This window comes from Ceratotherium simum, chromosome 18 (assembly GCF_057802395.1).
Source record: "Ceratotherium simum simum isolate JZ-2026a chromosome 18, ASM5780239v1, whole genome shotgun sequence".
Classification (NCBI taxonomy): Eukaryota; Metazoa; Chordata; class Mammalia; order Perissodactyla; family Rhinocerotidae; genus Ceratotherium; species Ceratotherium simum.
The window spans coordinates 25,590,738-25,834,530 of record NC_141917.1 but is presented as its reverse complement, the minus strand read 5'-3'; the positions used below and the strand labels follow the sequence as shown (position 1 = coordinate 25,834,530).

At 38.0% G+C, this 243,793-nt stretch overlaps 1 protein-coding gene across 3 annotated transcripts; it reads right to left on the bottom strand.

Annotated features, from left to right (window-relative positions):
- Positions 1–1,444: 1,444 nt before the first annotated feature.
- CDH6 (cadherin 6) lies at positions 1,445–128,308 on the bottom strand. Of its 3 annotated transcripts, none has more exons than XM_087443164.1 (13): positions 128,188–128,296; positions 98,463–98,584; positions 58,308–58,664; positions 33,969–34,263; positions 29,525–29,644; positions 27,184–27,351; positions 24,913–25,100; positions 22,450–22,703; positions 17,159–17,295; positions 14,515–14,636; positions 13,066–13,183; positions 12,682–12,933; positions 1,445–7,465 (listed from the first exon to the last, which is right to left on the bottom strand). In XM_087443164.1, exons 2-13 carry the CDS (start codon positions 98,466–98,468, stop codon positions 6,975–6,977), a joined length of 2,508 nt encoding a protein of 835 aa, XP_087299290.1. In that variant the 5' UTR covers positions 98,469–98,584; positions 128,188–128,296; the 3' UTR covers positions 1,445–6,974. The 3 variants fall into 3 exon arrangements, with proteins under 3 accessions (XP_087299290.1, XP_087299291.1, XP_014637041.1); XM_087443165.1 differs by having other exon boundaries at positions 98,477–98,584; XM_014781555.2 differs by lacking the exon at positions 98,463–98,584 and having other exon boundaries at positions 128,188–128,308.
- Positions 128,309–243,793: the final 115,485 nt, after the last annotated feature.

The window sequence follows — 243,793 nt, the reverse complement described above, 5'->3', positions numbered from 1 at the left end:
GCTCCAGCAGCTAGAGTGAATTACTCTAATACACGCTAATAATTATTACAGGAAGTGGTTTGTTATGGTGATGGGAAAGGGCTTAGCCTATCTAAATGTTTGCAGGAATCTGCTTGCTGAACTGGGTCCTTGAGACAGCACATTCCATTTCTTGCTTATGTTACCATTAGGTCAGGGAAGTTTTCTAGATTCTGTACTCTGCTCGCCCTGGGGTGGTGGAGAGCTGAGGGTGGGATGGGAGGGGTGGGGTGGGGCTTGGCTCTAGTGTACCATGCATACTTCTGCACAATGTATATATCCTGGAAAAAGTATATTTCTAATAGCATCATTCCTTTCCATGAGTTTCTGTTCCTTGACTCAGTTATCTTTAAACCAAATGGCAAAAAACAAAACTGAAAACAAAACAACAAAAATTGGCTGCTCCTGCATTGGTGATCCTCTGTGTTCCGGTGCCACGTGACTTTCCCCAGCCTAAACCCCTTCAGGGAACCTCAGCTGAGATCAATAGCATTGCTTAAATCTCTCTCTCTTTTCTCTCTTTCCCCTGCTATTCTTTTTGATTTCTTATCTCCCTGTATCTCAATCCTACTAATTCCTAAACCTCCCAAACACCCCTCCACCTGAGCAAAAACAGTTTCTCCTTCCTATAACACTTTCATCTGTACCTCTCTGAAGACATATCCATGCCACCTTCTGATGGTTACCATAGTTATGAGGTTATGGCAGACCTTACTCCTGGACCATGAACTTCTGAAGAGAAGGGAAAACATATCTATGTGGCTTACTGGTGAATATTCCATTGCACAGTGGAGTGCCTATTGTATATTAAACAAATGAGTGAATGAATGAAAATCTCCTTTGCAAAGCTATGAATTCTTTCAGATAAAAAATTATGAAACAGCCTCTGTAGAAATAGGAGGCAGCTTAAAAAAAAAACCAAGCAAGTAAAATATTATAGCTCTGAATATGCTAAAAACATTTTATTTACTCATAGTATCAGAATACTGGAAAGATTTTATTCTTATTTTCCTCTGGTGTGGATCTTGCTATTTCTTTTCAATTTTTAAACCAGAGATCCATAGACAATTGTTTTTGTGGGAGTGAAATAAAGGATGGAGATTTGGGATAGGCAAAAATATAAAACTGTCCTGTTTTATCTAAAGCAATTACCATGAGGATAAACAGCTCTCTTCTTAATACAGCAATTCCATAAATAACAGAATTCTTGACATCCAGTAAGAAGTTTCCAGGGCAGTGCCATGATATATATTGTTGGCTGGGAGAAACTATTGTTTACAAGCTAATTATTGTATAACAAGTTGGCTTTTGTTAGCTATCTGAGAGGTTAAAATAGCAGATTTGGAAAGATAAAGTGTGTATCAACATGTACATTTTTTTAAGTCTGATTACAAACAGTAGTTTGAGAGAAGTGAAAAAAAACAAGTTAGAAAAAAACCAGTTTATTAAGTAATATCATATAAATAACTTGTTACAAAAATTGATTTGCAAAAGGCATATTTACTCTTTGAGAAATCACTTTTTTAAATTGCATTCTTTTCAAATTTATACGTCTAAGAAAACAAAGGAAAATAAAAGAAGCCATTTCAAGGAGCGTGTATTTGCCATTTGACTACAACAAAAGGCCCGGCCACACTGAGCTAAAAGGTAATCGTCTCAACCCCATTCTTCTAATACAGAAAACTTGCTCATGTAATCTGTGAAGTTATGAAAATCTCCCTAACTAGAAATGTGGATGAAACCTGAGCGGTGACTGTTTCCATCAGGGGGTCTCGTTGCCAAAGACACAAGTGACGCTGAGAAAAACTGTATGAACTGCATACTCCAGCCAGTAAATCTTCAAGAGTGGCGTCAGCTTAAATTTATACTTGGAAGTATTTTTAATTAAAAACAATCAACACCAAAAAGCTTTTATTTTCTGGGTTTAAAATCACAAATCACGGTAGGAGAACGCCACATTGCCTTAGCGTGGTACTACTGAAGACGTACGTAGCATTTATCATAAGGCCTATTCTTATGCAGTGTACTTTCAAAGCAATGAAAATAATCACAAACAAAACAGTACAGGGCTTTCGAAGCGTTCCTATGTGTCTTCTGAGCAGATCAGTGTTACGTTTGCTACACAACACTCCGCCTGAATGCCTAGTTATTCTATACATTTGATTCCTTAATAAACACTAACTAATAGATCATAGAAAACTAAAAGCTTATAGAAGGTGCCTCTAGATATATTTACATACATAGCAGAGTCTTGCAAGAAAGACCAAGATCTCATTAGAGTGGAATGCTTTTTCCACAATGCTGGGTCCATGCCTCATTTGTCAAATTAACCCCATTTGAGAAGAAATTTGAGTTTGTGGTCCATGGGTTCTTAAAAAAAATGGAATTAAGTAACTTGTAAAAGCTCTTTTGAAATTAATCTAATAACCCAGTGGCTCTTCAGCTAAGTGCCTCGGTCCTGTCTGAAATACGGTGGGTAATAGCTTTGTTTCCATCTGATCTCCTTTCGGCTCTTTCATCTGCTGGCTCTGCTGGGCTAATGTTCTCCCTGAATTAAAAAATGACAATGCATCATAAATAAGGTATTACAAAATGGGGAGTAGATTAAAGATTGTGTCAGCAATGCTTAAATTAAATTGATGATGCAGAGACCATAAACTTCTGGCTTTAAAAATGAGCTATTTCTTTATTAACTTTTAACAAGTGTGTGAGTCACTGTATTTCCTTTCTAAGAGGGTATTGCTTTGAACATTAAATATGGTCGGGGTCTGCTATTTTTTAGTAGAGAATTATCCCTTTAGAAAATTATTCCATAAAGATGCCAAAGAGAGATTAAAAATGCTGCAACCGTAACAGTCACCGAACTTTTAAGGAGACCATACTGAAATTCTGTATTCTCTGGAAAAGAAAGCTGCTTGTCAGACCTTAGGAAACAGTTCATCTTCCTGAAGATCCATACACTAAGTCTTAATCTTTCCACTCTTATGATCTGATAGAGAAGGCTGGCTTGTAAGGTTAACGTAAACACAGTAGACTGGATTTTTAATCCTCGGTCACAATTCAAAAAAGATTTCATCTAGATAAGAACGTAAAAAATAAATTTAAACTAAAATGATCCTTTTCAGAGGATACCTTTCCAAATAGTGGGGATCATGACTTTTTAGAGCATTCTTTCAAAGTAATTACACTACTTCAAACCTAATAACTAGGATAAAATAATTTCTTTGGTGATTCGGTTCCGGGGAAAATGAATATAGCTGTACCTGATTTAAATATTTAGTTTGTGCCCAAGAGTCAGCTCTATTCTTTCCTTTAAACTGCATATTTTTTATGGTCCTCAAGTATATAGAATTGAGGAATGCCCAATTCATAGTTTATACATTATTATCTCCAATGAAATAAACATTTCAAGGCAAAGCATTTGATGTAAGGTGTTACTTAGCAAATCAGGACATCTAAAATTTATGCACTTAAAGATGAAAGTAATGGAAACATTCTAAAGTTAATTTGGATCACAAAATTTGTATGCTTCTGAGATAGAGATTCAACTTTTAAGAACTTTTTTTACAACTTTTTGGGAGCTGAAAATGAACACTAAACCAAAAATTTTTATACTGAGTTAAAATTGAATTGCCAGGTTTTGTTCCTGGCAAATGGAGTCAATTTCTATTCGACCCTCCTTTTATGCACCTAAACCGTAAAGCTAAGAAAGTTCTGTAAAATACGTGTGTTTACTGTGCCCAGATCCCCTCTCTTATGGTTTTATGGAACTCTCTTTGCTTCTCTCCCATTTGATTTATTTTTTTTATATGGGGACAAATGTTTTCCAGGTCTTTCAGTAGAAAGTGGCCACGAAGTGAAGGAGCTTTAAACTTATGCGCAATGGTTTAATGTTTTTAAAATTTCAGCTTATTTTAGGGAACATCTTAATGGTTTGAAGAAACTCTCCCCTTTGAATAGAGGGGAAAAAAAATGTCACAGAGGCCTCAAAGTCCTTGAAGCAACTTACAAAAGCAATCTGCTTATATTTAATGAATTTTAGTTTCTCAGTGATTACAGCAAATATTGAAATTTTATCTCTTCCCCCTTTCCTTCCATCTTTCTCATCACTAACATCTAATATCAGGACAGAGACAATGTGAAAACTGAGCTGAAAACATTTTTTTCTTCAGTAATCATTCATGTTGACCTGAGTGCTTGACCTGATACCTTGATGGGAAAGAAGTGAGACCCACACTGTGGCTCTTATTGTTTCCATGACATCAAAGAGTCTTAATTATAGAAAAATATTGCTCCACTTTGATACTTACAGGACTTTCACGCTAATTCAGTTCCACTCTCAAATTGTCCAATTTCTTAGAGATTCACTTCATCATCAGGTTTTGCGGTAGGAGATTAGACAGTTATTTGAGTATTTAGTTATATTATCCTGTTCTTGGTATATTATATCATCTTCAGGGTGGGATAAAATACCCTGCCAATTACATCTCAAATATTCCACTACAGAAATACTTACTTTCACTTCTCAGGAAAGAGTAAACCTTACCCTTAAACATTGGAAGTTGCTAGTGTCAACCCTCAGACATTCCAAGGAACGCCAAAAGTTCAAAAGGAAGACTTCTGATGACACCTTTCTTTTTACAGGACTTACTTTCTTGATTCAATTTGTTACATGACATGAAACATAAGGATAGAGAGCTCTTTAATTTTACAGTAAGTCAGGTAATTAAGGTGCTGTTCTATTGCTATAAATAACTAGTTCTTATTAATTAACTTTACTAAGCTATCTTTTTTCAACACTTACCTGTGACTGTGATATATATTGACTCATTACAGTGAAGCCCTCCTATAGTATTTTGTTTGCATTCCTCTGTGTGTGTGTATGTCTGTGTGTGTATGAAGAACTAGCAAAAGAAAACCCTGAAAGCAAGAAATAGCCCAAGTATGAAATACTTGTTAGTATACAGGGAAGTCTATTACAAAATAGGAAACCATTCAGGAAACACAAGGAATAATAAGATTGTAAAAATTTTTTACTCTACTTGGCTAACCCAAAATACTATATTTCTCTTATTTCAAAGGTGCCGTCTTTACTTCCTGGGTAATATGCCTATTTAAAACTGAACTAAACAACAGTGTGTTTCCAAGTAGAAAATATGTGCTGATATGACAGTATCCTCAAATGGAAATTACACTAAGATTATCTGTAGAAAATTAACTTTAATTGAAAATAAACCCCTAAGACTAATAATTGAAGTCAGCATATTCTTAAGTACATATTATATATATATACACAGCCTGTCTTTTTAAAGTTTTTCAAAACAAGGATGTTTTCATTACAGTACTTGGGAAATTTCTGATGACTGCACAATGTCAGATTCTAATGATAAAAGTCCTTAGAACAGCCGTATGAAATAAATGATTTGAACCTGCCAAAAGGATTAGTTCAGTTCAGTTGGGTCCTCTGGATAATAACTGTGATGCTAATTGCATAATTACAGAAATAATAGATTGGATGGATTGTACATTACTTTTCTGTCATAGTTTGAGACCATTACTTTATCATTAGCTCAAAGACAAGGCTGGCAGAGTTGCCATGGAAACAAAGTTAAAAACAATGAAAAAATATTAATACTTTTGAAAGTCAACTATCATGTTAATTACAACCTGAAACACTCTTGTTGAAAGGAATTCAAGTTTTTCCCTGTGTAAGCATCTTCCAAATATGTAATATGTAGGTTTTCACCATGATCTCAATGTTCATCTATATCTATCACATTATATAAATAGATAGATGTTTCTAGACGTGAAGGACAGGGTATCAAGTTCAAGTGTGGCTGGCTCTTACCTCCCCATTAAACTCTGAGAGCAGGATTTGAGTTTTATTTAATCTACCTTTACTAATGCAACTTAATTGTGTAAGAAGTATCTGAAGAATATGAATTATTGTACTTCACACTGCTACTTTCAAGTATATTAGTATAATACTGAGGACAACTACAGACAAGGAGTTAAAATTTATCTCAGAAAAGTTTCTTCAAGAACTTTGAAACAATTAGACTTATTTATAATTAGCCTACTGATGGTTGAAATAATTTCAAGTAATCTGTGGTATATTTGGTGGCCCAAACTTTAAAGTATGCTAAATATTTCCTTTGTCAACCTTATTAGCTGTTTTCCCTTTTCCTTTATATGGTGCAAGGGCAAACTTCTGCATGTCTAATATATAACAAATTATAAGTTAGTGGCAAGGAATGAGGTCTTACTAAGTTTTCTTTTTGGTTGTTGTTTTGGAATGTTACCATTTAATTTGCTTCTATTTCTAAAGAGGAATGAGAATCTTAAAACATTGGTGGATCTGATGTTTTGAATAGTCGTTGGTGTCAGAAAAAGTTCTTGAAGAACAAACAAGATGGGCAGATATTTTAAATTCTTTGTGACAGAAACACACCCATATACAGTTCATTATCTCCTTGTGAACCGATATACCAGGAACAACCGTGAAGTTGTTCCTCATGTCTCTTACTAAAACTGTATCTTTATCATTAAAGCACAATCCCTCATCCCATTAGCATGTGAAGTGTACAGTCAGAGCAGTCAGCTGACCTGAGTCAATGGAGTGTAGCAAAAAGACCAGGCCAGTGGAATCAGCGTGTTCCAAACTTGCCCTAAGAGAGCAAGGGAAAAGGTTACTCTCTGTCCTCTCCTCCAGCACGGTGGCTGTTGGGCTGACTGACATGGTTAAGTGGATGCACTAAAAAATAAACATTTGCCTCTTGGAAGCTCATAAAAGTGTACTAGAAAAGAGTCTCTAATATTGGATCCACACGGACTGCAGCCATTGGCTTGTGGAACGGGTAGAACAGAGAACCCTTCACGGAATAGTGGATAAATAGAAAGAAATAGCCACTTCACGTATTTCAGCTTCGTATTGGAAAATGAAAAAAGGCAACATACTAGGAGTCTTTGTCACTGTCTACCCCTCCGTACATATCTGCTAGCTTTTTGAAGCGAGGGCCCCAGTCACTAAGGTAATCATAGTCTTGGTCTCCATCCGTGGTCACCGACTCCAGCGAGCTCAGGGAATCGGCCACCGAGCCCGTGCCCTCGTAGGCATAGGTGGCCAAGGAGTCGTAGGGCGGAGCAGTGGGGTCCGTGTCATTCTCCTTTAACCTTTGGTTAATGAAATCTCGGACGTCGGTGTTATCACGAGCGGCTGGAGTCCGTCGCGGTAGAAAAAGGGCTTCGGGCACAATGTCCCTGCGTAATTTGCTGTCCTCTATGGCTTCGGGATTCCTCAGAGTGCCGATATCAAAGGCCTGGGTGTCCTCCTCTCCACCACCTTCGTCGTTGTAACTGACAATGTTGTCTCTGATGTCCTCTTTGGAAATGATCAAAGGTTCTTTTTTCCGCTGCCGCCTCAGAGCTGCAAACAACACCACTGTCACTGGAGGCAGGAACAAAACAGAAAGAGAAGGAAAAGTTAATTTGCCGTCCAGGTAATGCCGGGAAGAAACACTGTGCTCCAATGCCAAGTTTTAAAAGTTCTCTAGGAAAGTGCAGACTCAACTTTTATTTCGTGAAGCGTGCACTTGCCTCCGTGCCTGATCAAACCAGGACCCGAAGAAATGGAGTAACTATTTGAAAGAGGGTTACAATTTAAGTATAGGATAAAACACCATCATATTTTGTCAGTAGTTCCTTTTTGCTTTGAAATGGCAAACTAGTTTTAAGGTAAGGAAAAAAAAAATAATAAAAAGCTCAACCACAGAGGAAGTACTGCATTAAGAGTGCGAATTATGCTGAACACCTAAAATGCTCTGAAACTGCTTATGAGCACAAGGCTGGCACCTTCTAGATGTGTTGAAGGGTTTGCATAACTCCACAACTAAAATAACTTTTGCATTATGCCTTCTTTTTTTTTTTCCAGAGAAAAGTGTAAAATTAGTTTAAAACTCAAAGTCGAGCTGTGAATATTTGCATACCTTTCCCACATATAAGGACACGTTATTACAGATAATACCTGGAAAGACCCAGATACAATTCAGAACGCCATTTTGGACTTCAAGATCAGCCCTTTTGAAGGGGGCAGGTAATAATACACATGCCAGGTTATTTCTGTTTGAGCTAAACAAAATAAACACATTTAAGTGGGGACTTTAAAAAAAAAAATCTTTCATGAGTTTATGTTCTGTAAGTTTGTTGCCCAGAATGTTCATTCTTTTAGTTTTTCCTCCTAACTCGAATTAGATGCAAAGCAAGAATTGTGTTTAAATAGCTCCTGATGTTTCTTCACAGCTGGCTGGGGAGAACACAACTGGCCACATGTAGAGAGACACATCTACAAATGGACATATGGGTGGGAAAATAAAAACATAGAGACAGCTTAGAGAGAAAACAGCTATCTAGGGCAGAAAATGCACCGTTAATCAGGGTTTGTCCAGGGGAGTTTATTACAGAAAGTACCAGTAATGTCTCTTTATTCTCCCTTCCATAACATGGTACCATTTTCATGAACCATGAAAATTGAATTATTGCAATAAAAATTACAGAATAGTGGCTTTTGGTGGACATATATATCTACCTATATAATAATGGATATATGCACACCCATATGTGTATGTATTAAAATTTCAGATGTTAATAGTATTAATAAAAATTGGTTGTCTATGGAGAGAGTTCAGTGGGCCATGCACTGTGCTAAGTGCTTTACATACTGAATCTCATCTAATTATCATAATACCCCTACAAAGTAGGTGCCATCATTGTAACCCCATTTTACATAGAGGAAATTGAGGCTTAGAGATGTCACATGTCCAAGCAATCGAATTCCAGGTCAGCCAGACTAGAAAACCTGCAATCTTAATGACCATGCTTTGAAGCATGTTTGGGTCATAGACTGTTTCTAAAGGAAATACAATTTTGCCATTTTCAAGTGTGTGGTTGTGTGATTGCATACATTGTCTTTTGCTGTCAGAGAATATCCTGATGCCTCATTGGTCCCATTCATTCAGGGTAATTATTCATTTATTCATTCAGTAAATATATCTATGTAGTGCCTACTCTGTGCCAGGTACAGTTCTAGGCACTACCAATACGACTGATCGCGAGTCCTGCCCTAAGAAGGTGGGTGGGAGTGGTGGGAGTGGTGGTGGAAGGAAACAGAAAATAAACAATGTGTATAATAAATAAGAAAATTATTAGAAGGTGATAAGTGCAATGTAAACAAGAAAAACTAGAGCAGAGAAAGGAGGATGGGAGCGCTTCTGTGTACGTTTGAGGGGCTGTCTATGGTTTTCGAGGGGAGATTGCATCATTGAGGAAGTGACATTTGATCAAAGACATGAGGAGTTATCCAAGGAGCTATGTGGTGAAGAGGACAGAGCTAGAAGAAGGGCCCTGGAGTGGGAGTGTGCCTGGAGTGTGCCTGGAGTGCTTGAGAAACAGCATGGAGACCCTGTGGCTGGACCAGAGGGAGCCGGGGAGAGAAGAACAGCAGGGTTGGGCCAGGTCATGTGGGGCCATGGATGCTTCTGTAGGCCTTCACTTTACCCAGGATCCGGGTGGGTAGGAAATTGCATGGCTTTGGGCAGAGGGATGCTCATAATCTACCTTTTATCCCGGTTTCCAGCTTGACCAATGACACGGATTTGCAAAACAGAAGGGTTGTAAATCAGGATGGCCTTTGGGATTAGAGAATAGAACCAAGCTAACTGTCTTTCAAAGAATTAAACTCTGATGTACCACAGGTTCATTCTGTCATTTAAGGCAAGATAGCAGGCATTTATCACTTCCTAACTCTTCCTCAGCTTAAGTTACCTGTATCTTTTATTTTAGTCCTATGCACACCTGAAGGTGCAATTGTTTGCAAGACAGAGGGCATCTTCAGTCATTCAAAGGCATTTATTCACTGCCGAATTCTCCTACAGCTACAACTGGTTGTATCTTTTTTTTGTTAGCCCAAATAACATCTGAACAGAATTTCTTGAGTGTTTAACTGTCTAGAAGACAGATCTTTCTCAAAGCTAACTTTTGTAATCTGAACATGTGAGTTCCAAGCACATGGAACAAAAACAATCTGAGAAAGTAATACGCTTTCTTCCCAGTAAGTGAGCCTTTTCCTTTTTCTCTACCCCCTTGGGGCCAGAGGACAGCAGTGAGATTTTTGGAGGGGAGGCACTTGGACCAATTTGTGCTCAAATTTCATCATAAAACTAGAAGGTAGAAAGGCATTTGAGGTCAACAGACCTAGGTTCACTTAAACGATCTGATCTAAGTCTGTTTCCTTCTCTGTGAAAGAGAAGCAGTAACAGTGCCCAGGGTTGTTGTCAGGAATGAGTTAATAAATGCAAAAGTTTTGTAAAATCTAAAGCACCACAGAGGCATGAGATGTAGTAGTTGTTTATACTATTATTTTATTTGCAAAATGCCACATAGTCTACTTTCTTGACTGCCAATTTCCTCCTATATCAGTGTGGCTTCCCTTCTCTCACTGACTCAGGTTTGCTTCCGCTTTCTTCGGTTGTCTTATTTTCAGTTCAGGCTCTCTTTCAGCCTGGAAGTTGCCCTGCTTTCTATAAGCTCACAAAGAATGTACAGTGCAGTGTGGAAGCACCAAGGCTCGGGGGAGAAGACCTGGGCTTGGAACTTAGTTCCACCACCTGTTAGCTGTGTGACTTGGCTACATGACTCTATGTCTTGGAGCCATATTTAAAATGCAGATAAATATATACCAGATGGTTCTGAGGATTAAATGAGAAAAACATTTGTAAAGCATCTTGCCCAGTGTCTAGCTCGTGATGTGAGCCTAGTAAAGGTTAAATCCAATTTTTCTTCTTTTTTATGAGGTACAGAATTCTGAAGAGACTAGACAAGATGTGAGACGCACTGAGGCAAATTAGGAGTAATGAGACAGCAAATTCATTGGAGGAAGGAGACGAAAAGGGAGGATAAAGGGAGCTGGTTAGAAGATAAAAAAGGGGGGAGGAGAAAATAGGTAGATGTTGAGGGAAAGGAAGAATCACCCGTGTGAGATGAGAGTCGGCTCTCCTTCCACAAGCCACAAGAGTCCAGGGTATTCTACCTGAGTTCAGCCAGCCAATCCAGCCCTTCTAAAAATAACCTTTTTTATCAAAAAGAATATTCAGATCTTTCTCTTCCAAAACAATTTTTACAGACTCACACCATTAAAGACACTGATTTATCTTTGCATACTTTCAGTTTTTATTTATCCTCATATCTTAAAATACTTTCCCCAAATCTTAGTTGACAAAGAGAATCACAGTTCTATGGTTGAGTTTCAAGGCTTCTGTTATAATTAGCAAAGTTGATCTGGAATGTGAAGTTTCTGAGCAGGGATCCCTGGCATTCTCTTCCTGGAGAAATGGAGGTCTGTCTTTACTTTTCTCAAAGTCACTATATTGTCATTTTTTAAAGTTTCTTTTCCCCCTGTGTAATCTAGGTTAACTCTAACTTCTTACTTTTTTTCCCCCTTGTGTAGGCAAGCTTTAAAAATCTTACTTTTATTTTTAGAAGGACTGCATTAGCTAATATTTGGTTTCTTAGTTCACAACAGTCAAGGGTCTGTTGAGCCTTTTGAGCTCAACTTGTGTGCTTAATTAGTTAGTTGGGGGTAAAAATTTCATTTGAATCATTGTTAGACCTTGATTTTTGCTTTTATTACATTCATTTCTTTTAGGTCCTAGATTTATTTCCTTAGTCACAGAGGCTGAGAAATAATAGACATTGTGGATGTGGCAATCAGAAAGCAATGCTAGGAAAGTAGTTATTTAAATGGTAGATCAAAATAAGTGTGCTGGATTAAAGAAAATTTCATCACTTTTTATTTTCCTGTATGAGAGAGAAAAAGTCATCACATTCCTCTTCCCACTTTCCCATTGATTTTAAACTTTACCTTCGTAGGAAGGGCCTTCATCCAACTTTCACTCTTTAAAATTTAACAATGTTTGCCAGGTTAAATATTGAACAACAAATGAGATGAAAAGGGCATATTTATATTGCCCTCAAATCCCCCTGAGATTCATTGCCAGTCTGACAGACAAGAGATTCTTTTGGTGGAATGATTCCCTGGGTAGGTAAAGACATGGGCAAGTTTCACATCTGTTCATTCTCCAAAGCCATTTTCTTTTCTTTTCTTTTTTTTTTTAATTTTTTGTTTATTCCAGTAACATTGGTTTATAACATTGTATAAATTTCAGGTGTACATCATTATACTTCTATTTCTGCATAGATTACATCATGTTCACCACCCAAATACTAATTACAACCCATCACCACACACATGTGCTTAATTATCCCTTTCACCCTCCTCCCTCCCCTCTGGTAACCACCAATCCAATCTCTGTCTCTATGTGTTTGTTTATTGTTGTTATTATCTACTACTTAATGAAGGAAATCATACGGTATTTGACCTTCTCCCTCTGACTTATTTCACTTTGCATAATACCCTCAATGTCCATCCATGTTGTCACAAATTTTCAAGCAAAAACTAGGTCATGGTTGAACAACACAGAATCTCAGCATATAACTCTACTCACCTAGATTGGGCTGTATGACTTAATGGGGGAGGCAGATCTAGAGAGTCACAGTAACAGTGTGTGCCCCTCAGCATGGGGAGATAGGATGCAGGGAGAAGCAGTTTACCTAGTAGGGTCACGATGCACAGTAGGATGGCAATCAGAGCCCCCGTGCTCAGTCCCGTGGGGTGGACGAGGGCCTCCGCGTGGCAGGACTGCATGTTCCCGTGGTGGTCACATGCACAGACCCGGACAGTCACTGTCCCAGTGCTGCTTTGAACTGGGTAGTCGTTGTCTGAAATGACCACAGGCAGGAGATAGGTGCTCATCTCGTGTCTATTATAGCCGTTTTTCCGAGTTAGGATTCCCGCTGTGTTGTCTGGAACCGGAAAGCAAAGTGGTCAATGTATGTGGATACCGTGTCATGTACTGGATCAGTTGTGATGGGAATAGATAGATAGAGATACAGATATAAATATATAGATGGAGAAGGTAACTTGGGCTCATTTACCTTTGTTGTCTTGAATGGTAAAGTTTGAGCCACTGGCTGCTTCAGGGGCCAAGGAGAATGAAAATTGGTGTCCGCTGTAAGGGTCGTCCTTGTCAATGGCTCGCAGGGTCTGAATCAACTAAAATCAAAACCATAAAGCTGTCACAAAGTTTTGCTAACTCAAAAATGTTTTTTACAGTTTTGCAGTAAATTGCTTGACTAAATGATTTCTAGTTTTAATTAAAAATTTATAGCCTCTAGAAAATTTACAATGAATCCACACTGTGCAAAAAACTGATGGGTTGGAAATGGAGCAAGGACAATCCTCTGTTGTGGGGGCTGTCCTGTGCACTGTAGGATGTTTAGCAGCAAGCTTGGTCTCCTCCCACTAGATACAAGTAGCACCCGCCTCCCACTAGCTACCTCCTAGCACCCACCCACCCACAATCAAAAGGGTCCCCCGAGGGGCTGGCGGGTAGCGTAGTGGTTAAGTTTGTGCGCTCTGATTTGTTGGCCTGGGGTTCCCAGGTTGGGATCCTGGGCGTGGACCTAGCACCGCTTATTAAGCCATGCTGTGGTGGCGTCCCATATAGAGTAGAGGAAGATGGCACGGATGTTAGCCCAGGGTCAATCTTCCTCAGCAAAAAGAGGAGGATTGGCAGATGTTAGCTCAGGGATAATCTTCCTCACCAAAAAAACATAATGTCCCTAGATATTGCCAAATGTCCCCTGGGGGGCAAAATCACCCTAGTTGAGAAACACTGCCATAGAGTGATACAAACATCACAATGATCTGTGACAACATTGCGAGTTAAGAAACTGGAGGCATTCTTTGGACAGCCTGTTCAGAAATGCAATCTTGGCATATACATAAGCCATCAACTTGCAAGAAAACTAAAAAGAAAATTTGTATGTAAAACACATAACTTCAGCTTCTCACTTAACGTGTATTTTAACAGTGCACTTCTGTTTTGACAAACTGTAACGTAATTTTTATATCACTGGCAGAAAAGGCCTGTTTCAGGTGGGGACAAATGTGTAAAACAGTAAAACATTCACAAGTTTGTATTACTTGTACAGATGGGCAATGTAAATAAGTGAAACTATGAATTATAGTCAATTGTAAAATATGTTCTAGTTATTACTTTCCAGTATATATGGTAATTTGAACTATCTTCTCACCAATAAAGATTTTTCCAATAAAGCTGTGACTAATCTGTTTTAGTGAAAACCTAAGACTGATTTGGAATCAGCATCAGTCTTTGAGACTGATGAACTTCCAGTTCTTAAAAACTGTTTGTTCTCTTATGCAAGTTACACATTCATCCTGGTTCTTATTTATAGTATTAATTTTGTTAGCATCCACTTCATAGATAATTCAAAACTAGGCCTCAGCTCTGTGTATCATCTGAATTATTAGAAGATCTAAATTAATCTGACGAAATTAATTTGCTTTCTTATGACACTCACCTGATCTGCTTTTGCTTTCTCACAGACAAAAGTTTCATAGAATTCAGCAAATTCTGGGGCATTGTCATTGACGTCTAGAACTTTAATATACAGAGGTACACGGCTGCTTTGCTTTGGATTATCTGCAACATGCCAAAAAGAAAGGAATAGGCATTTATATGTTGATCGCTGATCCCCTTTAGATAACAGTCACTCCCGCCTTATTTCTCATTCAAACACAGATTCCCCAAGGCTGCTGTGAGTAGCACAGGGCATTATGTACCAAAGTAGCCACAAAAAAAATAGAATTAGATCGTTTGGTACTTCTGGAGTTGGATACACCTGATGGAAATACCTAGGAGACAAAGATACTTGTATTGATGTAGCGCAACTGTGTGATAAACCCCAGAGTAACACAAAATAAAGAACAGTTATCTGGGAAGGCATTTTAGAGGTGGATTTTAAAGGAAGCCAAGGAAACAGGCAGATGGGAAAAATTTGGACACAAAGAAAAAGGGGAGGAAATAAAGGAGACCAAATTGTTGTTATTAGTCTTAGTTTTTTAGTTTGACTGTTGAATAAGAGCAAGACATTGTGCTAAGCACTTTGCTGTATTATCTTATTTAATCCTTACAAACTTCTGAGGCAGATAGTTATTGCCCCATTGTATAATGAGGAAACTGAGGCACAGATAAGTTGGGTACTTTTCCCATGTTCATAGATAAGAAGCAGAGTTGATATTCAAGAGTCTGTCTGACTCCAAAGCCCAGGCTGTTCATCTAGGATAATGACGGAGCAGCGTCAATGTTTGAAGACCTGAGATAACTGAAGTGTTCTGGCTGTCTTCTATGGTAATCTCCTGGCTTGTGTGGAAGACAGGTTTCTGACCTAGGAATCAGGAGTTAGAATCTCTCACCTCAGTTCTCTTCACTCACATGTCTGTTCATTCCTTGACTTCATAAATATTTAGTGAGAATCTAATACCTAAGATGTGCCAGCCACTATTTGGGGTTCTGGGACACATGGGGAACATAACAAAGGTCTGGCTTCCTGGAGCTTTATTCTGATGGGGGTAGACAAAATGTAAACGCAGAAATATATAATGTGTGAGATAGTAAATGTGTTGGAGAAATTAAACAGGGAAAAGGGATTGGAGAGAGATGGAGATGCTACTTTGAATGGGATGGCCAGGGATGGTTTCTCTGTTGAGATGCCACTTGTACAGAGACATGAATAGAGAGAGGATTAAGCCATGTGAATATTTCTGGCTCTCCAGATAGAGGAAACAGCAAGTGCAAAGGCTCTGGGGTGGGAGTGAGTTGGTTTTATACAAGCTCTTGGCTCTTGTTACATCAAAGGTAGTTGAGAAGTTTGGACAATAAGATTCTTAAGCTCTTTTGCATCTAAAATTTTGCTCACATTATTCTTCCAGTGTTAGAGCTGCTGAAGATGAAGTTTTAAAAGGTCTTTATCACCAGTACTTTCAAATATATCACAGAAACATTAAATCTTAAAAACAGAAATTTTTAGGCACAAAGCTTAAAATACACATGAAATGACTGCTTCAGTAAAAAATAAAATTTCATGATGTTATAAAAAATGATCCTTTTCAGGGGGAAATAATTCTGCAATTTTAAAGCTTTACGTATGCTCCGTCGTTGGTATCCACATTAGTCCTTCCACATAAATTCTGAAGAGCAAATTCCTACTTAACAAATTAATAATGAGGAGTTCTTATCACTGTCAAAAAGCAATGCTTCATTTTGTCCACATTGGTTATTTATTGTTCTACTCAATATCCTTCAGCCACTTCAAATCTCATGAGGTATGCTGACAAAGAACACTACTGTAGTATACCATTCAGTATGGAATATTTCACAGTAGATACCCAACTGAGTAAAAATATTTGAACTTTTAAAATCAAAAACAAAAACTAAAAAATGAGCTATAATTTAGAAGCCTATTTTTAAACATTTCAGTGTTATTTTAAAGATCTTTTTTCTTTTATATACTTAGGTCTACACATTGTGTTTACATTACACAATTTTCACTGTGTATAATCATGTTATTTGAAGCATTCTTTTGGCACTGTTTTTCTTTGCCTTAACTTTTATGGGAACTGCCATAAAATTCATTTTAAACGTTTTATTGATTACTTGGTGGTTTGTATTTCTCACTTTGGTGTACCATGGAAGAGTTGAAATTTATATCTCTTAATTCTGTAATGATTTTGAAATAGAAATTCTGTAGAAAGTGAGAGGATGAATATCCAAAATATTTCTAAATAATGTCTTCATTTTTGAATATACTTGATTTCCCTCCCCCCAATTCTAACATGAGCCCATTTTTTTCAGCTGCTTCTGTAATGTTCTGATTTATAAGCTTTTTGGAATCCAACATGTACCGATTTAATTTCATTTGAGAGATGCATTCCCATTTTGTCGTTTCCGAACTGCAGAACTTCCACAGTTGCCTCCGCATTTGTGAATAAACCAACACACGTCTAGAAGAACCATTACTGCAAATCATTACAGGGCTCTTTCCCTCAATATGTATCGAGCAGGACCATCAATAATGGTGACAAGTTTCAGCCGTGCTTCACCAGCCCATGCTGGGACTCTCCCTCTGTCACTCAGGGACGGCAGTGATATGAGGTGGGACTTACTGATCTCTGTTGCTATCACTGTAATGTTGTGCCACAGCAATGTTTCACGGTCAAGAAGTTTCGATGTAAAAATTGAACCATTTCCAGAATCAATGTTGAATATTCTGTCCATATCTGTGTGTCGATCGACAGAATACCTGAAAATGCAGAGTAGACTTTAAAAAGGTTTTCTTGGTATTTGCTATTCTCAAACCCTAAAGCTATTCCCAGAATATCTGTTACATGATTTTTTTCCTACCTGTAGCACATATTTGAATATCTATAACTTAACATTAAGCAAAATATTCTGAGAAATTAGTTCTTTACAATTGAAATCTTAATAGTAAATTCACTAGATAAGTTGCATAATTCTGAGTATCATCACTAAAGTTTATTTTTTTATATGTAATTTGGATCAAATTTGTGTAGTAATTGTTATAATTTAACTCAAGTTTTTAGAACCTCAGAACTTTAATGTGTGTGTGTGTGTGCATAAGTAGGATTATTGGATATTTTTCTATTATCCATTTTGTTTTAAAATTGTTAGGTTGAAAGAAGCAAAAGATGGCTAGTGTGGCTGAGTTAGTGAGGCAGGAGAGGGGGATAGGAGATGAGTGTGGGGAGGGAGCCACAGTCTGGACTATAGAAGGATAGGCTGGCCGTAGTAAAGAGTTGGGATTTATTCCAAGCACAACATGAATTTACCAGTGGATTTTAAACAAGGGAGTGTCACAATCCAAACCCTGCTTAACAAAGGTCACTGGTTGAATTGAGGAGAATGATTGCATGGTGCTGACACAAACTGATAGAAAAGGAGTGAAGAACAGGATTTAGGGAGGATCATAAGTTTCAGTTTTGATACATTGAGGCTGAGAAAAGTCTGCGAAGAGATATCTAGTGTGAAGGTCAAGATAAAGATTGGAACTAACAACCTAGATTTCCTATTCAACTGTCTAGGAAGAGAATGTCCAGGGAAGAGAGAAAATCGCTAAGGATGGAATCACTTAAAGGATGAACAACGGAGACCCACAGGTACTAGAAGAAGTGCCCAGAACAGAGTAGGAACGTAATCAATATTTAAGAAGGAGAGTTTGGAAAATTCAAAGAAAACCAAGAGTGGTGTCTTAGAAACCAAAGGACAGTCTTCAATACTGAAATTGATGGAAGACTAGTCAATTTTGAGAAATGTTATCTTCTTTATACATTTATTACTAGTTTCTGGAATAGCTATGCAAGGGGAAAAATATGTGTACACTCCGTTTTATGGGGGAACATTAAAGAGAAAACTCAGAAGAAAGTTGATGTTAAACCCATTAGGAACAAAAAATTGCCCATTTCACCTGGATTCTCAAAATTTATGTCGTGGTAGGAGATTTAAAAATGTCAGCTTGGTAGAAATACAATTTAAGTAAATGACCTAACTAGTCATACACGTGTGGAATTATTATGAACGCTCTAAGAAAAATAAACCCCTGTTACTAACTCGCGTTAGTGTACCATGTCCAAGATTCTATTTCAATTAATAATTTTGTTTTAAAATATAACTAGTGAATTATAATAAACAATACATTTTATCTTAATAAAATCTATTTTTTTCTCTAGCAGGAGATCTAAATAAAGTAGATATTCCATTATTATAGGCTATTTATGCCTGACTTTAAAGAGAATTAATGAAGTTCACAATGGATATCTATCTATCTATCCATCTCTCTATCAGGTTGGGTTAGAATTTTAGTTTCAATTTATATAAACCTAATGTTTTATTATCAAAATGGTTGAAACAGATGAAACAGCTATGGTTTTTGCCATTTCTGAATCAACATTTATTAAGAATTTAGTCCTAAGAGTTCTCATCATAAGGAAAAATCATTTTTTTCTTTCCTTTTTTTAAATGTCTATATGAGATAATGGATGTGAACTAAACTTATTATGATAATCATTTCACAGTATATGTAGGTGAAGTCATTATGCTGTACACCTTAAACTTATACAGCACTGTAAGTCAATTATAAAAAAAAAAGAATTTTAGGCAACAGCATTGAACCTACTTGATTACTTTTCTTTGTTTTTAATTTGAGAATGGTAAATAATTAGGGCATATAATTAATTACCAAAAAGGAAATCTCAATATTCATAGACTTTGTAAGAAATGTAATAGTTATCTACAAATATATTTTTTCCCTCATGAAAAGTGTCAAGCCTAAGGCATGCTGCTCCTTGCCTTTATAAGCTGTTACAATTATATACAGCATTAATCTTCTCTTGTTCTTGGTCCCTTTTTTCCTGCTATAGTTTTAAGTTTTAGAAGTAATCATATTTTCCCATCAAGCCTTAAAATAAAGGGTGTGGGGTGAGGAATTTTTAGTTGAAGGCAGCTTTCAATTTTAAAGAGAAAATAACTACTTAGGAAATATCAAAATTGTATATATATTTTTTCCTTTAATTGGGAGATTTAAAAATTAATAGAAAACCTAAAATGTCTACATTGTTTAGGAAAGATGCTTGCACACAAAGCCTTATTTATTTATGGTTTTTCTTTCCAAAGTATTTTCAATTTATATCCAGGATATTTACTATCTAGTCACATTAACTGTAATCATAACTGATAAGGAACAGTTATGTAATCAATCCTACCATGATTGTAGCAAATTATTATGCTAGGTAGCTCTTTTTTTTGTTGTTTTTTTTCTGGAACTTTATTGTATTCTGTGATTCAACAATTTGTCTTCTAATATATCCTCAAGTCAGGAAGATTTGTCTGTTAGGAAAGAAAGTGTGTTTGCATGTAAATTTTTGATAATATGTATTCATAGTGACATTTTATAAGACTCTTTCATGGAAATCAAAGGTCATTTGTGATAAACTGATAAAGAGTGGAAGAAAAACATTTTATGTGATTAAAGAATTAAAGATTTGTGCCTGCATAATGATATATCAATGTTTGGGAGAAGAATTCTCTAGTACTAATTGTGCACCTAACATATTGTCTAGCACCTAGTTTTTCAATATTTATGTCTAGAATAACCAAAAACTATGTATGGATGTACTTTCTTAATATAAGAATCAATTTTATCTTATAAAAGGAATCACTGGAATATGCATTTTTATACCAATATATCTATGTGTATTTCTATCCTTAAATCTATATCTACATATCAAATCCATATGTACCAAGGGAGGGCTGGCAGAAAAAACTTCAAAATTAGTTGACAGCCAACCCAGTCTGACAAACTAACTACTTCCTTTCATAAAACATATAATAACGCAGAGGGTAAAAATGTATTTGGTATAAAAAGAAAAACAGACAGAAAAATACAGCCTAAATTCTCAGAAGACATTATCTTTTTCAACTAAAAACATGTTGACTTATCAAAGAGGTAACCAGAGCTCATATTTGTAAACTTCCAGCGTTAATACTTTTAAATTGATCTTGACATTGACTTGCTAAGATATTTTCCTTACGCAGTTAGAACAAACCCTTGAGAGAATAGTGAAAGTACTTAACATTCTTTGTGTTATACAAACAAAGGCCGTCATTCATTTTCCTTTCTAATAATATTAAATGTATATGGAGGAGCACTTGATCCATGGAGCTCACTCATGTCTGGCTACTCTGGGTTGTCCACAGTCCAATTTAAGGTGTCTATAGATGGTCTGATGGAATGATAACACAACAGAGTTATGTTATTGTAGTTATCAACTATTTTCCCAATGATTTAAAATTATTCCCTGAAAGTAAGCCAGGCATTTTTGTGTTTTAGATGTGGGACTTGCCATAAGGTTTCATTTGAACAAAGGGCTCAATGGCTAAAAAGTTAGAGTTAGTTGAGTTAGAGCCTCAAACTCTTTTTATCTGAAGCAATAGTCTTCATCCAGCAGCCAGTGTGATCCTTTTAAAAAGTAGTTTTGGATTAGGTAACACTTCTACTCAAAGCTCTCCAGTGACTTCTTACTTCAATCAGAATAAAATCCCGTCTCTACCAGGGCTTACAAACCCCAGTAAGACCTGCCACACTCACCACCTAACAAACTTCCCTGTTGCCTCATACCTACCCCTCTCTGCCTTGCTCACTCCCTTCTAGCTGCATAGGCCTCCTTGTAACTCCTTCTACATGCCACACAAGCACTGGTATCAGACCTTACCCTTGCTTTTCCCTCTTCTTGGAATGTCCTTCCCCCAGGTATCAGCATGGTTCATCCCTTCCTTTCATTCAAATCTTTACTCAAATGATTTCCTACCAAGGCCGAGCCTGACCACACTATCTAAAATAGTGCCCCAGAGACACTTTGTTTCCATACTCTGTCTTATTTTACTGTGTACAATTTATTTTCACCTGACATATTACATATTTGTTGTTTGCTTATTTCTATCTGCCCCAATTAGAATGTAAGTTCCATGAGATCAGGACTTGGTATTGTTCTCTGTTGTATCCCTAATGCCTAGAACATGATTGGCACATGGCAAGTGCCCTGATCAGAATATATTTTGTGGGCTCACTGGCAAGAGTTCCTCTAGCTTCTCAGGCTGTTTACTTTCCTTATGGGGAGTAATTTACACAGTGATATTCTGGTTTAGCCCTTTTCTCATCTAGTCAACTAAGCTACTGGCTAAAGGCTGGAGGTTAGTTTCCTCCAGCGCTTTCATGAGAAGATCCTAGAAAACTGAAGCATCAGTGGTGTCAAAGAGCAATGAGGCTTTCTTGCAACGTGATTTACAATTATAGTGGAAGGAAAGTACAGGGAAAATAGAGTTTGCTTATATACTATAAATTTGGATTCTGCTCTATTAATTTTCCCAGGAGTTCACGGACATATCATGAAATAGTTCTTGTTTTTATCCACATCTGCAAAAGAAAACAATTATGCATCCAAAAGGTGCATAATTCTGCCTGTAAGTGTTACATGATAGGTTCTTCCATGATTGAAAAACAAACTCTCAAGCCCAGTGCCTTGTTTGTTAAAAATCACAATGCTTTCTCCATGCCACTCTTTGACAAATTTAAGACCTTAAAAAAAAAATCCCGGGTCATTCAGCTGCGTTACCTTGTCTGACTTCTATGCAGGAAGTAAACTCCTTATAGCTCATTTTATGTTTTTTTCCCTTCAATTTTGTGTTTTTTAGGTTTATGCTGCCACTAAAATAATATTTATGTTGAGCAAGAAGAGTGAAGGTGCTATTTAGTGTAGTTTTTCAGGAAGATACAACTGTCTAATTAGGAAAAAAGGATTCATTTTTTCCAACTTGCAGGTGGGTATTTGAATATAAATTGACTGACACTTGTGAAAGAGACATGTCACAGAAGTGTGCTTACTTGACAGGATTCCTGGCAGCATCTGGATCTTGGGCTGAGACCGAGCCTATTGTCATGTTTATCTGAGCATCTTCTCTTATTTGTAGGATGTAGGCCAGTTTGCTGAAGACGGGGGGCTCATCTACATCTTCCACCATAATTCTAACCGTGGCTGAATCTTTGAACGGACCCAGGTAGAGAAAGCGGGGTTCAACGTGAGGATTGGAGGCTTCCACTTTGAGGGTGTACACTTTCTTCTTTTCAAAGTCCAAGAGCTTGGGAGGGTGGGGAGAAGTGACATATTTATAGCAGCCAAGACACAGAAAGCCAAGACACGAACCACTTTTAGTGCAAATCACTGATACATGAATGTGAGTATATGGCGTAGAGACATCACTACAAAGTGTGATATTGGGTAAAGACATGGGAGTTCAGAGGCCACTCGATCCCACTGAAAGTGTGGGCTGAAATCGTGCTTGTCGTTGCCTTGAAAGTGGGTGCAAGGTATAATGGGCAGGAAAGGGAACCTGGAAGCAGGAGGCTGTTTGACCAGCCTCTCTTTTAAAAAAAAAAATCCTGGGCCGGCTCCGTGGCTTAGCGGTTGGGTGCGCGCGCTCTGATGCTGGCGGCCCGGGTTCGGATCCCGGGAGCGCCCGGAGGCACCACTTCTCCGTCCAACGTGAGGCCGAGTCCCACGTACAGCAACTAGAAGGATGTGAACCTATGACATACAGCTATCTACTGGGGCTTTGGGGGGAAAAAAAACTGAATAAAAAAAAAAAAAAAAAAAAAATCTTTAAAAAAAAAAAAAATCCTTATATTTGACTAGAGGGAGCCATGCCAGGGGCAAGTTGGCAAATATGTAGTAGATTATTCTGTGTCAGATGTTGTCACATTTGGCTTTAATTAAACACCTAACGAGTGTTTAAAATTTGCCAATATCTGGGCCCTAGCCTGGACCATTAAACCAAAATATCTGGGCTGAAGATGGGAATCTAGACTTTTAAACACCTCCCCTCGTGGTTCTAATGTGCAGCCAGAATTGAGGACCACGGGTTTGCCTCATGATTCCCTCTTCCTCATTGAGATAAAATAGATTAAAAAATGTTTTTTTTTGTATAAAGTGATAAAATATTACAAGTGATAGCCTGATAAGGGCATTGGGCTAATTATTTGCCAAAGAAAGTCACGATCGTTGTTGTCAGAGGTCTTTAGGAAAAGTATCTCTGTTTCCGGAGACAGAGTGAACCCAAATGCTTATTGCTGACTTTTAGTTTTAGATGATAATATGACAAGGCTCACTAGAAACATAATTAATCAAGATGTTAGTGAATGTGATTTAGTCGGCTAGGCAAAATTTCAGGTTGAATCTGATAAGGCACTAAGAAAATTAAAAAGGTTAATGCACACTAATGGGCTTCCTAATTATGTTATAGTATAAAACATTGGTCTGAGTGTCACTTAAACATGTTTTGTTGTGTTTCCAGATATTAAGACATGTAATCCAAAGCTTAAGAGGAAAAAATTTTCTTGCTATTTACGTCCACCTCTGCTTATATTTACCAGCAGATATAAGAGTGTGTTAAAGGAGAGAGAAGATATTACACCATACATGATAAAAGTGAAATCATTTAAAAAAGTGACCAAAGTTAATAGAAACTTTTAGCTTTGAGGCACATGGTTTATTGATTTTAAATTCTTGCCACACTTTTGTATACTGCTCTATGGTGCTAGACAATTTTGGGGGGTAAATAGTGAATAAGTACATAGGGGAAAAATAGGAATTCTGAATATAAAAGATTCATTATTGTATTCCAAAATAATGAATAAGTACCTAGGGAAAAAATCGGAATTCAGATTATAAAATGTTTTTTATTGTGTTCTAAAAAGTAGCTAAAGAGCTTGCAGCAAATTTGTGTTACTTAGTTTATTTTTGTGGTCTTTATATATCCTGTCTCTCTAATTCAGGTCATCTTTATCGCTACTTGTATTGCTCTTTTCCTTCAAAGCATATATCAGAATTTGTAGTCATAGATGTTTGTTTATTTACTTCCTTGTTTCTTTTCTCACTATGTTGGAAGTTCCATGAGAGCAGAGACCATGTTGTTGAATGTACTATTTCCCCTCCAGTATCTAGAACACTGTCTGGTAAAAACAGTAAAAACACTGTTTTTAAATTTATTATTCATTTACATTATTAATTTATGTACTTTTGTGTATATCAATTGTTCATATTATTTATTTACTTAGGAGTTTCTTAATAAAAGTTTATTGAAAGTGTGAATTAGTGAATGCATAAAATTACTGAGGACCCCGGAAAGCCAACCAAAGAGATCTCAGTGTTATTAGACTTGGCGTTTTAAAAAATAATTAGTAAAACAAGAATCTAGAGGAATGTCATGTGACATGTAATTGCCTCCAGTTACTCGGGGACCAGAGAAAAGTTAATGCATCCATTTGTATGATATTAACAGATGGCATTACCTTTTTGACAGTTATAATCCCTTCCTGGGTTTCCTGGTCAGTGACGATATCAAACATGTCCAGTCCCTCTCCTTCTGTAATGCTGTACTCAATTTCAGCATTTTCTCCTATGTCGGCGTCGCTGGCTTTGATCCTGCCGATTTGTGTACCAGGTGGAGAAGATTCAGGGGTTTTAAACTGGTATGTACCTGTTAATCACCAGACACATATAAGTCAAACACAGACTAAGTATACTCCATCATAGTAAAAACAAAACCCATTTTCTAACAGTTCTTTCAGATATTACCATGAATGCAGGCATATTTGTGCTTTCCTTAAAATAATTAATGGCGCCCTATTCTCCTTACATCTTTACTTTCATGATTGTTAAGAATATTTCTTCTATTTCATGACCTGTCCCTTTGCAAATGGAGAATGCTTTTCTTGCCCTGTAAATAGGCTTCCAAGTTTATGGTGTGATTGTGAGACTGAGAGTGGTGGTGCAGAAGATTTCAAAGTCCCCTGTTAACATAATCTAGCAGAAAGAATAGAAAAGAATGTAACCTGAACTGTGACTTTAAGCCAATTGCTAGGTATTCTTTAAAAGAGTTCTTTCTGTCATTGCTAATAATAACTGAAGGTGAAAATAAATTACAGCAATTTGGAGAATGTATCTAAGTAGATGTTCTTTCACCAGTACATGGAGCTGGTCTGGTTGCAGTTAGGAATATAGATAAATATATTGAGAGATAAAGCTCTTAATTTTTTTCTTTTGACTATTTTTTTCAATTTTATTACAGTATTTTTTCTATGTATAGATTTCTCTCATTCTTATATTTATATTACGAATTAAAAACCTATATTTCATAGATATACACTTATCTTTTGTGCTTGTGTTGCAAAATTACCTTAAGGAAACTACATGTGAGTTTCAATTTAGATCTGCCAGGCCAGCATGTACTTAGGACCAAACTTATTCTCTCATCCATTACATTTTGCCAACCATTCGTGAAAATTATTTCGGAAAAATTTAGACTATGACACGACTAAAATATAGTTGTTCAATATCAATCCACTAAATATTGGGCTCATCCTTGGTAAAATGATAAAACAGGCCAAGTTTTTCTCTAGAGGTATTCTCCCCTCTCTTGCCTGGGTAGATTATCCTGTAAAGATCACAGGCTATCCAAGGAGAGAGCAGAGTGAGGTATGATCCCTGTCGTATCAAGGTGGGGGTGAATTCAACATGTCATTTCCATATTGAAAAGGAGGTTTTTGGGTAAAGTGTTGGTGGTGATCCTGATTATTTTCATTTCAGGCCTCTGTGAGGGGAAATTTTAGGGTTCATAAAACCTTTCTTTTACCTTTTCAGTCAGAAATTAGTTAGCTATTCTGTTTTTGCATTTAGCTAACTGTGATCAAGTATTTGAAAAAAGTAAATAAAACTCTTTCCGATTGACCCACGTGTATCTCCATTATAAAAGAAGCCCATATTAGCTGACCAGCTCTAACGAAGTGCCACGATTGAGTACGTGGGTTTTCTATTGAATGAGGGGCAGCTATTCTCTCCTGGAAGATAGAATTGAGTAATTTTCTTAGGATCATGGTCAGAAAAGAATTTTGTTCCTGGAAGAAAAATTACATTAAAATCAGTAGCCACTTGAGGTGCTCTATGTGCAATGGTCTAGTGTACTGCTTGACACAAAATGGGCGTTTAAGAATGTTGTTTTTCCTTCCTTTCCTTCCTATCCAATCATGAGAGTTAATGATTTTAGAGATGACTTTTGGTATCTCAATTAACTGTAATGTAGGAAACTATTTATGATTACAAATGGATTAAGTACATAGTTATTTCCACAGTTGTATTTTTAGAAACAGTAAAATGATAAATCCTCCCCTTAGAAAGCTTCGTGAGGATTTAACAGAGATTACATGCCTGATTAAATTCACAGAACATGAAGTCAAATTTTTCCTAACAATCAGCAGCGTGCTTGATACATATGATCTGCGCAAGCAAATTTATGTCTGTGGTAGTCTTTTTAATAAGGAAAAATAAAACAATGATGTTGCCTTTACAACAACAGCCATATCAGAAATTGCTCAGCTAATTACTAATACAGGAACATAAATGTTCACATCTATGGAGCATAAGCATTGTCACCTCATTTTTAATAACGTGCCGGTTATTACGAAGTTCACTAATTTTGACAATAATGGAAAATAAATATCATTCTTAAAGTTAGAGTTTTACAAAAGTGCACTGAAGAAACTCATTCAATCAAATGTTCCTACTCTGAGGAAACCGTGGAGGGTTGTCATTGACGTCAGTCAGAGTGATGTTCACTGTGGTGGTCCCAGATAATCCCCCCATCTGGCCGCCCATATCCTTTGCTTGAATCACCACTTGGTACTGCTCCCTGTTTTCTCGATCCATGTTGAGCAAAGCTGTCTTGATGACACCTATGGATATGAAATTCAGAAGTGCAAAGGGATGTATTAAAAATACTTTATGGAATCATTTATTTATGCAAACATAGTCACCCACAATATGCAATGTCATAAAGATGATTATATACAGCCTTTAGACTGAAGGAAATTACAACCACACAGGGGAGATAGATGCATTAAAAAGAACACCATAATACAAGGAGAATGAGAATAAGTACAAGTCAAATCCTGCAACAGTATAGACTATAAGTAGCATAAATATTAAGTGTTTTAAAATGATATAGCAAAATATAACTTGGCATGTGATACAATGCTGTACTACTTTAGCTGCTTGATAAAAGACATTTAGGTGTATTATGAGGAAATTGTTAAGAAAGCCATATAATTGACCTGACTCTTGAGTTTCACTTTATTAAATTGGCTAATTACTCATCAAATATGCCCATCATAATGAATGTTCTGAGGATTTTTAAACCACAAAACTATGGTCTTAAGAAAATACAGCATCAGTTCTCTCATAATTATCATCGTGTATGATCCTAGAGAATTTAAGTTTTCCTAAAGCTGATGTGAACATTAGTTCAACTGGTCCCAGCAGTGACCAACATTCTTAGGTTAAATTTCTCTCTATTGTTAGGTAGTTATAAAATAATCAGTTGAAAGAACTTCTAAAAGTTTGCCTAATCTCTATGTAGGGTTTATGCTTAAATTAACAACATTCTTTCAAAAATCATTGGAGAAAGCTTATAACCTTCTCTGGTAGCACAGTCAGTGCTTAACAACTAATGAAGCTGATAATATCTTTTTCAATTTTTAACGAGAATACTTCAGAAAACAGGTTATTTTTATTCCTGTAGTTCTGGCTTCAGTGAAAGTGCAGCTTCTTTCTGTTCTAAAATAATAGTACTTCTCTATTTAACACAGGAGACCACCTTAGCCTTGTGTCCGTTAAGTTGAATAATTCTAATTTTCCACCCTCATTGTTTTTCAACTCAACATTTTCTTTCTCCTTGAGATTCTTTCTAAGTTCATTGCACCTCTTAATACATCGATTTCTAAATGGATGTAGTAACCTAGAATGGTTTTGATTTCTACTAACAATAATGGATACTTGAAAAATGTATAAAAGGAACTTGGCTCCTATTATGATAGCAAAAATATGTGCAGAATTTACTAGACAGTACAAACAATATTTACTGAAAAATGATTCCTTGTAAAATAGTATGATAGTTTGTGGAGAGAGTACAGAAAAATGAGATATTGAGAAAGGATTCCATGAAGGCAATCCACTTTATTTGGGCTGTATCAGTTAGCTAGGCTAGATAATGAGGTGGTAACAAGCAGTGGAAACAAATACAAGTAAAGTTTATTTTTTGCTCATGCTCGGAGCAGGCCAGCAGGAAGCTATGCTCATGATAACACACAGATTTCCAGGCTGGAGATGCATCTCAACAATGGTTTCCATCCATGATTGCTGTGGCAAGAGGAAGGGAACATGGTGGCTTGTGCACCAGGTCTAAAAGTTCCACTTGGAAGTGACTCACGTTGCTGCCACATTTTATTGGCCCAAATAAACCATATGGCTCCATCTAGCTTCAGAGCAGGATAGAGAGATGCAATCTTACCAAATAACTAAAAAAAGGAGAATTGGCATATTTGTAAAAAGCCCTAATGGCTATCAGAAGGAATTGATCTTTTAGCTTCATCCCAAACTGGAAGAAAAAATAAAGCAATATATAATTTTTCTGAATCTACCTTATATAAACATGGTGGGTTTTATAAGATCTATTGTCAAATTTCTTAATTAAAATGATCTGGATATCATGTTCACAGATATATCACTGGTGTTTGGCAGACAAATCTAAGCAAATTCAATCATGCTGATTGTTTTCATTAAAAAAATGTGCTAGCGGGCCGGCCCAGGGTTCCCCTGGTTTGGATCCCGGGCGCGCACTGACGCACCTCTTGTCAAGCCATGCTATGGCGGCATCCCATATAAAGTGGAGGAGGATGGGCACAGACGTTAGCCCAGGGCCAGTCTTCCTCAGCAAAAAAAGAGGAGGATTGGCAGATGTTAGCACAAGGGTGAGCTTCCTCACACACACAAAAAAAGATGTGCTAGCTCAGCTGAGTGTGTCAATTAAAATTACAGATTGTAAATAGAAGATGAAAAAGGAATTCTAACCTGTCTCTGATTCAACTGAAAAATAGGGCTGCCCCTGTAGAATACTATAGACAACTTTAGCACTGTTTCCATACGTTGGATCGTCAGCATCAGTTGCAGTGACTTGGACAACAAATGTGCCTGTAATGACAGAAATATGAATTGAAAATAAATTAAGGGTCCATTACAGATCCTTGATACATACACATAAAGAAAAAGCACGATCTTACTTTTGTACAAAACTATCATAGCAAGGGAGTGGAGGACTTCACTAGGATACTAGGTTATAAAGCCTTGGATTTCTCACTCTGAAGGAATGTGATCAATTTATAAACATGGTAAGGATTAGGTTAAAGAGATGCATGAGAATGACCACGACTTTGGGTGGAACTGATTCCAACCCATCTCCAAGGGTGAGATTTGATTTGATTCTTGCTACGGTGATTCTTTCAAGTTATCCAGGCCTAAGTCAGTCGGCATCTTGCATTAGTTTGTCCACAGGGAATAGTTTAGGGGTTGTCCAATCAGTAGGCCACTCATGATCTTGCTGGAAATTCTATGGCATAGGTGCTCTTTCTCTTGGACTGTAATGTGCTGATATGGAGCCTGACAATGCAACAGCTATTTTGTGACCTTAGAGATGCCAGCCTGAGGACAAAGCTGAAAAGGACAGAAAATGACAGAGAAATAGCTAGAACCCAAATCAAACCATGTCCAAAGCACATTTTACTTCTGGACTTAAGTAATGTGACCCATAAATACTTTTATTGTTTAAATGAGTTTGAGTTGGGTTTTCTGTTACTTGTAAGTGAAAGCATCCTAACTGATAAATCTACCTGATAATTCTAAGATATTGAAAGGTTTTGAACCTTTAAAAGGGGTAGTTTTGGATTAAATAAATAATTAACTGGGGCCAGCCTCATGGCCTAGTGGTTAAGTTTGGCACGCTCCACTTTGGCAGCCATGCTATGGTGGCTACCCACATACAAAATAGAGGAAGACTGGCAACAGATATCAGCTCAGGGTGATTCTTCCTCAGCAAAAATAAATAAATAAAACAAATAAATAAATAAATAACTGGATCAGCAAAGCCTATGTATCTGGAATCTGTAATTCTAAAAGATGATTTTAATTAAATGCACAAAAAAGGCTATGATATTTTAGATCAGCATTCTCATTTTAGGAACCACAGTTGCCTAATAACCTTCAAAGTATCTCTAACCCCCATGAAATTGCATGCAAATTTTTATGTGCATGCCTACATGTATATTTCATTGAAGAGCAGTTCCATAGATTTTTATCTGATTCTTAAAGGGGTCTGTGACTTCTGAAAAGGGTAAGACCCTCTGATGAAGATCATTTTATGGCTGACTTTTGGTATTCATATCAGATAAATGGTAAACATACTGCTAGAGTTCTCCCATCTATGAAAAGGGCAGGGAAGTTACATTTAGGGAATATTAGAATTTTTCCTTTGCTTTTGTAATATCTAACCAATTCCATTCATTGAACAAATATCTCATACTGTGTTAGGGTTGGATGCTCTGGATGTAGCATGTTGATGCATGGGATAGAGCACCCATCCTTGTAATCTGGCAAGAGAGGTGGGGAGAAAGAGAGAACCATATGATTTTAGAGTGAGAGCTAATAGTAGAAGTCAACAAACACCCTCATTCTTATTTGACATCAATACAAAATTTGATTGCCTTTAGAATACGATTATCTGGACGTTTTGAGTGTCTCTTAGTTGCCAGATATTGTATTGGGGGCTCTGCACTTGTTTTCTCATTTCATCCTCATGACTACCATTAGGAGTTGACATTTATTATTTATTTTTTATAGATATGAAACTGGAGGATCAGAGAAATCAAGTCATTTACCTAAGGCCACATTGCTGCTTAGTAGTAGAGATAGTTTCAAACTCAGTCTGTTTGACACCAAAATCCATTTATTTCACCCTACTGTTGTCCCACTACCTTTATGTAATTGCTTAAGATGCCTTTATATATCAGAATAATGACGTTAATTTATGACAATGATGAATATGAACATAACCGTGCCTGTGTGCAAATTAGAAAAAGTCTTCCCTTTCTCAAGACATGTTACTGCCAGCTATCCCCAAATATTTGTAATGTATGTTTAATTCTATAATGGTTTCAAAAGGGAATGACACCCCTATAGTTGTGCCGTGACAATTTGCATATCTGGTTATGGTTGCCCTGGGTGGTGCTGATGATGAGACTATCCTTCATTAATTCTTCCTGCCTTTCACCACCTAGAGGAAAAAATATTTTTCCTAACAAATCTTCCTCTTAAAAGAATTCTAATCCCCCTCTTTTCTTTGTTGATGGTTTGTGATTTTTCTAACAAAACAAAGTGGCTTCAAGTAATGAGATGAGCAATTTCTTCACAAGAAAAATTTAGATGGTTTAGAGTCATTTCCATGGATTAGGTATTTTCCAAGTGTTGGAACTGTGAACTAAAAAGGCTCTGATATCTGACTCACAAAATTGTAGAAGAGTTTTTATTATGTAATTTAGCCCTTCTGAATTTGACAGAGTGAAAATAAAAATAACCCTTTATACAAATAGTTTAAAATTTGTCACTGTCTCTCATGAAGTCTTTTAATGTGGGTAAGAGTGATGTTACCAGAATTTTTTTCTTAATTTAAATTCTGTTTTCCTTCTCCCAATCTAAGCAAATTAAATGCATACATATTAACTTCAAAATTGGTAGCAGAATTGTGCACAAAATATTAATTCACCATATTAATGTCATGAAAGTCTCTTAATTTTCACCAATTAGTAAAGGATATATCCCCTAGACATCATCTGCCTATTGTTTATGGATTAAAAAAATCTATTTCTTTGAGTCTCTTTCCCAAATATACAGTTACTTAAAGCAACTCCCATTACTCTTTAGTCTGGACTATAAATCCAGGCTTTTGTTTTCCAATGGGGAGATCCTTACCTGGAGCCTAATTCCAACAGGGGCTAAGAGAAATAGAAAAGGCTGCTGTCTTTCAGCCCAAGAAATAGAGTGGGAATTTGGAGTGGGAGAGGTAGCAGATGAGATGGTCTCCCTTTCTTCCTCCCATTCTCACCTTGCTACTTTTCATACCTCATCATTAGAGGAAATGCTGTTTTCTTAAAAATAATCATAAAATGAGACTAGAGTAATATTAAGAAACACAAGTGCCCTTACAAAAAAGACATATATGATGATCAAAAAGATAAGAAATAACAAGTGTTGGCAAGGATGTGGAGAAAAGGGAACCCTTGTGCACTGTTGCTGGGAATGAAAATTGGTGCAGCCACTATGGTAAACAGTATGGAGTTTCCTCAAAGACTAAAAATAGAACTACCATATGATCCATCAATCCCACTTCTGGGTATTTATCCAAAAAAATGAAAACATATATGCACCCCTATGTTCATTGCAGCATTATTTACAGTAGCCAAGATATGAAAACAGCCTAAGCGTCCATCAATGGATGAATGGATAAAGAAAATGTGGTATATGTATACAGTGGAATATTATTCAGCCATAAAAAAGAGTGAAATCTTGGGGCTGGCCCGGTGGTGTAGCGGTTAAATTCAAGCGCTCAGCTTCCGTGGCCTGGGGTTCACAGGTTCAGATCCTGGGCACAGACCGACACACTGCTTGTCAAGCCTTGCTGTGGTGGCGTCCCATAAGTAAAGGAAGATGGGCACAGATGTTACCCCAGGGCCAATCTTCCTCAGCAAAAGGAGGAGGATTGGCATCAGATGTTAGTTCAGGGCTAATCTTCCTCACAAAATGAAAAAAAAAAAAGAATGAAATCTTGCCGTTGGCGCAACATGGATGGACCTTGAGGGCATTATGCTAAATGAAATAAGTCAGACAGGGAAAGACAAATACCACATGATCTCACTTATATGTGGAATCTAAAAAAACCCAAAAAACAAAAAGCCAAGCTCATCAATACAGAGAAGAGATTGGTCATTGCCAGAGGCAGTGAGTAGGGGGTGGGTGAAATGGGTGAAGGGAGTGAAAAGGTACAAACATCCAGTTATAAAATAAATAAGTCATGGGGACATAATGTACAGTATGGCCAGTATAGTTAATAATACTGTATTACATATTTGAAAGTTGCCAAGAGAGTAAATCTTAAAAGTTCTCAATACAAGAAAAAAAATTCTGTAACTATATATGGTGACAGATGTTAACTAGACTTATTGTAGTGATCATTTTGCAATATATACAAATATAAAATCATTATGTTGTACACCTGCAACTAATATAATGTTGTATGTCAATTATACCTCAACAAAAAAATGGACATATATGGACTGTTTGAAATAGGATACTTTTTGAATTTAGCATCCAAATTCATTCAGCTCAGTAAATTTCACTCATAGGATTCTTTTTTCAGTTGATAGACTAGAGGAGGAACAGTGGATGGCTGAAGTCACATCTCACTCACCGACATCAGACATTTCGGGAACAGTGGCCGTGTAAACCTCCTTGGTAAATATTGGCTCGTTGTCATTGATGTCATGGATCTTGATGATGAATTCAGACTCAGGCTCCACAGGTCTCCCTGTCCTTCTGTTTATAGCTTGAGCTCGAAGGATGTACACGGGTTTTTCTTCCCTGTCTAGCCTCTTGGTGGCCTGTATGTCCCCTGTGTTTTCATTGATAATGAAGAGATCTCCTGCTCCATCTCCTGAAAGGATATATTTAAGTGATCCATCTCCTCTATCCTGGTCTGAATGTAACTAGTGTAGGAAAAAAAAATTAAAGAAGGTAAAAGTCACGCATGTGATCCTAAACCGTTTTTGTCTTTACGATACATGGTCTGTTAACTTTCATTCAATCCTCTCTAGGAGGTGCAAATTTTTTTCTTTTCTGTTTACTTAAATTGTCTATAGTAAATACCATTCATTAATGAATATGTTTCCTTATAATCATAGAAATTTGTAGAATAGGGCTTGGAGAAAATTCGGTAATACATTTTTTTTTCTCACCCATGACCTGGGGTTAGAATCCTTGTTTTGAAAAAGAGAAAACTAAAGTCCAGAGCAACAGCTAGATGCCCAAGGACATATTAGCCTGGCTGGAATGCAACTATTTTCACTACAACTTTCACGTTCTACTAATACACCCTCCTCCTTGCTTTTATATACATGGACATACTAGAGAGGGGAGATACTATTGAGAAAAGGATTTTGGTTTTTTGAGTCAGAGAGACCTGGGTATATTCTGTCTCTACACTTTCCTGTCTTGGTGAATTTAGGGAAGCTAGTCAACCTCCTTGAATCTAACACGGTGGAGTTTATAATCGCTTTTCCGGGAAGATGTGACATTTGTTTACTTCTTTATGAAATTCAACTCAAACCATTTGAGAAACATCTTAAGTGTTGCCGTGAGCAATGCCTTGAGAATTCCTTGACTAGATAATTTACAAGGTCACCTGGAACAAGAACATTTAACACTCGGATTTTGGTTTAACATAGGCAAGGACCTTCCAAAAAAGTGGAACCAGCCTAAAATGGAATAGCCTGCCTTCTGAAGTAGTGGATTCCCTGGTCCTGAAGGTAACAAAGCAGAGGCTCTGACAAGATGAACTGTCAATGAAGTGGGTCCAGGTAAAGGATTGAGTTAAGTGAACACAAAGATATCACTGAAGTGGGAGACGATGATCCTAACTTGGGAAAGTAGCCCATGTTACCTTCCCAAAGCTGATTTCCACAATGTGGACTTGCTGTTGTTTCCTTTGATCCCTTTTTCCCACCCTAGCAAGGTATCTCATAGGTCGTCAGATCATCTAACCCTATTTACAAATTTTTCAAAAAAGTGTTTTTTATAGAGGAGAACTATTTTTAACCCCCCATTATAAGTATCAGCCACATACAGACAAGTTAGTTTTCTTGGGAAGGCTGCTCATCCCTACCCGATTTCAACTCCATCTAAATGGAGTAACGTGGGCCATGTTACAACAATAACAGTGAAAACAGTGACAGGTAAACCAACTCTGTGCCCTCTTCATTAACACTACACGAAATGCTCAGGGTAGTGTCTACAAACACACTTGAAAAGAGAATCTCAGGGCAAAAGGGACTTTTAAAATCAACTAACCAGCCTTTCTAAAAGTGTATCCCATTGAATATCAGTTATACAAAATGATATTCCTGAGGAAAAAGGGTTCCGTGGCCCAATACATTTGGGAAGTACTTCCTATTCTGCCTCTTTCTTGGACTTGCCTGGTGCCCATTAACATAATAAAGGCTGTGAGTGCCTACAGTTCAAAACTGTACTTGACTTTATTTAATCTAGCTTTCCTGAACTTTCTTGTATAAAGAATCCTTTTTGGGTGTGACCCATAATGATACCCTCCATTACAGTTTTCCATTTCCACTTAGGGAAATATGAGTTAATTGAATCTATCACTGTAGAGTCAAGAAAACTGAGGCTCCAGTTTATATAGTGTTCCCAAAATCACACAGCTCATGTGAAGGAGTTGGAGGATTAGAACTTGAGCCCAAGAAGAGGCCATATAGATTATATGCTGCAACCTCCTCGTTTTTAGAGATAGGGAAACTGTGTCCGATGCCACACAGCTAACGCCACTTAGTAGCAGAGCTTGAGGAAGAGAATATTACTCATACAATTAGTAGCCTTGAAAGCAATTTGGCAGAAATTATGGAAGATAAATGAAAATGGAGAGGAAATTGCTTAGAAGTGAGACAAATGCAATAAGCAGTGTAAAACAAGGGCGCTCCATGATTTGTGTAATGCGATATGCTAAGGAAACATTGAAACCGTGATTACACAGAAAGAGACACTGGGGAAAGTTTAACTCTCCGTCGTCAAGTTCTAATGACTGAAGAGTGCTTTAAAAAAGCTATTTCATTAAGTCGTGAGTAACGAAACAATGTCACTGCCCATCGGATCGGCTCCAGGGCAGCCATGGTTAGCAGCCTGGCACAATGCTGGGGGCACCGCACGCAGACGCCCAAGAATGGGCTAGGCTCGTTCTGTCTCACTCACCAAATAGAAGATTGTAGCTCAGTCAATTAACCTCCCTGTGCCAGGATCCTTATCAGTAAAATGAGGATAATAGAGCTCCAGGAGAAGGCTGTCATGAAGATCTAATTAGGGACTATATACAAACACTACATTAATCGCTACCTAAATGTGATAAAAGCACGATATATGTTTTATAAATTATAAAGCATCTTCAAAATTTAAGATATTGTTACTATTATTAGCCCTTGGTTCATTATAAGCGTGTTTTCGCTCTTATTTTGACTTTGAGAACTTTGTTTTGAGGACTTTGAAAACCCAATTTTACAAACACACAGTATCTCTAAGGTAAAATCTGTTATCAAAAGCCAGTATTCTTCTGCCGGGTGGCAACTGCTGTCTTTCCATGTGATTTATTATATTTTGCATTCCACTAGATTATAGACTCCCCCTGGCCGGTACTTTCATCACTTTTGATATGTAACTGTTGCACACTTAGTAGGTGAATACCACATCTGGCCACAAGATTTATTCAGGTAAAAGTAATCAGAAACTTATTTTTGGCTGTCAGGAGAGACCATTTTGATGACTTATAGAACAAACACCCGAGACGATATAAAAGGGCAGCCCAGATGCCAGCTAAGAGTGTGAACAGGGATTGCTCTGCAGATCCCAATTCTGATTTATCAATATTTGAACACTAGTGGGAAAATGCATCTCTTCACTCAGGCAATGTATGATAATAAAACAATTTAACCTTGGCCCCCTGGAAGTGCAGTTTCTGCATCTGATGGAGTGCACAGAGCAGAAAGCTCCAGAAGCCTTTGTGTGACATTCTTTCCCCACTCTCTTCCCCTTCCATTGAACTCCCCTGGGGCCAGTTCTTTTCTCTCTTCTTGGGGAAAACAGAAAACATTAGTGCTGGGGAAAGCAGTGGTGACAACCAGACATTAGGGGTTTATTGAGCACTTAGATTTTAATTGGATTTTTTCTTTTGTGATGTCATTCATCATGGCCACTGTAAAAGGCAGAAGTTAAACAACAACAAATAAAAGGTTGTAGGCTGCCCAAGGCATGTTTTTACTAATTTCAGTTTAATGTGGCTGTTCCATTAAGTTTAATCATCTGGTTCACTTTTAACAATTCACCATCAAGTAAAAATTATCCACTTCCTTCAGGAAGTCACATCTCATCTGGGGCTGGCAGGACTTTTTAATACTGTACCTGTAGCATTGTGTTCCAGAAGGAGCTCTCGGTTTCTGTTTTTCTGTTGATTGATTATTATTTTTTTAAGTTCAGCCCCTTGACAAATACACACAGGGATTTGGGGTTGTAGACATGGCCCCATGGAGGGTGTCACCAAAGCAGGGCCAGCATCTTTTTACCTGCTGCATGTGCTGACTCTCAACTTGATTTTGACTCCAATTCAAAGGTATAACACTAATTGTACAGGTTTTTAGTGGTTTATGAAGCTAGCTAATGCTGCCCCATTCTTCCCATTACACATACACATAGGTATGTGTCACTGAGTCACTATCAGGGTCAGTAACCAAACTGAATCTTCTAAGCATATGCATCATTGAGACAGAAAACAGAATCTAGGGGCCAGCCCAGTGGCATAGTGGTTAAGTTTGGTGTACCACACTTTGGCAGCCTGGGTTCAGATCCCAGGCGCGGACATACACCATTTATTAAACCATGTTGTGGCAGCGACCCACATACAAAAAAAATAGAGGAAGATTGACACAGATGTTAGCTCAGGGCCACTCTTCCTCCAGCAAAAAGGGGAAGATTGGCAGCGGATGTTAGCATAGGGCCAGTCTTCCTCACCAAAAAAAAAAGAAAACAGAATCTAAACAAAAGCTTACCTCCACGGTACACGGGGAAGTACCTACAATTGCCTGAAGGGGATTAAGGAAGGAAGCATGTGATTTTTTTTTCTGAAATAAAGTATTGGATTATGACTAATATGCTTGTAGAATGTAGTGCAAGTATAATATGGCCCTTTAAGAAATGTAATGATTTTCGGCCGGCCCCATGGCTTAGCGGTTAAGTGCGTGCGCTCCGCTGCTGGCGGCCCGGGTTCAGATCCCCGACGCGCACCAACGCACCGCTTCTCCGGCCATGCTGAGGCCGCGTCCCACATAGAGCAACTAGAAGGATGTGCAGCTATAACATACAACTATCTACTGGGGCTTTGGGGGGAAAAATAAAAATAAATAAAATCTTAAAAAATATATATATATCTTTTAATAAAATTTTATATTACATATTTTAATATGATATATTTGAATATTAATCATTTAGTATGAGTCAACTAATTTATATCTGATGATTATTTTACAAATTAAAACGCTGATGGCAGCATATTATTTGTGGCAGTTTGCTGGAACTTAGACATGTAAATTCTCAGGCCCCATCTACCTGCAGAATCAGAAACTCAAGGGGTGACTGACACCCAGCAATCTGTGTTTGAAGAAGCCCTCCAGGTAATTCTGATGAGTGCTCAAGTTTGAGAACCACTGCCTTAACTAGTACAATCATAATGGTTAAAAGCATGGGCTTGGGCAGGGAAAGAAATGAGTATAAATTCATGCTCTGTAGTAGTTGTGTAATCTTGGGGAACTAGTTAATTTCTCCAAGTCTTAGTTTCTTCATCTACATGATAGGAATAATAATGATACTTAGTTTACAGGTAGGTTTCTCTGAAAATAAAATAATGTATGTAAAATGCTTAACAGAAGGCCTAGCTCAGAGATAACGCTCCAACAAATTGTTCTTGCATCATAAACATGAAGTATTCAGAAGGTGGATTTTTTTTTTTTTTTGCCGAGGAAGACCAGCCCTGAGCTAACATCTATTGCCAATCTTCCTCCCTTTTTTTCTTCCCCCTTGTTTCTCCCCAAAGCCCCAGTAGATAGTTGTATGTCATAGTTGCACATCTTTCTAGTTGCTGTACGTGGGATGCCACCTCAGCATGGCTGGACAAGCCGTGCATCGGTTCGCGCCTGGGATCCGAACCCAGGCCGCCAGTAGCAGAGCATGCGCACTTAACCGCTAAGCCACGGGGCTGGCCCCCAGAAGGTGGATTTTGAAGGTGAAAAGATTTGGGTCTGAATTCTGACTTCCTTACTAATCAATTAAATTAATTACATTGTCTTAACTTTCAGTTTGTCATCTATAAGATAGAACTCAGAATAATTAACTTTGCCAGGTACTCCTCCTCTCCTCGTCCCTTCAATGTTGGTATCCCTTAGGTCTAAGTCTTAGGTCCTTGTCTTTGCTCATTTCACATACTCTCCCCAGATGAGATTATCTATCTATTTTCATGGATTCAACTAATATCTATGTGCTGTTAATATAACCCCAGGATAGACCATTTTCTTGAGATTGAAAATCAAGAATACAATTGATTCTCAGGCAAGTCTCTTAGAAAACATACACTTGGTACTTCCCAATTGACCTCATCACTTTCTTTCCAAAACCTGTTCCTCCTCTTGTATGTGCTATCTCTATAAATGTCACCCGAGTCATCCTACACCTTCCCCTCTGCCTCCATCCCTAAGTTCATTAAGCCACCAACTCCTGTCAATTCTACCTCTTACCTATGTCTTGACTCACCTGCTTGTCTCCATTTCCACTCGTGCCACCCTGGTGCAGCCACCACCATTTCTCGTTGGTCTATTGCGATGAGGCCCTCCTAAGACACACTCACGATTGCTTCCTTCAATATATTTTCCTTTCTGTATCTAGACCAACTTCAACAACACCAACACCAACTCTGAAGATGCCACCTCTCTTCTAATGAAATCCTTCAATGTTTTCTCTTTACTCTTAGGATAAAGCCCCCCTCCTCACTCCTTAGCATGGCCTCCAAAGTCCCCCATAGTTTCTGCCACTCTCTTAAGCCCCATCAGCCACCATTCTCTCTTTGTTCTAGTGTACTTTACTTATTGCAGTTTCTTGAAGATACATTAGTCTCTTTCATATCTAGGTCTCCTACATGTGGTTCCTTGGCATCAAGTCTTTCTGAACACCACCTGGTTAATCCAATTCACATATCAGGTCTTTGTAATCTTTATCTCCTCATGGAAGCCTTCCCTAAGCTGCCATTATCAGTTATATTCCTGATATACACCCTCAATTTTTCCCCACTTATCTATCAGCATTTTTGATTTTTTGATGGCTTGTTTTACAGCTGTTTTCATGTTCCAACAGCAAATAGCTAGATTGCAAGTTTCATGAAGGAAGGCATCAAACCTGTCTGGTTCACTTCTGTTTTGTCAGCACCCAACATACTGGCACGTCAGAGATCCTCAGTAATTAATGATTTCAAAGAATGAATGAATGAATGTTGTAAAAATAAAATTGGATAAAAATATCAATAATCAATGAAGATTTCTGGTGCATAGAAGGCAATCAATAAATCTTAGTGTCCTCCATCCCCTTTCTCGCTTGATTTTAGGATAACTCTATGTATCAAGAATATACATCTCGGGGCCGGCCCTGTGGCGTAGTGGTTAAGTTCGCACACTCTACTGTGGCTGCCTGGGGTTTGCTGGTTCGGATCCCAGGCGTGGACATACGCACCACTCATTAAGCCATGCTGTGGCGGCATCCCATATACAAAATAGAGGACGATGGGTACAGATGTTAGCTCAGGGCTAGTCTTCCTCAGCAGAAAGAGGAAGATTGGCAACGGATGTAAGCTGAGGCCCAATCTTTCTCACATACACACAAAAAAGAATATACATCTCTGAAGTTGCCAGATAAGTTAGCAATTACTACCAAACACTAGGTGCATAGTCTAATCTGAGCAATCTGAAGGAGGAATTCAAGATATCACCTCAGATCTAAAAAAAACGTTTTAAATAACCAATTAAACCTCAATACAATAATAAAGCCAACTTGTATTGGACTTGTTAAAAAGAGTAGACAAGTTATAAGTACATTGAGTACATTGACCATTACAAGTACTGGGTGCTGGGACAGAAGTCACCTATTAAGGATGAAGAAGCTTCAAGAGGTAACCGAACCATATTTCAAGTATCATCCTGTTGTGGAAACTAATGGATAATGAATGAAAAATGCTCCATTTCACGGAAACATTGTTCCATAATAAAAATAATTTAACTGTCAACCAAGACCATTTTAAAACACTTATTGGCCTGAAAAGCTGCATAACACAATGAATAAAAAACATCTAATACTTGCCTTTTATGAACTTGCAATTTAGCCTTGGAAATTGACTCATATATAAAAGATACAGAATAAAAGCAGAAATCAGACACTTGAGTACTCTTATTAAGTATTAGGAATAACAAGGTAAGTGAAAAAATGGAGAAGAGCATAGAAAGAAGTTGTAAGTTGGACAGAGTGGAGTCAGGAAATGTGTTAGCTCTTTGGTGGGTTAGGAAGACTTCTTGGAGAAGTTTAGATTGCTGATGTGAGAAAAATGACTTAGCAGCCAGTATGAGCCCATGGCATGGTTTCAAGGCTCAGTGTGGGGGAAAACCAGAGGAGGCCTTGAGTATGTACCTGGGATAATAAAAGCAAGAGTCAGCTAAAATAGAAACACTCCTTCCCTTAAGTTGCAGGGTCACATATTTTCTCACATTGCACTCAGATGTGCAAAGGAAGAGGCAGCTTCCTTAATTTTTTTTTTAATAGCTTATCACTCAAGCTCTAATCTCATTGAGTATTAACAACTCGATATTAGGTTGAATATCGAGTCAATAATTTAGTGCAATCCAATAAAGTGTGCCTGATTCAATAATACAGTCTCTTTAGATAACTCTTTCAAATAAATCCCAGTCTTTCTGGTTTCTGCTTTCTCCTCTTGCCCCTGATCCAGTCCAAGATGACATCTGGGTGTACGAAGAAGAGAGACCCACATGGCCTGAATCAGAGGGAAATTAGGGGGCTTTTTGAGCCAAAGGCAGTCCTTGTATTGCCCTCTGGCCCACTGGTATCTAGACAATATCTCTCATCCATTACTTTCCTCAGTGGCAGCTGCAGTTTTGGCAGGTAGAATCATGATCTCAGCTCTCCAAGGTCCATGGTGACTAACTCCATCCTGCCACCCCCATTGCCATCACATACCCCCTGATGTCTGGCTGTGACTCCTCTGTTGCCCTTGGCACGTGTGGTCCTAGTGAGACTTGCTTTGTTCTTGGTAAGTATCATCTATGGGATCGTCCATCCCTTTCTTGCCCTGGAGAAGCCCGAGAAGGCTCCTGGGAGCTAAAAGGGCTTCTCCCTCACCGCATGATTGCCCCAAAGGGAAATGGGCAAAAACTACTCTGCTTTTATCACAAACTTTACCCACTAACTTGCCACTGTTCCCCCCTGGGACTTCAGATACACTGTCTCAGGGCAGTAGAAATGACTTCAGATACACACAGTGCTGTGCATTTGTGTGTTTAATAGCCAGGAATGTGAAATCCTCCCCTTGGTTTCAATAATACCCCACCACATGAGTTTTGGTGGGAGGAAGAGCCAATTCCCACTGTAAAATCTGAGAAGATAACTGGAGTGGAAGCATGGCCTGCAGCCCAGTGTCTGGCACCAATAATTTTCGATGACTACATTTATAAATTGGATTCTTGAGTTTTATTCTAGTTGGCCAGGCCCATCTCTTGATACATTAAATGGGCTCTGAAGGAACCTGGAAAATCTCTTTTTTTCTGACAGAACCTATGGTCAGGCTGCCTCCATGTACCATGTTATTTTTCTATTATACCATGTTGCCTCTTATAATGACCTAAAAAATTACATTATTCTATAATATATAAAAATTTTGATTAATTTTTATAATAGTGGAGATATTTTATCTTTAAAGCATTTTCCTATATGATTCATCATTTGGCAATTGGTCAGGCTGGGATTTGGGAAAATAATAATAGCAGACATTTATGAAGCCCATACTATGGGTCAGGAAATGTGCTGAACTCATTACATAAATTACATAATTCGTTATCCATCCTGACCGTTTTCCTCTCCTCTCTTAACTGATGAGGAAACTGAGACAAGGTAAGAGTTAAGTAACTTCTCAGCATCATACAACCAACAGGAGCAGATTTGAGTCCAGGCAATCCGACACCACGTTCTATTCTGTTAACCACAACACAAATATTTTCTCTGGATTTTTACATTCAGTTCTATGAACATTCATTAAAGGCTCACTCTGTACCAAACAATATTTTAAGTTCTGAGTTACAAAGATCTATCTAATTGAGGATTTTTTCACCTCTGCACTATTGACATTTTGGCTGGGTAATTCTTCGTATTGGGATCTATCCTGTACATTATAGGATGTTTAGCAGCATCCCTGGCCCCTACCCACTAGATACTTGTAGCACTTTTCAAGTTGTGACAACCAAAAATGTCTCCAGACATTGCATTATCTATCTATCTATCTATCTATCTATCTATCTATCTATCTATCTATCTGTCTACCTATCTATCTATCTATCTATCTATCTATCTATCTATCTATCTATCTATCCTTACATTTTTTTTCTCATTGTGTGCCTTTTAACTTTTAAAATACATTCAAATAATACCATAAAGAGTTCTGCATTTGTAGAGATTCCACATGACCCCACTCAATTCAATCTTTTATCTTTTGTTAGATTTAATAACCACTGAAACAGACCTTGTGTTACGTGGAGGAGAATTTTTGACAAAGTGCTAAAAGTGAAAGAATTTTAAATCTAAACTCAGGAGAAATTTATTAATTCCCTTGACATTTACTTTCTTACACTCAATACCTTGAATTTAATGTCAAAAGTACCAGAGTAGCTATTAAATGAACAAAACTTTAGTGCTATAATTGTTGTGGTAGGCAGAATAAAAACTCTCCCAAAGATGTCTATGTCCTAATTCCAGGAACCAGTGCCTATGTTACCTTACTTGGAAAAAAAAGGACTTTACGGATGTGATTAATAGAAAGATTTTGAGATGGGGAGATTATCCTGGATTATCCAAGTGAACCCAATGTAATCACCAGAGTCCTTATAAGAGAAAGAGGTAGGGGCGAGTTGGAATCAGAGAAGGAAATGTGAAGATGGAGCACAGATCAGAGAGAGAGAATGTGTGTGTGTGTGTGTGTGCGCGCGTGTGTGTGAGAGAGAGAGCGAGAGAGACAAAGAGACAGAGAGAGAGAGAGAGTTGAAGATGTTATGCTGCTGACTTTGAAGATGGAGGAAGAGACCATGAACCAAGGGATGCAGGCAGCCTCTAGAAGCTCAAAAAGGCAAGGAGATGGAAGCTCTCCTACAGCCTCCAGAAGGACCCCTTGCAGACACCTTGATTTTAGCCCAGTGAAACCCATTTCAGACTTCTGCCCTCCACAACTGTAAGATAAATTTGTACTATTTTAAGCCACCGTGTTTGTGGTAATTTTTCACAGTGGCAATAGGAAACTAAGATAGTAATTCCTTATCTTTGGAATTCAAGGTGAACTGAAACTGCATGTGGTCCTTCAAGAATCCCAGCAAGAGGGAAGAAAACTAACCCTTGGTGAGAGCTTACTAAGTATAAGGTACTGCAAGAATGCTTTGTGTATTACATCAATTAATTCTCATAATGACTCCAGGAGCTAATCTTTATTTTCTCCATTTTTTTCAGAGAAACTGAGGTCAGGGTGGTTAAGTAAGTTACTTAAAGTTAAGGGCAGAGCCAGGAAGGATACTAAGATCTGCCTGACTCCAAAGTCTATGCTCGTTCACATCAGAACATACTGCCGAACAACACTCCCCACGATGATAATGAATGTTTCTGGATTCATTGTATTTATTACATTAGACCCCAGGCTAAGTTATTTGTAAATTTTATTGGCACAAATGATACAAACTGTAATAGATGTTATTGTTCATTTGGGATTTATCAATTAAACAAATGCCTTTTGGTTTATTCACTGCATGAAGTTATTTCCCCGAAAAGGCATTGTTTACTGCCTTTTGCTTGGCTCTAGAAGCCCAAGGTCTTTGGCAGGCTGCGACATTAGTCTCAGCTCCTGCTTAGTCTAACATTTTCATTTTCAAAAAGCCAGTGGTAAATCAAGCTGAGAGCCAGGTATCCAGTCAAAAATTGATTTAGTAAGGCGTTGTAACTCACCCGTTACAATCCTACCTTTTTGCCTTCCAGTGGAATCTCTTCAGCAATTGCCAAATCTAAGGACGTACACAGACACACACACACACATGCTCCCCCTGCCCCCTCTCTCTGTCTCTCCCTCTCTCTGACACATCCACTTTGGAAGAAAATATTAACAGATGAATACAGACATTTAAGGCATGATGACTCAAACGGCAGAAATTTAAAAAAATTTTGTTCCTCACTAGCTAATGGACTTTTCCCAAAATGTGTTTTTCTTTGAAGGTAAAATATAGTATTGGATATAATATTCTTACATTGACTCTTACTTAGCGTCTAAAAAGTTAAAGCTATGTCTTTACAAAACAGTTTGCTTGAGGGAGGGACTACTTCTTGCTCAAATTCATAACTCTCAAGCAACCTGCATGTGCTCAATACATGATGATAAAATTGAATTCTGTAACCTACTCATATAGTCAAGGTGAACAATTCTAGGAGAAGATTATGAGCTCATTTATTAGTTTTTCGTGCTTGGAAACCAGCTTATAAATTCTTAAGTTCTTAAATGATTTGAACGGCTCCTTTTTTTTCTTCTTTTTTTGCATTAAAGGAACTAATTGTGAAACAGTCAATGAACGGGAATGTGTGCTGAGTGGCCACCCTGGGGAAAGTGTCCTCATGGTGATGTTGGAGCCATGAACATGAGCGCTTGTCTCACAGAGCTCCAACTCCTAAGCATTTATGCTATTGTTTCATTCGCCCATCATGTCTGAAATACTCTCTGCTACTTTCGTATCGTAATAATGTGGTATAAAGGAAGAGTATTAGACTTAACCACCCCGGCCCCAGCTTCGGCACTCTGCTGGCAATAGCACTAGGGTCTCTTAACCCCTCTGGGACTCTGTTTCCTCACACTCAAAAGGATTTAATCCTGCTCCACTGGAAGAGCGCTTATGCGGACCATTCAAAGAGCACTTGTACACGAGACAGCATTTCATAGACAGTAAAGCCTGATAAAATGTGAGAAAATATTATCATGGCTCCTTATCTCATTACAAATTTTCTGCAATGAGACTCTGCTAAAAACCAATCTGCAATGCGTCTTTGCCTGCCAGGCGATGATTTCTCTTGTGTTGTGTTTTCTCTTCTGTCTTTCCCCATCCCACACGCTCCCCTTCTTCAGAAGCTACTTGATGGTTTGCATTGCAGTAAAGATTCTGACTGCCACATTACCATTTTAAAACTCAAGAGAGTGATATGTAGACTGTCAAAAAGCAGATAAAACTGAATAAAGTACTACCACTCAGTTTTGCCCAAGTCACTTAATTTTTTGACTTGATTTTAAAACCATATTTCCCATTAAGGGGCAGGTGGATTGGTAATCACCAAGATCATAGCTTTAACCCAAGGTAAATAGCTTCTTCTTTTTATTCTTTTTACAAAAATACACGTAAGTTGAGAGGATAGACAAAATACTCAAGATGCAAATAGGATAAGAAAGTAATTTTGTAAAGTCTGTTCTGCTTTACTTGATTTCTAAAGGGAAGTTTGCTTCCTGGAGGGTATTTACCCTCATTGGAAAATAAAAAAGAACCCCCAGGCTATAGATTAATAAGTAAATGAGCCAGATTCCCAGGCTTCACAATTTATGAAACAAACAATAAAGAATGCTAAAGTTTTGCGTATTTTAAAGCAGAATTTCTTTGCATCTCCTCTTTCATGTTTCTATTCTGAATTGTACTCATAACATAAATAGTAGAAAGAGTTAAGATGAGATTTTTTTTCCCCAGGAATGATTATTTTTCTTGCAAGAACTCAAAATATGTTGATTAGGAGAATATATAATTGGTAAAAAAAAGAATTAGTCATTATATAGAATTTTTCTCTCCCTGTATTATCACATTTTTCTCTATAGTTGATTTTTTTTTGTGAATCATTGCAATCAACATTCCCAGGTCTTAAATGATCTCTCTTCTACTGAGCACTTGAATTGTCTGCACAATGTAGCTTCTTAAGAATTTTAAGAAAAAGAAATTTGCTTTCTATCGGTCAACTCTGGATTTTTCTCATTTTGTTTCAAAGTTTCTTCTACTGAGACCCTAAATAATGCTTGGTTTTCATTTGTAAAAGTCTTAAAGGACTTTTAAAAGAACGAACTTTTATGTTATGATATTATTTGCTATATATTTTCTTTATATCTTTCTTGTTAGTTTATGCACATACAATTGTGTTGTCTTTAGTTTCCCTGGTTTGCACTAAGGAAGCTTGAATTTTCTCCCATTGTATCATAAAATACTTGTGTCATTTTGATGTGAAATTTCCAGAGGTAGGTTCCATGGGAAGACTTTCATAATAAATTTGGTGTATATGTTTACTATCTAACATATCCTTGAACTTTAAAGACTTTACATTTTCAGTTGTCAACCCAATGACACAAAACACTGTCAATGATAACCATATCATACCATCCACCTCAATAAATTGGGAGGCAATTTTTAGATAACAGCAGGTTTTTATCTTTTGTGGTCACTGCAGCTTAATTCAAGCAATATTTGGCTGTTTCCAAAGTGCAAAATCTGTGCTAGGCAGCTTTAAGGATACAAAGATGATTAAAACATGTAGTTTAGGGTCTTGCAGAGTTTACAAAGATAAAAGTATTTGAAGATTTAAATTCAATATTTAAAGTACTAATTGAAGGAGCAGCCTTGGGATCCAATATAAAACACTACTTAATATATTGAAGGTCGAATTTCAGCCTTAAACAAAGAATTAATTATTTTGCTCTTAAAAAGGTAAAGCATTCAGGGTAATTAGACAATTAAATCAAGAGTAATTTTCCCACAATAAAACTTTGGTTCAATAATATAAGGAAATCATGATATTAATTCCAACTTAGCTTTGATAATTCCAACTAAAAATATTAGTATACCCTAAGTGCAACAGTCATTGTTTGAATTGTTGGATGCATTCAAGTTTTTATTGAAAAAATAACAAGACCTAACCAGACTTGTAATGTTTCACAACAATTTAAATAATATAAACTCCAAATTGTGGTGTAAAGTGATGATGTTTTAAAATGCAATGATAAATAGCCTTAATAGGAGGATCCATAAAAGCCATCGGATCAGCAAATAATGAGAAGTGTAGTGTGCATTTTATTTTTTGTTTGGTTGGGATGATAAAACTTCCTATTTTTTTATGTACTTAGCCCTCTGAATTGGTGCTGATGAGTCGTATTTGAAGCTGCCTTAGCTGCTTTGACATGTCTCTGGCCCATGAGACGTGACTTCACAGAAGGAGACGGAACATGAGTGGAATCATCCCCTGGTCCTTCCTTCTCTTCACCCTTCCTGCTCTTTGAAGGCACCCTTGATAGAGGTGCCTTGTACTGGTCTTCCCTTAGTACTTTTGGGGCCCAGGCAGGCCACTCCAAAATATCCCACAATAGCATATTGATTATTCTGAATTAAAGTTACTCGAGAAGCAAAGAGGGCATTCTGACCCTCCTATCTCTGTTCCCCCTGAAAGCAGGAAATAAATCTCCCGGGTGAAAAGTGCTCTCCCTGTATTCTTATAGCCAGAGCTAGGAATTCAGGGCCAAGAAGCCTGCACAAACCAACCTTGCTAATTTACTACCTCCAGCCTAACCCCTGCTTAAATTCCTTGCTATTTACATAACCCAAACCTAAATTTCTTTGTCCTGTCAATTCTTCACAAATTTATTATTTCTTTGTGTAAAAGATAACATATACTGCCTGCTTTGTTCACTCTCTGAGCATCATTTCTCTATGATCTCCAATACATGTGTATTAAACTGGGTTTTTCTCCTGTTAATCTGGTCTCGTGTCAATTTTACTATTAGTCCAGCCGTAAGACCACAAGAAGGGAAGAAAGGGGATTTTCCCCACCCTGACAGTACCTTACTAGTGAGTGTGATATACCAGGCATCCTTCTGAGCTCTTTCCGTGTATTAGTTTATTTAATCCTCACCTCGATAACTTTATTACTCCCTTCCTTTAACAGTTGAAGAAATGGGAGACAGAGATGGGTAAATATCATGCCCAATAGTACCCAGGTAGTCACAGTGCAGCAGGGGCTCAAACATAGGCAGGCTGCCTGTGCTGTCAACTTTACCCTCTCTAGCGAATAACTGTTGAATGAATAAAAAACATTTTCTCCCCAAATCTATTCGAAAATGCCGTAGCTGAGATAACTTCTTCAATTGCCTTCTTAACTCCAATCTCCATTCCCTCTAGTCAGCATTAAATCCCACATCCAGAGTCATATTTCAAGCTTTTTGTTATTTCTCCATTACTGCCCTCAGCACTTCTGAAACACACCAATTCACCTAAAATATTTATTCATACATTTCACACATGTATACGTTTTAATCTTTTAAAATGCCTCTCTTTTCTTGTGCATACCTGTTCTCTGTGAATGGAAAACTGGAAGAAACTACCAACATTTTCCCTGCGAAATGTTTTGGCAAGCTGTTCTTTTTATTCCAGATTGCATAATTTCAAATTTGATTCCTCACATTGACCTTTGGGAGTAGGTGTTATTTTTACTTAATTATCAATAACGGCTATAAGGAAAAATCTCTTTATTCTTTTATGGAGAATTCTGTACTTTCTTTCAACCTCTTCAATTCCAGATGGAAAGATAGGTTTGCAAAGAATACTGATATATTTAGCATGCTCATGAGGATTATGTTACATTGTCGTCTTAATAACTGACAAGATCAGAGCTTATAGGAAGGTGGAGTTTGCTGCCAGCAGCCTACATCTACACAAAAAGAGATGCCTCCTGGAGGTTCCAATGACACATTAGCATCTAAATATAATCTCTAAATTTGGTGATGGTTATTAAAGGAAGGACATTTTACCAAAAATAAAAGAGGGTAGGGCATAAGGAAGACATCTTTTACTTCTGACTAGAGATGTAGGGCCCTCCAAAAGTTAAATATATAATTCTGGTTGGAGTATATTCTTGGCTTCTCATATTTAAAATAATTTATTAACTCTGTCATTTATATCAGTGGAAATGAAAAAAATAAGTGGTTTAAGGATCTTTTGACTGTTGATTACCAATATGTCAGGGATATTTATCTGATTTTTGAAATAAAATTTATTCAAAATGATAATTAGGAATTTTGATTTGAAAAGAAATGTAAACTAGGATGCTGGCATTTTGCATATTTATATTCTCATCTGCTATGGTGGACCCATAAGGTGACAAAAAATGAAGAGATTTGGTGCAAATCAAGTATTTACGTGGTTTAATAATAGTACAAACGAGTTAAGGTAATCAGTAAAGAAATATTTAATGTCTAAAGGATAGATTTGGGGGATTTGTTATAATGAACATGTAGAGTCTTTATAACCTTCTGACAACCTCCATCTCTGTTTGACTTGTGGAGCATGGAGGTAAAATAGGTTAGTGGGAACAAAATGGATCTGAACCGTGGGGCCAGCTGGGTGGCACAAGCGGTTAAGTGTGCGGGCTCCGCTGCGGCGGCCCGGGGTTCGCAGGTTTGGATCCCGGGCGTGCACCGACGCACCACTTGGCAAGCCACGCTGTGGTGGCATCCCATATAAAGTGGAGGAAGATGGGCACAGATGTTAGCCCAGGGCCAGTCTTCCTCAGCAAAAGGGGAGGAGGATTGGCAGATGTTAGCACAGGGCTGATCCCGTCACACACACACAAAAAAAGGATCTGAACCCTAAACTCTCTTTTATTTATCTTGATCCCTCTATTGTGTTCAACAAATTGAATTACGAGCAGGAGGGTGTAGGATTCCACAGGCATAATGACGTGGAAGTTGGAAGATTTGGGATTTGGGTCCTTGTTTGGCTTTCTATCTTTTGCTCCGCTTGTGTGACCCAGGCGGTTGAACGTTGCCTTTGGGTTTATGGCCAAGATCAGACATTCTGAGTATTCTGCTCTCCACATGAGCGACTGTGCATAGAGGGAAGTGTAAAACTCAGAAAGAGAATTGCTGTTACACAGGACATTTTCTTAGCATCAGATAGCAAATTGAAGCTTTTGTCATTAAGACAGTGAAATCAGTTGGCTGAGAGTGGAAACAAAATGAGGATTACTGCCAATATTGGCTGCTGGGAAGTTACTTCTTGAAACATTTTTAAAAAGTACATTCAACGAGCGAGTGAATGTACGTTCTCTTAAATACACTAACCAGCTGAAATATAAAAATGTTAAATGGCTGAGCATTAAATTTAAATGATGAAGAAGAAAGACGTGCCCAAGGCACTTGTCCTGACTCAGGGAGAAAAGATTATTGCAGGTCATTGAACCAGAGCAGAAGTTTAGAGAAGGTTATCGAGGGAAATAAAAAGAAAAGACACGTTTTCATCAGGACCAAAAAGACCACTAATTGCATATCTAGTTTTAAAATGCTCACATGTAACTATTTTGATATTACTGATGTGTCCTGGAAATTAAAATCAAGAAAAAGTAAAAGGAATGTGCACAATAATAATGATGCGAACATATTTGTATAGCTCTCTAAAAGTAGTCTTTTTTTTTAAAAAAAATTCTTTTTCTCTCTATCCTCGGGTTTCACACAGCAGGTTCTCCGGAGGTATTTGTGGTATGGAGTTGAATGCAATCACTGAACGCCAAAGCATGTTCTGCAACTGTTTTTTCATTTGTGCCTCGCAATGGCTCTGCAAGGTAGTGGGCGTACACAGGAGGGGATGTAACTGAGCAGTTATGAGGTCAGACAGAGGTCGACTGACAAGTTCCAACAGTGTGAGATCTTGGGCTAAAATACTCCACTACTCTGAGCCTTAGTTTACTCATCTGTAAAACAGGGATATAAATCATCTCTGGGCATTAAGATTGCCGTGTGGATCCAGTGAGGTAATATACCCAAGTGCTTTGAGTGTCTGGAACAAAGAAATGTTCAGTAAATGTTAGCTATGATGTTGCTTTAATCTGATGCTGCTGTTTGAAGCAATAGTGGTTAAATGAAGTCTCTGAATCACCCATCAAATTAGTGCCAGGAGGTTTCTACTTTTAAGCTTATGCTCTTTTCAGAAAAAAAAAAAAAAAAAAAGGAATATAAGAAAGCAATATTATAGTAACAGCATTTTTTAAATGGTCTTTCAGAATGAATAAAATATTGCTTCATGTTTACTGAATTTGGATGATTATGTAATTATAGGAACAAATAAAAATCCCTAATTTTAAAGGTGTATGTGGCTGACAACTTTTATTTTTATGGGCTGTTAAAACATTACTGTCTAATTATCCTGAGAATAGTGGCTTTGTTGAATTGGGTAGACATTAATTTTAAAGACTCAAGAGAAAAGCATATTAGGAAGACCTGTACATTAGAGCTTCAAATAGAACCCCAATTTTCCTGATATTTAAAAAAGCACAGCATATCAATTTTTGGGAAAGCTCCTCAAAAGAAAACCATCACCAACTTCCAAAAAGCTAACATCAGAAAATATCTATAAAAATATGCAGTTTATCAAATTCCATTAAAACAGATCTCCTGGTATTCTACTAAAAATAGAAGTATCTCGAATGCTTCTAATGGAGATTATTCTTATGTATACATTGTGTGGAAGGAGAGATAAAGAATATTGTGAAGGATGAAATGGAAGAGACAAGGAAATTAAGCGTTGCTGTGGGCTGTTTAATGGTAATATGTGAATCTTTTGCCTAAAATTGTGCATAGTTCTGAAATTTTAAATATATTCATTTTTGTATTAGTGAATGCCCACGTTTTCAAAATCTATAATCTATATCTATCTACCTATGTTCTTCTTTTCTTATTGAAATTAATCTTAGACTATATACCAATCATCGTCAAGGAAGTGCTATATAAACCTGGCAGGAGGGGTGTGGGATTTTCTGAAAATGTGGAATTACAAGGTTTCGCTCTGATTTTTCTATTAGGTTTATATAAGCCAAAGATAAGCTAAGTGAATTTTGTACAAAATCAATTACTCTTCCCTTTAGCCCTTGATAAAAAAATATGCACCTCTTTCTGTTTTCTGTACCGGCATTAGTGACACTTTCATTATGCTCATTGTTCTGTCTGGAAATCTCTGACTCTTTGAACCTTTTGCTTTCTCTCCTTTGGCTTCTGTGTCCAATTAATTGGGAAGCCCTGGTAATTCTCCCTCTGCCGTGTGAGCTAACACTGCTCTTCCTCTAAGACGTGCTTCCAACATCATCACCTCCTTTAGGAAGCTCTGCTGCATCCCCGAGCCCAGTCGGCCCCTCTCCTTTAGATTTCCATAATTCTTTGTGGATGCCCACTTTATCACTGAGCTTGCCACATTTTGTTATAATTATTGCCAATAAAATTCTCCTAGGGCAGTGGTTCTCAAATTTTACTACATATTAGAATCATAGATACTTTATTAAAAATCAACTAAATCAGAATCTCTGGGGAGGTGAGACCCAGGTCAAGGTATTTTTTTTTTTTTTTTTTTTGCTGAGGAAGATTCACCCTGAGCTAACATCTGTGCCAATTTTCCTCTATTTTATATGTGGGTCACTGTCCCAGCATGGCTGATGACTGGTGTAGGTCTGTGCCCAGGATCTGAACCCATGAATCCAGGCTGGCGAAGCAGAGTGTGCCGAACTTAACCACTATGCCATGGGGCTGGCCCCTCAAGGTATTCTTAAAAGCAGCACTTCTCAAATTTTAATGTGTAACACTTGGAGATCTTGTTGAAATGCAGATTCTAATTCAATAGATCTCAGGTGAAACGCAGGATTCTGCCTTTCTAACAAGCTCTCAGATGACACAGATGCTGCTTATGCTAAAGCAGCTAAATGTTGTCCCCAGATGGTCATGTATTTTAGAAAAAAATCATAATCCTTATCTGTATCTATATCTATATCTTAAGCTCACAAAATCTTACCCAATACAGGACTACTTCTTCCTGTTACTCTGGCCTGCCACCACCATTTTAGGTGAGTAGGGGTGTTGAGACTTTCTCAGAAATCAGAATTTGGGTTGTCAATATTTCAGCTATAATTGGCCTTTCCCACTTCTATTCGCATTAGGTGCTTCCCTCCCTAAGCCTGCTACGTCCAGGTTTCTGCATTAATCTTATGGGACACAGTGAAATGCTGAAGAGCATTAACACAGGAAGAGGAGGAAGGTCTTGCTGCCATTGCTTGGCTTCAGTTTTACAGTATGATCTTGTCTATTCACTTAATTGTCACTCCTGCCTCCAGACTCCATTTGCTGCTACTTCTCGGATGCTCATGTGACTCTTTTTTCTCCTTCAACACCTGATAGCCCTTTGCTCTCACACCCATTCTCACGTTTTCCTCACTCCACCATTGTCACCGTCTCCCTATTGACTTACCCCAAATAATTGGAACCAACGAGCACAAGTACAAACAGATGTTTATTATGTAAAAAATACTTTCCTCTATTTTAAGAGCTATTTGCTCAACTGCATTACTTTTCCTCAGTTAACGCTTCTATCCATTATATGTACAAATCAATCTTTTCAGTTTCAGGCCTCAAGGATAGGCTCTAAGTAACTATTATTTAGTAGGGCTAATAGCATGATTTAAGGTTCTATTAGCCTTTGTACATCTGTATATACCAATTTAACTACAGTCCTATGGTTCCCGGAGTGTGCACTGAGGCATTAGGGCAGCAAGGAACTCACTGCGGCACCAGGAAATATTTTAAAATTTCAAGGGAAATACAGCAACACTTGAGCTCTTATCAGATACCTTGCAAATTACTAGCTCAGGGTAGTTTACAGTTTCAACAGTAGGTGGTGCTACATTCCTTTCGATGATGTCACATCCTGTTCTTGAAGCTGGGTTTCCAATAGCGCTTGTGATAAAAAGCAAGTATGGTGCAAAAATCAATGTGGAAAAGGAAACAAGGGGGCAGTGTCCAATCCGAGAAGTTGTGCAGTGCCCAATAGGCGCCCACATTCCATTAGGAAGTACTGTAACAGTGGTTAAGAATGAAATAAAAATATTATTTTTTTTCTGTTAATTGATGGGTATTTTTTTCAAACAGTTACATATTTGTTAAAACATAAATACTTATTAAGTTTTTTGGACCTAACTATTTCTTTTGGCCTAAGGGCACTGTGAAAAGAGTTATTGAGACATTAAGGGCATTGTGAACCAAGAAAGTTGTGGAACCTCTGCTATAGTCTAAGCTTTTTTTTTTTCCAAAAGTTTCTTGACCTTGTGGATCCAGATAATCACATCAGATATCTGTTTTACTCCATATCTATTAAAAGTGGATCAACTTGTCACCCACATGAGGAACGAATCTTTTTTTTTCCCTTTTTAAAAATTTATTTTTTGTCTATTTTTAATTGTGGTTAAAAAAACACATTATAGTCTCATCGTTTTGTCTGTGGATAAAACATAAATCCAAAGACGGATTTGGGAAAATACCCTATCAACAGTGAAGAACACCTCTTACACGTGTCTGAAGTAGCAATGCTGGCAACTATGACAGCTTCAAATACTGCCCTTGACTCTTTTCCAGCGAATATTCTCTTACATGTATAACTTCACGGAGGTGGGGGAGGGCAGATGATGGTGAGGGAGGGAAATTTATCTAGCTGCCGATAAAATATCCAAATCTAATTAATCGACTTGAAGCTGTGATTGTGAAGGGATTTTGCCACTATCTACATTTTCCACCTACTCAAAGATCTGTTAATTACTTCCTTTTACTTTTGCAATGATATAAAAATCAATATTCCACTTCAGTGCGTTAAAGATAGATTTCATAGAGTGTATACAATGGCTTTTTCACCAATAATAATAACTCCTTTCTGAACCTACTATGCGCCAGTCACTACTTCTTGTCTCACTTAAACTACACTGCAACTCCATGAGGCAGGCATTGCTGCATGCATTTTCTAGACGAAGAAACTAAAGCTTGGAAAGGTTAATAATCTGCCCTGGGCCACACAACTGGCAATTGGCAGGGCAGTGAGGCAGCCTCGGATCTGCTTGAATCCACAGCTCGAAACTTTTCCCCATGGCAATATTACCTCTCACAATTATAATCGTAAACTGATTCCTGTGTGGTTATATCCATTGCTGCTTCTAGTATCCTGAAATAGCCTCACCTTTCTTTAAAAATACATGGTATTTTTGATGTAAAATGGCATCACAAATTTGAGAAGAAAAAGCAGAAGAGGAAAAGGGGGGAATCAGTTATTTAGCAAAGCACTTTAAAAAACTTAATCTTCTATGACGGTAATGTTATTTGTATTGTAGAAAGTGCTTTAAAGATTATAAGATTATTACTATTTTTTTTTTTTTTACAACCGTTACCCTATTAATGTAGTGCTGTTCAAATTTCACAAAGGAAATGGAGTGAAGTACAGGTAAGTGGGCTGTCTGTCTTCAGCAGTCACACAGCATGTGAATTTCACAGCAAATACAAGGCTAGACCCTTGGGGATCTGTGTTGATGTTCACTCCTTCACCGAATACTTCCTCTCCTACTTTATTCCACATTAATAATTCACTTCATTGGAACAATGCCTGGTGACCTCAGCCCAAGCCATGGATGGCTTTCTTTCATTTATAGTGGTAAATAGTTAAAGAGAATATTTGCACATGATTATTCAGGGATATTTGATAACAGACTGAAGTGTGAACATGCAGCTCTTGGAATCTGCAAAATGTATGCTATTTGCATGATATCCTAATATAAATGGTTTAAAATCAAAGCTGTAATCATAAATGAAGACAGTTTATCATCTCTCTTAGATTCATTCCCAGTTTGTGTAAAGGATGTGTGACAATTATTTTTCTTATCAACACCATATTGCAAAACACAGAACCTACAAAATACAAACTTGTATCCCTGTTTTTTTACATCTTTGCAGTATGCAGATATTCTGCAACAAAAATGTAGCCCATGATAAAATTTCAGTGGAACTCACAAGACAGTATAACCAAGCTATTTCCCTGACTCAGCTCCAGGAATCTGTAAGGGCTATAATAAGCAATGCCTCCTCATTCTACTTCCGGAGTCAATAAAATGGTTAGATGATATTTGGAAATAGAACTTTTACATAACTATTTTTCTCTTTTGTGAACATTGCCACAATTAAATCACAAACTTTTGAAATGTTTGACCCCTGGCGATTATTTGAGACAAGAGCAAACAGCAGCAGCAGTAATAACCAAATCTAAGGCAGCGGTGGGTTTTGAGGACAAAGAGCTGCATTTGGTCAGAGAATGGATGGCTGTAGGCAGCAGAGTTAAGAAATAGTTAATCTGAACCTGGCCAAAGGACTAAAGCTCAGAATATTTGCTTTCACAACAAGAAAAAGGAACCTTCCTTTCCTTACAGCTTAATTGCTCTATTCCTATTTTTAATACATCCTACTTTATAGAGGAGCTAGACCACATTTTTCAAGCTAAAGTAGAAATTAAAGGATTTATGATAATCCTATGCGGATGGTTGTGGGCGTTGCATTTTCAACTGGAGCATTTCTCTTTGTTGCAGTGTTAACATTTCTCAGCTTCTTGCTACAGTCTTCTTCCCGAAACTACACAAGTGAAAAAAAACAAGTCTTACCAGATAAGCAACAATTCTTACTGTACTGGGGGAATAGTTCACATCCTCCCTGTCTATTTATTAGAAGTAACTTCTTCAGGCCTTTAAGACCAGAATGTCAAAGCGCCCAATGGAATCCTACCTTGCCCACATACTGATAATCCGATCCTGTATATTCCTCCAAGAGAAAGAACTGATTCCACATCCAGCTCCTTTTCGAACGGTTCAGCTCATTTTTGCTGTTTCCAGAGAGCTCCACGGCCCTTTTCTTTGCTGGGAAACCACTAGTCCTCTTAGATAATGGAGCTGAGAAAGTTGGGTACGGCTGACCAACCCAAAAGAGCAGCAAGAAGTACCGATAAGTTCTCATTCTGATGACACAGTCCCGTCGCTGGGTAGCAGGTACCCCTCTCCTTGAAGTGCCTCTTTTCACTGCACTGTATCCAGCCTCATTCCTCTTCTCTTCCTTAATGTTCTTCGCTTGGCTCTCAGAGGATATCTGGAAAGAATAATAACATATCAAGCATTTTTAGAGATGCTTAAAATTCAGTGTTAGAGCAAATAAGCTCTGGAAAAAGAGGACAGAAATTTGAATAGCAAACCAACAAAAATAAGTTGGCTATCAATTTTGAAATGAGGAAAACGGTCTTTCAGATATGCTAAATAGATGGCATGTGCAGCGTAGGAAGCTGCTGTTTTCCTTTCTCCTTTTCTATCACTTAAGAATCCTATTTTAAGTAATAGCATTGCTGTAGGTCAACATGCCAGAGTGGATTATCTCACCACTCTTTTACCTCTGAGTACGTGGGATGAGATCTGGTTAGAAGAAACAAGTTTGTGTTTCTGATTCTATTTGCATATTTATCCTCATGAACAAGTCTGCGGCAAAGAATATCACAGACAATTTCAATTCAATAGAAAGTGGATGATGGTGAAATTTCGAGAGTGTATTGAGTGCCTGTGATGTGTAGGTATAAATCAAGACAGAGACTGTTCTGCAGACTCTTGGCTTCAGAGATGTGCTGAGATAGAACAGTCTGGGTCAAACAAGGTTGGAAAAGACCTTGTGCCTTTTCTTCAGAATGCATCTTAGCATATTGAAGTTTCTGAAGTGAAATTTTGTAACAATGACGATAAGCCTACATTTAATCCAGTATTTCCCAAACTTGACCAGGAAACTTTTTTCCCTCCTATGACCTAATAACACTATAGGATGGGTTAATGAACAACCATGGAATTTATATTTAATAAAATATAAGAATTAAATGAGCAATTCTATTCAAATTTCTTTAGGAAATCCTGGGCTTTTATCTCTAAATTTTACTTGTATCACAAGCAATCAAGCATATATATTAAAATCAGTCTCTATGTAATTTTCACAGATGTTTCAAACGTATCTACCACAGCGAGGGCAATTGACTGCGGGATCTTCAGATAAGTCAACGATTATACTTGTGGGTAATAATTTTCCATGACAAATATTATTTTTCAAGAACATTATCTAGCATTTAAAAAATCTTTGGGTCAAACTGCTTGGCAAAGATGTTGTATATTCGTTTACTGTTTTATGTCATTGAAGTAATACATTCCTATATCTCCATCTTAAACTTTTCCACATTTCTTGAAAAAAAAAATCCAATAAATTACTTCTTCATCTTACTATTTGATAGAGGAAAAATATTTTCTTTCTTTCTTTTTTTTTGTGAGGAAGATTAGCCCTGAGCTAACATCCCTTGCCAACCCTCCTCTTTTTGCTGAGGAAGACTGGCCCTGGGCCAGCACCAGTGCCCGTGTTCCTCTACTTTATAGGGGATGCTGCCACAGCATGGCTTGACAAGCGGTGTGTCAGTGCCTGCGGGGATCTGAACCTGCGAACCTTTGGCTGCCGTAGCGGTGCACGCACACTTAACCGCTATGCCACTGGACTGGCCCCCCGGAAAATTATTTTCTTAAATAATACTAACAAAAAAGTGAATTGCATTATAATGTAGAACATAATAGTAATTAAACTGGCGCATTCACTCTAAATAAATGCAGATAAAGAAACACATTTGAGGTAATCTGATTAGTATTTTTTATTTCTTTGTTAGAAAAGATTTGTTCACTCGTCTCCCATTATTCTATCAGGTAAATGTATATGCAACCAGTTGTTTTTTTTAACCTCACAATGAGTAATTATAGACACCTAACACGTGGCTTAGTGAAAGCTTTCTATGGGAATATAAGTGAAATATTTCAGTGTTCAGCATTTAAAAACCTTTATTCCATTATTATGCATCTTCTTGACAGCAGGCTGTGGAAGCTGAAAATTCCACAGGTGAGTAAATTAGTACTGTGACAGTTACTAATGCTGGAAAAATGCCAGGTAACAGTATACTTGTCATTACGTGGCCTCGGTACAAGTATAGAATGACTGATGCTTATTAGGTGACAACGATTCTTCTCTCTTCTCATGGATGGTATATAAATGGCACTGAGAAAGCATATGGAGAAAAGCCCTCTAAAGACATCTATTCGTTTTTAGTAGTAGAGATTACACTGAGGTTGATTCAGTGGAAATTACATTTTTCTTAATTTCCCACGTTCTCCATTATTTGCATAGACAAATCCTGCAGTGAAGAATTACACGTCTGCCGCTGCACTCAGTGTGTGCCCCATGGTGCTGGTGGGAAAGAGGGATGCAGAGAATGGAGGTGTCAGCTGTTTAAAAGGCAGGCTCCTAAAGACCATTTTAAAGAAAAATCGATCCCTGTGGGTGTTGTGTGCAAACTCTACAAGCTGTTGTCACTTGAATATTAAATATTAGTTCTTTTTAATATCACAGATACCAAAATGTCAAGTATTTCATATTTTTTTTGCTTAGTTGGTAATGAGCTTTTAAAGGGACGCATATTTAAGCAGTATTTCCAAGTATGCTACAACATCTAGTTTTGCTATTACCCAGCAATTTTTGTATCAGATTGGTACGGTGTGTCCTTGTTAAAATCTCAATGTGAGGGGGCCGGCCCCGTGGCTTAGTGGTTAGGTGCGCGAGCTCCTCTACTGGTGGCCCTGGTTTGGATCCCGGGTGCGCACTGAGGCACCGCTTGTCCGGCCATGCTGAGGCCACGTCCCACATACAGCAACTAGAGGGATGTGCAACTATGACATACAACTATCTATTGGGGCTTTGGGGAGAAAAAGGGAAAAAAGAGGAGGAGGATTGGCAAGGGATGTTAGCTCAGAGCTGGTCTTCTCAGCAAAAAGAGGAGGATTGGCATGGATGTTAGCTCAGGGCTGATCTTCCTCACAAAAAAACAAACAAAAAACCTCAATGTGAAAAATTACTAAAGTTACTAAAATTGATATGATCCACTCATATTTGATGTTTGTTTTTTAGAGGGCTAGAGCTCTCTGTGAGATTCTATAGTTAAACCCAACAAACTCTAAATTGTTGAATATATAACGTAGCAATTCTCATTTAATGCTTCTTAATAGGCAGGATTGCATAGTGGTTAAGATTATCAATGCTGGAGTCAGACTGCTTGGGTTTAAATCGAAACTCTGCCCATTAGTCACTGTGAACTTGGGAAAATTGCTTAATCTCACTGTACCTTGGTTTTTTCCCCTGTAAATGGGGATAATTACAGTAACTACCTCGTAGGGTATTATAAGGATTAAATAAATAATTACATTCAAAACATTTAGTGCCTGGCACTTAGTAAGTTATTAATAAATATTAGGTATTATTATTATATTACTATTGTTATTGTTACTATTTTTTGCGTTGTATGTATTGAATCCATCTATAGCACACTGTACAAGTCTGCAAAAGGTAGCATAGGCTTAAGCAGTTTTTTATTTTTCAAGAAGCATTTCCAAGCAAGTCAAATTCTTTTCAAATTAAAGAACAGAAGCACTTTAAAAATCAGAATTAGTCCATTTGCTGATTGTTTTCCTTTGTGTGGACTTCAATTCAGGATTTCACAGTACTAGTGTAAAAACAGAGAAGGCAGAAGCTTTATGCCCCCTGCCTGAATGAAGAAGGATATGTGCTAAAAGGGAAGTTCACTAGAGGATGGACTCATTCATAGAATCTGTGTTTTTTTTTGCTTTCTATTTTACTATGTTAAGGTTTTAAAAAATCATCTTTGCTTTACTCAGGCAAAAAAAAAACAGAACTCACTTCAACTTAGTAATTTTGCCATTGTAAAAATGGTACTGGACAAACACATCTTGTAATTAACATGCTGACATTATTCTAATGTTACGTTGGATAAGAATATGATACAGTTAAAACGAATGTCATACATATTTTAGATTTTACTTTAATCTAAAAACATGAAATGAAAAAAAAACATAACGATCATACCCTAAGCATGGCCTTAGATGCAAAAAACAGGATATTTAAGGTGCTGAATGGCCATAACTTCAAGCAAAGGAAGACGACTTTGAGAAATGTGGAAAGCTGCTGACTTCTGAGCAGGCAAAATACAGGAGAACCACGTGGCAAATAGTAACCAGATGGGCTGGCTCATTTTGAAGATGTCAGGAAGTAAACCAAAAGGATGAAGAAGTAAGGGCATACATAGAACTGAATTTTAAAATAGTAGTCATGGTTATTTAATCAGGAAAGAACCCAAAGATTAAACAGTGGGAATGAAAGAATGCAAAACAAAGTAGATATGGTATCTTTTTGCCCCCATCTCCTTATGGCATTAAGAGCAAATTGGTTAGAAATATCAAAAACTCCATAAAAATGAAACTTGGGGCCGGCCCAGTGGTGCAGCGGTTAAGTGTTCACGCTCTGCTTCGGTGGCCCAGGGTTCGCAGGTTTGGATCCCGGGCGCGCACTGACGCACCGCTTGTCAGGCCATGCTGTGGAGGCGTCCCATATAAAATGGAGGAAGATGGACATGGATGTTAGCCCAGGGCCAGTCTTCCTCAGCAAAAAGAGGAGGATTGGCAGATGTTAGCTCAGGGCCGATCTTCCTCACAAAAAAAAAAAAATGAAACTTGAACTAACTGCCTAATTACAGTTCAATGACAGTTTAGCAATGGGCTTAAAAGATTACTTAATAGACCACATCTCTGCTTTTCATTTTCTTTTTGCTGGGATCTGGGATTTTTTTTGGGAAACTTTCTGTTTCTTATAGGCTGTCATTTGTATACTCTGAAATTTGATATGCAAAAGTGGTTGATCCAAAAAAATAGTTTGAATCTTTGCAGAAGCCTTTTTTAGTGATGTGTAGAAGGTAATTAAGATGTTTATGGATAGTGGGGCAGGGCCCACATAGCATTGGTAATTGCATACTTTGAAAATTTATTTGCCTGGCAGCCAATATGCATATATACTTCAATCTTCACAAGAATGCATAGTCAAGTCCAGCTTTTATTTAATGCATGCCATTTAAGAGGAGCCTGGGCCTCATTAATTCAGATTCTACCAATTTAGAGTACGTGATAATTAATGCAGAAGCTGGGCTGAAGTTTTCCTTTGATTAGCAAAACCTTTTTCCCTAGATTATTGGAAATTAATAATGTAAAAATATTTCATGGGGATATATAGAATGAGAAAAACTACAATGTCTTCGAGTTCTCTAGAGTACTTTGGAATCACCTTTTATTTGCAAATAATTAATATGCTAATTGGAAAACTTCTCTATTGATTGAATTGCTTCTCCAGTGACTTCTGTTTCATAACAGTCTGAATGACTCAACTGTATTATCTGGTTCTGAGATACTGATTCTATTATACTATTTACAGACAAACAATTCAGTAAATAGATTTAAAAGCAATATAATTACTTTAAAGTTTTAGAATTCAGAGAGCGTACATTTGTTCTGGTGTTCTTGATTAATTCTAATCAGTGCAGTATTATTATAATGCTATCTAGGCTTACAAATTAAATCAAACACATTCATTCTTTAGTATGCAGAGCCTTAACTTTGGCATTGAAAGTACAGTAAACATTCAATAAAGTGACATTATTAATATACTTTAACCATTTACCGTTGTAAGAGACTGTTTTAAAATCCATCATGAAATTGTTTCTTCAAATAAATGGTTTTGCATATAAATACTGTAGCATAGTATTTTGCATGATGCTGCTCACAGAAAACACTCTGAAAATATTGTCTATGCTAAGTCCTCCTGGCCCACTGGTATAACCCATCCGCAATGCACTCTTTTTAGCATATACATTGTAAATCCTTTATTAACTCTTGGTACATTTTCTAACATTATATCATTAATAAAGTAGAAAACATCTGGTTATTTACAACTATTTAACATCTCTCCTGGCCCTATCGTGTTCCAACTCTGAGCCTGGTCTCTCTAGTCCCATACCATCTTTGGGTGCAATGGGGCAAGGATGGCATATTCTCCATTAAAACCTAGCAAATTAAATAAACACAACTGTGATATTAGGATGAATTAAACAGAATGAAACCAAAGGGACACGTGTCTTCCTACAAGTACATCTTTAAAAGTTTGTTATTTATTCTGAAAGACGCATTTTACAGCCAATTAAGTTTGTTCAAGATCCGTTTTCTGATCACCCATGAAACTTTGTTTTGAATAGGTTGCCACCTGCTATGAATAAAAATAAGTTTATAGAACATGGCTCATCTTCTAGAAGTGGTGACATAAGGACAGACCAACTTAAAATTTTTGGTAGAGATTTCACACAAAGGCTTCATTTCTGAACCTCAATTTCATTTTTCTGTAAATGTCAAAGTCACTGTTGAGTAAAATTGGTTCCATTTTGTGTGTGTAATGAACTCCACTGAAATGTGTCAACAGCTCTGGCATCTCTCCTCACGTACCACTTCTCTTGTGCCAATGAATCATTATGGCAACAGCCATCAAATGATGCCTAATTTTTTTTGTAAATGTTTATATTTGTGGATAATATGCCAATCTGTTTGCAAACTGATGTATTTCCACATGAAGCTATTTCAACAGTATTACCCTCGTTCTAAAGTCATGTTCCGCACATTGCATTAATGAAGATAAAATCAAATGTATTACAGCACATAAAATGGTGTTTTATATGTAGTTGAGGCTCAAGGAATATTTATTGATTTGAAATACTCACTTGGGACAATAAAACCAGAAACTTGAATCAGAGGATCAAGTTCTTTTTCCACATGGAAGGAAAAGTCCAAACCATTTTATTGTGAGAGGAAGTATCAGCATTTGGTTAAGAACAGACCCTGGCATGCCACGTGTCTGGGTTAGAAGCTCAGCCACGCCCAACACTGGCTGGGCGAGAAGGGGACCAACGCATGTCTCAATTTCTCTATCTATAAAATGGGATGATATTAATAGGAACTACCTCATAGGATGGCTGTGAGGATAAAATGAGTGAATTCATGTTAGCTATTAACATTAAGATGGCCACAACTACCTAACTGTCAAATGTCTTAGCAGAGGATACACATTGGCCAACGTACGGCCAGTTTGCCTCTCGTGCATTTCTTCTTTTGCCTTTTACAATTAAGAACCTGAAATCAGTTGCTAATCTTTGAAGATCAGTACATGCCCATTTCTGGATTAACTTGAAACCTCAGAAGTTCTGGTGACATTTTTACTTCTGGAAGGGAGGGAGCAGCCTCCTGAAGCAGTGCAGGTGCTTCCCCACCGATCCTTCTTGATGTCCATCTCCCTCCACTCCCTTGTGTTCAACTGCCATTCAGTTGCCATTTGCCATCTCACTTTCACTGCGGTTTTCTTAAACCCTCTTGCTTCATTCTTTTATGCACGCTGCCCGGCTCCTGAGGGCTTTTCGCTTTGTGGACACGCTGCTGTCTTTTCCCAAAAGATTTACTCACGCGAACAAAGGAGAAGAGAAAGCACTTTATACTTTTAATTAGCTTTTCATGGCATGAATTTTAAACATTTCTGTAGCAAACTATATGTTTAGGTTGCAGAAATGTCTGAAAGACTTGGTTTCATATTACTCCCTGCTTGTATATTAGGCTTTCCGGCAGCTGCGTTAATTCTTTTGGACACGTAGCCATTTAACACAATGAAGCTTGAACAAGCCTGGAAGATGTCAAAACCCACTTGCACATTAGTGTGAATGATTTCAATGAGTTTGCTGTTCTTTCAATAGCTCAGTGAAAGGGCAGCCTGAGAGTACTGGCTGGGAGCTACGGGCCAGCAGGAAACAAGGCTACCTTAGTGGGTGTGAGGAGTTCAAAACAGATTTAACTTTATTAAATTGCAAAAGGAGTCACGTGTTTGGGTTTACCATTAAGTCATTGTGAAACTTGGTACATCACAGGTGATTCCTTAAGGCTCATACTCCAGTAAACTGTTATGAGGAGTGGAGACATTGTACTTATTTTTGCTAATATAAAGTCTAAGCCTCTTATCAATTACATGAAGTCTAACTCATAAATAATAATACTAGTTAAATTTGCTATGTTCCATCCCCTAAATTTACTATGTGCTAGCACTGTGCTAAGCACATCACAAGCATGTTTTCATTTAATTCTCATGACAATCCTGTGGGGTGGATAATATCCTTATAATTTATGCAGATGAGAAATTGAAGTGTAGAGAGGTCGAGTAACTTGTCCAAGGTCATGCAATGAGTACATAATGAAGCTAGATCCTAGTCCTGGCATCAGACTTGGGAGTCCTCACTCTAAATTCATCCTACAGAGCCACGGGCCAGGCTACTGCCCATGATAAGCACTCAAGCTTAAGCTGTGACCTTAGAATTGAGTCTTCATGACTCCCCTACAAATATAACAATACAGGTCTCTGAGAGATAAAAATATTGTCAAAAAGCCTATAAACTAAATAAGAACAGCTAATGAACATTTGCTCTATGCCAGGTAATGCGATAAATGCTCTACAAATACGTAAGCCTTAAACAACAATCCTTTGAGATGGAAGCCATCGTTCTTATCCTCCACTTTAGAGATGAAAAACACAGACTTAGAGGGAATGGAAACTTTGCCTGAGAGTGCACAGCTAGTGTTGGCAGAACTTGGATAAAACCCAGCTAATCTAGAGGCTCCTTCTTAACCATAACATTCACTATCTCCTTTGTATTTTGCTCATGGAGACACTATCTAGGTTTTATTTATTCTCATTTCACACAAAATTTGAACACATTTATCACCAGTTTCTAAATCCCCAGCAAATTAAAGGGATGGGGTAAGGAGAGCTGGAGGCTGGAGTACCAATATTAGTAGGCGGGGGCAGCTGAAAGGTGAAGAGAGAGTGGCTAAAAAAGGCAGGCAGAAGAACTAAAGACAGATAGACTGAGTCAGGGGCTGGTCCTTGGGGATGTCTACGTTCCTATGCCAAGAACAGTGCCTGCACATAGTGACACCAGATAAACGTTTGTAAACTCGGTGAACGTATGGAGGAACGCATGAGCGACTGAATGTAAGAATGACCAAACATGTGAATTAATGACGACGTGACTCAGGCCTGTAAGAATGAACACATGAATACTTCACAGCCCTTGAGGGTATCACCGTGTTACAAATTTAGCAATGGATATTCATAATGATGACCTTGAACCATTAAAAAAAGGTCCAAGTTTTCTTGAATGTTTGGTTTGGTATCCTGGTGTAATAATCCTTGAGAAAGCATGAACAGGTAGAATAAATATGAGCAACCTAACTGTCAAAAGTTGTTGTAGTGGTATTTAGAAGAGCTGGGGTTTAGGTCTCACTGTCTTTCTCTCTCTCTCTCTCCCCATCTTATCTCCGGCAAGCTACTCCACCTCTCTGAGCTTTCGTTTCTCAGGTATGAAATTCGGGCTGGTGTGCTGATACCCAGGGATGGAACAGCACTGTGGTTAGATGCACACTCGAGCCGGTTGACCTCTTTGTATCCCAGCATCAATACTTATTAAGTCTTGAGAAGTTGGCAAGTGACTTGATAACAATGTGCTTTGATTTTCTCATCTTCAAATTGGGAATAGTAAAGTTTTGGGGTCTCAGTGGAGGCACCTGATAAATAGCACTCTTCTTTCTCGTCCAAACTCCAAAGAAATTAAGAAATCAAACAAAGGAGTATTAGATGGAGACCAAAATATCATCTTTTAAAAAACGCCGGGTTGGAAAGATAACTTAGTGTGAGAGCCGCGCAGGCTTGCTAAGTAACCCCGGCATTAGGCAGACTGCCCCTGGAGCTGGGGTTACATTTTACAGAAGTCCCCTGTGCTCCATGGTTTCGCTCTCTGCAGTGTCAGTTACCTGCAGTCAGCTGCGGCCCGAAACAGATGATCCTCCTTCTGACTTATGCTCAGAAGGTCAGGAGTAGCCTAACGCTATGTCACAATGCCCACGGCATTCATCTCGTTTCATCTCATCGTGTAGCACTGTATCATCTCACATCATCACAAGAAGAAGGGCGAGTACAGTACAATAAGGTAGTTTCAGAGAGACCACATTCACATAACTTTTATTACAGTATATTGTTATAATTGTTCTATTTTATTATTAGTTATTGTTGTTAATCTCTTACTGTGCCTAATTTATAATTTAAACTTTATCATAGGTATGTATGTATAGGAAAAAACATGGTAAATACGGGGTTTGGTACTATCTGTGGTTTCAGGCATCCACTGGGGGTCTTGGAATGAATCCCCCGTGGATAAGGGGAGACTATCATATTTTGCTTTTTCTTTTACAAAGCAGAAGTAGTTGCTACCTCCAGATAGCAGGCTCCAATTCTACAGTTGAGAGCCAGAGGGAACGCCTTTCTGCTGCTGCCCCCAGCCAGCTCCGGTGCAGAACCTGGAGGTCTGAAGAAAGTGATCGGCAGGCATCTGTTTTAATCCCCACTAATGAAAAAAGATCATTAGAGACATCAGTGATCCTGGGAGCCAGTAAACCACTTATTAATTACCAACAATTCTTATATTTAAAGCGTTGCTTTTTGGAGTTGTTTACAGCATCACTAAAAGGAAAAAAAATATGAATAATTTAAAGATGGGGAGTATGAGGCTTCCCTTAAAATATCTTTCACTTCAGGTCAATCAGTGCATTACAGGCAAAATGAATTCTTTTCTGTCTCTCTTCACCTTTCCCGCTACACACACACACACACACACACACACACAGATACACACACACACACACACACACACACACAGAGAAATGTGGCAAAAAGGGATAATGATCCGGATTTTTTTATGTTTTGGACATTCCCCTCTTAGCAATGAAAAGCTACCATGTCTATTCTGACCCAAAAGGATAGCACTATTTACAAAGGTGTAACCCTTTACACCAATTTATAGTGGGAAAAAATAATCAAAGCCCCATTTGGTGTTTGGATAGCTTCATTCATTCAATATATTTTATGTTATACTTTATTTGCAGAGGATTAATAACCTAAATTAGATGCTTATCATGATATCCTGGTGTAATAACTTAGAAAAAATTTGATTGAATAAATATTGTGTAACAACTTAAAGGAGGTACAGCAACATTTAAAGGTTTATTCTCTGAGACTAACTGAAGCAGAAGGGGGCCTGTGGAGGTGGGAACATCTTAACTGATTCAGGCTGATGTTAACTGACCATCAAATTAAACTCCCACCAGACAGGAAGACAATGTGCTTGAATGGGTTGCTGGATGTTTTATCAATTTTGATTGCCTTCATTTAAAAACTTTAATTAGAACCTTTGTTTACTTGAGTCAAATTGCACATAAACTATCACGCAAAACGTTTTAAAAGGGAATTTTAATTATACCACTAAAGAAATGCCCTTGTTCAATGTTTACTAAACATTTGCCAGAACAAGTTAATTAATACATGTTTAAATAAGTGAAAGAAGAAGAAGGAAACAAAAAAAAAATCACATTCATCTTTCGTCAAGTTTTACTGCAGTTGTCAAAGAAGTTCAATTCTAATTTAACAACTATAGTGTTACAGCACACATGTGTAATTATAAACAATGGGGCACCGGAACACAACGAAGGCCAGCGGAAAGCTAATTCCTACTGGGAGTTGTTGTTCAAAATAATTGCTCATTGTTACTTGATGTTCTGCAGTCATCAAATCAAGCGCTTTTCAATTTCATTCATCTATTCATTTATTCCACGGTAGAAGATCAGAATGTTCTGATGGGACACTTTTAATAGGTCAGTAATATGGCCTTTTAACTATTTAAAGCTACAGAAAAATACTTTTTAATAGAAAGAGCATAAAGTGTCAAAAAAGAAAAATTTTGATGACATTGAGTTTTTAGTTCTAATTTTAATAGGCCACCTACTTTTGGACTTTATCTTTTTAGAATCCCCATTTTCCCCATCTATTAACGTAAACCATGATTGCCTGTGTTAGTCAAGATTGATATTGGAAAGCAGTTGATAATCTACTAGAAAAACAAAATGAAATCAATCTTTCTGGGATATGCCCTGTCTCAGTAGCTCTATGAAAAATCTGAAGAAAAAGTACCCAAAATAATTTTGAAATCTTTTGGAGAAAGAAAATGCACATATCGCATTCATGATCGCTACCATTGTTAAAAAGATTATTCTCTTAAACAGCATAACCTACATCAGTCCCATTATAATTTGTTTCCATATTGCTGAAACTGATCACCAAATTTCTCAAATCCCCTAAGAAGCCACGGTCTGTGCAGGTCTGGGAAATGATGCTGACTTAGGAGTGGGCCTCCCTTGGGTGTCCTATTTGAAATTCCACTGATGGGCCTGGCCAAACCTGTAGAGGCAGTTGAGTTAAGCCTCAACTGGTTTGTTATAAAAATTAAATATGATACAGAATGTAAAACCCTTACTGCATTGCCTTGTAAGCAGGCAATAAATCTTGGCCAGTACTGCTTTTGATATCCTTGCTTTCCAAGAATAGTACATATTACACTTTGCAGTCTTTGGGCCAGTTAATATTAATAAAAAAAATGAAGCTAAAATATCATAAAAACAACCTGCTTAAAAAATGAAACAAAAAAACTTTTCCTTTTGCATATCATTTGAAAATTTTATACCTAGAAAAAGGCACTTTTGGTACTTGTGCATGCCACTGACTTACTCTTTAATTTCAGCTGGCAGGGGAGTAGAATTTCCTAATGTATTTTTCCTAATAAAATAAGGACCTGAAGTGCCAGCACATTTGCACGCCTACCAATTATGAAGTGAGTTTCCCTGAATATTAAAACTAAGCCAAAATATAATTTAGTCCTATAAACTACTGTCAAACTCAGCTATAGTTCTATTTGGAGCATCAAGAACTGTTATTTGATTAGCAATTGATTAATGGACTTTAATGTAACTGTCTATTTTTTTCCAGAACACAATAGAAAGTTCTTGTAAAATGAGCATTTTTTTCCTTATGAAGAAAAAAATATACGTGCATACACACATGTATATATATTTTTGAACACCTTAAAAACATCTTTAAGAGGCAAGCGCTTCTGACATCCTGACTTTAGGAGATATTGCTGCTCTGTCACTGATGTAGAATTTCTTTCAGTTGACTGTAAATAAAAATAAGGTATCTATGGTTATAAATACTCCATTTCACATTTTCTTTAGCAACAGCAAAAAATTTCAATTAATTGAATCTCAGCCAATTACAAATAACACCAGAAGTGCAATACTCGGTGCTCCAGGTTGCGGGCAACCATTAATTAAGAGGCAAAGGATCATCACCAAGGGCCCAAAACACAGAATTCTTGTCCCAGAATTTTTTTTTGATGGTTATGGACTGAAATATCTATAAAAGGCAGCTTCAGCTGTATGGAAAAAAGAGGGAAGTGAGTACCCTCAATTTTGCTTGCTCTGGAATTTTTGATAAAGTTCTGAAGTGTCATTTTTGAAAATGAAAATGAAAATAATCTTACTTCAGGATTTTTATTTATGGAAAAAAAACCCCTTTGCATTCCATGTTATCTTTATTTTAAAGGAACAACAATTCAATTATTTCCCATTGGAGAGATGGAGGGGAAGACTAAGATTTTTTGAAATGGGTAAAGCCACCAACTGTGAAATTTGTAAACTGTGACATAGCTTATTTAGAAATTTCCCCAAAATCTCCTGCCAAGAGGCCAATAGAAATTATTTTTAAGAGACAATTCACAATCTTTCATAATTTTTAGATTTTTTGGCGGTTTAATTTTATGTGTGTGTATATGTTTTGCTTTCTGGAATGTAGATATTTCTTCATGTTGCTTTATGGTGGTTGAATTCACACAAGAAGAATTCTGAGAAATAGATCAGTACAACTTGTTAGCCTCTAATTTATCATCCACCTATACAAGATTTAATGGTTGTGTTAACCCGAAGTCTCAAGAATAATTATGGTCTAAAACAAGTCCTTAAAGTAAAGAGATGAAAAGAACTATATAAAGAGAAGGCTGTCATGAAATAGAAATTGCACAAGCAAGGGAACTTTCACCGTGTTGAGTAAGTACTTCACTATGGGATTCTTTTTTAAATTAAGGTACCTAGTAAGTTGGATGAAAATAAAATATGTATGATTAGCAGAGAATACCTTGGCCCAGAGTAGTTGGATATGAGTGGAAAAAGGAAAGAGAGGTGTCTTTTTTTTTTCCCCCAAGTCATTACCAGCTTTAGTTCACAGAAAAGTTATTTCAAATACTGGCTTTGAAAGACTGCTTTGAGGTCTGCTTTTAATTTGAACAGTTAAATATCGTATTCATGCCAATGAATTTTTTTCTTGTTTTAATATCATTAGGAAGAAAGCCTCCCAGGCCAGAGTGAATAGTGTAATTGCTTAAAAGAAGAAATATATAACATACATATTTAATTAGAACTTTTAAAACAATTTCCTTATGTTGGCTAGGCACCTTTGTTTATATAAGATAGACTCTTAGGTTTAAAAAACTAAACTACATTGAACCACATGGAAAAATCTCTAGAATAAGATTTTAGCAAATAAATAACCTCTTACAGCTCTTTCTTTGGTTATATCTGTCTTCTATGATTATATCTGTTTAGGCTGCTGGTCAGTTTTACAGGATCCTTAATTTTGCTAATAAAATTATCCACACACTATAAATCTGAAAAACAAGATGGAGGCATCATGAAACTTTGATCATAAATTCTATAAGACAAGTCCTTTGAAATTTTCCACATCTTGAAATGCTCCCACCAACTGAAAAATATTTGTTTTCATGAAAAGTTTCTAAAAAATAGAATGAATTGCCACTTTTCATAGCTCAAGAGATTGCTGTCTACAAGCACAACATTTCCCAATGCTTATAACTAAGGAGAAATGACTTTGGCACTTTATCTGGTTGATGAGAGATTCTTACTGCAATTGCCCTATGAGACACCAAGCCACCTGCCACAGCATCCCTGGCTGTTTCTTTGTCCAAGGCAATCCTCTCCAGTTGGTGTGGGAATAGCAAACCAATACGTCACCAGACAGAAGTAGCTGGAGAATTCCAGGTAAGAGAATGGGCTTTGGAATCAGTCAGCTATAGGTTGAAATTTTTACTTACTTATGTGACTTTGGACATATTGTGTAGTTTTTAAAGTTTTAGCTTTTTCACCTCTAAATTGAGGATGATCATATTCAGGTCCTAGGGTATTAATGTGCAGATCGAATGACAGGGTATACAGAAGGAGTAGATACATAGTAGCTGTTATTAGGTCATATTTCAGTGAAGGTCTGATGAATTGATAACTTTTAAGATGCTTTTCTTCTCCATCATGGCTTTTCAGATATGGTAGCTAGCTGACCCTCAAACTTTTCTGCAGAGATGTCGTGAGTATAGATCCCTGGGAGTTACAAAGGCAGGACCCAAGGTGTGAAATTTATGCGTCTTCAATTTTATCTTAAACATTTATGCATGTTTTCCATTATACTCAATAATAAATCTAAAATGTTTTATTACCAAAATCACTTTTGCCCCTCATATCTTCTTGTAAACCTAATGCTCTGGTGTCACCTTCACACTGTGGCTCTGCCTGGCCTCTGACGTCATGCGAGGCATGAGAAGGGCCGACCTGGGGCACACTGGAGAAAGACTGGACAACTTAGACTTCTGTAAACTCTGCTTTCTAGTGCCTTTGTAGTGGTGAGTGGTGGGTGGAGCTCCCTCTCTCTGACCACCCCATCTCATTCCAAAATGAAACACAGGCAGGGTAGGTTCTCCCGTATGGATTATCCTTGCCATTTTTATTTAAATTTTTAGCTGATTAGGCTGAGAAATGGGGTGCGCAATCGGGTGGGGAAGGGGCTGGAGAGAACAAATTTCTATTTCTTCATGAAAAATATTAAGTAAAAGATATTAAATGGTAAAGCATATGCCACTCTCTGTTGGCCCCTACACATCCCTATTTTGGAGTCCATTAAGAAAATATTGATAGCTTTAGAGTCAGGAGTGCTCTAGAAATTATGGTGTGTGCTCAGTAGAGGTTAAAACTCATACTCTTGAGAAACTTGTGGGTAACTTTGCAGATTAAGTGAGAAGGAAGACGAAAACACGCTGTGGGTGGCTGGCTATGTAGACAACTGAGGGCTTTGCTTAGGCTCAATGACACTTCTTGTAAGTAAAAATCCATGATGATAGTAAATCATTGTTTAATAAATAAATAAATAATCCATGATGTAAATAATAAAATCATTGTTCATGTCAGTTCTGAATCTTTTGTCAATCTGATAGGTTAAACAGCTATTCAACTTAAAAATAAAACCCCATTGCATCGCCTGCTCACCATCAGCCTTGCTAGCCCCATGAGCTGGGACACACAGGTTGAGGAAATTACGGGGGTAAGAGGGTGCCTGTTAACATTTCATCCTGGACAAAGGCCAATAAGGTGCATGGGAGAGAGGGAGGGAAACAGAGAGAGAGACAGGGAAGGAGAAGAAGAATAAGAACAAACTCTGTGACGGCCCATTTATAATTATAGCTGGGGAAAGGATCAAAAACGAAATGTCAATTTATCTCCTGCTGTCTGTTTACATTTCATTCAGTGGAAGTAATATTTACTGGTTCCTGGGGCCCATAGCATGTTTGGCCTTCCTTGGTTCATAAATGGGCTATCGTCTCAATTCAGTGATTATACTGTCTCATACACGTGCGATGATGAAACCTTCAAATTCGACTTAGTGTATATCTTCCTTCCTCAGCTCGGGTGTGCTTCCTGCTGAAAGTCTGCAGTGGAGAAAGGGATACCATTCTTCTGTTCCTTCTCTCCCAGCCCCTAGCCCCCAATTCATTGGCTTCAACTTCTGCTTCCTGTCAACATCTGCTTCCTGTCAACATCGAAGTTGTTAATAAGGAGGAAGGGCAAGGTAATGGGACAGTTCTTTATACTTTCTAGGCCTGTCAAACTGTTCAAGCTGATGTTTCTGGGTGGCTCAGATATGTGATTAAAATGGACTTTCCTCTCTTGGGGCACTTCGATGGGCTCCTCAAATGTTCCCTACCTCTGGCCCCTCTTGTACAGATCCCTTGCACTAGGCATATCTGGTTCTTTCCAGGATGGCCTAAGAGGACTCCTTCCATAGCATCTGGACACTTTTAGACTCTTTCTGCTGAGGTCGCCTTGCTCCTCCAGGCACCCAAATTCTATGGAGCCCAAGACGACCCCCGCCAGTTCTTTCCCATTTGGCCCACATGTGTCCCCAGGAAACACTCACATATCCATATCCTGACAAACTCTGGCCCATCCCAGTGAGGCAGAATGCCCCTGGCTCTGTTGCTTAAATAATGAGCCAGCTCCTCTCCCAGACCTGAGTTAACAGCCTGCTTTCCCTCCCTCCAGTGTGAGTCAGGAACTAGTCCCTCTCTGTGTTTCCCAACTGCAGGGACATCTCACAGCTCTCTGGAGGGTCCCATTGATGTCCCCCTTAATACTGATGTTTCCCTTGATTAGGCTTACGATTGTCAGGTAGCAGCCCATCTTACCAAGCAGGGTGGGGACTCGGCAATGACTGAGCCCTTCAGTAATCTCATCTCAGAATTCTCACTCTGAACCCCTTTCATCTTCTCCATCTGGTGAGGTTGTCCTTCATGCCATTTATAAATTCTGCACATGATGGGAGATGAATCCACATCTTTGTTGCCCACATTATCTTGGTAACTCAGTTTCAACTCAAAGTTAGGAAGAGTCTTTATCTATTATTCACAAATCTGGCTTAATTCAGTTAGAAAAAATAAGCAAACTCTCTGTGATAACTAAAATTAAAAAATATATATAGGTGTCACCAAAATTAAGTCACTGCAATGTTTAACTTCTCTGGCAGGTAATCCAGCACATAGAGTTTGATTTGATCATAAAAACAAGTCTGCACAAAATCAGTCTGAAACCATCATAAAAAGAAATGAACTTTAAAACTGTATCAAATTCACATCACGAACTTTTCTTTTAAAAGTGATATTTACAGGCTTGATGCCAACCCTGTAAGTGAAATCTGAAGCAAACATTTCTTTTGCACTTTCCATGCAATGCGTTTGGTTATGTTGAACAGAGAGTGGATAGGGTACTGGTTTGTTTTAAAGATATGTAACAGGATTCCAGGTTTGAGCATGAGCTGTGTTCACCTCTGGGATTCCAACTGGTCTAGATGTGCCTGGCAGACTCTTGGGGCCAACCTGCCCAGAGTCTGTGAGCATGAGACACCGTGATGCCTCCTAGGAGAGAAATCGTCCTCAGGGAGGAAGTGTCAAGCAGACAAGCTTGAACCTGTAATGAGGCCTCAACCATCACATGTGAAGGACAATTCTGAGCACAGTATGATGCTGCCATTTGGATATGTCCCCTTGGGGACTCAGGTCTGAGTCCTAGGGAGGAGAGGGCTGCAAGTAGAAACCGAAAGAGCTATTTTCACTGAAATCTTCTGAGACACTGAAGATTCAGATGACCTGAATATCCCCAAACCCTAATTGCTCCTTGTGCCTTCTTGGCTGGAAAAAGCAGCTCCTCCTCTGTCTGTTGAGATTGATACGGTCTTGCTTGAAGAAGGCCCAGTAGCCGTAAATCGGGACAGTTACCTTACAAGGGGATGTCATTTCTCCTCACGTCCCTAACTTACCAACCCTCATTGCTTCTAGACCTGTATCCAGCATCAGTCTTCTGGCTCCATGGGGCCAATTACAAATCAGACCCAGGAGAAGAAGGCTGTCACATGAAAAGAACTGCAAGATGTTGAGGAATATGTGTTGGAATGGATTCTAAGTGTGTTCTACCAGGTAGGGAGGAATATAGTTTTAGATTGGGCATGGGTGCACTTACCAGATATTCTTGGTTTTGTGTCCTTGGTTGGTTGACTCAAAACTGCCCTCAGCAATGGCCCACGCTGAATGAAGCTGAGAGGCCAGAGGCTCGTTGGTATAACATACTAGAAGGAATCCGAAGACTTTAGGAGATAGGAAGTTGAAGTGGATTTATCTTTTGCTAGTGCTCATCCACTCTAACTAGACAGCCCTCTGGCCACCTCCAGGTGCCCCAGAGAACACTCTCCTCATTAATATATTGAGAAAATAAACCAGTACCCTTGCAAAGTGCCAAAGAGTTCTCCCTAAGCTGGGGATGAATATGGTGATGCTACCATTGAAATGGGCTTCTTGGTTGCTGTAGTTACTATATGCTCCCAGGATGGCAGAGGCAACGTGCAGCATGTGACCTCAAGAGGCAAGGTGGGCATGGTGTCATAACAGACACTTCGGCCAGAGTGGTGGTCAAAGAGGGGTGACCTGAAGAAATCTTTGGTGGTGGCTAAGGGATCTTGGAGATCTTTGGACTAAAATAGATAGTTTATTAAGGTCCTTCTTGATCTGTAGAGCTGAAAAACTCCAGATTTGGCAATCAACGTCACCCCATATAGAGAACAAAGCACTAACCAAATTCTAAGCCTTGAGGTAATTCCTAGTAACCTAGTGAATGAAGAAGAGGTTTGGAATCTTTGAGATCAGACCCTTGATAGACCCCAGCCTTCCCCAAGGGACTTGTAGCCATTTACCAGAGTTACTGTGTACAAGGAAAGGGAGAGACCCCAAACTGTTCACCCTTTTGATGGTGGCATATCTCTGAACACCACTGGTACGGTATTGCTTTTGGTTTACTTTGTTAGAGAGAGGGATCTCTGTTAACTTCCACTTGACTCTTTCTATTACAATGCTCGCATTCCAGGAATCAGGGAGCTAATGCAGAGATTCAGTTTCTGGGTTTATCTATTCCAGCTTTATCCTCGGTAACTGAGTTGGGATGGGCACATGGATACTGGCTCTGAGCTGAGGATAATCCTGGGGCCCAGACAATACTGTGGTACACTGGTCACAATGGGGGTTTCTGGAAGTCAAGAGGAAAATGGAATTTTGGATCAACCCCACCTCTCAGTGGGCCCAGTGGGTCCATGGGTCTGGGATACACACTATGGTTATTTTTTCAATGGGAGTGGTAAAATTGAGTTACCCTGCGAACTGATTAGAATTAGGGATCCTTTGCTTGCCTGAGACTTCTTCAAAGCCTTACAGCTTAAGCAGAGAGTGAATTGGATCATCATGTCCAAATATGGTATGCATTGTCTCCAAAATCCAAATAAATTCTTACCATCCTGTAGGGAGGCCCAGGCAGCAACTTGGTTGCAGGTCAATTCTATCAGATTTCTTCTGGATAAACACTTAGCCTGGATATAGACTTGCTTTCCCTGCATGCCATGATTCTGCCACTACTACTATCCATGAACTTACATTGCTATACTCACTGTCATAGTGTGCCACCCAATGTTGCTCTGAACAAGAAACTTTTTTTTACAGGAAAAAGAAAGCAAAGCAGTGGGTGAATGCCCATGAGAATCTCTGATTTTTACCATGTACCCCATTACCCTGTAGCAACTGGCCTTAATGAAGAGTGGATTGGCCCATTGAAAACTCAGTTACAGCCACAGTTGGGAGAAAACATCGTGAGACTGGGTTACTGTCCTATAAGATACTCTGATATAGTGAATAACATATGGTGCAGTTTCTCCGTAAACAGAATTCCTGGGGTAGAATGGAAGCTCTCTTTATTACATCTAAATCTCAATCATAAATATTTTATTTCTCAATCCTACAGATCTGAGCTTTGCTTTGGTTCATGACACAGAGGAAAACTGCCTCCACTAGGGGGCATAACAATGGGTCCATTTAATTGAATGTTGAGACTACCACCTGGTTATTGGGTTCCACATGCCACTGGGCCAACGGTGAAAAAAGATGTCACTGTGTTGTAGGATTCATCCTGATTATCAAGGAGGAGATAAGCTTGGTGCTTTATAATAGCGGCTAAGAGGAGCCCAGGGACCTCTTGAATGACACCTAATACTGCCACGTAAGGTGGTAAAAGTTAATGGAAGAGTGGAACACCTCTATGGCAGAGACTGTAATATATTCACCAAAACACATTTCTTCTTTCCTCCTAGGCACATGGCTAGACTATAATTCCCAGACTGCCTTTCAGTGAGATGTGACCACATGACTGAGGTCTGTGAATGGACTGTGAAGGAAGCATTATATGCTGCTTGCAGGCCTAGCCTATAAAAACCTCCCATGTAACCCTCTGCAATCTCTTTCCTCAGAGGCTGAATGCTGAGAATTCCAGGGATATAGAGGAGGGCAGAGCCATAAGAAAGAAGGAGCCAGGATATTAGAAGGCCACCGTCATCTGACCAAGGACACCGTCTTTGGGCTTTACTTAAGAATAAATGTCTACTGGGTTAAACCACTGAAAATTTCAGGTTTATCTGTTATAGTAGCTGGTATTACCCCAACTAATTACCAACCCTTTAAAAGCATGATTTTCCCATGAGTCAATGGCACACATCAGAAGAGAACATAGTCATAGGCCTTTATGCCTGCACTCTATCCAAGAACGATGCTTTCTGGATGAGGGAATCCAAACAACAAGAGACCACAAAGAGAACCAAACCCAAAGGGTGGAAGGGGTTGAGTTGGAGTTGATCTCTCACCTTAGGAAACTGTACAGTTGGGAACCCTTGTTGGATTCCTGAAAAATCACACTCGGTTCTCATGTGAGAGCTTTATTTGAAGGCCTGCCACATAGATAGTGTTGATGGCCAAGGGACACTATGACCAGTAAGACAAGAGTCAGTTGCTTTGTCCATCTCTCTCTTCTCTGCACCCAGCAATGAGGATGTAGACCTAGAAGACTGGTGGGAAGGAGAAAGAGGGAAATAGACTGTCCCCAATCCAAGTTCCTGGCACTGCAGCCTGACTGGGCCAAGGAAGTGAGAGAGGTTTAGGTCAGATCTGACACAGGAACTTCCAATTGGACAGGACTAGATTGGACTATAAAAATAACAAGGCAAACAGAAACTTATAGAATTTGCCCAAGATACACAGAGTGGGAAAGAGAGATTCAAGAGAGCATGAAATAATGCAGCAATTGAAGAAAAAGAAAACATTTCATACTGTTCAACTCTGGTAAACACAACTGAGAGTGACACTATAGTCACACGCTCTCTACTTTTCACTCTGTGTTGCCAGATGAGCATGGAGAATAATTGGAATGAATCCTCGCAATATGTTTGCTAATTGTGGGAGAAACCAATTCATATTAATAAATAAAAATTGCTGAGTTTCTTCTTGGCAGTTGGTGGGCTGTCCAAGAAGAACGAGGTTTTCATAAGGGAGGGAGGAGTTTTGAATGGAGCTGCTCTTGGGATGTAAGGTGACGGTGTTATTTATTCAGCATCATATTTTCTGCTCCGAGAATGACCTAAATGATCCGGCTGTGTTCTACCACACTTTTTCTCTAAGTGAAGGTCAAGATACCACAGGTGCTGATGTTGGTGGAGATATTCCTTTGCTGCCCTCCATGAACCAAAGCTTCTTGTCTGGCACACTGCAGTTGCTTCTATCTCTTTTTCCCAAATTGAGGAAAGAAATACACAGAGTTAGCATTTCCTAAGGTGTGTTCCACAGGAATCTAGTTCTATGGCATGTTTATAGATACTATAGAGGGAAAAAACCCCTCTGGAATCAAATAACTTGGGTAAATCTGGATTAAACAAAGGCGAATAGTTTTTTTTCTTTACCACAGAATTTCTCACAGCCTTTATTATGCTCAAGTGTGTGGTGGAGCTCATGACAGATACAGAAAGCAGAATTTCACAGACTTCTAAGTCCACAGACTCTCTTTTTACCCCAGATTCTCTTGGAGGACTGAGTGTTCATCAGCCCATACTTTGAGACCTGCTGGCCCAATTCATTTCCTCTTTTGCAGAAAAATTCACAAGTAATGAATGGATGTGAATAAAAAGGGAAAGATAGTGAAATCCTATTCATTTATCTAAAAGACCATTTGAAGAACTGTCTGTGTTAGAGTTATGTGCTTTTTTTCCCCTGGACTAGGGAGAGGGCAGACCATCCCTTGATAAAGTGAAGGCTAGTGAAACAGGAATGCATGTTTCATCCCAGTGCCAAAGAGCTACGGATTCCTCCACAACTCTTCTAATACATGGCTTTTGTGCAAATAAGTTTTAAAATGAATACTGTCCTTTTGCCTGGTCAGATTTTTCCCTTTTCATCACATGCACAACCTTTAAATTGCCCATGTGGATAAGAGAAGCAGCACTTGCAAGTCCCACATTTTGTTATAATCAGGGCTGACCCTACATTCACCTTGCCTATAAAGTTGGGTTTATTAACCATTCATTCATAAATATTTGTTTCCATATGCTTCCTGGAATGCTCCTTTGTACCATTTCACATCTTTATACTGATGATTTCTAATGTGCTAAATTTCATTTTTAAAAATTTCTTAACATAAATGGAGAAATAATCTTCCACTGAAATAGTATGGATTTGAAATATTGATTTGGTAATCATCTAAATTATGTGAGCAATAACTAAATCAATTCTCATTATTCATAAAATAAAGTGTTTGAACTTAGAGTCAAGAAATCTAGTTTCTATTTCTTCTGTGTTTCTAATAAGTTCTGTGACTGTTGGTAAGTTTCTTCACTTCTCTAGGCCTCAGTTTCTTCAACTGTAAAATAAGAGGGCTGGAGATGATACCCTCTAGGGACTTTTCAAGGTATAAAATTGTATGATTCTCATACTATTCTTTTTTTTCCAAATTTCCACATTTGCAGATTTCTATATGTATCCGTCATTGTGAACCACACATCCATGGTATGTTGAAATAGATGACCTAACTGGCAATATCATACCCCATTATTTTATAAAGGATGAACCGGCATCGTTCTTCTAGCCATCGGTCAAAATTAAGTTTGGGCGTTTGGCTACTTAAGTGTATCATTTTTTCCCTAAATGTATATAGAGAAATAAATGTATGCCCAAAATTGAGACTAACTTTTAACTTCTGAATAGCCTACGATGCAATTAAGAACAAGATTAGGAGAAAGCTGATATATACACAGCACGGAGATGAGGCAAAAATTTCTAGAGCTGTGCTGTTCAATACAGTAGCTACTAGTTACGTGCATATATTGAGCACTTGAGATATTGCTAGTCTGAGTTGAGATATGGGTAAAATAGACACCAGATTTTTGAGGCTTGGTGCAATAAAAAAAGTGTATCATTAGTAATTTAAAAAATATTGATTACAATTTAAAAATACTGATTATGTGTTGTAATGATAATTTTTGGTTATATCAGGGTAAATAAAATATACTATTAAAATTAATCTTACCTGTTTCTTTTCACCTTTAAAAATATGGATATTAGAAAATAGAAAATTACATATGTGGCTCTTATTATATTTCTAGTGGACAGTACTGTTCTAAGGGATTCAGTCATATTAACAAAGGTAAAGATGCTTTAGATATCAACTTTATCCCCATAGAAAGATTAATCAATAAGTAGCTCCAAACTTTTAAGTAGGGTCTGTTCTAAATTTTTATGTCACATCTCTCTCAATTAGAATGATTTTTTTTTTACGTGGAAACAATATCGTGAAAGACTAGTTTCCCAGCTCAGCTCTAAAGCTCATTTAACCGTTAATACAACTAAAATATTGCATATAAGCAGTGAAAATATCAGAAAACAATACTAATTTAACAAAATAAAAGAAAAAATTATTTTGTTTGTTTTATTTATACTTGAGTTAATTCTGTTCAACCGAAGGAGAAACAGAAGGAGCTGGAAGCCTCTAATGTGGCTCCTTCAGAGGACTTTGGGACGTTTTTCAAAGATTTAAATCTTTTATGTCTATTATCACTTTAAAACGTATGGTTTTCATTCCCTTTAAGACATATGTGATTCTTTCACTACCTTCTTACTTATTGCCGTGATTATGGTAATCGTTTTGACCTACAACAGTAAAAACAAAGGGGAAGAGAGACTCAGGAGTTTCGGAGAAGTTGCGTAAGCTGCTCACGTTGGCACAGTGAGCAATACGAGGATCGGAAATGGATTCAGCATTTTGTGACTTAAAAACCCATTCAACCTTGCTGCTTCTCGTACTTTGTCTCCCAGAGAAAATGTGAGAGGAAGAACATTGTGTGGAAGAGAAGAATTGTGAGTGTGAAACATAGTTCACATGCAAAGAAATATCGGGGAAAAAAAGGTCAGATCCATTCTTTTACTTCTGTCTCAGGAATGAAAAGTCAATTTTTAATTATATGGGTAAGGTTGAGCAGGGGCCAACCTATCAAAAATGCTGAGTTCAAGGTTGGAGATTAAATATGGAGAGAGGCTCAATTTATTGCTATTTGTGAGGCATAAACATCCTCCAGCCTGCCCTTGACCCTGAGGTAAACAGTGTGAAGTATGGTCTCACGGGACAAGAAATGAATAGCTAGTGGATAGCATGGTCCAAAGTTGATGCCATCTATTCTGGGGTGCTGACTGAGTGTGGGAAATCATGTGGCTATCACCATCTGCTGTCACCTCCATCCTTTTGGGGACACAGATATTTCAGGTCACATAACATCCTTGGGAGCCTACTGAGGGCTCCTTTTTGCCTTGTAGATAACATAGACCCTAAACTTTGTGCCTGATTCATCGCTTTCCAAACGACGTGTCTCCAATTGCTAACCATTTATAATATTAGTCCTTGTGCATAACTACATTGTTCAGATGCCTTAAATCCTCTCCGGAACAAGGCAAGATTTAAATAAACAAACTGAGTTCATTCATTCTTAAACACACTATCTTGCCAAACAGCTATTTTCTCGCATGTTTAAAAATATAAGATGGCTAAATGGCACTGTAATCTTAAACGTACAACTCAAGGTGGATTTTCTTCCAAAGTGAGATAAATTTTGCTCTTTACCGTCTTATCAGCGTGACTCCACAGCAATCCCCAAGCATCAGAAATCACATTGAATAAGGCACTAACTGTGATGAAAGACGGGTAGGGGAGAGAATGGTGCATTGGGACCATCTTCTCCATTCAGATATTGGGCACAAATATTGCCTTGAAATCCCAGCATGAGGGCCAGATTTTCAAATTCTGCTGATCAAAACGGGTTCACAGCCAACACTCAAGTTCAGGATAGAGGACAAAATGACAGTAGGAGATGGAGAGGGGAGGAAAGAGAAGAGGGGATCCCTTCCAAGCAGAGCCTTCCTTTTCATCCCCCAAAGTGTCCCAGTAGATTAAAAGCAGCAAGACTAGCCACAGAGTAGGAGGAGATTTAACAGCGTTTGTGGTAGAACAGGGCATGTGGCAATGAACTTTGCCAGAGTTCACAACATGGCTGAGCCTGGGAAGGGTAGTGTACCCCTGAGACCTAGTAGATCAGATAGGAATTTACCTCTTTTTTCCCTGCTTCACGTCACCTTCATCACACTGTGTTCACAACACTTATTAATGAGGGGAGTGGCACTTCAATTGGTCATTACAAACTATAACCCAAATAAAGTTGAGTGATTTGTTTCAGTGAAAGACACCTTGATTGAGGTTGTTATTAGTAAACTATAAAGTACAATGAGGATAATTGGCATGAACACTATCATTATTTAGCGGTCTCCAAATTTTCCCATTAATTTTCCTGTGGTTAAAGGAAATTACTTAGATTTAGCCAATTGAATATAGATAGGAAAAATTGTTCGTCGAAGTATAAAATTGCTATTTATACTTAAACCATTAACAAAATTTATATTTCATGATAAATTGTTACATATTTTTAGAAATCTTCTTATTCGAAAACCTGACAAATGTTTCTGTAGTTCAAAACATGAATGGCAAGAAAGAATAAATTCTTAGCAATTAAAAGCAAATAAAACTGCAAATATCAATTGTTAGTACAAACAATAGGCATAAATTAATACAAATAAGGTGAACTAATGTCCCAAAATGTCCACAATTCCCTTCTTCTGATCAAAGGAATACAAAAACTAAAACAGGTATTTTATAATAAATTTAAATTATGTAATTTTCTCAATTAATATTCTAGAATGTGACTAAAGTAAATAACTTCTTGCATGTGTTACAGTGTATTCAGTTCTTGGCCTTTCTTTTTGGATTAAAAAATATATATGTTTGGAAATGATATTGTCTTTCATTTGTTCCTTGAAAACAAGAAATTATTTATTTGGCTTTTATTGCTATAAATAAATGACTCATTTGAGCCTTGTTTCTCTAAAATGAGGGGTGTATGCAATCTGTCATGCATAAACCTTTTTTTTCTCCACTTAGTCCACTAGCTTCTTGCAGAGAAATTGTATGAGTAGTTAGTTTTCACTGTCGTTACAGCAAATTGGAGACAGAAGAATAAGGGAGAATAGTAGAAATCAAATAGAGGAAAACTCTAAATGTACCACGACGGCGGACAGCAATAAAACTGTCGACTTTGAAATGAAATCACAGGACAATTTTTCCTTACAAGTATATGGGTACAGAGAAGCCATTGAAATCACAAAATTATTCCTTTTGTTGTTGTTGGCTCTGATATAATGTATCGGCTGAAAAAGTGGAATTTTTCTAACTTTCTAATACAGGAAGAAAATAATTCTTATGTGGTTTCAAAACCACAAAGAATATAACTATAACTATAACTATATATATAGCTATAAATATACATAAAGAGTATATATGTGTGTGCAGATTTATATGCATATGTGTGTCTATATACATTATGTATATGTGCGTGTATATATGTATGTATATACAGACGTATATTTAGATACATGTGTATGTAATTTAATCCTCATTATAATAACAGAGGCTTAAGAAAGAAAGCCTGCAGCCTAGAAAAGAAGACATGTTGAGCCAGCCCTGATGGCCTAGGGGTTACAGTTTGGTACGTTCCACTTTGGCGGCCCAGGTTCAGTTCCTGGGCACAGAACCATACCGCTGTCAGTAGCCACGCTGTGGCAGTGGTTTACATAGAAGAACTCACAACTGTACACAACTATGTAGTGGGGCTTTGAGGGGGAGAAAGGAAGGAAAAAATAAAAAGGAGGAAGATTGGCAACAGATGTTAGCTTAGGGAGAATCTTGTCCTGCAAAAAAAAAAAAAAAAAGAAAAGAAGACATGTTTATCTCTGTAAACTCTGACTAAATACATGGACGGGGCGGGGGAGCAGGTTGTCAGAGAAGAAGTGAAGCAAAGAATGGAAAGGAAGGAATGCCAATGTTCAGAGATCTACAGTGAGACCCCCAAGTTGACAAGGAACCCAGTGGTGAACTGGAATGTGATTCCCCATCGACTTTCTTTTTTTTTTTTTTTTTTTTAAAGATTTTATTTATTTTATTTTTCCCCCCAAAGCCCCAGTGGGTAGTTGTATGTCGTAGCTGCACATCCTTCTAGTTGCTGTATGTGGGACTCGGCCTCAGGATGAACGGAGAAGTGGTGCCTCGATGCACACCCGGGATCCGAACCCAGGCCACCAGCATCGCAGCGCGCGCACTTAACCACCAAGCCACGGGGCCGGCCCCCCATCGACTTTCCCTTCCCTTCTAGATGTATAGGGGTCTGAATGGCAGACATTGGGAAAATAGCATCTTAGCTCTTAGTAATTTTCTTTTGGTGTCATTACTCTGTGAATACTTTCCCATTATCAATCTGTGATAGTTTTGCTAAATTTAAAGATATAACTTAATTAGCAGACACACATACACTCAATAAATATGTGATAAGACTCTGAAGTCATGACACAATCCATTAAAAAATACAGACAGTCTTTTTGAATTTTAACCCAGTGTACAGAAATGTACAAATTTATATATTTCCTTTTCTGGCATTATTTTAGCATAATCTTTGTGTGTATTTAAAAATCTAGTGTGTCATAAGTTTTTGTTACAATATCAGACAAGAGTAACATTCATAAAGAATAAAATATACCCTTAAATACAACTATTATTAGGTGAGAGGTTTATAAATTTCCAGACTTTAAAATATGATATTTTGTCAAAATATTTATTAAGAACACACTTTAAACAGAATAGCATTATGAAAAAGAAATTTTGAGATACTCTCACCATAATTTTCCATTCATTAAAAACCATCAGAATTGAAAATTTCATAATTCAATTATTTGTTGAGAATTATTTCTGAGTTCCTAACATGCCCCAGACAAAGTTTTGCCTCGTGGGGTTTACATTCTAGTGGAGGAGACAGATTATGAATATGTACATCGATACGTAAGTCATATAATTTTGGATCATTGATAAGGCCTATGCAGACAAAATGAATAGGGTAAAGGGATACCGAGTTACAGAGACTGAGGAGCAGCTATGTTATATAAGGTCAAGGAGGACCTCTCTGTGAAGAAACGAATCATGAGGAGCCATTCATGGGAAAAACTGGTGGAAGTTTCTAGTAGAGGAAACAGCATGTGCCATGGCCCTGGAGGAAGCAAACTTTCAGTGGTCTTAATAGAGCAAGGCCAGAGTAACTGAGGGAAAGTTGGAGGTGAGATGACCAGAAACTGTAATGAGTAACAATAAATGATAATAAGGAAATAGGATAAGAGAAGTTTGGTAATTAAAATGTTTATAAGGTATTTGTCCTCTCTTAGCTTTTATACTTTAAAAGATTTTTTTTTTGGTATAAAATGTGCTTCTTATATATTCTCTGAGTATCTGTGTATGCATGTGTATATATGTGTGTGTGCATGTGTACGGATGTGTAATAGGTGTGTATATAGATGTGTATATGTGTGTGTGCATGTGTATGTATATATATGTCTATGTATGCTCGTGTATGCAAGTGTATATTCAATTGTTCATTGCATGTTAAGAACATGGCATAGTGGACTTTGGGTTGCCTAGGTTTGCATCATAGCTCTTCCATGTTCCAGCTCTGCGACCTTTGAAATGTTATTTAACATCTTTGTGCCTCACTTTCCTCATCTGTACAATGGGAATTATTAAAGTACCTACTTTGGAAGGATGCTGTGAGGATTAAATGAATTACTATACGTAAAGCTCTTAGAACAGTGCCTGGCACATAGTATAAATGCTATATAAGTGCTCCTTTTATAATCTCCTCAACAACTAGCATTTAATCCAAATGAGTAGAATACATTGTAATTATTAATTCCAATTTACACTCCCACAGGCAAAAGCAATAGTCAAGAAGCCTGACTTGATATTTCTCCATTGGCCACTCATATTCATTTACTTGACAAACTAGTTCAGACTTGCATTTGTTTTTGGAATACTTCAAGCTTAAAGAGGAAACCTCTTCTGCTTCTAAATTGGGACAATTAAATGTTTCTGTCCTGGATAGAAGGTGCAGCCAAAAACGTTTTCTAGAGGTTCAGGGTACATTAAACATGTGTCCACTTGAGGGAGCTCCAAGATTTCTCCAAAGTCCTGGTCTCCTCAGCCTTTCCAGCCCTGGGACAGGGCACCCACAACGCTGGGCTTGGGGCACACGCATTGTGGAAGGAAAAATGTAAAACGTCCAGAGCTAAAGTTTGGGAAAAAAAGTGCCGGGTAGTAAAACTGATAATTGTTTTACTGTTTTCCAGTTATGTATTTAATTGAGGGGAACAGAAACACTTTTTTGAGAACTTCAAACAGCTCAGCTGGAAGCACAGGAATTAGCATAAAGTGAAATATTTATGGGAGCTTAATACTGTTTAAGACTCATTTTCTCCTTGCCTTAAGACAAGAAGTCAAATTAACCATTTCTAATTAAAGAGTTGGAAACAAAGTAGTGTGAGACCAGAAGTAGAAGCTAAATGGTAATGTCTAAGTTGTGAAGTGTGAAAAAGTCATTTGACACAGAGGTCAAGAATGGGAAGATACAAAAGACTCCCCGTAGAACAAGAGAAACAAATCAGGGTGATTTAAAAAGAGATATAATTATGAGACGCTTACTACCACTCCTTCCTAAATGAATATTTTTCCTCTTAGGGCAGAGTTCTAAAATTGGACATGATAATGCCCCTTTGTCTCTCTATGTCAGTGGTTCAGCCACAAAAGAAGCATACACACAATATTCAAAATGAGCTGGGATAGCTTTAAATGTGATTCATGGGAATTCTGGCCATGAAAGAACAGCCATCCATTAAGGATATCAAAAAGGAAAGAAATTCGCAAAGCCTAATGAAGACACATCCTGGGGGCTCCAGGCCGTCCCTCCTCTCCTTATTTCTAAACCACTATATAGAAACACAATGATTTGCTTAAATCATCAATTTTATGCACCTATTTTAATTTTAATTGCATCATGAGTGAATAGTCGAAAAGAGTGAACCTTTGGCCCCTAAATCACTACAGGCCGAGTCATCTAAAGATGAAAACAAGGCAATAGAGATTGCTGCCCAGAAGAAAAGGAGAGCATTGCATTAGAATATACTTCCAACAAATGAAAACTATAATTAAAATAGGATCATGTGATTAGAAGTAAATTAAAACGAGCATATCATGCTTCTAACATATTCTTTGTATGCTTAGATCCTCAATTTTAAAGTTTGTTTGTCTTAACAAACTTTTGCAAAGATTCATGTCAATTTTCATTCCCAGTTCATGAAATCTCCTACAATTGTTTCTTTATTAATTAACATGTAATATTTCTACCTAGATGGTATACTATATTGTTAAGTTACTTTTGTATGCATCTCAAATTCTCCTTTCATGTTATCTTGATTTTGACTAAACTGAATAGATTTGTTGCGCTACTTGAGAACAGAATCAGGATTATCTTGCAGATGGTTTTAAAATCATTTTTGTGTTTTTTTTTTTATCATTTCCATTTTTCATGGATCATTTGTTTCTTTTTGCTTTGCCTGTAAGTGTCTTCTCTAGTTTTTCGTAAATACATTACCTCATGGTCTTAAACACCTTCTGTTGCTTTCATAATGATGAAACAAGATGATATGCCTGTTGAGGAAGCCTAATGCTTCTGTATTTTCTCTTAAAAAATAAATTGGAAGAGTATTTTTATGGTGTTTAACATAAAGAGTGTAATACATACTCACAGAAACTGTTTCTCTGGCAAGTGAGTAGAAATGAGCCAGGTTTTTTGAGATTGTCTCTGTCTGTGATGGCTACACAGACAAGCCTGTGCACAGCCTGTTTACACAATATTCATTATCTCTTAGTGCATTCTCTATGTCTTTTTGGAGACGTTATCAACTGGACAGAGAGGACTTCCTCCCCATGTATATTGAGTCAATCTTTTAATTTGCACTGCAGACCCTAAACATTACCCCAAAAGAGTACTTGGGGGAATACACAGGCCCTAGGCTTCTTAACTCCTGCTTCTAAATTGGGACTTCAGGGCTTTCTGAGTGAAAGAGAAAGCAAATTATTTCAACCAGGGTATTCTGCAATGAATGGGATCATTATTATTTTGACTTTGTTGTGGAGACAAGCCACAGTGGCAGCAGAGATAGCATCAGCCAATTAAACTCTAATACAACGTTCAAAAGATATGAAAGATAGAATTTAATTATGAAACAGATGACACTACTCAATCCTAATTGTCATACCAGGATCCAAGTCAAGGACCTCTTAATCACCAGCTAGGAGAATGCATAGCAAAGCGCCTTACGTCACCAGGGGCAAAAAGCATCAGGCCATAATTACATTGCACCTTAATAATCCCAATTAGGAACAGCAACAATAAAAACAGATAGAAACTTCTTTATATGTTTTGTAACATAAAGTACTGGGAAATATTCATTCAGTTACTATGATTGTGGGCAATTGGATTTCTCTTTCTCATAGTTTATTCTTTCACTAAGAAATCTTTGGGTGGAACTCTGGAGATTCCTTAATTATCACAAGTATTTTCAGAGTTACAATTCTTTTGACATAAAAAATTAACCACACTTATTGGTTTATCCAATAATATCAGGGGAAGTAGAGACCTATAAAAGCTTCCAAATTGGCACCAGCCATAGAGTCATAAGAGCCAAGCTGCCTTAACGACTTGTTACAAATGCCTAACAGCTCCAGAGAGAAAATATTTTCCTGAGCCTACAGTTCCTCATCTGTTTTGCTTTTCTGCAAACTTCACAAAGATAACAGGCAATATGCCTCATTTCCTATACACCAACCTATTTTGGTGAAACATTTAATTTCTAACCAGTATGGTGACCAGAAGTGGAGAGCAAGAAGTCTGTTATACAGAATAGAAAAATGCAGGATGTGGAGTCAAAATACTTGCTTTGCAGTCCTTGCTTTGCCCCTTCTTCCTTTATCAGTAAGTCCCTCAACCTTCATTAGAGTCAATTTCTGGAGATTTGGTGGAGCTCACGGGCTGTTGTGTAGATTGAGAAAGATGACACGGTTAGGGCAAGTTGATAGCCTTGGAAATGCCATACAATTGTTAGTACTGCATGAGGTGGAGCTGTAGAATCAGAATGGGGGAAGAACTAACCTTCACTGAACATATGCTAAGGGTCTGTCATTATGCTAGGTAACTTTGCATTTTTATGCCCTATAAGAGGTATGATTTTCTTCATGCTACAGGTGAGGAAATAAACATGAAGAGATTAAATAACATGCCTAAGATCACACAGCTTTGTTATTGGCAAAGCTGGAATGGGAATCTAGGTCTGTCTAATCCTGGGATCCTTCTTGATGCCATTCCTCCAAGTTTGGAGTCAAGGTGATGCAGCTTCCTTCTTCAGCTGATTCAACTCCTGAGTCCTGGCACAGGGGATCTGTGGTCAGCAGAATAAGGACCCCCTAAAGATGTCCACGTTCCAATCCCCAGAACCTGTGAATATGTTACCTTATGTGGCAGAGAGACTTTGCAGATGTGATTAAGTTAAGGATCTTCAGATAGGGAGATTATTTGGGCGGATACAATGTAATCACAAGGGTGCTTATAAGAGGAAGGCAGGAGAGTTAGAGAAGGAGATATGACGGTGAGGCACAATTCAGAGAGAAAGAGATTTGAAGATGCTACACTGCTGGCTTTCAAGATGGAGGAAGGGGCCACGAGCCAAGGAATGCAGCTGACCTCTAGAAGTTGGAAAAGGCAAGAAAATGGCTTCTCCCTTAGAGTCTCCAAAAGGAACACAGCCCTACTGACATGATGATTTTAGCCCAATGAATCTTCTGACCTATGAACTGTAAAATAGTAAATTTGCATTGTTTTAATCACTAAGTTGTGGTAATTTGTTACAGCAGCAATAGGAAACTAATACAGGATCCTTGTCTTTTCTGGGGCTCTCAAGCTTTGTTTGTCCAGATGTAGGGTGGCTTAGCTAGATTCCTTTAACCCAGGAGGTGGATGGATCCTGGAGGCTGGGCAGTTGATAGGCAGGAAGTGTCTGAGAAGCACAGCCACATCTTGTGGCTGTGATGGGATCCACACTTGCTTTTTTAGAGAAATAAAGTTGGATTTGGAGGCCACAGAGATGTAAATAGTGGAGAAAGCCTTGGCCTGTGAGGTTTAGCAGGAGGTAAGGGAACTAGGATGTTCAGCTCTGATGCAGGGCCTGGGAGGGGAGGAGGTCTACATTCTAGAATCCTGGGAAAGAGTCAGAAAATGTTTCTGTTCCAGAATGTATAGAATAGTGACCTCTAAAAATTGTAAAGCATAGAACCCCTAAATATGTATATTTATTATTAATTATATCCATGTACTTCTGTACTAACATACAGTATATGGTATTGAGCAAATAAAAAAATTATAAATTGAAAGCATAAGTGGAAAAAATAATTAATGTGCAAGTTCCAATATTTTCTTCCTAAACCCCAACAGATTGTCTTCCACATTCACCGTGGAGTGATATAGAGCATGATAAGAGAGATTTGAGAAAATGTGTTTTGATGGGTGGAGGGTGCCCCCCTTCATATTTCCCTTTCCTCATCTTTTGCCCAATTTAGTTTAAGAAAGATGGTGAAGTGGGAGAGGGTGAGAAGAAACCTCCACTCTTCTCTCTCCTCACTCTCATGATGTAGGTAGCGAGGTCGTGAACTTGGACGGTTGAGGAGGCCTATGTCTGCACCTAAGGTGCTGTGCTGGGAGAAGGGGCACAGTTTCCAGGGAGGAGGAATTTCCAGGCTTTGCGATTATGTCGTTTGAACAGACTCACCATTTTCTTATGAAAGTCATGAGATGATATTCTTCCACATTTGATTCTGGGGAGCAGAAAATACTGGAAAATCCTCAATTAGTTTTACAGAGTGATTTGAGTGCCTAATCATGAGGATTGTGAGATTTCCCTGTTCTCATCTTTCTTGTTCAAAGGCCTAATTTTCCACAACATATTTGCGGTCCTAAACAATTCTGAAAATATCAAAGATAATGGGTTTGTGTCCCTAGTTTGGGAAAGCATCTCACCAGTTCAAGACGAGGATGAACTGACGGCTTCCCTACTATCAACACCCCTGCGGGGAGAGGCGGGTGAAGGAGGTGGCACACTGTGGGAAGAAGCAAAAATGGACTGGAAGTAGGAGACCTGGGCTCTGGTCACAGCCTTCCCCTCACTTGCTGTGTGAGCACGGTCAAGTTGCACAACCTCTCTCTGCCTTGCTTTCTTTTTCCAAGATGAGAAGCATCTAACTGGAAGAGACAATCACTCATATCCCATCCTAAATAAATACACTATTTTTATACCTTGTTTATGAGATACCAGGTGTATTTTTCTGTGAAATGAGAACATTTCTTCTCAAACTCTCATATCGAATGGGCTATCTAATTATATCTAAGGTGAAAAGTGTTAGACTTTATTTGAGGAAAAACTGCCCTTTAGTGTGGTAAAGGATTAGGGCAGAACTCAGGACTCTACATCTCCTTGCTAATTATATCTGGAGTATGGTGAATGAAGTCAGTACTTGGGATGTGAATCCTGGTCCACCTACTTGTGAGCTACACAACTTTAGGAAAGCTATTTAACCTCTGTACTATTCAGGTTCCTTATTCACAATATGGAGAAAATCATGCCTACCATGCAGTATCATGGTGAACATTTGAATATGTAACCTAGTTGGTTAGTGTATGTCTAGAATGGGCTCTCGTGTTGTGTCAATAACAATAATAATATCATCAAGCCCAAAGGATGCATTACTTATACCCTCTGTGACTCAAAGTGATGATGTAAGCCCTCTGTGTTTGTTTTATGCACTCTCTCCCATAAACATAAGGTCCAGAGTCATTTATGCATCAAAACAGAGCAGTTAGAACAGAAATCAAGCCATATAAAGACATGATTACCAGAAAATCATTCACTGGACAGCTCCTTAACATAGGGTTTCAAAACCTCAGCACTATTGAGTTTGGGGCCAGATAATTCTTTGTTGTGGGGGCCTGTGCATTGTAGGATGTGTGGCAGCACCTCTGGCATCTACCCTCTAGAGGCCAGTAGCACCTCCCGGTTGTAACAGCCAAAAAAACGCCTCCAGGCATTGCCAAATATTCCGGGGCGGGGGGGGGGGGGGAAAAACACTCCTGATTGAGAACCACTGCCTTAAAATGATGAGCCAAACATACAGAGAACTAGACTGAAATATAAATACTGTGAGATTATGTGTTATATTCATAAAGACTAAAAACGCTAATGAGAGTGGTTAAAAGCTTGTCTCTGGAAACTTGATATTTCGCTCTACCTCTAGCTATCCATGTGACTTTAGGTAATTTACTCAACTTCTCAAAGTTTAAATTCTCTCTTTTGTGAAGTGAGGATAGTACATGTCTAACAGGTCATTGTGAGGATTAAATGAGATAATGTCATGATGTTGGGCCCACAGAAGCAATTAGTAAGTGCTGGTAATTGTTCTTTTATTATTATTTATCACCACTACCACCACCACCATCATTATCATCATCATTGATAGATCCTTCTCTACGCAGCACTGCAGTATTTCTCAATAATAGAGTATAGCTTTAAAAAATATTATTTAGGAAAGTACATTTTTTAACTCCTTTATAAGATTTCAAACTTCAGCCTTCTAAATGAAAGGCTCATCAAAATATCCATCCTTTTTTCTTTTGACTCATTCATTCATTAGTAATCATTATATTGGACACAGTTAAATATGCATTTCATCCAGAGATGCCCACAGGGAACCCAATGCAACATACACCACCAAAACCAAAATGTAATGTTAATGGAAATTAACGAAAGACAAATCATTCCATAGCACACTAATTAGTTTTTTAAGAATTAAATCACCGAGAGCTGCACATTCTACAAATAATTACAAAAAAGAATAAAATAAGAACCTCATTAAACTATTTAAACAAAGTACTGGATTTATAAAACTCCTAAGTTCCACATTAGAGAGCACAAGTATGTTTCCCACAAGGAGGGATAATGTTCCAAAGCTTCCATTTTTCTGAAATCCTAATTTTATTAGCGGCAAAGTAATTAATTTTTGTGACAATAAATTCTTCAAGGAGAAATAAATACTAAGTCAGAGCAATGTGAGCGAAGCAGTTAAAGAAAGGGAGATGAAAATACATCAAGGAAGCCTTAAGAGCAATTTTTATCCCACACTATGAAACTACGTCTTTAAAATCTGGTTCATTTTCAAAAGGGCTTCTAAACAAATCTCCACTACTCAAAAGATAAAGATGGTATCAATGAGCTGGCAGAAAAGTCAGCTGGGAAAGAAAATGGGGGATATTTTTTTCAGGTACTGAAAGACACTGTATAGATTGAGGGAGTGAAGAGATTGCTAAAAAGAAAGCTCTGTGTGTGTGTGTGTTTGTGTGTGTGCGTGTGTGTATGTGTGTATGTGAGAGAAAGAGAGAGAGCTGAAGGTGTTGCAGAAGGACAAAGGACTTCACCAGCTCAAAAAATAAGGACTTCGCAAAACAATATAGTCTTTCAAATATCTAATGATCATGGCATTAATCAAGATAATGCACAAAATACTAATAACAGAAGATAACCTAAATTTATATTATATTGGCTTAATTTTATTTTTGCCATGTACAATTAATGAATAGAGGCTATGTGGAATTAGACGGACTTTGATTTAGGTTATAAAACCATCATCAACTAATTGTTCCACCTCAAGTAAATTTCTCGACTTCTTTGCATCTCAATTTTTTCATCTGTACAAGGAATCTAAATATTTATACATTTATATCTCATAAATATTGAGAGGATTAAGTGAGATAAAGTGTACTAAAGTCTTAGCATTGAACTTGGCACCCAGGAGGTGATTCTTATTTTACTGATATCTGAGCCATCAAAAGAAAACACTTTCACGTTAAGCCCAAATTAATGTACTCTTGTGGAAAATTTTTTTAATTAAAAAACATTCTGTCGCATTATCCCAGGTAAAATAAAAATGCATAAAGTTAGATATGCATGACAAAGAAAAATAAGGGACTTCACATACTTATATCTAATTCATGCTGTCCAATTTATGTGCAGGGCTAACTTTTATATCCATATCAATCACTTTTACAAGATGGCAAGATTACATTCTTAGAGTAAGGAAAAATTGGTTTTAAAGAATGTTCACTTGATATCAAAGTTTGGTCACTGTATATCATATATGAAAAGCTATATATTTCAAATATTAACACATCCCTAGAAGTGGTGAATATTCCTATCCAAAAAAAGGTTAAGTTATTCGGGTCATCTTAGGATTTATTTCTCTCGTAAGGAGTTTTATAGAAAATCTGGTTTGGAAAGTCTTTCCTATTCTTAAAAGACAATGGGAAAGGTATTGCATAATTTTATTGAAAATGCTAATAGGTAAAAGAAAGGCAAACACATATTCTGAGAGATTACTATCTGAGGAGCAAGCATCCCCAAATGGTTTTGCATATGGTTTTTCGTATAATCTATTCAACAAATCTCACAGTTATGATCCCTATTTCTTACAGATGAAAAAATCGAAGTTTAAAGAACTTGAAGAACTGTCTCAAAGACTCATAACTAGTAATGGCCAAGCTGGAAGTTTAACAGTTTGTTGTAGTAATACTCTATACCCCAAGCTTTTCCTGCCACTTCATGCCACCTTTCCTTCACAACCCTACCCCCAACACCTCAGACAAACAACATTCATATTGATTAACTGATTAATGTCCCTTAATCTGTTAATTCATACTTTTCATAAGAGAGATGGCATTTATTCTATTTTATAGATGAACAAACGATAAATAAAAGAAATCCAGTGCAAGATGGCACACAGTCATCAAGTTCCATCACGACTCTCAGTATTTTTCTGATTCCTCCCAATTCCTTCCATGAGTCACCCATCTTTGATGACAGCCTTCTCTCAGGTGGGGAGAGATAACCACATTTAAACACCTACATTCAAATATTTAATAAAACATTTAATGAAGTATTTAATAGAGATCAATAAAAATATTATCAAAAAGATAAAATCTTCATCGATGAGATGAATTTTCTAAAAATCTGGAGGACTGTTCCCACTTAATTCCAAGATTCTATGCCTTGGAGATGTTATGCACTAATTCTTTCAGAATAGAAATAAAGGTGACTTTAGATGACCTAAGTGTATGTGAGCTGGGTGCAAGACCAATAATAGGTTTCCGACTTTGGCCTACCCAATCGTACTACTGGTATGTAAGGAAAAGAACTATGGATTCAATCCATCCAATCGGAAGTGTTTACTTTCTAAAGGGTTCTGGCAGTGAGCTGGCGTGCTTGACTAGTGAGCGAGAAGTGACTGGGGACAAATGGAGTTGCCGCAGTTGACAAAGGACTCCGTTACCGTGCAGCCAGGCTGTGCCTGCATAATGAACAACCAGGACATCTGTAAAATCGACTTCTGTTCAAGAGATTCAATTTGCATGACAAACTACACGGTTGCCACTTAAATGTCTCCTATTTGCACACCCTGTGCTTGGGATAGGGTGAGAAGTCAGGCAAGGCAGCATAAGATCTTAGCCAAAGGCTAAGGAAAGAAAAAAATCCAGAAGATTTTAAGGGCGATATCCCATAGAAAAAGATCCCATCAGTTCTTAAACTGGATCAAGGACATTCCTCCTTTCAGTTCTAACCCCCGCTGCCCCCACTTCCTGGTACCTTCTACCCACCTCCATCTCCTCACCCCAGTTTTTTTCTTGCCTTCCTTCTTTTGATCCTTCAGGTTGGAGAATAAAATATCACTGCTTCAAAGAAGACTTTCATATCTCTTCAATAAATGGTGTTGGGAGAACTGGACAGCCACATGCAAAAGAATAAAAGTAAACTATTATCTTACACCATACACAAAAATTAACTCAAAATGGATTAAAGACTTGAATGTAAGACCTGAAACCAGAAAACTCCTAGAAGAAAATATAGGTGGTATGCTCTTTGACATCAGTCTTAGCAGTATCTTTTTGAAAACCATGTCTACTCAGACAAGGGAAACAAAAGAAAAAATAAACAGATGGGACTATATCAGACTAAAAAGCTTCTACAAGGCAAAGGAAACCATGAACAAAACAAAAAGACAACCCACCAACTGGGAGAAACTATTTGTAAATCATATATCCAACAAGGTGTTAATTTCCAAAATATATAAAGAACTCATACAACTCAACAATAAAAAGACAAATGACCCGATCAAGATATGAGCAGAGGATATGAACAGATATTTTTCCAAAGAAGATATACAGATGGCCAACAGGCACATGAAAAGATGTTCAGCTTCACTAATTATTAGGGAAATGCAAATCAAAACTACAATATAGATATCACCTTACGCCCGTCAGAATGGCTATAATTAACAAGACAAGAAATAACAAATGTTGGAGAGGATGTGGGGAAAAGGGAACCCTCATACACTGCTGATGGGAATGCAAACTGGTGCAGCCACTATGGAAAACAGTATGGAGATTTCTCAGAAAATTAAAAATAGAAATACCATACGATCCAGCTATCCCACTACTGGGTATTTATCCAAAAAAAATGAAATCAACAATTTAAAGAGATTTATGCATCGCTATGTTCATTGTAACATTATTCATAATAGCCAAGATGTAGAAGCAACCCAAGTGCCCATCAACTGATGATTGGATAAAGAAGATGTGGTGTATATCTATATCTATATCTATATCTATATTTATAACTATATCTATATCTACACAATGGAATACTACTCAGCCATAAAAAAGGACAAAATCATCCCATTGGCAACAACTTGGATGGATCTTGAGGGTATTATGTTAAGCGACATAAGCCAGACAGAGAAAGACAAACACCACATGATTTCACTCATTTGTGGAAGATAAACAAACACATGGATAAGGAGAACAGATTAGTGGTTACCAGAGGGGAAGGGGATGGGTGGGAGGGTGAAAGGGGTAAAGGGGCTCATATGTATGGTGATGGATAAAAGCTAGACTATTGGGGATGAGCATAATGCAGTCTATACAGAAACTGGTATATAATAATGTACACCTGAAATTACACAATGTTATAAACCCATATGACCTCAGTAAGATGATAATAATAAAAAAAGAGGACTTTCATGACTTCCCTATCAGAGTGTTTGTTCCCCTAGTTATTCTTTATCATTCCACCCAGGTCTATCTCCTTCATAGCACATATTACAGTTCGTAAATGACATATCCATTAAATTCTTTATTTGCTTACTCTTTTTCCGTTCCTTTACTGCATTGTAAGCTTCTCAAGGGCAGCGACCATGTCTATTTTATTCACCAATGTATACTTATCATCTAGCTCAGTAACTGGTGCTTAGCAATGCTTCAAAATGGAATGAATGAACAGATGAACGAATAAATGAATGAAGAGAGAATTTGGTCACCCTCACTTTAATCAGCTACATTAACTCTGTGAGATAATATGAGATCCAGGGAGTGTGGTGGAATGTGTCTATGAAGTTAAAATATTCTAAACACTTAAATGGATTTAGTATATCTGTTGGAGTTGGTCCTGCTTCCTGAGTTCTCACATGAAAAAAAAATCAGTATTTGCTTTGATTTTGGCAATATAGACGATATTGTCTCATTAATTCAAAAGAGAAAAAAGAAGCAAGTTAGTAGGTAGAAACTTTGATACCAGGTCCACACCCTGGCAAGACCCTTTGGTGTTCTCCGATAGGGATGATTTGCCATAGGAAAGATAAAGAACCGCTTTTGATTGTGGAAGCTTACAAAGGAAGAATACTGTTCTTGCTCTGATTTAATCAGATTTATTAGACTCAACTACGCAAAAAGAGAGAGAGAGATTTAAGGTAAGTTTAGCATATATCTGTGTTTTCCATTTAAGACTTAAGTACCACAATTATGTGTGGAAATTAACAGGGGAACTACAACTTTTTAATGAGATATTTAACTGGCTTTCTACTTCATTATATGGACTCTGAGTGGAGAATGACATCCTGGACTAAACAGATCCTGACACTTGATAAATAGAGCTTAGGAAGTAATTTGAACTTTAGCAAAAATACTTTCTTTCTTAATTTGTTCATTCATTTACTGAATAAATACTTACTGAATGCTCACTATGTCCCAGGCATTGTGAAGGTGTTGGGGAACCGACAGGGAACAAGATATAACAGGTGTTTTCTCCCATGGAACTTGAATTCAGTCAGGGAGAAACAGACAATATACAAGCAAACAAGTGAGTAAAGATCATTTCAGGATGAGAAGTTCCAGGAAGGAAATGACATGAAGTGATATGATAGAGAATCAGGGAGAGCCACTCTGAGCTGAAACATGGATGATATGAAGAAGGCTGTTACATGCCGAGCCTGGGAAGGGAGTTCCAGAGACAGAGAAAAGCAAGAGCAAAGGTGTTCTAGTGAGAAAGGTGTTGTAGTGTTATAGGTGTTAGGTGTTATAGTGGGGAAAGATTTGGTATGTTTGGTGTATCAGTCGGGGTTGTCCAGAAGAACAGAATCAATAGGACGTCTGTCTGTCTGTCTATCTATCTATCTATCTATCTATCTATCTATCTATCTATCTATCATCTCTCTCTCTCTCTCTATCATCTATCTCTACTTGTTTTAAGGAACTGGCTCACACAATTGTGGAAGCTTGGTGAGTCCAAAATCTGATGGGGTTGGCTGGCAGGCTGGAGACTCAGGGAAGAGCTGCAGTTTAAGTTCACAGGCCATCTGCTGGCAGAAATCCTTCTTGCTGGTGGTGGAGTTGGGAGGAGGTGTTAGTCTTTGTTCTCTTAAGGCCTTCAACTTGTTTGACAAGGCCCACCCACATTATGGAGGGTAATCTGCTTTGCCAAAGCCCACCAATTTAAAAGTTAATCTCATCTAAAAATCACTTTCATAGAAACATCCAGAGTAATACTTGACCAACTATTTGGGCACTGTGGCCCAGTCAAGTTGACACATCAAATTAACCATCATATTTGGGAAAGAAAAAGAAGTTAAAGGTGACTGAAGTGCAGTGTACAAGGAAAGGGGTGGTAGGAAATGAGGGCAAGTAAGTGCAGAGGGAACCACTGAAGTTTCTGAAGTGGCGCGAGCAACATGTTCTGATTTAAATTTTGCCAATGCCTCTTTCTGTGTGTAGAGCCTGGAATTCACAAAAGCAGGAGGGAGAAATTAGGGAGACAAGTCTGGCGATTTCTGCAGTAGTTTGGGCAAAATGAAATGGTGGTTTGGACTTAGGTTCTGATAGAAGAGACACAGGAGAGGAGAGGGATTCTGGGTATATCTGGGAAGCAGATATGACTGGATGCCGATGGGCCGAATGTGGGACTAACACAAAGGGGGCCCAGTCTTACTCCTGGGCCTTGAGCAAGAGGGGGAAGAGTGGGAGGCACATATTTAGGAATTTTCTATCAAAATAAATAGGAGTGGATATAATATCTTTAAAACCTACAAAACTCCATGCTTTCTCATACCTACATTTATATCAGTAAAATAGGTTCTTTGTTAAATGGATGAAATTGCAGTGCATTTGGAATTACCTATTCAAGTTTTACTTTAATTAACTATAAATCTTTAAGATATATGAGATAAACTTCTTTCAGGTACAGTTTTCTTTTAGCTATAATTTTAAATACAACAATTCAGTATTGTGTATTTTTTTTGTTTTTGAGAATTTCTCTGCTTGCTTGTAAAATGTCTAATTGCGTCATTGGATAATATATTATAATTAAGCTTAAAATAGTAATGGTTACAAAAAGATATTGCAAGTATATTTCAAGTTAGTATTTCTACGATTATCAATGCTCTGCAATTCCAAATGTATTATAATAATAATGACATTATTTAGTAATTTGGTTATAAAAATGAATTAAAATGAACTTAAAAGACTATAATGACAGTGGAAAAACAAATGCCCTCTCTGCTCAAGCAAACAAACTTCTAAATGCCTAATTCCTGTATCCTCTATATCCACACCCAATTTATGTCTGTATTTAAGCTAAATATATCTTAAAGTTTTTTCTGCTCTCAAAAACTGGTTTAAATTTTTGAGGAGTCATTAGATCTATCTAAATAGCAGAACAGGAAGCCATGTCCTAAATCCAAAGTTAATTAAAATATTAGCTAAATAGAGGCAAAGCTGGGCCTGGGACTCAGATTTCTTTATTTGCTGCTGGAAACTTGATACTGTAACCTATGTATACCCTGGCTGGGCCGAGCAGGGTTCAACCTCCACATCACTTACTCTTTACGTGTTACCTTCCCACCTAAACATTCAGCCCTTTGAGATGAGGGAGAGTGTCTTGTTGATCATAACACCACAGTGTCTGGTGTGGTGTCTGGGCCAGGAACTTATTAAGGTGCTCAATTAACCATCCTGAAAGAACTGAGTCACTCAATTCACTTGTGAGTATTCAGCTATTTATTCTGAAATATTATACACTCAGCTTTTCAAACTGTGGATTCTGATCCATTAGTCCGTCATGAAACCAATTTAGTAAGCCTGATGAGAATTTTAAAATAATTAAATGGAATAGAACATAATAGAACAGATAGCTTTGCACGTAGAAAGGTTCATTTTTTTTTTTTTTTTTGGTGAAACTAAGTTATAAAGACATAAGAATGTGTGGATTTGGTTACGATGTAAAATGTATTTCTTACTGTGTATGGTTTGCAATCAAAAAGTAGAAAAGTTGGTCTAGGTTTTAAAGTTAAAATGACCATGTTTTCAAAAAAAAAAGGATCCAAATTTATAAAAATTATACCTAATAATAAGAGACAGACAGGAACTATATGGGAAAATTGAGGCCATACTGACCATTCAACATACTTAACAAAGAATAAATGGATCCCATTTCATTTAACACGTGTATATTGTGTGCTTATAAATGCCCTTGACTAAGTACCGTGAGGAATATAAAAATACGTAATATAAGATCCTTCTGCTCAAAGAGCGTGAGTGCACCCCTCGAGAAGAGCTAAATGTGTCTAGCTACAGCCCTGCAATCAGGAAAAGGTTATGGAAATCTTTTCCTCTTCTTCTCTGCAACTTACGGCCACCTATTTCCAAACTTCATAACTCAGACTCTTAGTACTATAGTTAAAATAAATTATAAGTTAATCAGCCTTTGTGGGCTAGCCCACGAATCAAACTACCATTTAATATTTTGTTCTCATGGACAATTGACTTCCAAATGAATTTTTGGTATAAAACCTGTTTCTAAGCTGGATGTTGTTTGTATAGTTTTTTTTTTTTTTTTTTTTTTTGTAGCTATATTACTCCTATTTTATTAGCAGGAGTTGGCAGACTTTTCCTCTTAAGGGCCAGATAGCAAAGATTTAAGGCTTCGTAGGCCATACACAGTCTCTGTTGCAACTACTCAACTCTGCTGCTGTAGGGCGAAAACAGCCATAGACAATATGCAAATGATTTGTTCCAATAAAATTTTATTGATGGGCACCGAAATTTCAATTTTATAGAATTGTCATAAAATACTATTCTTTTGATTTTTTCCAACCATTTAAAAATGTGAAAATCATTCTTAGCTTGCAGACCATACAAAAACAGGCAGCGGCTGGATTCGGCCTGAGCCGTAGATTGCTGACCCCCGTATTAGAGCAACAACATCTTTTCTCCCCAAGAGATTTACTGTAACGGTTTTGTGCAACCAAATCAACAAAACAAGCGTTAGATTGCCAACAAACTTCCTAAGCCCAGACACTGGCTCCTTTATTTATTTTTTAAAACCCTAAGATTTCAGAAAAACATCAGATGTAAGTTCTAAAAATGTATTGAATGGTTTGCATAAATGAATGATTTAAATAATACAGTGGACTATCTGGTAGAATCTGTAAACATGTCACATCCCTTTATACTTCTGGGGTAGGAGGGCACAGATTTTGAAAAAATCAAATAGCCTTACCTCCTACTTTACAATAGCAACTATGTTTTACAGTATAGTCATTGTCAGGAAAAACAGGTTTTATGTTCTCTCTCTCCTGCTTCCCATGCGGAGTTCTTTTTCCACTGTCAAATTGGATGATCCAGGTTTGATTTTATGAAGGGAGCTGGCTGGTTTCCTTTCTTGTGTGTGTGTGTGAGTGGGTGGCTGGGAGGATTCTAGAGTTGCATATTTACTTGCATAGAATAATAAAAAATATTAATAATAATTAAATAATAATGCTAATTAAAATGGCTGAGATTTATAGAGTACCTACTGTGACCCAAGAACTGTATGACAGCCTTACAATACATCTCATTTAATCCTCACAATAGTTGAAAGAGGTAGGACATTGAGGGAAAGTGATTGTGATTGAGTGATTTATTCAAGGTCACACGGCTGGTGATAATCCAGATAAGACTCTGACTCCTAAACTTAATTGCCATCCTGAATCTGCTTATACGTGGCAATGCTCTTTAGTTTAGATATGGAAACATTAAAATCACTGTTTTGGAATGAGTAATGAGTCTTCTGCACACCATATATAGAATTCTCAATTTACCTAACTTTATTAGAGTTATATTCTATTGGGCTACATCTTCAAAGCATTGATTTGCTCCAATCAGCATTAGTTTTACGTGGTAGAACTGAATTGGCCCCAAGCTATTTGGTTTTACGTTTTCTATTCCCTAAATATTGATGGTCTACCCAAACCTATCACTTTCACTGCATTCTTGAAGTCATGTTTTTACTAACAGAAAATTAAATGTTTTAAATTATTTCAGGGATCCAGTGTGGGAGCTATATTGAAGCATGGGTTGAATAATATTCATGCCCACAGCAGTTATTAGAGCTCAATAAATGTAGTATCTAATTCTATGTGACATTGTATTTAAAAGATTTAAAAATTCATTAAATATTTTCAATAAAAAAGTAAAGTATCATATAAAGCCTCACTAACTAGTTGATTGGTGCTTACTAAAGGACTTTTCTTGTAATTATAGTTAAAATGTATTAAAGTTAATGATAGACATCATTCAAAAGAATATTCAGAGAGAATCATATTAGAAAAGCATTTATAGCTCTCATTTTTGCCACTTTATCCCAAATTGGGTAAGCTATTTCCTCAGTAACAGGACTATAATTTCAATTGTAGCAACTAGATAAAAAACAATTAAATCTAATCATTCATATGTGTGACTTGATCCATTTCTATTGGATTTCCGTAATGAGCTAATGTGAATTGTAATGCTTTTTACATCAAAGTTTCAAACTTCTTGAAGCTAGATATTTTAAAAGTAGCAAGAGGAAAGTCATAGTATAAAATCATTCAAAGTTGGCAGTTCATATGAGCTTCCAAAACTTAACTTACTAGGACATGCTCACATTTTTCATTAATTTCAGGTCAAGATTTATCCGCAGTCAGTAAATAAAGGCTTACAGAAATGTAGTTCCATTGCCAAACGCCTTAGCTTCAAATGTGATTTTCTCCCAATGTGATTTCTTTTAGATACAACACAATTTCTTTCTGATCCTGAGCATATGGGCCTATGCTAATAGGAAATGGTGTCTTAGAAAGGTTATTTTTGTTTTCTGCAGGGAGCAGTCATCCTTTGACCTATATTCAATATGTGACACAGATCTGATTGTGCAACAACCATTAGCCTCATCCGAAATCCCTCGTTGGAGGTCAGGACTCAGGTCAGGGACCATTACTCTTGGGTGTCAGAGCTAAACTTAATTAGTGCCTTTTAAAAATGTATGGATGATATTTTGTTCCCCTTAGGATGTATGAAAATGGCCTGCAGAATTAAATTCTGAAAAACGTTAAAAACAAGAATGGTTTAGTTGTTTGACATGCCCCCATGACCTCTTTCGAAACCACCAGCACTGCCTAGCGTGTTTGGTTATTTCCCAGTCTGCTGTCCAGGTTTTGTTTTTTAGGGACAGATTCCTTCTGTGCACCTTTCTGGTCCTCAAGTCACCCTCTGGTAAGCCATGGTCCTTTGAAGATTGGTCCCTCCTGCCGCGTGCTGTTCCAGAACCCAGGAAGGCCGCAGGGGTAGAAAGTTACAAAGAGAAGGGCTTGGACTCACAATTATGAGGAACAATGACGGTTTCTATGGTGCCAATGGGCAGAGGAGGGAGCTCTTGTTGTGCTGAAATGTTGAGCAATCATTTTCCAATGAGAATTGGCAGTTGCCTGCCAGGACGGGATGTTATGTCAGCACAGGTGTCAGAGAACCAGAGAGGTTTCCAAAGGAAGTAATTGGCAAATCAGACAGGGCTGGGTAAAATGAGAGGCGCTGGGGAGGGCGAGAGGAAGAGGGCAAGAGGAAGAGGGCAAGAGGAAGAGGGCAAGGTGCTATGTGGCAGATAGCTTTAAAAGTAATTTTTAACCAACATTATTTAGGAGCCTTTTGGAAAGCAGATCCCTCTTTCCCAGAGGCATCTGCCAACCGACAGTACAACAGGAAAAGAGGAAACCACTTCCAAAAGGTTTTTAAAAAAGACTTTTAGATGCTGTTAAAAAGACATACAATCACATTCTGCGTAAACCTGTTTAAGCAGCAGTTTACTGCTCAGGCTGGGCTTCTTTCACTTAACAGTCTGCTGTTTTCCTTCACCCACCAACCCACCGCCCACTCTCCAGAGCCCTTCACCCAAGAGCTAAGCAGCACCTCTGTTTTCTGGCTGAGCTCCGCACAGGATGGAGACACCAACAGCTATGCCCTTGTGTGCAGTCTGGACATGTGGGTTTAATTGTAACTCTTTCATCCATGCAGAAAAAGGTACATATACTGCCCCACCTCTGAACATCTGCGATTTGTACTGCTTGGGAGATTTTCCGATGGGTAGGTATAGAGCAGCCTTCGTTCTATGCTTTCATTGTTTGGGTTCTAATGCCCTTTCCTATCACCCATTTTCCAGCCAGTGAAATAGCTTGCATCTGTGTTTTCAGATTTGAGGAAAATGCATTCAAAGTGCCCCTTATGAGTCCTTTCTGAGAATTTGCATGGAGATGTAGATTCCTCATCCTGAAGGAAACAGGACTTATGTTCATCATTGTGTCTGCTGTAATTAGCATATAGTAGGTAAGCAATCAATACTTGCTAAAAATAAGAATGAATAAATGAATAGTGAATATGAATGAATGAATGACTATTGGAAGAAAAGGAGTTGGGAATAGCAAAGGGAGGTGTTCAGGGGCCCACGGTTGGGCTAGAAAAATAGCTTTAACCAGCTGATAGCCTTGATTTTCCCTCTCATTTCCCCCGTTATTTTCATACTCAAATACTTTATTGGCAAGTGTTTTTCCAGAGAGCAGAGTTTCAGGGAAGCAAAGCAAGGAAGAAGGAGAACTGATACAAGAAAGTGCTATCAAGTTGGCCACCACTTCATGGGAACATCCTAGAAACTCTATGAAATGCATCTCAGGACCATCTCTCCTGGGAAGAAAGGGAGAAACACTTATCTACAGGCTCCCACCCTCCATTTGTCAAAGGTTCACCTCCTGGGACAAATTGCAGGCACTTCTGGGCTGTATATGGTTTAGCATGGAACAGGTTCCTGTGGTGTCTCACTCTGTGGCATCAACAGAGAAGCCCCAGGGTGGAAGGCAAGGTGTGAACGGCACAGGACTGACACAAAGCACCATCAGGTTGCCTCTGCAAGAAGTGGGTCAGAGCCTGTGCAGAACTGGTGGTCATGGCAGTGGCTGGAATGAGAGAGAGGTGAAACTGAGGAGATCTGAAATGGTGCCTGAGGGGCATCAGATACAGAGTCCCCCAAATACTAATATACTACCTGTGGCCACTCAGTGTTTTTAGAGCAAAAAAATGCAAAACCACTTAAATCTGAATTTGTAAGTTGAAAACTAGAATGTTAAGTACTCTGTTTAGTAATGTAAATTGAGTATACCGTTAGTAAAACATCATTATAGAGTTACAGAAATAGAGAATTAGACTCATCTGGCTCTGTGTGTCTTACTTTTGACCAGAATATTGTTTTCAGTAGACCTTAAAATTGGAAACCTGCCAGGAGGGACCTGCAGGTCTGACGTTTTCTCCCTTATGTTGGGGGAGTGACTGTGCCAAGGAATTAGCCTGGACTTGGTGCAGAGCTTCCTGGACTAGATCTCTGGGAAATCTAATGCCGGCTACCAGAGCACCCTAACTGGTGAATTTAGGGATGAACCGGAGCCTCAGAGCAAAGGCATGTCAGCTAAGTTTATGCTAGTATGAGTAGTGGAGCAGGCACACAGTTGTTCCTGGTCGACTATAGGGGACCTCAAAATTTTGCTTGCACACAATTAAAATAATACTGAAAAATCTATGTATTTCTTCCACATTAACAGCTAAAATATTTTCCTCCAAGTTTGTTATTGAAAATAATGTAATTTCTGGCCAATTGTAAATATTAACATTAAAATAGACTATCATATCACTTTAAAATTTTCCAGTGGAATCTTAATACAATAGCAATTTATTAGCCACAATGCCTCATTTAAAAATATGTGAAAAAGATCATTTGAATAGTCAGAAATTTTATACCATTTCTTTTCTTCTTGAACTCATTTCCATTCAACTTCTCCCACATTTTTTTTTTCTTCTGCTGAGGAATAGTTGCCCTGAGCTAACATCCATTGCCAATCTAACTCTTTTTTTGCTTGAGGAAGATTAGCCCTGAGATAACATCTGGACCAGTCTTCCTCTATTTTGTATGTGGGTCGTGGCCACAGCATGGCTGATGAGTGGAGTAGGTCCATGCCCGGGATCCAAACCTGCAAAACCAGGCCTCCAAAGCAGAGTGCACTGAACTTAACCACAGTGCCACAGGCCAGGCCCCTAATCTAAATGTAACTTTTTATGCTTTAATGTCTTATATTGATCACATATACTTTGCAAAAATTATATATATGAATTGAAATTTGAAATTAACATTTTTTCTATGTCTCTGTCATAAAAATTTTATTCTGAATAGATTTACCTTTATTATCACTATGACAGAAAGCATCTTCTTTTGCAAATTTTTACAGTTATATAATTATATTTATAAACATAAAAATAAACTTTATACGAGAAAGTCTCATGCAAATAATATACACAGCCTTATGAGTCTACAAGCAGAAGCCAGGTGGCCACCAGTGCCAGGGGATCCAGAGGTGCCCCCTGGGAAGCAGTCGCAAAAATTGGGGCTCCTGACTAGTGTGTAAGCTCCTGTCTGGGAGATACTGGCGAGTTGTAGGAGGCAGAGGAAGAGTAAAAAGATGGCATGCACTGGCCTGTGTTCCCTGAGAGCATGTCCTAGGCCCCTAGTTCTGTGCCAAACCTGAAGCCTGCCCCTCAGGCCAAGCACATAGGCTTCTTTCCCGAAAAGCCCAGGAGTGTTTACTCAGCTGTTTGTGGGGTGCCCTCAGGATGGTAGTGCAACTGCGGGGCCCTCCAGGAGCAGTTCAACAGACCCCATCTCTTATCAACAGAGTGATTAAGAATGCCTTTCAGAAAATCTGCAAAGTAACTAGCCAGGGCATATGCAAAAGAAGAAATCATGACCTGAAACAACTGCAGAACCAAAGATTCTCCTTCCCGTGGAAGCCAAGGACCAGGGCACGACCAGAACTTGCAAGTTGGACTCTTATCAAAAGCGACAGGTCCCCCATTCTGGAAGATCCGGTGTTAAAATTCCTTCCCCACCTCATCAAAAATGTTTAGAACCCCATAATATATATTTAGAACCCTGTCATAAATGTTTAAAACCTTACCATAAACGCTTGAAGCCCACCAATCAAAGCCTGTACCACCAGTATTTCTGTGTGCCAGCCTCTTCTCCCTAATCTCTTAAATTTTGTTCCAAATCCTGAATCGGAGAGACAGATCTAAGGGCACAAGACCCCGGTCTCCCTGCAGACGGATCTCACAGAATAAAAGCTGATTTCTCCCCCAAAGGCTGATGCCATAATTAATTGGCTTATTTCTGTGCATCGGTCAGAGAACCCCAATTTTGTGCAGTAACAGTAGCCTACCAAGAACCATCTCTTGGTCCAGTGGGACCCAGGAATGCAACCTCCCCTCCCCCACCAGGGCCAGGCAATCAAGGGGTGTTCCCTAGGCGGCAGCCATGAAGACCGAAACGGGCACCAGATGTAAACACTAAGGCAACTGACACATGTCAAAGCCGCCCTGGGGAGACACCGGAGCTCTGGAGCTCAACGAAGGGAGGCTGCGAAGATGGCGCCCACTGATGGAGCACGGCAGAGAGAGTACTCAGAGATGATGCCCACCAGCCTCTGTCCCCAGAGAGCACCCCAACAGCCCCCCCAATGTGTGTCAAATTAGATGCCTGCCCTCAGGCCGAAGCTCCAACACAAGCACATGAGCCTCTCCCCCAGAGAGCCCTGGAGCCCCTGGACCGGCCCCCGTCACGCTGGGCCCCAGGTGAGGCGAGTGTGAGCGTGCGAGCCCTCTAAGAGTATTTCTCAGATCCCACAGTCCTGTGGGTCTCCTGGGCATGAGCCCTCGTGGTTTTCAAAGTTAGATGTTTTAGGGGCCCCTTCTCCCTGGTGCAGGTCTAAAAAGTTGGAGGTGCCCAATGTGGGGTTCAAACCCTTTGCTCCTCAGGGAGAAGCTGGGGTTTTGAGTTCCCTTCCGACTGTGGGTTGCTGTGCTGGAAATGGGGTTCATGGCAAGACTGTGTCCCCGCCTCCCCTCCCTGCTTCCATGTGGGCCTTCTCTTCTCTCTTAGTTGTCCTTTAGCCAGTTTTTAGGGTTTTTTTTCAGAGAAAGTTGTTCCCCATGTAGCTGTAGATTCGATATGTTTGTGGGAGGAGGTGAGTTCAGGAACGTTTTACATTACCATCTGGAACCAGAATCTCATTGCCCCCATTTTAATTGAGGTATTTTTGGTAGTGGAGCTATTTTGTGGGTGTGTGTGTGGACATTCTCCTGTGAGCGCTGTGTGTTTCTGATGCCATGGTTGTGATCTCTTGCTTTTCTCCAGTCATTACCACATGGACAAGGGCAGGCTTGCAAACAGGTTCCAGTAACATCTACAGGCCAGGACCACAAAGTGCTGAACAGAATTCGCATCTACCGTTTGGACTTCATTTTGGCTGCAGTCAGTTCACACCTTTGCAAGCGCAAATGAGGAGCCGAGCTCAGGTTTCAGATTTTCTGGGGAATGGTGCTGAAGAGCTCTGAGGAAATTCTGAATTTCAGCCACATTTGGCACATTCACTGTGTCAGCCAAAACACGTTTCAGTGAGTAGAATTATGGGCATATTGCCCCCCGTGGCACATTTGTGACATAAAAAATGTGCTTCATTCCAATTAGTGAAATTAAAAAAAAAAGCTTGCAGGATGTTAAAAATAAGCAAGACCCTCAAGTTGATCGAGAATTTGGAAGAAATAATGATAAGAACAGTAACAGCAACAGAAACACCTAACATTTTAGGGGTGCTTCCTACGTGCTCAGCACTGTGCTCAAGTTCTTTTCAGCATTATCTTACTCCTCGTGACACCCTTATGAAGCTGAAACTACCATCATCTTCATTTTGTAGGAGGAAATTACACTAAGAGAAATGTCCAGCAGGGTCATCTGTCTGACTCGGAAGTCACACCTACACAGTCAACCTGGGACTCCCTTTGTCATGCAAAAGTAGGGCAGTTAAGAACTCAGTGATAAAGATGTCCCCTTTCCTTAAAATTTCTCATGTAACTCATATCCTGATTAAATATGAAGTTTTTATGATTCATGGATCCTTGATTCTGCCCCTAAATTGCTAGGCAAAAAAAGACATTTTTGTCATAGTAAACATTTGCAGAGAGGTGATTAGGAAAAAAATGTAAGATTTTAGACTTTATTACAGGATGTTTCAAGAACATCCTATTGCGTGGCATACATCAGACCCACATAAATGCATTTGTAAAAAAAGCAACCCCACAACCTCACTTTTGCTTAAAATTACCCAGATAACAGAGACAGATCTCTGTTGGGTTTTCATTTTATAATTATTTCTCATACTGTTTTGACTTGAATTTAGATAAACATCTGCATTTCAGCTTATTGGCCTTTCAAATAAAACCTAAAAGAAAAAGAAAACATTCTTAAAGAAAGATTTGGGATATTTTTAGTAATAAAGAGAAAAGAAAATTGTTTTGTGATGCTATTTTTAAACAACAGTTTTTAAGCTTTCTTAAAGCTCCAGTGGTTAGGACAGTGCTAAAGGCAAAAATGTTGCTTAAGAAACCACTTTAGAATATGCTAGAAAAGTTAAAGCCCAAGGCCTCCCCCCCCACCCCCCAAGAGCAAGAAAAGTGCTCACGTGGTATGGTGTCCTTTGAATCTGTTAAGGTTGTATTCTAAATGAGACTATGAGAACAAAATGAAATTATATTTTCCTTCCAGCTAGTTAAGCCTCAACTCCCTAGATGAAAAAAATGTTTTCTTTTTGGACAGAGATGTATTTCTAGTCAGTCTATTCCTAAAACAAATACACCAAAAACCCACTTCATGCACAGAGTAAAATAAAAGATAGGAACAGAGGTCATTCAAATGGGTTAGTATCGCTCTAGTCGCCATTTTGCAGGTAACCCTTGCTCTATGGAATAGGTGGGTTTTGGTCTTGTTGTGTATTACCTCTAAAGCTGTAGTTTGTTAAACTGAATCCTGTTGAATCCTTCACTTATGTAATACTTAGATTTTTCACTTAGAGCAATGCTGATTCAAATGACTCAATTGTAGTAGACAGTGTTAGCTGACTACTAAGCATCTGTTTCTCATCTTCTTTCTTCCTGATAGAGTCCCAGTTTTGTTCAGGTATCTTCCCTCCTTCAAACACACACACACACACACACACACACACACACACACACACACGAATCAAGGCAAGCTGATCCCAAAAATGGATCTTTAGTCTAAAAAGGCAATTAGCACACAGGATTTCCCAGCAATTAATAATGTATTAAGAGTTGTCCCATGACCTGAGCTGGCTCAATTGGACTGAAGGGCACTACCCTTAATCCTTGATTGTGAGAGAGATTTTTCTCTCTCTTCTGCTAGACAAGAATAAGAAAGTATGTAGCCCCAGTTGCCGGTGACAACCATCTTAAAGTCTGAGGGAAATCACTGGTTGAATGGCTTTGATGCTGAAGATGCCAGGAAGGAGAAACAGAAAGATCCTGAATTTTTTATCACACCACTTATCTGTGGATCACTTGGAGCCTGCTTTCCTATGAACTGTCTCTTACATAAAATATTTTATTTATTTCTTAATCCAGTTTAAAATGGGATTTTCTCCTATCCATAGCCCAGAGCATCCTAATACACCCACCGAAAACACTTAGTGAGAAGAATAAGAAGTAATCAGATCCTTAGGATGCTGAACATGAATCACTGTGGCTCACTTTTCTGATCGCCTTTCCAGCATTAATAGGCTTACTTATTGGCTTCCCCTCTACCCCCACTAGCTTAATCATTCCTGAAAATCCTTTAATTCTCTACTTAGCATTCTAAAGTTGAGGATGCGAAGTGTGGGAGAGGACTGTCCCTACACCGTTTAGATTACTTACATTAATGTGAGATGTTACTGATTCAAAATGTTAATCAAGGGAATGGTGCAGAGTCAGAAAACAATGTTGGCATCACTTTTCTAATTTTTCTGAGCCCACTGTTTCTACCCCTTTACCTTGGAAGTTACAATTTCTTATAGTGGTGAGATGTAATAGAAAAATTAGCCAGAATGTACCATGGTACTCATTCTAGTCTAGGAAATCCACCAGCATAAAACAAACTAATTTCTATTCTACTGATGGGTAAGTTGAACATTCTCTGTGTACCTTCAACTTCAGGCTGATGGATATCACATTAAATAGGGAAATATAGAGAACATCATCCAAACCTCTTCCACTTCATCTTACGACCTTACAAAACATTTGGCGTGCTCAGATAGAGCTGGGCTGAGCTGCACGTTTCATAGCCAAACAGTATTCATGAAGATCCTAGTTCATGCATTGATGGCCACTTAAGGAATGAAACAGGACTACATAATCAGTTGAATTGAATTCAATCTATTTTGTACAACCATGTTCAAGGTTATAACAAGGCACGTAGAATTTAGTATCAGACTTCCTGTAGAACCTCAAGAAACATTTCCAGGATATGAATTTAAGGGAAAAATGATTTTACTCATAAAACATATACATAAGTGTGTTCTATAGATTGTTTTGTAGATTCAGTTTGATGTACTACTTTGGGTGGATAATAAACCAAAAGATAACCAAAGTTTATCATACCAGCCTACACCAAAGAGAGAAAATATACAGCCACAGTGTTCAATCCGAACACATAAATAAAAACTGTAAACAATTCTATGCCGTAGGGTAGAGTGACCAAAGAAATGTCAACTTTTAGATAAGAAAACATCCCAAATAAAAAACTGAAATATTGTATTAGGAGACTCACCAGTTGTATGGTCTGTAACCCTATTTCAGACATTTGGCCAAAGGCAACGAAGTCGTCCTGTGGATATCACCCTTCTGTGGGGTGTACCGTTTTGGTCTGGACAGTCTAGGAGGCTGGCATGGACTCTCTTGCTTCTTAAGTGTATTCCCACAATGTGTCCAAAGGAAATCAGATTACAAGAAAAGAAAACTAATGCCCAACATGAATAATGTAAAAGCATATAAATGTAGTCCAGAATTTTAAAATGAACACTCTCCATTTCTTCTTTCAACAAAGTCTAATGTGTTCTTGCCACATGTCAAAAATAAGTGCTGGGCCTTAGTGGTGAGAGTAAGACCTGGAGGCCTTGTTCTACGGATGCGTCCAGTGTGATAGGTGAGACCTAGACAGTCAGGTAGAGACTTTTGGAAAGGTGTGTTTACAGTCACAGTGAGGCTAAGTAAAGACAATTACAGGATCATGTAGTGAGAAATCTAAGCAGAGAGCAGAACAGGTGAGTGGAGGTCAGGGAAAGTTTCCTGGAGAAACAGATTCTTGACCTTTTCCCTGAAGATCCAATAAGATTTGGCCAGGTGAGGATGAGTGGGGACATCAGAGGTAAGCAAACAGGACAGCTCATCCAGTGCACATCAGCTGAATATTAGTACTGATTTTGGGTGTCAACACATTAAACTCTAGATTTAGCAATGGTAGATCCTAATCTCAATCCTGACAGACCATCTATCTATTTATCAAATAAGTTTCTAAAATGGCCGTTTTTAACAGTCATTTTTAATATTAAATACATGTTGGAACCATGTCAAAGCATCGTGTTATCCATGGCACCCAACCCAATGCCTTGCACAAAAGTGTTCATTAAATGTTTATTGAATTGAATTGAAATCCCATCACCTAAATCTTAAATGTCAGCTAGTTTTCTTGTGTAAAATGATTTCTTGCTGAAATGTATTTCTACTAATCAGTATATGTAAAGCTTTATGCTATATGGCAAACTCATTGGGGGAAATTGTAGAGATTAGTGAAAGAAACACCATGAAAAATATTCTGAGGCACACTATCAAAAATAAAACTCATATAAGCTTTGGTAGTGAAGACAGATGTGGTAGTTCTTTCTAAGCTGGGGCAGGAGGTCAAAAGCCAAACCTGGAAATGAATAGAAACCCTACGAATCATAATGTAACCTGAAACTAAAGGCTAATTCCTGCATTTTTGTAAGATGTAAGTATGGGGAGAAGACAAAATATAATCAGCTCTGAATGTCCTATTCATTATATACAAAGCTGGTACTATTGGCCTGTTATTAACAGAGCATGCATTCTAGAGATGCCATCTTCCTTCACTTTGTTTTCAAGTTCTGGCTTCATGTTTAGGAAGTACGTTACTATCCCAAGGTTATAAATAAATATCTATCTAATTGTTGGTTAGTAAAGTCACAGTTTTGTTTTGTACTCACAAATCTTCCATCCATTGGGACTTGATCTTGTATAGAGTATGAGGAAAGAATCTAACTATTTTCCCCAAATTGCTAGTGTATGTTTTTCTTGTCACCCACTGTGTCTCTCGCATTGGGCACAGGAGGACTCAATAAATATTATAGAATGAATAAATTAATGAACAATGAATCTGAACTTTCTGAACATTCTTGCCAGGTTCCCCTTGGGACCAACAGTAAATGATTGCAAGAATGACTCAAATTAAAGTGAAGAGCCAGGCCTAAAACTAAAAGGCTTTTGTAACGCTGATATCTGCTGCTTTGGACTGTCATTAGTTGATCTAACTTGTTATGAGAATATACTGATGAACTCATTGAGGCATCAAAAGGAAAGAACTGCTTTCTTTCTAATTATATTTCTGAGTCCTGAGAAATGCGTAGATGTTATGTATATCGTATATATTGTATATCACTACACCTTTGACATTATTTTTGGATTTGAGATACATACATTTGAATCAATCAATCTATCATCTATCTAAGTATATTTATATGTGTGTATATACATATATATATATATATATATATATATATAAAGCATAAAAGGCACAAGAGTTTAACAGTTAAGAGCATGGGCTATCAAGACTGCTAGGGTTTAATTTTAGCTCTGACAAGTACTAGCTGTGTGACCTTGGGCAAGTTGCTTAACTGCACTGTTTCCCAGTTTTGTCTTTAAAATCAGGAAGGTTGACAGTATTGTTCAGAGCATTGTTGTGAATGTTAATTTCATGTAAGACACTTGAATAGTGCCTGAAATATTGTAAGTGCTCTCTGTGTTAGCTTTATTATTATTCTACTCAGTTTTCCCAATAATCTTTCTTACTTTCGCTCAAGTAGCAGATTCAAAATATCTTAAAAAGAACATACAGGATTATTCGAATGAGAGGTGAAAAAGTCACTTCCTTAGCAAAAAAGCAATTGCTTTATTTATCACAGAAAATACATAGTAACACACAAGGATATTAAAACCTTAAAAGAAAAAAAATAACATCAGAAACAACAATATTTAGTTTAGGTTTGAATTCTGAAAAATAAAATATATTGAACGTGTAAGCTCAGAGGTACATCCTGTTTCCAAACACAAATTAGGAATTAAAAAATCAAAATGACAGACTCCTGCTAATCTGCTTAGGAAGGCATAAATTGTTAATCAGGCTCCAGGCAACATTGTTTAATACCAAGTTTAATAAAAAGTCCGCCTGGAGGAAGAAGAGAGGTCTGGTGGCCCGATTTTGAAAGCTAGGCAGCTCTATTTACATACTTAGTACCTCTAACTTGCAGGACACCATTGATAGGGTTTCCTTTGAAATTGTCTCCTTTTAAAGGAGTCAGAATTATTGCAAATTATTAGCATGGGATAGAAAAGTTCTATTTTTTCACTACTGTGAATGAACTTGAAGAGGAAATAAATTGGAAAAATATTTATTCAAGAGAATCTTTTGCAGCTTGTATGAGAAGAATTTCACCCAGTAAGCATTTAGGGAGCCCTCACTGTATGCTTTCATTTGCTGGTAACACCTTCATCTTAAGACTGTGATCTTGAGATGAAGAAGTGATATTTTAAAACCATTTTCTCCTTTCTTTCCAACCTAGATTTATCTATTCCATAAGGCATCTTACATTTGTATCAGGTGGGCTTTTGCTGCGCAGGGAATCAAATAAAGAATTTTCCAAAAGTCTTGGCTGAATATCATTCATAGGAGCACTTGTCAATTGGGTAAAACCTAAATTGGAAAATATTTGACAAGCGCAGCATCTTCTGAGCAGTCGGAGGCTTGTGGCTGCTGCTTTGGATTGTTGAGTTTAACATGCAACCCAAATTTCACTCCTCCTTGCTTTAAGATCTTTCTTCATAACATCATGGATATTAGTGCATGTTTCTTAATTACAAAACCGGGCAAGTTTGGCTTTCGTTTTCTGTGATTCATTTCTCTCACCAGCCATGATGAAAAGATTGTCATATAGAGAAAAAAAGAAAAAAACCAAACCATTCAAAAATCCATTTTAATTTGGTGACAAATTGGGAGGCAAACATATGCTCTGTTAATCCTCAGAACATCCAAGGTGCAAAGCAAACTTCTTGTTCTTTTTTTTTTTTGGTGAGGAAGATCAGCCCTGAGTGAACATCTGCCAATCCTCCTCTTTTTGCTGAGGAAGACTGGCCCTGGGCTAACATCCGTGCCCATCTTCCTCCACTTTATATGGGGCGCCGCCACAGCATGGCCTGACAAGCGGTGTGTGGGTGCGCGCCCGGGATCGGAACGGGGGAACCCTGGGCCGCCGCAGCAGAGCGCGCGCACCTAACTGCTTGCACCACCGGGCCGGCCCCCAAACTTCTTGTTCTTTAGTGCCCAATTCATCCAGCATAGGGTTTCAATAATTTGTCCTCTCTCTGTCCACTACATAAAAATCTTTCATTACATTACATTAAACTCAGTCCCTTGAGAGCATTTTACTCTTATGTAGCTTTCAACTTTGTATTTTATATAAAGTAACTGTCCTATTTAGTGACCTTTTTGGTGAGAAAGCAGTTATTCACATGATCGCTAGACACATTGTAGCGTCCTTCTCTCTGTTGTGGTCATCTCTTTAATTTCACTGCTTTTTAGAACAGTAAGTACATACACATTTAAATTCAAGGGGGGAGAGTTTTTAAGAAAAACAAACCATGATGCTATTTGGAAAGATATTTTGGAATGTGGCATCTGAGAATTAAATGCAAACTTGAGGAAGAAAAGAAAGTTTTGTGAGACAAAATTTTTAAATATGGGACCTGTATTTGGCATGCCTATACTTATTTCAGATGCAGTTTACCTGTAGGTAAATACACTTCGTCTGAATGCAAAAATTACTACAGAGCTGGTACTTTCTGGATCTGGAGGTTTGGGACCACCTCCTCTTGACAACACTAACCAGTAAGTGACCCTATCATTCTGCTTTCTTTCTTTCTTTCTTTCTTTTTTTTTGAGGAAGATTGGCCCTGAGCTAACATCTGTTGCTAATCTTCCTCCTTTTTTCCTTTTTTCTCCCCAAAGCCCCAGTAGATAGTTGTATGTCATAGTTGCACATCCTTCTAGTTGCTCTATGTGGGACGCCGCCTTAGCATGGCTTGACGAGAAGTGCATAGGTCTATGCCCAGGATCTGAACCCGTGAACCCCAGGCCACCAGAGCACATGAACTTAACTGCTATGCCACTCACTGGGCCGGTCCCTCTGCTGTACTTAATTAAGATCTGACCCCAGACAACTCTTTTTTTGATAAAAAGGCAGATATGAGTCAGAAAGAGAATGAAACTGTAGCACTGATATTTATCACAAGGCCTCCCTCATAGAATTAATTCTTTATGAAACACTGACAAAATCCCAACTAGATACTTTTAAACAAGCAGTTTAATATGAGAATAATTGCTGGGAGACGCAGTGCCTCAAATTGGTTCAAATTAGGATTCAGCAAAAATACCACGGTCTTGGTGGATTTTATCATTTTGCATTGATGATTATCTAGTCTGACCACATAGTTTTGATCTGTGTTAAATTAGAACCTGTTGCTAAGGAGAGCTAGAATATTTTAGTTGAATGTGAAATTGAGCAGTTTCAAACATTTTATAAAATGAATGATAGTAGATTAATGAAACTCTTTTTTTAATCCTGCAAAGGAGGTTTAAGCTTTGCGGCTAAAAATATGATAAGCTCATTCTCATGACTGAAATCTATACTGTATGCTAGAAGGCAATTGCTTTTTGAAGTAAAAATGCATACCTTATAATACAAATCAACACCTTAGAAAATTTGTCTACAATTATATAAAGTTTACTTTTAGGGAAAAAAAAGACACCCTTTTTATAATGTATATAGTTAAATTGAGCTGGGTTTTCGTTAACTTAGCAAATTGGATATAAATTTAAAAATTTTGTTTTCCACTGAATAATACACTATATAATCAAGTAGGCAAATTCATTGTTTACGACACATGAGCTTGGCAAAGCACACTTTTAGAAGACCTGTTAATATAGTCAAAGATTGTATTAGTATTCCAAACCTTAGTATTAACCTCTATAAAGTTTAATTAAGGGATCCAAGGATACTTTTTGATTGAACGACTTCTGTGTAGTTTATCTTTTTGGCCATTTTAAATATCATTATAATTCCCCTTTACTTTTTATTCATCCAAATAAGAAGGAAGAGAACTAGGTCAATCATTTTTCAACATGATGTTATTCATTATCTAACCCAGTGGTCCTCAGACTTTTGGATTTCATGGAACATTAACAGTTTTTTTTTTTTAAAGAGGGGAGGTTGACATTGGGTTGCTTGCCAGATTTTAATTTTTCCAAGGGAAAAAATAACATAACCTATCTATACACTTTCTCGAAAGAATTGACATTTTACCTTCAAAGAAGTGGAAAGGTCACTGTCTGAGTCCTTTAAATTGAATAAATTGAGATTTATGAAAGACGTAATAGGTTGTCATCATTTTCCATATCTGACAACTGTCCAGTAAACTTTTTTTCAAAGATGGACACTTGACTTTGGTTAGCCTGGAGAATCACTGATTTTGATAGAGCTCACTCAAAACTGCCGTCAAGCCATTTCAAATAAAACAAAAACCTAGATTTTATCATGTGTCCTCCAAGTAGTGGTCAAAATTTTGAAGGAAAATTTTAATTCTTCTTTCCAATAGGAGCTTTACAAAAATGGTAAAACTCATGAAATTCCTAAAGAAGCCTAAATCTTTATTTTCTCCGTAAGTTTCCTTGTCTGCTCCTTTGCAGCATATTTACAAATAACAATATAGTAGATTTAAATTTCCTCTTTAATTTTTAATGCCAGAATTAAGTGGAGACAATAAAAAGCAATTACACTCAGAAGTTAAGTTACAGAAGAGAGAGAGAGGAAAGAATAAAATTAGTTTAGTATATCCATGGACAAGTCACTTATCTCTCTGGTCATCAGTTATCTCAAATGTAAACGATGGGTTCTGGGTAAAGTCATCTCTAAGCTTCTGTATCTCACATTCTCTGATTATATTTCTAATTATTAAACTGTCCTTGAAGGCTGGATTAACTACATGTCTTTTTGAATGGTGGCAACAGAAAGAATAGAGTTTAATGAAAATAGCTCATGAAAGTCAACCATATATAATATTACCACATTGTTAAGAGGATATCTTTCTTACTTTCTCCCTCTCTCCCTTTCTTTCCTTCCTTCCTTTCTCTTTTTTTTTTCCTTTGGTGAAATTTTACTTGGTAAAGAAATCATTCAGAACAAATACTGAACTGTGATGGTAATGAGATAATAAAATTGTGGTCATAAAAGAAGAAAATAATTATTTTTACCCATCAGGCAAGGATGGAAATAAATATAATTTTACTCAACTCTACCCACAGTCCCAAATGCTATGTATATAGTGAGAATGTCAATGCATCAGAAAGGACTGATGCCCTCATAGGGTGCTGTGAGGTTGGGATGCCTCGTGTGAATGAAATGAATAGCTGTCATTTTTAGCTACCTTCCTGAAGTACCCCCTCCAACATGAGGATCTTTCTGAAGGCAGGAGAAGAAAATGTATTCTGTTATAAAAAGTACCATTATTATGCTCAAATGGCCCACGCAATCCTTTTTACTACAATTATAAATTCTAACGCATGCTTGCTAATGGTTTTTCAGGTTTTTCAAAAATGAATAACATACAAACATTTTCCTCAGCCTTAAAATCTGCACTGCTCTGGTCAAAATACTCAAATCATTCCCATGCCCTGTGCTGTTCCGTATTTCTCAGAGAGAGTCACACTTCCAATTCTAAGATATCACAAGTGTTTGTTAACAGCACATTCATTAAGTATTTGGCTCAAACAGAAATTCTCTGGAAATTCGAACCAAAAAAAAAGGGCAAAATAAAGAGGATACAAGTATAACATTTTCCTTTTGACTTACTGTGTAATCATACTATACAGAATGTACATAAAATACTTAGAACAGTGTGTGACATGTAGAAAAGCTTAGTAAAAGTTAATTTATTATTATTAATCATCATCATTTTTATTTGGACATATAAAAATTCTGAGCCTATTGTTCAGCACTTTTTACCTTGGCTGAATATATATATATTAATCATATTATATATACTACATTAATATATATATGCCATATTTGTTATCAGGCATCTATGGGGGTGGGAGTGGGCTGTCTTGCTAGTTTCAGTCTTTCATCATGGTATACCACAGATGAGATTCAAATAGGTGACTTATATCTGGCCTGTATCATTATTGTATACTCTGGTTTGCAGGTGTGAGCAGGACACACAGTATATCTATTTAGCTTGCAGGACAATAAAGACAATAGAAGGAAAAGAGTCAATATTATTTAAAGCACTAAGAAAACCTCTTTCTTTGATTCTCATGAGAGTTCAGGTCACTTTTTGAAAAACATACTCCTCTGGTTATTTTATGATCCATTCAGGATCATTTCCTGAAGATGGAGATTTTTTTAAGGAAAATTTTCAAGTTTTCATTCCATGGTAGAGAAGTGTGTTTAGAAATATGTTAATGACGCAATTGTGTTTATAAAGTTGTATTTAATAGCAGCAGTATTTATAAAGTGGAAAATGCACCCTGTGTAAAAATGGCAATTTTGATTCTAGTTCTATTCTTACGTTTCCTTCTTACGTAAAAATTCACCTCCTCATCTCTTTTCATTTTACTCACTTGGATGCCTCCTCCATTTAATTTTTTCTTGCTATTTTCCATTCCCATAACTGATTAGGTCTCTTGAACATCTTTGGGAAATTTAGGAAATTTAGGAAATACAGAAAGACAAAACTAGTACTCTTTCACATGATGAAATATGAAGATAAATCGTACCCTGTGGTGGCTTTATATTCTTCATCTTCTTCGAAGTTGGTCTCTTCCTGCATATTGTAGGAAAAGCTTGGGACCCATGCTACCCGTGTATACTGCACATCAAATTTAATAGTAGCATTTGGCTTTAATTAAACTCTTCCTCCTATAAATCTCAGCAAATTGATCTGATTAATAGAGGAAATGAGCACCCAGCAGCATTAGTGTAAAGATATTAAACAGATGAAACAAGGTAAAATAATCTCTAATAATCTGCAGGGATGGGGGACACAGCACCCTCTGCATATGCCTCTCCTCTACATTATGCGCGTGTGCTCAGGACATTCATCCTTCAGTAAGTTTTCTTTGGTGGAAGAGTTAAAAATTTCCTGGATAGTCTAGTCTGGAACAGCTAGAATGTTGGCTGTATCTGGTCCTCTCTGACCCAACCATTTTGGCTTAAAGAGCTTTACTCCATTTTACTTTTGTAGTAAATGAAGGTACACCGTCTTTTTGAAGGGTTATTTGTACTTTTCCCCTCTTACCTTATCTTCCTACTTTGTGAGTGATGGGATTACAAAGACTATATACATTTGGCTCTCTAGTTACTTAGGGATAAGCTGAAGTTTCTCATGGGACTGCTTTAAAAAAGGGAGCATTCCTTAGGAATTGAAACTTTTACAAATGTAGGCCAGTTAATCTTCATAAGAGGAAAGCTCAAAACAAAAATATTGCTATTTAGATCCAGGAAAGTGCCTCAACCTCTCATCTGTCTTCAAAATATAATAAAAATCCCAAAGGAGAAAAAAAAAGAAATGAAAAGAAAGAGAAAAAAATCAACTCAGGCCCTATATTTTGATATTTCTTCTCCAATATTATTGGAGCAGTGTCACAACTGGGTGTTGTGTGTGTGTGTGTGTGTGTGTGTGTGTGAGTTCTAATTTTCTTCTTTCAGCAATTTCCCTATTAGCATGATGTTCTTGAGTCTTTGTGTTTAGAATCATTATTCAGAAACATTAAACCAGAGGAGCTTTGATTATCTACGTTTTCACCTTTTTGTGAAGCGAATAAGGTAAGCTCGGTAGACACTAGCTAGGCTGAGACACTATTAAAAATGCAATTCAGGCTGAGTCACTGCTCGGTATTTTTATAAGCAAGACCCTAATTCTGATCGACCCCAAAGAATGGGCTGCCGTGACTAAGCAGGCAGCACCAGGCAACTGGCTTCTGCTGGATGTTATCTCATTTGGAACACATTTCAAACTTTAGAACAGCTTTTTAAATTGGAAGTTGAAACCTGCAGACTGTCGGCAGAAGAGGCTGATTCACCCCCACAGAACTTATCTTACTTTAAGTTCCAGCAGAGTTTTTTAAGGAGTAGGTTACCTAAAATGTGTTGTGATACATCAAAGAGAGAAATAAAAACACCTCCCAGAATAAGGGTGACACATGCATCTAAACATCTTTTGGACTTTTAATATATGCTGATTTGAATGAGGACTTCTTTAAATTAGATGTCTTTAGTTCAATCAAACTTGTGAATGTTCATGGATGTCTGAAAGGGTAACTAAAATTTTTTCTGCAAATATTTCTTTAGTGGTGGGAGTTCTTCATGTGGAACTTTTTGAGTCATAGCTATCAGGCCATTATTATTATTTTGGGTAAATTAGAATGAAAAAAGTACAGTCTTGGCAAGTCAGAAATAAGGAAAATCTATATTATAATGATGATGGTGATTTGGAATCATGGAATCATAGAAAAGTTACCAAAAGCCTAGTTATCAAAAGCCTAGATACTCAGAAAACTGCATATATTCTTGGCTTCCTTAATTTAGAGGAACTACACAAATGATAGCAATAATAATGATTTTGACCTGGCATAAATGTCCAGCTAAGGCCTGGAGAATACTGACTCATCTACATAGAAAAAGCTGTTATGCTCTTATTATCTTAGATAACAAAATCCATGATGCAAACTACAGGGAGAAATGCATGGAGTGACCCACTAGAGGTCCCCTCCAACTAAAAAAAGTTTTGATAGTTCAAAGGAAGCGGCCTTAGTAAGTTGGCATTCATGACTGCAAAGCAAGTAAGAGCCAGAAGGGGGGACCACACGTTTCAATTCCTTAGGAGGATACATAGTTTTATTCAGAATGTTTGTCATATTTTATCTCTTTTTTAAAATCCCTATGTGGGACAATAATTCAATTAGTCGTAATTAGATATTCAGAACTTGTTCCAGCTTACTGATACATTTGCAATAGGAAGTGTCATTTGATGCCCTGGAACTATAGTTGTGCTTTCTAGACATTTCAGCTGTTTCAAGTATCTCAGAATATATTTTGCAAGATAGATTTTTTCTTATAAAGGAAGAATGCCTCAGAGTAAGTGTTTACTTGCAAAGCTGATGGAAGTGGTGGGTGGGAGGTAAGGTACACGTTTTCTGATAGTAGGCACCTTGGTAGAAAATGATTTTGTTTCTATATATTATCTTTGCAGAGTTAGCATTAAGAAATGTAATTGCAATAAATTGATGTAAAAGCCAGATAGTAAAGGGACTAAAAGTCCCTATAGACACACCAGTCTGTCACTTAACTTATAATGGCAGCAAAAGATAATTGTAGACAAGTACAGTAGAACTAAACCATTGCCATTTTCCTTCAAAGATGTGCTGCTGCATCTCATGTGTTTCTGAAGAAATTGAATACTTCCTCTGCTTTGAAAGCGTGCCATGAACCATCAAAATAGGTAGAAAAAGATCGGCCTTTTATTTTCCCCCAATACCTTTTGAATTAGAACACACCAAAGAGCAAAAGGGGGTGAGATACAATCCTGTGTGATTGTATTTTCCTCTAAATTGTTGGATTTCTTTTAAGTTTTGAAGCTCTGCATTGAAAATCTGGCCTCTGGCATAAACTTTGCCTTCCTCCTTATGACATAATGAAGACATCTGCTTGATCATATCCCTTTTCTCCACACAGCTTGTTTTCCAGCTCTCTAAAATAGCAAACACAGAGCGGTACAAGTGCTATTGCACAAAAGATGATGGTAGAGCTACACTGGGAGAGATTTTTTTTTCTTCTAAAGTAGAATTCTAAAGGTTTTCCTTTTCAGGTAAAGGCGTCAGCAAGAAAAGAAAGGAAATAAGCAAGCCTTGGCCACCGTTTGTATAAGCTTATTTGTTATTCATTCTTAGAAGAGTTGTGCATTAACTAGATATATCCCTGTGTTCCTTTTCCAATACGGGGAGGAGTTTGCACCTCTTGGGTAATAAATACTCAGAAAGCCCATATTTTGCGTGTGCACCCCTCCAGAGCAGCCATACATGTACACACCAGCCACTCCAACAACATTCTTGCAGGAAAAACCTCTTCTTTCCCACATTATGTGCTTCAGTAAGTGAAAGTAAAGACTGGTTGAGACACCGGCTGATACACCTCTATAGTGTGAATATCATACTTAATATGTCTTTACAAAAAAAAAAGGGGGGGGGGAGAGGGAGAGAGAAATGTGTGGCTATTCCAGATGATTAAACTTCTTGGTACTTGAATGTTCTTAGGAGTTAACTCAGGTGAACAGCGCCTTGCACTAACAGGGACGTGCATATAACTCCCCATAAAATATGGATTTTATTGCAGCGGTGACAACGCTTCTCAGCACCACGCCGACCCTCCAGCATCTCCCATCTCGAGATCTCTGATAACTCTTGGCAGAAGAATATCTAACTATAGAAGAAGTAATTCCACTCTGCACCTGCTGCAGTACACAACATTGCAACGTCCCTTGTTATTAAATTCCAGGATTAACGCATTGGGGGCTCCACTTTTCCTGCATCGGACACCTAGCACCAGGCGCACTCGATCTGCTCTCCAGCCAGTCCTGGGGAGGCGTTATCCCCCAGATTTGTGCCTGGCCAGCCGTGGATGAGCACGAGCGAGCTGCATCTTCCACATGACTTTTCCCTGGACAGTGTGCTCCATTTTCGGAGTCCAATGTTGGACTTTCCTTGCAACCTAAGCATTTCTGTCCTATGTGAGCCGGCAGGCGATGCCCCGAACGTGCAAGCTAACAGTTTTCTTTAGCTCTTTCTCTGAGCCAGATCATCTTTTTAGCTTAAGTTTTCTTTATTGGGAGCATTTAGGAGTTTTCAAGCTACCTGATTTTCTGCTTTACCCCCAAAGCCAAGAAATGTAACTCAGCCAGAGCAGTCCCCGCCAGACCCTTGTGATGTGAGCAGGTGGAAATAAATCAAGCCCGAAACGGCTCCGCGGGTCCTGCACGCACCAGCGCCCTTGGAATTGACCAGCCAACTTTGCAAATGCCGGAGCTCCCCTGGCAGCCTCTGCCGGCAGAGAGAAAGGCAGCGGGTTCTTCCTCCGCGGCCCGGTTACATATGCCCCCACCCAGCCCCACAGCGGATCGGTCTTACCAGAAGGCGGAGGAGCGGCGCCCAGGCTCCCCGGAAAGCGGCGCCGGTCCTGGGCAGCGGCAGCAGCGCCGCCCGCCCAGCCGGACCCGCGCGCGCGCCCAGACCCAGGCTCACAGGCTGAGCATCCCTCCCAACTCCAGCGTGCGGCACCCATCGGGCAGAGAGGGCTCTCTCTCTGATTGGCTTCCATCAATGCTACAGAATTACAAAAAGGAAAAGGCATGCACAGCCACAACCACAGCCAACAGAGACCGAACCCACCTCTGCTCGCCTTCCTGCGCCCGGGGAGACCCTGCGACCCGCCCGGGCTGCTCCTGCCTCCGCCGCCGCCGCGCTCGCCCGCTCTGCGGTTCTTGCTGCCGCGGCTGAACTGCAGCTCTCGGGATGGGAAGGTTACGGGCTCGGGAGAGCTGGCTCTTGTGGGCACACACTGATTTGCAAGTGAATGAAGTGGGAGGGAGCAAAGAGAGGAGGACTTTGTTAGAGAAGCCCAGTGCCTGCCCCCGCCCGCCCCCTCCCCTTGACAGAATGACTCCCTGTGTTTGAAGTCCTGAGCAATTCGCTCCCTGTAACACTCCCTCAGCCCCAGGCTCTCCTTTCTTTTCCTCTCTTACATTTTGGGGGGGTTAAGACATACTCAGAACTTGTGCGACTCCGTCTGTTCCCTCCTTTATACTATCAAAATGCACCTTGTGCTATTACCAGCAACGGTCGGATGTTCTTTTTTACCGACTGAGCAATTACAATTCCCAGGGACACAGTACCTCGCCGCGCTGTCAGTTGGCCGGCTTCGTGTTATAGCACGCATAACATGCACATATATAAAACAACCCCAGTCTCCAGAGAGAACACTACCCATGGCTTTTCTTTACACACAGACAGGCGTTCTCCAGACGCAAGCAGACGTAGATTCAGATGTGTCTTTCCTTCTCTCCTTCCAGGAAGACAGGGTTTTACATAGCCCTACGATCTCTGGTCCTCTTTCGGAGTGAGTAACCCCAGGATGTTGTAGCATGAAGCCATGCTTCCTTGGGCTTCCAGAAACACTCCAAACCCAGACCCTTCAGGTTCGACAATGCCTTATGGCTGATTCCATCTTTCTAAATGAGTTAATACAGGATACAAAGGACTTGCAGAAGAGGAGTGTATAATGAAATTCAAGGTTTGCTTAACGTTTTAAGATCTTTCAGGAAAGTTCCTGAAGTAGGATAACCTCCAAATTAAACTCTGGTACACATAGCAGTTTGAATAGTTATATTTACAGTTAGAAAAAAGTAATTTCTAATATTAGAGAATTAAGCTGCAAAAATCTTAAGCATGTCAAAATATCATTAAATGAGAGGAATGGTTTTCTACATAGGAGTTGTAGACATGATGGAGCCAGGCACTGTTGGAGTAGGAAAATTAAAATCTAATTACCGCAGTGATTGCACTTGGGGTCAGGAGCATCCCAAACCAGCTGTTTGTGCATGCTCCAAGTTCACGGGGAGATTTCCATTGCACGGTGCTCTAAACCAAGATCCAGGCTACTCTGGCCTCTGAGTGGTTAAACTGGTTGGAGGTTGGTCTCCTTCCCAACTGAGCTCTTGCTAGAAAATCTTTTGTTTCCCCAATAGAAGTTCAGGCATTTAAATAAAGCCAAAATCAAAGTATTTCCTCTAGGCAATCACTCCTTCAAAGAAGTGTGTGTGGAATGGTTGTAGCACAGATGTTCCACACATGGAAGGTGGAAAGACTTTGAATTTCTTTCTTGAAAAGACCTTCCCTTAATGAAGAATTACAACCAACTTACAAAAAGAGGCTGAGCATTTTCTCTTCATGCAGCTGTTTAAACTCTGTGGAGAAAGGATAGGAGAGAAGAAAGCTGCTTCTGAGTCATAGTCCACTCCCCAGATTACGAATTTCTTATATATTTAATTAGAAATACCAGCTCCTTATGTTTGTATAGTCCTTCACTGCTTACAAAGTACTTTCATAGACTATTTTATTTAGTTCTTCCTTCAAGAAGTGGCATGATTTTTTCCCCATTAGAACAGAGGAAACAGATTGATGAAGAAAATGCATAGGTTGTGACATGTCCAAGGCAATAAAACTGGTAAGCAGAAGAGGCAGAAATATTACTGGTAAAACTGTGGACAGATATATAATTACTTATATAATATATTATAATATAATACAATAATAATTATTGTAATATAATATATAATTACTTACATAATTATAAGTATGCCAATAAGTATGCCAATAAAAGTAAGTCACATTTCAAGACTACCTTTTGCAGAAAGATATGCAAGTTAACTGATTTTTATGGTAAAAATGGGATAATACTGAAGTGGATGTTCTACACATTGAACAAGTTAATATCTCACAAAGGAAACCTCTAATTGTTTGCGATATATTCTTCTTCAAACCCCATTAAGCCATATATCAAAGGCGGTTAAGACAACTGCCTTTTATTAAGAATGGATCAACAATCAATTTGCTTCTGAACAGTTCAAGTGGCAGCACTAAATTACGTAAAGGATAGTACTTTTTGTACTAAAAAACATTTTTGTGATTTTTGAGCATTTCAAGTAACATTTACCACAATCATTGTTAATTTTCAATTACACAATTGATGGAAATATCCAGAATTATTTTATCCTCATTTCAGAGATAAAGGACTGAGAGTTACTAAGGTTAAAAGATTACCTTTTAACTTACGTCACATAAGTACTGTTTCTGGTTCTTTCTCTGGCGTACCAAAACATGCTGGCAAGTGAGAGAGGCTAATTAGCTAAACAAATGGAGGAGTCTTTGCTGTCCTCATGTAGGGTCTTCTCATGAAACTCAAGCCTGGAAATTCTGCAGGGCCTTTGGAAAGGTCTGGAAGCAGACACGGGGAAGCCATCAGCACCCTGCCTGTGTGCTACTTTCTTCTCATTAGGCTTCTCCTCCTGTTTCATCTCCTTTCACACCTGCTTCCTCTGTCCTTCAGTCCGCAGGGCAGAGCGGAACCACTGACAGTTCCAGAGCTTACCTGTTGGAAAGAGAATGAGTTTCTCTTTCTGCTCCATTGCCAATTTCTTCATCAGGTGTTCCCCTGGACCGGCCAGCTGGGGCTGGAGCTGGGGCTGGGGCGGGAGGAGGCAGTAGGCTTACCTATACACTGGCTCTCCCAGGACTGAAACAAGGGATGGCAGCTAGAGGGTGTCCTTGTGAACTGGGGAGACATTCCACAAAGTGTCCCATTCCACACATCCTCGTGTTTTGTTTAGTAATTTGGCGCAACTGAAATATCTCATCAGTTTTTAGGCTACTTCATTATTTTATATGCTTCAGTCAAAATTACTTGTACTTCTCTTCCTTTTACAGCTTGCAAAGTTTCAATTAAAAAAAAAAAACTCCTTCATAGACCATTACTAAGGATATTAATTTTGATGAGGGATTTTTCAACTTCCACTAAATCTCTCTTCAGATGATTAAGAGGCTATCTTACCTCTATAATGGGAATGCATATATATAAATAACTACAAGTTCTCTGACTTTCTTTTCAATAATATACATCTGTATGCAATGATTATCTGATAAAAACATTTTCGTGATCATCAACAATTATTCTTGATTAGAAGAAAAAGTTCAATTTTAGAACCCTGTGCCTAATTAAGAATCTTGGCATGGGTGGTTCTGCTTCAACCAATCCAAATCTGTCATCTAAAATTTACCTTAAATGTGTTGCTACCAGAAAAAGTGCATACGTTACAATGCTTGTTACTTAATCCTCATGGTGTGCACAAGAGAACAGATTTCACTGAGGAATGAATGCCTATTCCCCACCTCTGCCCTGTGTGTGTGCATACACGCTCACATGCACACACATACACACACACATACACGCACACCAGTGTTTAAGGGGGAAAAAAGGTTTAACCCCTCTGGGTATTTATTGAACTGAAACAAAGGAGACAGGAAACCTCGATGGAATTTCCCTTTTGTGAGAGCCATGGACATCTCTATACAAGCTAAAATAAATTCACACCAATTTCATGTGCTTATCCAGGTTTTCTGATCCTGGGAGAGTTTCCAACACTGTATTTAAAATGGGTTGGATCCCAGGATGCATTAAGACATTTCCCTCTTGATCATTATATTTGACTCATCATTATAGGTAGATTACAATAGCCAGGAGATTTCCAAATGAGATAAATGCACAGCACAAAATGTTATTGACCTACACAAGTCATTTTATTACTCTGGACATTTCAGGGTTGGTAGAGCCGACTTCAATTTTTGCCAATTTCTTTCTTCCATTTTATTCACTGCTTTGTGGTAGAATCTAAATTTGCCTGATCAAATATGTACAACTCAAGTTTGGTAGACTGTACTATGTCAATGAAGGGACATGTCCTTGTTTAGAAGAAACAGCCCATTAGGAGGATATGTCATGCATCAGTATATTCTTTTAAATAATTGATATAGACCAGAATAAACAGAAAATCCTACACTTGCATCCAGAGGGAAAAATAATGCCTTTCTCCCACGAATTCCTTTCCTAATTATAGAAGCACTTGATGGGCATTGTGGCAGGTTGGAGTGAGAAAGACAATATAATAACATATGTTCAATAATATTTTGGGATTTTATAAATTGTGAGAGCATTAAAATTTCACAAATTTTGTCAAAAAGAAGGCAAGGACAAAGACAACAAGATTATCCTCCGTGTAGGTATAAGCATTCTCTTTAGAATAGACCAGACCTCACCTAGAGCGCTCTGTTCCTCTTTAGGTACCACACTTAGATACTTTCTCTCTTTTTACTCCTTCTCTTGTGTTTCCATTGCACTTTGTAAAATACCTAGAGTACTTTAGCTAGACTTCATTGCTTACGTGTCCTTTTTCATCTACTAGACTGTATATCCATTGAATTATTGAAGGTAGAACATTCGTCTGTTTTGGTTATCATTTTATCTCCTGACACTTGAAAAAGTGCTTGGTGCTTACATGTATAAAAAAATACAGATTCAGATAAACTAGAATGGATTCAGTAGACAGAAACTGGAGATGGTTCATAGATGTAAGATCATGTGTATGAGCTAAGAGTGGTAAGACTAGAAAAGAGAAGGTTCAAATTGGCCATGACCACTCTTCAAATATTTGAGGAACTGTCCTATGGAAGAAAATTAGACTGGCTTTTAATGTGACAGAAGCTTCAATTAGTATCAACTGGTGAAGCCACTGGAAGATATTGCATTTCACTACTTCTAAGACACCCGTATTTTCATATTTTAACATCTCTGAAATTTTGATTCGTCTTACAATTGACATGATAAGAAAGCATCATGTCATAGTATAACCGGCAGTGATCCTCTTTCTTAGTGACACATGAAGTGATGGTGCAACTTACTACCATTGCTTCTTAGATCTGATGACATGCAGGTGGTACATTACAGTCAACATATGGAAGAATTTTCAAACTATTAATGCTGTTCAAGATGAAAGGAACTGGCAGCTTCAGGATGGAGATGAGTCCTAGTCCTGAAGGCATTCAATCACAGACCGGACAAACACCTTGTAAATGAGCTCACGCATCAAATTTGGGATTAATGATCTTTCACATCTTTGTCAAACTTGAGATTCTTGAATTTTTATTTAACCATCTTATTTTTATAGATGAGAAAACAGGGATCACACAGGTTAAGTGCTTTGTCCAAAGTCTCACATCTCATTAGAGTCCGAGACTGGGCTATCCATGCCTCCCATTTCCCACTCTGAAGCCACTTTCATTTACTGTTTATTCTTGTTTTCTCTTCAGGTTTACAGTGTAGAAAATGGGTACATACAATATTTGGATAAGAACAATAACTACCATTTACTGCATGTAGATGATGTGCCATTTACTTGTTCTTTACATGTATTATCTCATTTAATCCATCTGACAGCCTATGTATTAGGAGTTGTTATCATTTTTGTTTACAGATGAGGAAACTGAGGAATGGGAGGTAAAATAATTTGTTCAAGGTCGCACAGTTAGTATGAGTCAGAGCTGAGTTCAGACACACACTGTGAAGTGAGTAGCTTGACTCATTCACTATACACGGGCATACAGATTCACAGAACTTACTGTGGAATCTATATTCTGTGATGTGAAAATCAAAACCTGCTGTAGTCTGAAATTTCTGATTTTAAGATAAACATGCTCTGAGTGTTACATTACTATCTCCTTTGTTATTTGCCTCAAGATATCTGGATAATGGTTTCAGCTCAGCTCTCTACTGCATTTATGTCCAAACAAAACCTTAAGTGCTTTTGCTAAATTTCAGGGACAGCAGAAAGCTTACCGATAAACACGTAATTTACCTCTCAAATCAGGAAAATTTGATTTTATTCTCTGCCATGTGTGTACCCAACCCATGCCTACTTCTACTCTTTTCCTATCTGGAGGTACCCCAAAGTTGAGAAAAGTCAGTATTTAACTCATTTCCTGACCTCTATTTCTTATTCATCGTAGGCCCTTGGCCATCTGTGAAGATGCGTTGACTCTTACTGGTCTTTTCTGAGGAGAGCTATCTTTGTGCACTTCTGGACCCTCAGGGGCAGTCTTTATCCTCAAAAAGGAATCCTTCATAGAGGACGCAGGCAGAATTCTTGGTCACAGCCGAGGTCTTTTCTTCGCCCCTGGGAAACCATACTTAATATCTCTCTTAGAAGGAAAAAAAAAAACTGGAATAAAAGCTGCTGAGTGTCCATTGATAAGGAAATTTTAAAAGAACCTTAGTTAAGTCCATTTTTTCCAGACGTAATATTAAAAATATAAAAAAATATTTTCATATGCTGGTGATTTACTGAAAAATAGTGTAGTTTTGACCAACCCTTTGTTTCTTGGCCTTAGTTTATCTGCAAAATGAAGACGTTGAAATAGTTTTCTACTCCAGTAATTCTTCTGGAAGTCTTTTCTTTGAATGTTGCAATTTTGTGTGTGGCCACGAGGGGGACAAAGGAAAGGCCTTTCTATTGAAACTCACTTCCCATTACTAATTTGGAATAATGGTCTTGAAGAACAACCACAGGGAAAGCCAATTTCTCTTAATGAAACATTGAATATTTTAAAATGCCTTTTTATTAATTGGTAATAAACTGTGATATGAACTAGTACTTCTTTGTAGAATTTTAGAATTTGAAGAGAACGGTTATTACTGTTCTTATGACCAGTAAAGTCCTTATAAGTATAATCACGTATCTCCATGAACATTACCACGTAGAAGATTTCACTAAGCCCATTAAGAATCACGGATATGAGCCTTTTTGAAAAGTATCACAAGCCACAATATTTTAAGAATGCAATAAAGACATTTAAAGGATATTTTGAAATTTTTTAGTGGTTATCAAAGTTGGTAATAATTAGTTAATATTTTCAGAAACGAAAGCAACACAAATAAGAAATTTCTAATGGCAAAGTTGAAAGAGAACTCAGTGTTTTGTGACTGAAAAGGTTCATAATACATAATAATCTTTAAAAGCAATCTTAGTAGCTAACATTTATTGAACATTTATTGTGTACCAGGCAATGTGTTAAAAACTTTTGTTTATATTATTTTGATTCTCTCAACAAGTCCATGAACTAGTTACTTTATCATGCCCATGGGTAAATGGAGATGGAGAGAGTTTCATTACCAGCCTGTCACACTGCTGGCCTGTAGCAGAGTGGAGCTTTGAAACCAGGCACTCACACATCTGAGTGGCACATACTTTCATCCACCAACTGTATCTCTGCCTGTTGGTCATAGCCTATGCTACATTGCACTTTCCGGATTATAAAAGGCTTCGTTACTGCTTTGTGTGTTTACTAAGATTCTCTTCAGCAGAGAGTCTGTATATTATTAGCCTTCATGTTTTCAGGCAAGGTAGGCACACTCAGAAAGGTTGAGTCCTGAACAAGAATCTACAGTATGACTTCGACAGAATGCACTTAGAAATAAGAGTATTTTATCTTCAACTATTAGAACCAGAATCTGGGGATGGGATGAAAATTTCTACTTTCTGAGCTCTTGGCTTTGAAAAGCTTATGCTTGTAGTCTGGTTGTCTCTAACTTAAAGACCCTAAAATTCTCAGAAAGCTTGAAATTTCCCATTTTCAAACATCGGTAATCACTCCATTTATCAAATGCCTCTTATGGGCTGGGAACTACAGTCAGTGCGTTGTTTGATTCCTCATGACAGCTTTCTAAGGTCAATATTCATCTCATTTTACAGATGAGGAACATGAACCTCAGCGAAATTCAATAACTTATCTGAGGTCACACAGCCAGCAAACAGTTGGATCTGAACCCAAATCTTAAGTATGACTTGAACTCAATATATTTAATGAGGTGCAAGGTATTAGATTTGTTGAAAATGGTTGTGGTGACACTTTCTATTCTTAGATGTAAATATGACCCAAGTTGCAACTGGTGAGACAGGAAGCCCATAGCTTTATTCGGATATGAAGAAGTATATGCAATAGAAGAGGAAGGTAAGGGTTCTGCTGCTCTTCTGTTTATTTTGCAAAATATGATCATTTTTTAGTGAAGAATAAGGCAGAGCTATCCTATCATATAACAAATTGGGGCCATTGTCCTGGAGTGATTGGCTCTGAGCAGTGATCACGGGAGTTGGAATACAGACACAGTCTACTGATGTGATAATACCCAGTTAGTCTGTTAATGTTCCCACCACCCCAGTACTGGGTGGTGGAATCTTCCTGTCTCCTGCCTGATCCCCACAGCTCAGCCCTGTATTTTTAAAGATTCATTTCACTTTTTGTTCATTTAAATATGATACTTGTTTAAAGTGGAAGAAGAAGGAAGCACAAAGCTTGTCCCCCTCCCCCCACCCCTGTCCCCTCAGTCCCTTTGAGATGCGAATAGGAAAGGGGAAAGATCTGATAAGATTATGTAGCAGTTCAAAATTAAACTGATGATCCTTCTTCAAAGGGTTTCATCTTAAATAACTGATGATACACATAAAATGAGACCAGGAAATAGTGCGATGTTATATGTCCCTGTGTTGTTTTTCTTTCTTGTTGGTATTTTTCTTCTGTGATAATTTGTCCATGAGGGTTACATTGTGTGCTTAAAGATAGTAGTTTCATTTGTTATTTTTATTTGTGTATTTATTTACAAATGTACGTAGCCTGCATCTAAGTTTTATCGAAACTTACTTGAAACAACATGTTTGCACTGAATACTACGAGGTTCTTGAAGAGTGACTTGTTTCATGCATATATGTAGTCAGACACCAATCCCATCTCATGTCACTCCCCTGTGCCTGCGCTCAGGACTTTCCCGCAAAATGAAGCAACATGATTGGGGGAACTTGAATTATCTGCCTAAGTATTGAAAGACTGCATTCAGCTGTGACATTCTAGTCGGAATCCTTCATTCCTTACTACCTCTTCCTCCCTTTTCCCACCCTCTGCTTGGAACATCTAGGCTACCCCCCTAAAAAGTGATTATGTGATTATGACACCAGAGAAAAGTAGTTATGGTGTATCTTACTAAATCATTTTTGGGCACATATCTTATTCCGCTAGCATTCATACGGCCCATGATTACAAACATACAGAGTTCTTGAAGATTGATTAAACATTAAAAATACAGCATCCTTTTGCATTTCTAAATGAAAATCATTAGACGAGGCTATTAAAAATGGTAAGGGAGTACATAGCCTATCGGATGAAACATTTAAATTCAGATTTTTCCGGTGCAAGTTTTTATGGTGGAAACCGCGTGACAAATATTACTTAGTTCACACCTCCTTTGAATCCCTCTGCATGTTGCTGCCTCTGTGGTGTTTTACTAAAAAGTTACAGTGACTTCAGAGAGATTTTGTGATAAGCTGAACTCTTCACAGCTTGATCCTCTCTGACTTTGTAGTGAAAACCACTGTTGTTGAGTGGAACACAGGTTGCTAGTTTCTCTGCCGGACCTGGCACTGGACCCAAATGCCTCATGTTTATTCCTTGCTGCCTAGTGGCTCCATTTGCTTGCCTTTCGGATGCATGCCTCTAAATATAGACTGGGGTGGGATAATATTTTGGGGTTCAATGTCTAAAAACAGAAATTAGTGATCTGGATCTTCCCATAGAGCAGATTTCCTGGTTTGTGGTTCACCCTCTTGGAGTTGAGACTGTTGCAAAGATGTTGATGGGTTTTAGAGGCTGGCCTCTTGGGACATGGCAGCTTGCCGTGATGCCATCAGTTTAGACTAATGATTGCACAGAATTCTCATGAAGCAGATGGCTACTAACCACAATATTAATATTATTTTGCTTTGTACATTTAGGAAAAAAATCATTTCCACAGTTGCAAAGGAAAACCTCGTTTGGATTTTATAAAGAATGATCTGCAACAGAAATAACATGCTGTCAGGACCTGTTTTATATGCTTTCATTATCAGTGACAAATTGTGATGTTAATTCTATAGCAAATTTGTGCTTGGAATTTTAGTATTTCTCTCAGCCATTTCCTTTCTCTGCATAGCTAGCTGTAGAATAAAATGCTATGAATTTTACCTTGGAGGGATCGACAGCTGGATTTAAATGTTACCTCTGTCATTTGCTTAGAGATACTAGTTTACAAATTTGAAGAGTGGATATTCTTTGACATGATTTGGAATGAAATGGAGGTTTGAGGTAATTGCTTAGATGATCCAGGTAGCAGAGACACTTCTGCCTGGATTCCCCCAATAACCGAGCTAAAACAAAAGAAATTTATTTCTGTTTGAATTAGGTAATTACTTCTGCGCTCTGCTTTGTTTTGCTGATGACATTCTGGTTTATGAGTGTTGGGAGAGATGATGGTGACAGTCAAGTTCATGTTGATGGAATGGCTGTCCTGTGATCTGTGTAATTGAACATGGGGTGCCAATCATGGTTTTATTTTGATCAGTGTTCTTGAGTTTCTATAATGCTATTTTCGGGATTAACTTACAAACAAAGGTAATTCAGGAATGCCTAATATTCGGGCATTAGAGAATTTAGCATGACTTTGCCTCAAGCACAAGAATTTTAAAATTTGGAACACAGAGTGAAATGGAACACTTGGCAGCAGTGTGCACCAGTTTCCTGTTCTTCTCTCAAACAGTCTTGAAGCCCAGCATAGGCTGACAATTCCTTGTGTGGTTTTTTTTTGAATAGACAGGATGTTTGCAAGTGGTTTTTTACCTGTTTGGTTTTTTGACTTTTTTATTCTTGTGAAGTTCTTAAAAACATAATACATAGAGGGAAGGGAAAAAAACCAACTATTTTTTGGATCTAGCAAACTAATAAGAGAGACATAAAATCATAAGAAGGTGAGAAATGGCTAATGAATAAGAGAAGAAGGAAATCACATCTTTTCACGGAAAGAGTTGAAAGGAAGGGTTAGTAAGATAGACTAAGACTTAATAACAATAGTCGTTATTCCACTTAGAAGATCTGTTTTGAACTCTTGGTAATTTAGTTCCAAATCCAGAACAGGAAAAGTAAAGCCTTACTCAGTATCCAAGTGACTGTTTCTTAACAAACCATCCTTAATTATATTCGACATCTAGTTTTTGACCACTTAGCAGTTTTGCAGCAATAAATTAGAAGGACAGGAGGTGACATGATGTTAGATGGAAGTTTAATGACAGTGGAAGTGACAGCTGACCTTGAGTGGAAAGAGAACAAGCACCACCACAACAAAGCAGAGGCTGAGGGTATTACAGCAGAAATACAATGATGAATCCTCACAAAGATGACTGAAGTTCAAGAAAAGCTAAGTTATAGTTATTTCCCTTAGAAAGCTAGTAAAGATGTCTTTAAGAAGCTAATGAGTGAGCTGATGATGAAGTTTGGCATGTGAATAGCTGTGCTTCGGTAATTTGGAAAATTCATTTATGTGGAATAGTGGATTCCCAGTGATGCAGTTCATTAGGTGTCTTTGCGTTTGAGTTGGATCATATCAAATCAAATACTATATTCCTCCCTGGGTAGTAGTGATTCAAGGAATACTGGTGTGGGTCAAATACCTGAAATTATTCACTTGGAGATTCATTCTCTTGGGCCTTAAAGGCATTTTCATTTTCACAAATCTCCTTTTAAAATTAAAATGCCTATAGGTCAAATAACCATACCCTGGTAATCCATGGGTATTACATTATTATATTACTCTGGCAGCCAGATACTGTGAGAATTTTATGTAGGATGAGTACTTATTCATTCCTTGAGCTAAACTACCTCCATACTTTGGATACTGAGAAAAAAATTTTGAAAGCAAACTCAGCTTATTTCAATTCTATAAAACAGTTGCCCAACTTTCATTTTCACGTTCCCAGGGAATAGAAATCTTCTAAGCTTGTTGCACTGGAAATTTCTATCCAGGGTGTTAGCTTTAGATGATGAATTGATTGGTCAATTTTTGACTATATGACAAGCTTGCTGAGTTAATGATACTACAATTGCAAAATAAACTTTGCAGTTAAGTGGCATTTAGTTATATGCAAGGAGAACTCAAGGATGATCGGCAATGTTGCATAAGTTAGCTAGGGAAATAATAAAGACAAGCAATTCCAGCTACTACGTACCTATATGGGCAACCATGCTTCTGGTTAGTAATAACAAGAGAGAGGAAGAGATGGAAGGTGCAGGAGGGGTGAAGGAGAAGCTGTGGCTGTAGCAAGTGTGGAAATCAAGTGAACTATCGGCCAGGTGGCCCGCCTTGTTTGGAGAGAGCACCAATGGGAAGCTCTACCAACCTCAGTTCCAAGTAGAAAAACATTTTGTAGGAGGATTGCTTAGTTTTAGGGTGATCATCCATCCTAGATTGCCTGGGATAGTTCCAGTGTATGCTTGTTGTACTGATAGTGCCTTATTTTTTTGTCAAAAGTGTTCTGGCTTGGACACTAATAATTACATGTTCACTCTCCACTTAATTCTGAGTGAAACAGAAGAGAAAATACAAAGCCTATTTTGGAACTGATCATTCACAGATAACCTCTCCCACAACCTCTTATTTCCTTACAAGCGAAATAATAAAAATGTACCTGACAGTCATAACTCTAGTTTCCTACCTAGTAAAGAAATGATATCAAACCCTACAGCAACTTCAACCTTCTCCCCCTACTGCCTTTATGTTTTATGGAGCCACCTCTGTTCACTGTGGAATTGATAATAACTAGGCAAAGCCGAACATCTAGGATGAGAAATGTAGAAATAAACAATACTGCACTTCTGAGTTTATATCCAGTAGTGTATCAGCCAAGAACAGAAGGGGAAAAAGTGAAGTCCTAAGGTTCCATCCAGAGAAATGTTAATATTCTCAAACTCTCAGCTTGCTGCGTCTGGCCTGAGTACTGTGCCTCCTCTGGCAGCCCACCCCACATTGCTAGCTGGGGAGGTTATTAGAATGAATTTATCATCCTTTGGTAGTCATTAACACTGACTGCAGTGGACAGTAAATTTTTTACACTCTTTATGAATGGGTCTGGAAAGCAGTTTCAGAATTTTTCAAAGTGACTTTTGGGGGCAATATTCATTATACTAGGGACATATCCTTACAAACAAGAAGAACGTGAAGGCCTGTCTCTCAACAGTCACACAGAGTTGCTTTTAGGAGTTTCTGGTATTAAAAAATCCCTCCTTACTAACCTTATTTCACTCTCTTATGTAACATTAGTGTTCTTTTACCATTGGCTCTTGGAATATGTGGTGGTATACCTTACCCTTGGTGAAGGCAATGAAGAAATTTCTGAGTATTGTGCTCACCTAATCAGACCAAATCTTCTTGCATCTTTGGCATCTGTCCAATACCTTCTTTATCTATGTTTTCTTTTTTGTGCCTACCATGAAAATACCCTTGAGGAAAACTCTGAGGCTCAAACAGGAGGATTCCACGGGGCATGGTACAAACAGCTAGTGGAAGTATGAGAGGTGTAAGGAAGGCACATGAAGGATGGGGTGAAGTGAGAAGGAAGAACTTAAGACAGTGGAGTGAAGGGCTGCAGTCCTCAGGACCCCCAATACTGTGAAGTAGGCATGAAGAGAGCAGTGGGTTAGCTGGTATTTCAGATATTCCAGGAAGCAAGAGGGGGAGCGTGAGCCCTTAGCAAAGTGATGTGATGGCCAGGACCTCTGATGATGGATACAGTATAGACTCTGGATCTAAATCCCAACACCTCTCCCTAAGAGATGTGTGACTTTAAGCAAGTTTCTTAATATCTCTCTGCTTCAGTGTCTTCATCTTAAACTGCAGATGATTGCAGTATCCATCTAACAGCGCTGGTGTGAAGATTATGTGAATCAATCTATGTAAAGAGCTTAGAAAAGTCGCAGGCACGTTATGAGCACTCAGCAAATGTTAGTGCTCTGAAAACACCCCCGGTTGTTGGTTTTTGGCATGATCCTCTCCCTACAGCTGTGCATAGTGTAACTGAACATTGCTGAGCCAGGAAAGACTTAACTAATAGGACCGATAGCAACATAGTCATGTGACACCAGTAGTATTTCTCTGTAGCACAGTGTGGACTCTCAACTGACTGGCTTGAATTCACAGTTCCCTTCTGGGCCAAAAGAGACAAGAATGCTGAATGATTACCATATAAAATGGGACAACTATGACCCAAAATCTACATAGCCATTGGGGAGTCTCAATTGGTCCTAAAACGGGAATATTCCTTTGATGATAGGTGCTAGAAAAACAGAAAGTTCCTTATCTCTTCTTGTTCTCTTTGCCACAGTATAACTGTGTCCTTAGAGATGATGCTTAGCATTGGGGAGAGTGTATTACCTTTTTACAGTTGAGGATAAATCATGCCCTATAATTGGGGTGTCTAAGATAGCCCATTTGGTTATCTTCTCAAATTTAAAACGTTCTTGAGCATTGATTATACAAGTATACCAGATTTTCCTAGTTTCTAATATCAATACTCAATAAACTGGGCTTTAGTGAGTGTATCTAGGACAGCGCTGGGGACAATGAACTCATAAGACATGGTCCCTGCCTTCAAAGAACTTATGATCTAATTGAGAAATAAACCATTAGTGTGCTTGTGAGTACTAAATGCTGGGTGTCATTGTCATTGCAGTTTGTAAAAAAAAAACCAAAAACCTCTCAACCCATTCTTCATGTGTGTTCCAATATGCAACCCTTCCTTTCTTACTTGTCTTAATTCACAGTCGTAGTAATTCAACACCTAACGCAGTGCCTTGGCTCCCTTTGTAGTGCTGTAGGTTACTAATAAAGATTGTAAATTAATCACTGCCTGGCTCATTCTTGTCTGAAAAAAGAAAAGACCTTGTTTTCTATGTGCTTTTGTGATTTGTCCTGCCCTTACATACTGTTTTTGTACCTGAAATTCTTGCTTAAGCGCAATGTTCATCAGCTTGATTTAGTTGTAATTTTTAAACCTCTTTTTTCTTTTTTTAAATTGAGGTCATCTATGTAAGGTGCCTATTACAGTGTCTAGGGCATAGGCAGTGATCAATGAAAGTTAATTCAGCCTATTAATACATTTTTACTCTTCTGCCATGAAGCTCCAAATTGTTCTTTTCAATCATGTAACATATTCAAGTCCATTTCCATTTTATGCATTTATTCTTACATTATGGGAGATGAAATGAAAATGTCAAGCACGAGGAGGAGGGTCCTCTCTCTCTCCTGGGGCAAGAGCACAGGCTCGGGCGATATATTTTGTGGAGCATGAGTAAAAACAATAAACGTCTTGAATATATTTCCCATTAAGCAGGTAAAATTATTTTCCTATTTTCATAGCTTTGTATTTGGCATTTTATTTACAGTATAAATTCTATGCTCTTTTCAGTAGATGCTGCTTCTTGTACTGAGCAATGGTTACTAAAGACTATTTTTCACCCCCTGTGTAATGCGCTCCTGATCCTCACTGAAAGCTTTCTCTCAGTTAACTTGCTCACTCCTTTCATAGCAGCAACATGGAGCAGTATTTTAAAACCGTGAAAACCTCAGGTGTATACATGATATTGTTTATTTGTATAGTCTTTAAAAATATTCTTCCTGCCCAAAGTAACTTTTGGTTATTTCTTTGAACTTAATTTTATAAAAATACGGCATGGCTGAGTTGGATTCCAGGATTCTTTCTCAAATTTGGTCTTTCTTGTCACCAGCAGATTATTTTTTTTCTCTTGGAAGATTAATTGCATTGTATCAGTCATCTCAGAGGACTCCTTTGAAATGAACTAAGGAGATAATAAACATATTTCTACATTTTTAAATGGGCGATTTGTTGTAAGACTAATGGAGACATATAAGACATAATGGAGAAAATGCTATCAATTCATGGAGGTTTCTGGCACTAAGGCCTGCAGACTGCATGCTGAGTTTCATCAGGGTGCTCCTGGCTGGTGGAGGCTGAGGGCCACCTTCCTCTCGCCATCACTGACTTTACCAGTTCTGATTCTCTCAGAGCATCCATCGGACTGCTTTGGATGGTGCATCGACAGCTGATATGCAGATGCTCTGGCCATTTCTATTATAGCACCCACTGGGGAGACCAGAAAACTACTAATTATGATTTCATTTAGAACTTTTACTCAATGGAGCAATCACTTTTAGTTTCACCAGAAAGTGAAATTAATTCAGATTTAAAATATATAATTAATCTGAAGAAGTGATGAAGAAGATGGATGTAAATATTTCCTCTCCACTTCAGATCTTGCTCTCCATTCAAGATTAACGACTAACTTTGGCTACCAAAAGGGAAAAAAAATCAGAAGATGTTGTTCTTTTCTTTTACCTAGAGGACTGGCTTATCTTCATTTGTGTTGGTTGGCAGTAAGACCCAAAGCCCAGGAAGATGAAACACTGGTAGATATTCCTCAGGCACGGTTCAGAAAATTTATCCCGTTCGGACCTCATATCTCATTTAGAAGCACAGCCAGTATCCAAAATAGATACTCTGCCAGTGCTACACAGCATCTGAGAGTCTTCAGGCTTCTATTATTTTATACAACTACCATCTTTTACTTTTTACTCTGGATGGACAATTAACCACTTCACTGAACTTTTATCTAGGTCTGAAGAAGAGGAAAAAAGCCAGTTATAAAAGCTTTTGTAACTTGGACCATCAGATATTACAATGCAAAGATGGTCATAACAGACTTTTTAACTCCGAATCCTTTTTTTCTATGTCCTATTTATGTGAATAACCAGCATAAGGCCCAAGAGAGACTGAAAGAGAAGAGAAGTAAGGATTATCTATCTGTGATTTGAACTTTATGACTGCATACATTAAATAACAAGGCATTCAATGGGATAGATTAGAATGAGAAGGTAGGGGACATAAAAATATCTATACATCCCTTCTGTGTAATTTTTTTTCATATCCAAGGCATACACTTGTATTTAGAGGAGAACTTATAAATCATGTTGGAGGCTACTGCATTTAACGCAACATCTGTATGGGTGACCGGTTGGCGTGGCAATGATAGATGGACTCACAAAACTGGGTCCAGTGGTTCAAATGTAGTTCACTTTGGCAGTGACTAAAAGTCTTTATGATCCAGCGATTGTTCAGCGACCTGGATGAAATGAATTGGTCTCTTTCCTAGTGAATAGCTGTCCATGTCACAAGCCTAGGGTGTAACTGGTACTAATTGTCTCCCTGGTTGATAGTTTCAGAAACAGGGTTAAAGAGGTCATAAGGAAGGGTGATGGAATGCTCTGTCTTTTCACACCATCGCTCATTTATTGAGCTCATCGCACCAGGTCATCCCATCGGCTAGGCAGAGAGGAGGAAACCATTCATTGTTGCAACCTGAGTTAAACTGAGCCTGTCTTAAATGACACATCTTCAATTCTCTTGATTACCTCTGTGACAAAATCTTTGTACATGCCAAATTTAGTCCAACACCTTCACCCCGCAAGGGGGACAAAAGCAAAAGCAGTGTTAGAAAAGAAAAAATAGTCTTTAAAATGGCAGCTGATTCTGCTCACTTAGAGCAAAGTGCAGATTTATAAGATTTAAGGAGTTATCTTCATAGTTTCTTTATAATTATATCCTACTGTGTTAGAGAGTTGATTTAAAATTTACTCTCATCAGTGCTTTTCCTTTAGGACCCATTAGAAGATTTTTTAACGTTTTTGTCCTACATAAAATGAAGTCCAGACGAATTATCCCTAGCTGAGAAGAATTAATAACGTGAAGATGTCAGTCTTTACTAACTGAACATAAAAATATAATTCAATCCCAATCAGCTTTCAAAAAGTTGATATTAAAATTGGTAGAGAAAAATTCCAAGAGATTTGATAGTAATGAGGTAGACACAATAACAAAAGAGACAAAAGAGGGGCTGGCCTGGTGGCGTAGCAGTTAAGTTCCCATGCTCTGCTTCGGCGGCCGGGGGTTCGCAGGTTCGGATCCCTGGCGCAGACCAATGCACCGCTTGTCAAGCCGTGCTGTGGCAGCATCCCACATAAAGTAGAGGAAGATGGGCATGGATGCTAGCCCAGGGCCAATCTTCCACAGCAAAAAGAGGAGGATTGGCAAGGGATGTTAGCTCAGGGCTAATCTTCCTCACACACAAAAAATAAAAACAAAAACAAAAACGAAAGAGTTACTGCAATAAAATGATATGAGACTGGAAGTTAAATAGACATGCAGATCAGTGGAACCAACTGGACTGTGGTCCCATATACGCATCCCCACATTTGGGAACTTAGTGTTTGTTAAGCATGGTATTTCAAATCCATGAGATATTTGGACAATTGAGTATTCAAAAGAAAAACACAAAATTAGATTTCCTCCTTACACTATATACAAAAGATAAACTACAGTCAGATCAGAAATCTAAACATAAAAATTATAAGAGTGTTCAAAGAAAATGTTTATAAGTTTGGAGTGGCATTCTTAAGTAAGATAGAGAAACCAGAACCCATGAATGAAACCTCATGGTCAGATTTGAGTACATTAAAATTCTAAATTCTATAAAGGACAGCAAATCCAAAGTTAAAATACAAACAGCTAATGTGAAAATATTTGTACCATGTATAACAGGTGTATGTAGCAAACATTCCTGATATTTCAAGAGTTCTTCCAATACAGTGAAAAAAATATAGCCACTTAAAAAAATGGACAAATATGAACAAGAAGTTCGGAGATGAAGAGCTGGAAAGAATTGATAAACATAAAAAGTTGTTTAACTTAAATACTAATTAAAGGAATGAAAATTAAAGCAAGATACCCTTTTTTTGCTATTGGAGTGGGACAGTATAAAAAAAATGGAAAACATTCTGTACTCTGCTATGCTGGGCTTTGCTATGGTGTGAAAATGACCTTTTCATACACTACTGTGTTAAAAGGAGTTTGTAAAACCTTTGGAGATTAGTTTGGTAATAGCTATTAAGAATTTAAATGCACATTTCCTATAACCCAGAAGTATCATTCTGAAGAATCTCATCTATAGCTATGGGTTCAAAACTTCACAAACACGAATGTGCCCATAGCAAACGTAAATGTCCATTAATAAGAAAATGGTCAAATAAATTATATCATATCATTAGAATGGATTCTATGTAACCATTAAAAAGAACAAGTAAATTGTAAATACTAACATAAAAAGATATTTGTGCTATATTGTTGACTGAAAAAAATGTATAGTATGATGATAGTTCTTTAAATGTGTATGTGTGTTTGTCTGTATTTCTGTATAATCTTAGGAAAATATTGAGAAGTACGTGTCCCCAACTTTTGAAAGTAGCTAAAAGTTTAAAGTTATTGAAAGGGTGAGTGTGCTTGGAGAAGCCAGGGCGGGACTTCTACTTCCTTAAATAACTTTGTTTAAAAGGATGGGAATATGGGTAATTGTCTGGGTTTGAAATTTTGGGCTTTTTAAGGGAGATAGGTTTGTGCCTGCACGGCCATGCACAGACATACCTTCTCAACTCCTATTTCTCCAATAAGCAGGAGTGATCATTAGCCTGCTCACCAAAGTAGCAATTCAGAACTGGCTAAGAAGGCCGTTGTGCATGTACAAAGCACAACATGGTTTTGAAGGGTGCCCCATACTGGATATGGGTAAAAGGAAAGTGACCATTCATGCCTGTTGGGAGAATGTTTGCCTTCCTGTCACTGATGCTTAATTTCAGAGTTATTTGCCTTTTGTTCTTTTTTTTTGTTAATGTATAATACCTACCATAAAATAACTCTCAATAAGTATCAACTTAGTGAAGTGATTGTCAGTTGGAAAAATTATTTTAAAAATGTTTGGGTTTTTAATTCAGTGTTTTAATAACTTGTGAAGATTTTTTAAATGGGAGCTTCCTTGCTTTCTTTCTTCCTTCCTTCCTTTCTCTTTTTTTTCTTTCCCTTCCTTCCTCTCTCCCTCCCTCTCTCTCCCTCCCTCCCTCCCTCTCTCCTTCCTTCCTTCCTTTCTTTCTTTCTTTCTTTCTTTTCTTTCTTTCTTTCTCTTTCTTTCTTTCTTTTTCTTTCTTTCTTTTTCTTTCTTTCTCTCTCTCTCTCCTCTCTCTCTCTCCCCTCTCCCTCCTTCCCTCCCTCCTTTCCTTCCTTCCTTTCTCTCTCTCTTCCTTCCTTCCTTCCTTCCTTCCTTCCTCTCTCCCTCCCTCCCTTCCTCCCTCTCTCCCTCCCTCCCTCCCTCTCTCCCTCCCTTCCTTCTTTTCCTTTTTGCCCTTTCTTCTGTAAATAGTTTTAGTAGTTCATGTGGTCAAATTGGCATTTGAATCAAGGAGAGAATCTGTGGCCCCTCAAACAGAGAAGTGTGGCAAAATTTCCAATTACTAAAAAGCCAAACTTCTTCTCCCTACTCATGTTTCTATAACAGCCTGAAAGCATGTTTTCTGATTTCTTAAAGTAAGGAATTAGTCTTTAAAATACCAAATTGCTTTTAAAATCACTTTCTCTTTCTCATTCATTCTCCTTTTTCTGTCTTTTTTATAACATTTTCTTAGTTAGTGGCTTTTGGAACAGGTTTATTCTTTGCTTTTATGAAGCATACATCAAACTAGACATTTATATTTTTATATTTAAATTTTTTAAAATCATGACTAATATCCTAATTTATAGTTATGATGTCAAGGTGATAGCTTCCACGTCGGAAATGTTTTATTGCCAGATTGTATGTGAACTTTTCTTCTGTTTATACCACAACTTTTCTGTTGTCATTTCTTCTAAGAAAGACTTTTGTTCTTATATAGGAAAATCATAAGTAAAATCTTAATTTAAGCCATCAGTGATGGGGCATGATTATGGCATTTGTCCAGGACTAAGCTAGTTGTAAAACCTAGAGGGAAGGAATTATGGAGATCAATTTCTCTGAAATTCTGCTTTTGACTTGACAATCTGTTATTCAAGATTCTTTAATATTTTAATTCTGTAGCACCTCTTGGCCTTTATAAAGTAAAATAAAACATTTGCCCCTGACCTTCTCTACAATCTGTTACTACCTCCTTAATACTTGAAAGGGGTAGGGAAGGGTGAAGAGTGCAGGACTGGCCTTGCAAGAGCTCACCTATTGCTCAAGGAGAAGTTGCAAGGAAACATGACCCTCACGTCAGTAATATCCTTGATATTTCTCCTTTGAAAAAAAAAAAAAGAGAAAGAAGACAAAAACAGACATAAAAAGCTAACAAAAGTGAAGTCAAAACCAAAACCAAGACATTTCAAAAGACATTGACCCATAAGTGGATATTTGTATAAGAATTTTATACATGGGAGTAAAAGTTAGCCATTTTAAAAGCATTTTGGGGATAAGTTCATGAGATTTAGTAGTGGTGATTCAGATTCTAGGCAGGAAGGTCCTTGATGTCAGCTTTGGAAGTAGGATAGTTTTTTTGGCTGGAAATCAAGAGGGGGCAAAAGGCACAAAATTGTTGGAATAACATTAAAGTGATACTGCTGAGTAGACTTGGGATAAAAATAATTTATATGTGGTTTAGTAATGAAATGATGCAGACATTATTTTAAGTGAAAAGCAATGTGATATAATAAAGTTTGTGGAAGCATTTAGATCCAGGCTATGGGGATTACAAGCAGAGCAGCCTGGTGACAAATGGAGGTATAGCTGAATCACTCATTATGGAGAGACTGAGGGTGACAGCCGCTAATGCAAGGGGACAGCCCTGTGCCTGCTTACTGGGGTTTGCACAGCACTAAGCCAGCCTAAATGACTCAGGTGTGCAGAGGAGAAACACAGCCCTGAGCAAAGAAGCTGTTGTGTACCTGGTGAGGTTAGACGATGAACAAGGCACACACTATCCACATTCCCATGCTTGCTCAGGAATTAGGCTTCCCTGGTCTGGTTTACATGTTTATTGGGCAGGAAATGATCTGTCAGTTTAATTTAGAGCTTGTATTTTCAATGGAGCTGACACTGGGTTAAAAAAATCCATATAAGACTTATAAGATAAAATAATGTTATCTTATTGACAGCTATCAATAATGGATAATGAGGCTTTAGCTTGAACTTCCTTGAACAAGTAAGGACTTGAGACTGTCATTAGGATATAAATGAAATTCTAATTATGTAGAATTGTCAGCTTGAATTCCACTCCTAGATATTAATCTAATTATTTTGTGGAAATTGGCAACTTGAATGTGAGAATTCAAATATGTTTTAATTTTTTTACAAACAGGTGGACTTTTAGAGAAAAATATCTTTTCCCTTTGCAAACAGAACCATTGCACTTGTATGTATGACATATGAACACATGTGCATATGGGACAGATTTTTTTTTTGGTTTATGGGGCATCATTACAAATTTCCTGAGAAGAAAGGAAATATAAATTGCTTAGGCGATCTAATAAAATTCAGATAGAAATAATTGAGTTTAAGATACTTAAGTTCATCAGTATCAGTTCAAAATTAAAACAAATTTTTGTATTCTGTGAAAGTAAGTTCACTGCTAAAAAGTAACTATTTTTTTTCTTTGCAATGGTTTAAACTACAAGAGTAAAAGCATGACATCGGAGGGCTTTCCATTAGGTTGGCTTTTCTAGAAAATTAGGATCCTTAGAAAGGGAAAGGAAGAGATAGGCTTTTAAAAATTCTCTCTTCTGCAGTTTTATTCATAATGGCCAAAACTTGTAAGCAGCCAAGATGTCCTTGAATAGGTGAATGGATAAACAAACTGTGGTACATCATGCAAAGAAATATTATTCAGCGATAAAAAGAAATGAGCTATCAAGCCATGAAAAGACATGGAGGAAACTGAAATGCATGTTGCTTAGTGAAAGAAGCCAGTCTGAAAAGGCTACACACTATATGATTCCAAATATTTGACATTCTGAGAAAGACATAACTATAGAGACAAAAAAGGATCAGTGGTTTCCAAGAATGGGAATGAGTTAGAGTAGAGGATGAATAGATGGATAACAGGAGATTTTTAGGGCAGTGAAACTATTCTGTATGATACTGTAATGGAGAATACATGACATTATGTATTTTACAAAACCCATAGAATATACAACACCAAGAGTGAACCCTAATGTAAACTATGGACTCTGAGTGATAATGAAGTGTTAATGTAGGTTCATTGACTGTAAGAAATGTACCACACTAATGCGAGATGTTAATAATAGGGGAAACTGTGTGTCTTGGGGGACAGAGAGGTTGGTCTATGGGAACTCTTTGTTCTTCTGTTTAATTTTCCTGTAAACCTAAGACTGCTCTAAAAAATAAAGTCTTTTAATTTAAAAAATTCTCTCTTCAAGATTAATGTTTGAAATAGAAACTTTCGATTCACAAGATTAAGGCTACTCTTAATTAATCTTAATTCACAAGATTGTGAACACGTGCCGTAAACCATCAAGGTCTATCTTAGAAAGCCGGGTGGCTTTTTCCTTATGCGTCTGTATTGACTTTCCATTTTCTAAAGCATTAATCCAGATACAGCAGGATGAATTATGCAGGATTGCATAGGCTCTGCCTTGGCCCACAAAGAGCATGTCTAGGGCAAGTCTGTCATTTGTAACAACACTGGCCGGGGGTGGGGGGGGAGGTTGAGGTTGTCCTGAATGCATTCCAGGGCTGAGGTGGTGTCATTGATCACTTAAGTCAAGGACAAATTTTGCACAAAGTTTTCTAGTTGGATGGCTCCCATCATAGGGATAACTGCCCACAGGGTGCACATAAACGGTGAGTCAGTTATTCCTCCAGGAAGCTCCCCTGAATAACCAAGGCCCTCCTTATTTTGGAAAGATCTTCACAGTAATCTTTGGCTACATAATCCACTGGTGGTATTTTCCTAACATTTGCAGGTCTCTTATGCTCACCCAGAAGGTGCAAGTCAAGGAGTTTTGGGGAGGGAGGCAAGCAAAGGTTTGGCTTCCCCATAAGCAGTACAGTCCCGGGGCTCGCACATAGTCCTTTTGCAAAGAAAATGCCATTTCCACTTGTTGGGCTCTCCCAAGTGGGACTTACATGGGTCACAGAGAACACGTTGACAGTGCCTCCAATATGGTCTTCTGGTTGGCTGCTAAGCCTTAGTGTTCCCAATTCTGTTTGAATATTGAGTCTAGTCCTTGATTTTGGAAAGAATGACTGAGGACAGTCAGTTCGATCTTTCCTGTTTGTCTACACCACTAACCAGGTGGCATTTTTCTGCCCCATGGAATGACTTAGACTGGAGGAGGGGGAAGGGAAACCATCAGGAGATATTAACAGGTATTTTGCAGGAGAGGTTCGGGAGCTGGGGCCATCCTGCTGTTTCAGATGGACTCCTCAGTAAGAGGAATGGTGAGCAAATTGTAGTTGGATCCATCTACCAGGGGATGGAAGACGCTGCCAGTCAGCTAAATTTAAGGTGCTTGGGAGATCTGCACTGCAGCGTTTCCTTCCTGAGGAAGGTTCTAGGTGTGAAGCTCCTTCTTCCTCTGAACCTTCCAGGGTCTAAGATGCTCCCTTTCCAGGTGTCTGAGTTGTTGCTCTCCCTCTCTGGTCACAAAATTGTTATGTCTTCTTCAAGTAACTGTACCTTTTCCCAGTCATCCTCTATTTACTCTCAGAAATTTCATCTAGAAATGTGAGGTGTAAGAGAGACAGAACATCATTATAAAAATTACAGAGACTCCAAATGTCCCAATATCTGCCCACTGAGCCATTGTTAGGGTACCCATGGGGGTCATTATCATTATGGTCTAAGCTCATTAGACCATAGTGGTCATTGTTCTTATGATCTAAGGCCATGTCAGTCTAACAAAAGAATCCAGGCAGCCGAACCAGAATCAAGTTTGAAGCCTCTAGCATCCCTTTTGTTTGGGCTGTCACCCAGAGATCTAGACTGAACCAGATTGGCCTGGGGTCACTGTCAGGGGAAAGGATGATGCATCATGCCCAGGAATGGTTAGAGTTCCGAATTTTCAAAATTAGGTCTATATAAATCCCACTACCCTTTTGTCCTGATCATTATCCAGAGGTAATTATTTCTTGTATTGTATTACTCCAATATTACTTATATTTTTTCATAAGTCGTATTAAATAGTTACTATCTCTCTCCATGTCTATTTTTCCTACAAAACAGTAATTTCTTTAAGGCAAGGAATTTTGACCTTTGCCTTTGCATTCCTAGGGCCTAGGAGGTGCCTGGCACCGAAAGCTCTCAAAAAATATTTCTGAACTAGAACTCAATGGTGAAAGATGGACTAGGATAATATTATTCAAATTAACCATGAATTGTGTAAAATACACAGAATATGGTTAAAAGGAAATGATTATTGATTAGTTATGTGTAGAGGAAACAATGGTTATGGAGATAGATATTACATATTTCTTAAAAAATTCTATAGTTGCATATTACTTCAGGAACAATTCAATAAAGGTTTAGGAGGTTAATGTATGTTTCCCTTGATTTTTTCCCCCATTGCATTAAACTATTTAGCAATGTTTTGACATTTAATAGCTATGTATAGAATTATTTGATTGGATTATATTAATTTTTTTGTTCTTAATGATGCTTATCAAATTAGTTCATTAAAGTAAAAAACATCAGACTAAATTTCAAAGTGCCTGCCTGAGATGAATGACAACTTCATAAAGCTAAAGAAAAAGCATCAAATACTTAAAAAAAATGAGGACAAGTTTCCTCAAGCTTTGTTCAAATATCTTGTGGTGAGTTTGAGCAACAGTGGAGATAGGGTTCTGGTACTTTGGTTTAAGTGCTGATGCGCTTATATTTGGAGAAGTTCAGCCAACCAGTTTTATAAAGGCAAGATGAGAAGAGAGGAGTTGCTGCGGATAAGCAGTGAATGGTCTATGAATGGCGTGGGTAATAAACTTGTCTCCGAGTCCTTGGTGACTCAATGGCATGCTTTACTCGCTAGCTTTCAAGTCTGAGTTACTGTTTTACTGCTGGCCTACAAGGCTCACCTTCCTTTGTTTTTCTTCTCATTTCTTCTGAATGCACTCTCCAGGAAGTGAAAGTCAGAACTTCCCTTGACAGACATTCCAGAGCCTTTGGATTTTATGGACATTAGGAATGTATTTAGAAGCTTCCTGCTTGGTGATCACATCCTTTGTTCTTCTGTGCATATCTTAAGTGAACTTTGCTCCAGACTAATTAGCCTAGGGCAAGGCGTTATAAAGAGGAGATTCCAAGACACATAACACAAGAAAAGGCAGTACTCATTCATTTCCATTTAGGTTCCTATTTTTAGCCACGCATTAATCATTTTATCTTTAATTTCTCCTAAGAATGTTAGCAATTTACAGTTTTATTTTGTTGTTGAGTATAAAATTGCTTCCACCTTTTTCCAAAAGTTTTTAAGCATCGGTCAACTTCAGGGGCAAGAAATTCTTACAGTTAATTGAGGAACAACTTGATCAACACGTCTGCTTGAAGTTTTTACTCTCTGGAATTTGAGACAACACTATAGATGTTATAGATCTATTGAATTATGCTCAATTACAATATCACAACTTGTGAAAAATCTCGATTTAATTAAGCAAACTTTTACCCTTCTAGTGTCTGATTCAATAGAATATCAGTGTCATTTTTTTTTTTTTCTGGGAAATAGTCTGACTGCTGGTACATTATTAGAATAACATATCATATATGCCATAGTTGATTGTGTATATGTTGTGTATGCATCTGGCCTTTGAGTGACTTGAGGGGAAAAGAAGAAAGTTATATTTGAACCTCGGTTTACCCATTATCTAGCTCAGTACTTTATACAGAGGAAACACGTTATCCATTGCCTGTTGAATTGAATAGAAGTAAATCCTAGTCTCATCTGAAAACTTATGACAAGAGATTTTCACATATTGAGGTATATGGGGTAACTATTCGGGTTCAAAACTGATTCAGCTTGAACTAAAAAACCTGACTCATGGCCTGACTCATACATTGTACATCTGCTTTAATCATTAAAGAATGCACTCTCTTAAGATAAGAATGCATACTTCCCCTCCTATGCCCTATTGATAACACCCTATCAGTCCCTTTCTGGACATCAGAGTCAGGTTGATCTGCTAATTTGCAACTGAATACCTCTTTGAAACTTTGGTGAAAATGTATCCTGGACGTGTTTAATGTATGTTCTTTGTTTTAAAAGGATATAAGACTACACTGAAAACCATGCTTCTCCGGAATGCTTTCTTCCTTTCTGGAAAAGGCCTTCCTGGGTTATAATCCTCACTTTGACTCAAGTAAAACTCACCTATCTCTCTTATCTATATAGAATGGTTATTGGTTATTTTGCATGGACAATTCAGTAGGGTTGCTTAATTTTAATAAGAACATGGAAGATAAATTGATATAATGATTTCATTCGTGAACAATAATTTCTCTTTTTAAATAAAAGCTGTAGTCTAGGCTTTTCCCTTTCCTGTTTTATAATATTATAGTAGTGTTCTAAGTTATCACTCTTGGTACTTCAATTCTTACTGGACTCCACAGTCAGGCTTCTCTTCCAGAAACACTTCTATTATGTCTTTTCTCTGCTCAAAATCCTTGAAAACTTCCCCTTTAGGAGCGGATAACCTGGACCACTTTGCATCCCTTGCAGTGCCTAGCATGATGCTTTGTGTAGAATTACTCAATGGCTGCTGATGAACTGGAAGGTGTCGGCCTGAAGGTGGTTCTGACACTGGGCTGCTGAGCTCTGCTTTTAGCCACATCTTGTTAAATTCATGTATCAATGATGTGTATGAATACATAGAATGTATCCTTATAGATTTGCAAATGACCTGAGGCTGAGATGGATAGCAAATATATTAGACGACAGAATCAGAATCTGAAAATATTTGACAAGCTTCTTTTAACAGGATAAAACTTAATAGGGATAAAGGTAAAGGCCTACCTTAAAACAAAAGAAAACAAAACAAGAATAGAAAAAACTATCCCTGCTGAGCAAGTGCACATAGAAGTGTAGAAGATTCTCAGAAAGGACCATCAGTGAGAGGGCAGCCACACAGGCAAATGGAGTCAGACATTCGGAGACTAGAAGGAAGGAGGTGAAGGCAGCTCCCTTGGCATTGGTTAGACTCCATCTGAAGTCTTGTGTACAATTCTCGGTTCCATATTTTTAGAGAGATATAGACACATTGGAATGTAGTTAGAGAATGTCAGAGTCTCAAGTCTATGCTGTGAAATGAATATTTTTTTATGATGAGAGAAAACTCAGAGGAAATATGGTGGTGCTTTTTTCTTTTTAATGGTGGAAGTACGATCATGAGGAAAAGAGATTTGTCTGGAATTGAATGTTCCCAAAGGTCTGACTAGCATTAGTATCTGGGAAAACAACTTTGGCTAACTCTAAGGTAAAAATTTTTCTTTTTTTGAGGAGGATTTGCCCCTGAACTAACATCTGTTGCCAATCTTTTCTTTTTGCTTGAGGAAGATTCACCCTGAGCTAACATCTGTGCCAGTCTTCCTCTATTTTGTATGTAGGTCACCACCACAGCATGGCCACCAACAAGTGGTATAGGTCTGCACCTGGGAACCAAACCCAGGCCATTGAAATAGAGCATGCCAAACTTAATCTCTAGGCCACAGTGCTGGCCCTGGGAAAATTTTTTAATTTAAAAATTTAAGTTTTTAATTAAAAAAAATTAATTTTTAATTTAAAACTTTTTTAATTTAAAAGCCAGCTCTTGATTAAGCCATGGGTTGCCCAGGAAAACACTGAGTTGTCTAATTTCTTTCTCAGAGAGCGAAAAATCCAGGAAGATAAAGGCTTCATGAAAACAACAATGAGATACCACTATGCACCTATTAGAATGGCTCAACCCCAAAACACTGACAACACCAAGTGCTGCTGAGGATGTGGAACAACAGGAACTCCTACTCAGTTCTGGTAGGAATGCAAAATGGTACAGCCACTGTGGCAGTGTCTTACCAACTAAACATACTCTTACCGTACCATTCAGCAATCATGTTCTTTGGTATTTACCCAAATGAGTTGAAAACTTATGTCCACACAAAACCTTCACTCAAATGTTTATAGCAGCTCTATTCATAATTGATGAAACTCAGAAGGAACCAGCATGTCCTTCAGAAGGTGAATGGATAATCAAACTGTGGTATGTCCAGACAATGGAAAATTATTCAGTGATAAAAAGAAATGAGTTATCAAGCCATGAAAAGACATAGAGGAACCTTAAATGCATATCGCTAAGTGAAAGAAATCAATCTAAAAGGGCCACATACTGTATGACTCCAACTATATGACATTCTGGAGAAGACAAAACTATGGAGACACTAAAAAAATCAGTGGTTGGCAGGGGTTTGAGGGGAGGGAGGGAGGGGGGTATGATTAGGTGTGCAGCACAGGGAATTTTCAGAGCAGTGCATATTATTCTGCATGATATTGTAATGGTGGATACATATCATTATATATTTGTTAAAACCCGTAGAATATACAATACCAAGAATGAACCCTAATGTAAACTATGGGCTTTGCATGATAATGATGTGTTAATATAGGTTCATGGATTGTAAGAAATGTATCACACTAATGCAAAATGTTAATAATAGAGGAAACTGTGTGTGGGAGCTGGGGAGTATGGGGGGTGAATGGGAACTCTCTGTAATTTCGACAAACCTAAAACTGCTCTAAAAAAAAGGCTGCATGAGCTTGCGAGGGGGTAGAGCACAGAGGCTGGGATCTACTGGGCTGAGGTTTCTCCTGTTGCTTCTAGTAAGGGTCAGTAGAGATTGCAGGAGAGGGAGAGAGCTGACTTCAACATCAGAGGAGCAGTACCCAGTATCAGGTCCAAAGGACACTTGGGAGATCATAGGCAAGAGCTGAAATTCTCTAGAGGAGTTTAAGAGGTGGAGTGTTGGGCAACGAGAGACTAAAGGCTTCAAGATGGAAAATGAAAGCATAGAAGGTTGTCGTGGCCGCAGGACTTTGATGTGGGCCAGGTGGTTCGAAGTATAAGGTCTGGCTGGCCTTGAGCTTCATATCTCTGGAGAAATTCACAATAAACTGGGGGACTACTTTCTGGGAGTGCTACACACACACACACGTATGTATATACTTATATGTGTGTATATATATATACCCACGTGAACACACATACATATATATGTATATACACGTGCACACATATATATACAAACACAAATATACACATTTACAGATATGTTTATAGTAAATACATGTACACACAAATAAATAAATAGGAAAATTTTAGATACTGATAAGCACTATTAAGAATATAAAATAGATTTATGTGATTGAAAATGGCACTGACAGGGTGGAGAGAGATTATTAGCTTCATTCATGGTCAGGCAAGGTCTCTGTGGAGGAGACATTTGAGCTGATACTGCAAGATGCAAAGAAAGCTGCCATAAGAAGAGCTGAAGAAATAACATTGCAGCAAATGTACATATTTTTATATTTAATCATTAATATTATATTAGTTTCCTTTGGTTGTGTGTGTGTGTATGTGTGTGTGTATTACACGGGTAGTAAGGGAGAAGGGAAAATGTTAGAAAGCAAAGGAAGAAAAGCTAACTATAGAAACCAAAGCTATTTCAAGGATTGGACTCAAGAATTTTCCAAAAGGTTTTTAGAAAGACATGGGCCTCTAGTATTTACCAGGTACTTTGTCAGGTTAAAAACGATAAGCAAGAGTTATGATAACAGTTCGGGATAAAATTTTCTTTGCATTCAAAAAATTTTGGACGATGACTTACCTAGCACAAACTGTATACCTCTCTGAATAGAATATTTATTTGTGAGCAGGGCAATTTTTTCTGTTAAAAGAGGTGACAGGAAAGGGCATGGTTAGAGCACTGTGAAATGACCAAGCTGTGCACACATTGGAGCACACATCTTCTGCTCCTTATGGTCCTAAGGGAGACATGAAGGGATAAAACACGTTCTGTCACGCAGGCTTTGCAAATATACACAGAGAGGTAGAACAACGAAGAGGAAGGAACAACACGAGAGAACAGGGAATAGAGGGAGAGAGAAGTAGGGGTAACGGAGGGTATGACATGGAAAAGAATAGGACACAAGGGAAAGAAGAGAGGAGGAGAGACATACCGAGTTCCTTCTAATAGGATCTGGGAAAGAACATTTAAACTATAAACTTATTAAGAGATTTGTGAATGGCTTACACAAGATCTGGTCATGACCACTGCAAAGCTGCACGTCTTAAGTAAAACTTTAAGAAATCAAGTGTCATGGTCTCTCCTCTTTCAAGGATGTGCCTCTTCCCCCCATGTTTCTTTTCTGTACAAAGGCAGATGCTCGTCAGGCTTGTGATATGCAATCACATATTTTTAACGGTCTATCTGTTTTTTTTGAATGGTGGCCCTCAAATTGCTTGCCCACCACAGTTCAAATCTCTGAAGAGAAGGTTACAGTTGAGAACTATTGAAAAGCTGTTGTCCATGATACACCACGGATAGGGCTTTCATGTTGCTCTCAGAATTCAAGGACTGCAGCTTCTGTCAAACAGTGTCTCTCCATATCACACATCTGCAAATTTAAATTCAAGGAAACCCATTCAACACAGTGAAATTAAGTAATAATTGAAGTGGATACTAGCTACTTCAGCACAAAAGGATTTATTTTGGTGTATTTTTAGGGCTTGGTACAACACACTGATACGAAAATACTAAATCACCAGAAAAAAATCAGCAGCGTTGTAAAGGATGTGAGAAGAGACAAAAGAACAAAGGACTTTTCTCCAATCAAATGCAAATGAAAATGACCCGCAAGATTCTGAAAACAGTCTTTCTCCTGACAATGAACATTTTCATGCAGTGAAATCCATTTTTGAGACTCATTAGCAAACGCTGTGATCTTGCTTATTTTCCATAGCAGCGTCTGGTTATTTCAAATTGATTAGGAGACCTCTGATGTGGGAGAGCGAATCACTGAACTACCCCAGGTATTTCTGTAATTGGTTATCATGCTTAATTACAAATGTTTCAGCACAACCAATTTATTCTGGAGCAGGTTTTCCTTGCCTTTCTGTTGCCTCTCCTGCCAGTGCTGTTTCTGTTTTCAGGGAGAGAAAGGAAAGAGAGAGAGAGAGAGAAGACAAATTAACCTTCTCCTGTGCATGTTTTGGGAGTAAAAAAAGCAGATAAATGGATTGATGGATTCATTCAAGGTATCCTATCAACAGCAGTAGTTGAAAATGAAAGAAAAGGAAACATGTATGTATGTATTAGTTTGTAGGGGGAGGTCACTCATTGCAAACTGTTACCAATCTTTTCCGGTTCTATTATTTCCATTAACTAGTGCTGGGAGCTGGAAGTTCAGTTCTCACATCTCTCTAATCCTGCCACGGTGCTGGCTGACCTTCATATATTCAATCCACTTGCTCCTGAGCTCATCAGAAATAAATGGACTAGAATAGAACAGAATATGGCTCCACATCGCGCTATGCATCGTCTGGCAATACTGAAGACCTGAGCAAGTGGCTAGTTGTGTGAATGTCTCAGGCTGCAGATGGGGCACGCATTACATTCTCCACAGTCTCTCCTCCGTAGCCTGGGGCATTCCAGAGTCCAATAATGGGAGGCAGAACTCTGGCCAGGGCATTGGCATTGTGCCTCCTACATCAGCCCTTCTGTGAGGATCTGCATGCACTTTGCAGCACCACAGAGAGATGGCAAGACCCTGAGTTTAACATCTTATGATTAGAATGAGATTTAAGAAAATGTGTATATGTTTTTCCAGGCCATCCCTGCTGGAGACTGCACATTCCCTATTAAGAAGTGTCTTCTTGCCTGTGATATGACAGATACCTTTGGCACAAAAGCAAAACATGCATTACCTGATGCTAACTTTGATTTCTGTCTAGGACTTCAAATTTAAAAAGTGTTTGCATTATTATCTTAAAAATTAAAGTAAACCTTCAAATAAAGTGAGTTCTGAAAGAAATTTCTACTGCTAAAGAATGAAAGGTGTTAGATTGGATCTGGTTTAATTCCCCATTGGTGAAATTTACTAGATTTTTGTGGGAAATTATTTAAAAACTTGGTGCTGGGAGGGCTCCTTGAGATAATTTAGGCTAACTTACTTTCATTTGGCAGAGATCAAGAGAAGTCAAGTGACTTTTTTTGAGGTCGGTTAGTGGCAGAGCTGAAACCAGAATCTAGCTTTACTTCAGGGGAAGAGCCTGTCTGATAGAAAAAAAGTTTTCTGTTTTGTCTGTATTCCCAACAACCAGCATCGTCCTTATGTCACGAATTTTCTGTCCTTATAGAGTGACTTCATTTTGCTTTTGTTGTGACAATAGACAGGAATTACTGATAATAACAGAGTATGATAAATTATGAGGGGTGACATTTTTCATTTTTCAATATGTATTTCAGAATCTAATGAAACTGTGTTTGGTTCTTGAACATTTAAGTATATAAAGATAGCACTTTTCTTCTGTGGCAAAGATATCTATTTTACAGTTCCTAGTATTTACTATCAGCACTTAAGTAAACTTCTGTAAATCATTATCTAGGGTGAGAATTAATTTTAAGAAAAGTAGCCATTGGCAGCATTCACGTAAATGTGTGAGAAAAACATTCCAAATGGGGATTTTATAGTCACTGAAGGAAAAGCTCTTCTGTTGTATTAGAGCTGCCAAAAGAATTCAAAACTCGAAAGATCCATATGACAGCAAAGCAGATTGAAGCTGCTTTTCCCTCTGCATTCTCCTTTCTTTATGCATTCAGGGCTCTGCATCGAGAAAACTTGTATGCAAGGGGTGCAGAACAGATCCAATTATACAGAGCTTCAGCTAATGTCTGACGCTTTAAGTACTTTTCAGAATTTCTGTAGATCGCTATGGAGCCACCTCTCAATTTCTCAAAGTAATGAGGAAAGCCTTGGAATACATTACCCTAAAGCACATAGAATGAAGTAATTAGTATTCATTACCAATTTTATTTCAATGGCTAATTGCACTTCACATTCATATATTGATACAAAAAAACTGGACAGTCAAGCAGCATTTACTATCATTTATTATATGGATATGGAGAGTTCAGTTAAAAGGAAGTTTTTGCTTCTCCAAAGAGTTTGTAAAAATTTGCACACAGTTTGATAGAGTGCTGTGATCCATTCAAAAGCAGACCTGACATCAGTAAGTGGAGTGGGTTAGATAGATACCCATTACATTTGAGGAGCAGGGAAGGGGCAGCCACGAGTGAACGTGGTGGTGGCATTTATATGTATGTGTATGCATTCTGACTCCTACAATGAGCCTAAATGGGCGTGAACAAAGCTTTGAGAAGCTTTGGTGCAAGTGTCTGCTGAGGATGATGGGCTGGGCAGATTTGTATTTGAGGGACATCCTTCTAGATTTTCTGCTCTGAGTCTTAGGAGGCAGAAGACCCCCCCTGTTTGTTTGAAAACAGCAGAGGGCTGCAGATGTCCGTAACACTAACTCATCTCATTCTTGCCTCTGCATCACCACATCAGCAGAATAGGAAAAAAAGGAATACATTTGACATTTTCACTCATGGAAGTTTTCTGCCGCCCTCTCATCAGCTAGGCACTGTACTAGGATCTTGTGCTTGCACATTAGGGCCAGGCCCAGAAAACAGTAAAAATAGGAAATTTGGGAAGGATATAATAACACGACAATTAAAAAATGTTTGGGTATTGTGTTGGAAAACTATAAGAGATTGTGAGTTACCTCAGGGCTAGTGAGAGTAGAATTAGAATGTCTTCATGACCCTTGGGCCTGAGGGGCAGATGGAACACAGACAGAGAGGGGACTGACTGTCAGGAGTTCTAACTCAGAGGAGCGATAGAGTCCCTGAAGAGTAAGCCTTTAGAGAAAGAGCTGGGGGAATGGGCACTTTCCCCCAACTCTCTTTCCTCCATCATATCTCATGCTGGGGATTTCTATTGGCTGAACTCAATCAGAAACCAGAGGAGAAGGGAGCTCATTGCTATGGTCCACTATGGGTCAACATTTTGGTGGACAGATCAGGGTGTAGAGGGGAGGTCAATACAAAGGGAATGTACCGAGAATGCTGAGAAAGCACGCTTTCTCACATTTCATTGCTCAGAGATCCCAGGGTGGATAGAGTAAGGCAGGATTTTTAGTTGCAAACAAAGAAACCACCTTTGGCTGGCTTAAGCAGGAAAGGATATAGAGAGGCTTCTGGAATCCCTGGGACACCTGGAAAACCAGGTTCCAGGAGGACACCACTGCTCCTAACCCTGAGTTTCTATCATAGGGTAGACTGCTGCCGCTACTCCAGCAACTTCATGGCCAGAGATTCTTCCTCATGGACGCTTTTCCTTGTTTCACCAGCAACTGATTTAAAACTGGGGTGTGTGCTTATGACTGGCAGAATCTAGGTCTCTTGACCGTGCTTGGCTTCAAAAGAAGGTGGAAGATTGAGTACCTGGTGTTATTAGCTTTCTATAGAGGAGCAGTGCCTCTCACAAGATTTTTTAGGTGAAGAATTCTCCAGATTTAGAAATGAGGTTCCAGTGATGGGTAGCCAAAAAGCATGTCAGATGTCATTACATGTAGGTTTTGTTAGCTCCATTTTGCAGATGAAGATCTGAGGTTCAGAGAGGCTAAAAACGTTGCCAAATTTATAGCTTTAGTTGAGAGTCAATCCTCAAGAGCAGGTTTTGGCTTTCTACTATGTCAAAATTTCTCTCTACTCTCTCAGATAACTCAATCTGATTTCTACTTTAGTGAATTTTTTTTTTTCTTTTTAAGACAGCACTGGATAGTTTTTTGAAAGTGCAAATGATTCTAAAGTGAACTTGGATGAAGAAATGTATGAGAAAAACATTTAAAAAGAAAGAAAAAAGCAATAGTGAGAGGAGATTTGCCTTTTGAGTATTAAAATAGAATACTGTAGTAATTGAAATAGTGTGCTTTAGGTATATACGGATTAACACAATAGACTAGAAGTTCCAGAAACAGATCCACATGAGTATAATACTTCAGTATGTGATAAAAGTGGAACTCTAATATAGTAGAGGAAAGGGTAGATGATAAATTTGTTGGGACAACCTGCTGACAATTTGGTTTTAAATAATTATATCTTACACTAATTGAATTCCAGAGACATTAAATGTTTTAATATGAAAGTTGAAAAAGAACAAAAGAAAATGTAAGTGAATAGTTTTATAATATTGATCTGTGTAAAGCATTTTTAAGTATGGCACCAAAGGCAGGAAGACAGAGAAAACTATTGCTAGATTGGAGTATGTCAAAAGTAAAAATTTCTCTGTGGCAATAACAACATAGATAAATAGTCACCTGGAAAAATATTTGCAAGATACATGAAATAAAAGGGCTAATACTCTTAGCATGTAAAGAAATAAATTCACAGAAGAAGACATGAAAATATCTGATTAACATATGGAAGAATGTTTAATCTCATTTGCAGTAGTAATCAAATGAATTCATATTACAACAAAATGAACAGAAATGAAAGCAATTAATAGCATCCAAGGTGGCCAAGGATGTGGGTGTGTGTGTGATTTTTATTTTGTACTTTTCTGGTTGGGATCAAAATTGGATTACTTTTCTGGAGAGTTATTTGGTGTTATAGACCAAAACTCTTTAAAATGCAAATGCCCTTTGATCAAAAAATTTCACTTCTAGGAATTTTTCATCATGAAATAGTTAAAAAAAATACATAACCACATAGGGATGAACATTGCAGTGTTATTTTCAATAGATTAGGAAGAGAACTACTAAATATTCATAAACTGGGGATGCTAAATGATTCATGTACATTTATGAAGTGGAATACTATTTAGCCATGAGAAGGCACATATCTATCTATTGATATCAAAAGAGATCCATGATATATTTTTAGTTAAAAAAGCAGGGTATAAAATACTGTGAATAACGTATGTAATATTTGTAAGAAAAAAATAAGTATCCTATTTAGAAAAAATGGGGAAGATTATGCTCTAAAATGTAAAAAGTAATTTTAGCTGATTAGTAGCATCTTGAATGACCTTTATTTTTCCTTTATTCATTTCGACATTTTCTAATTATCCTATGATAAGCAATGATAAACACAATAAAAAACAAAAAAGATATTTCTATTTTGAAAAAGTGAAGTGAAAGATATATATATCATTAAGTAACATATAAAGACTAGTTTTCATGTTCTCATTTTACCTGATTTTTCTAGTATAATTATGTGTATGCGTGAAAGAGGGTAATAAAAAGCTACAAAGAGGCAAGGAGAAAAGATGGAGAAGATAAAGAGTGATTTATCCTAATTTACAATCTTCAGAGGATGCAGAGGGAAAGAATTGATGATTGTATCTTGCCCCTAAATCCTACTTTTTATGGGGAGCTGGTCGCTTTCCTGTTTACAGCCTTACAGTCATCTGGTCTAGAAGACTATGGCTTTCCATGCCTTCTCCCCAGCCCTCTCTCCTACAGCAGTGCTGATATACAGCGGAGATGACCAGAGACCTGCAAAGTAGACAGAGGGGCACGAGCAAGCCAGAAGCTAGATAACCTTCTCTTCATCACTGGATATTGAGCTTTACTCTGGGAATGTGTTCACTTTTGAGTAGATCAGGAGAGCAGTATTTGGTGGAAATGGAAGAAAATGAGGCATTGGGGAAAGACGTTGGGAGGGTTGAGGGAAAAGGTTTAGGGATGGTCAATAACTGTCACCTTGAGGCCTCTCATCTTCACACCTCAAGGGTCATTCTAGCCTTTAACAGTCAAATAAGGTGATTCCAGCTTCCATGCTGTATGCTGATAGGAACCTTGAAGCTTCCCAGTATGTTCAAACATGGTCAGGATGGCTGCTCCAAAGAGCGGGAGAGGGCACACCTCTCCTTCACTGGTGAATGAATGCCACAACCTGACTCCCACTGTCACTGTTGGCTCCTGATGCTCTGTTTGCTTTCCTACTATTTCACCCCACACTGGACACCACCTCTCCTTTTCTGCCTCAAGTATCACCAACACAAGCCTGCCATGGGCAGCAGACTTTTACCTGTAGTTTTAGAATATGGCAGCAGAAGATGGGGGTGGTGAAGGGAGTAAATCAGTATGACACATTGAACGTGAAGTCTAAATAGTTCTTAAAATTGACTGGTGTTTAGAAATCTCTTTTTTCCTCAAGCTGCCTTACAAATCACCTCTTCCTTAATATTTGGGACCCTCACCCCTTGTATTTCGGGGGCAGAAACTTAGAATACCTTTTTGAAGAATTTAGTCCTTTATTATTATTTTTTTTTATAATTTCATTTATTTATTTTTTCCCCCCAAAGCCCCAGTAGATAGTTGTATGTCATAGCTGCACATCCTTCTAGTTGCTGTATGTGGGACGCGGCCTCAGCATGGCCTGAGAAGCAGTGCGTCGGTGTGTGCCCGGGATCCGAACCCGGGCCGCCAGCCGCGGAGCGCACGCACTTAACCGCTAAGCCACGGGGCCGGCCCTAGTCCTTTATTTTTTGGTGCAAATGATGGGAGGAACTAACGTTTCCTGTCCAAAAACCCCCTCAGGATGTTTTCCTAAATGCAAGAGCCGTCTTTCCTGGAGATTAATTACATTGCTCCCATGTTTGCAATAGGAATTGGTCAACTCTTCCTTTTTTATTCTCTCCATTGTATTATACCGGATTGGGACAAGACTGGGGGAGGGTCAAGGTATTCTTGGGATCTTTATTCTTTCATGAGATCTTTCTTAATTCTCAGGGGCCACACTGTAGGGTAGGTTAATTTTGATACCAAATGGACCTCCACTTTGGGACAGAGCAGGCAGCCAGTTGGACCACAAAGAAAGGACAGAGTTGAGCAATGAAAAAAGGAGAAGCTAGTTAAAATTTCCTCCTAGGATACTAGACTTAGAATGGATAATAGTGATCTACTCCAACCTGCTCTTAATACATGAGGAAACTGAGGCCCCCCCAAATTTAGGTGATTTGCCCAAAGCCATTCAATTAATCAACATAGATCTGAGGCTGGCATTCAGGTCTTGTAGTCACCAGTCTAGTGACGTTTCTACCAGCACATATTTTAGTTCTTCCAGGAGTTATTAGACAAGCCAGATCATCATTAATTATTGAAAATGGTGTGGAACAGATATGGACTTTGTACAGCAAGATGACTAACAATCTCAAGGGTTTGAGATTGTCTCTTCTGGGGAATTTTGCTACCTTTTATGATCTCTAGTTGTTTATAAAATTTAGTAGCTTTCTTGTTTTCTAAAACAGAATATTGTATTTAGGAAAGTGCTTTTCAACATGAGAGGACTCTAATATTGATAAGACAATAGAGCTAATTTTCCAAATAGCTGAATAATTGAACAGTAATCTATTAGGGGCACAAATAATAGAGACCTGATGATAATAACACTTATTTTTCTTGAGCAAGTATTTTCATGTTGATTTTACATATATATATATATATTTAAAAATATATTTTATTAATTTATATAATTATTTCTATTTATTAAAAAATATATATTTTATATATATATAAAATCTCTGTTGGAAAAGATCATTAAAGGACCAATACTCAAGAGAGAACTTCAAAAGGCAAGTCAGCATTTTTGACCAAGTTTTATCTCTTTGCATATAGGCAACTACACAGCAAGAACAGCAGCGAAGGGATTCACCAAGTGAAGGGAAAGAGCATTCGAAACAGGAGAGAAATAGTTTCCTAGCAAGAAGGGCCATGTGATGATGGTTCAGCTGGTGATCCATTATGCCTGTTAAGAGGCCAAAGAGAACTGTAGATCTCTGAGGTCTGTGGGGGCAGAGGCAAGGGAATAAGATGAAGGGCACACTGGAAGAAATGAAGTGCCTTAACAGCTGAAAAAGGCTGATGGATGTGCTCTGGACCTCAGAAGACAGAGCTCCCAGCAGGAGAATAAAGTGTGCAGCAGCGCAGAGCCTGCTAGAACCACACAGTCAGAGAACTGAACCTCTAATAACCTCCCGTTTCAGGAGTTTATAATGTGCTATAAAAACCTCCTGTCTCTAGACTAAAACTTGGCACGACCACACTTAACTGTATTTTACTGCCATCGCGCAAATCCCTGATTTGCTGTTACTTTCTCTTAAATAGGGCTGGATCTATTTTCAGCATTGCAGGTGCCAAGATGTTTTGTAAAAATTTTCCGTAGAGAATGGATTTGATTTTTAAAGTGCAGAAACTGGATTTCAATTCTTAAATTGAAATGCTGGACTAGGCACCAAGGACATTTTGATTAAATCATGCCTATGTTCAGGCTATTAATTCCAAGTCGGATGGTGCCTGTAGATACAGAAAACTACTTGAAAAGCAGAGCTATTCTGTCTCCAAAGGGTGAAGGTCATCCAAGAGCTAACTCTCCTTAGTGGCCTTCATAAAATTTTGGGAAACTTTTACTTCTCATAGATATTGGCAGTTCCATTTACTATCGGTCAAGAGGACATAAAATATTTTGTTTCACAGAAGAACCTATTGATACTTTAAAAATAGACCCAATAATCGACATAGTACTTACATGTGTATTTCAAATGTTGTAACTGTTAGCAATGAGTCTTCCTGAACACCTTCACCCGACATAGTTTTATTTCAATGGTTGGTTACAGTTCATGATCTATCCATTCTATACTTCAAAAATATGCTAACCAGAATTCTAGTTAAATTAAATGACTCTGCATGGTCAAATTCAGAGTCAGAAATAAAAGTCAGCTCATTGTATCCCTACTTTCCTTTTCTGCATCATTCTCTATAATCAGAATCAATTATAACAAATTGCTGTTATCTATCCATTAATTTCCAAACAATAGTCTTTTCCTAGGTACATAGGATACTCTACAAAGTATAGAAAAAACAGGGTACCATCATGGAAGCACAATAAACTGAAATAAAAAACACACAACTATTTAGAGAACCAAAAGCCTAATTAAGCAATTTACAATATTTTATATTTTTTCAGGTTTGTTCCTGAAGGAAGGGTCACTTTGATAGTTTGGCTGTTCTGGCTAATTATTTTCGAAGTGAATTGCTATTTGCTTTCCACTCTATTGGTGTATTTATTTTCAAGTTGGAGGCCCTGCTTCAAGCTGGTATTTTCAATTCAAAGGTCAAAATAATCTCTTCCTCCCTTTTTTGAGGAACTGGTGGGCTAAATATGCTCTTCTAGGGAAGAAAAAGTTTGCACAATGGGTAGAAAAAAATATAAGATTTTTCCACCCTAAAGCTACATGTTGCCTTTTTCTTTCTATTGTCACTGGGGCCAGTATGTGAAGGATTAAAAAGCCTCTTTACTTTTAACCTTAGGTTATTATTTTAACAACTCAAGACTGAGAGTTCTAGAAATAGACTTAGAACAAAAAAAGGATCTCACTTGTATATGGATCCTTTGCAAACATTTTGATTGTGTTTTTAAGGCCGAGCTCTCCTAGTTTGATTATCTGAATTATGGGAGGCTGCGTGGCTTTTTTTCAGAACCCTTCTTGGGTGCTTTTTGTGTATTTTGAGCTATGTAAGTCAATTGGTGCAGTGATTAGAGTGTACCGGTCTGAGTTTGTTTTTGTCCAATTCTCTGAAGTACTCTGTATAATAAAGTTCTAACCGGGATCTGTTTGTATATAGTACGCTCGGAACATATAAAAGGGGAGCATTATCTTGCCTGGGCAATGGCTTCCTGGAGGAATGTCTTGAGTTGAGTCTTGAACAATCAGTATGAGCTGCCAAAGGCGTGTTTTTTGTACGTGAATTCCAGGCAGAAAGAATTATGAGTGAAAGGTTCCAGATAGGCAGGGTCCAGATGTATAACGGCTTTGCCAGGGCTGGGTGGAGGGGAAGGGGGAACTCTCTGAAAGATTTTAGACAGGTAACCAATTGCATATGGTTAGAACAACTACTTAAAATGCTCCCTTGGAGCCCTTTGAGATCTTTAGGATTCATTATTATACTGCCTAGCAAGCTGCTCTCCAGGCTTCATAAATTGACAGTCTTTCAACCAAATAGAGCAATTTGCTGAGCTTCCCAGTGCAAGACTCACCCTTTCTAGGAGCAGTAAATTCCTTTGGACCTCTGCTCATGTTTTTCTCTTTTGTGCTTTTTACAATTCCTGATTCTTGCCCAGATATCCTGACAAACTGTTGTATTAATGGGTAAATCTAGATTAAAATGATCCTTCCCTTGTCACTTACTTGCATTTGAGCCCGAATCCTCCGAAATGGCTTTCCTGGAGGAGATTTGAGGCCTCATGCCAGGCATGAAGAGATGTGAGCTTTCAGCTCATCTCAAACTAGGCCACGTTAAGTGACTGTCTACGCTGACTTCAAAGACATTGGTTTTGGTGCTTAATCCGGTCTGCCTGTGAGAAGCTTGCCATTATACCTTCTAAAACTAAAACTGTGTGTGGATGTGTATTTAGATTCAGCATAATGGTGTGTGTATGATTTTTTTTTTTTTTTTTTTTTTAGTTTATGCTTTCAAGAACCAACTAAGAAGGTTCTGTTATTTGATCCTGCTGATGTTCCCTTTCAGACAGCTGCCACCAGCACGGCTGGCCACTTCCTTTTTATTTCCTATTCCCTTTTAACTGTCTAGCTTACTTTGATATCATTTTGTCTCTCTCTGTAATGGCAGTGAGAGAGGATGTTTTTTCCCAAGGCCATGGCATGATATGCCTTTTAATTCATTTTAGGCTTATTACCTTGCAAATGTAAGAATGAATTAGGGCTCTGTTTGCCCTGGCCAAGCATGTTTTAGACATGTTGAAAGGTGAAAGTGTGCTTTGGATCACGTGTACGCCTGACAGCCTCTTTTGATGACAGAATTTGTCGTTCAAGTTATCATTCCTGGGTCTGCCACCATTCTTCCTTGTGACTTTGGATAACCCACATAATCTATCTGCTACTGCTCCTTCCTTATAAAAGAGTAAAAAGAATATAATTTTATGTTCCTGATCTCCCAGGGATGCCGTGAGCTTTCACATCAGGTGTGAAAGTGGCTTTGAATTCCACGAATTCCATGAGAGAATGCTTTTAAAATGGCTTGATACAAAAATGTTAAATAGAGAGCATATTTTGTTTGGGGAAACAGTGTGTGTTTTTTAGAAATAATATTTCCATTACACAATTACAGTTTAAAAAATTTTTTACTGTGACTTCTGGATCTTATTTTAACACATGATTTAACAATATGCTGTGCTTTTGACAGCGTTATATATCTTTCTCTAAAAACCTGTAAGACTGTGCTCTTAATTTGAACCTAGGGACTGAATCTGGTCCCCAGTGAAATTACCACCACTGGAACCTGATGTCTTATTGACAATCCACAAAATAAAAATCATAGGTAATGTTGCTATGTTGTGGAGCAACTCTTTCCAGTAGATTACAGAGCCTATTTTACAATGCATTTTTCTTTCTCAGTCCTTCTCTCTTGATTGCACTCAGCTTCTGGCTGATCTATTGGTAACTCCAAGATAGGATACATTACTCCATAACTTTAGGGGAAAAAAAGCTTTGCAATTAACACAGAGACCATACATCTATATTAAGTAATATGCATAATGAAATGCCCTTATATTCATATCTATAATTCCTTGTTACTATACATCTTCAATTCTTTCCATGTCAGATGGTGGCAATTTGCCACTATTTCTTTCAAAGGAGAGGGAGCATATGGTCAGCTCCCTAGATTTGAAAATTCAGACTCTATATTCCCACTAATGAAATGATTTTGAAATTATGGAAATTGCTTCTTTCTCTCTAAAGACTAAAGCTGTGATGCCCAGTTCCAGCTTCATCACCCTCCAGGGTGGCTCCAATCATCCCAGAGAGTGGCGTGAAGCTTTTAAGACAAAATTAATTTTAACTCATTTTAAATTAAAAACAAATGCATGCCAAACCATGCTATTAAAGAAAGGTTATCTTGACATCCAATAAATGCCATTTTTAACCTGAAAGTATTCTATTCCATGCATGTTGTGCACTGGTCAGGACCTATATGAGACTTATACTCAAGGTGGCCCCACTGAAAAGAGCAGAATTTCGTTATTCTACAGAAACTTCTTTCTCTAGATTTTCTAATTAAGGCTTAAAATAATTTCAGGAATGTGAAGGAGGTAAAATTATAGTTTAAGGTTGACCTCTGTTTTCTGGTAAATCTGAGTTCCATTTGAACTATAGATAAACTTCTATGCTAGGATGAAAAACATTTTGTTTCATATTCCTTCTACTTTATGCTGTCTGGCCATCATTACCCTCAGAGCTGCCCTAGAATCCTTACCTGATATCATCTATTAGCTGTCTCTTAGAAAGTGCTCATAAGAAACATCCTCTTACTTCATTGCATCATTACCATGCTTTTAAAAGAATTACCGTGTCAGTTAATTGGCCTTCAAGAGCTAGAATATTCTTTATTAATCATGGCAGTTTGCTCATCAATATTTTTGCATTATTTCTTCTCTTCTGACCCCGTTGCAGAAGTTCTGCATAATTTCTTTTGAACCCAAAGTCATGTTATTTCCTTTCTGCTTTGCCTCTACAAGTTCTCTGCCTCATCTTATATGGAATTCATTTTTCCTCTACTTAAAATATCTTTAGGATCATTTCAAGGTAATTTTTATATTTATAGTTCACACAAATCTCATATTTATTGCCCCGTTTATTTGAAATCAAATTATAAGCACTTACTTTCTTTGACTCGTGAATAATTTCTCTAGCAGTGGGGAAAAAAGGTAAGATTTAGATTCCACCACCGCTTCAAGTCATATTCAGAGCGAGTGATGGTGTTTTGATCAGAGGAGCCAGGGTATGGCAGTATAAATCTCAGTTAGTAATTTGGTAAGATCTGAAAAAATGTACATAAACAAGGTCGTTATCCTACTGGGCCTCAGCCTACAGGATGCTAACTGAGGCCTTGATGGATTAAAGACTCTTCCAGCAGTACCTAACATTTCTATGCATTCTGTTTAGACGATGGGGAAATATGTCTCAACATAAACTTAAAACTTTCAAAAGGTATAAAGAATGGGATGGGAAAGGATGAATATTCTTGGTATATGCTGAAATTTTCTTATCCCAATTTTAAATTATATTATTATCAGCACTATTTGATGATGCTGTTGAAGATGCAGTTGAAGTCTACTTTAGTGTTATGAAGAGAAGTAACAGATATTTATGTTCTATAACACAAAAAATTCATTGCATATGGAATGTGTGTGATGATTTGACTCCCTCTGTAACCAATTTTAGATCTTTAAAGGCAAAGGATATTGACAAGAAATGCAAATGACATGTGTGGCAGAGACACCTAGCTGAACAGTCTGTGGGCCCCATCTAGTGTAGAATGAGGCTGGGCAGCGACTGCATTTCCCAGCTCCTTTCTCCTCGTAGGCTGGTCTATGTGACTAGTTCTCACTGATGAAATAAGAAGAAACAGGTGGGCCTTCGCCATAGTCTCTTTCACCATCCATCAGCTGAATGAAGAGGACACCTAGGACCTAGAAGAGGACAGAGCCCTAAAGAAGATGGAAGCAGCATGGGTCCTGAGTGACCTTGTGGAAGGCTGCCCAACCAAGAACACCCTGGCTGATTCTGCTGTGAAAAATAAACTTTTACTGTCTTAAGCCACAGAGAAGTTGGGACTTATCTACTACAGTAGGTAGCATTTACCTTGATAAACATGATATGAAAAATGTCATATTCTAGTTATGGAATACTTAGCGGAGACCATGTGCAGAATAGTCAACAGTAGGAGGAATAAAGTTGAATACATGCTTATTGGGTATCTCTTTTTAACTTCAACACTTGGAAAATATTCTAAAATGATTCCCTTATTTCCGATTTCATTGAACATCTTTCTAACTCATAGTATTATCTAGAAGATTTTAATGATCCTGCTGAAAGGCTAAGAGTTTCAAAGGATAGTTTACTTTAAAGAATTATAGTGCAGTGGGTTATCCAATTGTGCGCTTATCATTTATGCAATATATCTAGCACATGATTCAAATGCATGGCGTATAAAGGTTTGCCTGTGGCCATATATTAGCATTAGCGTTTTGGATATTGCACAACACAATGTATTATAATACTCTTATCAGGAGATAATTAAGATTGTTCACATCATAAGAAGTAGGAACGACAATGCACTGGACATCAATACTTGATAGAGAAAAGGATTTAACTTGCTCTAACATTCTGAAGTTCACCATCCTTTAGCATGAGCATTTCTTTCTCCCTTCTCTTTGCTTCTCTCATATAATTTCATGGAGACTTGACAAGACTTCAAATTCCAAAATGTTCCAATTGAAATGTGACATGATAGTAAAAATTAAGAATCATACTTCTTATTTTACTTAACTGCATTCAAATGTGCGGTAGTTCAGAAGGCTTTGGGATATATTTTTACTTTAAATACTACATCAGAAAAATTTTAATGTTGATCACAGATGGGACTAACATATTTATAACTCAATTGTAATTCAATCATTACTTTGGGGACAGAAAGTCCTCCAGGGAGAGTCACACATTTACATGATGTATCTCAATGCTCAGCTCTGCATTTGTAACTCTGTTTCAACCAAGAGATGTGTAAAATCACAAATGACTGGTCAACTCCCTATTGGATGCAACTGAGAAACCTTATGAATTCCGTTTTCCACTTATTAAAATTTAATGCTCTAATATTAATAGAGGCTATGAACTAGGTTCTTGCTAAGATTTTCAGATGAGAATCTGAAATTGGGCCAGACTTGGCTGGTACCAGCAATATTTTGAAATTGGATCGTTCTCTCCTCTTTTTATCTCTATTCTGTACCGTTTTCCCTCTAAAATTTCACTGTTCCTTTTTCACTATATTCCTCTTACATCCTCTCTTGGTGACCAGTTTTTACTTTGTGGGGTTCTGTTTTCTGTTGTCTCAGAGGAAGACAGTTTACAGTCAAGTGCTGCATAACGACATTTTGGTCAACAACGACAGCATATAGGATGGTGGTTCCATAACATTAGTACCGCATAACCTAGGTGTATAGTAGGCTATACCTTCTAGGTTTGTGTAAGTGCACTCTCTAACATTTGCCCAATGATGAAATTGCCTAAAGATGCATTTCTCAGAACGTATCTTGGTTGTTAAGCAATGCATGACTTTGTACCCTAGTCCATGGCTTCCTACTCCACTCTCATCCCTCTGTCATCACTTCTTGCCTGTATTACTGCAATAGCCCTTTTACCTGGTCTCCCTAAATTCAATCTTCCTTCTTTCTAATTTTTTCTCCAGAATGCATCCAGAGTGATGTTCCAGAAATGCAGGTCTGTTCATATTTCTCCCTACTTATGATCTTTTAATGTCTCCCTTTTGCTCTCAGGATCAAGTCCAAAGTCCTTAACAATGTTGATAGGATTTAGATTTGAGGTCTGGCCTTCTACTATGGCTGTGTGAGATGACCTAGTTACATCTTAGTTTTGTTACACAGTCAATTCTCATTACTTGTGGAAGTTATGTTCTGCAAAGTTGCTGTGAGCACTGAATTAGTGAATACTGAACAATTGCTCCTAAGGGCAATACAGAGTTAGGTTCCTGTGAGCCTCTGGTCACAATATTTTCATCAACAGATCAATACATAACCTTTTTTTATGTGTATGTCTGTTTAAAGACACCTTACTTAATATATATTATTGACTCATTAACATTGAATTCACGGCCAATGGTACTATAACCCATGCCTAAATGAAGCTTATCTAACACATGTATTTTCTCTATAAGGCACATCACAGCCTCTTGCACTAGACACTAGACAGCATTTCAGCACTGTTCTTGGGAGCCACTTAAAATAGTGAAATCACCAAGAAAAAGTAGAAAATGTGAAAAACACGGCACTAAAGAGACTGGGAAAAGAGCACTTGTTTACCGTATGAGAGCTGAAATGAGAAGACAGAGCATCACCTTGTTTGACCTCAGCTGGGAATGAGCTCACATTGGGTGACTCAAAATTCTCACTGCGCCACACATGTCTGTGACTGGCCACAAAAAAGCTGTATCGATTTTGGGGTTATAAATAAATTTTAGTGAGTAGGAAAAGTTGCAAATAAGGAATTTATGAACAATAGAATTGTCTGTGCATGGAAAGGAATATGTCTATAGCAGATATTCTTGGTTGCCTATCCTCCATCTCCACGTTGTGCTTTGTTGGCCAATTTCTAATTTTGAAAGAGTTGTGTTCACTGTTTCCTATGTGGCCATGTGCTCAGAGAAGAGACCCTGGACCCCTGCTAATTCATGACTGTCTAAACCAATCACTTTGCCAGTAAAAGGTGTAGGGATGGGCATGTGACCCAGTGTAGCTAATGAGATGTGGGGGAAGGGGCAGTGAACTGCAGGGCTTCTGGGAGAGATTTTCCTGCTGACAAGAAGACACACAGGAAGACACACCTCTCCTCCTTTTCTATTGGAAGTTTTTGGGCCTGCCTGGAACAGCAGACAACAGGGATGGCCTTTGAAACCGTGAAGACAAAGCTGGTATGTTGAGTATGGCTCAAAGAAAATTTGAACAGAATCTAGGTTTTTGAGGACATTGGTGAACAACTGAATTAACCAACTAACCCTACTTGATATGTGAGATAACAACCTTTATGCCAGTTTGAGTAGGTTTTGCTTATTAGTTATTTGCAACCTAAAACATCTTGATAATATGCTTTATTTTTCATAAATCTGGTATTAGGAATAAATGGTTGGAAAAATACATAAATATACATGTATACATACATACACCTGCCATCTGTTATTTGGTTGAGCCTTGATAAATGTTGCTTTCCCTATTGTATTTTTAGGTATAGAAAGACTATACAAGTTAAAGACTAAACTATCAAATGTTTGTCATCACTGTTTCAAGTTAACGATAAAATGAGCTGACTCAAAACCTTATAGGATATTTATTTAATGTTCTTGCTTAGAATTAGAATTTCCTTAACTCCTTTTGTCCTCTTGGCCATTTGTAACTGAACTATTCACTCTTCTATAATATACGGCTTTGGTCAATGCTTTAAATTGTGATGTCATGATTGTTATAAAATCGTTACAATATTTCTGTAACAAATTCATCATGCTGTGGGGTAGAGAGAACCTATATTGCGGGGGCTTTGTGACTATCTCAAATGAAGAATGGCAAGTTTTCAGAAATCGAAGCTTGTGTATAAAAAATAAATTGTGGGGATTCATTCTCAGCCATTGTTTATTCATTCAACTGAATATTTATTGTCTTTGCAATAATCAAAGCATGGGCTGGGTTGCAAAGTGCTCTGGAGGATATGCATCATGCTCCTAAGACTTAGAATGCTTGGCATGGCATAGGTTGTAAAGTTTTGGATACCTCAAGGTGTTTTCAAACATCTTTGTATTGTCCATGTTGCCAAGCCTGGAAACTTTTACACAAAAGGCCTCAGTAAATACTTGTCAAATAATGGTCTGTTGTGTAGAGCACACACACATACAAACATGCATACACACACATATTTATATAGGACTAATATTTGCTAAAATAATATATGGTTCTTTCCTCTATTGAATTTTTAAATGGTATCGAATGGCTCTGTGTCCTAGTATTTCCTTGAGTTCACACCTTTCTCTGTTAATTGCATTACCGGAAACCATCTGAGAAGTGTTGTTTGCACAGCTTTGTAGAATGCTTAGTCACTTCATGACACTGTCATATCTAGTGGTTCATAGGTGATAGTGTTTGGTGACTTTCTTTGCGATCTTGCTTTCCTGAGAGGTCTGACAAAGCCACACCATTCAACAGGGATTTGCAACACTGTCATCTCTTATGAGTGTACACTGAGACCTCGAGCTAATGCTCTAACTTCCAAATGATTACTCTGAGACATTTCTAGGATTCTGACAAGTAGTCTAACACTCAGCTACTTTTTTTTCTTACAGAAAATGCATTTTGAGTGTCTAGAATAAAACTATTTTCTCTCTTCAGTAGAGATAGTATTTAATTTCCTTTTAAACATTTAAGTTTAATATTTTCACTTACTCTGCTATTATTTTTCAAAGAGCATTTCAATCAGTGTTGACCTAGGAATTGTCATATTACTCCCTCTACAACATACATGATAAGATTGAGAAACTTCTAATCAGACCTCCCTCAATCATAATGAAATTAACATAAACATGAATTTAAACTGTTTTAGGGTGCTATGCAAATGTAAATGTTATTGCTATAAACTACTATTTTGAACCCCTATGACTGCTGAAAATCTCACTATAATAAAAAAATTAGCTATTTTTTAATGGAAAGGAATGCTTGTTTTAAAATACACAAGGCTTGGATTTTAAAATGAAAGAACAAGTGGCCTTTTATAGATTGGTACTTGGTTTGTGCTATTTTGAATAAATCTGTTATGATGTTGACTAGCTTTGCTCTCCCTTGTGGAGTGCTCACATTTCTCAATGAGATGGCATGTTAAGGTCCACTAAGTTAGGCTGTAGCAAAAAAAAATCCTGGCCCCATGACGCAGTGGTTAAGTTCGGCCTGCTCCACTTCGGCAGCCCGGGTTCGTGGGTTCGGATCCCAGGCGCAGACCTGCACCACTCATCCATCATGCTGTGGATGCAACCCACATATAAAGTGGAGGAAAGATTGGCACAGATGTTAGCTCAGGGCTAATCTTCCTCAAGCAAAAAAAAAAAAAAAAGAGGAAGATTGGCAACAGATGTTAGCTCGGGGCTAATCTTACTCAAGAAAAAAAAGAAAATCCTAAAATCTCAGTAAATTAACACCACACAAGTTCCTCACTCAGACTACATGTTCATTGTGGATTGACAGAGAGGAGGCACTGTTCATTGTCATCACTCAGCAGTCAAAACCAAAGGAGGCTCCATCTGGACATGAATTTCCCAGGGAAAAGAGAATGCTAATCTTAAAACTTCTCCTGAAAAGTTACACATTTCTTTTGTGCTCACCCTTCATTGGCCAAAACAAGTCATACAACATGACAAACTTCAGCCAGGTAGGCAGGAGGTATAACCCTCCCATAAGGCTGGAAGGAGAATTGAGATCTCTGTGAATGGCCCTCAAACCCGTCACCATTGTGAGTGATAACTGGAAATGCAATTGGGAATTGAGCTAGGGACCATTTCCTGAAGCTGTTTGCAAAACATACAAACAATTTTTACTTTTTTTATGTGGGCTGGTTTTTTTTTTTTTTTTTAAATTTTTTTAATGTGTTTCTGTGGGCTGGTTTTTTCCAGTTGGGATTGATGGGGGATATAAATACATAAGCTTTAACTATTACGAACTACCCTTTTGTTCCACCTGTATGTTTCTTCAGGAAGTCTAAATAGTGCTGAACTCTGTTTGCAGGGCAATACTTGAATTATTGCGTACAGGACAGTGAGATTTCTGTGCAGCACATTAGGTGAATAGTTTGCTTTACTTACATGTGTGAAGTTTAAGATAATTAAATGATATTTTTTTTTATGAATATCAGCATCTATTACTTTTATTGTCTGTGATGGAATGATACAGTATAATCCTTAACCTGGTTATAATAAATGAGATACAGCCCCCCCCATATGTGTACTCTTGACTTCTTTTGAAAATACACATACTTTTTCACTTCTGAACTGAGTGCACATTAAAAAAATCATAACAAAACAAAAAACACATCATTTTAAGTGTTTTTAATATCACTTGATGTATTCATATTTTTCCATTGGTGTCAGTCAATTCACTGGCAGACTTCAAAAATTTAAAAAAGTAAGCAAAGAAAAGAAAAATGGAAACCACAACATTGTCAACGGCTGCAAAGAAGAGAGTGGTTTTTGGGAAGGAATGACTCTGGGTGGTAGATAGGTTTTATTTGTCTGGATACACATCAAAAAGGCTATTTTCAAAATTGGTTTAGGGAAATATAAGCTAAATTAAATCATTTTCATTTACTATGAATTAAAAAAATAAAATGTGGGCATATGTTTTTTTGAGCAAAAGTTGAGCATTAAAGTGACCAATAAGCCAAGTGGAAAGTAATGCCCTTAATGGAAGTATAATGAGTAGTGAGGTCAAAAAATGGATCTACTCTAAATTATTTTCTTAATAAAGAATAGACCTTTATTCTCTAATTTCTTTTAATTTCAACAATAAAGATTTTTAAATAGTAGACAAAGGGCGCCAGGCTAGGCTTCTATTTTATAAAATGTCATCAAAAAGTCTTAGAAAGAAGTTTCTAATAGGACTGTCTCATAAATGCTGACTTCGTTTTTCAGGGACTTTGAAGCTTGGGAGGTGTTGTCTTCTGTTACTGAGTTACCTTCTGTTTGTTTATTACCGCTCTATTAAGGCTTGTTCCTGGCGGGAGCAGACAACCTCCTGGCTGCCCAGAGCTGGACCTGTGCATAATCTGTCCAAGGAGATAATCAGTGGGACCAACAGGCTTCTACAGAGAGGTGTCTCTGCTCACAGCAAGAGAGGAAATGGGAGATGACTCGGGGCGGGTCTTGCTAAGCTGGAAAAATGAGTTAGACACAGTTGTAAACAGAATTGGCAAGCATTATAGTCAGAGAAAAAGGAGAAAGTGTATGAGAAAGGTTGCTTGCTGTTCCCACCTGGGAACAGAAAGAAAGTTTATGGCTGTATAGTACCTCTTGACAGTGCCAGGTTTCTTTTCAGGCATGTTAACCAGAAAGGGGCGTACACCACTCAATAGATATTTTCATTGGTTCTGCCTTTTTAAATTTTTTAATATGTTTAATCTTGAAAGAAGGACAGTATACTGAAAACCAAAATTAGTGAGCTTGCCCACTTAAAAATTTGGGACATAAAACTGTAACAATAGCTCTGACCTCAGAGGTACTATCCTTTATAATGTGCAGTGGAAACTTGGGCAGCTCCATCGACCATCAAGGTCTATGAAAACAGAAATTGCTACAATTGAATTGCAAGCTTTATGTGCTTAAATCATATCATTATTTTGTCAAGTTATTGGAAGGGAAGCTAGAAAAGCAAATTTTATCTCCCATAAAAAAATCTCTGAACAACAGCTTCTGCTGGTCTTCATGTGACTCTAGTATATTTGGTCATTTTAGACTCTTTTTTTTTAGCGAATTAGAGTTCGAAAGTCTAAAACTCAATGCCAACTACACTTCCTCTCATTTGATGAACTCTTGTTTGTTTATTTTTAACTGTATTTAGTAAGGATATCTAGGAAATTACTTCCTAAGCCTTTCTGGATATTTATTTTTATTGGTTCTGAATACCAGAAATTCAAAAAACAGGACGAAATGCTTACTCTCAGGAAGATGTAGAGTCTATAGTAAAACAAAAATGTCGACTAAACAGCAACACAACCAAGAAAAACAGGACGTGAGATGAAGGAAACAAACAAGCAAAAAATCCAGCGTCTCAGGGTAAAGCAGTCGGTCGTGTTAACATTGGTTAATTAGGATATGTAAGTGGGAGAGTTTTATGGGCCATTTACTTTCTTTTTTTTTTTTATAATTTTATTTATTTATTTATTTATTTTCCCCCAAAGCCCCAGTAGATAGTTGTATGTCATAGCTGCACGTCCTTCTAGTTGCTGTATGTGGGACACGGCCTCAGCATGGCTGGAGAAGCGGTGCGTCGGTGCGCGCCTGGGATCCGAATCCTGGCCACCGGCTGCCGCTAAGCCATGGGGCCGGCCCGGCCATTTACTTTCTTCATCTTGATCTCTTCTCCTTCTCTTCCCTCTTTTCCTTCTTCTCTATAAAGATAATTTCTAGAAATTCATACAGAAAAGAAAGTTGGTAAACAGAACCTAAAAGAATATCAATCACCTTATAATAATATTATCTGACACAGTAGAGATATGGGCATCAAGGGAACATTCTCATGGGGAGCTCTCTCTGTGACCCTGTTTTTGGGGGAATATAGTTAGCACCTGTGTCCTAGCCCTCTATTAAACTTATATTTTATTCTCTGTACTTATATTTTAGAAGGCAGTTTGACCAGCGCACATTTGATGCTTTAACATGAGTTCTAATAAAATTTATAAATTTTATTAATCTCTAAGCAAAATTACTACATTTTTATTGTTGATCGTTATTTTTTTAAAAATCCTGTTTCCACCACAGTTAAGCTTCCGAAGGAATGAATCAAGCCGCACTGAGTTGCAACGTGTACATTTTTCAGCTCCTTTCATAGGTTATTTGTCCTTAAAAGGTTTTAGAAGTTTTTGTTTTCACATCTCAGGTGGAAGAATACATCTGGTATTTACACATGTCTGTGTTTATGCTCTTTAATTGTGAGTCAGTTTTAATACAAGAGATATCAGACATTTGTGTGGTTGTGATTCTCAGGCAGCAGAATGCATTATTTTTCTTAGGTGATAACCCAGTGAGTGATGTGGGGTTGACCGCACAACAAGTTTCAGCACCATTGCTCTTGAAAACCTTTTTGGTCCAGTGCAGAACTTTTAACAGATTAAAACAGATTTGTGATATCAAATGGTATTTTGATGGTCAGCCAAAATTCCACAAGGAGAGGATTATGCACCATAAACTTTATCCTCCTTTCCAATGAGTTTTAAGATATGATTTTTAGAGATAGATTAAATGTAGATTCCCTTTGTATTTGTAATGCATATTCTAAATTACTACAATAGATTTACTGTGCAGTTTCTCTTGAACTCCAGGGATCTGAAAGCTGGCTTTGTCAAACGACTTCCAAAAGTGCTCTGGTTATTAACATGCTTAATGTTGTAAGCCAGATGAAATAAAGAAGCTAGCAGACAAGCCCAGCTTTATTTGGAGAGAGTGCACTATATCTTGCTTTAATTTGCTCGTTGCAGTCTATGCATGCTATTGGTGATATAGGTAAGACAAGGTTACAAAAAGGTTTTTCTGCTATTTCTCTAAAACAGTGTTTCTGCTTTATATTGACTTCCATAAATTTGGACTTCCTTAAATGCTCAAGTAGTCTTAAATTCACAAAAATTTTACCTTTTAGTTTATACTAAATGTTTACAATCTTCCCCCCAAAACTCTTGGGCCAAAATTGCTTAAGATTTCGGATTCCCACCTGCCCCTCAATTTTAGAAAGGTAATGTTGTGCACTTACTTATATATTGTGTAATGCTTACAGCAAGGCCTAGGGCAAAGTCTTGTGATCAAACAGATTAATATTTTTTCTGCAAACGTATGAACATTCACAGTAAGATAAATAGAGAGCATAAATAGCCAGTCTTCAGTTCAAGTCAGATCTTTTTCACCAAAACTATGAAAAACCCCGAAGTTTGTCAGAGCTTTTTGGGTTTTGGAATTTCACGTAAGGGATTACAGTTCTGTACCAATTTTGTTTTTCTGGTGTAACTTGGTAGACTTTGTGAAGCTCTTAAATATTTTTCAATAAAGGGAAGCATTAAAAAATTATTTTAATACATTAAATGCTTATAATATCTTTGGAATATTTGGAAACTTTTGTTAGTCTAGTATTTTTGACATAAAGATACTAAAGTATTACTGATGACTAGTTTATACAGACATAAGCATCAGTATTTGCTTCATAGTTATAAAAATGAGATCAAATTTCATATTTAAATTTTGAAAAATTTTCATTAGAAACATTGAATACTGGTATGCTTGAGACACACATAATCACATTGTACTCTAGCTCTCTTGATCCCATCTCTTCTTTCCTACTCCAGGAATTTTCCTTCTAAACTTATTCCTTCCTTTCATGTATCATTTTGGATTATTTTCTCTCTTGATCATTCACCTCAATCTATGAGCTTGCCTTAGATTATTCTGTGTCAAAAAAAATCTGCAATAAGATTTAAATTTGCAATTTCAGTTGAGTACCACAATAAAATAGATGCCGCATTCCAGAGTAAGTGCTAAACCAAAGGCAGAATTTCCAAAGGAGTTTTAGGAAAGCGGTTACCTGACCCTTAAATTCTACACTCACATTGTGAGCGTAAAATGGTCAGATTAAAAAGCAGAATTTGGAGAAGATTTCTTTGAACAGAGCAGCCCAGGTGAGACAAGTTCCCTTCCCCACTCTGCTGCCTCTCATCTCAGGTAAGTGAGAGGACATTCAAAGAGACCACTTGGAGAGCATGATGATGTCTTAATGAATGCAGTGTGCAACCTCATACTGAAGAACTTAACAGGCAGAGAGGGAATAGTTCAGAAATCCAAAGTGAAGAAAAATTGCTGCTGCCTAAGGTCTACCTATAATTCCAGGGTCCATTTGGGCAAAGGATGCTGGAGTGTTTTTTGTGGGTTTGTTAGGGTCATAAATGAGAAAAGGCTGCTCTGGGATCATGGCCGATTTGACCTAATAGGATCATCTTTAGAGATTGAAAGGGTTTCGACAGAGATGAAGATGGGGATGGCCTGAAGAGAGAGGAAGAAACTGCTAGAATGTCTTTCCATTTCTTTGTGTCGTCTTCAATTTCTTTCAGCAATGTTTTATAGTTTTCCGTGTACAGCTCTTTCACCTCTTTGGTTAAGTTTATTCCTAGGTATTTTATTCTTTTTGTTACAGTTGTAAATGGGATGGTATTCTTAATTTCTCTTTCTGCTACTTCGTTATTAGTGTATAGAAATGCAACTGATTTTTGTATGTTGATTTTGTATCCTGCAACCATACCATATTCGTTTATTACTTCTAAAAGTTTTCTGGTGGATTCTTTAGGGTTTTCTACATATAAAATCATGTCATCTGCAAATAGTGAGAGTTTCACTTCTTCCTTTCCAATTTGGATCCCTTTTATTTCTTTCTCTTGCCTGATTGCTCTGGCTAGGACTTCCAGTACTATGTTAAATAGGAGTGGTGACAGTGGGCATCCTTGTCTGGTTCCTGTTCTTAGAGGGATAGGTTTCAGTTTTTCACCATTGAGGATGATATTAGCTGTGGGTTTGTCATATATGGCCTTTATTATGTTGAGGTACTTTCCTTCTATACCCATTTTATTCAGAGTTTTTATCATAAATGGATGCTGTATCTTGTCAAATGCTTTCTCTGCATGTATTGAGATGATCATGTGATTTTTAGTCTTCATTTTATTAATGTGGTGTATTACATTGATTGATTTGCGAATGTTAAACCATCCCTGCATACCTGGAATAAATCCACTTATTTTTACATCAAACTAAAAAGCTTCTGCACAGCAAAGGAAACCATCAACAAAACGAAAAGACAACCTAACAATTGGGAGAAGATATTTGCAAACCACACATCTGTTAAGGGCTTAATCTCCAAAATATATAAAGAACACATGCATCTCAACAACAAAAAAACTACCAACCCAATTAAAAAATGGGTAAAAGACCTGAACAGACATTTCTCCAAAGAAGATATACAGATGGCCAACAGACACATGAAAAGATGTTCAAAATCATTAACTATCAGGGAAATGAAAATCAAAACTACAATGAGATATCACCTCACACCTGTCAGAATGGCTATAATTAACAAGACAGGAAACAACATGTGTTGGAGAGGATGTGGAGAGAAGGGAACTCTCATACACCACTGGTGGGAGTGCAAACTGGTACAGCCACTATGGAAAACAGTATGGAGATTCCTCAAAAAATCAAGGATAGAACTACCATATGATCCAGCTATTCCACTGCTGGGTATTTATCCAAAGAACTTGAAAACACCAATGTGTAAAGATACATGCACCCCTGTATTCATTGCAGCATTATTCACAATAGCCAAGACTTGGAAGCAACATAAGTGCCCATCAAGGGACGAATGGATAAAGAAGATGTGGTATATATACACAATGGAATACTACTCAGCCATAAGAAACAATGAAATCCAGCCATTTGTGACAACGTAGATGGACATTGAGGGCATTATGCAAAGTGAAATACGTCAGAGGGAGAAGGTCAAATACCGCATGATTTCCTTCATTAAGTAGTAGATAATAACAACAATAAACAAACACATAGAGACAGAGATTGGATTGGTGGTTACCAGAGGGGAAGGGGGGAGGGAGAAGGGCGAAAAGGATAATTCAGCATATGTGTGTGGTGATGGGTTGTAATTAGTATTTGGGTGGTGAACGTGATGTAATCTATGCAGAAATAGAAGTATAATGATGTACACCTGAAATGTATATAATGTTATAAACCAGTGTTACTGCAATAAACAAAAAATTAAAAAAAAAAAAAGAAACTGCTAGAATGGAGAACATTTCATCTGGTCAAGGAAAATGCAGGTAAGAGGCGAGAAGAGTTTTAAGGTCACCAAGGAATCCATGAAAAAGTCCCACAGAAGAGACAACTTTAAACATCCACCGAGCCAAAAAGCACAAAGCCAGCTTACAACAGAGCCAGTCATGTAAGCCTTTTGCTGCATTCCTTATCTCCCTTCCTCTCTGCCTCCCCTCTCCTCCCCTCCAACCACAGAAAGGATGAGAAGGAGCAACCATCCATGGGAGGGGAGGGGAGTGAGAAAGAGAATAAACTTACTTCATTCTCCAACATTTCTTATGTCACTCAGGGAATTTACAGCATGTTATTTCTACGGGCATTATTGTATTTAAGGTTAGGCCTCTATCTACAAATTTTCCACAGAACCATAATATATATATAGCTTTCCTTTGAATGAAATTGAAGGCTTTGGTTCTTACATGGTACTGGACATTCTACCTACTGACCTGAGATCATGTTTAGTGACTTAAGGTAGCAGTTTGGAATTACTAAGAGTTATTAGAAAAGTCATGGGCTTGCCCGAGTTTTCATCCAGGGATAGGAGAAGAAAGTAATCCCTGAATAGAGTTTTAAAGAAGGCTAGGAGTTAAAAATAAATTTGATCATGATTACCTACCCTGAGTCTTTTTTGGTTAATTTGATGGCTTCAAATTTTACCCCTTCCCTCTCTATTTGCTTTCGGTAGGTGTCCAGCTTTTTTCTATTTCCTTCCAGTAGGTGCCCCAGTGTTTCCTACTTTCCTGTAGAAGAAAACTCTGCTTCCTTGTTGAACAAATGTTTACCTAGACTCGCTGCTTTTCCTTCCATACCTCTCATTCATAATCCAGTCCTCTTAAAACTGTGGTCATCTCTGTCACTCCAGGAAACTAGTCTTAAATATCACCAATGACCTACTTGCTGCCAAATCCAACATACTCTTCTCCATTTTCTTCTTACTGAACCTCTCAGCAGTATCTGACCCAGCTGATTACTCCGTCTGTTTGGAAATACTTTCCTCTCTTGGTTTCCGTTACACACATTAACCTTATTTTCATTCTCTCCTTGTGACATCTTCTTTGCAGGCTCCTTGTTGATTCCTCCACTCCCCACTTCTACATTGAAGTGGCTATGGGGGTAGGCTATGGGTTCTGTCTCTTTTCTGCACATCAGGTGATGGCATTTGGGCCCATTGCTTTGTGTCATCTATAGGCTGCTGACATTCAAGTTTACATCACCAGACCTGACCTTTCCCCTGAGCTATGGACTGTACATTTAACTGTCTACATGACCATATTGTTATTGTTGGGATGTCTAATGGATGCCCCCAAATTAATATGTATATCAGGCAGTTTTCCCTCAAATCTGTTCTCCCTTTCTTGCCCCTCTGAGTAAATGGCACCACTATTCACTCACTGTCTTGGTCTAGAAATGTAGGATTTGTTACTGCTCCCTTTCCTTTATATCCCACATCCAAGCCATCATCATGTCTTATCAGTTTTATCTTCAGTATTCATTGTGAATAGAGAGTCTACCTCTACTGCAACAATCCAGGTGAGAGATTAAGTTTTTAGATCATTATGACAGACTTATGAAAAATAGGTGATTGGGAACAAGAATGGAAGATTCCCACTGCCCTCCTACAATGATCTGAACCCTATCTCAAACACGGTCACAAACTATACTCCCTTTGGCTGACTGTGTCCTAGGTAGACTTGCCTCTTCTTGTTCTTGATACATGCTAATCTCTTTCTTGACTCAAGGCCTTTTAACTTGTTGGTCCTCCTGTCTAGACATTTTCTTGTTTATATATTGGTTTACTTGTTTATTTCTCTTTTCTTGCTCCCTTCAACTAGGATGTAACGTATGCTCTCTTTCCTGTTTAGCCCTGTATTCCCAACAGTTATAAAAGACCAGCACACAGTAATTGCCTATAAATATTTATTGATTGAATGAATGAATGTAAGTATTTAAAGCTTACAATTTAAATAGAAAAAAAAAATCATGCTATGATAGAAAGAGCACTGGGAGTCTCAATGTTCACTCTTGAGTCCTGACTCAGCCACTTTGGCAAACTCAATTAAAAAAACTTCACATAATTTTTCCTTACTCCCAAACATGCAGCTTCCTGCGTCCATTAAACAAAAACAAATGACAGAAATAAAAATGTAGGACATATATTTCCACATTGAGTTCAATATAGCAAAAAACACTTATGATTTCAAGCAAATGGTCTCTCCTCAGTAACAGCGCCCTTTTGATAAAATTTCACACCACAGGAAATCCATTACAATAAATATCTGTTCCAGTATCTGTCCATTTAGCAATAATTCTCTTTACGCTTGATGCCTTTTCCCTGATGAACTGTCCTACGGACACTCCTCTCCTTTCTTCTGAGATTTCCAGAGCTTAAACTCTGCCTCTGAGGACTTGCTTGTTGTCATGGTAGCCTTGCTAATTTTGCTTATATTTTTTCCCCATATTTTCCCACAACCTTTGAAAAGACCAAGCTAAACATGTGCCAAAGGCTATTTCTGACTTAATGTTGTAGGCATGAAAATATTTCTTTTCTTAGCCTCTTGAAAAATGTTAAATGGTTGTCTCAGCGTCATTGATTGAGACTATTTGTTTATTCCCAAGGCTGAAAGTTAAGACTGTTCTATTTTGATAGAACTATTTGTTTAAAACATGCTTGAAATCAAAGACATCTCATACACTATGCAGGGAATGCTATTTAACCCAAGTAATCCCAAAGTAAATAATTTATTGGATTACTCGGTAGCTTGAGAAATGAAGGTAGGATTTGAGTGTATTTGGTTTGCCTTTTTCTTTTTAATTACTCAGTAAATAAGTGCATGTGTTGTATGAGTTTAGAAGAAAACAAAGTCTTATTGAAAAGAAGACATTATCCTGGTAGTGAGCTGAGGTGGTCTCAAGAAAGAACAGGTCCCATCCATACCTATGGAGCAGGGGCAGCCCTGCTATCCATGGTTGCCTAGCGGTGGCCACTCTTGCATCTAACACCTAGCTTTGCCAAAAAACAGCTGTGTGGCCGGAAGAAAACCATTTAAACTCTCTGTGCTCCAGTTTCTTTATCTATAAAACAAGGAAAAATCTCTCAGGTCCCTTCCAGCTCTAAGATGGAGCCATTCTCTTCTAGACCAACCAAAAATTATTGTAAGAATGAGGTGAGCTACAAGGCCATTTAGCAAGGGCTAAGACCATAGTGTGGACCTTTCTGCAACTCAAGACATGGATGGCCCCTCCCTTCCTTTTTATATCAAACACTTGCTTCCTTTCAAGCTGATAAAATGTCATTTCATTTCATTGTGTTTTCTTTTATGGGAAACATGCCACAGATCTTGTACAAAGTTATTTTACTCTTGTGGATAAAAGAAGACAACAGAAATTTTTGTCTTTTATTCTTGCCTTTTCAATGAGTTTTTGGATTGCTAATTTTTTGTTGTCAATTAAAAACACATCTCCAACAGCCCAGCTGCTCGTGGACCCATGTTGGCTGCACACCCTGCTTCCTTGGCACTCAAGCTCCTGTTGTTACGCCCTGAGAAACAAGGCTTATTTATTTATTTACTTTTTGTGAAGAGAATCCTGATCATTTGCTCTCTCTAGTGAAAAGAAAGAAATAGGCTAACCAACAGAAAATATTTAAGAAGGAACTTATTGACCCCAGGCAATAAAGAGCTGGCAAGAAGTGCGAGAGTTATAGATGGATAATCTGTAACCACTTGTTTGGGAGGATTTAAATATTGAATCAACTTGATATAGAGACTTCAGTTAGATGGAGTGCACACAATCACAGTTACTGGTCTACCAACTCCTAGCATACTTCAATCAGGAGACCCATGGAAATGTGAAGCAGGCAGTTTAGGCCAAATTAAAGGTAACAGATTTATAGAGCTCATTATACAAAAAGTAGTGCATGATTAAAATATCATCAGGTGGGTTTAAATGAATTTATGGGTGAAGATGCATTACATATTAATTAAGGGAACCACGGACATTTGAAATAGACACCTGATCTAAGAAACATTCCTGCTTATAGCCTCAAATATTTTGAAATTGACAACACGCACAAAATGTACCTTGTTGCCACTCTCAGAGAAAGCGTATCAGACTAACTGGTTCATTAATTTCACCTATTATGGCATTTCTTTTGTCCTTATGTTCCTGTGACCTCCTTGAAGGCTCATTTGGCCTTGAAGTACCACAAGGTGAAAAAAAAAATCTGAAAATTAATCTGGAATTTACCCGAGTGCTGTTACACAGGCTTAGGAAATTGTCAGCTTATCCTTGAAAGAACAGCCTCTACCAGAATATTTTTCCTTATGACAGTGGCAAAGGGGCAGAGAAGGGGATTGTGAAACTGCTGCTAGAGAATGGGTTTCTTCCTGAATTCTTGTCTACCTTTAAGCCAGACACAGAAAAACCTTGGGTTCAAATATTTAGAGAATCTTAGTTTTGGTTTGAGGCCTGATTAACTGGACACAATGGGCAAGTCAAATGTCTTTCATTACTAGTAAGAAAATCAAAACTGACTCAGCCTAAGGAAAACAAAGCCACATGAGGCAGTTAAGATAGCACAAAATGCATTTCTAATTCAAAATATTATAGTAATCTCAAAGGTGTGGTCTCTTGAATGCATAAGATCTAAAGAGAAAGTAATTAATTATCTAAGTATGATTACTCTGACTTATGTCTAAGATGCATGACATTTTACCACCAAAAGAAATAGAATGGGATAGCAGTAATGGGGCAACAGATCTGTTTTGATGACAAACACCAGTATACAAACTGCTTCTGCAGAAGGTGGACACTTGCTCCTGAGGTGGCTGATTCTTTCACCTAGTTGTTATGTCTGAAACACTAATGTTTGTTTTGCAACTATAAACCAGCCTGTAAGTGAAAGCAGCACTGCCAACATTGTCTGAGTCATTAGAAGAGTCGACCAGTTGTTCTCTCGTCCTTTCTGCGTGGCTGAATCTCCTTAATGACCAATTCATTGTGTGTCTTCAAGCGTGACACCTGAAAAGCTGTGATCTTTTTAATGAAGGATCCATTAGTCTTTCAAGAATGTGAACATGTGAAGTTGAAAAACCTATTCGATAAGGTATCTCCTTGAAAGAACTCTAATCTTGCTGTGATGTACATTTAAACAAAATATAGCTTCTTCATGCATGTTTAACTGAACAGAATGGTTTTTGGAATCACATTAGCTGCCCCTGAGAAGAACACAGGCTCAGTTTACTAAATACTTTCCATTTTCACAAAATTGCTAAAATACCACTTTTCTCTTCAATCCACATTTATATATAGCATAGCATTCTTTCTTAGAACATAAGCCATTGTGCAGTCCTCTTTCTGTGTTCTTTGAACCTTGGCAGCACACTATCTCCAAGATTCCATGATCACAGATAGTCACCCTGCTGTTGTGTGCAATGTACTGCTTTATACAAATCTCTTTGGTGCCATTCAAGTGACTCCCCCAGGAGACAAAGCCCAAGAATGACTCTGAATATTACCTTTTTGTATATTCACTTCTGCATTTCATCTTTACAGTTCTAAACCTATTCAAAGTTCTTTCTGTTTGAGCTTCTAAAATTTAGCATATCCTCTGCTGAATGTAGAGGGAAAAAGATGTAATTATAATACACAAACTGCTCTTGCTCTGCACATTAACACAGTAATAGGAAACAGGAGTTTTTCAATACAAAAAAATAGGTTTCTACTCTTATTTCACATATTTAAAAATAATGCAATATATCAGGAATTAATTCTAAGGTGGTCAAGTGTGATTCATCATCATTAAGTCACTTTTACCAAGGAAAATAACTCGATATACTTTCTATATCATAGGAGGAGAAATAAAGTATATTTCACCTTAACATAGAAATACAATTTTGTCCCACAGTATAATTGGATTAGTAATATAGGAAGGCATCTCATAATAGGGTTTTATTGTATTTTTCCCTAAAGTTGCACAATAAGTATCAGCTTCCGTGAAGGCACTTACCTGTAAAATCATCTGACTGTTGCTTCTCTGAGTATATTCCATAATTTCCGTTGAATATGTTCACTAGGGAGATTTCTAGTCTAGTATTAGTTTTTTACAGAATTAAATATTTGGAGACTGATTATTTGACAAGAACTGCAGTTAATAAAGAGTTCAGTGAGCAAAGAGTTGGCCTATTACCTATTTTTCCAAGTCAGGGAGATTTGAAGCCAATGGTTTTGATTATGTGTCAGGTGAAATTACTATAAATACTGTTATAGCTAGATTCTTGCTTGAGCCGAGCACTTGGGATGCAGACATGTCTGAAGCCTTGTAGGGCACTGCCCACTCATCACATGAAGGACGAGGGAAGTTTCCTGGGAGAGAACGCTTTCTGAGGAAAGGAGGAAGGCAGTTAAGCTTGACCCTATAACAAAGACTTAATCTTCAGAAGGAAGTGGGGATTTTGAGTTCAGCATGAAGTCTTGTTGTTTACAGCTGATTTGTTTTCCGGTCTAGACCCCTGTGGACAACTTCCTGTGGGTTCTGAGTCCTGTGAAGTGTGTGTGTGTCAGGAGACTGGGTGGGCATGAGAGGAAGGATGACTTTAAATAAAAGCTGAAAGAGCTGAATGACTGGGGATTCTCTTTTGGTGCTAACACTAGTAGATGTAACACAAAAGGTAGGAAGAAGAGTATCGCTCGCCTTGCAAAAAAAGCACAAACCAAACCAAAACCAAACCCAAAAATCTCCTCCTCCCGAAACCAAAAAAACTCTACTGTTATGACTAACTGCTAAAGCTCTGGTGCATCTGTAGTGTGTGAAATTGCGGGACAAAGTGGGAAGGGATGTCACTCAGCAGAAATGCATCTCTGTGTGACAGGGTTTAGAGGAAGAGGCCACGGGGAGTTGGGTGGGAGGAGAGGAAAAAGATAAAACGAATCATTGAAGCCACTTGTATTATGATTAATTTTTGAGATGATGAACAATGGGCTTACTTTCTCTCCTCCACTTTTACATCATTAAAATCGATGTTAGTACCACTTGCTCCCTTTCATATTTAGTGGGTGGTGAAACTTAAAAGACTTATTTGCTTAAAAATTTTTTAAATGGCTGTTTTTTTTTGTTGTGTTTTTTTTTTTTTTTTAGGGATTTGCCTATTTGGGAAAAATCTTTCCTGTTAGTATTAAATGTTAGGAAAACACTCTTCTTCACTCCATACATGGTGTGAATATCTATTCGAGACTTGATAGTGTGAGGAACATGAAGTTGGCTGGACTCTTCACCCTCCTGAGTCCCCGAAAAAGTTAGCCCCAAATCATCCTCTAATGCAGGGTGTCTCAACCTTGGCATTATTGACGCTTTTGACCGAAAAAGTCTTTGTTTTGGGGAACTGTCCTGTGCACTGTATTATGTTTAGCAGCTTCCCTGACTTCTACCCCCTAGATGCCTGCTGCACCCCCAACCCCCAGTTGTTATAGTAAAAAAGGTCTCCAGACATTGCCCGGGGAGGGTAGGCAAAATTGCCCCAGGTTGAGAATCAATGCTCTGGTGTAACACAGTGTACTAATTTGAAACAAAGAACTTACAGAATATAACGTTGGTAGAATTGTCCATAAAGGTGTTAAAATAATACTAACGTTTCTATGCATTCTTTACTTAATTCTCGACACATTTGTTTCTTGATGTGTGAATATGATAGATGCTTAAAACTAAAAACAATAATAGTTGCCATTTATTGAGGACTTCCTGAGTGCCAGGCATTATGTTAAGCACTTTATCAGCATTCCATTGAATTCTCTTAGCGCCTCTTTGTAGCTGGTATTATAACTCATTTTTCAGAGAAGGCTTAGAGAGGTAAAACTATTTGCTCAATGTCACACAGTTAGTAATTGAAATATGTAGCATTTAAACCCATATCTACTTGGGCACAAGCTTTGGAGGGTTACTTTATGAATCAGTCAGGACCCTCGTAGGAAAAGGCCCACTCCAATAGGGTAACCGATGAGACTTTAACAGAGGTCATATTTGCATATGAGGGCGAGGACATCAACCTGGTATGATGAAGTTCTCTTGCGCAAACAAGAGCTACCAGACCTTGTGCTAGGTCTGAGGGGACCAGAGGAGAGAGAAGTTACCATAACCCAGAAAGAGTGGCTGTAGCTCTCGGGAAGACTGCCAGACAGGATCATGGATGGGTACAGTGAATTCAACAGCTACCAGGCAGGAAAGTACCTGGGGAAGGAAATACATTGAGGAAACTCTCACCCTTTGATCTCCCACCAATGACTTCCAGATCCAACAGGAAGCCATGGGGCAAAGGAGCTGTTCATAAAGGTTGGCTCCTACGGTTCAGAGGTGGGTAAAGGGTGGAGAGTGAATCTGGAGGGGCAGAGGGAAAAATTCCAGGTCCATTTAATGTTATGTTAATAAACTTTTATAGAATTAAGATATTTTATGAAATGTTTTTGAGTACCTACCCAGACCATGACAATTACTACTAGTAATAATGTGCTGTTAAAAGAGAACATATTAAGGCATGAGGCATATTAAAAATTTTAAGAGTTTATTTGAGCATTTATCCATTCGAATTGGGCAGCATCTATCTGGAGAGACTTACATAGAGGAAGTGCAGAAACAAAGACAGGAAATCATTGATTGGCTCTTTGTGACTGGTTATCCTCAGTGTTTTGATTTCCCAACCTTGAGTCATTTACAGGCTTAGGTTTTGGTTTGCTTTTATAGACTTCCAGGGCATTAGAGCCACCTCAGTCTAGTGCCTCCTTGTTTAATTAATTTAACAGTGCTATAGCAAGGATGGGCAAACTTATTCTGTTAAAGGCCAGATAGCAAATATTTTAGCCTTGCGGGCCATACGGTCTCTGTTGCAGCTACTCAACTCTGCCATTGTAGAGCAAGTGAATGAATGAGTTGGCTGTATTCCAGTAAAACTATTATTGTTATTTTTTGGTCCAAAGGGCTGCAGTTTGCCAACCTTTCTGTTATAGGAAAACACAAAACTACATACCGTGCATACTAAATTATGTCAAGTCATTGCTCCCCCCAACCCCAAAACCTGGTGCAGAACAAACAAATGAAAACATGGTGCATTTCTTTTATATATATACAGATCACCCTATCTAGGCTCAGAAAATTGAAATCATCCTTCAATCATTTCAAATTATTGCAACAACAGGCTGAATGAAGAGAGTGACTTTGTATTTAATGTGCTTTTAAAGCCCAATGCAGTATTTACTGAAAAGTGAGAAAATCCAAATGGGAGGAACAGAATTATTGTTTATGAAACCAGTGAATTTGTGGAAAGAAATAGATATGCACTAATAACATATGGAAACAATCTAAAAATCATAATTATAATATATGCCTAAACAATCCTTATTAAAGTGGGACTAATTAAAAAAGGCCAGGTCGCTCAACCTCTGGACTGATGCTATATGAGGGAGGGATTAGTGAGAATGGTTGTGCCAAAAAGGTAATATTTTATAAAGGGCACTAACATCATCTAAAGACTCTAGAGACTAATATAATCCAAATTTCAGTGTCGTACCCCTGTCCCTCTCTCCCCCCGTGCCCCTTCCTTCCTTCCTTCCTTCCTTCCTTCCTTCCATCCCTCCTTCCTTGCTTGCTTTCTAATATATAGACTCAAGTGAAATTGGCTTGATTAACCCCAACCCATATGTCACTGGACTTTAGCATCCTTTCAGGTCTCTGGGGATTCTGAGGGAGGGCTTATGTTTCTTGAGTCATCTCTGGCTTCAACTGCAGGTGTCAATTTTATGAGTCATCTCACCATTTAGAGTGTGCCCTATTGTATGCCTTGGTGTCCCAAATGTGACAAGGCTCCTTTTCCTTGATTCTCTCACACACGTCCCCCATTAACAAGTCCACATTATAGTGGACTTTATTGATATTTTGAAGAGACATAGGAGGCGTTGTAACACAAGCAACTTATAATTAATTATTAGACAATTCATATATTCTCTAAAATCTTCGAGTAACTCTCCTCTGCAGTCTCTAGCCTCCAAGATATTTGCCTCTCTCCTTTCTCCCAGCCACTGGAAACCCCCCCCCCCCCCCAAATGTCTCCTACTTTATTAAGAGGATAAAAGGAGCACTCTTGGTCTCTCCAAGCTTAGCCCTGCATATGGAAAACTCGCTCATACCCTGTGCATGACAATGGACTGTGTGGTGTGCTCTGGGTCTTACCAATTCCCTCTCCTCCACCATCTGTAAGGGGAAGGAAGAAATCAGGTGAGTTATTTCTCTCTGATATGAATTAACCTTCCCTAGAGGGCAGCAGCAGAGTCTTGTTTAGTTTAGGAAAAAAAAGGCTAAATCTCCATTATTCATTATAGCTTTGGAAACTATAGCACACAAGAAGTTTAGATTTTATCCATTAGTTTTCGTGTGTTTCATTTTATTTAGCTATTTTTTTGCCTGGCACAGGTCAACTATGCAAAGATGATAAGGGCCTATTGACCATGAAATGGGAGAGAATGGCCATGAGATAGCTAGAAAAACCTTTTCCAGAATTTTTGGTTGGGGTTATACCCTCGGCAAGATGTAGAGACTATTAAAAATTTTAGATTTATTTTTGAAACTACACTTTCAGGTTTTTTAAAAAAATTGTATTTTATTTATAGGAGTTTACTCTTTTCATCTCCCTCTTATTTTGTCATCTCCTCAGTTGAAAGTGAACAATTAAGCACTTAATTGGATAATTTAGGTCTCAAATTCCCTTTATTTTAAATTATACGTGTAAGATCATCCTTGTTCTACTTAATTTTACCTTTTGAAGATCCAAGCATAAAGAACAAATGGGGAAATTTTTTTCTAAAAATAGTTACATGGATAGGAAGCTGAAACTAGTATGTCTAATTCCTGAGATACTGATTGAGATAATCACAGCATAGTTGAGAAGAACTAGAGGTTGGCTCTTGGTGTTACAAGAAGCCTTTTTTTCTTCAACGGTTTTGATATTAGTTCTAGGAACAAGCCAAGAGCAATGAATCAGGCTGAGGTTGACAAGAAATATGTGGTGATATCAATGGTATTAGATGTGAAAGTATTCATATAATTTGATCAAGTGAGTTCTAAAAAAAAGACAGAATATTTTGCCTTTTATAAAAGCCTATTTTAAGAAAATTACGAACATCATGGCCTAAGGAACCTTAACTACATTCCTTTTTGAAATAAAAAGCTACGTTACTACAATGTTGATGTTATGGAAACCTTTAGAGGACAAATTCTGATTAAAATTAATTCCTGTTACTATGAAAGTAAAAGGCAGCCAGCCAAAGTAAGGGCAAAATGAAGTATCTGCCTTGAGGAAGAGCAGTTTCAGACTATAAAATTGTGAGTCTATGAGAGGAGGGAATTGGGGTGATTTATTTAACTCAGTAATGAAACTTAAACATAATCTAAGTAATGGTTGCTAAAGTAACCTAAGGTGCAAAATCTTCCAACTGCGCAAATTTTAATTTATAACAAGAAGGTATATCTCCAGATACTGACTAACAAAAGAAGTTCACAAACAGAAATTTCCAGAATATAAATCCATTGAGAGAAATAGATGGCAGATATGTATTCCAAGGCACTTTTGAAATTAGATTATTATTTTAATGCCTCAAATTTTGTGATTAGCATGGAATTGAAATAGCTAATAAAGCTCTTAGTGAGGATAAAGGCAAAGATTCCTTCTTTGTAAAATTGAGTTCAAATCAATTTGATTCCTCAAATATTTTTGAGGGCTAGTCGATCTCTGGGGCCTTTTGCAGTACCATCCTGAGTTGTAGAAGTCATGGATTGATTTGCTGCCCTCTGGTTAAGAAGAGGTTTGACCAGAGCATTTGGATACATTTTTTGATTTCTGGCTGTCTCCCTCCCCCTCACCCCCACTCCTTTTTTTTGACTTTCTAGAAACTTTTCTTGGTTATTTAATTTATTTTATTTTTTACTATTTTTCTCTCTTAGCTCTCCCAGTTTCTTTATAGCATATTAATCTCTTGTTCTATTCTGGTGAATGAGTTCTTTATGGAACCAAGTTTCTTTCATGGAAGATTCTTATCCTGAGTCATATCATGCTTGATGCCCTATTTTAACAAGGATCCGGAGAACAAAGGTGATTTCTGAGACTTTCAGCATGAAGACAATGCCTGAATTTCAATTGTTCACATCTTGAAAATGTACACAGAGAAATCTCCTCTGTCCCTGTGTTTGTTTTCTGCTTTATCCTTGATGCATGTACACAAGGACGTGCTGCACACATCATTTTTTATGTAGCATCATTTTACCTTCACCCTCAGACCAGCTACATCATCCATTATCTCCAAGTGATAAAGCTATTGCCACTGTCACTCTAGTCTAAGCTAATATCATCTCTCTCCTGGCTACCAAAGTAGCTTTCTCATTGGTCTCCTTGTTTCCACTCTTGTTTCCCTGCAGTTCACTATCCACATGGCAATCAGAGTGGTCTTTTAAAAGCATGAGTCATATTTCTGGAAACACAACAAAGACTTTCCATAATATTTAAAATAAAATTCAAACATGATTTGGTCCCTGCCTCCTCCTTGATTTCCTTTTGCACTGTTCCTCCTCTGGCCCACCACACCCCAAGATCACTAGCTTTCTTTCAGTTCCTCCAGCAGGAACTATTTCTTGCTAGGCAATGCTGTTTCCTTCAATGATTCCAGGACTGCCCCCTATAGTCACTGAGCTGTTGGTCACGTTGTCTTATCTGCAGAGAGGCTCTCCCCAGCCAATCCATCTGAAGTAGCCACACAGTACCACCATATTATAACCTTTTAAATTCTCTGGGGCTGTCCCTGGTGGTGTAGTGGTTAAGTTCAGCACCCTCTGCTTCAGCGGCCCAGGTTTGGGGGTTCAGATCCTGGACACGGACCTACACCACTCATCAGCCATGCTATGGCGGCAACCCATGTGCAAAATAGAGGAAGATTGGCCACAAATATTAGCTCAGGGCGAATCTTCCTCAGCAAAAAAAGAAAAAAAAAGAGAAATTCTTTGCATACAATTACACTATTTGATGCTCATCTCCTTTATTTATTGTTGTTGTGTTTTGGCCGCCTTCACCCAATAAAAGTCTTTACAACTGGGAACCATGCCTGGCTTGTTCGTTTATTTCCTCATAGCCTAGGATAGTGTTTGCTATGTAGTGAGCACTCAATAAATATTTATTGAATGAATAATAACCTTGTTTACATTTTCCACCTGAGATGTAAGACGGTAAACAAATTATAATAAATCTAGGTCTATTACTAATTCAATTGGTTAGTTGTGTCCTCTATGTAAATAGCAATAAAATGTATCTTTTCTGTAATAATACAGAATATCTATAACGTGCTTTTATATTTTTAAGCAATGAATTTCTACTGCCCTTGAACTGAAAGTAATTTGATATCTTTTTCATTACAATTTTTATGCATTTGAGTATCATATTTAATCTTCAGCATCAAAACAGATTATCTTATCTTTCCCTTCTGTCTCTCTAATTTTAGTTTCCATCAGAGATAGCTATAACTTTAGGATACCAATGCCAAATGTTTTAAAGATCTTCCTACTTTGGAGAATTGTATTGAAGAGGTCTGCCCTTGAGTTTGTGGTGCCTGGCAAAGAAGCCAGCAGATATTGTTCATGCTCAGAGGCACGTTTTTTGTTGTCATTGTTTTTTAAATTGACCCTAAGTAACAATACTGGGACTGTGGTGGAAGCCAGATACCAAAATATATCTTGTCTAATGAAGTTTCAGTTTTAATATTAGAAGTTGGAGATAGTGCCCAGAAGATGGTGAGGTCGGGAGAACAAATTTCTGACCCACTCAAGCTGAAAGGAGAGGGGCATGTGGACATAGGGCTGATTCAAGCAAATATCTATCATCTGTGCTTACAGGTGCTTATGAAGCCAACTCATGTTTTTAAAGCCCCTGTTGAAAAATCGGTTGTAATTTAGCTAAGGAGTGTGTGATCCTTAATTCTACAATGCATTTCACTAGGTCCATTCAAAGTAAAAATCTAGACTCAAGTGATATCATTCAGACTGTAGCAGGATGACCCATTAGTGGGTTGTAAAATCAATTCAGTGGGTCATGATCAGCAGTTTTTAAAAAAAGGACATATAATAGAATTGAATCAGATAGAAAGTATCAGAGGGCATCACACATTGTAAAAATTACCACAATTTCAGCAAAATTTTCTATCAGTTATATGACTATAGCATGTATGGCATCATGATGTAAAATAAATTTCTCGCTGTGAATGGGGTCAAATATATATGAAAGCTAACACAGAATATTGAATTGGGTTGGATTGGGTTCATCCGACATAAAATGAAGAATAATTTACGGAGAGAATTTTCCCAAGCTTATGAGTACCAGTCCCCAAATAAGGGCAGAGTCAAATTGTCACTGAACTCCATTAAGTAGAAAACTGCTGAAATACAGAAGGGAATGTGTTGGACTCCATAAATTATAATTCCCTCAAACATAGCCTCACATGCTTTGCCCATTGATGATTCATAACTTGTTTAATGGTGTTTTGAGCTTCCCAATCAGAAGTTAGGCTCCTTGAAGAAGTGGTCATATAATTCTTCTGTGAGTCTTGTTATGCTGAGAACATAGTAGTCACATAAAACATTTTTGTTAATTGACCAATTGAAAAATAAAGATGTGAATAACTAAAGAAGATCAAATATAATCTGTATTTTAGCTGGCCAGCATTATAACCCAGTAGTTTTGCCCACATCCTTCTCTGTCAGTAGCATACACATCAACTTTCTACCTGCACACGTTTTCAAGCCAAATCTGTTTTGAATTTATTAAAAATAGGACATGTGATATTTATCAGTTATCAAAAATGCCTTTCAAAAATTCCTAATAGCTTATCACAATCTATTTCATTTTTTTAACCCTCAAATTCGTGATTCTATCAAGGAAAGATATCACATTCTTTTAACTTGATTTGTTTTTCTTCATTCTGGTAAGGTCGGAACCCAGAAGAGGTAGAAATGGTTTCGGGTTCCTATTTAGATTCCTTTGTCTAACTCAGGTTTAGGATCAGCTCCTCCTTCACAATCCAAAGTCATTGAATTAAATTAAACAAGAGATTCCTGAGAAGATGAAGCCGAGCATGACTAACGTCTTGTCTGAGACACATGTCAAGCTTGGTTAAGAATTAGACTCCCCTTCGCTGTTGCCAGAACAGAGGGCAGTCTCTTAGTATGACCCAGCATGAGCAAGCAGATCTCCTGTTTGTTTGAAGCAATTTACTTTTGTACTTCTCTTTTGTAGTTCACAGCATGTTCTTTTAGGAGGAATGAAAGGGCTTGCTCTGCAATCTACCTTTATTGTTTCACTGAAGGGGAGAAGCAAAATATATTTCAATCAGAAGAATTACACCTCAGTGCTATAAATGTTTCCAGAGCCAACAGAGAAAGCCCTGATACATTTAAGGTCAGGGTTGATGTTTGAAGAGGAAAATGTTGGTGATAAACCCATGGGGAAATAAAATCCTAGACTACCCTAAGTGAGCTATCTCATTGGGTAGTAATCAGGAGATAAGACCAGAAATTCCAGAGATTAGCTGCAATAGATAAGATTCCCAGACTTCTACAGAAAAAAAGACATTGCTAGGATACGCAGTGACTTCTATGGAACTTGAGTGCCACTATTTTACAGCGAAGCCACCTTTCTGTTGATTAGTGTTAATGAGATGAGGGGGCCCCACAATGATGGATTATCAAAGTCTACCTAATCTTGTTTTTTACTATTTAATCTTTCTTGTTGCTATGGTTAGAAATATGTGCAAACTAAATCCTTGTTTCTTCTTTCACTTGACCTTATTCTGATTCATCAAACTGATTCTCTTACACTCTGAACTATGCCAATTATTGTGTCTGTCAAGCCATACATTCATTAGAGTACTGGGGCTAATGGACATGCTCTAAGAGCACATTCATCTTTAGAAATACGGTAAAAGCTAATTCTTTTGGCTCAGCAAAGCTCAGGTTGACATCTTGCCACTCTTCTGCTGCCAGGAATATCTGGTGACTTAATGAAGCAAAGATCTTAAGCACACAACTCAGTGGATTATTCAATATCAAGCTTTGCACTAGAGTCTGTGAAAAAGGATTAACACTTTCGTTTCTACAAAAGCACAGGCGATGAATTAAAACACCAGAGGACTACCAGAACGGACAGTGCATCAGAAGGATTATAGAGTACCTTGTACCTCAAGAGCTCGTTGATCTTCTTTTTCAAATGGTATTTAAAAAATAATCTTTTATATGCCAGTAGTAATGCAACTGGATTAGAGAAGCCAACGGGCTGTGACTGTTTAAATATTAATTGGAAGAGCAATGTCTAAATCAGTGGTTCTCAACTCTGACCGCATATTAGAGTCACCTAGGGAGCTTTTGAAATTTGCCGATGCCTAGTCCCCACCCCTGGAGAGACCGCTTTAATTGGTCAGGGGTGGTGCCCCAGCATCAGAATATCTTAAAACCTCTCTAGGTGATTTGCATCACCGTCAGCATTGCAGACCATGAATAAATAAATGCCAAAACAAAATAGCTTTTTGTTACCAGAGTGCCTATTCTCAACAGTGTATCTTTTGTTAAAAGCCTAGAGCAAGCGTCCTGTTTCATTCAATCCCAAATACTTTGGCCTTTGCCATGATAACATATTATGGGCTGTGCTGAGTGCAGTTAAAACATTTTGACCATTTTCAGGAAAGTTTTTTTAATTTTCAAAATATACATAATATGAAATTTATGATCTAGAAAAGCTTCTTTTATTTTTTGCAGTGTCATGGAATTTGTTCATCAGAGCAAAAAATGCAAAATATACCCAAAGACTCTTGGCCAGTCCAATACGCAAGCAAACAGACAACAACCTTAAAACCTGTTTTGTTTAGTTAGGTCAGTTGACTAAAAAGGATGGAGACAATTAGTTATTCATCAACTTGTACCAGAAAAAAAAAATCAGTGTTATTTTTAGAGGTAGTAATATATAAACAAGAATGCTGACAAGAGACCCACCACGAACTGCCAGTGGTTTTGATCAAGTCACTCAGCCTTTCTGGGCCTCGAGGTCACAGAGTGGTGGAGCTGAGCTGAACGTCTGTGACTCTTGTCTCACAGTCTGTGCTCTGCTACTTGGGAAAAGAGCAATGGGGACCGAGTGGGTAGAGGAGGTGACAGGGGTACAGACGTGGGGCCCTTCCTTAGAGATTAGTATGGTTTCCACATTTCTCTACAGGCCGCCCCTCCAACTGTGTGTCTGAGTGGCCGTGTGTGCACTAGAGTGAGTTCTGGTGGAAAGGCCGATGTTAAGTCCTTGTTCTATTTCGGATTCCAGAGTGCAGCTGCAAGCTGACCGCAAAACCGGTGACACGCACCCACAACCAGGACCCTGATTCCTCTTCTGTCTGCTCCCTCTGACCTTTTGTTTCCTAACAAATCTCGGCTAATGGTTTCTGTAACCTTCCTCCGAGGTGGCGCCAGCCAGAACAAGTGCTTTTGTGTCAAGGAGCTAGTGACTGCCTTTCAGGTGGTTTCTTAGTAAAATGCCACGGAAAGGGGAAGAAGCCAAGGCAAGCAGGAGGGCTGTAGACACCAGTGCAGCCTTTAGGGAAACCAGAACCTGATTTCGTTAAACTCTCACAATCTTGTCCAACTTTTATGTCTCTTCTCATGTTTTTGGTTGCAAAAGTGCAAAACTCTACACTGTTGTTTGCTTTCTCTCCATATATTTGTTTTCCTACAAGATCTGGTGGCCTATGTACTTATCTCTAAACTCACTAACTTCACACATTTGTATTCTAGTAATTTTAACACATCTCCTTCCTCTAATCCGAATTTCCTCTCTGCTCAGTCTACCTGTGCAACGTCTCCTGACTTTGACATGTCTTCCTAATTTGATTGCTCTATACAAAAGATACCATTTATAACATATTTTTTTGATTGATGGTCGTTTTCCTTTCTTTTTTTATAATGCATTTTACAATATAACACTAAAAAGAATAGTATGACTTTTATTATGATACTGCAATTCTTCCAGTCTGTTCTGAAAGTGACATCTTCTTTACTGGGTCTAATTGCTACCCCCAGAGGCAGTATCTTTTGACCGTCATCAATAACTTTGTTCTGCTTCTCGCCTCATTTCTTAAATATGTTGCTATCTTCCGCTGCAGTCTTTCCTCCCCATGGCACACACAATGTTTTCTAGTATTTTTTTCACAGCATATTTCAAACATGCAGAATAGTATAGACAATAGTAGTGAATACTGCCCACCAACAAGTTCAGTCAAATCTTGACATTTTCCCAAACCTGCTTCAGTTGTTTCAAGGGAATAAAACACTGCAGAAACAATTCAAGTCACTTGTGTACACCTTTTTCTCCCTTCCCCTTCACTCCTGGCCTTCTCCAAGATAAGTGCTATCCTAAATTTATTATCATCCCCATGCATGATTTTTGTCATTATTGAATTCACATATCCATAAATAAAATACAGAATTTTACTCAAATGGCATTTTATGAAGTGCTATTCTGTAACTCCTTTTTTGTGTGTGTGGCTCAATATTAAGATTTTTGAAACACATGGCTCAGATTAGTGTATTTTAACTCCTGAATCATGTTCTACTGAATATTCTTACAATATATTTAGCCAGTTGATGGATGATTAGTGTGTTTCCAGTCTTGAACTGTTATAGACAATGTTTCAGTGAACATTTCTGTGTCTGCTTCCTTGTGTAAGCAGGCTGAGTTTCTCCTGTGCCCCCAATGCATTGTTAGTTGTGTAACAACTCTTCCAAAATTACACTTTCTTGCCACTTACTATCAGGGAGCTGAAAGGCAAATTCCCTGGTTTCCATTTCACATCAGTGAGGTCTGGAAGTGTCAATAGTAAGATTCTGACCAGGACAATTAAGAGGTTGAGCTACCTGGTTAGAATAAAAACAGCCTGTGGTGGGAACTCTTTGTGATTCATTGGCTCCTTGGACTGTAAATTTGCACTGCTTTTGCAGTAGACAATTTCTTTTTTTTTAGGAAGATCAGCCCTGAGCTAACATCCGTGCTAATACTCCTCTTTTTTGCTGAGGAAGACCAGCTCTGAGCTACCATCTATTGTCAATCCTCCTCCTTTTTTTTTTCTCCCCAAAGCCCCAGTAGATAGTTGTATGTCATAGCTGCACATCCTTCTAGTTGCTGTATGTGGGATGTGGCCTCAGCATGGCCGGAGAAGCAGTGCGTTGGTGCGCGCCCGGGATCCGAACCCGGGCCGCCAGTGGCAGAGCGTGAGCACTTAACCGCTAAGCCACGGGGCCAGCCCCACAGTAGATAATTTCTGATATACCACTTGTCCAGTGTTCCTTCTAATTTGTCTTCCTCCTGGAACTCAGAGGAAATTGTCCCATACACCCATGTAGGAGGAGAGGCTTTTCTGTGGAGCCTTCAGATACGTGCATTCAGAGCGATCAGAGATTTAATGTTTAAAGTCGCTGTTCCAACTTTCCATAAGATGGGCTGCTCTTTCTCCTAATGAAACTAGAATCACAACCACAGGTTTCTGATAATTGCGCTTAGAATTGGACTGCACTTTATCCCATCTCTGCCTTGGGCTTATTTCTTTGTATAATAATAAGGCTATCCCATGCATTCCCCCTCTTTTGTTTTCTGCAAAACTTCACCAAGTAGTTTTAACATTTGAGCAAATGTAAAATCTAGGTGGTGGAATCTTGCATTTTCGAGCAGTACCAGTGAGCGTTTGGGTCAAGCGCCGCAGCTCCTGCTTCATGGCATGGCTGCCGTCTTCCCAAGTTGGCCACTCAGCCTGGGCAGATGTAGGTCCAGTTTTGCTTTTTCCTGCAACCTGAGCCACTTCAGGTTGGGAAAGGATGCCAGTTTACATTATGCTGCTCTCATTTCCCTCCAAAGGACTCAAGAAGAGTAGACTAAGCCAGGCTGCCTAGACCACCACCTCCCTCATCTAATTTTTGGTTTTGTTTGAGACAGTCTCATGTTTGACTCTTGTTATATCCTACAGACCTGTCAACTTCTGTCCCACATGGGGTTCCATATACTTGCAGCTGAGTAACCAGAGTTTTTCTATTTCTATCATATTGTCCACCAATAACTTCAACCTGAGCCATATTAGCTCCATTAGAGAAAACAGGGCAAAGGCCGACATTAAGAAAAAAAGAGGATTGATTCCTTGGATCAAAGCCCTGATTGAACAAGATCCCTGGCCCCTCCACTTTCAATAAACTATATAATATTTGAAACCACAAAAATGATAGGTGATGTTGCCTACACCAAGTAAGTTACGTTCTTCATCTGAGCTTCCACCAGCTAAGCCAAGCTGTAATTATTCCACTACTTAGAAGTTAGGATGGCATGCATGGGTAATGCTATTTGGACACCAAAGTCTGAATTTATCATAGGAGGAAAGATGAACACACTTACTGTTGTCAAATTTCCCTTGCAGGAAGGGCTACCCTACGCATTCCCACTCTTTTGTTTCTTGATGCTACCTGTAGGCAGGTGTCATCAACATTAGAAAAAGATTCACATAATTTTCTACAGAAATAGGAAATCTTTTGAGTATTCTGATTCTCATAGGTAAAAATATGGGTCAGACCAAAAGAATAAACAGCAAGATAAAGTCAGCCAGTCTTACTTCCAGGACACTTTGAGTGGGTTTACACGGTAGGCTTGTGTTATTATCTAAACCACACACGAAGACTGAACATGGTATATGAAAACAAAGTGACCTTCTCACCTTGGCTAAGGAGGAAGGATATGCCTGTGTCTGTTCCCCATCATTACTTTATTTCTTGCCTGAAGCTCTGCGGCTTGTTGTGCTGGCATGACCATGTGTGAGCATGTGCTGTTCCCACTCTCCATGAAGCCAATTTATTTAAATTCAGGACAATCTGTTGCAGATTCTTCCTAAACAGAAGCTGTCAGTTCAGCATCCTCTGGAGTGACATGGTGGTGTCTGGGCTCCCAATGTTGTGCCTTCCATTCCTCCATCCTAGTTCTGATCTGAGTGAGGAGGAGTGACTGAGCTTTGGCTGAAAGAAAGAAGTTCCTAAAATTAATCATTTGTTGCTTGTGAACTTCTGGTCTTTTTCCCATTATTCAAATTTCACTGCTTGAGGAGTTTGATTAAGGGTTTTTACTGATGGTAGCTGGTGGGGATATATAGACTTTAACCAGTCAACTAGAGATTATTAGAAATATTCTGTGGGTTCAGCTTTATGCTAGGTGATAAAAGCACTTGTTTGGTTGTTGCCTTTGATAGTAAGTAACTTAGATTATTCTTACTTTGATAGTACTCCATGGACAATTTGGAAAGTGTGTGCATGTAATCCACACCAGTGGGTAATCTCCAAATGAAACATACTAGGAGGGCTAATGCCTGCCATGTCTTCAGCTGGACAGCTCTGCAGCACTTGGGGTGCCAATAGCCATTCCTGATCCACCTGTGGAAGCTGCCCTGGTTATTGCCATAGATCACAGCAACCAAACCCTTTTTTCCACAAATAAATGGGAATGTCAAAATCGGCTTGCACGTATGGAGATCATGTGCCCTTACGTCTTTGTTGGCTAGATGGCTGGATGGGATCTGGTCAAGCAGGAGCTTCCCACTGCTCCTTGTCCCGTCTTCCCCCCCTAAACTACCACACTGTCTCCAACCTCAGCAGCCTTTTAGGTTTACCCCAGTGTGCTTCACAAATATCATTATCATATGTAACGTGATGTGGAAATGTTTGGGAAGCTCTCTCTAGATAAGTATTCTTAGGCCTAGCTGTACTTTAAGATCACTGGGGGAACTTGAAATGAAGAAAAACCACTTCTAGGCTCAAGAGACAATTAAATAATAATTTCTGGATAAGACCTGGGCATTGATATTTTTAAAATGTTCCCCGGGTGATTTGAATGTGCAGCTAGGGCTGGGTTCCACTGCTCTGGACCGAAATTCAGACTAGAGGAATGGATGTTGGAGGTAGAGAGTGAGCAAAAGAAATTCCTGGGAAAGAGGTGGGGTAGGGTTACGTGACTTGATAGAGATTAGAAGATGAGGAGGTATGTTGGGACTGAGTGATGTCCAGAGAACACTCCCTCTGAAGGGTTTAACTTCTTTGTCTTTTACCCCCAGAATCTAGGAACAGTCACCTTTGTTGCTCTGCATTCCATTTCTACTTCTTACATTGCAATTCCTTTTAATGACTGAAGGACAGGGCTTATAGAGAGAAGTGTTGTCTGCCCCACACAACATCTCTGTTGGTCTCAGAGAAGAAAAAGCCTCTTACTGGAATGCCTGGGTCTAGGAATTTCCAGTGGTGATCACACTGAGGTGAGCCGTGATCCTAGGGGAAACTGGGCATGGCGGGGAAGTGCACTTGTTCATGGGGCCACTTCCAAGTGGACACTCGTAGGAGAATGAGACAGAAAGTTTGCTTTTCCAGGTGTGCTAAAGAAAGATGATACTTGAAACTTGGAGTGGACGTTTGAATGGCAGAGGCGGTAGAATATAACTCACTGTCTGTGAGTGTGTGTGTGTGTGTATGTGTATAGAATGGTCACATACTCCATTTTACTCATCACTACAAATACCTATGATCCAGGGAAGCAGGCCAGCTCACCCAAAACCAGTCCAGTAAATGATCATTTAACCGAATGGCCAATTCTTCAAATAGCCAGTTTACCAATTTTTCTAATTTCATCCATTTATCAAAAACTTGGGTATTCAAAGGTGGGTAAAAATAATCACATCACATTGAAATTTAAAAACTTATTGCTAGAAACACAAATGAAGGCTTATGTGTTAATTTAAGGAATTGGCACAAGAATATTAAACATATCTAAAATTAAAAAGTAGAAAGTAAATAACTTTTAAATGCATGTGATAAAAATAAGTGGCCAAAATAATCAAGTCACACAAAAAATTGTGCTTTCTAACAAGTGAGGTATGTTGACCTGGTGATGGTTTGAAAAGATGTTCAACATAAAACCCACAAGTCATTCAAAGGAATGGAAAGGAAGTGAGAATGCATGGAAGGTGCCACTATCACTTATAGTAACAGTATTGAGACAGTAAGTATAAGTGAGAAAGAGCAATAAAAGAATAAAAAATATATATTTAGTTAAATCTTGAAAATATTCAAACCTCAACCATACTAAAAGATGGGTCAATTTGAATGAGGCAGAGACAAGAACAACCATGTTACTTGTTAAATTTTGGCTACTGATTGCTAGAGAGCACGTATTAATGTTGATATACTACTTGAAAAATTGGTAAAAGAAACTTAAAATTTTTGAAAAGCAGAAGTGAGGTAGAAAAGAATTGGAAAGATATCAGCATGAACTAAAAAATTTCCATATGAAATTCTGAAGTAAAAATCAGTCAAATAAAACTCTGCAGAACTCCTCAAAATGTCAGAAACCATCTCATCCTATATAAATTGCTATAAGCCTTATAACTAGTTGGTTTTTAAAAACAAATATTTTGATAAATAGATACAGTAGTAAAAATGGCAATTGGCTATTCAGTGTATCGATTTTTTGTGACTTGACTAGAAGGGTAAGGTACATAGCATAGTAGAATTATCCCCATTTCCCAGAGAAACTAACTTAGTTTCATAGATAAAGGAGCAAAGTTCACATCTGTTTCGTGTGCACAAGGGTATGGTTGCATGTTCCTTAGAAACCTGAAGACTATAAGTAGATGATTCAAGCTCACGTCTGACACTTGAGAGGTTAAACAAAAATAGTTCACAAAGCATATTAATTAAAGGATAAAAAATATAAAATGTAATAAAGCTAATTGCCAGAAAACCTCCCACCAAGCTTTTCAGAAGCACACATAATGTCATTTGAGCTCTTATGGAGAAGAAATAAATCCAAAGCTAGAGAGCTCCAAGTGCCAGTATATTTGAGAAAATTGTCACTTCCAGATCTAGGATGGTATTTGGCACATGGTATGACATATGTCATCTTCACTGCAAGCACTTTCTTACGCATATGGTCCCTCCAGCTAGAGGATCCCATCCACAGTCTATTTTATCAATAGTGAAGACACCCAGCCTGAAAATAATCTTGCATTAAATAGAATCAGCTTATATTTGACCAAGAAAGCAGTATGTATTCTATAGATACACTTTTTTCCTTGAGCCATTACTGTAGAAAATACTGTATACTGATGGTATAGAATAGTTCCATGCCTACATGCTAAACATTAATTGTATTGTAACAAGAGTTTAAGACTGTCCATTGAATATAAGGGATTTGCTAAGGATTCTACATCTGGCTAACTTTAAACAAAAAACCCTCCATTTTTTTTTCAATTTAAAAACGGTTTATGATTTGGATATCCTTTTTTCCGATGTGTAGCATTGGGAGTTTTATTAGTCAATATGATTTAAAGATGTAACTTTCAAAAGGGAGTCTTGGCACAAATTCCTTGATTGTATCTGACTGCTCCAATAAAGTGAAATTATGTTAAGTAGCTAATATGTAAATGCAATATGTTAAGTAAAGCCAAGTTCATTCCTTTTAACAGGTTTTTAAATAAAAAAATGTGGCACATCATTTGTGAGTTCTATTTTGATTATTTGCTTTCTTTAAAAAGTGCAGGAAAGTAATTTTAGAAGCTAAAATAGACCATGATTTAAATGCTCTTTTTAATAGTAGGAAAATGATTTTTAAAAAAGTACATTTTACTCAGTGTGGCAAGTAAATTTCTATAGACATTAAGAGAACTCACAGCTAAACTTCAACCGCTATTTTTCAATGTTGGAAAGAACCAAGGAATTATTTTGAATATCGAATAAATGGAATTCAAAAATGCCCAAGAGTTCATAAAACTAAAACTAACATTTTAGTTGAAGAAATACTTCCTCACACTGTTAAAGAAATCTTTGTCACAGCAGTTGCAAAAATGGTTTAACGCTTTTACCAATACTCTATGAACTTAGAGCCGGAGAATCTAGACTTCGGTAAATTATGGGTGGAATTACCCTACGGTACTTCTTATGGTGGTGCCATATTTGATGCAGAGTCTCCATAGGCAAGAGGCATTTAACTCCATCTCTCTTTCAGATTGCTTTTGGCGGTTACAATGACTGTCCTAAGAGCCTGTCCCAGATATTCTAGCTCTCCTCCTTCTGGGTCTGTGGTAGAATTGCACTGCTCTACTCCCCTTGAAATTAGACATGGCCATGTGACTTACTTTGACAAATGAAATGTGATTGGAGGGTGCGTATCATTTCTGGGTGGACGTTTTAAAAGACAGTGTGCCATTTGCTGTATTCTCTTTCCCTCTGTCACACTGATGGGCACCTCTCTGCACAGAAGAGTCTCTGTCAGCTTGGTTCCCGGAGAGAGGGCACATGGAGCCCCCAGTTGACCCAGGAGATATGAGAACTAAGCCTTTGTTGTTACAAGTCATTAAGAGATGGAGGATTGTTTATTACTGCAGATAATGTTGCCTATCCTAACTCAATTTAACAATAGTAAAAGTAACAGCAAATTAGCTACTATCCCAGAAAAGAAAACCAACTAAAAAAATATCACATACTATTTGATAAGGAGACCTCACTTTTTATACATGTGAAGAAATTTATACAGTGAGAATATTAATCAGTAAAACTGAGCTTTAAAATTTTTATTTGATTTTAATGTGTGATATAAAATTTGTCACTGGTCCTGTTTCATTTTATTTTATTAGATAGGGGTCAGTAACTTTTTCTGTATAGGGACTGGTAGTAAATATTTTAGGGCTTGCAGGCCATATGATCTCTGTCACAACGACTCAACTCTGTCTCTGTAGCCTGAAATTAGCCATAGATAATATGTAAAGGAATGGACATGACATTGTTACCATAAAACTTTATTTACAAAAACACGTGGTGGGCCTGATTTGGCCTAGTTTGCCAACCTTCGTTATTAGATAACATATTTATGAGACCTAGTACGTTTATATTGGCATTTCCTATATTTTCCTACGTGACCCAAGCAAGTATATTTTCTTAAAAGTGAATCCCATTTTTTTTTTTTTTTACTAAAAAAACTCGATTTGTGATATAGGTGGCATAATTAGTATCAATGGAGAAATTATATTTACTATACAGTGAAAAGGATGCATATTCAACTTCTAACTTACTAAATAATATGATTTTTGACTAATTTAAATATTTTATTCTAACAGATGAGGCTATTGAAGCACATTGAGACATGTTTTAAGTCATGGAAGCAATTTACAGAAGAGTTAGGCCTACAACCCTAGTCTTCCGGTACCCACCTATTCTCTCTCTATTTTTGTTGTTATACACTGACTTTCAAATGAATAGAACAAGTTCAGGATTAGGCCAAGAATTTTAAACAGGTTTCCTGACTTTATTTAAAGACTGTAGAAACTGATTTTAGTTAATAATGAATGGAGCAGGTGTTAAATGAGTATATGTGAATATAGACAGAGTGTATTAAGGCTCAGTTTAAGGTTTTTTCAAGGTACGAGGAAAAGGAAAATGTGGAGTCCTGCTATTAACCTAATTTATGATGTTTACTTATTCCTACCCATCTGACTAATGCTCCTTTTGTTCTCTTTATAATTCTTGCTTTCTATCTACTACCTCTTTCCCCCCAAGAGCTGCAAACATTAGCTGATTAATATCCAGTCTTCTTAGCTGCTGTGATCAGTGGAGGTAATCTCTCATAGCCCGTTCATATCTAAATCAACATAATATATCTAAATCACTTTTGCTAATCTGCTGGAATTTACTTAGTGTTTCCTGAGCTTCTATCTCCACTACAACAGTATGTTTAAGAAATAAATGCCCAGGACATAAACATAGGAGAATTCAATTCTGTGAAAAAGAATAGGTTTCACTTTTGCAGTTTGAAAGGTTTCATCAAAGTCTTTAAAAAAGTTTTCTTTTTTTTTTGGTTTAGGTTAGGTCATACCAAAGAGAATTTTTCTACATACAAACCATCAGCTTAGATGACCATTTTCCCTTATATTTCCTACTCTATTTCTCTGTGCATAACATATGAGAAGGAGAAAAAAACATTTGGGGCTAAAAGAAGAGCATATCTTAGAAATCTGCAGTCCAGCTGCATGTTATCTTGCAACTTAAAGTGCCATATCACTTGCTTTCTTGAAGACCTAGATTGTTAATTATAGCCAAATCTTGATTACTTGTACATTATATGGATTCTCTGCTTGACCACAGACTGAATTTGGTTACTGTGGTAGCCTGAATAATTACCATCAATGACAGCCACGTCCTAATCTCTGGATCCTGTGAATATGCTATTTTACATGGCAAGAGGGACTTCGCAGATGTGATTCACTTAAGGATCTTGAGATGGGGAGAGTATCTTGGACTATCCAGGTGAGTCCAACGTGATCACCAGGGTTCTCATAAAAGGGAGGTAGTAAAGTCATGGTCAGAAAGAAACAGATCTGATCATGGAACCAGAAGTTGGAGTGATGTGCTTTGAAGACGGAAGAGACCATGAGCCAAGGAATGCAGGCCGCCTCTAGAAGCTGGAAAAGATAAGGAATGCAAATTCTCCCTAAAGCCTCCAGAAGGAATGCAGGCCTGACAATGCCTTGATCTTTTGATTTTAAACTTCTGGCCTCCAGAACTGTAAGAGAATACATTTGTGTTGTTTTAAGTCACTACATTTATGGGGATTTGTTACAGTGGCAATGGGAGACATTACAGTTACTTTCCTGGATTATCAGAGAATGCAAGCAAGTTTGAATTTTACAATGAGCACCTACAAGAGAAATAACCAGCTTCTGTTTCTCAAGTACTAGAACACAAGTTTTAGTAAAATATAAATTGGTTTTAGATTATTTGTCATTTTATCTGTTTTTTTTCCTTTTGGGATAATTGGAGTCCTTAAAATGCTACTGATTTTAGACTGGTATTCCAACTGTTAACAATGGCTCTGTGGTTGGTTCTGGTGATCTTGTATTTTCCTTTTGCTTTCTATGAAATTTAAGGAAGACTGTGGGGAAGTGGAAAGCTGGTCTACGCTAGCTAGTGCTCCCAGGGTGTGGACAAGGAGTGGGTGTGTGGGCTCACTTCCAATTAGGCACAGAAAGTGTCCCATTTTTTCCCAGGGCCATTTCATTTGTATGGCCTGAGGTGAGGCTAGGGGCCAAAACACAACAAGGGAAACAAAAATCTCCTGTTACAAATTAATCGGAAGAGAGGACAGGAAAAAAAGAAGATTCTTCAGCCCGTCTCTTTACTCAAGTGGCTTGTGAACTCTAGTTGTTAAAGGGAGAATTAAACTCAATTTTATAATCAAACATTTTTTAGACTTGGCCAGGGCCAAGCTGCAAAGGACTTTTAAAGACACAATTGTCCTAGAACTTTCTAGGACTCTTAATAATAAACCTGGAAAAATGCTCATTCACTTGCTGGCAGGACCCACAGACCCCACACCCTGTTGCCATGCATAGTCAGTGCTCTTTGAAGAATCAGCCTGCAATTCCTGTGGTTTTATTGTACTCCTTTCTTGCAGCTGGTTTCAGTTTTTATTAAGCCTAGAAGGAATACTTTTCCTAAAATATTGAAGGTTGCAAAGTTTAAAATGTAGATCCCAATAAATGCTTTGTTTTTGTACGTGGGCCTCCCTCCCACTGCCCATTGGGGTTGATTTGTTCCCCTTTCCTACTTGATTTTAGAAAATACTTGTTTTGGAAGGTGGTTATATGATTTATTGCCCAAGGGAAAAATAATTTATCTTTACATTGGTGCTGAATTGAAAAACTTTACAGATGATTCTTTATAAATTGATCTATTCTCACGAAAGAGATTAAGAAGTCGAGCACTTAGTACTCACAGGGCTGTTGGTATTGTACACAATAAGATAGGATGCTTTTACAGTAGTCCCCCTTATCACGAGGTTTCGCTTTCCAAGGTATGAGTTACTTGCAGTTTTGGTTAACCTGGGTCTGAAAATATTAAATAGAAAATTCCAGAAATAAACAATTCATAATTTTTAAACTGCGAACATGATGCATAGCATGATGAAATCCCGCACCATTCTGCTCCTTCCTGCCTGGAACGTGACTCATCCCTTTGTCCAGCGTATCCACGCTGTACACACTACCTGCTACTTAGTAGCTCTCTCAATCTACTGCTGTGGTATCACAGTGCTGGTCTTCAAGTAACCCTTATTTTACTTAATAATGGCTCCAAAGCACAAGAGTAGTGATGCTGGCAATTTGGATATGCTGAAGAGAAGCCAAGAAGTGCTTCCTTTAAGTGAAAAGGTGAAAGTTCTTGACTTAATAAGGAAAGAAAAAAAATCATATGCTGAGGTTGCTAAGATCTATGGTAACTTTTATTACAGTATAGTGTTACAATTGTTCTGTTTTATTATTATTATTTTTTTTGGGTGAGGAAGATTAGCCCTGAGCTAGCATCTGTTGCTAATCCTCCTCTTTTTGCTGAAGATTGTCCCTGAGCTGACATCTGTGCCAATCTTCCTCTATTTTATGCAGGACGGCTGCCACAGCATGGCTTGATAAGCAGTGTGTAGGTCCGCACCCGAGATCTGAGCTTGCGAACCCCGGGCCACTGAAGCGGAGCCTGCGAACTTAACCACTATGCCACCAGGCTGGCCCCAATGGTTCTGTTTAATTATTAGTTATTGTTGTTAACCTCTAACTATGCCTAATTTACAAATTAAACTTTTCATAGGTATGTATATATAGGAAGAAACATAGTATATATAGGATTTGGCACTATCCACAGTTTCAGGCATCCACTGGGAGTCTTGGAATGTATTCCTCATGGATAAAGGCAACTACTGTATTTTCCTCAAGCAATTTTAGCCCTTACTGGGGAGGCAAGACATGAATACTTTGGAAGGGCTAGTTCATAAAGCACAAACACATGTGGTCTCATCCCCAGCGAATGATGAAAAGTTAAAGGAGCAAGAGAAGAGAGTGAGCTGGATGAAGAGGTTGAGACAACACTTCCTGGATGAGATGGAGTGGAGTCAGATTCTGAAGTATGGGGAGGATTTAAGAACGTGAAGAGGAGAGAGGAGAGAGTCCAAGATGCCAGGAGATGTCAACAGCAATTGTGAGCACATCATGTCCCAAAGATTGAGAGGAGTCCTGATTTGTACGGCTGAAAACGTGCATTTATAATATAATTGGCAGGCAGGTCACTGCAGTATTTTTCTTTTCTCTGGGATTCTAAAGAGAAATGTACTCTTCATTTCCAGGTGGGGCACAGCTTTTCCTCTTTCGTGCCAGCCTCAGCTGGTGAAGTGCTGTCTTAGCCGTAATAGCACACTCTTCTCCAACAGGCAGAGACTTATCTTCGGAGGCGTAGCATCCTGTCACTTTTCGCTTAGCATTTGCTTCAAATAGATGAAAAAAAAACATTCTGGCAATTGGAAGTTTTGCAGTATCAACAAAACCTGTGTTAGAGCTAGTCCTTAACTGAATAGTTTCCCTGTTAAGGCCCAGTGGGATCTTAGGTTCTCCATCCTTTGTTATAATCCACAATAAAGCATAATTTTGACATTATCAAAACTGTCTTGCCTTTCTTTAATTTATTCATAAACAGTTTTGAGCTAGGTGCCAGGAGAAATAAACTATCCTACCATTCATGGTCCCCACCCTGAAATTTGAAAATCATTTTTTGCCCTCACAGTTTGAAAATATGACAAACTCTGAAAAACTACCCTTTGAAAGCAAAAACAAAGTGGGTTATGTCAGATTCTGTTTTGAAGCATGGATTCCTAATTATCTCGTAGGACTTGAAACCTTTCAGATGAAGAACCTAATTTTGGAAATAAACTTCTTTCCAAGAACGAACACATGCCGCACGGCTGAGCACTGTGTTATCACGGAGAAGGAGACCCCGCAGGCTGTCCATGAGGCCAGCAGCCGTGGCACCTTCTGCACTGGTTTTAATATGCATACTCACAGAACACTCCCAAACCCACCTTCTTCCAGCTCTTTGTGTTGGCCCCCGACTGTCAGGACCAAATACTGTATTCAATGGCTCCCTATAATAAAAATACAAGCTCTTTAAGGCAACAAAGAGCTCTTCACATTCAAACAGTTTTCAACAAGATTTTTCAAAGCTCCCCCTCTGTGTACCATTTTTAGAGCCACGTATATTACACCTTGTTGCCTGTGCATAACACCTCTGTGTGATGAGTCCAGAATGTATCTGTTCTTATTTGATCCAGTGGGTTCCACCTTCATATTTCCAACAACCAATCACGATGAAGGCCCCTAATTCAATAAGTTCAAAGCCAAACTGATCAGTTTTCTCCCTCAATTGCTTAAATCTCCTACTTCAGGTAATTATATTGCCATTCATTCTGATGCTCAAACTAAGAACCTTAAACTCGTTCGTGATCCCCTCCTCTTTACTATCCTTCATCCTTCCCAGCATGTCCATTCCCCCAAGGACTCTGGTTCACTTCAAACTCTCTAATTTCTTATCCAATTAACACCACAGACACCTCATTCTTTCTGCTATCTCCAGCGTATCCTTTACATTGCCTCAAATAAAACATCTTCCCAAAACCCAAATCCGTTCATTATGCTGTCTTTTCAAAATCCTTTACTGGAAGAAAAATATCCAAATTTCTTGGCATGGATTATGTGCTCCTTCATAATCTTGCCCCAAACTACTTTATTTTACTAATTTTCCACATAACATTATCATATACAGTATGCTATAGATGCATAGAACTTGTCAGTCCGTTTTCAAACATTGTTCTCTGTTAAGCCTTTTGCTTTTCCTCATTTTTACTTGGCATTCCTTTCCATGCATGTTAAAATACTATCTATTCTTTAAGACCAGTTCAAATGCCACCACATCAATAACTTATTTCCAATCTTGCCTTTTCAACTCTCATTATCCTTTACCTCTTTCCCTCTTCTGGCACATATCAAGTTCCACCTTATAGCATAATTTAATAGAAGAAAGTTTGGAATTGTGTCACAAGTTTAGGTTCAAGTCTGAGTTTTTCCTTATCTGTGATCCTGGGCAAGATATTTAATTCCTTCTTGATCTGTAAGAAATGGATATTATTCCTCACTTTTAAGAGATAAGGTATGTAGATATGCTTATTAAATTATGCAGTGCTAAAAATGTGAGTTGTCAGTATTTAAGGAACCAGAAGATGGTATGAACTAAGGCTATGCCTGAATGTTCATTGGGGCAGGAACGTTGAAATCGTAACTTTTGGTTGAACTGGTCAGGAGTAGATTTAAGCACAATTGGCAGAGAAGTCCAAAGAACCTTTGAATTGGCAATGTCCATCTCTAAGTTCCTAGAGGTCTGGTTGCCACCTTTGTGTAAGTAAAAACGTTTTTGGAGATGGACAAATCTGGGTTTACATACTGAGCCAACAGTTAAGCTATCTTACCTCTTTAAGATTCAATTCTCACCTGTAAAAATAGCTCATTGGTAAAGATTTGCACTGGCCTGTTATGAAAGCCACCAATACCATGAAGAATCACTCCTTTCAGATGACATAATTTTAGGAAATTTAAAAGAAAAGGATGTCGATTCCTGTAAGAAATGAAGGAGGAACTCAGTTTCCTTGGTCTCCTGAAGAAGTGTTTTCAGCTTTTAGTCCAGTCCTAAAACTGGGGTTTCTTGTTTTGGAGCCATTTCAGGCAACAGTCTATTAATCATTGAAGCAGGGCTCAGGAATTGTGTAGAGCTAATAAAGAGTGGTGTTTCCAATAAAAAATCTGGGATCTGTGAGGGGCAGTTTTTACGAAGGATTACAAGATGTGTGAGGCAGACACGTTGATTGGGTTATTTTCTTCCTTCCTGATCATCTTTAGCTCTGTGCTTGGCACATGGAGGAGGATGGCCATATCCTTATAGGCACTGCACATGGTGTTGCTTGTTCCATCTTGTGCTGCCTGCTTCTTCAAAGCCTTCCTTTATCTTGCCAGCTCTTTGATATCTGAGATAACTGCCAAGGGACATGGTCTGCTTTTTAAAATCATGTTTCAAAGCATCTCTCTGACTCTTTATATAGTAATAAAATTAATTGATATTGTAATCACATGATGCCATGGTGGAAAGGGCTTAGGTGTATACATATTAGGAAAGGAGGGTGGGAGGACACGACTTTGAGTTGCTATGGTTCTTGGCCTCTGATCTGTTGGTAAATTGAGAATAAAAAGGTTGTTGTGAGAGTTAAACAAGACAACACTGTTAAAGAAAACATTATTCAATGGCACCTGTTAAAGCATGGTAAAGAAGACTTTATTCAAGTGGGGGACTATTGGGATAGGTACAGGGACCATGCAAAGGGATTTTATAGTGGAGGAGAGAGAGATGGGGCTCAATTCTGAACACAGCATGAGCAAGTGGGAATTTATAGTCAAAGAGCAGGGTGGGGATCAGTGGATGGAAAATTACTAAGAGGAAACCTCAGGGGTAGGGAGGGATATTAGGTTAAATGGAGCTAACAGGATTCTTGCTGAAGGCAGAACAGGGTGATCAGACATCACTTGGGGGATGATGGAGCATGAGGAACCTGATTAGATGTCCAGGGTGGGGGGGTTTGGTTAAACTGACTTAGCAGAGTTCCTGTTAAAACCGGCTTTTACAAGGAAGTACACAGATGGGCCTATGAGAAGGTTTAGGAGCCTAATCAAAATTTGGTCAAGCAAAGAATCTTTGTCAACATATACAAAGTATACATTCTATACTTAACAGACGCTAAATAATTCCTTCCTTCCTTCCCTCTCACCTAAAATATTTTCCCTGGAACTTGAAAGATCTCTGACAAAAGTCCGATACAGAATGTCAAATGGGTTCAGCTCACCTCCCAAGACAATGATTAGAAATGACTGTGTTAAAAAGGATTGTGAAGCTCTGTCTGAGCTCGCTGGGAAAGAGGGCTGTTTGAATGAATGAATAAAGTTTGCCGTGGAAGTGCCGTAGGGACAGTTGCAGCAGGCAAACAATGTGTTTTCCATCCTTGATGCATGTAGATGACATGTGGCTGTTCACCTAGAACAAATGTTCCTGGAAAGGTTTAGAGGCAGCACTCTGTGAAATACAGACAAAGGGCATCAGGTCTAATCTGAAACCCAAGGACATTTGCTTAATTTAAAATCATGGGGTTTTGACTATGTATATGAAGTTGTATTTTTTAGACTAAAGATGTTTAGACTAAAGAGGCTGATAACTAACATCTTTAAGAAAACAAACAAACTAAACCACCAAAATATTAAACCCACGTTGGGTTGTCATTACCCATAACAGGATGAACTCTGTTTCTAAAAATATACATAGCATCACTTTCTCTACTTCTTCGGTTTCTTGCTCTGAAAAAACTACATAGATAATGCTTTTGAAACTCAATGCAACATAACAAATAAAATGACCTACCACTAAACACCATTGTAGCATTAATTTTTAGAAGAATTAAATGCACTTTTTAGAAACGGATTTTCATGATTTAGGACTACCCCTTTGATCTGTAGGAACATTTGCAGTGAATCTCGATCTTTCCTCTCTGCCTGGATAAAAGCTTCTACCCAGGGACCGGCCCTGTGGCCTAGTGGTTAAGTTCGGCGTGCTCTGCTTTGGTGGCCTAGGTGCAGTTTCCAGGTGCAGACCTACACTACTCATTGGCGGCCATGCGGTGGTGGTGACCCACATACAAAATAGAGGAAGATTGGCACAGATGTTAGCTTGGGGCAGATCTTCCTCAGCAAAAAAAAAGCTTCTACCCTTCCTGCACTCTTCTTCCTAGAGCTGATCCAAAGGCTGAGGCTAATAAATACATAGGGGTTCTTTTTGCCAATGTACTCCGCAGGAACCCTGTAAGAATTTATGGATTCTCTATGATCAAGAGAAGATTTCTGGTATCTGAGTAACTCAGGCAAAAACTCCCTTTTTTTGTGATAGGGAAGAGAGGAGTATTTAAATTTTTAGAGCAGTTACCGTAATCCTTTTCTATGTTTGCCCTAAAAGCTAGTCTGTGGTTGTTGTTTGAGAGTGACAGTGTGTGATGTTTTAGTTACTGCCAGGTGAGACTCAATCTCATCTTATTCTTTCAGGACCTCAGGGGATCTTTTGCTACACAGCTCAAATCCCCTCTCAGTTCCCCTACATTTGTTAAACTGAGACCTGGAGATTACAGTTAAGCCTAGCGGTGCATGCTGTTCTAGTGCTGATCATTAACTGCCTGTCCAGATGGTCCCAGATCTCACTGACAGATAGTAAGTCTAAATTGTTCGTCTCCAGTGTTTCTTGTAGACTGCCCAATATGTTTACTGTGGTCCCTTTACAGGAGAGTGACATTAAGCAGATCTGATGCTAACATTCTGGCACTACTCCTGATGTGAAAAGTGGCAGATCTGGGGAGGAACGTGGAGGACGCAGCAAATGAGTAAGTTGCACCCGAAAGCACCAGCATTCTGAGGGCAGCCGACTATTTTAGTCATCTGTCAGAGACAGGTAGGAATGCAGGCTTAGTGCTCCGTTCATGCTGGCCTGGAGAAGATTAGCAGTGCAGCAACTGACACCTCAAACTACTTTCCTTTAAGTCACGGAAGCAGCAAGCAAGCAACGAAAAACACACCAGCCTCACATCTACCTTAAGGTCATTCTCATAAATGTCAATCATGCTGAGATCAGTGGGGTTTCTGGAGACACACATCACAAGAGACTTACAACTCACTTGCATGCTGCTTAAAAGTTGCATTCTCCTTTTAAAGTTTAGTGCTAATATCCACTTGATCCCATGGTTCTCTTAGCTTCACCTTTCTCCTGCCTCAGCTATCAACTCGGTTAACGCCAATCTTTATTTTCTGGTTCTGGGAGCCTTAAATGCTAATGCCAGGCAGAGATCACTTGAAGGCGCAGAATCACTAATTAAGAATGCATAGCGACATTTTGAGTGGTGATATCAAATCTCTTTAAAAGACAGACTGAGTATCAATTATGTGCAAGGCACTTGGCTTCATGATATCATGGATCCAAGAAACTACAGTCAAATTCCTGCTATCAAACAACTTACATGAAACCCACCAGGCTTGTTCATCAAATACATTGTAGGTTATTCTTTTGAAACACTACCACAGTTGCAGTTTCTAGAAAGCCATTAATTGCTTGATAGTCAATTTATAACCATTAATTATAAAGATGTGCAATTTAAGTAATTCTAGCTGCCTTTAAAGAGATGAGCTGGAGAGCACAACAGGAGAAACGGGAAGATAACAGTTAATAACCTTGCACAATATAGTGGGTGAGAAACACACACTCCATTGCATTGTATGCTGGGGAAAAGGGTACTGCAGGCTGATATCCTATTGCGGTCTTTTGTAACATTACCTATAACTTGTAACTTTCTAGATCTCTTGGGCTTAAAATATACATAGTTATTTTTCCTTTGGAAACAAAACAACACAAAATATTTCAGCTTCTCCAGATATATGGAATAACAATGTTTTGTATTTATTCATTTTTATGACAATGTTTTAGAGTGATGAAAATGGGCCTTACATATCGGGGAAGAACTATAATTTGAGAGGAAGCAAATCTAGATGTGAAAGCAGCCAGATAATTTTCCTCTAAGGTTTTTAAAGTTCCATTCAACCACACTCTTTGATAGCAGTGGTGATGGGAAGAAAGAGTGTTTGGTGTGTGTGCTTCAAGCCCCTGAAATGATCTCCTTTCTCTGGACTTCAAAGTATAGAAATTGTTCCACCCTACTTTTCTACTTCAAACCACACTGTCTGGTGGTCAGACTTTGAACTCTAGGTGAGAATAGAATTAGCCTTTAGGAACTATCGGGGAGATTTATAAAATAAGCAATGAACATTTCTCTGCTCTCTAAAGACTTTTTGCTACCACTCCAATAACATCCCTGGTGGACTATAATAAGCATGCTTAAAAAAAAAATCCCTCTTGGATCTCCAGTGCCCCACTTTCTGGTTTTGAACAGCTACCCAGGAAACTATTATCTCTAAAACTGTTTCTGGTCTTATGTGAAGAAGGCAAATATGGGAAGACTCCCTTAGTCTTCTTGAAAGATAGGATTAGAATTGAAGAACACAAGAATACAAGAATGAAGAGATATTTTAGGACTTTTCACCCAATTTTATCTTTGTGACTTGACTCAGTATTTAGACAACATTATTTTCTTTAATGCTAGGAAATGTGTACTTGCCTCTGATGTTTTTTTCTTTTTTTTAACATCTTGGAATTTTAGGATGACCGAGGTGCATTTAAGTTTTCCAGTACTCCTTGATAATCAATTTACAGACTTTTATAGAATGGTTGTAAGTAGCTACCAAAATAGGAGTGTTTGAAGGAGACACTTGTTATTGAAAGGAACTTAAACTTAACCTCTTCTTAGAATTCTAGACTTCCTGGAGTCACCACCTGAGAATCTATGAGAATATCGAATTCAGCAAATTCAAAGATAAACTTTTAGACATCCTTATCTCACTTCGTGTTCCTTCTTTTACCACCAGTCCTGTTGGGTGTCCACATCTGCTTAATCTCCAAAGGAGAAGCATGCAGACTGGCCTTCATTTCCTACCCTCCGTATCTAACAGATCACCACGTCATACTGATTCTATTTTCTGGGTGTTTCTAATCTGTCTCCTTTTCTCAAAACCCTTTACAAATCCTTGAGTTTAACCATTTATACCTTGATGGAGCTACTGAAATAGGTTTATTATTTCACCAGGCTTCCCTGCCACTTCTCACCCTTTATGTGGTACCCAGAATGATCCAAACATGCACGTTCGCTTATGTTATCCAGACCTTTGCTATTAATTAAGGGTCCTCTGTTGCCTACAGTCTGTGGTTGACAAGTGCCAGTATGTGGCATAAAATCCCTCAAAGATCTGGACCCTGACCTATTCAACTTCATCTTTTTCCAGTTATTCATCATATCTGACACTCCAACTATAACAAATTATGCATTAGAATTAGCCTTTAGGAAATTTGCTTAAAAAGTTAAACTATTTTATTTATAATATTCTTTGCACATGCTATTCCCTCTGTGTGGGAAAAATATTTCATGCACTGGGATAATGGAAAATATTATTATACCCATTTTATGGATAAGGAGACTGAGGCTTAGTGAGGTTAAATATCTTTCCTATTATTATTATCCTAGTAATCATTTTTGTGTCTCTAGTCACCATATACTTCTAATTCTACTTATGAATATTTCTGTAGTCTACTTTTCTCTTTCTCTTTCTATTCCCATAAACATTTGTTTCTTCATTTATTCAACAAATGTTTATTTGTTATGCAGTTAATGTGTGCCAGACATTTGCAGGTGATACAGTGGTTCTCTTTCAGTGTGAGTTGTGTGCTGAAGCTGACTTGCACAACTGTGAGCATCTCTTCCCTACTTGCTGTTCCCTGACATCATTTTGGAGCTTAAAAACGGCCACAAATCAGAGTTTCCTTCTCCCAAAGAGCCAGATGTTGAGTATTTACCAGCACACTAATTGCGTCTTTTAATCTCTCATCTCTTCTCTCAGGATAGTCTTGTCGTTGGATCTCTCATTTCATGATTATCTCCTAAACAAAAATGACAAGACTGTGATCTTTTAACAACACAGACTTGATGTCTCTTGCTTCCATTGTCAACAAGTTAAAATCAAAATTGCTTATTGTGGTACATTAGACCCTTCTTGAACTGGTCCCCTCTCCACATTTATTTCCTGTTATCATTATATTTTACACTCTGTCAATACTAAATAGTGTATAGATTCGGAATAAACTCATTTGTTTCTGATCTCCTGGTTTTTATACATACTGCCTCCTGTGCTTAGAATGCCTTCTTTCTTTTTACTTCTGGTAAACTCTATTCTTCCAGATTTAACAACTAGCTTAGTGTTTGGCACAAAGCAAGTGAGCATCTTATTTTATCATTGAATTGAATGAACATTTATTTAGTAGTACTTCTTTTAGTAAGCTTTTCTGGAATCTCTCCCCTTCTTCATTATAGAGAGAGTTAAATGCTCTCTCAGACTACTCCTTTAATTATCTTATGTGTATATCCGTGGTCACATATAACATTGCATGACCAATCCGATTTATTTATAAATCTGTCTCTTTTATTAGGCTCTAGATCCTTGAGGACAACATTGAGCTATCCATTTCTGTTAAAATTTTGAAATTGAGTACATTGCAGAACAATATATAATTAACTGCAAATCTGTGCAGTGCCTATTATGCACTTCTATTAGTGAGGATGAGCAAGGTTAGGCTGTGATAATAAATATATCCCTAAATTTAGTGGCTTTACATGGTAAAAAGTGTATTTCCCACTCACACACGGGTCAGTGCATGTCGACACAGTGTTCTAGGGCATCTCTCCTCTGTGCAGATTTCCAGGATCCTGTCTGCTTCTATACTTTGAGGAACCTCCATCTGTGGCTTCCAAGGTAGCTTATCAGGGGCGGAGAGAAGTGGAGGAAGCATGATATCCCACATATCATTTCTTCTTAGAGTTCATTGGCTCTAATCTAACTCTGAGGAAGGGTTGGATATATAGGGCTGAATGCCAATATTTGGAGAACATTAACAATCTCAGCCACAAAACATTACAGAACTTAGTGAAAGAAAAATGTCACCATGGGGAGGCAGAGTTGGAGGAAGCTTTATGCCAGAAACGGGGCTTAAACTGAACTTGAAATAAGGTTAGAATTTAGATAGTGAAAGACAGAAGAGATTCCAGCCATTTCTCGACCTAAAATATAATTAAACTCTGGCTTAATTCCAGATTATTTTCTAGTTTCTATATAACTTTCAGATTCGTAATTTTACTTATGCTGTTTGATGTTTTAAAAAATTTAGATAAAAACTCAGAAAAACTTAAGTAAAAACTCATTTATTTAGTTTAGTTTAGAATTTTCATTAAAAACTCAGCAGGAGTTTATGCTTACTAATCAAAGACTGTTATAACAGTTTAGGCAACATTAATGCCTGGAAGTTTGGGAAAAAATGTCACTTTGTGGAAGAGCAGTGATGTTAGTGATGGAAAGTACTGAATCTCCTACATAAATAGTCCAAAGCTACATTTTACTAGATATAATCTTGTACCACAGTGAAAACGTACGTGTTTCCTTGTGGAGTCTTGGCTCTCCACTCCCACTGATTAAGCTAATTAAGTTTTAGTTAGCCCGACTACACCATTTGCCAAATGGTAACAAATAATAATGCCTCATGCTTGTATTGTGCCTTCAAATTTGCAAAGCAATTTCACATTCACCATTTACTTTGATTCTTTCACTAACCTCTTGTTGTGGATTGGGCAGATATTGTTAAATCTAATCTTGCAGATGAAACAGTTGAGGTTAATTGACTTTCCCTAAGTAACAAGACAGATTATTAGTATCAGAAACAGGACCGAAATCTATATTTTGAGATCCAAGCCCAGTGTTCTTTTTTCTGTATCATGTACCTACCGCTTTCATTACCTTTTCGATGTTGATAAAATCAAACTGTGTCCTGGTTCAAATTATAATGGAAGACCCACAAGGAAAACTGACTTCTTCAGGATCAAATGTTACACTCAAATAAATATATCTTTGATTGATGATCACATTTAAAAAAATGTAACAAAACAGCTAATTGATAGAGGGAAAATAATAACAGATTGAAATTCTTCCTCAAATTAAGTGTTAATTTCCTCTCATCCTAGAGTTTCTGGAAACAGTTTATATAATTTATATTGTACCTGAATTATAAATCTCATAGTACGGCTGCTTGCTTATAGATGGCATCATTTGTTCGTTTATTTATTAAATATATATTGGTCACTTATAACATGTTAAGCAGTACAGTAGACACTGGAGATCCAGTGGAGAACAGTATATAGTTTTTTTACCTTTACAGAGAAGTTACCAGAAATTGGCAGTAATTGCCGAGATGGGGTTAATACAGGAGTGGTGAGAGAATGTAGCAGGAGGGGGCGCCACAGAGTCCACCAGGGGTAAGGACGCCTCCTTGGAATTGCCTTGAAAGGTGAGCAGGATTTAGGTATGTGATAGGGCTGCCCCTGGGGAGACGGCTTCATGAGGAAGGTGTTGTGTCAGTTCTGCCTGGAGGCCAGCGACATATGTAAACTGTTATGTATATTTACAATATGTATATTTACAATTTTTATCATGTTTACAATTCTGATAAGTTTGCAAGTGTATTTATCATCTAGATATGGGGCTAGTCAGAAAAAGGAGCAAAATACTTTTAATAAGGAAAAGAGTCTTAGAGCAATGGTTCTGAAATTCTAGTGTGCATCAGAAACACCTTGAGGCCTTGTTAAAACAGATTGCTCCACCCTATCTCTAGAGTTTGTCTGATTCAGTAGGTCTGAGGCTGGGTCCTCAGAATTTGCATTTCTAATAAGTTCCCAGGTGATGCTGATGCTGCAGGTCCAGGGACCTCACTCTGAGAAGCACAGTCACGGAGGGAAGGATTAGGATTTGTGTGTTCGTGGCTTTCAGCTATACCTTTGCCATTTGCCCTTCACATTTGCTCTAAAGGCAATTAGTATTTATTACAAAGGTGCTTCATATGGTACTGGATGGATAAGTCAATGTCAGTGAATCTAATTATCTTCCATTGGTTATAGCATTTACGTGGGTTTACGATTATTTCAGATTCATGATGAATACACAGGCTAAGAAGAGATGATTTATCTGAAAAGCTGCAACTGGAAGAATTTACTAGATTTGCTGGCTTATCTTGACTATTTTTTTAGGGCAATTGATTGAAAAAAAATTTATTTAAAAATAGAGAGGAACTCACTTGGATATTTATAACTTGACAGGTTAAAACTAGCACAACATCTGAATGGGAAATTGTGACTCTTAAAACCTACACCGGCATTTTCTAAAAACTCAATGAATTAATTCACAGGAAATTCCACTAAGAAATCTGTAGTTCTGGACCAGAACTCTTATAGCAGGGAGATCTTCCTAAAAGGGTTAACACACCAAATTATCTACTCCCTTGAAAAAAACTTAAATGCTATTAGAGAGAACCTGCATTATCATGATTAAAACCTACAGAAGCTCCTTCCACTAGGTGTTTCCTGGCAACAACTGAAAGCAGATGGAGGGAGAGAAAAGAAAAAGTCTTGGCTTTTCCCCAGACTCTGTCTGCTGCCTCTAGCACCTTCTCTCCAGGTTCACTTCTTTAAAGGGCCTAACTGGGCTGGGAGGAGCCAGAGAGAAAGAGCCACCATCTTACGTGATTCAAAGGTGGAGCTGTATTTCCCAGAGGCTGGCTGGTTGTGCAGGGAGGGAATGTCTGTGGTTCTAGGTTCTGATCTACTCAATTGAGCAAAGCCTTGTGGACTGGAATGAGTGCAATTTGGGGGATTCTTTTAAAGATGGAAGGACAAGTCTTGGAAAGATGTTGAAATGGTAGAAAATCCCAACTCAGAACAAGGATGGGGGCACCAAGGAGATAAACCAGATAAGGGATGGAAGAAAAAGTTCCTGGGCCCTTTACTGTAGGCCAGAGAGTTTACATGCATGATCTCATTTAATCCCACTGGCAATCCTGTGAAATTGATTGTAGTATCCCCACTTTACATATGCTGGTACTGAGGCCCTCAGTCAACAGCGCAGGTAAGTAGCAAAGCTGGGATGGGACTCTAGGTCACTTGAGTCCAAAGCCTCATCTTATTTCACCATAACAATCTAACTTTTCAGGCAAAAGCAGTCATGACAATTGTATAGCACAAAGAAGATGATTATCAGAGAGAGAAGGTGGATAGATAAAACCTCGAAAGAAATTTGAGCAATTTCCGTGATAGCCAGACCCTAACTATTATTTAAACCAGAAAAAGAATTAAACTATTTCTATATAAGACCCTTAGTTTGCTGGTCTCTTGGAAACTTTCCTTCAGTTATTTACTCTGCTTCAGACCTATGTTTTGTAGTAATATCCTGGATCTATTGATTACTCCAAGGGTCTGAACTTAAGTGATCAATTCCCCATCTGTCACTGAGTTTCTAAAACACACTGATAACTGAGTCTTGTTGTCAGCCACCAATAACCTGCCACACTCTTGCCTGGCGCTTAACCTCCTCAAATGTTGCTTTTTAGCATTGCTTTTTTTGGGGTGGCTTTTTGGGATTCTCCATGACCTTCCAACAAAATCTCATTTTTTGCTCATGTCTAATGTCTAGTACGGAGTGGCAAGACCACTTAAGATGGCCAGTTTTTAAGGCAAAAATATGAACAACATAATAACAGAGCAAGATGAGCCCTTCCTAATTAACTGCTCCCTTTTCTTCCCCTTTCCTGCCTTGGACCCCCTTTGAACACAATGTTATTCCTTTGCCCTGAATTTCTTATTACCTTGCATCTGTGCTTTATGGATTAAAAATGTTTGACATGTTTCTGAGGGAGCATCTTCTTAAACAATTAACCTTCTAATTCAGGAGGACTCTGCTCCAGTTTCCATATCACTAGTTTTAAAAAACATTTTTAAAAGAATGTCACCATGATATAGAGCATGGAGCTTTGTGCATAAGCATGTAAATCATTTTTGTAAATAGCTGTTTACTAAGGATGAGCAGCAATTTGTGCTGGGTGGGAGGTAAAGAATGAGATTTCATTATTTAGTGGTGAGATACACATACTTCTCAATTATCTGTGCTAATGGGGACAATGATAGCAAGGGTAATGGAGTCCATCAGAAATCCACGGTGGAATTTAAATCAGTCCCTTTTGCTGCTTCTTAGTAGTGATGGCAAACATTTTGCTAGAGTGAAATGTTAGATTGTAGATTTCAATTACTATGTTATTCCAGTTCCCATTTTTTCTCAACAACTAAAAGTTGGATACTTAGATAAGAGCCTTGTTGCATTTTGAAAATAAAAGTACTTTAATCAAACTGTCTATGAATATATAATAGCCAAACAATGGCCTGTTTTTCCCCTTTGTTGAATTGAATAAATGTTGGCATTTGGCGAACAGAACAAATCAAACACTTTTGCTTAAATTAGCAGGGCATTTACTAGAGAAAATTCTGTGATGTTATCCAGAAATGAAATGGGTTGAATTTATTAAGACTTCCCTCAAAGTCTTGTAAAAAATTGTAGCTGTAAGTGGTAGGGTATTCGCCAGTAGTTGGCTCTTTTCCTATTTATGTCAAGAATTTCAAATGAAAGACTCAAAATCCTCCAGATAAAACCATTCCATGCTGCTACTTTTTGCTTTTCGTATACAAAAGTATGACTTTACTGGATAGCGTATTTAAAAATACTACTAGGAAAATGTTATAGAAATTAGTAATTTAAATTAAGAACAATAGGGCCGGCTCCGTGGCTTAGTGGTTAAGTGCGCGCGCTCTGATGCTGGCGGCCGGGGTTCGGATCCCGGGCACGCCCCAAGGCACCACTTCTCCGTCCAACCCGAGGCCGAGTCCCACGTACAGCAAATAGAAGGATGTGAACCTATGACATACAACTATCTACTGGGGCTTTGGGGGGAAAAAATGAATAAATAAAATCTTTAAATTAAGAACAATAAAATAAAAACCAAGACACAAATGAGCCTCCTCCCCTAACATGACAACTGCCTTGTGTTCCATTCATACTTAACTAAACTTTAACTAATGCATCTATTTCAGAGTTAGAATCTCTTTTACTCCTGAGTCCAGAGGTTCAAAGAGTTTCACTTATGTAACTTGGGCAGAAGGTAGCCTCAAACAATTTTAAATTTGAGAGGCCTTGATGCATCTCTTGAAAAGTCCCATGTGTTCAAAGGCTGTCATGCTAGCTCTAGTCTGTTCCCTCCGGCAGCAGATCTGTAATTAGGAGCTTACCCCACACATGAGCTAACACCTTTCTGGAGAGCTGTCTTCTGCTAGTTCCAGCAAGATTTCTAATTTGCTACATATTTTTTGCCAGCCACATCACTAAATTTTCTTCCTCTTCCAAGTCAGAAGAGAAAGATGAAGGAAAACAATCCAGCCTCCTATCTCTTTTGAGCAGACCAACCCTCTCAAGTGTTCTGAGTGTTTTTCAACAAAATTTTTTGAGTGGTGAAGATACCTTATAAGCCTCGTTTTGTTCTTTGCTATTTTTCTTTTGGATTTCTCTCACTCTTTTTTTTTCATGAATGACTTAATTAACGCTGAATCAGGTTTCTCTCCTGGAACTAGAACTCCCAGAAGTGTTTAATATTCACCCAGATTTGTAACTCTTTGTTGAAAGGAACTTTTCTTAATACTTCATTCTACAAGCACGTCCGTAGTGCCTACTGGTGCTATGCAAGTTTACACAGACTCTGCCGCATAGAGACTAGCTGTCCAATATGGTAGCCACTAGTCGTGTGTGACTATTGAGCACTTGAAGTGTGGCTAGTCCAAATTGAGATGTGCTGTAAATGTAAATACACACTGGATTTTGAAGATTTGGAACCAAAAAAAAAACCCAACTCATCACTAATTTTCATATTGATTACATGTTGAAATGATAATATTTTGGACATATTGAGTTAAATAAAATATACTATTAAAATTAATTTTACCTATTTCTTTTTAATTTTTAAAATGTGGCTACTAGAAAATGTAAAATTACATATGCATCTTGGATTTGTGACTCGTGTTATGTTTTCACTGCTCAGCACTGATATAGACAGCAGGCCCAGCACTGTGAGAGCAAAGTGCAGGAAGCTTTGACAGGAGCTGCTATCCTGGCCTGGATAAAGCAAGAAAAGTTATCTAGGGGAGTCCCCTTCAGATGTGTCTCAGAGAACAAGAAAGAGTTACTCAGGTGGGGGATGGGACAATTATGTTCCAAGCGAGGGGAGCAATGAACAGAAAGATAAGCTTTAAAGTGGCTGGAACCTAGGGCATGCATTGGGGACTGGAAGATGATGACTATAAAGAGGATAATTTTAGAAGAATCTATTCATTCAAAACATATTTCCCTTAAGTAGTGTGTTCATATCACAGAGTTTCATCACTAGTGTAGAAAGTACTAATGATACCAAAGAGGAAACAGAAGCTCACCTTCGCACTACCCAATTCTGAAAATTGTGGGGAGAAAAAAACCCAGAAATAAGAAGAGCTCAGGCTCACAGAACCCCACTTTCCTTCACTTATGAGGGTGCTTAAACTACTTCCAAAAGTATGCGGGAAGCCAAGACTTTGGGGGTTGGAGAGGCCGATGACATGCTTCTTCAACAGTAGCTCACCATAGCTTTCCAGCACCGCAGGAAGGCACTAAGCTGGTGTTCCGGTCCGGGAGAGTGAGATAGAAGAGCCTGAGACGGTGAAGGGCCAGGGACCAAACAAGACCTGGGGTAGAGCTTAAAGTTCCACAGAGTGTGGGCAAGTTGCAGGGGGCAAGCATCCAGGACCATGGACTAACAATGGCTATGGGTACACTTGTGATCTTCCCTGTTTGTGCAGGACCAGCCACCTTGTTGGCTTCCAGTCCTGTAAGCAGACCTGACCAGTCATTCTCCAGCAGGGACCAGTGAGGATCCAGTTACCACCCTCTCCCCTAGTCCCCCCACCACCCATATTCCTTGGTGCCATGTCGACCAGCAACGGGTAAAGAGAAGGGGAAGAACACAAACCTAAAAGCCTAAACATTTATCCTAAAGGGATTGCTTTGTGGTACCATAAACTGGCAAATACAAGTTTGCCCTCTGACCCAACTATCCAGCAGCTTGTGGGATGAAAGGAAATGGGATGAATAGGAAAGAAAGAAGCTACATTTTCTCTGAATATTTGAGTATAGTTCAAGGCTGCTACATGAAGCAGAAGTTGGGGAGAATAGCTTCTCTGAAATTATTTTACTTTTTAGTTAGAGAATAATGGAAAGGTACTAAATACAAATGTATGTAATATGAATATATTTTAAAGTATTTTTATATAGTTATATAAATATATAAATATAATATAAAAATATTTAAACATATAAATATAATATAAAAATATTTAAATATATAAATATAATATAAAATATTTATATAGTTATAAATATATGTATTGTTTGAAGAAAAGTTAAAACACGTGGAAGAGAATATATTTAGTGGGACTGAAGTTATGAAAGAAGAGCAAATTTATGGAGCATAAATAACATGTTTAATTATCTTACTAAAGTGATTTTCATTTCCCCAGTATTTATATTAAATTGGACAAAATTCCTTCTAATATTTACCTTTACACAACACGCAGTAGGGTGGGGAGGGGAATGGAGAGGAGAAAGGATTATTTTGCTATTGCCTTAATGTATGTATGTTTTTAGTTTCTCACCTCCAAAATTTGAAGTAACAAAGGAAAATGTCACCAGGAAATAGTGAACTAAGATGTCAAGAGGAGTAGAGTGGGCACATCTTGGGTGGCTTCTCACTTCACAGTGTTTTTAATGGTCCTTCCCAGGATCACAGGAAACCGTACCTGGGCGGATGTGCTGTTGTCATTCAGAGTACCTGTAAGTGAGGCTGCCCTCCTATTCGCCAGCTCTTCCTTTGATTCACAAAGCTGTCTCAGTACCCTTGCAGTAATTCTTCTTTACTTCAGTTAATTCAAGTGGCTTTCGGTTAGTTGCAACCAAAAAAGTCCTGACTAATGCTTGGGGTACTTAATAACCAAAACAAATACATTTTTATGTGTTTTGGAAGCATGAATTTACACATAAGCAGTGCAACTGACAGATACTTGGTGGTCAACGATGCTCCAGGTAGTGCTACTATATAGGAAATGTTGTTCGTGCGTTATCCCCAACTTCACCCAGGAAACACATTACTCACCTAGATCAAGTTACTAAATAAATGTGAACACAATGAAGTATTTTAATTTTATTATTCAAACTTTACATCCCAAGACTGCCAAGGAATTTGGATGATAAGAATCAGTGAGATTTTGTTTAGCTCCTTTCTCTTCTCTAGTATCTTCATTATGTATAACAGCATCTCAACCTCAGTGGTTTCTGCTTCTTTTCCTTTTCTTCTTCTTTATCCCTCTACAGGCAGAAAGTAGGGATGAAGATCGAGGAGTGATGTATGGATGTCTCTGATTAAAAAAGGGTTTTGAAGAGAAATCTCAGTTGTAGTCCAATATAGATAATCACCTAGCACATCCTTCTCTGGAACTTGTCACTGGTTTGAGGTGTAAGAATTCTAAGCTAGGGCAGCACAAAGAATGTAAATATTTTAAAGCAGTCTTGTTTTTTATGTCAATATTCTGCTCAAGGATCTACAACAGCTTTTTCTTTTATTTGTGCTGCCCTTCATTTAGTCATTTAGAAAACTATACTACAGGTATTTGCATGTCCGTGGGACAGATGGACATAGATGTTGGACGCAACTGAAGAATCAGTCTATTGTGGGGACTGTCAACTTCTCTCAACCCTTCTTTCACAGGTATGGTCTCTTCCACGCTTCTCCACCACGTGTGCATTATCCTACTGGGGTAATCCAGGGCTTATTCTTCCATCGTTCCTTCCAAATGGTACCATCAACTCATCTGTTCTTGATTTTTTTTTTTTTGTGAAGAAGATCAGCCCTGAGCTAACCTCCGTGCTAATCTTCCTCTTTTTGCTGAGGAAGACTGGCTCTGAGCTAACATCTATTGCCAATCCTTCTCCTTTTTTTTTCCCCAAAGCCCCAGATAGTTGTATGTCATAGTTGCACATCCTTCTAGTTGCTGTATGTGGGACGCCGCCTCAGCATGGCCAGAAAAGTGGGGCGTCAGTGCGCGCCCGGGATCTGAACCCTGTCCGCCAATAGCAGATGCACGCACTTAACCGCTAAGCCACAGGGCCGGCCCCCGTTCTTGATTTTCAACAAGAATGATTTTATGCATTTTACTTGCTAGATAACTAGACTATTCATATCAGGATAAAATGAGTTTTTATTAGCTTTTAGAAGGATCACCCTGCCCCTTGTTGCCAAATAACTATTATCATAAACTATTTGGGTTCCCAAATTACTTACATTGTCCCTAACAAAATCCTAGATCTTATAATTCTGCATTTCAAAGTGTCCAAGTCACACAGATTCAAATGTTTGAAAATAGTGCTGGAAAATTAATAACCATAGCAAGCTCTTATGATAAAAATGTCCCAATAGCTTCAAGGATTTAACTGAATAACCAAACACATAGCAAATTTTTATTTAAGCAATGCATCCTGAAAAACTGCACATTTTTAGCAGGATTGGTCTTGGGAACTGTATGTTTCCAAGTCAATAAAATATCTTAGTGTTCACAGCTAGTGTTTCACTGCAGTTTTCTGCCAAAATATTCATAAGTAACAGAAAATTCATTTTTATAATGGACTAATTTAGGAATATTGGCTCTTTACCCCTTCTCATCTCCATTCTTTTGAAAGAGAATGGATTGTCTTAAAACTGCTGGCTATACTCACGGTAAGGTATTAAAACATATAATTAAATTAACACCTATCTTTAAAAGTTTGCCAGATAACAATCAAAGGTAAAGAAGATTTTCAAGTAATTGAGTACACAAAGTCATGATCTTCAGTTATCTTTAAAAGCTTTGATGTAAGCCTCAATTGACTAAAAGGGAAAATGACCAGACAAAAGTTCTGACCACGTGTCAATTATGCCATCAGTATACGAAACATCGTAAAAGTGGTATATGGCATAAAAGCAAAGAAATTAGGTGTGCTCCTGAGTGGAAATTGATATGAAAAGTTTCACATTTGCGTTAGGAGATGGAACTAATCTACCTTCTACCCCAGGTAGACTAGCAGATTTAGAAAAGGTAAATGTGACTCATCAAACTGCTGGCTGAAAGAGAAATGGCCAATTCATTGAAAATCCATGTTAATCTGATTATTTACAATGTGTATATAATACCAAATGGTGAACTGATTACTATAATTTCTACTCTTCAGCACATTGTGAGAAAAGCATGAAGATATATTTATCCATTTAGATTTTTAAATTAATAGAGGCATATTATTTTAATTCTATAAGAATAGAAAAATTGTGATACAACAAACAGTCCAAGGTAGTGAGAAGGCTATTCGACTTGGAATGCTGCCCCGTTTATTTCCTAAAACCCTGAGGACAGTGCATGAGAAAGTTTCTAATAAAATTTCTAAAACTACTTTATTATATTTAATGACATTGATGTTTAGTCATTCATTCAATAAACTTAAGTACAGTGCCTGGCATGTGTACAGTGCATTAGATAGTTGGGTATGATATAAAAATGAATAAGATATGGTGCCTGCTCTCAAGGCGTTCACAGCATAATATGGGCAATAAGTAAATGAACAAAAAAATAACAGTGCACTATTGTGGTCTTGTTTACTATTGTCTCTGTAGAACTCAGCCCAGTGTCTGGGATTCAGTAAATACTTGTGCAACAAAATTTGTTCAATAAAAAAGAGCTGCCCAAAATATTGTGAACAAATTCTGCATGGAAGATTTGGATAAGGGTTTAAAGAGTTGATGTTAAAGTATGAGTGAAAGTTTGCCAAGATTTTAAGGAAAAAGAGTGTTTCAGAAACAGAACAGAATTGCAATGATACAAACTTACAGAATAATGTTTGTGTACTTGGAGAAGGAATGGAGATGGATATATGATGCTGGACTTAGACAATATGATGGGAACAACCATAGAAGATGCTAGTAAAATATGATAAATCTAGATTGGCTTTTGTTTGGCTCCATTTGAAGGAGCTTAGTGAATATTCTTTGGAATGTGGAGATCCATAATGGGCTCTAAAAATGAGAGTCAAATAAGCAGATTTGTGAGCTTTGGAAGCACTATGGGTATGGACTATAGGTAGAAGGTAGGTGTCAGGAAGAAGAATAGAGAATTTTTCAGGAGATTAGGAGGAATATACTAAATCAGTGACATGGTAAGTTTGGGGGGAGAGATGGACAGATTTGAGTGACATGACTTGGTGACTGATTATATATGGGGTGCAGGAGAGAAGAGCTGAATATACCCCTGTGGTTTTTCCAGGGTAAATTTCCATCTCTGGTACTCTTTGGAAGAATTTCTCATATAACATAGGCCTCTTCATGCATCCTTGAGCGTAACTACATAAAATAAATTGGATTAAATGGAACCTATTTTACAATTCATCCTCATATTTGTTGGTGTTAAAAAATGAACTTGATAGGGCACTTTCAACTAAGGACTGATGAGTCATAAATCATCAAGCAATAACTTTAGGACCTCAGTGAATTTCTCACCATTCTTTAGCACCTACCAGAATCCAGCCGAACATCAAAAGCTTCTTAAGGTTAGAGAAGATAGCAACACTTCCCTTCTATGCTATAAACATTAAATAAGCGCAATAGTACCTCACAAATACTTGTATTGGAATCTTGAAGGGCAACAATCATATTTTTTTCTTCTCTATGGGGTAGATAGCACTGACCTACATAATTTAGCACACAGTAGGGGTTCAACAAATATTTGTTGAATGTGTGCATATTGATCTTTGCCAATCAATTGCAGAAGCTCTTTTAAATGACCTTCTCTTAACCAATCTACTGGATTAACTGACATTCTTAAACATTCTTATTTGTTCTTAAAGCATGCTGACTGTTGCCCAAAGCACTCTGAGTGCTATGGCTAGTAGCTACTCTCTTGTCCACTTGCTCACATAATACCCTTACCAAAAGTTAGTTGGGCTTGGTCCTAAACCTGCTAATGTCATTTGAACTAGTTGTGGTGGTTTTGAAAATTGATTACATCGTATTAGTAAAATATGAATATAAAATGTAAAGGAGATGATTTCTTTGAAAATCATGTCAAATGCTTTTGGAAGACTCAATAGATATGAGTCGCTAAAAATTACCATCCAAATAGATGTGAATAAAACATACATAAAATAAATACAGTCACGTATTGCTTAATGACAGGGATATGTTCTGAGAAATGCATCATTAGGCGATTTCATCATTGTGTGAACATCATACAATATACTTACACAAAACTAGATGGTATAGCCTACTACGCCCCTAGGCTATATGGCACTAATCTTATGGGACCTCCATTGTATATGTGGTCTGTTGTTGACGAAACATTGTTATGTGGTGCATAACTGTAGTAAAATCCAGAAGATTTATTTTAAAATCTGTACGCTGTTAGTGTTTTTATATTCTTGCTCCACTTTAAAGAAAACTAAACTAGGAATCATATATGATGCATTATGGATGAATTTGATGAATTATGATGAAAGACAACAGGGAAATCCAATCAGTAATCTTACACACACTAAAAATTTTCTTGGCCTTACATCAGAATAACAGCAAAAATTGTATACTTATTCATTTTTAGATTGAATAAAATGTCTATGAAAAATTTCACATTTGAAGAATCTCTGCGTTAGCCAATTTCATTTTTGAACATTCCATCAACTGATAGTTTCAATGAGTTGGATAAGAGATCCATGGTTGTTTTTCTTGAGAGCAACATGTATTAAGGAAGTCTGCATCAGCACTTAAACAGAGGCATGGATATTCTTTAATAAATGTTCAAGCACACCACTGACTTCTAGCCTTCACCATCCTGGCCCTGGATAGAGATATTAACTTGCTCATAAGGTCATTTCATTGCATGTTTACAGCTCTCTTCACATAATAAACCACTCTTATCAGAGAAAGGAAACATTAGGGAGGCATTTTGAGGCTATCTTAGAATATCATCAAGCGGCAGTAATTTGGAAACATAGTCATCACCTAGGTTCATGACATTGTTTAGTAATGTTGTGCATTGATGAACAGCTACATTCCATTGAACACTAGAATATTTCTCATTTTGTTTTTGGGGTGTGGTCAGAACCAGAAATGAGTATTTTTGTGGGACTGATTTGGCTTTTAAATAGGAGGTTGCTTGCCAGGAAAAGCCTCCTTGGATGTGTAGGAATGCTCTCTGTAGTATGAGCTCATGGAAAATTCTTTTCACAGGTGTGGCAGATAGATCTTAGAGTAGCTTCATGGACATGCCCTGTATAATCTTCTCTCCCTGTGGGCAAGACCTGTGATTTGCGTGTAACCAACAGAAGATGGCAAAGGTGATGGGATGTTATTTCCATAATTAGGTTTATCTATCTATCTATCTATCTATCTATCTATCTATCTATCTATCTATCCATCTATCTATCATCTAGCTATCTAGCTATCTAGCTATCTGTCTATCCATCCACATACATATATGGCTCTGTCTCGTTAACACGCACTAGAGAGACTCTTCTGATGACCTTGAAGAAGCAAGCTGCAATGATAGGAACTGCCTATGGAGAAGATCTGCTATAGACTGAATGTTTGTGTTCTCCTAAAATCCATACGTTGAAATCCTAGCCCCAAGGTGATTAGGAGGTGAGGCCTTTGGGAGTTGATTAGATGGGATTAGTGCCCTTGTAAAAGAGACCCCAGAGAGATCCCTTGCCTCTTCTACCATGTGAAAACATAGGGAAGAGATGGTGGACATCTATGAACCAGGCAGCGAGCTGTCAACAGCCATGGAATTTGCTAGTGCCTTGATCTTGGGCTTCCCAGCCTCCAGAACTATGAGAAATACATTTCTGTTGTTTATAAGCCACCCAGTCTGTAGTATTTTATTTATAGCAGCCCAAACAGTCTGAGACAGGGTCGTATGCCAGGAAAATGCACACGGTCTCTAAAAGCTGAAAGTCTCAGTCCTATAGCTGAAAGGAACTGAATTCTGTCAACAACCATATGAGCTTGCAAGAGGCCCTGATTTCCTAGTGGACACTTTGATTGCAGCTTTGCGAGACCCTGAATAGAGGTATCGGTTGAACCATGCCCAGACTCCTGACCCACAGAAACTATGAGATAATAAATGTGTTTTGTTTTAAGCCACTAACTTTGTGGTAATTTATTACACATCAATAGAAAACTAATATAAAATGATCAGTGGGCCTATTCTTTTGGTTTTACTTTTGTCTTTTTCTTTCTATAAAGAGACTTAGGATAAATGAGGGCAAATTATGTTAGTTTGTCAAATTAAAAAAGTTTCCCAGGTTCTATCCTTCCAAATATTTGCTAATGTATTATCCCAATTTTCTCCATATTTATCTATAAAAAGTGTTTATGAGTGTCTTCTGTTTCTTAGTTTTCTGATAGGTTTCTTTTCCCCCTCATTTCTTACTACTGATTTAGACATACATATTTTATTTATTTTTTTAAAGCCTAAAAAAAGGAAATCAAATAAATTTTTAGGCAAATAAAAATGTGTGTTCTCATTGGATTTATTAGATTGAGAGAGAAAGCTTTGTAGATATCTCAGAAAAACAGAGAAGGCGTCACTATCATGAGTGACCACATTCTGTTGGTTCCTTTGCAAGTATATCCAGTACCTTCCCGCTCACTTTACTCTCTCCCCCTTATCTTTTGCTCCTTCCATTTTTTCCCCCTTGTCTGCAGTCTACCATATTCCATTCCATCATCCAGGGTTAACTGGCAGATCCATCCTATATGAGTGACATAGAGGATATTTTCTTATAGAAATACAATCTACAAAGTGAAAGTTCTCTTTGATTGCTCATACCAGTGTACGTGTTGTTCATCACTTCACAAAGTTTCAGAACCTTCAAAGATGGAAGAAGGCAAGGAAAGACCACTTTTATATAAGGATTCTGTTGATTACAATATAACAGGCAATCTTGAATCTTTCTATAGAGTTTCCACTGATCTTGTGAAAATCTTCAGATGGAATAAATAGATATCTTATTCTTACTTCCCATAGTGCTCTCCAAACATAAAACCTGAGTGTGTGCATTATTTTATGCTTTTATTTTTGCTCTGGAAAAGCAACACAATACTGGTTATTAATTTGCTTCTGAATGAAGCATATTCTATGTATGTGGTTTTGCCCACATGGCCTCCTTTAATGTTAATGACTGTAAAAGATTGACTCTGTGTCTTGAGCTGAAAGGGTTTCACTCTTCAGCTGCCTTAGAAAGAGCAGAGGAGAGCTCTTATGTCATTGTCATGCCAACCAAAAGTAAAATGTTTTTACTATAAGGATGAGAAATAATTCCCAGCTCTAGCCACCTGGAGGAGAGTGAAAAATGGCTCATCCACTTTCAATCATCAAGTTCTTTTCATGTCAATAATAAAAGCAGAGCTTTTAAACAACAACAACAACAGAAAAGTAGGATAATGTTTTGATTTCTGTGTTGAGAACCCATGAAAAACTATCTCTTGGACCAAACAAAGTAAGTAAATAGAGAGATTTAAAACAAGATACACTGGGAGATTCTTCCATCTGTGTAAATAAGGAGCAAGTGTCATAGGAAAACACACATTAATCAGGTAATTAACTTTTAAATGATGCTATTTATTTTGGAGAGCAATTGTACCACCCCAAGAATTATGGAGAGACATTAATTTTATCAGATTAAAAAAATAATATACGTTAACTCTTTAGTGGTTTAAAGAGTGCATGCCATCTAAGTGGCTGACAGATTGCTGTGTAACTAGACCCAAGGAACTGGCATGCAGGAATATGCTGTCAGTCAAACAGATGTCATCTTTGCCAAAGCCTGGAACATGTCTTTTTTATTATTGAAGAGAATTGTCATGTTGGCAGATTCAGGGACAGAGTCTGAAATAAAAAATATTCATGCAAGGAGAAGTGTCTCATTTCCCAGATCTGCTTGATGTGTTTCCTCCTGAGGCTGAAGGCCTTCTAGGTCATTTCTAGTCATTAGACTCAATTAAAAATTAGGACCAGAAAATTGATCTTCACCCACCTCAAAATGCATCCACAGTAGGTGGCACATGGATGTTAAACTTGTTAATAATTCAAAACTTGGCGTAGACATATTTCCTTGAAACTTAACAGTTTGGAGAAAAAGAACATATCCAGGTTACCCCAGTGGAGAAAACAAATTGCCTTTTGCCTTTCTAACATCTTATTCTCCTTCAGTGCACCTGGCAAATCGCCACCTGGCAGTGCTCTCAATCACCCAGATGGAAAGGGAGCTTAGGTGGCCCCTCCAAAAACTGATGAGGTTCAACCTTACCACTGGTCTAATAGAATGTGCTCTATGGTGGAACAGTCTACATTATATGCATCTGTCTTTCAGGGACCAATAGTCTGCATATATTCTTGTTTTGCACCGTAAAGCAAAGAAATATTTTCCTGACTGTTTCCACATTTACTTACCCGTAATACTATCAGTTGATTGCTTTTATCATTATGTCTAGTTTCATGAATAATACTTTAGTGCTATAGCTTGCTTAATACAGCATTTAAGTAGGATTTTTTATCTTCTAATATATGGACCAGAAATAACACTTCTTTTGATGATGTGAGTTGTTTATTTTACTTCCAAGATGTTCAGTGTTTTAAAGTCAAGATAATATGGGAGAGTAATATGATGGATGCTGCTATGCGTGTATGTAAGATGATAAAGCAAATTAGTTGGTTTATTTTTCTGCATAAAAAATCTTGCATTTGACTATTAAAACTTGTTTAGAACTGTGGATTCAAATTCAACAAAAAGAGGAATAGAATATTTGAAACTATGAAAATATCTCTATTTCTTTCCTGCCCACTGACCAGAGAGCCGGATAATGCAAAATTCGAAGAGATTCAGTTACTAAACAGAAGTCTCTAGAGAATAGGCGTGAAAGTTTTCATTTATGTCATAGTTTTTGTGCATGTTAAGAAAGAAGGATCCCAAAGTTGAATCTATTTCTATTTGAATAATTTCAATACATTACCAGAGCTAATTTTCTGTAATGTCCCTAAGACTGTAAGCAGAAACTTTATACTCCCTAGTCTCTTGTGATCAAAAACTTCCAAATCAGACTTGCAAATCACCTTCTCATCACATCACTGGAGCTGCCAGATAAGAAAGTCTTGTAAGAAAGGGAACAACCAGAGTGCATTCATTAGTGTCATTGTACTCTAATTGAAGCAATGACTTCTTTTGTATCCCAAGATGGAAAATCAGTAAACCAGTGACTGGGCTCTGTATATGTAGCTCCTGGCTGAATGGTAGAGCAGTACTTGCACATTCAAGAATACCCATGATGGTGGAAAATACTATAAAATATGGAATCTACTCTTTGAAATTTAAGATGGTGATTGCACTGGAGATGCTATTTATTTCTTGTCACTTTATGAGATATTGGGAAGAGCCTCCCAAAAGGGTATTTTCTATTCCTCAGCTTACTGTTTTGCATGTGGAATCCTTGGTTGTGTAGACATGATAAGTCATTAATATGTTCTTCATGTGTCTTAAATACACATGCCAAATCCATGTTGGTCTCTGTAGGAACAGCTGTTCCGGCACCATGCCTGTTCCACTGGTG

Excerpts from the sequence above, each read along its gene's own strand:
- CDH6 (XM_087443164.1), bottom strand. Across the intron at positions 27,352-29,524 it reads TTCAGTTGAATCAGAGACAG|GTGTCATCAAGACAGCTTTG; the intron begins GTTAGAATTCCT and ends TCATATCCATAG. Across the intron at positions 13,184-14,514 it reads AGAAAGCAAAAGCAGATCAG|TTGATTCAGACCCTGCGAGC; the intron begins GTGAGTGTCATA and ends TTTTGATTTTAG.